General features: G+C 41.4%; 11 protein-coding genes across 26 annotated transcripts in view; 8 read left to right on the plus strand and 3 right to left on the minus strand.

Annotated features, from left to right (window-relative positions):
• Nucleotides 1-3,111: 3,111 nt before the first annotated feature.
• On the plus strand, nucleotides 3,112-37,969 carry kirrel1a (kirre like nephrin family adhesion molecule 1a). Of its 2 annotated transcripts, none has more exons than XM_084344358.1 (15): nucleotides 3,112-3,339; nucleotides 19,468-19,617; nucleotides 23,799-23,948; nucleotides 24,031-24,188; nucleotides 24,314-24,464; nucleotides 24,822-24,927; nucleotides 25,204-25,352; nucleotides 25,549-25,676; nucleotides 27,313-27,439; nucleotides 27,745-27,845; nucleotides 29,456-29,672; nucleotides 30,509-30,616; nucleotides 30,884-31,011; nucleotides 31,294-31,407; nucleotides 35,299-37,969. In XM_084344358.1, the coding sequence occupies exons 1-15, from the start codon at nucleotides 3,294-3,296 to the stop codon at nucleotides 36,019-36,021; spliced, it is 2,556 nt and encodes an 851-aa protein (XP_084200484.1). In that variant the 5' UTR covers nucleotides 3,112-3,293; the 3' UTR covers nucleotides 36,022-37,969. The 2 variants fall into 2 exon arrangements, with proteins under 2 accessions (XP_084200484.1, XP_084200485.1); XM_084344359.1 differs by having other exon boundaries at nucleotides 31,330-31,407.
• Nucleotides 37,970-38,520: 551 nt separating this feature from the next.
• Nucleotides 38,521-47,086, plus strand: ndufs2 (NADH:ubiquinone oxidoreductase core subunit S2). Its single transcript, XM_084344370.1, has 14 exons — nucleotides 38,521-38,649; nucleotides 39,665-39,768; nucleotides 40,353-40,543; nucleotides 41,665-41,785; nucleotides 42,224-42,336; nucleotides 42,903-42,977; nucleotides 43,128-43,205; nucleotides 43,321-43,406; nucleotides 43,560-43,679; nucleotides 45,294-45,423; nucleotides 45,806-45,901; nucleotides 46,170-46,253; nucleotides 46,677-46,734; nucleotides 46,870-47,086. The coding sequence occupies exons 1-14, from the start codon at nucleotides 38,543-38,545 to the stop codon at nucleotides 46,905-46,907; spliced, it is 1,401 nt and encodes a 466-aa protein (XP_084200496.1). The 5' UTR covers nucleotides 38,521-38,542; the 3' UTR covers nucleotides 46,908-47,086.
• A 151-nt stretch (nucleotides 47,087-47,237) lies between these two features.
• Nucleotides 47,238-53,684, plus strand: fcer1g (Fc epsilon receptor IgFc epsilon receptor Ig). Its single transcript, XM_084344371.1, has 5 exons — nucleotides 47,238-47,531; nucleotides 51,513-51,604; nucleotides 52,236-52,289; nucleotides 53,179-53,202; nucleotides 53,306-53,684. The coding sequence occupies exons 1-5, from the start codon at nucleotides 47,468-47,470 to the stop codon at nucleotides 53,357-53,359; spliced, it is 288 nt and encodes a 95-aa protein (XP_084200497.1). The 5' UTR covers nucleotides 47,238-47,467; the 3' UTR covers nucleotides 53,360-53,684.
• A 1,820-nt stretch (nucleotides 53,685-55,504) lies between these two features.
• Nucleotides 55,505-72,856, plus strand: nectin4a (nectin cell adhesion molecule 4a). 2 transcript variants are annotated; one of them, XM_084344581.1, is made up of 11 exons: nucleotides 55,505-55,886; nucleotides 60,141-60,338; nucleotides 61,008-61,175; nucleotides 61,878-62,156; nucleotides 62,796-62,913; nucleotides 66,578-66,732; nucleotides 66,845-67,004; nucleotides 67,412-67,487; nucleotides 67,934-67,996; nucleotides 69,792-69,983; nucleotides 70,119-72,856. In XM_084344581.1, exons 1-11 carry the CDS (start codon nucleotides 55,832-55,834, stop codon nucleotides 70,506-70,508), a joined length of 1,854 nt encoding a protein of 617 aa, XP_084200707.1. In that variant the 5' UTR covers nucleotides 55,505-55,831; the 3' UTR covers nucleotides 70,509-72,856. The 2 variants fall into 2 exon arrangements, with proteins under 2 accessions (XP_084200707.1, XP_084200708.1); XM_084344582.1 differs by having other exon boundaries at nucleotides 70,122-72,856.
• A 1,143-nt stretch (nucleotides 72,857-73,999) lies between these two features.
• LOC311251913 (ubiquitin thioesterase OTUB1-like) lies at nucleotides 74,000-81,389 on the plus strand. Its single transcript, XM_084344583.1, has 7 exons — nucleotides 74,000-74,104; nucleotides 75,537-75,598; nucleotides 76,194-76,292; nucleotides 76,477-76,595; nucleotides 77,774-77,858; nucleotides 78,275-78,469; nucleotides 80,816-81,389. Exons 1-7 carry the CDS (start codon nucleotides 74,062-74,064, stop codon nucleotides 81,011-81,013), a joined length of 801 nt encoding a protein of 266 aa, XP_084200709.1. The 5' UTR covers nucleotides 74,000-74,061; the 3' UTR covers nucleotides 81,014-81,389.
• Nucleotides 81,390-82,124: 735 nt separating this feature from the next.
• On the plus strand, nucleotides 82,125-84,679 carry cskmt (citrate synthase lysine methyltransferase). The gene is made up of 2 exons (XM_084343964.1): nucleotides 82,125-82,279; nucleotides 83,097-84,679. Exons 1-2 carry the CDS (start codon nucleotides 82,210-82,212, stop codon nucleotides 83,771-83,773), a joined length of 747 nt encoding a protein of 248 aa, XP_084200090.1. The 5' UTR covers nucleotides 82,125-82,209; the 3' UTR covers nucleotides 83,774-84,679.
• A 553-nt stretch (nucleotides 84,680-85,232) lies between these two features.
• On the minus strand, nucleotides 85,233-87,626 carry LOC311251584 (ependymin-like). Its single transcript, XM_084344073.1, has 6 exons — nucleotides 87,499-87,626; nucleotides 87,252-87,286; nucleotides 86,977-87,111; nucleotides 86,701-86,893; nucleotides 86,441-86,528; nucleotides 85,233-85,697 (listed from the first exon to the last, which is right to left on the minus strand). Exons 1-6 carry the CDS (start codon nucleotides 87,563-87,565, stop codon nucleotides 85,574-85,576), a joined length of 642 nt encoding a protein of 213 aa, XP_084200199.1. The 5' UTR covers nucleotides 87,566-87,626; the 3' UTR covers nucleotides 85,233-85,573.
• A 743-nt stretch (nucleotides 87,627-88,369) lies between these two features.
• Nucleotides 88,370-90,504, minus strand: LOC311251437 (ependymin-2-like). Its single transcript, XM_084343842.1, has 6 exons — nucleotides 90,384-90,504; nucleotides 90,197-90,231; nucleotides 89,948-90,082; nucleotides 88,998-89,184; nucleotides 88,829-88,916; nucleotides 88,370-88,686 (listed from the first exon to the last, which is right to left on the minus strand). Exons 1-6 carry the CDS (start codon nucleotides 90,448-90,450, stop codon nucleotides 88,557-88,559), a joined length of 642 nt encoding a protein of 213 aa, XP_084199968.1. The 5' UTR covers nucleotides 90,451-90,504; the 3' UTR covers nucleotides 88,370-88,556.
• A 1,428-nt stretch (nucleotides 90,505-91,932) lies between these two features.
• On the minus strand, nucleotides 91,933-100,195 carry alpk1 (alpha-kinase 1). Of its 3 annotated transcripts, none has more exons than XM_084344052.1 (14): nucleotides 100,179-100,195; nucleotides 99,065-99,300; nucleotides 98,256-98,410; nucleotides 97,981-98,179; nucleotides 97,673-97,732; nucleotides 97,106-97,192; nucleotides 96,950-97,026; nucleotides 96,748-96,843; nucleotides 96,562-96,666; nucleotides 93,699-95,538; nucleotides 93,342-93,489; nucleotides 93,099-93,261; nucleotides 92,368-92,554; nucleotides 91,933-92,233 (listed from the first exon to the last, which is right to left on the minus strand). In XM_084344052.1, the coding sequence occupies exons 2-14, from the start codon at nucleotides 99,177-99,179 to the stop codon at nucleotides 92,007-92,009; spliced, it is 3,459 nt and encodes a 1,152-aa protein (XP_084200178.1). In that variant the 5' UTR covers nucleotides 99,180-99,300; nucleotides 100,179-100,195; the 3' UTR covers nucleotides 91,933-92,006. The 3 variants fall into 3 exon arrangements, with proteins under 3 accessions (XP_084200178.1, XP_084200179.1, XP_084200177.1); XM_084344053.1 differs by lacking the exon at nucleotides 100,179-100,195 and adding an exon at nucleotides 99,620-99,771 and having other exon boundaries at nucleotides 98,256-98,395; XM_084344051.1 differs by lacking the exon at nucleotides 100,179-100,195 and adding an exon at nucleotides 99,620-99,771.
• A 372-nt stretch (nucleotides 100,196-100,567) lies between these two features.
• LOC311252168 (RAS guanyl-releasing protein 2-like) lies at nucleotides 100,568-139,843 on the plus strand. Of its 4 annotated transcripts, none has more exons than XM_084345089.1 (17): nucleotides 100,568-101,123; nucleotides 113,322-113,455; nucleotides 113,718-113,820; nucleotides 114,124-114,180; nucleotides 114,453-114,584; nucleotides 115,065-115,215; nucleotides 116,438-116,611; nucleotides 120,616-120,732; nucleotides 121,173-121,454; nucleotides 125,121-125,195; nucleotides 125,720-125,842; nucleotides 126,683-126,798; nucleotides 126,912-127,053; nucleotides 132,342-132,378; nucleotides 135,366-135,524; nucleotides 136,388-136,450; nucleotides 138,263-139,843. In XM_084345089.1, the coding sequence occupies exons 2-16, from the start codon at nucleotides 113,386-113,388 to the stop codon at nucleotides 136,444-136,446; spliced, it is 1,797 nt and encodes a 598-aa protein (XP_084201215.1). In that variant the 5' UTR covers nucleotides 100,568-101,123; nucleotides 113,322-113,385; the 3' UTR covers nucleotides 136,447-136,450; nucleotides 138,263-139,843. The 4 variants fall into 4 exon arrangements, with proteins under 4 accessions (XP_084201215.1, XP_084201216.1, XP_084201214.1 ...); XM_084345090.1 differs by having other exon boundaries at nucleotides 138,281-139,843; XM_084345088.1 differs by having other exon boundaries at nucleotides 138,294-139,843.
• Nucleotides 139,844-285,811: 145,968 nt separating this feature from the next.
• Nucleotides 285,812-288,358, plus strand: part of nrxn2b (neurexin 2b) — a 665,374-nt gene continuing 662,827 nt past the window's right edge. For 5 of the 9 annotated variants that reach the window (XM_084343874.1, XM_084343877.1, XM_084343876.1 and 2 more), the window contains exon 1: nucleotides 285,817-286,149. The gene's annotated coding sequence lies outside the window, so the exon portion shown is untranslated. Of the gene's footprint in view, nucleotides 286,150-288,358 lie in introns of all 9 variants that reach the window. The other 4 variants (XM_084343879.1, XM_084343880.1, XM_084343882.1 and 1 more) reach the window with 3 other exon arrangements.

Genomic DNA, 288,358 nt, shown 5'->3' on the forward strand with positions numbered 1-288,358 from the left:
AAAATAATAAGTCCAGTACTGTGAATAGGCAAAAAAGGAACGTCTATTTTCCATTGAATTAAACTAATTATTAATATGGATATCAAGAGCATCCGCTGCTATTTCGTTTTTAATAAGACACTTTTATTCCTGCTGTGCATTGGTTCAAAATGTCTGTACCCGGTCAACCGCCGGACTGGCTATATTGAACCCGCTTATTCTGTTTTTGTTATAAATCACCGAGCTCCGACGGGCACCATTTTGGCTCTGTGGTGGCGATTTAACCGATGAGCGTAAAGATAGCTTCAACAAAAGCACATTTCCCAGTGGCGCACTTTCAAAACAAAAGCCTCACTTGAGTATACATACTAAAAGCGCCATCTACAGTCGCGGCGACTTTTATTTTTACACACTCGGAAACTCCACTTCCGGTTGTACGCCCGTTAGCTTGACGCACCTCCGGGAGGCTGTATATGGCAACAGCGCCCTCTGGTGGCCGACGCCGGTATTACCAACATGTCGGCTCAGACTGGTCCTGATGCTGCGGGGATGCAGACAGCAGCGATACGAGAGGATATGAGGTATCTAAACCGTGACAGACCCGAGATATCCTGGCGCAGTCTCTGTGGCGCAATGGAATAGCGCGCTGGACTTCTAATCCAGAGGCTCCGGGTTCGAGTCCCGGCAGAGATGAGTCACTCTGTGTGCCACACGGCAGACCTGCGGTCACTTTTGACGATGATGGAGACGACGGTGATGTTTTGGTTGCAGTTTATTGCACGAGTCGTTTCTCATTGTCTGCACCATGATGTGGGCTGTTCTGATGTAACAGAAGCACTCCCCATCACTGCTCCTCCATGCATCCTTTGAGTAAGGTACATTTAAGCTGTTAATGAAAAATGTATTAGATAGGATAGATTCGTGCCATGATCTATTAGGTTTACTAATACCAGACCGTTTGTTCTGTACTCAAATCATCTTACTGGGTGTGCATATAAAATGCAGCCTACTTGTATTCACATTTTTCCTTGACTTGACCTGTCCTTCAAATCCTGATTTTCTGGGACAACATTTTTCGTGATAAGATTCTTATCTCTCTTATCATTTTTTTTTAATAGATTCTGCTTTTTGAGCAACAGCATAAGAGATTTGATATCATTATAGCAGTAACATGAGTAATGGAGTAATGAATAGTTTTTTTTAAAAAGACCTTGAATTTGACAATGTGGTAGCTTTAAATCTATTTTTCATCGGATTACAATAGCGTTGGCATCGAACTACACCAAAAATGTACAAAGAAATAATCTAAATAATAAAAAAAATCACTTATAACACCATAACTTAGAACATTCAGGCTGAACATATTTTCTCCAAACGACACAAGTAAAAATGAACCTATTATTCAAATACATTCATACATGACTTGTAATCTATCTATTTACAGTCCATCCCAGAGCCTTCAGGCTTTAAATGTTACAAACCATATCTTTTGGAAAATGAACAGTTGAGTATCTCAGGTTCCAATAGTTCACATCTCTCACCAGGATTACACCTGAATCCTCCCAATATCAGTGCCAGTGAAATGTGCGTGTGTGCGTGTGCAGATATTTTAGGATCCTATTTGCTCCACTTGTGCTCGGTGCACGCTCTGGGTCGTCCTGGGTCGGGGACGCAAGGGGGCGCTCCAGCACCAGTGTAAATCACTTTCCCCAGGAGGAACCGGCTCACTGTGCAGACCCACTGAGCTGTGACAGCAACAGTATCACGGGGAACCATCACCCAAACCTGTAGCCTACATTATGTGACAGGGATGAGGACATGGTCTGTGGATTCATCATCTGCTCGGGCTATTTCATCATAGTGACATCACTGCTTCATCCCACTAAATAGTCATTATCATTCTTGGAAGTAAGTGTCAGTGAATATTCCTGCAGTGCTTTTACCTCCTATGACTTCCTATTTATATTTCTCCTTTAATATTTGTAAGAATATCATGCTCTTATTATGATATTTCTGTGACATTAGTGTAGCTATGTATTTATATTCCCACATCCCATCATTCTTAAATGAATTAGGTGGGTGTGCAGTAGGTGTTGGGGTAAGTTAAGGTGTCAAAAATGACTTCATCACCTCACAGCACACTGTGAACAGCAGAAACCTGACAGACCCGACTACAGCAAATGTGTCAAAATGATTATGCCTCCCTAAGCTGGTTTATTCTTTATTTTATTTTATAATGTTTTGTGTGTGTGTGTGTGTGTGTGTGTGTGTGTGTGTGTGTGTGTGTGTGTGTGTAAAATCCAAAGGGAGAGAAAAAAGGGGGCAGTGCTGTGGTGCTGCTGACGTGAGTGAGAGAGAGCGAGAGAGAGAGAGAGAGAGAGAGAGAGAGAGAGAGGAATGCCCTGCTAATGAGAATATGACGTCAAGTCAGACAGATTACAGCGAGGACAATACCGGAAGTAGAGCGTGGTCACAATGGGTGAACTTTTATTGTATTTTTTATCTTATTCATTTATTTTCATTTTACTTCATCTCATTTGCCAGAAGATGTTAAATGTGAGGGAATTTAAAAAAATGTTCCAAGAACTGTCTTATTGTTTAAAAAGAGGAGATTAGGTTTTTAAGGTTTTAAATTTGCATGTTGTATTTTAAAATAATGAAGCAATCCTAAACATTACTGTGCTACACAGTCTCTATAACAGAAGAGTTAGCAGACCCCTGTAGTGTCTTCAGGAGAGTTTCTGGGTTCAGCACGAATAAAATCAGGCCACACAGATGTCATTATTATAAACTTCTAAAATAAATGGTTTCAAGACAAAAATCTGTGGAAGCTTTTATTTTGATATTCTTTTCCATAAAAAAATGTACATTTCCATATCAAGACATTATCAGTATCATGTAAATATTACATTTACAATATAGACTACTATAACTTTAATTCGAAAGAAACTCATCTCTACCTACGTAAAGCCTCTTCTTCAGAGTGGGTTTTATTTTGAAGAGACTGACCGGAAGCCCGTCGTGTCGTCGCTGCTAACTTGCAGCCTCAGTGTGGAGTAGAGAGCGGACTGTAGCTGGAGAGAGAGAGAGAGAGAGAGAGAGAGAGAGAGAGAGAGAGGTGGAAGGAAAAAAAGCAGTGAAATGGTGTAAATGCTGAACGAGTCCAGCCCGAGTCAGGGGACAAACGAGCGGGGGACGACGCAGGAGGATTATTCTTCTTTGTACAATTGTCACTAAAGTCAGCAAACTCCCGCTTTTTGATGCTGTCCTCACGGAGGTCTGAGCCAATAACGGACTTATTGGTCGGCTGAACCATGCAGAGGCTGCTGCTCCTGAGTTTGCTGTTGAGTTTTCAAACTGGTAAGGCTGCGTTTTCTCTCTTCTCTTAGCGCACGGCACAGTGCGAGGAGCGTTCAGATGTGATATTATGTGAAACTACAGAGGCTCGAGGACAGACACAGCCCTGTGTGTGTGTGTGTGTGTGTGTGTGTGTGTGTGTGTGTGTGCCGGGGAGAGAAAAAAGAGAAAGGCATATAACATGATTTCATAGCATTCCCATATGAACCGCAGTAATGGATCACCTTAGGCGTGTGTGCGCGCGCGTGCAGCTACGTGTGTGTGTGTGTGTGTGAGAGAGAGAGAGAGAGCGTGCGCGTGTGACTGCGTGTCCGCACCGCAGCGATGGATCACCGCACTTTTTTTCTTTCTTTTTTTTTCTTTTTTCTTTAATGATCATTGTCGCGAGCCTCTGCACGCGTTTGGGCTGTGCGCGTGCGTGCGTGCGTGCGTCCAACTTGGAACATGACTGGTGCACGCGGCCTAAATGACCTTTTGCTTATGACAAACCCCCGGCGCGGTGCGGTGCGGTGCGGTGCGGTGCCGTTGTTCAGACTGGCCGTGGTGAGGCGCTGAGGACGTGACGGGAATGACAGTGATTGACCAGCGCTGCTCTACATGCCAGCAGCACTGCCACGCTGCTATCGCATCTGAATGGCTTGTCAGTCAATGAGACCAGTGCTACCAGCCCCTGTAGTGATCCTGTAGTGAAAGGCAGCTTATGTAGCCCCCCCCCCCCCTCTGCTGCTCCTGTCCTGGTGTCCTACCTGTGTGCCTGACACAAAGCCCATTTCCCCCCTCTCTCTTGCCTACCTCTGTGCATTTCACCAGCACAATGAGGCATGTGCAGCAGCAGCATCATGCATCTGTTCCCCCTCCATACCTGTGGGGTGCCAGGTAGGCTATTGGCTTATGATAATCACAGCTGTAGCCGAGTTGCTGGGAGACAGGAGGCTGAGGGAGGTGGAGGATGGGGAGGAGGATGGTTGTAATTTCTATAAGCTACCTGTTTGATCGAGGCATATTTTTACACATACGCCGCAAACCTCCCCCCCCCACCTTTTTTCTCCCCCCTCCCATTGTCTACCTTGGCTGACCGGGAGCGTGCACGGCCGTCCATTCAGCCGACCACTTCATCATAGGTAGGGGGCGTGTTCGTGGAGAGGAAGGTATGGAAAGGGATGATGTCACCGTGTCTGCCAGGCTTTGTATCGCTCAGCCGTGCTCTGCATCCACCCATGGTGCGTTGCCGAAGGTTCAGGCAGACGTGTACATCTACATGCTGTAAGGAGGACGCCCCATGGATCCACATACGACACGGTGTGGCAATCATGGCAACAAACAAACCCCCCTTCCTCCTTCAATCCATCGAGCCCCCATGTTAATACCACATGTTCTTTGTACTGTTTGTCCACTCATGAACCGTTCAGTCCACATGACAAGCTCAGTAACACATGCACTTACAGATGTGCGTACACACACACACACACACACACACACACCCACGCAGATCGCCTATTAATGTGTGAAGCCATGTGTCCTATTGTCTGTTGTCGCTCTGTTACAACTGTATAATCCATTATTACTCCATGTTGGGGCTCTCAAACACAAAGATATTTGCTCTCGGAGGCTTTCCCGAAGACGAGATTAGCAGGCTGTGCATGAGGGCCGCATTTTGTTCAGTAAGATTTAAAAATGATGTAACAAATGTGCGGTCTCAAATGATGCGCCGTGGTTTTTATGCATTTTTGGGTTTGAAAACATAAGAGGAGTAAACATAATCCAGACGCAGCTCAAAGGAACATCACCTCAAAAGAGCATTTTTCCTTAAGAGCTCCCAGACTCTTATCTCTTCATTAGACAAGTAAAACAGTATTTCATGGCCTGCAATTTGCACACATGTAATTGCCTACTCGTGCTAATGATTGGATGGTTATTAGTGGAGCGGCTAATTAAAGCTTTGGTGGATCTGAATGTTTTTAAGTTATTTAGATTCAATGCAAAAAGGACTAACTACAGAAGCAACAGCACACCGGAGGGATTGATTTAGTATCCCAGCCTTGTATCTACATACCAACCTGGTAATAAGTCCCAAGCAAGCACTGCCATTAACGCAGCTGTTAAGTGTTACTGCATAATCAATCATTGCCAACACACTCCTTAAACTTCATAATGAGCAGGAGGCCTTGAGGTTGGACTTGCAGCACTGCACTTCTAGCCCAAACGCGGGGCCCAAATGCTGACTTGGACAAAGGCTCCGGTGCAGGTGTACTATTTGTCAGCCTCTGTCCTTTGGTGCGGACCGAGGCCACGAGCTGCTGCTGCTGCTGCTGCTGCCTGTACTGTACGCTCCGGCTCTGAATCACACAGCCGAGCTGTGAATCATAGACCTCAGACGGATTCCTGTGTTGTGCTCAGCAAAGAAAATATTCAGACGCTTGGAAGAGTCAGACACATTCGGGGGGCTTTTACACTCAGAAAAAGAAGGGTTCCTCAAGGGGTTGTTTGATCAGGAAAGTAGTGGTTCTACTACTAAATGTGTAATGTTAATGACACAAAGTGGGATTTAATAGTTTGAATTGGGGGAGCCTCATAAAGAATCCAGCACTGTACTAAAACACCCTTAAAGATTTACAACATTTCATGCATTCTTGCCAAAAAAATAATCTGACATTTGCATCCAAATAAATTCAGATATTTCCACTCTCTACCACTGATTCATATACACTGGCTGTAGTTCTTTCTAGTACATGAAATCTTTTTCATTTGCCGGGGAAGAAATCTGCTATCACACAGCAAGCGATGAGTTTTATGTCCTCACAAAGAAAGAACCGAGTAGCTACTAGCCTGAGCTAATCTCACATAGTCGTCTCATTAAGCTCATGCAGATTTGGAGAAATTCAAGCGCTAAAGTTGGTAACAAAAGGATGAGGACACATGGGGGCTGTAATAACCACTAACACTGTACTTGGGTGAACTTGTTTCTGCTCAGATAATGGCTCTGAGAGATTAAACTCAAGCAGTAGCAGCTACTGTGGCTGCTTGGAAAAAAAAAAAAAAGTGCCATCTTCAGAAACTTCCAACGAGGATGTCGCGGACTGCCACTTGTAGAACTATTTATAGCTCCACCAACCTTTCTGAAAGCGTTCTGCCATGGTTTCAAGGCTAACGAACCATTTTGCGGTGCCACAGTGAACCCTCTCCGGCTCAGAGTGTAGATCTGGAGTGACATATGTAGCGAGGCAGAAGTCTGTTTTTAATTTTCGAAATCCCAGCGAGTGAGATGTGGCTTCGGAGCATCCTACCGTTAATATGCGAATTCGGGTCATGGTTTTAACGGGATCTGAATGAAGCCTATTTACCGAAAAGCATCTCTAATTGACATCAGCCACTGAAAGCAATCATTGAACCAGTTGGAAAGCTCAATCTGGGAAGGGAGCCCGTAATGTTATAATGTACATCCACGCCTGTTGTTCCCCATTGGGTTCTGTTCAATCAACAAATTCTTGGCATTTCCGTCCCGACGGGTGTTTGTCAATGTGTGACATGTCGATTGCTTCTCTCTGTTGATATGTTTGTTTAGGGGGCATTCCTCTGGACACGAGTGTCCTACAAAGCTTTTTTGAAGTGGCGCTCGGAGAAAAAAGAAGCCGCTCACATGCTTTCAGATGATCCAGTAAAAACCTGATCGGGTACAGAAGAATTCATCAGATTATCAAACTTGTGACGAGGGATAAATTCAATCCAAAAAGTGTAAACATTTCCTTTGAGCGTCCTCAACAGCTACATGAGCGTTCCTCTAGTGAAGCCCGAGGATTTAAAGGCCCCATAATCTGATTGTGTTTGACAGGCCGGGGGCATCTAAGTTATAAAAAGAAGAAGGGAAAAAAAAACATCCCCTTAAAAATGTTTCTTTATGCAGAGTCCCCCAAGCAAGAGAGGAACACTTTATCACATCTGACTGAATCTATTGGCCTTGTTTTCCCAAACTGCACGGCCACATTCTGCAGCGAGGACCAATTTGGGGTGATGGAGAAGAGGGGGGTGGGGCGGGTTACAGAAAAAAAGTTGGGAGAGAAGGAGAGGGGGACAAAGAGGGGCTAGTCTTGCGGGCAGGTGGGTGAAGCCTGATCGAGAGTGATTAGACTTTTTTTGTGTTTGTTTTAGAGGTGGTGAGGTGGAGGGGAGGGGGGGGGACAGTATTGTAGTGAGGGAGGAGGGCGTGCTTGATGAAAAGAAAAGCGAGCCGCGAGAGAGGAGAGAGGGACGAGGACGAAGGAGGAGGAGGAGGAGTGGTCGGGAGGCCAGTGGCGGAGAGAAAGGGACTATTACTCAGGCTTGACTGCTCCCTCAGTGGGGACAGTGAAGCTGCTCATTCAGACAGAATATGGTCGAGGCCGGTTCAAAGGCTACATTTGCGCTGGAATCGGGAGTGATTGAACCCACATCTAAGGTGCCAGCCGAGCTCTTCTCCTGCCCCCGTCCCCGCTGAGGTTAATTGGCATTAATCGGCGTTGCTGCTAACTTTCTTTTTCGCTTCTTTGACTTTCCCTCCCAACATGAGCCCTTTTCTGCTTACCAAAGTTCATTCCTCCTCTCATTCTGTCCCCTCCTGGACTCCTTTTTTTTTTTTTTTTTTTCAGTCTGACTCCGTTTTTCTTCTTCTACTCCCCCCCCAGCCCCCAACCCCACCACCACCATTACTTCTCCTTCTCTTTCCATCTACCCCTTTTCTCTCTTGCTCGCTGTCTAATAAGTTCCAGATGTGGTTCTTGCATTCCTCTGGTCGGTGGAGAGAGAAAGAGAAGAGGGGAGGGGAAGGGGGGTGGTATGAGTAGGGGGAGGAGGTATGGGGGGGGAGGGGGCAGGAGGAGAAGCACATGAATTAAAACAGGGAGCACATGATGAGGAAGAGGAGCCCATGTACTGTAACACACACACACACACACACACTGACGTGCACTGGAAAACATGCGTACACACAAAAACAGAAAGAGAGAGAATGGATGCGTGTGTGTGTTTAAGGGGATGGGGGAGGGGGGATGTCGGTCCTGTAACCTCAAAAGTTTTGGGACATTCTCCTCCTCCTCCTCCTCTTCTTCCCTCTTCCCCCCTCCTCCTCCTCTTGCCCCTCGCCCCCTCCCTCCGCAGGAATGTGTCTGACGCTGATGATGTCACTTCATTTCTCCGCTCTCCCAGTCTCTGCTCCTCTACGGGGACAGGGCGGAGGAGGGGGGGGGGGACTCGACTTGCTCCATCCATCTTCCCTCTACGATAACAACATTAGGGTCAGCCGTCCAACTAAATCGGTTACCACAGCACCGCAGCGCTCGCCGTCCCCTCGTCATGTAATAAAACAGCCTGCAGGCTAAATTGTTGCCGACTGCAAATAATGAGGGAGCCATCTCTGAGTAGTAATAATCATCAATGGCTTTGAAGTCCAGTCATTAAAACCATTTTGTGCATATGCATTATTTTCTCAGACTGCCACTGCCAACTTGATATGGTACCCTCGAGGGTCATTCAGTTTACCCATGTGTTCAGTTCCAGATTCAGCTTTGCCTAGTTTACATCTTAACAAGACATGTCATGTCGATCGAGATACAGAGTTGATCAAGGAAAGATACACGCTACATGGCCAAAAGTATGTGTACCACGGGCATTAATATGCTTATACCACTCCCCACTCCAGTCACAGGCTGTGTCAAGTCAACTCAAGTGGAGTGCTGTGTTTACGAACGTCAAATCCCAAGTCAAGTCCCCCCAAGATAGTGCAGTCTTAGGGCCCAGACACACCAAACCATCAGTGAAGAACTTATGTTGGTGAAGGCTGACTGTTGCAGTGCCTCACATCGCCTGTGTCTCGGCCAATAAGCTGCACTTGAACACACCACAAACACCACAGGCGATGGCCAACTAGCTTATACGTTCTGTGCCTGCGTGAGAGGAAATACCTCTTCATACGACCAGTTGGCAGTAGCCTGTATTCGTCATTCAGAAAGGAAAACCGAAAGACTCCAGGCTGTTGATAAGTTGTAAGAAGAAACAGAAGCTAACAGATGGCCCTGACATTGGCTGATCACTGACTGTCAGTCTCGTGTGGCAGGGCCCTTACCTGCAGTATCTTTATAAAGAGAACAGACTACTTATACGTACCTGTCCAATAATATTACTGGCCAGTTAATTTTAGCTGTGCAACAACAACTTAATAACAGATGTCATACATTTCTTAATTTCTTCACAATCAAAAAGAAAATATATCCTCGCCATCACCACAACAGAAATTAAAGCTAAAAAGCGAAACTGACAACTAAACACAGACAAGTCATTAGAGTCATCATGTCCCAAGTCAAGTTCAACTTCCAAGTTCAAGTCCTCATAACAGTGACTTGAGTCGGCTCAAGTCCAAGTACAAGACTCGACACCACATCCCGCCCCTAACACTGATGCTGGGTGTTGCGACCTAGCAAAGCTGTATGATGGGGTTGAGGTCAGGAGTCAGTTTGTTCCTCCACACTGAACTGGGAAAATCATTCTTTATGGACCTGGCACTGTGCACATGTCATGTTGAAACAGGACAGGGACAAACACAAACCGTTTCCACAAAGTTGGAAGCACATTGTCTAAAATATCACTGTGTGCTGTGGCATCAACATGACCCTTTATTGGAACAACAAAAGCACTAGACCAAGGCCATGGACTTATGCAGACATACTTTTGGACATTAGGTATTTTGATTTGAAAACGTAGAAGTCTTCACTGTGTAAGGTTTTGGTGCATGTTTCTCTCATGAGAGAATGCTTCTTACTTGCTAGACAGGCTGCACTGTATTTTTCTAATGCTTTCCAAAGGCTTTCAAATTAAAAGTCTACAGTGCTCAACCCAGATTTATTATCACCCCACTCACTTTGCTTTCTAGTCATTTAGTGTTCTTGCTATCAACAGAGAAGCCTCCTCTTCAGAGCGACAGTATGCTCTGGTGGTAATATTGGCGAGGCGCTCTGTATGAATATTGCTTCACTGTAGGAGGTCAAGGCCCCAGGCTTTTATTGGATGGTTTGTGACAGATGACATTGCGAGAAGCTACAGTACATACCAATAAAATTAGATTGCACCGGATTGAATTAACGCAGACCTTGGAGGAGGAGATTTATCGATGGGACGCTGCTTGTAAAATAGTCCTGCTGGATTCCATTACCATGCCGTGCTGTAACGGGAGGTGGATCGGCTGACCATCTGAGAGCTGTCACAGTTGACGGCGCTGATGTTTACTTGCTGGATCACGTGGCCTTTGGAGGCGGAGTGGCTTTAGGAATGGGTCGCTGCCCAAAATCAATGAGGAACCGCTGCCGCGAATTATCGATTCATTATGATATCGATTGTGCCAGTTGAATTCTGTGGCGACCCCTGCGCCACGAGCTGCACAGCACACTGCTGCAGAGTAGCAGCTTGATATGTATGTATCCCCTTGTTCGAGCTTATCCAGAGGACGGCTATTGTTAGTTCTGGTCACCCTTGGTTACAGCAGAGTATTCTTTGTCAGCCGCTCGGCATGTTGGCCGCACAAAGGCTCGTGGATTACCAGCGACGGGCCGGCTTTCCAGCGCTTGAGCATATTCATGTGCCCGTAATGTGTCAGATGCCTCATCCATGAATTATCATATTACCCAGCACTGATCCCAGGGTTGCCATGGCCACTGTGTCTGTCATTGTGTCAGTGGTCCTCGCTGGCTGTAGCCATGGTAACAATGTCTGTAACAGAGGTTTGGTACAAATAAAACTCTTCAGATGTGAAATGCATGTATGAGAGGAGCCCCAGAGAATGGGACACACACGTACACACACTCCCACTGCACAAACACGCACATTCATAGAAACCGAGTGCACACCTTCACAGGAGCGTATGCACTCTCATTCACACGGCGGCATCGAAATCGACAGACAAAGCGCAGGAGTAATTTTCCTCCCGCCATTTCCAAATAAACGTGTTTCCACAGCTACCATTTTGATAGTAATGTAGAGAAGGAAGGAGAGGGAGGACTGATAGAGGGGAAGAGAAGCTTGAAGGTGGAAAGGTAGCCCCGAATACGGTGGTAGGTGGAGGGAGGAAGGAGGAGTGGTCATTTATAAGTAGATGCTTGTCAGACAAAAGGAAGTGAATGGGGAATGAGAAGGGGGCAAGGCCACAAAAGACACGAAGAAAGAGCGAGGTCGCTGGCTGCTAGTAAGGGGGAGGACGGCAAGGTAGGATGACAGAGGAAGGGAGCAAGCGGGCAGACAATGCGGCAAACAAAGGAAGGAGTCTCCGCGTCTTTCTCTCTCTGGCTCCTTCTCCCCTCTGCCCTGATCTTCCCTCCGCGCCGTCCCCACCTCCAGGAGTCACCTTTGTGTTTGAGTGACATGCTGTCAGCGGGCTCAGTGGGTCGCCTCCTTTCACTCCCTGCTTCGTCTCTCCATCTATGTCTCTCGTTTGTTCCTATAGCGCCGTCACCATGGTGACGGGTTATTATGGCCATCCTGCCGGGCGGCCATGTTGTTGAGAGAAGGCAGGCACAGGTGGTAGAGTTCCCACAGCCAGACAAACAGAGGGAGTGACTGCGCACACTCGTGTACTATGTGGATACACGTTAGAGCTGAAACGATTGGTAGATTTATTGATTAGTTGGCCTATCAGAACATTAATTGACAGCAGTTTTGATGAATGAGTAAAAATCCTGAAAGATTGTGCTTCCAGCTCCTGAAACATGAGGATTTGTTGCTTTTCTTTGTTTTATATCATAGTAAACTGAATATGTTTGGGCTTTGGACTGTTTGTTGGACAAAAAGCAATTTGAAGATGTCAAGTGGGATCAAGGAAATTGCAATGGGACTTTTTTCCACTATAGCAGAAAAATGGATATAATTGTTGTTTGCATGTCAAGCTACAGCGATAAGTCGATCAACAGAAAACGAATTGCCAGTGTCGATAATCGATGCATTGTTTAAGTCATTTTTAAAGCAAAAATGTCATTTGCTGCTTTTTCCTGTTATCTTAGATAGTAAATGAAGAGTCTTTGGATCTTTGGACTGTTGGTCGGACAAAGGAAGCAATTTGAAGACGATGTCTTGGGCTCAAGGAAATTGTGATGAGCTTTTTCAAAATGTTTTGACATTTTATAGACTAAACAATTATCGATCAATTGTGAAAATAATCGGCCTACTAATCCAAATGGAAATATTCATTAGATGCAGCCTTTCTTGCAGGTCTGCATAAATTATATAGTGCATACACCATGAACATATTTACAGGGTTTCACGGTGCGACTGCTTTGGGCGCACATGCACCCAAAAATCTGTCAAGTGTGACAAAAGAAAACTTGTCATTTGTCGCACTGGCGTGCCTGAAATTTAGCAGGTCAGATTAAAAAACAATGAAGCCTATAAAAATATTTGAAGATTCTGGTGATTTGTGATTTAAATTAAGTAAAATCGTTTTCTTTTATTCCTCTTCACAACCATTTGCATAATATGTGAAGAAATGAGATTAAAATGAATTACTGGGTGCACAAAAATTACGTGCTGGAGCAAATAAATGAAAATGTAAGGCGCACCAGTGCAACCAGTGTGAAAAGTTAGTCTGGAGCCCTGGTTTATAAAATGTTGGCTACATGCACACATAGTGCACGTATACATTAACAATGCTAGTGTGGTACTACGTTCAAACTTCAAATCTCCAAGTTAGCTTTTCAAAGCTAAAACAAACATTTGTGTTTTCTGAAGTCTTCTGAATGAAAGAGAATTCCAGCAGTAAAGTCCGAACGGTTTCATGAAAACACTGACAACGACGGATCAGCCAGCGTGCGGACTGACTGATGGACTGACGTGAAGACGTATGTACAGTCATATACACAAAAACAAGGAGGGTGAGTCAGTGCCGCATGACTCCTATGGCTGCAACTTTGTCCTGAAACAATGATGTCATCCTCCTCCATCACACTTCACAGCTCCGTGTCTGTGGACCTCGCCGTCCCTTTGTTCTCCTATTCCTGCATCTCATTGTCAGGCAGCCCCTCCATAACACCAACACATCGGCCACACGCAGCGGCGATATGGAATTAGACTGATAACAAAATCAATTTGGAGCGGATTGACTAACAGTGAAGAGAGAGGGGAGGGAGGGTGAGAGAGAGAAATAATGAGAGACCAGTGCAGCCGCCTGACTATTAATTGGATAGGTGGAGGGAGGATGAGGTCATTGAAAAATGTTTTTTTCATAGAAATGGGTGTACCGAGCATAAGGGAGGGTTTCATCAGACACACAGATGCACATACGCGTGTGCGCTCACAGACACGCTCGTACAGAAAACTTTTTTTTTGGGCAGTTACTTTACACGTCAGCTGTTGCTATGGTGACGCAAGTCTGTGATCCAGCCGAAGCGCGGGATTGGCTGGAGAGGAGCGAGGGGAGAGGAAGGCAGGGGGACTTTGTTGGAGGGGTACAGACAGAGGGGTACGGGGAGCGGGCCAGACACAAAGATAATTAGATCGATGCATAACAATCCATACAAATGCCATTTGATTTAATAGCATCTGATGCAATGAGACTGAATGCCACCAGTGAACCTTTCCCAGAAGTCTCTGCTGCATGGCATCGCTTCCAACGTCGTCTCCTGTCCCGTACAGAAAGGCGAGGCGAGCCTGTATTTAAAAGCTCTGAAGCAAGGTTTGACATTCAGCACCTAACAGCAGGGTGTGTGTCAAATTAAGAAATGCAGGGCATATGAGCAGCACACTTACTAAAAATAGCTCCAAACATCTTTGCATGCATATACCCTTTCAGTAATTTTCAGCAACAAATTGACGGTTCATTACCTTGCTATTAAAACACCATTGCATGGTGCGAGAGGTGCTCTCGGGCTAAATTGCTGTGGTGGTTCACACTATGGCGGCGTGTGGCCATGCTTTTGGTGAGTCACCCAGCGAAGCTGTGCGTGCTCGCCTTTGGCTTTGTGTGTGCTTTGACAAGCCGAGGTTGGTGTCACAGTGTCTGCAGGGGCTGTTGTCCTAGGCTCCAGATTAATCCTAATCCCTTTCCAAACTTTGACTAGTGCCGTACTTAATCCTAGACTAAACTGAGACCCATTCCCAATGGAGATGGAGATGCTCCTCTGCCTTGACACTTTCAGTCCGAGTCGTGGTGTAATCCATGTCCCGGAAACCGCCTCTACGTGTCGATTATATGTTTGGGGTTTACAGCGGTTGTGTTTGTGTGTGTGTTGAGAGGATATGGTTAGCCCATGTGGTGAAGGTTAGGTCATCAGTGCTGCCTGTTTTTGTTTGCGTGTGTGTGTGTGTGTCCATGTGCATGTGGTCATGGTCACAGCTCTGTGACCGTGGTCTGTGTGTGGACAGGGTGCTCGGAGTCTCCCGGTGGTATCTTGGGGATCAGTGACTCAAGGAAATCAGGACACACTCTAAATTTGTCACTGCAGCATAACCCACATAATGAAAGAATACAAGCTCCCTTGCATACACTCTCCTGTCTTGCCTTTGCTCCGACTGCTCTCAGCGCGTAGCTTTCCTTCTTAAAACACACAGACACACACCCGCAAGCACATACACTCATGTTGACAAGTGTTAACTGGGTAATATGGAAATCAGAAGGCGATGAGCACATGTTTAAATGAGTCAGTGTTTTCAGTCCTCAGCCTTTTGCATGGGTGTTTTCTCCGCAGATTGTGTAGCCTCCACTCAGGAGTATTCAGTTTGGATTATGTTTGTGGTTTACTGAGGCAGTTGAGGGAATACCTCCAGCTAGCATATCTGAGGTGGTGGAGGAGAGGATTTGCTTGCCCTCGGGCTACTGTCAAGGTTGCGGGGTACTTTAAACCCCGGCTAAACTCTCTTTACACCCATGTATGTCTGAGAAATGGCTTTTCAAGCTTTTCAAGATGCTGTAAATCCACACTGTACATTCCAGTAATTGGCATTAGACGGATGCGAGTTGCTATATACTGCACCTTCTTTCTAGATTTCCCATAAAATCTTGACAAAATAATCACGTGAGATAACATTCCCAGCATCCTTTTTAATTTGTCTGCAGAATATGGAGCATTTTACACATTTTAAACATATAGCTATAATCCATACTTTTTATATTTACAATGGTTCTCATCATCTCATAATTACCAACTCATTATTTTGGTTTTCACAGCCTGCAACTCTTCTGTTTCAGTTTACTCCGCCGCTTTCATCAGCATTGTTTTCATCGGCAGCAGACAGCTGTTTCAGTAAAAAAAAGCTGTTGTTGTCTGAAATGTGCTGATATGAAAAGTCTTTACTGTTTCAGTGAATTGATGTCATTTTGGACAATAGAATTTATTGTAAAACTTATAAAAAATATCTCCATTAACAACATTTAAAGGATCATTGCAAAATATGTGTTCTATGTATTTCGTATATCATGTCAGTGTATATTCTGTATAAAGAATGAAGTGTAAAGAAATCAGCTGATATATCAATGTCAGAACAATAATATTGGTATTGGCCCAAGAAAAAATCTGAATTGGTCGTGCTCTATTCCAAATTAATGTTTATATCACTCCGTATTCACTGAATGTGTAAATATGCAGTTGTTTGCTGACAAATTCTCTCAATAAACTGATATGTCAGTGCTGTGTGCAGGCTTAAGTCTTGACAAAATACAAATAATGAAATTATTAGTAGAGCCCAACGGATATATCTGTTGGCCGATATCTTCAGTCAATATTTGGCCTATCACAGATATATCAGTATCTGCGTATATGGATTAAAGATCAAGGATCATCTTTATTGTCATTCAGACTATAAACCAGACAGGTACATAGCAGAACAAAATTATGTTGGATCTGGCTCACGAATTAGGGCCAGCGCAACCACAGCATACCAAGGTGCTGATGTGATGTTGAAATTGGCCAGTATGAACACTTTTTGGTTTTAAAGAACACAGTGCAGGGAATGATCCTTGGACTGATTTATAATTCTCTATAATAATATTAAATTTCCAGTGAAGTTCACTGATGCCTTTTTAGACAACAGAGTTTATTGTTGAACTGTAAAATATCCTGCCTCCATTACACACTTGGTCACAAGTGTTTGATAACCACAATTGAGGAATCACGGCAAAAAAGTTGTCCATATCAGCCGGTATATTGATATCAGAATTTTTTACACCCTAATATCGGCATTGGCCCCCAAAAATTGCATATCGGTCAGGCTGTAATTATTAGTCGGTAAGATAAGGGTGATTTCGCTGTTATATTAGATATTCACATAAATAGTGGACAGAGCTTGCATGTCTGAAAAGTGAAACCAATGTGAAAGAGTTTTAAATCTGCATTCTTTCTAAAGGCCAGCAGAGGGCGACACCACTGGTTTCAGAAATAATTCAGATTGTATGTAAGCTTATGATCAAATAACTCTACTTCTCATTTAATTTATTACCTCAGTTAACAGTTTCCTGATGAATTTGTGGCCTCAGTTGCTAGTTTCAAGTCCTCTTCAATACAGCATGTTGTTCATTATGTACATTATGGCCCCACTGAGAGTATATGGACAATAAAGCATACCATGCTTTAGACACAGCATGTTCTCTGGTTCTTAGTCAGATCCAATTAGGACAGGACTGTGACAAAACATTACATGAATATAACCTCTATACATTAACTCATTTGTGCAACAATTCTGCCTGAATCACGTTGATATATTTCTCCCAGCAATGTTGTCTGTTTAACACTAAAGACAACATCTAACATCTCTTTTATTTCATTTGAACTGAGAGACCTCCATCAGCAAAATGACATATTGTGTGATTAATGTCCTCATCATGTTCAAAATCTCAACCAATACACACACTAAAAGAAATCAAATTAACTAAGCAGATCTTAAATTCTCATGTAAGAAATATCTTGTCTTTGTATTGCTGTTATATACTGTAGTTATGGGCTGTAGTTATAGTAATAGTCATTTCCAAGCCAGCATGTAGTGGCCATTCAAAGAATCATTTAACTAGGGCACTTCTGTACTGACTTCAGCGATGAGCTATTGGTGGTTGCTGGCTGGTAAAAGCATGCATTCTTGTCTCGTTTCGTAATGTGAAAGGCTTTGTGACTTGTATGTGATGGTTTTACTTCCAGCCTTTCATAGCCAATCGTTGCTTTGTTTGCTTTGTTTATCTTCATTTATTAATCCAGTTTATTTGGGTGTTCCTCAGGGAGCAAATTAAGGGCCGCTGTGTTTTTTTCTTTTTTCGGTTCAGTGCTAAAATTATTCTAGGTATGCATGCTGCAAAGCTCCATCTGCATCTGATTCCCTTTTCACCGTGCATCCTCGCACATCTCCTTTATCTTCAGAATATTAATGTGCTGCACTGTCAGAAGCCATTGTTGTGATCGGTAAGGAAATCTTTTTGCATGACTGGGTTCCTTTTGTATTATCAGGCATATTGTACCTCTGCAAATCACACCAAATCTGACATGATAGGGGGAGAGTGCATGTCCGTGTACAGGAAAGGGGAGGGGAAACGTGAGAGATAGGGACCGAGGGTCATGACGGGCGGGGGGGCGGGGGAGGTTGGCCGCAGAGGCATATGGCATTTGTTAAAAAAAGTGAGAGAGATGGGAACCTTCAGAAAAAACGCTGGAGGGCTCAGAGGGAGAAGTGTGAGGGAATGAGAGAGGGAAGAGAGGGGGGAAACAAGTGATAAAAAAAAAAGTGGAGAGGACAAGTGAGAAGGAGAGATGTAAATGGTAGGAGGTGAAGAAAAGGGAGTGAGGAAGATAAAAGTGAGAGAAGAGAGCGACGGGTGAACGGGGGAACGAGGAAGAGAGGGAGAGAGAAAGTGCTGGAGGGCTGATATTTAATGTGATAAATGAGTTGTGACAGTCCGCCTCTAACCCCCTTCCAACCAGCGAGGAGGAGGAACACAGAAATAGAAAGCATTATGGGTAAAAGGACATATACAGCATTATATATGTATATAGAAAGAAGGAGGCGCGTACATGCTGGAGAGAGGGAGAGGCGGAGGAAAATCAGTGCAGGCAAAAGGACATTCATAGACAGCATTATAGATGTACAAAGTGAAGGAGGCGAGTGGGGATGCATACATATAGAGGGAGAAGCAGAGAGTGAAGCAAAGCAATTTGAGTAAAGGACATACAACATTATAGAGAGAGAATAGATGGAGAGAGGTAATGGCTGAGGTGGAGGGAGAGGAGGATGGAGGGGGGGTGCACAATGCAGCATTGGGTGAATGATCTACTGCACGAGAGATTCTTGGAAATAAGTGGGAGAGGGGGAGAAAAAATGAAAGCAAGAGACAGGATGGAAAGAATGAAAATTTAAAGTGAGATGCAAATCCGGCACGGCGATTGCCTCTCCTCTATTGTATGGGTGTCATGTCTTCAAGGGACAGCTAATTACAACTTGTCATCATACAGCGTGGGACAATAGCAGAGGGTTTTTTTTCTTGTTATTCCCTTTTATCAGTCAGTCGGTCGGTGGGCCAGCTCGGCGCTGCTCGATCTGCTGTGGCAGTGGACTTCAGACTGGAGGGAGAAAGTCTAGTAGACAATGACAGCCACTGTAGTTTTGGTTTGGGGAGTGGAAGCCTGGGAGATGACTCATAGGGAGGAATGAAGAAGGGAGAAACAGAGGGAGAGAGAGGAGGGAGGGCCAGAGAGTTTTTGAAATAAGAAATAAAAGTCAGGAGCGAGAAGAAAAGGGGGTGTGAGAGAGACCCTATGGCTGAAGTTGCCTGTTTGATCTCCCTCGTCGTCTCTCCTGAGTCAGCATTTACCACCACGTCTTTCTTTGCGCTTTCTTCTCCTCTAACTCTGTTCTGATTTCCTCGTCTTTGACACCTCCATCTTTTCCAAGCCGCTCTTAACTCCTCGCCGCTCAAGTTAATGGCCGCAAGCCAACGTGTGATCAAAGATGGCAATCGTGGCATTCCATTTCTGCTGGGGGAATGCAGTTATCAATCAATTAACCATAAACCGCAGATACAATAATATGTGATATGCGGTTGGGGGGATTTTACAGTAGCTTTCCTTAAGTATGTGCACAGTGAGAATGAGAAAGTCCCTAACTTTTCCCCTCTTTTTCTTCCAATCCCTGTTCTCTGTGTCTCTCCAGTGTGGACAGCGAGGTTCTCTCAGGAGCCGGCAGACCAGTCGGTGGTGCGGGGCCAGAGGGTGATCCTGTCCTGTGTTGTCTTCAACTACTCAGGCATTGTTCAGTGGACCAAAGATGGCCTGGCTCTGGGCATCGGAGAAGACCTCCGGGGTGAGACATCATACAGCCTCCTCAGGCTTCCTTCACTCTGCTCAGCATGTGACTAAGACAGGCTTTTCAGAGCTGATTATGATACTTTTGGATTGGAGATGCTGATAGGCAGAATGTTACGCTGCATGTTTAAATCTAGAGAAGTTGCAATTTTGTGAACGTCTTCAGCTCTTCCTGGTACTCCTTATGCCACAATTGCAAAGTTGGCTCGCCATTTACCCATTTAAGTTGTCATACCACACTTCAGAGAGCAGAGGAAAGATGTGTTTATTGTTAAAAGCCTGTTTCATGCTTACAGTGTGGCAGCTGCAACATTTGCAGTGCAGAGGGTCAGATCTGTGCTTTGCTCTGGAACCCAGCTCAAAATGAAACTCTTTGGAGGCCACACCTAAAATGTATGAACTTTGCATAAAATGTGATATTTCCACTTCGAAGGAGATCATGGAATTTATGTCAAGTTTACACCAACCCCCAACAAAAACTACAAATGCACAAGCACCACAGTTGTAACATGTGTGCCAACAATACCATTAATACGGCTTAGACCAGTAATTTCCTACCAGGGGTATCCCAAGGGGTATTTCTGCAGTTATCAGGGGGTAGATTATGGACAAACTCAGCTTATATGAAACCAGACTACAGCCATTCTAGCAGTTCTATGAGGCTGTACTCTAGAGGCTAACGTCAGCTCTATTTATTATCACTATAACCACTAAACTACTAGCTAGAATAGACTGAAAGTGAAAACTGGTAACAAGAGAGTGAAGATTTGAGTTATCCAAAAGTAATATATCGATGAAACCAAACCAAATTTACGGAAAAATACTGTTGAATAATTAACAGCCAGTTTAGCCCTTTTTTATGCATGAGATATTTAGTATCTTTAACTACTTAAACTGGAGTAAACATGTCCCAATCATTAGTTGGCAGACACCCAAAGTCTTGTCCACAACTCCATATAATTATTATCTTTGTAATTTTTTCATAAAATCAAGGTGTCTCTGGAATGACAGTTTAATCTTCTTATTCTGAGAAAACCAGACAAATTTTTTGCAGCTAAATAATCTGTTAGAAACACTTTTATCCAAACATCTTTTCTTCTGCAAATTATTTTTTTCTATTATGTGTTTAGCTTATTAAGATTCCACCTTACTTTGATGTTTTAATCAAAATGATGATATGATTTACACTTGAATAGTTGTATTATTATTATTATTATTATAGTCGTATTTTTTTCTAAAATATAGCAAGGATGTACCCTTTGGTGCATAACGTCTACTTGAGTGGACAGTAAAAGTCAATTTAAGAGAAAGATATAATTAAAATCTGGATAAAAGTATTTGTAACATCTCATTTCAAACAAATAAATGTGGTGGCGATGATGACGGGGTGCCTGAGCTACAATTTTGTAGTTTAGACTACAAATTTGACAAAACGGAAGCTAACTGGAATGAATCTATGTAAGGTGATCAGTCACTTTTCAATGATCATGTTCTCCCTTGTCCCAACATTAAGGTCCTGCTAGGCCAACATTTGACCCACGACAAAAATATCTTCCACCATCAAATCGTTTTCGCAAAATTACACCGAGCTAACGGCGCTGCTTCAGTGCTCTCTCGCCACATTTTAAATGATACATGCTTCCCCAGTGAGACCTTGCGTGTATGTAACTGTGGTGGCTAATGTATGCTGACAAATGTTTTTGCTGCTGAATGTTTGAGTTGCAGCTCGATTGAGCCAGCGGAGCAGTTTTGGCCAAAAGCTGTAAGAGTCTACTGTTATGCTAAATACGGCCACAGCAGCTATCCCATCGCACCATGTTGGGACGACATGTGCACTTATTTAGGTTGTCTTTGGCCACCTTCTGCACATGTCATCCAGCGCTCGATGGGGAATTCTAAGCTCCCTCGGGCACATTTCACTGACACCCTTCAACTTGGTTGAGGAGCATCACATCATCACCCCTGTCAGATCATCAGTGGGTGACACAGACTGGTTGATTTTGGATATTTATTAAAAGGCTGATTCATCGATGAATATCTAGCCCTCTTTCTGCTATCCAGCTCTGTGCCCCTCACTGTTCACTCCAGTCTTTCTCGTTGCATTTTTGCCCTCAGTGATAACATTTCCAGTTTGATTTATTAACTCTCCCGCTCGTTGGTCTGTCAGCAACACAATTTAAGACACAGCCTGTCCGACTTTGACAAAACTTGGGGGAATGATGCATCTCATCGCTGTGCTGCAGCATTTGCAGAATTGCACTGATTAGCCCGAAGGGGGCTGTGCAATTACTGGTCAAAACAAGTGGGCATATTTTTAACTGATTGGTCCGGAGGGAGACTGCATCATTTGTGACATGCTGTTGGCTTGTTTTTGGGGGATGTGACTGTTGTTTTCCCCCGACTTAGTCATTTAATATTCTGTTTTCCTCTTATTTTCCTCCCCCTTTCCTTTGGTTATCGCTCACAATTTTCCCTTTCCATTTTTCCCTTCTCATCTATTGTAATGCTATGATTTTAGATTTTATTCTCCTCTCCTCTCCTCTCCTCTCCTCTCCTCTCCTCTCCTCTCCTCTCCTCTGTCTGTCATGCTATTCCTTTGCGACCTCCTCGTTCGAGCTCCCTCGTTCCTTTCCCTCCCTTCTTTCAGCCGCCTCTGCTGTGCTGGGCCCTCTCTCCTATTCTTCATTTAACTTCTCTACCTCGTCTCTCTCCTTACCGTCACCTTGCCTGACACACACTCAGCTCGTGCTCTCCTCTTTCTCTCAATCTGTCCCGTCTTTCTCTCTGTTCTCGTCCGTCCCCTTCTCCTTTCTTCCTGTCACTCCCTCCTTTATTTTAATCATATTGTTACCGTAATGGTCCGGCGCTTGGAGCCAAAGCTTTTAAATAAAAACATGTGAATGAACACTGGCCGCTTCATGCACACATACACTAGGTGGGGGTGTGTGTGTGTTTGTGTATGAGGCTCTGTCCCTCTGCTCCCCCGCCTCGTTCTCTGGGCCTTTTCATACGCTTTCTCGCTCTCGACATTTCACATGCAAATGCACGTATATGCCAGGCACACACACTCGCGCGCACACACACACATGCTCACACGCATGCAGAAACAAGGACACACAAGGTTAGGCAAGCGGCAAAGCTCAGTGCATGGAAACGGCACAGAGAATTTCACATGCAATCTACGTCTGGGCAGCGAACATGAATTCTGCACCATGGACTGGAGTCGATTTGAGTCCTCTAAAACGTTGCTGTCATAATGCATTCATCTTTTCCCCCTGCTGGTGAGAGAGAGCATGGATGCCACCTAATGGCGAGAATGCACAGCAGTGACACAGCTGGGCTGTGTGGCGGATGGGGGAAGGGGAAGAGGCCGTGTTGCCTGTGTGTAATTGTGTGTGTGTCGTGCAAAAGGGTGTGAGTGTGTGTTTGGTCATGCGTTTGTGTTTGTGCATGTCTATCGCATCATGTGGCCGTGCATCTCCCTGGTGTCAATGAGCCTGATGGGGGGGAAAAGTAGGATTTTTGCTTCATATGACACAGATCTGGTGTTTTTTACCATCAACATCAACTGGAAATATCTGCGTGGTGTTGCATTATTTCACATTTAATACAGACCACGAGGGTAAAATATCCTGATTAGCATTTAAGGAAATGTATTTTGTTTAACATGTGACGAAATGTGAAGAATAACCAAAACGTGTTCAAGCAGAAAAAAGAAGAGGGAGCAAAGACTGAATGTAGCTCATTTTTGTTGCCATCTGTGTAACTTTATATTGTTATCAGATCAAGGCCGTCACTTGAAGCTGAGCTCAGATGAAAAATTGTGTTTTTTAAATGGTCTTTAACATTTGTGATTTTAGGCAAAGGGGATCGTAGTAGATTGAAGTCAGAGTAGCCAATTATGACGGTAAAACAAGTACAAAATGGCACATCAAAATGAATTTAATCTCATTTGTTAGTTAACATTTTTTTTAAAGTTATCGTGCTTTTAATTAAACGATGGAGACAAAATTGGTCATTCAAAAATCCCCAGTGAAAATGACACTGTATCATATAGTGTGACCTTTGACGGTGAAAAGCCACACAAATCAGAAACAAAAGTCATCATAAAGGCTGAAATCATGGTTATGGTTAATTATTTAACTCTAAATCTACCATGTCTGTGTCTGTGTGTCCCAGCCTGGCCCAGGTACCGCGTGCTGCGTGTGCAGGAGTTGGGCCAGTACAACCTGGAGATCCTGTCAGCTGATCTGTCTGATGACTCCCTGTACGAGTGCCAGGCCCCTGATGCCGCCCTGAGATCCAGAAGGGCCAAACTCACCGTCCTCAGTACGTTTGTGTGCCAGTGGACATGTGGATAGAAAGAGTGTGAGATGTTATGTGTTTCTGACGGTCTCCTCTCCCGCTCCAGTCCCCCCTGATGACCCAGTGATCGATGGGGGTCCGGAGGTGTTGCTGAATGCGGGGGAGTCCTACAACTTGAGCTGCGTGTCTCGAGGGGCTAAACCACCTTCTATGATCGAGTGGCTTAAAGATGGTCTGCCTGTGGAGGGCGCCGCCAGCACCACTGTGAGTCTAAAATAGAGACCGCATTCACCAAGACAGACATTCAATATGTGTTTTTGCAGTTTCAGTATTTCATCTGTGTTGTAAATCTTTCATCAATCCATCAACTCTCTGCCTTCCATCATCAGGAGGTGCTTCCAGACAGGAAGAGGGTGACCACACGGAGCTACCTGCCAATCGCGCCCGTCGACAGCGACACTGGGAGGAACTACAGCTGTGTGGCCACCAACCTGGCTGTTCCCACGGGCAAAAGCACAACCGTCACCCTCAACGTACACCGTAAGCATTTCAATGACACTATGAGGACGGCTGATTTTATCTTAAGAAGTATGATTTTCGTTACACAAAAACAGTGAGGAAAACACGAGATATATTACATTACAATTACATTTTTTATCACAATGTATAACTAATACCCTTCTTTTTACTATGAATAGAAAATTAATTACTAAAAGTTATAAGCTGTAAAAAGCAACCTGGCATCATATCTCTGAACATTAAGCATCTGCCTGCAGTTTTATTGCTATTATTAAGTAGTGCATGGAAGCCATTTTGCATCTGACTGTCCTCCAGATTGCAGCATGTATTGGATGGAGTAAGGCCGTTGTTATGTGAGTCTCTCTCTGTATCTTACAGATCCACCGACAGTGACCTTGTCCATTGAGCCTCGCTCTGTCCTGGAGGGGGACAGAGTCACCTTCACCTGCCAGGCTCATGCCAACCCTCCTATTATGGGCTACAGGTCTGTATCCACATACGAGCACATTGTCCTTTTTCACTGGGCCTCTTAAAGTAGCAGGTATTGCAGAGATTCTTAGAAGGATTTTTGCTGAAAATGTCCAAGGTCTCAAACTGTGTTTCTGTATTTTGCTCTGAAATGAGCGTCTATTCCTAAATAAAGTGGAGTATCTCAGAAAAACAAGACATTTTAATATTGTGGTTTCCAGTTCTGGCACGTATTCTTCCAGGGTGTGTTTACATTTTTAATTGTTTATAACTTAGTGTGCTATAACCCTAGGTGGGCGAAGGGTGGCGTGGTGCTGCAGGGTGCCAGGGAGAGTGTGTTCACCACCAAGGCCGACCACTCCTTCTTCACCGAGCCTGTCTCCTGTCTGGTTTTCAACGCTGTGGGAAAGACCAACGTCAGCATCCTGGTGGACGTGCACTGTGAGTCACACAACACTCATCTCACCTTTTTTCAGTCGCTTGTGGCCCACTTCACTCACTACAGTCTGGAGTCAGAGGGATAAAACACACCATTGTTGTGTTTCTTCTCCCTATGAGTAGCTTCTCCCCTTTTTGTCCTATTGCATTATTACTCAGGCACAACAAAGAACATCTCTCTGTGTTTCTGTGTCTCCAGTCGGTCCAATTCTGTTGGTGGAGCCGCAGCCAAAAACGGTAGACGTCGACTCTGATGTCACCCTCAACTGCAAATGGGCGGGAAACCCTCCACTAACACTCACCTGGTTCAAAAAGGGTTCAAACATGGTAAGATGCCAAGAGCCCACACCTACAACATTTCTCTGCTTTTGTATTCACAGAAAGCAGCCTGTCATTCAAGGGCATTATCTTGTCTGTCGACCTAAATGTCCTTCTTCTCTTCTTCCTCGTCATGACGTCTATCTTGCGATTTCACTTTTTTCATTCTTCTCTTCTCTTCTCTTCTCTTCTCTTCTCTTCTCTTCTCTTCTCTTCTATTATATTATATTATATTATAACTAAAGGTTAGTTTAAGTTTAATAAGTTTCAATTACTGTGCTTTAGTCATGTAGTCCTCCTAAATGTAAATGTTGCAGCAGAAACAGAGGGCAATACAATGTCTGGTAGCCATATTTCATACAATTTTAAGATTTTTAGTCTTTATTAGACTGGGAAATACACTTATTTGCTCCTTTGCAGAGAATTAGATGAGAAGATTGATACTACTCTCATGTGTATAGAGTAAAAATAAAGCTACAGCCAGCATCCCGTTAGGACAGCTTAGTACAAAGGCTAAAACAGCGAGCACGACTCGGCCCAAAACTAATAAAATCAGCCTACCAGCAACACTTATGTTCACCAGCATTAATATTTATTTAACTTGGTCAATCCAAACAGTAGAAATGACATGACAGGGGTTTGTGTGTTCATTCGCTTCAGCTAGTATTCGGATGTTGTTACCATCGCACAGAACCCCAGACTAGCTGCTTCCAGTCTTTATGCTCGGGTAAGCTTTGTGTCTGCTGGCTCTTAGAGACTATTATCACTGAAGTCCCAACAAGAAAACAAATAAGCTTATTTCACAAAATGTCAAACTTTTCCATTAACCACAGAGTTCAGTTTACTTTTAGTTCTTTCTGGTCAGCTTAACCATCACTTCTTTGTCTACTATGTCTCAATGCTCTTTAATAGTTTCGATTTAACTCAATTCTTATTTTATACACATTTAATTATTTATTTTCTTTAAGTTTTTCAATTTATCTGCACTTATTTTGTCCTTGTGCGGCTATAACACCCAAATCTCCCCTCTGGGGCTCCACTAAAGGATTATCTTATCTTCTCTGCTGTGTGTAGCTAAATACATGGCTAGTAGGAGTGTAAACATTCATATTTTTGCTTTGACCCCTGGCTGTTTGGCTGGCAAACAGTCTGTTCATGTTAGCTGCTCTGACTCTCATACAGCCACAGAGTACAGACCAGGACAGTTACTGCACATGAAATCTGCCATAGCAAACTATGGACTGAGTCTGCTACACCTACATCAATATAATCAGCCTTGCTCAGGTATTTCTCTCTCTCTAGGTGGTTACATATTTAGCCATAATTTTTACACAGCTAATTTGTCAGTGGATGTGGTTGCTAGGCAACTGCAAAACCTTTGTGATGGGTTAAAAGCGGATGTGCAAGTTTGCATTGTTAGCCAGTGAGGGTCAGAGTAGTGGAACACATATGCTCAAATAAGAACAGACATGCAAATTTACAACACAATATATTAAAATAATGAAGCACGCAGGTCGAGGTGCAATAGTTCATTAGCCTCTCCTCTACTTGTGTTCATGTGGGCTTTTATTTTGTTTATCCCCTCCTGCTGTTGAGCAGATTTGCCTTGTTTATATTTGTGTCCTTTTTATTCACTCCCCCACAGGTTCTGAGTAACAGCAACCAGCTGTATCTGAAGTCGGTGAGCCAAGCGGATGCCGGCCAGTACGTATGTAAGGCCATCGTCCCACGGATTGGAGTAGGAGAGACTGAGGTCACACTCACCGTCAACGGTCAGAAAACATCCACACAATTTAATGTATCACTGCTTGTAGCTGAATAACTTGTACTTTCTAAAAGGTCAGCTTGTCAGTAATTGAAAAAAAAAAAGTTCTATGTTGAAAGTGGTGGCCATTTATTTTTAAAATCATACAATCCTCTTGAACAGGCCTGGTAAGGTCAATGACTTTATAAAAAAAAAAAAAGTAAAAGGACCAGGCTTTAATATGTTCTTTGCAGTTTGTGGTGTTTAAAGTGTTATTTCTTTCATTTCTCTTTCACACGCACTCATGTATCCTCTCATTTCTGGCCACTGCAGGTCCTCCCATCATCTCCAGTGACCCCGTCCAGTATGCAGTGAGAGGGGAGAGAGGAGAGGTGAAATGCTACATAGCCAGCACACCTCCTCCAGATAAGATCGTAAGTCAAACAAAAAGAAAATGTGAATACAAAACAGTGCTATGAAGCCACGACGGAAATGTCTAAATCTTAGCGCAGTGTTAAATTATTGAGAAACAGGTTAAACAAGAAAAAGCTTTGGCCACAAAGAGCACAAGTTTGTACCTTTTTGTCTGACAGGGATTTGTATTTTACTGTTACTGTACGCTCCTTTTCCTAAATGGCTCCACTCCTGCACGGTAAATGCTTTCAGGCGCTGTCCCCTTTTCTTTTTGAGTGGTGACTCACCCTTCAACTCTCCCAGAATTTTCCTCCATCCCATCACATAAACAAACCAACACTAACACTAAGCCGGTCCGCTTTTAGCTCCTGCGTCAGAAATCAGCCTGGATGCTCTCTCCACTCGGCTGTATCACAGAGACGCAGTAGTAGTAGTTCCTCCGCTCCCCGGCCTCTGTGACTGATCCATCCTGACTTGCGGTGCGCGCTCCTAATGCAAGTGGCGGAGGATGGGACAGAAAAAGATTTATAAAATATAAAGGACTGGAGAGGAACAGTTGTCCCAGTAAACGCCACAGCCAGGAGATTATCCTCCTCTAGAATAAGTGGGCAGATTATGGGAACATGTGGGCTTATGCATAATTAACTCGCCTTAGTACTGTACTTCAATGTTGAATAATACAGTTGCTTTTAGTGGCTTTAAAGTTGGAGAATGTGCAAGATTCGCGCCAGCTCAGTCACCCCCACCCACCTCCACTTCAGCCTACAGCAACATACAAACTGTTGCTGGTTTAGCAAGTCGTGCAATGTGTGTGTTTACATGCAAGTGTGTAAATGTCTCTGCTCTATTTCTCCAGTATGTGCTCAAGTTATAGATATATATTGCATTAGGTATATATGGCAAATAATGTCTTTTCTCTAAATACCATGTCAACGAACCTCGAATCAGATGTGTTGTTGTTCTTTTTTATCCTTTATTGTACGTTTTTGGTTGCTTAGGTTTAGGAAACTTTTCTTACGTCATGTACATAATGTAAGTTCACTCCTCTATTGACTTTTGGCTTCATGTTGGACAAACCTAGCGGTCTCCTGGGTTTTAAGTCCTGTTTTTCCTTTAACCACTAGTCCACCCCGACCTCTTCCCAATTCAGACTTGTCGCTCTCACTGTAAAACTATTTCACCTGACTTCCTCCATTGCTGCTGTAATAATGACTATGGCCACTAGAGGTCGCTGTCGAACAATAAACGTAAATATGGATCATCATAAGCAGCTTGCACAGTGGACCTATACAGCCATTTTAAGCTTAGCATAAAGATTGTAACCACAGTTAACAGGGCTCTCTAGGAGTGATATCTATTGTTTATTTGACCTAAACAAAAACTGAAATGTAAAAAGAATCTGTTAATACATGTTGTGGTTTTACAGGTAGCTAGTTAGCTTCAGAGGTTCTTGTAGGTGCATTTTGTTAGCTTGGAACAGAGCCATGCTAGCTGTTTACCCCTGCTAAGCAAAGCCAACTGGCTTTTAACTGTTGCTTCATATTTAGAATATAAACGGGACTGTCCAGATGCAGTACAACACATATACTTATACTATTATCTGATATATTTGGCCTTCTGTGTGCTGCAGGTGTGGGCGTGGAAGGAGAATGTGTGGGAGAAGGAGAAGGGGACGCTGCTAGAGAGGTACACGGTGGAGCAGAGCAAACCGTCAGCTGAGGGCGGCGGCGTCCTCTCCACCCTCACCATCAACAACGTGATGGAGTCGGATTTCCTGTCCACCTACAACTGCACGGCCTGGAACTCGTTCGGCCCCGGCACCATGATCATCTCGCTGGAGGAGACCGGTGCGTTATATTAATTTATCATTTTAAGTTACATTTGACAGGGACAGAGTGCAGTGGTTTCATCAGGATAACAGGAAAGCAGAAAACAATGGATTTTTAGTTTGGAAAATGCTCCAAATTAGTTATCACACCATTTCTATATATAAGAAAAGATATTACTAGTCACTAGATTTTAGTGCCTCTTTGTGTGTCTCTTTAAAGAGCCCAGTCTGCTCTGATTGGTCAGTTTTCATAAGCCCGAGCCCCCATGTTTCCGTATCAGCTCTGCCATTGTTTTTGCAACCCCAGTTATGCTGAGGGTGGTGACTGTATAATTGTGCCATCACAGCCTCACAGAAGATCTGACGGCTCGTTGAAGGCACAGTTTCTAAATACAGGCTCTGTGCATTTCTCTGTGGATTGAGCGTTTTGATACTTTCACAGTATTTCTAGCACCATGACCTGTTCTGTAATAAATCTCACTTTCCACAATGTGGAAACTTAAAATAAATGGGGAGAAACTCTCAAACCTGAGACTCTTTCATTATTCATGCTCATTTATCAGTAAATGAAGTGATGTGTTGTGCTTTGGGACACAGAAAAGATACAATTTACCTGGAAAACCATGAATAGTCAAAACCAGAATTTTATGTTGACAAACGGATGTCTCAGTATAACTGTAAATAGGGCCACTCTTGCGTAATGTAGGTCCATAAGATGTATTTGTTACATTAAAATCTTGATTTTACAGATGTGACAGACATTTGAATCCTCTCTCTCTCTCTCTCTCTCTCTCTCTCTCTCTCTCTCTCTCTCTCTCTGTCTCTCTGTTTGTCTCCCTCGCCCCCTCATTTCAGAGGAAGTCCCAGTGGGGATAATAGCTGGTGGGACGGTGGGCTCTACCATCCTCCTATTCATCTTTCTGCTGGTCCTCGTTCTTATCTTCTACCGGCAGCGCAAAGGCAGTGAGTCATACTCTTCTTATGCTTAACACATACAGTACAAAGACCCGATCTGCATGTACACTAGAAGTTGTCATGCTTTCTCGAGGATTATGGTGTAAATGCTCGTCAATAGACCAAAAGACTTGCAACAATCTGAAGAAAATCAAACACCTACAGCTTCCTCTCCACCGTATGGATGTAGGTCCCCTCTGAACTTGCCCCTCCAGCTCATGAAAACACAGATTCGCGTGTCCAGCTGTATTCAACCTTTCCATGTTTTGCTTCCAGGTCGGCGCGGGGTCACCCTGGGTAAGCCCGACATCAAGGTGGAGACGATAAACAAGGAGACCCACAGCTTAGAGGAGGACTCTGGCAGCGTGTCCACAGCTTCGCGCATGGTCAAGGCCATGTACTCGGTGAGCAGCAGCGGGATATGTGTGCTTGGGCCGGATACTGTTTACACAGCCTGTAGTCATAGAAAAAACCACTGATTAACTCAGTAACCTCTCCCTACGCCACACTGTACCTTTTTTGACTAAAAACAAACTATGTGCTTTCCCCTGTAACTGCTCCTTTTAACACTTTTAATTCCATTTTCTCTTTTCCTGTCATACTCTGTTGCCTCCTTCCCTCTTTCTGTTTTGTTACGGCACCTTCTCTCCTCCTTTTTGTTTTTGTTTTGTTGTTTGACGGTTTAGTTTCTCCCCTCTGTGTCCTTCTCTCCTTCCAATCAGCCCTTTAAGGATGACATAGAGCTCAAGTCTGACCTCCGCAGCGACACCCTGGACACTCGTCAGGAGTATGACCTAAAGGTGAGTTCACACAGAGACACGTGCGAATATCAAATCAAGGAGCAGATTGTCTTCAACATGTAAACAAATCAACCTTTTTTCCTTCTAAAAGACTCAAAAATGACAAAGCACAGAGAAGGGTTACAGTCACTTGTGTTGAAATAGGTGGAGGACACAGATATATCGAATATTAAGCCAAAATCAACAAACCATTGATAATAAAACAATGCCAAAGTCAGAGGGAGGTCTTGTGGAGTTCATTTTGGAGCAAGGTTTCATTCTAATTATACCTCAAAGGGCTGCAAATATCCTAATCGTTACTGACATGGTGACTCTGAGTGATGACTTTCATCCAATGATGTACAGTGTTTCTTCTCCAATGAAGTGATGTCACCCAGGATGACACTGAGAGTACAGAGTATTTATTTTTTTTAGTTTTATACTATAAATGAAGCGATCATTCATTAATGTATAATCCCACCTGACCATTGATTGATCTAAAAATGTTCCTTTGCCTTTTTTTCATTTTATTTAAGGAGAAAACTAATCGTACTACCAGTACAAAAGACTTAATTTAAAATTTTGTAAATGAAAGTGTTTTAATATGTTCCAAAAGGTCAAATTCCATTCGAAAAAATCCAAAAGATCATTTTACATTTTCATTTTGAACCCTCTAGAGCAGGGCTGCCAGGTTTGATTTGGCCCACCAGATGTTTTTTCGTTAAAAAAAACCCAAAAACAAATAAAAATGCAGTTGATGCTGTTTGTTTTTTGTGAGGTAAAATGCTCTTTAAATATGCAGGATCCCTAATAATAAATGATTTATTATAATCTGAGCATGGTGGGCAGGGTGACACTTGGTACAAGAACTCATTTCTTTTGTCTTAAACACAAGAGAGAAACCAATTAATAAAATGAATCACCAGAATTTTCTTTTTCTCCTTTCCCTCTCTGGGCTTCCACACGGTACCATTTTGCATCTTAACACAATAGATGCATGCTTTTGGCCCGTCGTCCACCAATAACTTTCAGATTTGGCATGCACAATGGGAAATGTTTGGGCATCATGTGCATCTGAAGTCCCCAGAAGAAGACAAAGAAAAGGGATATTAACTATTTGAGCAACTAAGCCCCAGTCCATCTAAACTGGATAACAAAGTGGTGCTTGGAGGACCAGTGGAGTTAACAGGCTGCTTCTTTAATTCACATTTTCTCTTCAAACATTGTTTTGTTGTGCCGCTGTACATATGATGAACTCATTAATTATCCATTAAACATCCACAGTTCACACAATTGTCAATGGAACATTTTAAAGCTGAATTGTTGGTGATGAAAGTAGCATTAAATAGTTTCAGCAGCTGTTACACCTTTGTTTTTGAGCGTAATTTTATGCAGTAACTATTATCTTCTTACAGCGTATAAGAGCATAGGGAAAGAAGCTGCTGCTTATCCAACTGTTGTTAGCCAGAAAATGTGACTTATTTGACTTACAGATACGACTACAGTCCAGTTAAAACAACTCCACCTCTGCGTCAGTACAAAACCTCCTCTCAGTGCAGCTGTCTCGAGCCTCAAGAAAATCTAGACCTCCTTCTGTCCTCTAGTTTTCCTCATTCAACTGTATATTAGGTTTGTGTTGATGCTTTTTTGGCATCAGCTGCTCTTCTCCTCTGAGCAACATGTTGGCTGTTAAAAGGAAAGAGAAACAAAGCATTAAAGTCATTTTTCACGCCAGGCTTTCATTTGCTAACAATCAACAAAACCATCAAGTTCACCGTCTGCTTCAGCACAGATGTGTTCTGCCTCATGCGCTGGTTTCTTGGAGGCCTTCTAAACTCATTGTTAGTGTTGCACTCAATATCTGTGGGAATATTGGAATAGGATATTTAAGACAAAGGCAGTGCAGTCGGCCGTTCTTTAATTGCCGGAGCTCCTTTGGTCTTCTCTGCCCCGCACTCTCAGTCCAACTGCGAGGCTTCTCTGATTACTTAGGAAGCTGGCTCACTCATCTTGAACATATTCAAAGACAGAAGAGAGAAAAAAAAAGACAACTCAAATTGGAAAGAATTTTTAAAGCGATAGAGGATGTTTAGGCGTACCCTGCCCCTTCAGCTGGCATGAATGATTTATACATTTTGACACCGTGGGGCTGGGTTTAGGTGATGAATGCATTTTCACGCGTAAAGCTGCCAAAATGTTCTGCTGATACTCCCCCCCATGAATATTTTGTGAGGGCAAACACACCACCCCTCTAGCTGGAGTGCTGCCTTGGATCACTTTGAAGAAACACAGACATGAATCCACCCCAGGAGGTGGTTAGATCACCCCGACAACAGCCTCAGCCAGACTGTTTTTTTCCCCCTCCCTGCTGCCTGAAGCGCCAAAGCAGTGAAACGGAGTTGGTCGGGGGGAGAAGTACGGATACGTGAGAGACAATGAGATGGCAGAATCATGTCAGAAATGATAGCAGAGCATCATTAGAGCAGTCGGCAGGGGGTGTAGTGAACAGGGAGAGCATCCTCTCTTCACCCAGGCAATCTGGGATCATCGCTGCATGCTGGCAGGGATCCACTCTGCTGGAGATGCCTGGAGTAAATTTATGAGCTTAAACTCTCGACGGCTTTGAGGGAAAAAAGGACAACTGGGTTTTTTTCTGATTTTTCTTGTTAACCTGGTCAAAAAAAAGAAAAAATGAAAGCTGTGCTCTCAGTTCTGTACCAGAAAATGTCATATTTTAAAGCAGGTTTCGAGGATGTTGTGTGCCCGTACTGGAAATGTGATAGGACACTGAAGTTGTACCAAAAGTTCTGTATGCATACCAAAAAATATTTTAATGATGCTCTGTCATTGGATCGTTTTATTATATTGGGCAGTGGCATTTCAATGCTGTTTGATTGAAAGACACAAGTCTTGTTTTATTATATGTTTAGTACAATAATTTCTTGCATATTCACCACAAAAACGTTATACTATGAAAATCGGTATGTAGTTTATATTATTAATGTGTAGTATAAAATTAGGATACAGTTGATTGACACTCAACCTAGGGGTCCATTTCTAGGGGTCGCCAGATGGTTTGGTTTTACATTACATTGCTTGCACTGGTGACATAATTTGCTTAAAACATATTTTACTGAGGGTGTTTGTGTGCACAGGATTGAACACACACACACACACACACACACAAAAAACACTCCTTATTTTTCATTTTGGCACTTTCAAGATTTTGTGAGGAAAAGTCCCAGAGCTTTTCTGAGGGGTTGGGACTCGAGAAAGGTTGAGAACCGCTGGATGAGAGCCAAACGTTTCATCGCTGGTGTGAATGTTTTTAGCAGTTTTAGAGGAAGACAACACAAGTGCAATTTGGAATACATGTTCTGTGTGGGTTCAGAGAGGAGGGGGAAAGTTTTAACACAACAAATCTTGTGAGACCGGTGGAATATTAAATCATCCATCCTTGCTCACTGTATCTCAGCCTTTCGTAGCCTCAGGTGTACATTAACTACAAGTTAGCGATAACGGCTGAATAGAATCCATTTTCGCGCATCACTAATAATTTTAGAGGGTGCTCTGGGATGCCGGTCTGTTCTGCATATCTTGATCCGCATAGATTTCTGAAAAGAGACTAAGACCTTGATCTCCAGCAGCTGAGTCACACAAAAAGACGGCAAACTGCTCTCACAGCACAATCTTAATGAAACTGAACCTGGATGCTGAACAGCTCGAAACACACAGTTCACCCCGACCTCTGATCGTCTACAAGAAAGAATTTCTCTTTCGGGATCAAGAAGGAACATAACATTATTATTATAGAATCTATATCTTTTGCAAAATAATTTTCACAATCACCCTCATTGTTTCATTTCTTAATGCTTACTCTGTGTTTTGTTTTCTCTACGCTTCCCTCCTCAGGACCCCACCAATGGCTACTACAATGTGCGAGCCTCCACCCACGATGAAGGCCGCCCTGCATCCCGCTCCACCATGCACTACTCTGACTACCGCTCCCCGACTGGAACACCAGGGGGAGCTGCATCTATCAGCAGCAGTGCCGGCGGCTCAGGAGCTACGGCCAGCGGAGGAGCACCCGGTCCTCCTGGCCCCCTCACTTCCCCTGGCCGCCCCCAGGCCTGCTACGACCCCCGGCCCCCCTCCAGACTGTCCCACATCAGCTACGCCCAGTTCAACACCTTCACCCGTGGGGGCCAGAGCCAGCAGCCCCCGGCTAACCCCGCCCCCGTGGCCAGCGACTTCCCAGGGGACTGCAGCCTCCTGGACTCCACTTCCCAGCTGGCCTACGATAACTACGGATACCCCTCGCATTACCAGACCTACCGCATGGGTTTCGCCCCGTCCAGCCTGGCCCCCTTGGAGGCCGGCCCATCCTATGAAATGTATGGGGTGGGATCCGGGGTGGGTCCCGGGGTGGGTCCCGGGGTGGGACCCGGGGTGGGACCCGGGGTGGGATCTGGGGTTGGGAGCCCTGTGGTCGGTGTGGGTCCTGGGGGTCCTGCTCCCTCGGGATCAGAGACTGGACTGGGGAAGTACGGCAGCTCCACTCGCTTCTCCTACACCTCGCAACACTCTGACTACTCCCACAGCCGACACACACAGAGGATGCAGACTCACGTGTGAGACAGAGAGACGCATAAACACCTCACAGTCTTAGCAGAGCATGAGGACGCATCTTATAAATAGTGTCACACCTAAAAACACACACACAATCATAGATTTACACACACATTTTCACACAGTAACACGACCTACTGAACACAAACACACAAAAAAAACATCACACACACACATACACACACCCATGCACAGAATCAGAAGACCATGCCCATGAGACGGGGAGGGTATGAGAAACACAGAGGCACGGAGAGAGCGAAATAGACGAGTGGAACAGAAGGAGTTTTAGTGAGACAGGGAAGGGAAATTCCACACAATTTTGAATTCCCTCACTCCCAATGTGTTTGTATATCTGAGCTCTGAAAGAGCGGACGGCGCAAGTCACAATCAAGACTGGGAAAGAGAGCAAGAACCAGAGAGAGGACGAGAGATCACAGATCTTTGGAGCCCTATAGCTTTTGCTATGAACTGACTTTGTAAATGATGAGAGAGAACGTCTTAAGACTGTCAAATATGGTACACCCTGATCTGGAGAAACCTCAACCAGTGGAAGTCATTTCTGGCCGCCATTTTTAAACATTTTTTTTCTTTTGCTTCATCATTGAATTCGACCACTGTCTTAATCAATGACCATAGAGCACATATATATAGTATCCCATAAAGCCCTTCTGTACAGTGGTACATGCCATCATGCCTGTTAGGCAGCGTGGGGGGGGAGTGTGTTGGGGCTGGGGCGGGGTCGGGAGGGTTGTCATCATTTTGCACTGCATCTACAGTATTCATGCTTAGACGTCCCTTATCTATATCTGTGTAATGTCTTCTTTTTATTTGCACACCAGACTAGAGCTTTGTATTCTATTTTTTAACATTACAGAATTATTTTTGTCAATGTAAAACATGTAATGTGTATGTATGGACCAAAAGTTTGAACGTGAGCGCACATAACTTGGGAGTTTGCCTGGGCGATTCCACTGAGAAAGAGTGAAGAGTTGTGCCAACAGCAGGAGCCTGAATTCAGGACGTATTTCACACAAGAAGGGTTTATCAGTGTATAAAAGAAACCTAGTGCCAAGTGTTCATGTTGTTCTTCACCTTAGACCATGTATATGCAGTAGAAGCTCCTTCTATTGGTGACTGTTGCTTTATAAACCAGGCTCGGGGCCTTGAGTCATTCCCAGACATTTTCGTAGGCTGGAGACTTTTTCTCTGAGCTCTTAACTACAAGCCTGGTGCAGACAGAGAGAAAAACACAGATGTTGGGTTTAGAACTGAGTGGCCTTATAGGGGAACATGTCGTACATTTCCATTTTGAATCATTCCTCATCGTCTGTCTGCCAAAAACGGCCAGAGGAGAATGTGTATGGAGAGGTTCAATGAAGGCTTGTCCACAATATTGACATGTAGTAGTGTGTGACTGCGAGTGCGTGGGCGTGCGAGTGTGTGTGCGAGAGAGAGAGTTCAAGAGGGAGTGTGTGGGCGTTTGCGCGCACATCGATTTGTACAGTGTGTTTGTATAGACGTGTGAATGACTGCGTGTGTATGGGAAGCATACTGTAAACACGCAGCGCCCGGCTCGAGTGTGCGCGCGGCTGTTGTATGCATGTCAGTGGGTGAGTGTGTGAGTGAGTGCGTGCGTGCGTGCATGTCTGTGTCTAAGTGTGCGAGTGTGTGTGTTTCAGTATATGTCCATATCATTTCTCTCACAATCCTGTTACAGTACTTTTATACCTCTGGTAGGACTGTATCCTGTATTATTGTGTCTTTGAATTTAGAAAAATCCAATGTTTATCTTATTGTACTGTTCTTCGTAGCAGAGAAAACTGTTCAAAAGATGTACAACGAACATTATCAAACTCTCATTTTTTAATTTCATTATCTTCAATATTTTTTAAAAATGGTATGTAATTATTTTTCCACAGTATTACATAAATAAAAGCACTGTTTTTTATATAAAGCAGACTGTGTTTTCTTTGGGTGGATAGATTAAAGTGGACATGTTCATTGTTTTGACATTTGGGGACTTATATGACACGTGAGTAATTTTAAGAATAATATTTTTAAATATATATTTAATATCATACGTCAGTTGATTTTACCCATGTTTCTTCATGACAAAGTGCAGCGTGGGGTCTAGATAGAAAGCAATACAAACTGGTGACAGGTATACTGTATGAGTTCAGGGTCTTTTCAAGATAAAAGTAGGGATTCAATTTTCAATAAAAAGAATACATCAAAATAATGTTTTTTTTCTGTTTTCAATAGTTTACTTCACCATGTTGTTCACCTGCTTTGAAGATTGTGATCCATATTACGAATAATTCCTATATTTATCTTATACGTTTACATATATATTTTCTAATGTACTAAAAAGTCATTTAAAAACAAAACACTGCACACAAGCCAGTGAGTGTGGTGATCCATCATACCGATAGGGGGCAGACGCACACGTTGTTCACGTAATATGACTGTAAAAAACAGAAGAATATTCGCCTCTACGTCATTGGCTAGAGGTTGTCCAACAGCCAAGATGGCGGCCACGATGTTGAGGTCGCTTACCAAACTAGGACGTCCTTCAACAAAATTAATTTTAAGCAATAATTTGCTGAGCCCTGGCTGTACTGTCCTGCAAAACAGGTAAGCTAACAAAAAGACAAAACGCGACGCTTCGTGTGACCATTACATCACTAGCCGTATTAGGTTGAGCTCCACATAAACATGCACACAGAAAAGCTAACGCTAGCTAAATGCCAAAAAAGCCGACAGTCTCTTCAGTATAATTCGAGTCTTCTGAAACAATCTGTGCTTTGTTTCTGAATGATAGACGTCTTGACAAAACGCATACAACTATTAATGATGTAGCAATGTCATTAAATCCTTCGTTCATTGCAGGATAGATTAGCTACCCTGCTGTCCAGTCGTTAACGTTACCTAAGCTGTAATTTTAGCCAGCGTGTGTCAGTGTTTACCATACTGGGTTTATTCATCTTTTGTGCTCTGAGTGAACAGTTATAAACAAAACTGAGCATTGTCTGGTTAAACAGCTGGAAATTAACGCACAGCCAGGCGTAATCAGTGTCTCTTTGGAGCTATTCTAGCTAAATTTGGTATGTTACATATAAATGCCACATAAGTTAAGAAGGCATATCTATTATTAACTACTTACAGTCAATAATAACAACTTATAGTTCTTTGAAATTGTCTTTGTCCCTTCATGTCAAGTCAAGGAGACTTAAAAATGTGGGTTTGTTATTGACGTGTTTTACCGCAGGAGATCCACAGTTACTCGAGTTGATCTTTCTTAATATTGCCATGCTTTGCGATGTTGCAGTAATTAGCATTAATAAATAACAGCATTTCTTATCCCAGTAGGACCTAAATCAATCCTCTGCATGTTTACTTCATCAGCCACATCTGATTATCACTTGTCAGGTTGGCAAGCTTTATGTAGGCCAGATCATCATCCTCTCCAAATGTCAGCCTAAACAAAATGAGATTAAAGCCTCTCAGGCAACATGCAAGGAGCCTGAGAGGTGGCACCGACCTAATCGTATTGTTGCAGCTACTCAATGGTCTGCGTTGGCTAGAATCTGAAGGCCTGCTCACACAGCTTTACCTCATGTGAGGAATATTTTTGTTGTCTTTTTCGCAGGCAGAAACAATGGCAGCCAGATGTGGAGTGGACAGAGCAGTTTGCCGGGGCAGTGATGTATCCCACTGCCATGAATGAGAAATGGGTTCCACCCCCCTGGAATGGTACCATTCTCACACACACAGCCTTACTTTTATGAAGGATTCTTTCTCTCTACTGCCGGTCCTTTTTAAAAAAGCCTTTATTTATTGTAAAGGAAAGGAAATTTTTAAATGCCAAGTCAGTGTAAAGTTGGCAAAATTCTAATATATTTATGAATACGACAAATCCGACTTTGTCAGGGCTACAAAAAATAAAGTGCTTGAGGGTCTGCCACAATATGTGACCAAACATTGACAACTAATTTACACAGCACACTGGACTTAATATCTGGGTGTTTGCTCATACATTGGGCAGGTCATTCTATGGGTTTATAGTTACTGGTCATAATAAGAGATGCATTAAACATAAACATTGTTCCAAGTCAGACCTATTTGTTTGGATCTGGTCTGTGGTGCCAGAATGAGTCACATTTGTTCACTCGGCAGTGGATAATTCTTCACTTCACTTCACAATTAATAATTAGAAATGTCAACAGCAGCTACGCTTGCGATTTTATTTTTTGGAAAATCACATCCTGAAGCCTTACTCAGCTTTTACTCTAAACGGTTTAATTTACCTGACCCTCTCCTGTATTGTCCTCCTGCAGACAAAGATCCTCCTGCAGAGAAGGATGTGTCCAACCTGACCATCAACTTTGGTCCCCAGCATCCTGCCGCTCACGGCGTGCTGCGTCTAGTTCTGGAGCTCAGCGGAGAGTCCGTCAAGAAATGTGACCCTCATATTGGCCTGCTTCACCGCGGCACAGAGAAACTCATTGAATACAAGACCTACCTGCAGGTATTATTATTATTATTATTATTATTATTATTATTATTATAATATCTGTAAATAATGTTTCTTTATTCTTTAATTCATATTTATTAAGTAGTGACATGTAGAGGTGTGGAAATTTCTCGATTGTAAGATGCATCGCAGTGCGGAAGTGGAAGATTTTCCATAGACCGAGAGAGAGCATAATCAAGAGTTTGCAGCTTAAGTTGATTGTTGATGAAGTTGTAAAGTTGCGTTGTCACTTTGCTCTCATGCTTTGAATTGTTGGCAGACATTGGGCTAACGCTTTATTAAAGGGAGGCAGATGTCAGCAGCGACTAATTTTAAAAAAAACGCACCCCAGGATTTTGAATGTGGCTATCTGGGCATGTGTCGGACTTTTGGAACTTGCTGGGAAACCCGAACTGGACGAAACACGCACTGTGTGTAACTTCTGACACACAACAATCACTTACCACGTTAGCCGTTTTCAACTGAAGCTAACATCTGCAGCCATATCAGCCAAGGTTTGGGGAAGCACTGTCAACTGTACCGTTAAACTCTGAGAGAGAGGTCTTGCAGCAGGGTCATGTCTGTGATGTTGCCACATTCAGAGTGTGCCCTGTCTCAGTGATGCTATGTGAAAATGTTTTTGGAGATGTATAGATTTTTTTTTGTTTCTGTGATGTTTATGTACTGAGGTGGGTCACACAAATACTGGTATTGAAAACATGCAGCTTTTATATTGGAGACTGTTGTCTGATGAATGAATGGCTCTCTACTGCATAGAGGTTGTAAAATCAGGAAGTGTAGAATCAGTGGCGCTCTTCTCTGTTTTGACCAGGTTAAGAAACGGAGCTGTTGTGGTGTAGTCAAAGGACAGAGCAGTAAATTACAACACAACATCTTACAGAATACTGTTTATTGTGTTTGACACAAGAACATACTGTGGAGAATGAACAGTAAATGAGCTGGATTTAATGTGTAAAAACTAGGTGGTTGAAGTGAATGCCTCACCCCCTCAATTGAAAATGACTAAATTAAACTGTTGTCAGAAAATAATGTAAAGGGACCTTTATCTGGCATTGCATCATTCATGGAAATCCCTTGCCCAGTAAGCTTCAGTTCCTCTTCTTTTTATACAACAGGCTCTGCCCTACTTTGACCGTCTGGACTATGTTTCCATGATGTGCAACGAACAGGCCTACTCTTTGGCTGTGGAGAAGCTGCTCAACATCAAAGCTCCACTCCGTGCTGAGTGGATCAGAGGTACACATCAGAAATGTTCAGGGTGTCTTCAAATCCTTAAAAGGCCTTCTGATTTTTTTAATATATATATTTGTTTAGAGATGTTAATGATTCGCCAGTGATGGCAGGGCTCCCTGTAACATGTCATTTTGATGTACTGTACATATGGAATTACATAGGGCTGTTCTATGATACTGAATTTAAATAGTTTTTTAGGGTGAGACAGTGTGCCAACTACTCAGAATATCAGCTGTGTTGCAGGTGTCAGTTACTATTGGCTGCACCTAATAATGGTCTGTAGAATATCAAAAAGTAGTTAAAGATGTCTATTTAAATATCCCAGTTTACCACAAAGTAAAAATGTGAATCATCACATTTGAGCAGCTGGAACCAATGGAATATTTGTTACATGTTGATTTTTTCATCACAGCTTTAAATGGTCGTATGTTGTGTTTGCAGTTCTGTACGGGGAGCTGACTCGCATCCTTAACCACATCATGGCCATCACCACGCACGCACTTGACATTGGCGCCATGACCCCCTTCTTCTGGATGTTTGAGGAGAGAGAGAAGGTCAGGAATGCCACTGCATGATATCATGTCAAGTCCTTAATGAAGGAGACTAGCCCAGAGTAAATAATAGAAACCTCTCAGTATAATACAGTTCAAACAGTTTACAGAGGTGTTGAATCCTGTCCAGAACATTCCAGCCTTTGAGAAGGTCGCATTTATTTCATGGCTGTTGTATTAGGCTACATTAGCCGTAGCTAATAAACTGGCGCCGGTTAAAGTTGTGTCACTAATCTTCAGGGTACTGAACAGGAACTGACGTGCATTAGAAGACTGTGTGAAACATTTATACTAAAATATTCAGTGGAAAAGTTGTTGTAGGTTTTCTCTGAGCTAGCTTTTTGCTGACACAACTACTTTGACTCCCAGTGATGAAAACAACTTCCAGAATCAGTTTGCCATCAGATTAAAGGCACTCAAACACCCTGTAAAGTGAGAAAAGGACAGAGACACTTGGAATATTTATTCAGTCCCGAAAACAAGACACAGAGCACTAACCCTCGAGTCATTTATCATTTAAATGTTGACTGCTGAAGTCTGCTAACGGTGGGATCCTTGTTTCCTCTCAGATGTTTGAGTTTTATGAACGAGTGTCCGGGGCCAGAATGCACGCTGCATACGTCAGACCTGGTGGTGTTCATCAGGTGAGAGACTTCAATAAACAATGCTCTTCTTGTCTCTGAAGAGCAGCAAGAAAGATGTATCAAGCCTTGACATGTAGATCACTCATCAGTCCGTTTATGATAAAAATGAGCACGATAGATAGAGTGTTAATGATCTTATATGTGTTGCAGGATATGCCCCTTGGCCTGATGGACGACATCTATGAATGGTGCAAGAATTTCTCCATTAGAATCGATGAAGTAGAAGAGGTGAATGACTAAGAACTATAGTTGTTTTAAAGTTTAAAGCTCTCAAGATAAAACAGAATAAGGATGTGTTGAAATCTATCTGAATGTTCAATTCTGGTGTTTCCCCTCTATGCAGATGTTGACCAACAATCGCATCTGGAAGAATCGTACTGTTGACATCGGGGTGGTCACTTCTGAGGAAGCCCTCAACTACGGCTTCAGGTAACCCGCTATTGAAAATGAAAGGACCCCTATTTTTATGACATTCATAAATAATTTAGCGCCACCACAATCATGGAGAGTCTTCAGCTAGTAATATTAAACATGTGGCAGAAATGTTTACAAACTGTTATATCTATCACTTCTCTCTTCCAGTGGAGTGATGCTGCGAGGGTCGGGCATCAAGTGGGACCTGAGAAAGTCTCAGCCATACGACAAGTACGACGAAGTGGAGTTTGACGTCCCTATTGGAATCAGGGGAGACTGCTATGACAGGTACAAGACTAGCAAATGGGTGTAGTTATTATTTAAAGATGCCTTTAGTTCCATTTTGTTTCTGTGCATCTCCTTTTTCTACCTCAAGTCATGGGCCCATTTCTCCAAATTTAGAACATGCAAGCTGCGACTTGTGAAATGACATAATTTCCTCCTTTGACATGTGTAACTATTGGAAGGAAAGACCAATACGTGCAAACCGTGCACAGGCGTGTGAGAAAGACTGAAAGACTTGAGTGAGCTGTGATATCTTTGGGTTGTGGACATAGACGTGTAAGGTGGGCTTGGGCTTGAGGAAACACTGATCTACCCTTTTCACCGTTTTCTGACATTTTAGAGACCAAACAACTCATCTATATCTAACTAATTATATATCTACAAATAATCATTGGTTGCAACCCTACCTAGTTTTCAGCGACTGACAAAGATATCGTGATTGTTGATTGCAAGTGTGAGGTTGGGCACCCTTAATGTGCATCATACTGAGGTAATTTGTTTTCTCAAATCGAATACAACAACAAGAGTTTATCATTAAATTAGAAAATGGATCGTTGTGGTGCTTGGCTGATTGAAGCAAAATACAATTATAAATGAATGTGGCACTTCAAGTCATCATCTTACCACTGCTGATTTATTACATATTAAACACATTATTTAGACATTGAACACTCTTGTGAAAAATACAATATTTGATTTGCAGTGGTTTTATAAAAGCTGCATCGAACTAACATACAATTCGGCAGCGAGTATCCCAAATCATTTAAACACTGAACATTGAATGTGGCACTATGTCTAGAAAGGCTTTTATGGCATTACAGTACAACCATATGTAAATAAATCATAGTTCATATGGAGACTCAGCTGGTAGTGTGAGTTCATGCTGCTGGTTTGAGCTTTTTATTGAAGCAGAATTGGCAGCGTCTTCTGTCCAGCACAGTACACTTTGTCTTCATCATACAGTCTGAGAAATAAATCAGATTGAGCTGTCGGTGCTGAATTCAGTCCAATAATCAAAAGATCTTTGGTCAGAGTGGAAACATGACTGTCTCTGTTTCAAAGGACGGGCACACAGTTTGTATTCTGTTTGCGTGATATATCTGTCACCAACGATCTTTACAGAATGTCTTGGCTCATGGCTGATTTCAGGGTTTGGACGGGCATTTTGAAAGTTTGTGGATTGAGGAAACTATAAAGGCCTTGAAACTAGACATGAATAGATAGGGGTCAATGGAAGTGCTGATGTGTTTAATCTCTGCAAGAATACAAGTCACTTGGCGTGAGTTAATGGGTTATGTTCCTTTGAGTCTCCCCCACCACAGCACAACTGAAAAATGTCCACACATTCAAGCCTCTCTCTCTTTTTAATTCTCTGAGCTTTTCACAAGCCTGCTTGTTCTCATTATAAAAATCTCAGTGTTCTAACAATAATTAACCTTGATCCGAGTCTCATGCTGTGCCATATTGGGTCCTTGAATTTGAAGGAATTGGGCCTCGAAAGTCCTTTGAAAAAGTCCTTGAAAATGATGTTTAAGAAGATGTGGTAACCCTGTGGTTTTCTGATACAGTGTTATCAGTATCTGTAACTTACTGCTATTATCTGTACGTGTGGTCCAGATATCTGTGCAGAGTGGAGGAGATGAGGCAGTCCCTGAGGATCATGCACCAGGCGCTCAACAAGATGCCAGAAGGAGAGATTAAGGTGGATGATGCCAAGGTTGCCCCACCCAAAAGGTCTGAGATGAAGGTGAGCCGAGTGGAGAGCCTTCGTCTTTTCCTCTCAGTCTGTCAGACGGCGTTCGAAAGCCTGCAGGATATTAAATCTTTAAAAATTTCATATTTCCTGTCTGGGTTTTCCCCTGCACTTTATCACTTCTGTGTTTTAATTAAATTTTAGTGGTGTCACTAATTTGTCTTCGCACTACATTCTTTATATAATGAGGCCAGTTCCGCTGTAAAATGCACTTTAATTTGGCCCCCTCGGGGCTTGAGATCACCTCTAGGTCACCTTTCTGTCACAGTTTCACATTACAGTCAACCTACGCACATTCAACTCCCTCTAACTCTTGTGTGCATCGTTATCAAAACGGTGCCCGAGACATATCATGTTTTTGTGCTTCTCATCCTAGACGTCCATGGAGTCTCTGATCCACCACTTTAAACTGTACACAGAGGGCTACCAGGTCCCCCCAGGGGCCACATACACAGCTGTGGAGGCACCCAAGGTGAGACCACTCATAATGTTCATAATATTTGGGAAAATTCTGTATAATTCTGACTAGACCCATAAAGTAAATAATCTGTAGATGCCCTCACAGTTTAACATGTTAACCTAACAAACAAAAGTGTCACTTTGTACGACTCTGTAGTTCTTTAGTATACAGTAGGTTTTTTTTTATTCCTAATTAACTGGTAAGCTTTTGTAGTCCTCTAGGGACTTGTGATGTAATATGCTTACTTGGGTGTATTTGTGTGTCTGTGTGTCGCTTGCAGGGAGAGTTTGGTGTTTATTTGGTATCAGATGGCTCCAGCAGACCCTATCGCTGCAAGATCAAAGCTCCTGGATTCGCTCACTTGGTGCGCACTTAAAACTTCACAAGACACTGTGAAATATTAAACACAGCGGGTATCAATTATTCAGCACAGTTAACGGCTTGTCCTCAAGGCTGCTTTTACTTTATTAAGGACGTTTTATAAAGTACTATAGAACCATTTTTAAAAGCGTACAGAACCCTCCCCCCTCTCTCTCTACTTCCTGCTCATCTCTTAGCTCATGGGTACATGAAGTGTTGTTTAACGTAGTCAGTTGAATTCGGTCTTCTAGGCTAAAAATGTCTTTTAAAGTTGCATAAACAAACTATTAGAGTAGTTAGTACATTAACTTCAGGCTATAATCTCATGAATTATGAATATTCACTTTTATAAGAGCTCATCTGCCCTGAATAGTAGTTGCTGGTCTTCATTTATGTGTTGTGTTGATAAATGTTTTCTTCTTTCTAGGCTGGTCTGGATAAAATGGCCAAAGGACACATGCTGGCTGATGTTGTGGCCATTATTGGTAAGAAAGCGATTATTTTTAAGAATCAAGCTTCAGAAAAAAGAAAAGTATCTCCTCAGTGAATCTTGTAAAGATGCAAATGTAAGCTTTTGTATGAAGTTTACTGAACCTCTTCTTCTTTTTCTTCTTCTTCAGGTACACAGGACATAGTGTTTGGCGAGGTTGACCGCTAACGTGATGCTACTTATGCGAACGTTCCCGAAGAGGAGAATTCATTGTTTCCTCCCCACATCTGTTAGTCAGGTTCTCTTCCTGTTCACCATTCGCTGTAGTGAGGCTTTGACAGATGACTCTGCTTATAATCAATGATGTACAATGTCCAAATAAACCTATTAAATATTTTATGACTGAACAGAGCAGTAGCATGTTGTTTTTCACTGTCACATTGGTGTAGAGTGATTTATAAGACCAGAAACTCTTTTCCTTTTCAAATACATCATTTCCTTGACTTGTCTGAAAACATGAGCCAAAATCAAGTTTGAATGCTGGCAGCAGAGACCAGAGCTTCGATTGTATGTCCTTCCTCTGGTTTGGTGTTAGAAGGGGAGTGGTCTGATGAGATCTGAGAAAAATGGACTTAGAGCTCAGACCACAACTTCCCCTCTTGGCTGTGAAGTAAGCAGCATCGAGTGTTTTATCAGAGCACAGAGGGAAAAAAAACACCCACAATTCGCCGTGTTTGCTGTTTGCTGGTCGCTTAAGGAGCCCAGTTAAGTGTTGAGCCTGTTTTACCATGGTCGTGTGTGGCAGGAGCCTGTTACTGATGGCGAATCTGTGGGTGAATTTTGGGAGTGCTGGTGAGTTGTAACATTAAATTGGCCAAACTTAAAGTTGTTTATTTTCTCTAGGTTCTGTTCTAGTGCTTTTTAATTTAGGATAAGAAAAAGAAATAATCTAAATGAGATACGGTAGGACTGAACGAAAACTGCGCTGTTAAGTTAAAAAAGTTCATCAGAGTGAAGTTTTTTCGATTAGATTAAACACTTTTTCTCTGTAGAACTCACCCAGACCAAATTAATTGTTGAAAATACTACTTCTTGATCTTGGCAGAGGGTTACAGGTTTATTCAGCGTGTTGTCGTTTTCTGACTCTTGGCCTCATTGCTGTCAGTGTAGGCAGCCGAAATGTAGTCACCACATAGGAGTTCCTGTGAAAAGAGAAGCTGACCCCGTCAGCTCTTGTTTGTGGCAAAAGACGCTGTGGCTGCCGTGCATTGCCACTTCTTTAACTACCGCTCTTGTTAAACCAGTTCTCTCACACCCTGCTTCAGACAAATAAGTTCAGTTTATTCGATTAGTGTCAGGTTTGTTTTTACTGTATTCATTAGTATATATACAGGATAAAGTAAACAAATTTACAACTTTCAGTTCATTTTAATGTTAACTATAGTCATAAATTCAGCCTTCAAATTCAGTTATCAAAAATTTAAACTAGTAACAAGGGCATTTTAATGACCAATCATTTAAGTCATTTTTTAAAGCAAAAATGCTAATATTTAAAGGTTTCTGCATCTCAAATGTATATAATAATATACTTACTAAATAATTTAGGTTTTGGAATAATGACCCCTGACATTTCAACGACATCTCGTTGCGGTCCAGGGAAATGTCATTGGCATTTTCCACTTTTTTCTGAAGTTTTCTAAACAAAATTCTGAATCTACTAAGAAACAATCGTATTATAATGTAAATGTTGCAGCCATGAAGAGCTCCAATAATAAAACTCAGACTGGATCGCTCTGTGTGTAAGAGATGTTACACCTTAGAATTTTCTGTTTTAAATGCAAACCACATCCAATACGGCCTACTTTTAGAATCTGTTGTCTACAGCGCAAGGCAAAGTTACAGCCAAATAGTGCGTACAATTTTAAAAGCGTAAACACCTAGAAAAGATGGTGTTGGTGACGCCCTCCACATCTTGTCTGCTGGCCCTCGTCTAAGAGGCATATTATATTTTACAGGTCTAAATTTAATATAATATACCTTTTAATGCAATACATAGAACTGCACACAGACACAGCCGACTGTCTAAAATCGGTATTTTAATCACCAAAGTGCATGGACATCCACTTGTGAGCCTCCATTAGTTATACATATGAGTGCAGCTCAAACTGATTAATGGGTTGGGACAAATTCTGGCCTATTAGTCACACTTAAAGATCACGCTATCAGTTATTTTAGGTGGGGTAGGAGTCTTTGCAGTTTCCTTTAAAAACCAAGCTACATGTGAGTTGCGGAAACCAGAGGAGATGTTAATGCAGATAACAGACCACGTCTCTGGCGCTCAGGCAGTAGAAACATGTACAGCTGAGAAGAGGATTTCTAAACTGTATTTAACATGGCTTCACTTGACTCTACAGGATAATTATCCATCCATAACCCACAAGACAAACATGTTCAACAATATCATTTCTATATCAAGTGTAACATAAAGCACATAGGCAAGGGTTTTTCCAAATTGTAGTCATTGTAAATGTCTGTTACTCTGTAAAGGAGACATTATTTGGAAGTGATTCTTTATAAGGGAAGCAATCATGTGGTCACAGATTTCAGAAATTTCCTTGAATTTGTTGTGTTACATCTGCTGTCTGTGGATTTCATCATAGAGAAGTTATTGTTTCCATTGTAAGAAGAAAAACTTTAGAGTTTTATACATTAGTTCATTTATAGTTCCTGTATGAACTGCTTTTTCTTCCCAATTAATTGGTGGTGCTCAAAAATCTCTGGGTCAAGTTGAATGGCTCAGCTGACCAAATCACATTTATATTCTATACAAATCTAATTTGCTAATATTTAAAAATGTGTCAAGCAAATGTACATGTATCTTTATTGATACATTTTATTGGAGAAAATCATTTGGAGAGAAATTACTCTCTATAATTGTAATGCGGAGTTAAGTCAAGTTGTGCTTTTAAAAGACGTGTTCTTCTTTTTATTAAATTTCAATTTAATTTTGATTTCTTTTTTTAAAATGTAATTAAAATTGAAGGTCAGTTAAGGAAGTCCGACACTTAAGAACTCTTATTGGCCAGCATTACTGTCGGGTAGCGTGAGAAAGTGCTTCTCTTTCCACCCTATCAGAGCGTCATACTTCTCTCTGTGTTGGATTGCCCTAAATTATTTTCTGCGTGGCACAGTGGCTGTGTATTTCCAAATTAAAGAGAAGTAACTTTAAAGAAGTCGTTAACAAAGCAGAAGAAAAAGAAATTGTTAGATGGAAGACACATTAGTGTCAAAAAAGTAACATGTAGAAGCCCACAGGGGAAAAAACTGAATAACTGGATGATAATTTTATAGCTTTGATTAGTGGTCCACTTTTAACCTGATGGTCTGAAGACTGAAACATTTTATTCAGATTTACATTCACATTACATTAATTATGATCATTTTATGCATCAATTGCTTCGCAAATTATAATGAGTCAATTAAAAGGAAGGGTGGAAAAGGAAATCGAAGACATGTATAAATCTACAGTCCAAAGTAGTTATCTTTACAGCAGCAAAAATAAAATATTTTTACATTATACTGTACATTCTCAAACAACCATTCACTATAGCGGCTGACCTACAGCCAATATATTCCAAAAATGCTGAATTGTAATTCCTCCGATGTGTAAACCTGAAATATTTTTGTTGTTGATTTATCTTAATTAAGGCTTTGAATATTACAACGTGTATGGTGTATGACGAGCATGTTGCGTACCACCAATTCCTCTTGCTGCGATCCAGTAGATCCAGTGGTTAGGCCTGGTGGAGGGGACTCACAGGTGAAGTCAGTTTAGCTTCACTGGAGAGAGGTTACAATTTTTTAGCTTTAGTGTTCTGTATCATGTTATAAATATCTGATTAATCTAGACTGGATACGGTAGACTTGGAGAGACAGTCATATCATGACTGCCTTTTCTGGTTCTTCAACAAAACTAAACTTCTAAAACTGTTGAAAGAATATGGTTGCATGAACAATTAAGTTGATAAAAAAAATTAAACAACAGGAATAGAAAAGCAATCATCTGTAAAAGCTTGTCAATCTCCATGTGATCATACTACGACAATTATATGCCCCAAATAGTTATTTTAATTAAATGATATCTTATTCTCTCATGCACCACGTATGAGAGCCCTGCATGTACTTATTTAAAGCCCGAGCTTCACCTCCAGCTGTCTCTTTATCCCCCGCAAGTCAGGCTCCTCTATGTGCACGTGTAAGATCAGTCAATGAGTAATGTCTCAGTGAGAGTCCGGAAGTGAGATACGTGATATGAAAGTGTTCGTCGTGTGTCCCCGACCGTAGTAATTCTATGTAATTTTACTGATTCCTTTTTAATTTTCCCATGTATCTTTATATCAAAGTAATGTTTGAAATGGCGTGAAGTGTAACACCCCACAAATATTTCTCCATGAACTGACTAATCACTATTTAAGATAATACATAGTTTGCTCTGCACTTTTGCTTCCTGATGTAATGGCAGTTGTTGCTGATCATTTCTCAATCTAAAGTGTTGACACTGTTAGTTTCTCAAATTACACTGAAACAGCCCCATCATCACCCCATCATCACACAGCAATGATCGTCACATTAGACTTGTGAAATGGGAGTCAACAAACGGTTGTCCCTTTCTGCTTTGCCCTAACAGCAATGAGAAGCACCAGATAAATTGCAGGTTAAATTTATGAAATAATGAAGCAACTTAAGGGAGACAAACAATTCATGAGTCTTACAAGTTGATGTGCTGTTATTATGTTTTTGCTCCAAACAAAGTGTTCTCTCGTGTTTCCTCAGCTGCTCTTGCAGAGCCAGAGATCTGTTATGTGCTGGATGGTATCCTGTTCCTGTACGGCATCATACTGACAGCTCTCTACTGTAGAATTAAGGTTTGCATGCTACATATTTGCCTCACCAGAAACATACATGGTCAAGAACTGAACATAAATAAATAAATGTATATCAAAGATGTATCACACATTATGTATACAGTATATTGCACTATATGCAGAAAATACTCTTTTTAATTGGAACTGAACCTTTTATTTTGCATTGTCTGATGAAAGATACGATGTAGTATCATTGAATGTCACCTGGTACATTATTGATCTCCTGGTGAAAACTATGGTGTCATCTGCAAAACAAAGCATGCCGCACATTCAGGAACAGAGAAAAGAGTTAGACATCTAAAATTTTACTAGACTCCATTTATATAATCTACTGATGTACTTTAGATTTGACTTGGTGATATTCCTCTGCTCCATGTACTGCACATTTGAAAAAAGTGTGTGTAGTGGACGGCTTTCACCATAATGGAATATTTAACATTTGCCCCAAAAATACAACTTAAATGACAATCAGCTTGTTTGCTTTTTACATGTGACAATTAATGCTCCAAGAGCATGAAGTTCAATCTTCACTAATGTACCAGCATATTCTTATGGCCAGTAACCTGAGCTGGAAAGTTAACTAAAATACAAGGTGAAATTAAAACTACAGTAAAACTTGTGTCTTTTACAGATCTACAATGCTAAGGAGGCTCAGGTTGAGGCTGGGAAGGTAAAGGCCAAGCAGGTAAGATTAAACATACACAGCACGCCTATGACCGAAATAATTACGTGACATGTAGTCTAAAATGCATGTGAAGGGGTTAGCAGAGACACAAACAATTGCAAACGCTTGACCACAGCACAAACCGGAGTTTCAGTGAACAAACCAATCAAGATAGAGCTCATCTTGTGGCTAGAATATTCTCACTAGTCAGCTCAGACCTCAATGGACAAACACGATAGTAAAAGCACAGACCCAATGTTTTTTTTATCAGCTGCCCAGTAGTGGCAGCTGTCTGTGGCGGGTTAAACTATTTTGACGGCTCTGCTCTGAAAAGTTTCGATTTCCTGAAACCACCACAATGCCATCACACCAACCAGCCGTCACATGACAGACCAATGAAAAGCCCCTGTTGCTTTCCTTGGCACTGCCTGCCACCAAATTGCTCACAAGCCCCTTTAATTGCTCATTTTAAATGACTTGATTGAATGAACATAGCAGCTTTGACAACATCTTTCTTGTTTGTCAGTCATGATCGTGGTATGCATGCTCCAAGATTTGAAACTAACTTGCTAAGCATGCAGACATAGAGTTTTTCCTTTCATTACAAGAGCCCTCAACCTGCTGATTTACTGCTTTGCCATTTTTAGTCTATTATTTCCTATTAGCGGCCGCAAACTACGCACAGCCCAACCCACTGTGGAACACATAATCTCACACTCTCAACTGTACAGACCTGGTGGCTTGCTGGCTTGCAGCACTTCTCATACAGCTTCTCCTTTCCTTCCTCTTTCATATATGAACCCTGTTGCAGCCATTTACCAAGGAAGACACATTTGTTAGAAATAAGTCACAATGTGTGTTTTCATTCAGTTGTACCATTTCTAATGTTGTTCTTTTCTACCTCTGACAGAGTGCGGAAGAGAGCATCTATACTGTGAGTATTGATGCTGTGAATGATGTCAGAATATTGCTTAAATGATAAATGACAGTAGTGTAGTCTGATTTTTTTTCTCTTTGCTCCTCTGTTTTCCTCTCAGGGTCTGACTCCTCACGCCCAGGACACATACGAAACTATTGGCATGAAGAAGTAACGTGACGAGCGAAAGTACAAAACAGATTTCCTTTTTTTTTGTATTTAAATATTGCATGTCTTTCACTGCTTTTATTTTAAGAGATTTCGAGACTGTGTGCGCCAGTGTTCATTTCCCCTTTGCTCTTGTATAATTTATGGGAAGTTAAGAAGGACAAGACAGAAACAGGGAAGTCTCAAAAATGCTCACCCTTGTTGGTATAAGGTACTCGATCTGTTCTGTTGCACATATTTAATTGTTATGCAGACATATTTTGATACCTGTGTTGCTTCACAGACATTTTATATTGTTATACATAGGCTTTAAATAAAAGATGAAATATGTATTACATTTCTTGTGTATAGCTGAATTCAGTGCCTGGCTGCTAACAGGCACTGACCCCCTGCAACAGTCTATCCACTCTCTTCCGCTTTCAGGCCCTTTGAATGATGTTAATCTTTTTATATAGGAAGACTGTAAAAAGTCCTATGGAATCAACTTATCTTTTCTCATTTACTCATTTATTTCAAGTTGATTAAACCTAAAAATTCCATTTTTTTGTAGTACCACTTCAGAATATATAAGCTACAAGTTCTTCTAACTTGACATGTTTTGAATTGAAATGATCAGTTGGATGAGTGAACTGTACAAATTTTAATCAATTCATTAAAATCTGTTTCGAAAGAAACATGATCACCATATCAGCAGACTTCCCAGCATACATTGTTCAAGAGTTAAAACTCTTCTTAGACCCTTCTTTTTCAGTGTTTGAATAAAACATAGGATGGAAACTTGTTGTGTGTCTTTAATACATATTGAGATAATATTGTTTGCTTTTACAATAATGAAAACATTGCAAACCATTATAAAGGCGAGTAGTGAAGTCACACTTTCACATTAACAGTATTGCTGGTGATTTCATCTTTGTACAAATGCTGGAATAATTGAATAATTGTATAGGAACTAAATTGTTATAAGGCACGTAAACTTAATAATTTAAGTACCGCTGAATTAATATCAAGTTTTGTTTTGAATCATTACAGAATTTCCTCAACCTGTCTTCATGAATTCAGGCGACTTAAAATGTGAGCACAGCCCCGACACCATCACTCTTTTTTAATTGCAAATAGCTCTAAATGTGTTCCAGTTTTGTGCAAGATGGTAGATGGTGAATATAGTTATGGTAAAGCCATATGGCCAGGATCATGCTCTACAGTGAGCAGTGTATCCTACACTCCACAGGATGGCAGTGAAGGTGTCTTTGGTGAGGACCTTACCTGTTTATACTCAAACATATAACACACATTACACACAGACTGCTGTTAAGGTTTGTATGTAAACTCCTGCTTGTAGTTCAAATAGAGCCGTACACAAACCTATTACTAAATGTTTAACTGGCTTATTAAATAATGTTGTCTCTGTTGAAACTGGTTTACAAACCTGTCTGCTAGATATAACGTTTATATAGGGAGTGGTAAGCCTCCAGTCGTAAGGTAAATAAACACAATAAGACATGAAAGCAATCATTTTCTGACGGTGGCTTGACTCCTGTCTTGTAAAGGCTTTTGCCTGTTGAGATTAAATCTGTGTCACTGATTAAAAACCTGTTTGACATGTAACCAATAAAGGAAAAAAAGGTGGTAATGTGATAATGGGGAAAAACATATAGTCTAATGTACTATTATTGATGCATGAGCTGGCTGTACATGACAGCATTCAATTATACATAAACCATCAAATGTCTTGATTAAAAATGCACATTGGTTCATTCTTAGTTATCAGAGTTAGATGTCTCTGTGTTTGTCATCTTTGCTGGTATTTGTGTAGATCCCTTTTTGAAATTAAAGGATCAATTTGTTTTTTATCATAAGGGAGGAGGTATCTTTTGTTTTGGCGTCAGCCTGTAGTAGCCTATTATAACACACGGCCTGTGTCATTTGGAGGCAGTTAAAACTGGCTCTCCGTGCCTGCTTTTCACCTGCCTCTCCTCTGAGCAGAGCAAGTAAAGACGAGAAAATAACTGTCATGTTGCCTCAACCAAACCGGAATGGTGACTTTTGGTGCAAACGTGTGTGTATCTGCGTGTGTGTGTGTGTGGGAGAGAGGGAGAGGGAGAGAGAGAGAGAGAGAGGTGAAGCACAAACAGGTGTATCCCAAACAGGTAAAGCTGCGCCTTCTTTTTTCGAAAGGACAATTATGATGGCTTGTGCGTGACAAAGCAACAGCTCACCGAACTAAAAAGGACTTTTATTCTTCACAAGGACTGAGTTTATACAACTATAACTTTGAAAAGGGAACTGGTACTGAAAGAAACCCTCAACCACCACCACCACCACCAAGGATGATCTGGCAGCACGAGGCATGAAGCTGTCTCAGCGTTTCATGCATGACTGTCTGTCATGATTTAGGATACTATTACCTGGACTGATGAGCTCTATTTCAGCGCTGAAATTGTCCTAACTTGTGCGCAGTTAACAGTAACTGAAGAGGAGAATGACATCCCTGCTGAACACACTCTCTCTGTGTCTCTGTGTCCTCTGGATCTTTGGTAAGATGGCTTTATGTGTGTCTGTCCAAAGGGATATCGTGTAAAAAACTCTGGAATTCTTTTACAGTATGTGTCTGTTTTTATCTGGTGTTGGAAATTATATTCTTACAGGGCTGTACTGTTTTTATTCAACAGTGAGTTTGTAGTTGTGTGCCATTTCATCTCAGATATGTATTCTTACAATGCTCCTGCCTAGTAGGCCTACTCCCTAATGCCATTTCAACAGACTGGTTTTATATGTGGTAATGTTTGGAAGACCATGACATGTAGGCATGTACAATGTGGTCTCAAAAGAAAAAAGACTTCTGCATCAGTGACCTTTAGTTTTCTTGATTATCAAAGCTGGCCAATAGCTGGCCCACAGTATCTCATGCATAGTCATACGCCGAGGTCTGTACACCCTGGGCATGTTGCCAGCTTTTCACTGGGATAGACTTAAGCTGGAGGAGTGCGGTTCAAGAAAACACTTGTGGCGCTGTCTGATATTTCAGGAAGAACAGGTTGCTGTTGATCAGTTCCCCTCCTGTCGGATTCAGAGGGACTGCACTGGACCCTCCTACTGTGTGTGTGTGTGTATGTGTGTGTTGCCAAAGCGTAAATGTTTGCACATGTGACAAATGCAGGACGCCTTTGCCTCCTAGCCTCAAAAAAATATTTCTACTGTGCTGTTGTACATTATAACACAATGTTATTAACAAGTATCAGTCAGGTGCCGATCAGATAGGTAAATTCAGGATTGTATCTGGCGAAATACGCATCATCAAACAGGGCCAGGCAATGATAAGAGTGAAGCATAAAAAGAAAGGCAGAATAGGCAGTGTTATGCCAGTAATGCAGCGCAGGCAGATTCCACAGTAGGCTTAAACCTCAGGCTGACAACACACGCATACGCGTTCATGGAAAAACACACCTGTCTGTTGAGCACACTCATCACCTCTGATGGTAAATTTATGAATCACGTCCTACCCGCCGACATATCTGAACAGAGTCCCACAACAGGTATTGAATCAGCACCTGTGTGAGACTGACACTCATGTGTCCCGAGACTGTGAACTTGTGCTCCCATAAAAAGCTATGTTCTTGGGTGACTGCTTGGTATGTCGGATGTTTTGCAATATTACGTTTCCACAGAAATCAGTGTGGATCAACGTCATCAGAATCATCCACCATGTTCTGTTGAAACATGAAAAAGAGATCTTATTGATAACAGTGTTGCCAAAACTGTATTAATACTATGCCAGTGCTACAAAAGAAACAGAAAGAAGAGTGTGCCAGAAGGTTTTTTATTGCTTTACCATGTTCTGGCTATTTAAAAGACACATTTTATGCTCACTTTCAGGTTCCTAGTTTTATTTTGGGTTACTACTAGAACAGGTTTACATGCTTTAGTAATCAAATCGGGGGACAACAGAGCATAATAGGCCCTATTTTACTTTACTTACTATTTTGACTGTCAAATCACCGGTCATGTTAGCAGCATATCTCTATGTGTGGCAGTACTGGACGGTCTGGACTGAAATTTCACAACAACTTTTAGATGTTTGCCAAGACTTTTTGAACCGACATTTTTTTTGTACATTCATGGTCCTCGGAGGATGAATCATAATGACTTTAGGGATCCCTTGATGTTTTCCCAAATACCATCACAGATTCGTAACTGTGGTTTTGTGTGAAGTGCCTCAACAGCTATGAGCCATGAAGTTGATGCATTCACGTCCCCCTCAGGATAGATTGTAGTAACTTTGGCGATTGTTTCTTTTTTCAATTCAATTTTATTAATTTTTCTACCTCGTGCCATTATCAGATCAATGTTTGAATTCCTCAAATGCTTTGGTTTGACCAGTAAAACCACTTTCCCAACCAACTCAGCTGTGCGTCGTGGTTAGCGCTAATTAGAAAGTGGTAATGCTGGAAGTTAACGTCAACAAACTAAACTAAGATGGTGAACATGTGAACCCTTAGCCTTTTAAACAGAATGCTAGCGTTAGCTACTGTAGTTTTCTTGTTACAATTCTGCCGCTATTACTTGCAACTGAATGGTCATCTTGGACTATTTAGATACTTTCAGCAAATTCTACATATTAAAAAGTCAAAACGTTCACATATAACAGTGAAACTAAAAGTGTATTTTAAGTTATCAGTAAAACTAGTTAGAGCTACAGCACAATACATGGTTTGTAGTAGAAAACAATGAGAATCAGTCATTTATGCCCATAAAGGTGCAATGTTTTACTGATTAGGTCATCTTAGAGGCAACTGGTGAAAAGGCCAGCCATATTGTATTTCAGCTTTGATACACATGGTCTGCCATGTTGTGAATTGATAAATCATTAGTGTTTGCGAGTAATCCATTTGCTGCAATTCATTTCCCATGCAAGCTGTTTTCACTTTCGACAGGGTCATCGGTATCAGGAAACCACTCCTTTTGACAGTAAATCAATCACCAGCAACATGAGCCCACTGCCAAGAGCAGCAATAAAATCATACACTGTGATGATGAATCACCTGTTCAGGCTTTCAGATGGCATATGAAAACATTACGCTTGTATGCATTATTTCACAAAACTTCATTAAATGTTGTGTTGGCAATTCTATGCGCAGAGAAATATCCCCCTGAGTGATTCAAACAAACTTAACTCTTGCGATTTCTTATTACCCATAAAACCCAAGTTGCAGGGATCAACATCTCGTGACTGTGTATTCAGTAAGCGTATGCGTGATTGCTCGAGGACAGCACAAGATAAGCCGACACCTTGTAGTCTGTCCACATCAAACAGTAGAATTTGATCTGTGGACAGACAGAAGAGGAGTAAAATGAAAATATGAGAGAGATTCGTGTCAGTGTTTGTAGTTGACAGTGATAGACACACAATGAATAGTGTGTGTCGACTGTGTTTATGTCCCATGTGTTTCCGGAGGCCTTGTTGAACGTCTGGTTCTGTCCAGACGCTGTGGTAACGCTCTGTAGGTTTGCTTTGGGAGCTTATCTTGAGCAACTAGTTAAGCGACATATCTTCACTTGTGCTTAGCTCTTGTGATAGACAACCTGTTCTCTCCCTCCTCCCTCTTTCCTGTCTTCATTCTGTGTCAACTCTTTGAACCCCATCTGTGCTTTTCTTCCCTGAATTCAAACCTGAGGCTGGATTTGTATAGGCTCTTGGTACACGTTGTGATATTTCCACAGGACATGCTGGCACTTCTAGTCACAAACATTAAGAAAAACTACACTTAAGGAAACAATGGAAACCACTCACCTCATATTTGTCTGTTTGATTTAACGCCACAGACAGCAATCTGTTAGCTTAGCATCAAGACTGGAAACAAATGGCAACAGCAAGCTAATAGTCCGGCAAACAGTCCCCCATAAAACCACTCGCCTAGTTGGTATTTTTACCGTCGCTGACTGAGAACCGTCATCAGCGTTTGTTTTTTATGGGTTGAATAAAAGATTTAATCTACCAAATCAATTAGGGAGATTATATGGTAGGTGTTTACCTTCTGTCTGAGCCGGGCTGGCTTGTTCCCCTTTGTGTTAAGCTAACTGAAAAGAAAGAAAATAAGCATTAGGCTACTTCCCAAAGGTTAGCTGCTTTTCATGGTCACATGTTGTCTGCAACTAGCCTACGTCATTCAAATATAACACTCTTCATTATTAATGAATTGGAAACTATCAACCGCAGGGTTTGCAGGAAGAAACCATGATAGTTTGTGTTGATTGTGACACTGTTGATATCTGTTAGGAAATGTGTAGCCAGATCACAGATTCTTCAAAGCAAAAGCTAGCTGACAGGCTAGCATCAATGACAAAGCAGAAGCTCAAATCAAAATGTGACTTGTTTTCATTCATAGCAAAATAGCCACAGACAAGTAGCCTATAGCTACAATTTGAACTTGAAAGGTCAACACAGACAAATTAGGTTAGACGGTGGCGAGTGCACAGTGCTTTGTAATTTGAAGCTTCTTCCTTGTATAGCAACTCTTAAGCTAGCAAAGAAGAGCGGTTTTCTTTTCTTTCTCCTAGAGCTATGGTAATTGTAAGTCACCGGCCTACAGGTTCATGTTAGAGGTCAAAGATCATTGTTGCAGTGTTGAGCTCAGCTGCATGTGCAGCGTCACTGGATTGCACATGCATAGCATCTAGCCATTTGCGTCACCTCTGGAAGGACTGGTGTCAGGCGCATTATCTCTTCCTCTCTACATCTCTTTAATTTCTTATGACACTGTATTTACCTAGCTTCCCTTCTCCTCTTTTAGTTTCAGAGATACAGGGAGACTTTCTGGACCTCCCTACAAACGTTCCCATACGCTCCCTGGCAGAAGAGGAGACCGTCCTGTCCTGCCGCTACGAGCCGAGTCCAGAAAATGTCGTGGTGCAGGTCACCTGGTATAAAGAAAAAGCTGATACCACCAAGGATCAGATCATCACTGCACACCATACGAATGGACAGACAGGTCAGTTGTCAGTGTGGGTCAAGTCACGATCACTTTACATCCTCTGACGCACACTTACAAATGGTTTATAGAAAATATCGTCACACTGACTAACTTCCTCTTTCCTCACTGTGAGAAATTTCAGTCACTCACACTGAGCAAACTTTCTATTCATATTACAAGTTGATCTGACATTTTGATTTGACCAGTGTTGGTTGGAGGCTTCTTGTCTCTGCTCATAGATCTAACAGAGCTTTAAGGCTTACAGTGTTCAACAATCATCTGAAAGTGTTAAATGAACTATGGACTACGAGAGACGCTGACATTTCTAACTGCGATATCACAGGAATATTTCAAGGGTGCCAAGACTCTGGTCTTTGTACTGTTTATTTTTGGTTCTCTTTAGCTTAATTTGTGGTGATGTAGGAAGCTTATACCACTTGTGAGTGTGAGGCATGCTGCATAAGACTGTGAGCTAAACACTCAAAATGTAAATGGGACTTCAAGGGTGCAGGCGTTGGTATGGAACTGAGAGTGACAAAAGAAACCCTGGGGTCTGTTATGAACTCGCTGGACTTAATTTTTTGTGTCACATTCTCCCCAACACGGTCCTTCAACTCTCTCCCTCTGCATCTCTCTCCCTTCCTTTGCCTCTCTCCCTGCTTTTCCTCCCTCTCTTTCCGTCTGCAGCGTTCGGGTCGTGGGCTCGACGCGTGCGCTTTAAGAGCAGCGACCCCACCGAGGACTCATCCCTGGTCATCATGAGCACAGATGTTACTGATGAGGGGAATTACATCTGCCACATCAGCACCTTCCCTTCAGGCAACTTTGACAGAAAAATGTCACTCATCGTGTGGAGTGAGTTTCCTATCTCATGGCTCTGCTAGTTTAAGTTTGCTAAAGCAGCAACAAGAGTGCTAATATGATGTAGATGAATGAAAACTGATAGTAATAGCAAAAGTGTATCAGGCCACAAAAGGAAGCGATATGACAGTCACGGGCTGTTTCATAGTGTGCTTGATTCACATATACTTAGAGGCGAAAAAGGATTTTTCCCATGTGACTAATGATGTAGTGACACATAATGATAACTAAATAGTTACCTAACACCTTATCTGTCAGTAGTTTTTCACACGCTAAGTTAAGCATTTGATACACTTAACAATTGACCGCTCATGACCCTGCTTCATCTGGACTACATTCAGTGAATGGTGTTTGATGAGATTTAATTGATAGTAGCCAGGCAACAAATGCAAACGACCCAATAACTATCATCACATTCTTGTTCAAATGTTGCCAAACAGTGATTGGTGCATTGAAATACACGACATCACCTTTCTCCAAATGTCAAAACTAGTGAAAACAGCAAAAATACAAATCATTCTCTTTGAAATCCGAAAACTGTGTGCTCATGTAGGATCAGTCACTTTTAGTAAGGAACTGATTGAGAAAATGTGCTCGCGGGGGCCTAAAGATCACTTTAAGTCTATAGGTGCATACACCACTACCTGCTATGTGTATTTACTTATCATCATTATCACACTTTGATCCCCCCTCCAGCCAATCCCATCTCCTCCCTGGACCCCGTGACTCTGGTGGAGGGTCAGTCCTACAGACAGGCTGCTTCCTGTCGCTCTGTTGCCCGCCCGCCTCCCCGCCTCACCTGGGACACCGACCTGAATGGCCAGTTCACCATTCGCACCTCTGACAATGGGGCGGTCTCCTCGTACTACTCCCTGCACCCACTGAGGAGCATGAATGGCAAGAAGCTGGACTGTCTGGTGTGGCATCCGACTTTTTCAACCCCCCGCAGGATCAAATACAAGCTGGTGGTGCACTGTGAGTATTTATCAGAATTATACAGAGGCAGGGTAACGTTATAAAAAAATCAAGGGTTGATCTGGTTCCTTGATTGTTTCCACATGTGGACATTCTAATCCACATGTGGATGCTTTTTTTTTATTTTCACATGAAAAATGTTTTGTTCACATTTAGAAATAGCCAGTTGCATATGGAAATGTGTGAAAATGTGGATTTCACATGTGAAGAAGCAAATGTTATGGGTCTGCATGTGCCATGTTTTGTTTCCACATGTGGAAATTTGATGTCAGTAACATATTAACAAATGTAATTCACAGCTGAAAATGTAGTAGAATTTTCATTCTTATGTGATCAAAGTAAATCACTTGTGAAAATGTCTAGTTCACTTTGTTTTTCTACTTCAGATTTATTTTTATAAAATGTTCAATCCACAAGTGAAATTTGCCATTTCACATGTAAAAAGGCAAATTTCACATGTGACATTTTCATGGGAACCAAAAAACACTCGTGCAACCAAAGCATGGACACATGTAAAACATGCAAACTTCACTAGAAGTTGTCCTTCATAACTGCTTTAGCTAAAAGCCCGAACATTCAGCATTAGCTACATTTGATTTGTTGCCTCTTTATTCAAGCTGGTATTCTTCCTCCTCCCAGTCCCTCCACATGCAGAGGTGTCTGTCTTCGACAAAGACTGGTCCGTGGGTAAGGAGAATGCTGCCCTGAGGTGTGTGAGTGGAGGAAACCCCAAACCACAGAGTTTCACCTGGATCAGGTAGAGTAAGACCCGCCTCCTGTCTCAGGCTGTCTGGTCTCATGTGACTAACTGTCTGATGTGTCTGGTCACTTTTCTCGTAACTTTGGGAATAATCATACCAATTATTTTGCTGTGATTTCACCAGTCAAGAGTGCAAATGGGGTGTTCAGGGGAGATGCATTCAGGTCATCCTCAGGGGCCAAAGTTACGACTTACAATTAAGTTACGGCAGTCATATCAGCTCCCACGTTTGTTTTGAGGATTTTCTCCTCTGCTGAGCTTCTGTGTGCAGTGACTTAAGTGGCTTTTTCAACAGAACAAAACTGGAAAGTGGATTTATTGATTAGCTGATAGAGAGGAAAGTAATTGCGAACTATTTTGATACTCGATTCATCATTTCACTCATTCAAGCTTCTTCAGGAGTCTTTAGATTTGTTTGAGCAAATGAAGCTATTTGAATGTCACTTTGGGCTCTAGGAAATTGTCGAGAAAGTTTCACAATGAATACTGCATTGTATCTCAGATCAGTCACAGGTCTGTTTCAAATTTAAATCATGCAAACCATGAAGAAGACTAGCATGCAAATTTGAGTAGCAGCTGCTAAAGTACTGTATTTTTGAATCCAGGTCAGGTTAAAGTTACAGTACAGTGTTTGACAACTAGTAGGGTTACAGAGTAATATCTTAATGAGTGTAAGAGTTGTTTATTCACAGTCCTGCTCACGGTTTCCTCACAATCTGTCAATGGTATTCCACTGATTGACAGTTTTGCGGCGGTAGTGCACAAGAAACATAGCGATGTGCCCACAAATGGCGGTGAGGGAGACTGCTAGCAAGTAAACATACTCAAAAAACAGGCTGTGAAAAAGTTTACTGAGGAAGAAAATGCACTAAATGAACTTGTTGGATCTCAAGGATACACACATTGTTTTTCAGTGAGGAAATCTGAAAGTTAAAGGGCAGCTTTAATGTATAACGCCTGGTCACTTACAGCACATACTGAGTTGAAATTGAAACAACTTTTTACAGTGCATTGTGGGGGTGGCTCTCCACCCTTTTTTACACGTCCTAACCAAACAAGCCCTGACATTGTCACCCTCTGATGCTGCTGCTGAATGGAAACGCATTAAAAAAATTGCGTGTGTCTTTTTAGAATGCGGCACATCGCTGCCCAGCTTTAATCCCAGCTGGGGGTTTGACTTTAATGCCTGACTTCTTCTGCTTGAGTCGGGGTGCGACAACATGTTTGTCTCGAAGAAAAGTAAAAAAAAAATGTCAGCCATGAAAAGTGACTGAAAGAGGAATGGCTCCCATGGAAAAATGAGAAGTGACAGTTAGGCCCCAAGGGAGAAATTCCTTACACACAGATAGAGCGAAGGTACTTTTAAAATATAGGGAAATGTGAGTAAAATGTTTGGTGAAGTTTCTTCAGGTTTCAGTTGTTTTTGCCAGATGATGATCTACATATTAGTTGGTGTTAGTCACAGGAACACACCTTGGGAAATGAGTTTTTGTGAGTAAGGCTTATCAGACACACGCCATGCATGTAGCATACACCCTCATGAGCGCACACACACACACACGCGCGCACGCACACGCAGAGCCAAGCAACCATTAAAAATCTCTAGTTTCAATCAACCTCTTCTTACTCGTGCACGCGTTTCACATGAACACACACACACACAAATGTGTGGCAGCTGCAGCAGCGGGCGAACCTGTTGGCTTTGTCAATAAAAGGCGGCAGGTGAAGTAATAGCTGGTGTCACAGTGTCATGTTGCGGCTTGTGCAGCGAGCAGACAGATGAGACAGTTTCACACGAAGGAGGGAGGAAGAGGGGGATGAGAAAGAAAGGGAAAGGGATGAGCAGCTCCTCTCGAGAGAGAGAGAGGTGAAGTAGTGGGAGCAGGTTGGCATAGGTGCTGGGGTGAGGCGAGGGGCAGCGAGAGGAGGAAGAGGAAGCAGAACGTGTGGATTGTGTGAGATGTTATCATGAAGGTGTTGCTATTGCGTATGCAAAGCAGACGGTTCCTCTTTCCTGTTAGCGCCGAAATAAGCACAACTGTGCACTGTGCAATGTACGAGGGCTAGCGTGGCCTCTGTGAACAGAAACTCGGGTTTGTTTCAGTGTGTACTATGCGCCTATAATAATAAGTACACCCTGCATGTCACGGTCGATATGGGTTGATAATGTTCACAACAACAGGCAGACATTAAGGTCAAGTCTGTCAAGTCGGATTAAATCGTATACGCTCAAAACAACAACACTGAGGCAACACCCTGGACAGCGTTGCTCATCGAAAACATTTTCCCTGAGTCATACTGCCAGGAACTGCGAGGTGGCTCCAAACAATTAATGGATAAACTGTAAAAAAAAGAATATATTAAAAACATTGTAACAGAAATAAAGGCAGCTTTTGCGACTCTCTCACACTGATGGATGTTGTGTAAAACCACCAAACATTAAGGGAAGGTTTCAAAATGTTTTGTTAAGATGCAGACGGCGATGCTTGATGTTTCCCTAGTAAGCTCGAAAAATTAAGCGGGAAATGAGTGGAGAAATACACCACCTACAGCAATGTCGACTTCTCCAGGGACTGTGCGCTAGTTTTAAACGTGGGTGAGGAGTTTAAACAAGAAGTGGGTTATATATTTTCTCTTGATGCGAGAGTGTGGGGGAGGGCGTTCAGAGATTGAGTCTCTCCAGATAGCACGTCATTTGTCACAACCTTCTGCGCTTTATTCTGCATCTCGCCAGAAATCAGAAGTGCATTCAAGTGAAATGTGTCATCTAAAGTGAATTCTCTGTGAGAGTCAATAATATTCAGTAAACAGGAAAGACAGATTATAGATATATACTGTAGATTGATTTTATTTCCCCCCAAAGGCGAACCTTGTTACCACAGTAACAAGTGTGAATAATGTGTGCCTCACTATAGATTTACACACAATAGCATTAACACACCTGTACTGAAAACATAGTGTGTTCCTGTGAGTGGAACGCTTTAAGATGTGAGCTGTGAGATCTGCTGCGACTTGTTCTTGTAACAGGCAGCACGCTGAGGAAACAGGTTGAGCAGTGTTATCGATTGAAGTATGCTTTTGAAAAGCAGTAACAGAAGCCGGAGGGAGACGGCGAGCATCATTTTGCTCTGTTGTGTGATCAAAGCTGAGTGATTATCATCCCATGAACATGCAATGGATCGGATTAAACCTTCTGACATCACAAACCTCGGTCAGCGTCAGATCGGACACACTATCGCTCAGAAGATCAGACCTAACCAGATTATAACCAGAGAGGAAGAACATTATGACTTATTACTTATTGGAATGATATTATATTGATATTGCGTATGTCACTTTTATTTTGTATGTCACTTCCTGCCACAACAAGAATAAGAGAAATCAAACAGTAGAAACAAAATACTGGTCTTCTTACTTATTGTATGTGTGTATATACACTTTGTTTAAGTACATATGTGTGTGTGTTATTTTTTAAAATGCATCTATTTCATTATGACTGTCGATTTTATTCCAGTAACTATTATTCACCTTTTTTTTCTCTTTGAAATATAGTACAAAAATTGGATGATGCTGACAACATTCATACAAACGAGAAATGAAACCTGGTCACAAAATAAGAAATCCATGTGTTAATCTAATGCACTGTGTGTACTGTTTACAGAATGGGTGGAGAGTTGCCAGAAGGTGTGATCCCCCACCCTAATGGAACACTTGCTTTTGGGCGACCCCTGAGCTTGTCAGACGAAGGCATCTACCAGTGTGTGGCGAAGAATGAAGTGGGAGAAGGAAAGGCGGAGGTGGAGATTAAAGTGACAGGTAGACGACAGCACTGTCAACATCACTAAGACTTGTCATAATAACATACGCTGTGACGATAGATGTATAGACACATCTAATCCTGCTTCCCTACGAACTCTCTCCTTCACAGAACCTGACGAACAAGGGCCAATGATGGAAAACATGTTGATGATCATCGTGGGTGCCGTGGCCGGCGGTCTGCTCATCTTGATGCTCATCGTCATCATCACCATCACCTGCCACCACAAACGGAAGAACAAGAAACTGCAGAGGGAGCTGACTGAGAGGAAGTATGTCGAGATAGCATCATGTTTAATTAAGATGAGATAAGATGAGATGAAAGTGTAATGATCTCCTCGGGGAAGACCGCGCCAATAAGAATAACTAAGAACGGAACAAATTCAGGCTATTAAGCATGTTAAAACCGACAGTTACAACAGTAGAGCGTGTTCGGTAGAATTGGAGTAGCGTAAAGTGTGAAATTCAGTTAATAAATGACTGCGGAGTGTGCAAAATAGCAGCTGAGACGAGGACACTAAGATAGATATTTATGAAAACTGGATGAAGAATGAAAAATGTGCAGTATGAACTACATTCAAACTTAAAATGCTCAAGAAATACACATAATTCCCAGCGGAAGTCTGTCAATGTTTTCATCATTTAAATATCTTTTTTCTCTCTGCCTCTTGTTTCTCAGGGAGGAAATAAGCACTCTCTCCAGGCAAGCTTCTTTCAGGAGGATGAACTCTATCAGTACAGATCCCAGAGGAGCGGTACTGTTGCTCAACTATTCCTTTCACACTGAATGCATACACTGTCCTACTGCAGCATCGTCTTTGAATGTTTTTCCGCTACGTCTGCACGACCTGATTCGGGCTGTCAGACTTCCTGACACCGTTGATCAAAATCAGTAGACTGCCGGTCCCATATGTTTCCCCTTTTTTCAAGGCCTGTTATTCAGAAATGTTACTATAATGAATACCTAATACTGTGCTCTATAACCACGAGTGGAGCAGTGGCAGTCAGATGCCAAAGTTGTCTGTCATCAGTCATTGCTTGACCTACTTTATTTGTCTTCCCACGAAAACAAGTGAGGGGGTTTGCAAGTTCTAAAATGATGTTAGACATACAGACTTACTTTAAGGTTTTGGCAAAGTTTGAGTTTGTGCTTATTCTCAGTCCCACATCTAATCCAGCCCTCTGTTTCTTCTCATTGCAGACGGAGGAGAGCATCCCTCTGAGGGTGGAGGGAACCATAAGGACCAGCCTGTCTTCCCTCGGGGTCAGTCTACGTATCTATCTATCTCTGCATGCAGGGCCGGGGCCGGGGACTGAGGCTTTACTGTCCAGATTCTGAGCTTTGACATTTCAAATCTGAATGTAGCACATCTCAGATATTGATAATAATAATCACACATAAGACCCTTGAGCTACTTCTATGCTTTTTCCCCCTGGGACTTTCGTTTCTATGGCGTTTTCATTTCTTAAAGCATCTCTATTCTGCTCGATCCTCAATGGTTCTTAATGGAAGAGTTTGACATTTTTGGAAAGGCGCTTTATTGTCTTTCTTGTTGAGAACCATATGAGATGATTTATTGCACTCTGGTGGTCTGTCGGTTAAATACGCCAGCTGCCAGTTAGCTGAGCTAAGCAAAATTGTGGTTTACATGAGGTCTCATAGAAATGACGAGACACCAAGATGTCACTGCGTCCAACCAGGAAATGTTTAGTCGCTTCCTTTAACTACCTGGCTGTTTCCTCTTTCACATCTTTATTCTTATCTGTAACCGACTGCTGGTTGTAGTTTCATATTCAGCGTACAGAAGTGAATGTGGTTTAATCTTCAAGAGTAAAGTGAAGACGCGTGTTTCTCTAAATGTCAAACCTTCTCTGCAATTTACTCTACAGTGTCCTGTAATACTCATCATCATTCCATCGTGCATTCCAGTTCACAATTACTGGACTTTTCACACATTTAGCTGCTCTGCTAAAACCTTACAATTTTCAGTGGCTTTTGTATTTGAGCATTACTCTTCCTGGAGCGAAGCTACAAATATAAGACTCAGAAAGGAGATTTTAAGAATCTTAAACAATGGTCCATGATTTCTTAATAATTTCCTGGAGAGAACTATGCAATTTGGTATTAATTATAGGAAATGAGAACTTCCATTTTAACCCAAGTAAAGAATCCTTTTTCATTTATTATCTTTCTTTGTAGACAAAGTTCACATTTTTGCACGTTTCCTGGCCCCCAACACTGACTCAAACACTTCTTAGGGAATGCTATCAATGAACTAGAATACATTAATTGGAACTGTTTTTATTGCTCACAGCGATGATAATTTCCAAACCACATCGTTATTTCTAAAAAAGCCTGTTGGAAATTATTCCGAAATGTCAGAGCCATAAAAGTGTTATATAACTCTGTTTTATTTATGGTAAAGGCGAGACTGTAATGTTTTATAAAGGGCCACACAGAGTTGCTACCACCATTCAGCCTGCCAGCAGCAGCTGTCATACTACTTTTTAAATAACCAATGCGGTGACACAGATAACAATTTTAACAATGTAAGATTTCACCATCAGTGGCAAGATGTCAATCATCAGTTTCAGAAAATGTTAAAAGCAATAGTTCAGTATTTTGGGAAATACGCTCGTTGAGAGTTATTGCGCTCAGCCAAGAAATAGTCAGGCCCTAAATACTGCAACATGTTTTTTTCCACAATTCAATATTATTTATTGATTAAACAAACTGGATATAAGTGATATAACTGCTGTTAGGTAGATTTGTAACCTTTGGACAAACTAGCTGTTTCCCCCTGATTCCAGTCTTTATGCTAATCTAAGCTAAGATAACTTGATTAAGAATATCTCTCAAAACGTTTAACTATTGCTTTAATTCTTTAATTTGCATTAGACCGAAATGAAGTAATCTCAGTGTGACATGGCCTGCTTTAACACTGCTCTATCACTAAAGTCACTTTGATTTAGATTAAGGGGTGCGAAAGGCATTACAATCCATTTACCTGATCATTGTTTGTGTGAATACTGACCTGAGTCTCTTCCTGCGCTGACAGGAGCAGGCGCACTACCGTGACAGCCGATCTACTATCTCGGGCGGTGGGCGGGGGGGAGGAGTAGCGTTTGACTCTCTGGGAAGACCAGTCCTGCACAATAACTCACGGAGGGGGAGAGACCGGCTTCTGGATAGAGACGAGGAGAACCGACTCAGAGTGGAGACATATGTGAGAAACAGCACTATGTCTTTGGTAAGTGTGTCTTAGTGTTCTTCTGGGCAAGTCAAAGCCTGAATTCACCAAAAAGTGGAATGCATCTCACCCAGCTTTGCATACTTAACTCATGGTGACGCAATTAAGAAGTGTGTCTGCACTGTGTCTTCGCAGCAGGAAACTCGTTTCCACCCTCCTCTCACGCCGTCACCCTTCCCGCTGATACAGGCAACTGAGATCGTAAGACAGCGAAATGGCAGTGCCCTCATCCCAACAGACGGGGGTTCACGGCCCGGAAGTGTCGCCAAGAATCACCAGCCCCCTCCTATGAGCTGCAACTATCCACCAGTAACAGATGATGAGGATGAAGTGGATGAAGGTTTGGGCGGTCCAGCCAGTCAGGAGCATCCTGACGACCAAGACAGCGAGACCAACAGCTCGCAGCGGTCCGAGGCTCACAGTGCACGGCGCTATCAGCACACTAATGGCACACTCAGGCCCAAACCCCTCACCAATGTGGTCAGTCCCCATGCCACCATAATCCACAAGGCCCATATAGTTTAACAGGCAGCTGGAAAACAACATGTGGAACTGCCGGCTTTGGTCTTGGAAGGGGTTCGAATGCAGATACGCTGGCAAGGTTGGGTCACAACCTGGAAAACCAGTTTGTGGTTATTATCAAAAATCTGCACCTTGACTACAGTGCTGCATCTTCTTTATTGTTGGGGAACATGGTGCAATAGAACAAAGTCTTAAAGGAAAAATCTGCTCCAAAGCTGGACAACTCCCGGATCTCTGCCAGATGTTTGGTGACGTCTGCGATGCGTTCCCCCGCATTACTGGCGCAAGCAAAGACATTGTCGCAATATTTCCAGTGCAGCTATTACAGCGTTTAATCACCGACAACACTTCTCGCTCCTCTTTCGCAATACAGTATCTGTTGCTCTAACAGGTGAATGCAGTTGACGTCCCTTTTGTGGGGTTTTCGAAAGCACTCAGGAACACGTACAGTAGGAAGTCAAGAAATGCAGGAGAAGTAGACGGACCCGTGAGAGTGTTGGTTCATCAGAAAAGTCGATTGCAACACATCTCTTAGAGGGTGGATTTTTACTTCAGTGGTGTTCAGAGTATCACTGCGTCTGTGTTAAGTTCCCTTACACAACACAGTTTGGGATCTGATCCAAACCATGGGCTCGTTCCTCTCTAGCCACACCTGCAACATGCATACCTCCATATTGTCTGACTGCCCTCGTTCCTTTGACTTAAGTGCTGAGACAGTTTGGATCAGATAAAGACTTCCTACTGCCAAAACATGACTAGTTTCCTTAACATGTAGTGGTTTGGCGATCTGTAACTTTGTACAAATATACAAATGATTTCCTTTTTAAAGAATATTTTTGTTAATTGTACAGTAAATTAGCATATCAACACATGCAATATATCCATTTTCTAGCTCCATTTTATTCCCCTGTCCTCACCGACCTCACATCCGTTCCACACCTTCACACAGATAGTAGATCAATAATCTCTATACGTTGCTCCTATGCTGCGAGGATGAAAGCTGAAACGCTGATGTCAGACATGCACAAAGACACTAAATAAGGTGGGATGCAGATATGTTGTGTACTGTCATGTACGCACACACATACACAGTGAATGAAAGCTGGTAAACGCTGCCAAAAGTTTGTTACATACATTTTAATTTTACACTTTTTTTTATGGATTCACGTGTTACTGGATTGCTTGATATGCCGAATGTTGTGAACACATACTCTTACACCAAAGACTATGGAGCCTGCTGTTCTTTTCTGACATCCTACACTGGAGGCTGCTTTTCCAAGAGGAATTGGACATGTGCTGTTACAGACTCTTAATATTGAGGCAAAACCGAGCGTGTATTGTTTATCTGTGTACAACTGTTTTTTTAATTTCTTTGTTTATAAGTGTTTTGAGTATTGTTGTTGGGTTGTGTTACAGCCCAGATAAGGGGAACAATGTGCCATCGGGGGAATATTAAAAAAAAAAAATCTCTTTTGCTTGTTTTGGCAAATATGAAGTATTATTTTGTTCTTTGATTTATGTTACCTTCTGTACATATCGCTTTATCCGACTCAAATGCCAAAAGACATCCGAGTTACAAATGTTGATTTAAGAGATTGCTGCCACTTCTTTGGCAAAGGTGATGTTACGTGTGATACCTGCCACCACCCTGACAAGAAAGAGCAGCAGATGAATGGTATTATGTTTGAATGTTGGTTGTATTTGTTGTAGACAGCGCCCCCTGATGTGTACTGCTGGAAAGTGCAGGGATCTCATTGAGCCTACAAACTGCAATACTATGGAAGATGCTGCATTCCACTGTGATTTTGGAAAAAAGGTTCCTTCCAGATTTTCATTTATTTTGGGGGCTTTGTTTGGGTATAAGCTTGTATTGATGGGTGAAAAACAAATGTGCATGGTTTTGCTAAATGTACACAAAAAGACAAGCTTATGGCAGAAAAATATTGTCCGGACCATCTTAATACGGGGTACTTTCGCTGATAATTATTCTGGTTTGCTGGGAAATTGTCTGTTGAGACTTTTGTGGAAATGTTTGCAGGGAAGATCTGGAGATTCAGATTAAACTGCTGAGGGCAAAAATGAGCTGTGGGTCCTATTAACCCACCTGTTCCTTCAACTGTAGGTGCATTACAGTCTGTTGAATATCTCTAGCAACAATTCCACTATTAGTGTTTTTCCATGGGCCCAGGTTGGTCCACTTTAGCTGCATGAACCTACTTATCACAATGGGAGAATGTACAGTATATAGCCTAAACAAGACAATCACATTTTGTCTGTAGGGTCCTTGGCATGAACAGGTCTGCCACTGTTGTTTTTAAAAAGGTCAGATACATTAATAAATAAAAACATACATAAACAAATTTGACTCTGCCCGTAAGTGTGTAATGAATGAGGTCATGCATGAGGGGGAAACATATCTCCACTGTTCAAAATCAAAAAGAAAGCTGTGGCAAATAAAGAGGCAGTGGTGGCAGTCTTTCTATTAGCCCTGTCCTTTTTAAAAACACTTTTGTTTTATATAGTAAATAGGGTTGTTCACTCATTATTTGCAGACAATAGGGCCAGCTGGAAGTGAGTGGGGAACCTCTTCTATGTTTACACGCTACTTCAAAGAGCTCTCGATAAGATGATTGAGTGGGCCAATGATAGGGTCTACATAATATCCATAGACAACTAAATAAATCATATTTGGAATTTAAAAGTTATTTGACAGCCTGACATGGGAAAATATGTTTAATTATAGTGAAAAAAAAAAAGTTCTTTGGTGTGTGGCAGGATCTGACTGAGAGGCTAACAGAGAGTCAGTGATGATAACATACAGTTTAGAGGAATGATAAGATCAGTTATTAATTATGGATGTTCAGTTTATGGATTAGCAGCTGCGAAAGTGATTAAAACTGGATAAAGTGAGAGCTAAAGCCCTGAGAATGAGTAATGGGGCTTTTCACATTATTCCAATAGACTACTTGTCCTGTTGATAGAAAACGGAGAGACTCCCTTGGAAATTAGACCATATGAACTTGAAGTGGCATACCTAAAGGTATCATGTGTAACAAGTCTCGTTTGAAACATTAGGCTATTTCAAAGATGTCTATGTAGGCGTATTATATTGCAGGGACATTTACTGGAGTTAGCATGCCCCTCCACTGTTTTGGATTTAATAATACCTTTGAAAGGTGGCCAATTCTCACATGTCGCACCTTTAATGAAAATAAAAGGGCATGGTGAAACTTCACAGATGGCCTGACTTGATCAACATTGGGAATTCCAGGGAAGAGCGAGAAAGGCCAAGAGCAGCTGGAAAGGCTGTTTTATTTATTTATTTATTTATTTATTTATGTATGTATGTATTAACTGTGCTCTGTACTCAACCTGGACAACTGGACTAAAATGCAGTAGCTAATTGAACATCTGTACAGTATTTGACTTTATAAAAATGTAAATAACTGACAAAAGGAAGATTGATAACAACCAGTAGAGGGCAGCAATACGCCGTTGTAGCCTGTTGTCTGCCTAATCCAAAGAAGAAGAAGAAGAACAGATCTCGATAGCTAAGATGGCGGAGGAGCAGCAGGAATCATCACAGGGAGAGATGGAGGGTGAGAGAAACAGTTACACCGCTAAATATCCAACAAACAACACGGTCATTTATCTTACAAGCGAAGCCCGCATCCATACGAGTGTCCGCTCGCCGTTTCGGTCGTTGCCCCCTCCGTGATAAACGTGGTTGACATGCAGCGATGAGGGGGAGACAGAGGCCACAGCTTGTTGGCTAACGTTAGCTAGCTACCATTGCTACACAAAGAAAAAAACGCTTGTTTAGTTACTGACAGGGCAGCAGGAATTAAGTGACAGTCCCAGACCTTTCCACTTAAGTGAACATTGAGTGTATGTGCTTAATATGAAAGACAGGACAGCCTATTTTTGTTGCCAAAACGGTGTTATTCGTCGTGACTAGAATTTGTTTTGTTTTCGCACAGGTCGGGCTAGCCAAGACTGACGTTAGCTGGTGTTGTGGATTAACTTGTGTTCATTTTAACGGCTGACATTGGGCTGAAGTGACGTGAAGTGAAAATGTGGCTGTGTTTTTGAATGCTTCACTCTTGTTTTCATTTAGTTAGATGTTTAATACATTTAGCTCTTATTTTTATTTTTATTTATTACGTGGGTGCGTCGGTTATACCAACCTGAACAACTCATCTGTAGCGTGTTAATGTGAAGAAGACAAATAAATAAATAAACAAACAGATCAATTTCTTCAGGATTCATCAGTGAATTATTTTCAATCTGTGTTAAATCTCCGCTTGTTTTGAACATTTGACAGTGTCGCAAAATAATCCAGCTGTCTTGTTTACATTGCAGGGGTGAATATAACACCTGCATACACACACACACACACACACACTGTGCAGTGTTTGTGTGCAGGTAGCTCCAGCAACAATTCCCTAGTAGCACAGCAGTTTGTGTATACACTGAAATCCCTAACTTAATTCTGCTCTCTTCTCTTTAACAATTGCAGAGGCTTTTCACACTGCACTTAGCCCATAGCTAAAGCATTTTGAGAAACTTCTTAGCCCAAGGCTAGAGCTTTTACACTAGCACTTTCCAAAGTGGACCAAATGAAACTTTAACTCAAAGCTTGCCAGCCTAAGTACACCCCTGGGCTGAGTTTATGCAGTGTGAAAAGTCTGTATATCTGCATTTTCTGTATTGTAAAACTGCACCTTTGACCTTCCAACATCCTAACAAGGCAACACTATAGCAATGTTTATATTTATTAGCTATATTGTCAAGTTGTAACTACATTTTTCCACAAAGGAATTTAAAATTTAACATGACAAATTTTCCAATCTGATATGCCTTATTATCACTTACTCTGTTCTAATACAGATCTCTGAATCCAGGCGCCACTTCATTAAAGGATTCGTATGGAGTCAGCATCCACTGCACTTCAACAGGCTCTGTCATCATGGTCTCCATTTGCAGTATTTATTCCTGAAGCCTAATTTATCTCTCTCCTTTGTCTTACAGGAGTGAACTGCCTCGCATATGATGAAGCTATAATTGCCCAACAGGACCGAATTCAGCAGGAGGTGAGAAATCCCTTTTATTGGGAATCAAGGGGAAATTACCAATTTTTTTCAATTAAAATAAATCACTAATGTGACTCGCCATTGTTCTGCCTCTGAGCAACAGGATCATCAGGTTCCTAGATTAGAGTAAATTTTTATTAATTTAAAGAAAACTTGATGTGGGGACACAGCTGAACCCTTCATATGCCGCTGTCAACCTCAGATGTGATGCCCCAATGATTTGCCTTTTTTTAGTTAACAATTAGTGTTTTAGTCATGACCTAGTGACTCTTTGTTTTCTAAAAAAGGAAAATAGAAATTTGAAGTACAGCCTTTTAAATCTTCCTAGGAATCAGCAGAAGTTACCTCGACCTGCTAAGATAACTCTGATGACTCATGTCTGCACAGCTTTTACCTAATAATGAAATGATCTTTTTTATGACACAAAGGTAACACCTCCAAAATTGCAGTGGAGGGAGTGTATAATAAAATATTAACTCCATAGCTAATTCGGTCAGTCAGAATCACAACCCTTGTCAAGACTACAAGCGCAGCCCACAGTTCAGTCCCTTGCCATGCATGTACTAATTTAAACTTTCTCTGTGTGGGTGTCTAGATAGCCAACAGTAACCCTTTAGTGTCGGACAGACAGGACCTGTCGGTGCTGCAGAGGGAGTACGCTGATGATGACACAGTTTATCAGCTCAAGATCAAGGTCAGTCAAACCACACCACCTACTCAGGTTACTGCACCCACATCGTGGTGCATTTCCTCCACAGTCCAGGGTATCATTTTATCCACAGCCACAAAAACTAAATTTTCTGTTGCTTACATACTAGAGAACAGTTTTTGCTTTTGAATTTACTGTTTGGTATAATTCTTTTTTTATTTTGTTGCAGGACCTATACAAAAAATACTCGTATATTCGTAAGACGCGACCAGATGGGAACTGTTTCTACAGAGCCTTCGGCTTCGCACATCTTGAGTCCCTGCTAGATGACAGCAAAGAGCTTCAGAAGTGAGTGATGTGTGATGTGGTGACTGTCTGTGCTCTAGTAGCTGTCCGTATCTAGACTCAGGTTCACACTTCTGTCATCTTGGACTGTTTTGCCCAGTTATGTCTTGTGGCTGTACTATAGGCCAATTTAATACATATTAGGGCCGGGACTCGATTAAAAAAAATAATCTAATTAATTAGAGGCTTTGTAATTAATTAATTGAAATTAATCGCATTTTTAATCGCATATAAATATTTGACCTGAGAACAGTGAGAAGCAATTTTTTTCATATGGGTTTTAGTATACCATTGAATAATGACTGAATACAGAAGCTTAAGCAACAAAACATTGTTTATTTTTTTTTCAAGGTGGTACTTAACCAAGACCAACAGACTAGGGATGCAAATTATCGATTCATTCATTAATCGTTAGTTGATGGACCTTATCGATCGATTAACGATTACCTGATAAGATGCAATTTTCCCGAGAACCTAAATTTAAGGGGAAAATTTAAGATGAACATTCCTTATACAGGACTCTACACTAGTTTGTTAGTTTATTTTTAGAGCACAGCACAATGAAAAATGTTTAAGTAACACGTTATTTGGTAAATGGTCTTTCCTGCCACTACACTATGATGATTACTGTATTTAACTACTTAAATCACAGTAGCATAAACTGATTTGTTGAACTCAGCCTGATGTAAGTAAGGGATAATGTAATGTAACTATACATTATCCCGCTTATTACACGGCCTTACGAGTGAAATAAATAATAAATAATCACCCACAATGATTCAGCAGCGACAAGGATTGCTCTGTAAAGTTTTAACTTTCACTTTCACTTTCAAGGCCGGCCTGAGAGAGGAGCTGGACAGCGGTGCTGTCTTGCTTATGTTGCTATTGCCAGGGTGCCAGTGTTGGCGGCTTTTTAACTTATTAAATAACGCGTTAAAGTCCCGGCCCTAATACATATATAAATGTTTTTCTAGTTGTATACTAATTTGACACTTGTAATAACAGTACCTAGCTAGACAATCATGCATGCAGTAACCTTGTGTGTGCACAGAGCCTCTTTGTCAGTCTGTCCTGTCTCTGCACTGTTTTTCATTATAGTTAAAGTGGCAGCTTTTATATTACATATGTTATTATTTTATATTTCTACAGAGTTATTGAATACATGTTTTTTGTGTCTTCAGGTTCAAAGCGGTTGCCTCAAAAAGTAAACTGGATCTGGTTAACGAGGGCTTCACCGAGTTTACCATTGAAGACTTTCATAATACTGTAAGTTTCCTGCACAAGAGAAACTTACATGGTTTATTGCTAACTGACAAACCTATAAGAGGACAAAATATTTTATTTTCTTATTGATGAGAACTGTATACATGAAAAGGTGTTTCCATTGCTGCTTTCATTGATGGCTTATTTTGATCTTTAATATAATTTGTAAAATTCCTTCAGTCTCACACAGTATATCTTGTATCCTGTTGGATTAAGTGTCTATTTGAATTATGTTATTAAAGTTGACTGTAATTTGCTCGTTGCCCTGCCAACTCTAAATGGTCATCTGCCAAAGCACATGATGTATTTGGTCAGCTGGAGCAGACAGACTCACTAGATTTGGCCAGTTGGATAGTAAGTTGGCAAGCAACACACAAACATATCAATCTAACAATGTCAATAACGTCTTTTTCTGCAAGTTCATGGACCTGATCGAACTCTGTGAGAAACAGCCGAGCCTGCAGGAGGTGCTGGGCTCCTTCAACGATCAGAACGTGTCCGACTATGTGGTCGTGTACCTGCGACTGCTCACCTCAGGCTACCTGCAGCGAGAGCACGGCTTCTTTCAGCACTTCATAGAGGGAGGACGCTCTGTCAAAGAGTTCTGTCAGCAGGTGATTTTTATTTATTTATTTATTTATTTTTTAATCACATTGATTAACATTTACCTGGGTCTCATAGCCACCTCCTGCTTAAGACAGTGGGTGGTAAAACATTTTTAGAGGGACAAAAATACATATTATTCCTCTTACCTTTAGTGCTGTTTATCCATCTAGATTGTTTTGGTGTGAGTTGCCAACTTTTGGAGATATTGGCCACCTTCTCTCAGATGTAATGGAACTATATTGTACTAGACATTATATTGTATCTTTCCAGTAATTATAACCTGTTGCTCAAGATAATCCTAGCACCTTGTTCAGAACAGTTTCATGTAGGATTTAGTCTCTGACTACTGAACTGCACCTTGCTGACTGTGGCTAAAGTTATATCTCAGCTGAGAAAGATGAACACAGGAGGATGTGTCATGGCCCCGAACAGACCCTATTAACTTTTAGTGTGGATAAAGGGATTGATCCAGGAATTTTGTTCTCACCTTCTTCATTTGAAGTCCCTAGGAAACTGATGTATTTGCTTCCATATATTTACGTGTTTCCAGTCAAAACAGTTAGGTAGGGAGGGACATGTGGAGAATATTGATTGGTGTTTATTGTAGCCAATAGCTTTAGTGCAGAAAGTGAGAGACACCCCCCTCAGTATGCAACTACATGTCAAAGTAGCCGACTCTGTCCGACCGGGTGACCAGGAGCTTCCAGAGAACACAGCTGATTTGGTGACGAGAGGGCTTTGTCAGCTAAATAGGGCTGCTAACATTAGCTTCATGACTAAATGAGCAAGTGGATATGTTAACTGTTTCACAGCAGCTTAACTTCCTCAGTACTGGTCTCTTTTTTTGTCAAACTGGCCACAGTTGGTCTCAGGGTTTTTAATTGGTCTCTGCTTTAACATAAGTCAAATTCCTTGTTTGTATACACATACTTGGCCAATAAAGCTGATTCTAATTCTGATACACTGGTGTGTTCACTTGGAGCCTGGTAGATTTAGCCACTGTTAGCGGTTATTTTAGCAGCATGTATAGCCAGTGTTTCACAGAGGGTTCAGGAAGAGCAGCCAGAGGACATTAGAGGGAAAACCAGAAAACATCTTCATGAAATCTGATCCAGTTTCACCCAAATCAGTGAACAAAGTTAAATGTGAGTTTTGAAGTAATCAGTGATTGAAGATCGGTGGTTGGATGGCATTATATAATTGGTTGGTTCAAGCATCTGGGCATGCTTCTGATGAGTCGGCTTATGGTGTCCTGGGGGATCTCCTCTCAGACCTGGATCAGGGCGTCAGTGAGTTCCTGGACAGACTGCACCGGTACATAACGTCCCAAAGGTGCTCAATTGGATTTAGGTCAGGGGAATGAGAAGGCCAGTCAATGGCATCACTGCCTTCATCATCGATGAATCCCTGTTCAGCTCTCCTTGTGTAATGGTTGGTCTCCTGGTATCTCCTCCATGCTGTTGAGACTGTGCTTGACACAGCAAGCCTTCTTGCGACTGCACGTATGGCTGTGCGATCCTGGAGGAGCTGGACTACCTGTGCAACCTGATTGGGCTGCAGGTATGGCCGCATGCTACCAGTGGTGACCAGGACACTAGCAGAACACGAAACTAGAGAAGAATCAGTCAGGAAGGATCAGGAGAGAGCAATTGTCTGTGGCCACCACATGCAAAACCATTTCCTTTTTGGGAGCTATCTTGCTTTTGCCTCTCCATTTTACCTGTTGTCACTTTTATTTGCACCAAAGCAGGTGAAATTGAGTCACAATCACTTGTGCTTCCCAAATGGACAGATTGATAACTGACTTGGTGTTGTACTCTGACGATTAAGTGTCTATGCGTGACTATGGATGTGATCTTAAATGATTAAAAAAAGAGGCATTTTCCATGTCAGCTTGACTTTAACATTGTTTCTCTTTTTATTAACCTATTATTTTTCCACAACACAATGGAGATTATGATTATGATCTGCATTGTTCTGTTGTCCCAGTGGTTTGCTGTTACAGATCTGGTGAGCTGAAATCATGGTTAAGCAGTTAAGGGCGGATTAAAATTTAGAGTGATACAGGGTTAGGGGCTTTGATATTGGATTAGGCTTGATTGAATTAAAGTGGCCTGTTGGGCCTTGGCGGAGGTATCCGCTCTACTGAGTGCCATTCTAGTTCCTTTTAAGTTGATGGCTACTTAGTACTTTAGTAGTTGCAGAGGACAAAAGAGAAGGTGCTTGTTTTTGAATGTATATGGAGCGTTTTGTTACCTATAAACAGTACACTGTCAGTCAGGTATGATAACAATGTAAATTCTACTTTGAAAACAAACCCACACTTAATGTGCTTGTTCTTTTTCTCTTTCAAGGAGGTAGAGCCCATGTCTAAAGAAAGTGACCACATTCACATCATCGCCTTAGCCCAGGCCCTAGACGTATCCATCCTGGTGGAGTACATGGATAGAGGAGAAGGAGGAACAGTCAATCACCACGTCTTTCCTGAAGGCGGAGACCCACGCATCTTCCTCCTCTATAGACCTGGCCATTACGACATCTTGTACAAATAACACTCCTGGCCACAGCCCACCTCATCCTCCTCCTGCTGTACGCTACAGCAGTGGGTAAAAAAAATAACTTCAGCAGCCACGTTAATGAAGCATACATCGGTGTATGAGATTACACTCATGTATTTGAAAAAAAATAAAAATAAGATAAAATCACATTACATGCCTCCCTTACCCCCCCTCCCCAAGTTTACCCTCAGTCATCACAAAATGGTTAATTAAAAAATCTTTGGAAGAATAGAAGTGACTCCAGGCATTTAGAGTTGTACAGGTTTTTTTTCTTTTGTGGTTGTAAATGTTATCTACTTGCTCTATGTTGGATTCTTTTCCTTTGTTACACTGCGTTTCATTGAGTTTTATTAAAGGGATTTACATCTTATTTCTTGTCATTTTTTCTTCAAAGAGGTTAAATTAACGTCCACTATCATTTACGTAATCACTTTCCTTTGATTCATCGAGAAAGAGTGGAAAATTGCAATTTCTGAGCCAAAGATGATGTTTTCAATTAGTTCATTTTATGCAACCAATAGTCCAAAACCCCAAAATACTAAATTTGAACTGCTGTAAGACAAATCAGACAATTTGAAACCAGTGACTGTTTAATCATGTTTAAATGACTCCAGCAATAATTAAGTTTCGAAATTCTGCCAGTGGATTAATCATTTTTCAGAACACTCCCAGCTATAAAACATATCGGTCTACAGTCAGCAACACAGTAGGATTACCATCACCATCCTAAATCATCTACAGTGTACCTGAGAGTTGAGAGCAAGGGTTGAAAGGATATGAAACCTATAAACATGGTTACACTTTAATGGTGATAAGTGTTGTAGCAGTCTGAGTGACACTACCGGGAACAGCATCCTCCTAAAAAGCTTTTTATATATATATATATATATATATATATATGTATATATGTATATATGTATATATATATATATATATATATATATATGTATAAGAGAACAGCTGTTTTTGTTTACGAACATAGTAATATGTGTGTGTACCGCAGTGTTTACACCTGCAGTCACACATGCGCAGTCGCGTCATCACTGCGTGATCAAAGATCGTAGTCTACAACAGCAGATGTTATCGTAACTGGACGCCTGTAGTCTCTTTTGGTACCACGAAAACTGGTCAGAGTGAGAGCTCGTCTTAGGCTGGACGTGAGTGAAGACGAGCGGAGCCGCAGAGGGAAAATGTCTCTGTTTTCAAAGTCAGGCAGGAGGGTAGTTGCAGCATGTGTGCGGCATAATTCCTCTCTTACAAGTACGTTTCAAACAAAACGTAGTATCTACTTTAAGCCATGTCAACTCAATGTTCCTATATGGATGGTACAAGTAACTGCTAGTGACACATGGCACTGTCAGTGTGTTAACTAACGCTAGCTTGCTAGCCAGCTACTTCGGGTTAGCTTTGTGACTAGTTGAGAAGACCTAGCGTAGCCTAGCTAAAAATAATAGAGTGTAATACAACAGCCCTGCCATAAACCACCCCCCTCGTGAAGGTTAAAGTGTTCAGTTAATGGAGGCTGTTACTCAACTGTATTTTAGAGGATGTAGTATGTGCGCAGGGAAGTGTGATTTAGCTTATCGTCATTGACATAAATGGGATTACAACACAATAATAGAAACGCTTGTCAGTGTAACGCAATACAATTAAACTGCAGACTATAGAGCTGAATCAACACAACTAAACCGGGTTCAGTGAATGGAGGATTTATTGCATTTGTTTGGATTATTTGGCAAAGTTGAAATCACATTTGTCAGCACGGTAGATTTTCTTCATGTGGAGTTTTTATAGTGGCTTCAAAGGAGAAGGTCTTAAATCATGTGTTGTGATATAGTTATGTAAGCTTACCATAAAGTCCCTCAGTGTACAGTATGACAGAACCATGAAGGCACTTAGTTTAGATGTATCTATGTTTCAGGGGTGTAAATATAGACACGCCAGGCAGTCCTGTTGCACTGGGGGCTGTAGAGAGAGCAGGCCCTTGCAAGAGATTCAAAATGTCAGTAGATTTACTGCTAATATTCACTTACTTATGACTCTTATTCTATCATCCCGTCTTTCTGTTTCTGCCTAGCTGAACTGATTGAAAACATGGATAAGAAAGCGACCTGGGACCGCTTCTACACCGAGACCACCGGCAGAACAACCACCTTTAAAAACTTTGAGTGGTTCTTCGGCTTCGATGCTGTCCGAGACTTCATTATGCCTTTTTTGCAAACCAAGTCCCACCCTGGTGCTCTGTTCCAGGTCCTGGATATGGGCTGTGGCACTTCTGCCTTAGGACCTGGTATTTACAGACACTCTCCTGTACCGGTCCAGGTCACTTGTGCTGACATTTCCCCCATAGCTGTGCGACTGATGCAGGAACATGTTCAAACTCAAGCCATTCAACCACACAATCTTTCCTCTAAGCTTCAGTTTGTCGAGCTTGACTGCACGCAGCTTCAGAAGCACTATTGTTCTAACAGTATAGACCTTATAGTTGACAAGGGCACCACAGACGCCTTGCTGAGGTCTAAGGAAGGGAAAATGAAGGCTGGTCAGGTGCTGAAGCAGTGTTTGAAGGTGTTGCGGAGCTCAGGATCTCTGCTCCAGTTCTCCGATGAGGACCCTGATGCCAGGCTGCTGTGGCTGGAGACTGAGGCACAGGAGCAGGGGGTGATGGCTGCAGATGTTGGGGTGCAGGAGGTTGGGGAGCTAAGGGGGGTGTGTTACTACTGCTACCAAGTGACTCCTCGCCCTGTTGTATAGCTTTAACTTTCTACTGGAGAGTCACAATATCAAATGAGTAAATTATTAAACATGATTGTAATAAAAAGTTTTTATTTTCCATTAATTGTTGTCATTATTTTTCTTTGATCTGTATACAGTGTGTAAAATGTATGATACATATGAGTCAGTTACATGTGTATAAGAGTCCCCTTCACAGGGAACACATATACAGACACACAGTTCAGATATGAGCTCTTCTCTCATTACTTGTAATCCACTGCCATCTAGTGGCCAGCACACTGTCTGACCCAGCGTGCCACACACTTTTTCTTTGTGAGGTAGTTCACTCCTATTCACTTGGATACGTTTTTCTCACTTTTGTATACACACAAAACTGAAACTACACACACAATTTTGAAAACTCAAAACCCAATTTGAACTCACTGGATGGACAAATGCGCATTGTATCCTACTCCGATAAAATGATTGTGTCAATGTCATATTTACATGATAAATTCACTGTTGTATTACTGTCCCTATTCTGGGACACAACAATCCTAAATGTTACAATAAAGAAGGTGAAACAATTTCTACACAGTCTTATAGATTTGAGTATATAACATGGCATGGCCTCAAATAGCCAAAACACATATAAAGTACACAGTATTTTCATGGTAGTGTTTTAAATATATCACATTTCAGTGTTTGAATCGATGCTCATATGACAGCTGTGTGTATTATTATTGTTGTGGTGGAAAGAATCAGTTTTGACGAGAGAAGATGGTTTAGACTGCAGCATTTTAATTTTGCAAGAGATTTTTGAAGTTTTGTGTTCGGAGTTTTGAGAAGTTGAGCTACAGTTTCAGTTACATGTTTAAACGATTGAGAAAAACTGTAATATAATATTTAATGTATAAACACTGATGACAGCACCAATTAAAACCACAGCAAGGTTCGATGTCTTTGTTATAGTGAGTGTCTGGGTGGGTTGGTTGGTTGATGGTTAACACATGTTGTAAAATCAACAAAATCATATCTGGCAGCTAACTGTAAACCAGAGGCGCAACCTTTTTTCCTTGGAGGTGGGCTCCTGCATGTCAGTAGACATGTCAGATTATGAAAAATAATTAATAATGAGGGATTCTACATACTGAAAGTGAATTTTACCTCACATAACCGCACAAAGGGCAGTTTATGTTATTTTGTAATAATTTCTTTCCCTCTAGAAACATCTGGCGACCCAAATCATACCATGTGGGTGGCCACCTTTGGCCCATGGGGCCCCACTTTGGGCTGCCCTGGCTTAGACTAACTGTCCTCTGTCTTATGAGTTTATCAAAACCCGAGTTCATACAGCAGATCATGCATTGTCATTGTCGGCATTTTAGAATGTTGTCATAAGTTCCACTGTGCCTCAGATCTGCTATTGCTGCAAACTCAATTAATCGTCAGAAGTATTCATTTGTGTTTTATATCTAAAAGAAAAAAGCCAGAAAGATCTCATCAACAGATTTTATTATTTGGCAAAAAAAAGTAGAAAAAAAAAATCAAAAACTGACATTTACATGTATTTTTCCTGATGTTAAGGCACTAGTGAAATTCTGTTCAGCTACATATAATTTCTCACTTCACCCAGCTTTGTATAAATGTATAAATGAGAATATTAACCCTCAACACATGTTTTCATTAAAATTGATTGACATTCATTTTACACAGACAGTTTGCTGACAAACGCTACCACAGCAGGACGGCCACTAAAAACAAAGTAACAAAATAGTGCAAAGAGTCGTATACAGTGGTCATCATCACAGTGCACTGAATTCCTGAACCTAGCTTGTTTTAAAACAAGCTGAAGAAGGTCACTGGATCCTCTCCATCCTCGACCTCCAGCTTGGCATCCTTACAGAAAGATGGAGGGATGAAGTGTTGAGGGTCCACTATTCCGATGACGTTGTTGAAGAAGCTGAAGGTGAAAAACAGAAAGCAAGCATTTCAGAAACCTTAGCTCAGTCCAGCAGACAACACTTCCTAAAACCGCAAATTGGTGTTTTAACAGCATTTTTTTCATACAAATCAAACAAATAAGTAGTTTTATTATGTATATATATTTTTTCATCAGCAATCAGATTAACAAACATGGACTCAGAAAACCAGAAAAACGCTGAATATCAGATCCAATAATGGGCCAGGCTGGTTAATGGTTAACCCATAGTGAATACATACATGTAAATATATATGTAACTTTCTTTTACTTGTACTTTTGATGCATTTCTTGCCAGGAAATTACTTTTGACACTAAATATCAGATACTTTAAGACTTTTAGGATCCTTTATATGGGTGACCTTTCCTTTGACCAAAGTAATATTTTATTTTAGTATGACTTTTGGGTACTAGTTTCACATTGGTTTGACAATAGCAGTTTCTCATAGCAAAATATTTTGACACTGCAGAACAGGATATACACAGATTTGACTAATAACTCTGATCATGGCTCTGTTGCATTAAGGCACACTACCAACACCTAAATGAAATGCTTCATCACCAATTTTGTTTTTGACAAGTAAAAATATCTTTGAGAAAGATCTATTGAGTTCTATCTTCATATCTATTTCACAAACAAGCTTCTTTAAAAGTCGCCCTCGATGAGTAACTCTTCCCAAAACTTCTCACTTCCCATTTGTGAGTTGTCATGTCCTTGCACTGACCTGGTCACCACCCATCCACTCTTGTCGGTATGAAACAGAGTGCTGACAGGAATGCATCCAAACTCAGTGACGGTGCTCATGTACTTTGCTACAGTGGATCACATGTTGAAGCAGCACAACCAGACAAACAGGTTTGTATGTAAAAAAACCAAAACAAAAGCAGCGATTAGGAGGAAGAATCACAGAAAGTCATGTGCTACATTCCACCACATGAATTTTTCTGTCCAATTTTTCTCTAATCTACTTTCATCTCACTGTACCTGTTCCCCTTTTCATCTGCACCTGTCCTGCCCAGGTGTTGACCAGAAGTCCCTGTCCTGGACCAGAGGAGCCTCCCAACACAACCTGCCCCAGCAGAGAAGCGTTCTGTGGGACCTCCAGCGGGTGGAACTCTGAACACAGTTGCTTCTTGCAGCATGTGCGGTTCCTGTAGTTAATCTTATACATGACACCCTGGAGGACAGGATGGTATTATAAAGTAATTTGTGTTTACATGACATCTCCTAATGTAGATATTATTGCTTTATTGTCATTACCATGTTGTAGAGCAGAAGGACATCAATGTGGAAGGTCTTATTGTTGAAGGATCCAACTTCTCTGAGGCGGATGCGCTTTCCCAGTGCATCATAGCTGTACTTGGCAAAGGCCATCAGCTTCTCATTTGCGGTGGACTTTGAAAAACAAAATAAAAATGTTCTTTTTTTCATTACTCTGAATTAGACTTACTTTAAATAACAGTAGGCTGAATAAAATCTCTTAATGTATTGTCAGAACATTTGATTTACACTTTAATGAAGAGATCCAAACTTACCACAGAAAAGCTTCCGGTCAGCAGTGCTGGGGATGCTGTTAGAATGAAATGAGTGTTTCTATTTGAAATTGTACATTTGTACATTTGTTAAGCTTGCAACATAACATTTCCTCATACGTTCTAAAGCAAAAACAGAACAGCACGATCGGTGTTTATACTGTAGAAGGTGAACTGCTGAGACCAGAGGGGTCAGTCCGCAGAAACATAAATATAGAAATGAACTCAGCATCTGAGCTGTTGTACTTACTGCATTGCTGTGGTTTCTGAGCCAGGCAGCCCACTGACAGGCACACAAACAGGACGAGGGCTCTCATGCTGTCTGACGGTAGATACACTTTCGTCTGCACAAAGATGCAAATATGCTGCCGCTTCAGAGTGCTCACTTCCTTATAAACAAGCTGGTGACGCTCCCATTCTGCATCCACTGCCAGGATTTCCTTGTGTTTTCTCTCTCAGATGTTTATATCATGTCATCTCCTGTTTCTCCCCCAGCTCTTGTTACTCTACTCTCTTAATCTTAACTATCTCTTAATCAATTTTCTACCAAGTTACTTTAAAGATGTGATAATAATCATTATCAGTCCCCTGAGACTTTATTGCTCATTAAATCACTCTTCATGTGAAAGGAGAGAGTTAAGGGCTGGCTTTGTTGCATGTTCTTGTAGTGCATAAAGGACAAAGAAGAGTTGGACACAACAGTTTTGTTTGTGGAGCTCTAGGAAATGATGCATGCAACAACTTTACACCGTTTCTTCTCCTTGCTCTTCGTTTGCATTCATTTACATGACCAGCGATGAACAGTATATCCATAAAATATGATGTTGCTCTTGCTGTCTTGCTTTTTTATCCAAGCTAACTGCTCCAAATTTATTTTTCACATTTATTTACTATTTTTTTTAAAACCTACTTTAACGTTTTCAATAAATTAATCTGAGTTTGTAAATGATATATTCATGTTGATTCGTTATTCTGTCGTCACCTGACACTTTGAAGGAGATCCCATTCAACTCTTAAATTCCTGTCATGCATCCCTTTAGCCCTCACAATACAAATTAATATTGTGAAGGTGTTTGCTGTTGTCATTATAAACACAAGACAAGGTGAAACGTGCATTTGTTTAGTATTCTTAGATTTTTATTGATAAAAATGACATGGTAACGGGTCATTTCATCCATAGAAAACAGAAGATGGGTGTATGTTTTTAATCTTTTGCCGATACAAAAACAGTCATAAGTGCAACTTTACATTTTGTCTGAGATGCACAGCCCAAGATGCCTGAAATTATGCATTAGCTAAAGGAGGCCCTCACTGTTTCTTATGGAACAAGCTGAAGAAGCTTGCTGGCTCCTCTTCACTGCCGGTCTCCACGCCCAGGCAAAAGTCTGGAGGGTTGAGCTGACCGGGGTCTGTGATCCCAACGACGTTGTTGAAGAAGCTGGTGAACAAAAATACAGTGACATAATGATTACTTTTCTGGATGCAAATATTTCTGATTTTCCAAACTCAGTCGCTATCAATCTTTCCTTTCTGCCCTTTGGAGTCTTTTTTTTACAGTTTTGATGTTAATGCTAACTCACCTTGACACCATCCAGCCGAACTGGTCAGTATGGTACACTGTGCTGACAGGAATGCATCCGAATTCAGTGACTGTGCTTACGAACTTCCCTGTAGGATCAGAAATGAAAATTAATGTGTTAATCACATGAGAAGGTTGAACAGAGTTCTAATCATTGCATGATCTCTGACCTGCTCCTTGTGGCAGATCTCCGATCCAAGTGTTGACCAGAAGTCCCTGTCCAGGTCCAGAGGAGCTGCCCAGAATAGCCTGGCCCATCAGAGATGCACTTTTGGGGATTTCCCAAGGCTGGAAGTCATCTTTCAGAGGACTTTTCTTGCATGAACGAGTTTTGGTGTCAATCTCATACATCGTAGCCTGATGGATGAAAGTTATGGAATGAGGAGGATCAGTTGCATATTTTCTCTGTAATGCCTGACTTATACACTTCTACATAATATAAAAATTGCTGTGTACAAAATAATTGCCAATTTAATCTATTCGAGTTGTCTTACAGTGGTGATGCACCTGCTGCTTTTGTCCACAGGGGCCGCCAGAATCAACAAAGAATTTAAGTACTTGTAGCTGCTTTAAATATTAAAATTATTGGGTTAAATCTGCCATGAAACATGACTCTTTAACATTCAGATCTGTACATTCATGTAACCACTTACACCTGGATTAATGTTATATATTTTGTGAACTGTAGACAGATAAATGCTGTGTTGTAAACAATGTCTCCCATTACGGATTATGGTTTTGATGATGTGATAATCAAAGTACCAGTCCTCATGTAAATTATTTGCAAGTTACAAATAAATTTAGAGACAAATATTAAAAAGTCTTCATCTCCTCAGCAATAAACAAGCAACGAGACTCGCTGCGCCTTTGCACAGGAACTTGACAAATGGTAGCTATCGTTATTGCTCCATTGTTTGTATGTGCTGTATTGCTTGTTTGTATTATTATAGAGCCCTTTTTTGTTGAGTGGGGACAATAAAAATCTCCAAATCAGAATTTGAATTAATGCTCCTCCGTTTTTGTTCAAATATTAGAAATTGAGTATAAACTTTGAGGATAATCAGGAATAACTGCGATCTAAAATGAATATGTGGGATGTTCATGTCATTGCTTTGGTCACCTCTCTGTAGAGCAGAAGAAAATCGACGGTGAATGTCTTGTTCTCGTAGTTGCCCATCTCGGTGAGTCGTACCCGCCTTCCGAATGCATCATACTCATATTTGGCGAAAGCCCACAGCTTCTCATTCTGTGTGGACTGGAGAAAGATGATTTGAGTCAGTTAACATCTCCCTCTTTCAGGTATTGTAATTGCATTTTGTCATTGTGCTCATATCACAGGTTCCAGGTAACACACACAGTAAATACTCACCACAGTGAGGGCCCCGCTCAGAAAAGGAGGAGTTCCTGCATTATGAAATGATCAAACTGTTATCATTCAACAAAACACTGACAAAACAACTACTCTCAAGCATAAATGAACCAAGAAAGAAGAATTGAGAGATCTATTCATACAACCACAATCAAAATCAGCTTTGTCTCTCTGTTATTTTACTTACTGCATGGGTGAGGTGCCTGAGCCAGGCAGCCTGCCAGAATGCAAGCTAATACCACTAAGACTTTCATGTTTTAGGCTTCCACGCTCCTCTTCTCAGGCAGCAACAAACACTCTGGTGCTCGAGAGGGGAGGCACTTCCTTATAAACACAGACCCTGACGCTCCGGGAGAAACTCCTGCCTCCAGGTTTTATCTTTAACCCCATCAATCACATGAAAGTCAAGAGCGAAAACCTTTTATTATCAGGCCCAGCATCAAGATAAAGGGCCATTAGAGGCAGTAACAGTGACACATCATGCCTGCTCTACTTTCTTTACAATGTTGGCTGGTTAATGTTTTTCTTGTACAGGAGATCATGTGCAACTGTTAAAGACTTCTAACTTTTCCAACCAAACAAAGAACATATAACCTAAATTACATGACACAGTGTAGTTAGTGAAATATGTTCAGAAAAATTCCCTTTTTTCATTTAGTGCAAGTTTTGGCTGTGAGGTCTGTGCACAGTCGGTCAGGGGTGAAGAATGTTGTTTGTGAACACATAAGGAGGTGGCGTATAAACCCAGAACTGGATTTCGGCTGACTGGAGAGGAGGTGTGCAACAGCTCCATGGATGAGGTCACTGTCATGTGAGGTGGAGGTGTGTATGCAGCAGTATCCAGGTTTGTTACGTCAGGCAGTAAAACACTACAGCAATATTAATCTGTCTTTTCTATTCTCGATGAACCATGCACCACTTTGATAGGTCTGATGATAAAAAGAACAGAACAAAACTTTGTTATCAAAATCTAATTGTGATATAATAAGACATTTTTGAATAAATGTTTGTCAATGGCAAACCCACTTACACATTAAAAGGTTAACTGACCCAAAGGTAAGCAACAGTCACCTGACTGACTGAGCTGTGGTTGGTTAACATTGTATCGTTCGACCTTCTATTCATAGATTTTACAGCATCTACTTTATTGCATTCGCTTCCACCAAATCCGTCACAACCGCATGATGTTTGAATAAAGGTGACGACAAGTTTGTCTTCATTTGCAAAACATTTTGAAAGTCACTTCTGTGCTGATGATGGAGATTTGTCATAAAAGATCAGCTTTATGCGTGACATTTAATTGTCACAGTGTCAGGTGATTCCTGCACTGACTGTCCAGTTAGACAGCAATCCAGCCACATAGTGAAGAGACAGTGAAAGATAACAATGTCTTTACTCCCAAGGCAAAACACAAGTATTGTATTTCTTTTATTGCACAGGCAAATAAAATTGAAATGATTTAATCAAACAAAGTTCATTTTTCAGGTCTTTGTAAATGACATTTATCATAAACACCTATAAGACTGGCTTATTATTGTGTTAACTGTGGAAAAGATATAATTTCAACCAAGTTCATGGTTTAAATATTTAGCACCACAGATCTAATGTAATTATAAACTATATACATAATTTTGTTGATTTAATTTCTAATTTTTTATAGTTTTCATATAACCCATCTGCTACCATTTGTAAACTCTGTACTGCTGAGTTTAAAATAAGAAGTACTTAAAAGACAGTGTTAGGCTAAAAGCTGTTTATTTTAGAAACATGCATAAGCAGAAGAAATATTTATACATTTTTCACTTAGTTTTTAATACAAAAACTGAACATCTCCTTCACGTAGGAGATGTGTCTGTCTACCCACTGGTGGTAGTTTGAGCAGCTGGCAAATGTCGTTGCACTCCGGTCCATGTTGCTCCTCAAGGAAGTATGTGAGGCCTTTGGCGGCAAAGTTGGCGGGGCCTTTGGGAGTCTTGGTGGAGTGAATCTGGGGGTCGGTGAGGTAGGTCAGTCCTTTGCCATTGGCTGTCACCCACCCTGTGAAAAAAATATGTAATTTTAAAGATAAAATGTAACTTTTTCAGAGAGCCTTTTTCTAATAAGACAAGACAACCTGTGGAAAGTCATGTCACTACTATCAGGGATTTCAGTGATCAGTCACACAGACACACCTTGTAGGTCAACAACAACTTCTTGGTGGTCAGACAACAGGTAGGTGAAGTGTCCAAAGGCAAGGCCATAGTCTGTAGCCTGGAAACTCTTGTTCTTCTTTCCTTTGTTGTTGGTCAGTTTGACAAAGTCTCCAAGCATGTAGGGCTCCACTGTTACACAGCCCACGATCTCATTTCCATTCAAAATCTATTGGCAAGTACAGAAAACAAGAGGGAAATAAGAAAATATACAAGGCCTCACTTCGACACAACTCATTAATATGGCTGAAAAATACAGTTATGTGCATTTGTGTAGTATACATTTCTTCTGACCTGACCTGACTATGTTTCTACGTGTAATTAAATGTGGTGTTAGAACATGATAGTAAGTAAAATACTCAACAGAGGTATTAATGCCAACATTTTGGTCCAATTCATTCAGAGAAGAGCCAAGACAATCAAGAGAATCCTCACCACCAAGATAAAATCTGTATCATAACTTCTCAATTCCCCTTTTTAAGATCAGAGTACATTCTAGACTAATAACCAACAAAATATTGGCTCTGCAACTGTTATGAGATTTCATTTCTAGCCGTAAACTAACAACTGGAGGGAATACTGTAGTATTATCAAGTCATGTTCATCTTAATGTCGCATCTGCTATCTTTACCTTATTTAACGTATTAAATTAAATAATTATAACCATCATTATTTATGGTTTCCTGTTCTTGTTTTTAATGACTTGGCCTCACCAGTAGTGCTTCCGAGGGAATGAAGAAGATCTGAGCCATGACCTCCTTGTCGTAAAGACTCTTGTTGAATTCAGTCACATAATACTGGGCTGTCATCTGTCTCTCCACATCTTTCAGGTGAAACTGGATCTCCTTTGGCTCCAGGTAATCTTTCCCCACATAGCTAAAGACATACATTCACAGTTAAAGTGAGACTTAAAGTCATTATGTTCAGGATGTGCCTTGAACTGTGTAGCTCTTTACCTGCTCAACCTTTCCTCCTGATGTAAAAATTGCACCCATATTGCCTTTCTCTGATTGCCCTGCATCCCCATTGGCTCGCCAATGTAAACGCAGGTCTCCCTGGCTGTCCACAGCCCTGTGACCTTTGAGAACTTCAAGTGAAGAGCACCTGATAGAGATGACATTCAGAAATTAGCAGACAGTTGCAAACAATGTTTTCTTCACCACTTAAAGGGTAACTCCACCAATTCTACACACTGAAGTGTGTTTACTTGTCTTGCATGTAATATGATATATATATTGCCTCAAGTGATGGCTTAGTTGCATCGTTGGGTAACGTCGACTTTTAATTAAACGACAATGGTAATTCAAACTTACTGTAGGCAGTTCTGTCCTTCTTGAGTTTGAATCGTGTCTTATCACTTTGCAGTCTCTTCAGCAGACAGTCATGGCAAACTCCAGCTAGTAAGGCTTGGTAGTCCTGCTGTGACAACAAATACTGTTTCTCAGGGACAACACCAGCCAAAAAGCTGTGCTGTAGGCAGCTGTAGCACAACGGGTTCTTTCTCTGAGGGACATTCGCTTTTTCTGTAGACGTGACTTCACCGAGTTGGTGTCCACTCTGATTCTCCTCCAGCATCTCAAATGAACTCTCTGTGGAGGTTTCAGTGGAAGCACACTGATCTGGGACAAATTGGGAAGTGTTTGTGTGGCGGCCTGCTGAGGAGTTCTTGGTAGCAGGTTTAACAGATACTGAGTCGAGTTCTGTGTCCATATTCGGATCAACACGAAGGCTCTCCAGAGGTCGTGGCTTTGACAAGGCTCTGAATTCAGACCCAGGTGTTTGGATTTTGTCCGTGGGATCATGAGCTGATTCACTGCTTTCAGTATCAAGTGTTTCCAAGAGGAAGAAGCTTTCATCAGACTCTGTGGACTTGCTACTTTGGCCGGTTCCTGCTTTAAACAGGCTATTTCTCTGTGGTTTTCTGTTTGTGGGGGAGTTAAGGTCAGCTGAGATTTTCTCCCATGAGGACTGGGAACCGAAACTGTCGCTGAGGGAGCTTGAGGATGTTTTGAGAGCTAGCTGGGACAAGGATTGTGCTGCTCCTTCAGCTGCTGATGGTTTCAGCGGCCCACCAGCAACATCAGTCATCCAATCCTCCTCGGTTCCCAGTGTCTCTATTCCAGCTTGCACCACTTCAAACTTCTCTAAATCACTTCTCCCACTGGAGGAGGAAGTGGCAGGTATTGCAGATCTTGGGACAGTATGGGAACTGACCGCACAGTTAGAACCTTGCAAGTTCCACTTCTTGTTTTTATGAGCAGATTGTGTCATGCTGTCTGACCTATCATCATCTACCTCAGTGGTCAGACAGTTCTGGTTGTTTGCTCCGTGTTCAATGGCGATACTTCCCGTGTAGCCACTGCTGCTGGGCCTAGGAGAACCTGAACCACTCAAGGAGAAGTTCTGCCAAGATGAGCCAAGGTTGTCTGTGCTTTCTAGAGTGGTACACAGGTCAGACCTTTGAGGTGGGTGCACAGCAGATGACTTAGAGCCTTTCTGTTGTGGTTCCTCTCCTTTGGATGCACCTTTGGACACTTTGCGAGCCTCAGTGCTACATTCCGTGTTGAGTGTACCGATGGCTGTCCCAAATGCAGTTATACAAAGCCTTGTCCCATCTATCTCGTCTTTATTGCCCTTACAGTTTGTGTTGGTTGCCTCACAGAGTGATGCGTGATACTTCTTGAATCTCTGCATCACCTTAGCGAAACCTTCCAGAGTGAAGTTTACCGACGTCTCTTTGATGTTTCTGTAGCCGTCAGGGATAAAAGACCCCTTGTCCGAATTAAGGAAAGGCTCCACTTGCAACAGAAGTTTGACTTGGGTGACCAGGCGCATGATTTCAGCGCAGAGGCTGTCTTTGTCATGGGTGTCCGCATCATAATCATAGAAATGTGCTAACGCTTTTTGGCAAGCTTGAGTTGCCTGCGCCACGACCTCCTGAGGAGCGCCGAGCCATTTGTGAGCGACAGTGTGGGAATAGGCAGCCTTGAGGAAGGTGTGAAGCTCCTGCTTGCTGGTGACTGGCTCGCCCTCTGCTTTGGTGAGCAGGCCAATTGTAAATGCCTCTCTAGCCTGAAGGAGGAAATACTGCCTTTGAGAGGCAGGGCACTCTGCTGAGAAACTGTACGATAACAAGCAGGTCCCCTGAGTTGCCTGGAGAGGAAAGAGGCCAGAGTTTATTTATGTATGCCTCTGGGACCTCTGCGTCTCACATGGAGACGTGATACTCAAGATTCATTGTGACCTACACTTTGATGATCATTATCAATTTACATTGTGAATAAATGTCTATAAATCTGATTAGAAATAAACGAAAAGAGATCCTTGTAACTCCAGAACTTAAAAATCATTGCATTTTTAAGTTTTCTTTAGAATCCAGGGAATCTAGTGGCAGTCTCTACACACTGCCAATAGCTAATTTGGCATTCTGTCATTATTACACTTGTATGGAGGAAAAGTCAGGTGAAATGATGTAGTCCACAACATTTTTTTGGAGCTTTAGGGCATAACAGCATTGCAGCAGTCTCCTAAACAAGTGGAGTAGATAGAGACTTGTTTTAAAATGTAAAAAAACAACCAAAGAAACTAAATGGCTCCATACAGCTCCTGCGACATACACCAAGTCTGCAGCAGCCCCAAGAACCCAAATCGTTATTTACAACCTTTCTTAAACTGAAATCTTAACAGTAGCTGCTACGCTAAAAGTGTTGGCGTGCAGCCCATCTGAAATGGGTGCACGAGCTTGGACACGAGTTGAGGGCGTAAACAATGTCTTTTGAAATCAATGCGGCATCTCTGGGCTTGGGTTATGCTGGACGAGCTGTACGGAGTCATTTTGTGTTTTTTATTTTGTTGTTCTTTAAAATCCCAATCTACTTCAGTTGTTGTTGTTTGCTGCAACACTCCAGAAATGTACAAAACTTCACCTGACTTTCTATCAGCATGGGGGTGAGCAGATAATGACTGAATTTTCATTTCTGGGTGAACTTATCCTTTAATGGTGTCGATTTACCTCAATGTAAAGGCTAAAAGAACAGAACTCAGATTGTAACTCACAGCAAACTAACTGACTTCACAGGAACATTAAATTACTGTTCGACATCCAATGGGGTGTCGATTCATGTCAACTGCAGGAATTTGTGAGCCGCTGCAGATACCTGTCAATGAGCAACTCACCACATTGGTCAGCACATAGAGGGAAGTGTACTGGCTGTATACAACCGCCATCTTTGCTGCCTGGGCTGCTGAAAGAAGACGGTGACTCCTGTCCCCAAGTAAAGACTGCTCCAACAATCAGACAAGGAAAAGAAAATCATTCATAGCCAATGAGATACAAAACAACATTATATCATTTGGACTTACCAAATCGATATCCGGATTGGACCTAAAAGCGTGGAAGTCCTCATCATTCATAGACACCAATATGTTGGCCAGTATGCCTAGAGAGGTTCCAATGCCCTGTAAAATATACAGCCATGTAGAGCAGTGTGTAAACTGGGATTTGCATGTTTACAAGCTCATGATGTATCAGCTGTGATGGCTGTATTGTGATTGTCTGGGCTACCTTTTTATCAGGCTGAGGAAGTGCATAGTAGCCGACCAGAGAGGCCCAGATTAACTCTGCAGCCTGTAGCCACAGGCCTGAAACGGAACACAAATCAACCATAATCTGTGTGTCAGTGGAGTAGATTATTTTATTTAATTCAGGAAAAGGTCTTACCCAGCTTTTGCAAAATCATTCCACGCACTTGAACACTAACAGCCTGTACAAGAACCCGGTCACTTTCAGAGTGGTACACCCAACAACCTGTATTATGAGACAAAGCTTTAATCAGATTAAAATGAATTACACTTAACAAAAATATAAACATGACACGTTTTCTTGTCTTTTTGAAGTAAAAGATCATGAACTTTTGACTTTTGATATTTCCCAGAACCAACATTGTAGACAGTTTGGTAGTGACTTGAACATTAAATCCATGGGAGAATGCTTTGGTGAACTTTGGTGCAGTTGGCATACCAATTGCACACTCCCTCAAATCATATGACATCTGTATGCATTAATCATGCTGTTTAATCAGTGTCACGATTTGCCACCCCTGTCAGGTGCATGGATTATCCTGACAACGGAGAAGTGCTCAAGAACACCTAACTTGTGCTCAAAATTTGAGAGAAATAAGCCTTTGTGTGCACAGAAAAAATCCTTATATCTTTTACTTCAACTCGAAATTGTTGCATTCATATTTTTGTCCAATGTACCTGATTAAAGGCAATTAATGAGTCCTACCTGTGGCCCCACTACTGTTAATGAGACTGCTCAGTATGTATTCTGCCTTCTGTAGTTTGCCTGTAGAGAAGATGATTATAATGTTCACATTTCATTCACTCTGTATACACATACAAAACAAAACATCACACAACTGTATGAAAACATTTCTATCACTCATTATTATTACCCTAAACAATGATTAGGAAGTGTAATCCATTCATCCATTCACATTTATTTAGCGTCAGTGGCTTCCCACAAAGATAATAACAGCAATGAAGTACCATCACCAGCCCTATACACTCAACCCCACTTCTCCACCACTGTACCAGAGTTAAGGTAGACTCTGGCCTGACGTATGACCAGCTGGGGGGCCACAGGGGTGTCAGGGTGGCGTCTGTGGAGCAGCTTGGTGATCTTCAGCAGCCGGCTGGACTCGTCCTTCCAGTAGAGGAAGCGATCGACTAAGAAGACCACCGCCAGTGACATGCGTGCCTCCTGAGCCACGATGGAAGCTTTTAGAACAGCCTGGCAACACAGTAAAAATATTTAAGAAATATGTGTAACGCCACATGGAAACCTTGAATTAGCTGTGTGGTATTACCAGCAGCTGAGATAGGTGCTTGCTGATGAGGTCACTGAGGTTGGTCTTGTCACTGGCACTGACTGACTGCTTGTACTGCCACTTCTCCGGCACAAAGGGCCACTTCATTTCCATTGCCTCCTGCAGGAGGGAGGCCAGCTCTGCACACAGTAAGTCTGAATAAAACAAGAGATACGTATTAAACCTTTTGTTGCAGGAGGGAATAATTTTAGTCAAGGCTTCACAAGGACACTGTCTACAATATCCACTTCATTCAGGAAAAGCTGCACAGATTGCTATTTTGCTCTCATCTAACCACTTGTTGCTTTCAATGGCCAGCAAATTCATCTTACTTGTCAAAATAATTTACAAAATGCTGAGTAAAGGGTTTCAAATAGTGAGGATAGGACTAACTTCCCATATGCAGAATCACATCATGACTTAGTTTTGGGCTTCAGTTTTATTTTAGGATTATAGCAGGATACAATGCATGTCAAAATCAAAACAAAAGTGCGCTATTTTTTTTTCTTTTTGGTGTTCAACTTTTCTGTCCTTTCTTCCTTTGGCATTTTGTATATGGACACTGGGAAGGTAGAAGGACTGGGTTAAACAAAAGAAAATCTCAAATTCATGACAGCATCATATTGTATTCAGGAACCGTTTGTAAAAAAAAAAAAAAAAAAAAGCCTCTGTCCCTCATTCTCAACACAAACCATATGCGTGGATCTTCTGTGAGTGAAATTCCACCAAATCTCTTCAAACAAATCCCAATCTGACTCCCTCCAATCCCCAAATTAAAACCGAACAAACAGCACCATCTTGTGTCTGACCTCTGCAGCTGAGGTAGCTCAGCTTCTCTGGCTCTGTAGGCTGGGTGGACTGTGGAGCTGCTGCCACTGCTCTGAGACACTCTTCCAGTAAATCCCCCACCTCTTGGCTGTCCATTCTGGTAAACAGATGCTGTAGCTGTTGCCTGGGATGAACGGATTTCCTCCTCTCTTGGCCCCTTCCTCCTGTTGCTGTATTGGGAGTGAGTCAACAAGGGGAAACCCACGGGTGGTCCAGACTGATGTGGAGAAAGGATTGCACCATCAGGTCTATTTATACATTTCAAAATACGAGTCAAAAAATACATGAATTCTCACATAAATGAATAAATGAGCTGACATATAAAATCAAAATCCATTTGGAGTCTTGTGAAGTGTACACCTTTACTGGTGTGCTTGTATTCCCATTAAACATGTGGTGAAAACATCTGTTTATAAAAAAAATCCACTGTGTCTATAAGGTTTGACAGTTACTATATGGTGACATATCTACTTTAATTACTTCAGTCATTAGCCTATATTGTGACATCTTGCAGCAGACCTGCTCCACAGACATACCTCAGCGGGACTAGAAGTCGTCTAACTCGATATATTTAACTGGTTCTTTTCGCTTTCGTAAACTTTTCTCTCTTTTACAGTCATGTTCGACTTACAACTTCATTTTTATGAAGCCTACAGTAAATAAACAGCTCCTACAGCGCCTTCAGGATCCAGTCAGTCTTCCTGGTAGGGCAGGACTATACGTTGCTGCCTTCAAGTGCTGTCGGAAATATCGCAGATTCAACTGAAGTGCGCTTGTAGTATGACCTGCCAGCATTAAAAAGACTACAGAACAGTGTGTTGACCAGGTTATGCTACTAGTCGATCACTGTATCTTACCAATATCAATTTAATCTGGGAAATCAATCTAATATTCTATTGTGATGCTGTGAGCTATATATTTATTTAACACGATGAATTGTTTTTCTTCATGCAAACAGAGAACAGAGAAGAGAAAAAACTATATTTTATCCTGTTGTCATATTTTTTTTCTTTTAAAAATACAGTCACAATCAAGTGTTGTCACATTCAACATTCATACAACCTACCATTTAGGTTGCTGCCATGCTTAAATTACCTTGGCAATCCATCCTGGATTTCATGTTTGGGCTTATCGCCCACTTTATCCCGCAGCACCCGAACGCAGCATGTGACGTTATGAAGGGGGCAGAACCCTATGTTGTAGCAACAGGTATGTGTACTGAATGTGCAATCTGTGACAGGGGACATTAAAATATAAGATATATTAATTATGGCAGCCTTTTGATGGGCCTGAATAAAATGCACACAGTCTCCATTCTTCCTCTTGTTTGACAGCACGTGAACTCTCTCTTAAAAAATCACTCAAAATGCAACCTTCACTTAAAAACTCATTTTTTTGAAGTTTATTAAGTGTACTTGAAGGCAGCACAATAGTAGAAGTGTAGACGCGTCTGAGGTCTGAGGCTGTCGGGGGATGATTTTTTGATTGCCCACACGCTTTAATGACGCAGAGATTGTTATGTGTGTGTAATGGTACGTAGCAGCACGTACACAATAAGCATGTGGACATGTGGTGTTGCTGTGATACTACCAATAGGCGGGACTGTGGCTCTGCAGTGTGTGATTGTGAGCCGCACAGCTGGAACATGAGCAGAAGGCAGGCACGCGGTCCAGCTGCGACCAGATGACTGAGCTCAGCTGCTCCCGCTACACCAACACACATCCATAACTTGCTGCCGAGTGCGCCGCGACAGGACTTGTGCGCATTGTGGGGTTAATGTGCCGTAAGAGAGATTACCCGCATAGCTCATCCAGAGGACCGTCAGCATCAACTCCGAGGAGGGATCCGAAGTGTGATGACTTCTTCTGGGTTTCGATCATCTGCGCCTCTCTCCGCATGACCTGGTGATCCCACTCCGAAGCCCAAGCAGGCGTTCTGAGTTCGGTGGCGCTGGTGATGTAACGCTTTTCATCTCAGTGCTCCCTCCACAAATCACTGTAGCCTCTTCTCTTAGAGCATGGGACCCCTCAGACTCTAAAGGTAAGTCATGTGCCATAACTTGAATGTTAGAACTGAGGCCACTTGAGCTCATATGGATATATATTTTTTACGCATGGAAACCCAGTGATGTTTTGTTGCCTGGGTCACTCAAGGATCAGTTACATCAGTGTCTAAACGTGCTATTGTGTTGCAACAGCAGATAAGATCAGGCGAGGACTTGCCTGGTTGCACCATCAACCACAGCAATGTCAAAATCTCATGTTGACTCATTAGTGTGTCATGAATGCGCTTTCTACTTTGTGTTGGGAAAAAAAAAGTGCTCCCAGCTGTGCTGCTCAGACTTGTGGAAGACAGGGGCTGCAGCTACAGCTGTCAGATATCTACTAGTTGAACTAATAGAATCAACGGGCCTGTGCGCAGTCATTTTCAGGAAGAGGAGCATCACAGAGCATAGCAGAGGCGGATGGAGGAACGCCTGTTCCTAAAATTAGATTGAGGGAGTGGCAGGGTCTTTAACCTGCTTCCGTGAGAATGATGGTAAACAAAAGTCCAGTGACGTGCAAAGTTATGGCTTGACCCCTCTGGCAAGAGGAGGGGAGGAGGGATGCTAAAGCTCAGTCCGAACATCTCCCTTCAACCCTCATTCATCGTTTCACGCCCGATAGCTTGCTGAGGGATTCATCAAACGCCACTAACACTGACTGCCAAGGCCCCCTGAGCAGCTCCTCTAATAACCAATCGATGCGTTTGTGATGATGAGAGTCCTCAGTGATTGGAGAGCAACAGTCGAGGCCACATCCCAGCTCAGCCCTGGCTGCCGAGTTAAACAAGCGAGAGGTCACGCTCACCGTCCCCGCTTTATTTCTGTTCAGTCAGCCCCCTCATTACCTGCTCTCTCAGACAGGCTGCAGCTGTCTGACTGCAGTGATTCAAGGTGATTTTCTCTCACCGCCCCCAGAGCAGCAGGGATTAGGAGGCATCTTTGAGTGTCGGGGCTGCTGATTACTTGTGCTGCAGCATCCTCGCCGACTTCACCCCTGCCTTATCCACCCATGTTTTCGGTGTCAGAGCAGTGGGATTTGACTTGTAAGCTGCGACTGGCTGCCTCTCTGGAAATCTGAAAGTCTTAGCAGCTGCAGTGTGGCAGCCCAGCACATCCTTGTGGGAGGCAGAAAAGTCTCTTCAGTGTTTTTCAGTGTGGCTGCTTTGGCCGGAGCTGCGTGTTGCTGATTAACCGTTCCTATTTTGAATGTCGGACAGGCTTGCTTTGTGTGCGCTTGTTCGTACAGATCGGCATCTGCTTGAGAGAATGCAAATGAGGCAACCACCAACATCAGCCCCGATATGTGCAGTGCCCACACGGACAAATCTGTCAACAAAAGTCCATTTTATCAGACCAGAGGTTAATTTTTTGTATCATCAGTCAACTCAAAGCAACCCATGGCCTCTGTGATCTCACATGCACGACAATTGAAGTGGTGCTCGACTTGAAAGCTATAGCGCTTTATAAAGCATGGTTTTCAAGGATTCAAAGAGCCTCCAGTATTGGGGTAAAATTATGTAGAAGAGATAAAAAGAAAAAAGCCTCTGCATCTCTGTTTCTCCTTTCTCTCCTTGGCTGCCGCAGTGCAATTACTTCAGGCCCTCTGGAGCGGCCACCCTTGGTATTTAGCATCACTTCCAGCCACCTCCTCCACCTCAACCTGCAGCAGCGTTGTTGCACTTATCAGAAAAGCCAGCCATAATTGGATCTATTGTGTGGGGCTGCCGCTGCTTTACGTCAAAGGGGCCGAGAAAATCTGAGTGGACGAGGAGGAGGAGGAGGAGAGGAAGGAATAAAACGAAGGCAACACAGAGGGACGTAGTGAGGAAGAGGGAAACAAAACTATAATTACAGAGAGCGGACGAGAGCGACAGCTCAGCCAGACATGTGTGCTGGATGTTCGCCATCACCGGGGTGCACGGTCCGTTGCACTTTCTGCCTCTATCGCACTTTTCATTAGCTGATCCAATCTATTCCCCCACAGTCCCTGTACTACACTCCTAATTACCTGCGTCAACCTTTCGCACTTCATCTCCTGGATGGAAATCACACCAAGCATATTTGGAGTCATTCATTAAAACTGGAGAGTGCTGGAGAAGTTTTCTCCGACCTGTGTTGGGAGTGTTTTTTAAGCTTATTTAAACAGCAGAACAGAGAATTTAAAGGCGTGCAACATCAGATTTGGTTTTACTCCCACTGAACACTGACACAGTGATCCTAAACTGACAACTCGAGCGGCACTCACCAGATCTATGACCCACATTAAATTGTAATCCACTCGCAGGTATCAGTCGCCTAAATAGGCCTGATTATTCTCCTCATGCTCATTAATCTGTGAAATGAACAAACATGTCAAAAAACACTCTATGTCACAGTGTTAAATAAAGTATGAAGAAATTCCTACATGTGTCCCTTATCCAGATCCACACTAAAAGTTAATGGGGTCTATTCTGGCCTGAGACCCATCCTCCATCCAAGTTTCATGGCAATCTGTTCGGTAGTTTTTGTGTAATCTTGCTGACAAACCAACCAACCAAACAACTAAGCAACCGGCAAACAAACAAACAGATGGACAAATGGTGAAAGCATAACCTCGTTAGCAGAGGTAATAAAATCTCTAATTGTGCCTGGATGTGACATCTTGTAATGGGTAAAGGGTGTATATCAGGATTGTGCTTGAACCTTGGCAAACTTATTTAAACGTAAATATCATCTCTGCTCCTTCTCTGTCCCTCCTTGTATCTTCCCGGCCCTCCGTCACCTCTTCAGCTCCCATGAAAGGGCACAGACCATGTAAAATCTCAGTCTGTCACTGCACTCTGCTCTCCTCACCTTTAAAGGCATGGCTGAAATGCAGAACCGAGAGGCAGCAGCAGAGGAGTAGGAGACACAGGAGGGGAAGGTTGCTGGCGAGGGAAAGTGTCGGACCTGAGGAGGTATAAATCAAGCTGTGGCTGGAATTAAATCAGTCAGGGTGAAACACAGTAGTGGATGAGCCTCCAGTGAGGGCGGATCGAAAGCTCACTGGCTGCTGCATCTCGGCTCGTATAGTAATTACTAAAGGCAGTGAATTAGCAGTGATGGTGATTACACTGGTGTGATTACTTAAGATTTCAGTTGGCGGGGAATCCTCCCGGGCTGCAGATGTTAGGCGTGCCTCAATCTCGAGTAAGGGAATCGAAAAATGTCTGTGGTGTCATGCACCTGCAATCAGAAAAAGTGCATTCATTTCTCCACTTTTTCGGCGTGCACATTTGCACAGTGAATGGTGTATTATGATGACAGGAAATTGTGGGGTTTGTGGTCTGCTCAGGGATGCAGGCTGTTTTTGGGAGGAATACATCAACAGGAACTAGCCAGAAGAACTAACACTGTTCAAACAGCCTGCAGGGGTACTGAAGAGACTGGCTGGGCGAATGTGAAACTCCTAGCGTTCACACACAACGCAAAACTAGAATGACTGTTGTGTAAAACCACTGTACAGCTCAGTGAGCACAACCCTGACAGGCAGGAGGAAATGAAGCAGATAAACGCTGCCGAAAACAAATTGGTCCCCTGATGAACAGTTTGGGCCCCGTTCTGCAAACCACAGACATATCTTAGCAAACCTGAATCTGTGTGAAATGAAGGACTCAGCATCACTTGGTGTGTGAGCCGATGCAGTGGCTGTTTTTGGGTGGATGTTTTCCTGCAGCTGAGCAGCCTTACCTCCGTGTTTCTGCCTCCAGGCACTGGAACTGACTCACATCTGCATCGGGGGTTGCTAGCTTTGGAAAGCGCCATAATGTAGACCCTGAGTGTGTATTGTGCTTTCTTTGATTTTCTTTTTTGCTTATTTGAACTTACTGCGCAGAAAAAGAAGCTTGAGTTTAAGGGAATAATTCAAGATTTGGTAAAATATGCTCATTCAATTTCTTGCAAAGCATTAGATGAGAAGATCGCTACTACTCTCGTGTGAAGCTGCGGCCAACTTACCTAATCATGAAAACTGGAAACAGGTTTGCTAGGTAGAATCCAGGAAGGTACTGAACCCAAGCCAAGAATTGGTTTCAACACTTGATCTTTACACTGATTACACACACTGATGAGCTTTAGAGGTGCTGGTAGGAGGATTGCCTTATCTTTGGACAGAGCCTGTCTTGCTGATCTCCTTTATTTCCAGTCTTTATGTAAAGCTAACCTAACCAGCTGCTGGCTCTATGCTGTATAGATATGAGAGTGATGCTTCTCATCTACCTTGACAAAAATGCATACAAAGAAATGTGTTATAATTTTGGAGAAAGGAAGGCGTCCAGCTTTTCATAAATGTTTCCTTAAATCGCATCTTTCCTTCTGGCAAAGATGAATGTTTCAGGTTACTGTGATGCAATTGGATGACATTTGTTCACCCGAGATGAAAAACTGTAACAACAGGAAGTGAGGCTCCTGACTTCAGCATGACAGAAAAGCAGAAAAGGCAGAAAAAGCATCCTGATGGCGTTAGCTTTGGAATTGACAAACGGTTGGCAGAAATGGCCCGGGTGAGAGACGAGCTCTAACGTTCTCTTGCAAAAGATGATTTGCCACGTTGGCTCTTTTGCACAATGCACCATGTGTTCTCATCTTTCACTCATCACACAGTTTGAGAAGGAAGTTATGTGTGTGTCAGAGAGATAACTGTCAGAGTGACAAAAAGGAGAGAGGAAAATGTGAGGAAACCAAATAATATGTTACGAGATATTTATTGCGCTGAAAAAACTTTGAATTGTTAAGAGAACTGAATCCTACTCCATATGTGATTGTAACAAGGTTAAAAAAAAAATGCAGACCCACACATACACTCGCCACATTTCACTCACACACACACACACATACCAACACACCCTTCCGGTATTTGTTATGAAGCGAACTTTCACATCTGCGAAAAAGGACAGAAGTTTGAGCAGGAAGCCTGAAAACAAAGCAGTAAAAACAGCCTGACACAATGATACATTGTCGCGTTCGGGGGCAGATATTGTAATGGCACATGGGATCTGCAGCCGTGCCCTTTCTGTCTCACATGTTACACTTTTCATTTGAAGTCAGTGGGTTGAGATTCAAGAGTGTGCCAGATGTGAAACAGGATGCGTGACTTTTTTCATTTTGGAGGACGTAATGAAACATAACACTCTGCCAGCTGCTATGTCTCCCAGCAAGACATTGTGAAATGTGCGCGGTTTTCACCCCAACTTGTAAATGTAAAAGTCCTGCTTGCCTCCTTCACATACAGTATCAGTAGCACTGCTTCCATTTGCTTTAAAGAGATTCAAGCTGGATCTTTTTGTTTTCCTTTGGTCATTACTATCCCACCCTATTTCATATTTCCCCTCTTTAGCCAACTGTCTCTTTCCACGTTTGACTGGGCTGAAACGAGGTAGCACATACGGTCTCTTCCTGCCTCCCAGTCCCCCTCTTTATCTCCCATTCTCCCTCTCTTCCCTCTGCCTCCCCCCTCCCTCCCCAAGGAGCAACTATAGCTGCTAATCTCAGTTTGCAGCCGGTGCCCCCCCACCGATGTGGCATTCTGCGTGTCCAGGGAAAAGGAAATGTTCCCCTTCCTGCTCTCAGTACCCTGCAGTCTGTAAATAGAGCCTGCCACCAGCAGCTCGGTAGGCCCCTCTGGAGAACTATATCTGTCCCATCATGCGACACCCTTGCTACAACTTCCTGAAACAAACTAAGGGGTGTTGGGCTGTAGATAAGGGTGGTGTGCGCATAATATGAAGAAGTGGTGTTTGTACGTGTTTTGCGGTCTTGTAATTCTATCCACACAGCCGCTCAAGGACAGAAAGAGGAGATAAAGCTGCAGAATACTGGCCCTCACTTTAGAAATAAGAGTCAGAGTTTTAGTTAATAAACTACCATACTCATATTCATTTATTAGTATTTTTTTTGTTAAATCGTTGACTGCCTTTACCAGCCTTTAAGCTACATTTTAAAATGTGTGCCACCAGGTTGGATTGGGTGGAGAAATGTAAAAATGGATTTTTCAGACATTGACATACAGCATACCATTACATGCTAAATGTACAGTATGCAAGACAACATGTTTTACAGTGAGTAAAAGCCCAGTGTGGAGGAAATAAGTGGATTTAGGGGCCGAAATGTTGCCGAATATTCATAATCACGTTTGCGTTAGCGTATAATTACCTGAAACTAAGAATCGCTGTGTTTTCGTTACCTGAGGGCCCAGACAAATTAAACAGACATCAAATGTGGCATCGTCTTATGTTTCCTGTGTCTTGGACAAAAAGCTGCACTTGAGCACATTTGAAAGATTACAGCAACTAGCTGCCACCGACAGCCCCAATGTTAAAAATGCTAACATGCTGACGTTTGACAGATAATTTTGTATTCATAGATTTTTAGTAATTTTATAGGTTTATGGTCATAAACCAAAGTTTTGTACACATTGTTTTGAGCTGATGGTGGCTGTAGATGGCATTTCACTCGGAGCTGCGTTAATCCCCGACTTAATGACCAGTGTCAGTCACATTGCCGTCTGCAGAGCACTATCCCCAGCTAAAAGTGCTGCAGATAAAACCCTTTAAACATGTTTGTCGGAGGCACAGTGACCAGACTGTGTGTGATTTCAATGCCTGCCTCACTGCTAATCACAGTGAATAAATGCATCCACATCTGAACACATCAATCAAACTTGTTTTCCCTAAATGCCAGTGGGGAGAGAATGAAACTAAATCAATAGCTGTATGGTGACTGTGCATTAGCTCAGGGTATTAACTAGCATGGAAATGAGCCCATTATGGCAATATCAATAGCAGGATGGATATCATTAACTGCGTGTTTGTCAGTGTCTTGTCATCAATCAGCACTAGCGTCAATTTTAATTCATGAAAAGGCTCTGATTTATGCAGCCAGTTGCCTTCAGTGTGTGTGTGCTTTGTTGGGCGTACAGAGCAACCTGATGTGATTTAGACAAGAAACAGGCAAGCACACCCAAAGTGATGTACTCACTTTATATCAATATTCATGAATTGTATTTGGATGTGTTGCTGTGTGCGAGTAAATGCTAATGAATGTGTTGAATGCGCTGGCCGCCGTGACTTTTGTTTATCAACGTCATTCATTTGCCGGAACAAAACTAATTGACAATTTTCATAATCAAAGTATTGTTTAATTGTTTGATTGAATTTAAAATGTCAACCATTTGCTATGTGTTGTTACTGACTATTATTTGGACAAGTCAAAGGAAAATTAAGCTCTAGAATTTTTTTTCTCTGCAGAATAATCAACAATAAAAAATAATCATTAGCAGCAGCCCTCAACCATTTAAAGGGTAACTCCACCAATTTTCAATATTTAAGTGTGTTGACAGGTTTCAGGGAGCACTACTACATATGTGACAAAAGTAGAACAAAGTCCTTCGTGGATCAAGAAGATGCTGCATGTTATCTGATAAATTCCCTCCAGTGATGTCACTCTGTGGCAAAGTTGCATTGTTGGTAATGTAGGCACCAGCTTTTGAAAAGGAAGAAGAATGCTTGCAATATCTCTGGTTAACTGCCCTTAATGAGTTAAACAGTATTATAGAAGTGCAATGCTTAAGCAGTGGACTGCCTTTTGATTACCAACAATGCAGTTTGGCAACTGACTTACATAACTGAATTAGATTTATCCAAACCCCAAAAGGCTTTAAACTACGTTTTCACATATGCAGTAGTACTCCCCAAGACCTGTAAACACACTTTATTGTTTAAAAATGGTGAAATCCCCCTTTTACTCTGTTGATTAAAATAATCAACAGATCTATTTTTATGGAAGCAATTGTTATTTGCAGCCCTATATTTAACTGTCCAGTGCAGACAAGCTGTGGTCAGTGCGATGCATTTTCTTGCTTATACAGTCTGTGTGCAGTTTTGTGCCGTAAATAAAGTTCTTTTCAGGTTAAAGAAGGCGTGCACAGTGGTGAACCAGTTTTACTCTTTGCAAGTTAGTGAGCATGAGAAAAACTGTACTGAGAATGTGTCTGTCTGGCCAGAGGATGTGACATTTTCACTGCCCGCTAAACCAGCAGCACTCTGCAGATCCTGCATGGCCAGGATAGACCAGGCTCCTGTCAACTTCCCCTTTATCCCAGCTGCGCCCCCGACCCTCCCCTAATCTGCCTGATCGATGGCCCTGGATGGTCGTCACCAGGCAACCAGGGATAACACCAAAGCCCTCACACTGTGTGCTACCTAACATTCAATCTGCGGCTTCACAGCTATATGAAACACTATTAGAAATCACACTGTGGGGAAAATACTTAAAGAAAGGCAGAAGGGGACGCTTATTAAGGATAAATCAGAATCTGAAGTCTCCTGAGAGAGAGGATTGTTCTCTGGGTTACAGCAGAGAGATCCTGTCGGTGAGATGATGAATGTGTATTCGACTATGGCAAGATGGTATCATCATCAAGACCGGCACAGCCTGTGCCACAGTGCCAGATTAGACACAGTTAAAAGCAGCCGCAACATTTCGCCTCTTAAGGACAGACTGTTCTCAGCTATAGATGAAAGTGAAACAGATGCCCATTTTGTCACAGAGAAATGCATTCAGCTCAGATGTAGATGACTCTTATCATTAGTAATGGCTCTTGCTGTGTGGCTATAAGAGACTCCAAGGCCACTCTACTTCCTTTCCTGGTATATTCATGAGATGTGAGCGGTGGTATCTGTTCTCGGAGAAACTAGACCCAGAAGTGAAAATAGAAATACTGCTGTTTTTTTGTAAGCCAGATGTCACAGGCCTTGGTGTGTTTTCTTTGAGGTTTCAGAGTTATAGCACTGCTCTACAGCTACAGTCCTGTGGTGACCTTCGCATCCCTCCCAGGAACTTTCATGTCTATCTATAGCAACAGTTCGTCATTTCGATTGTGGCCAGACGAGGGTTGTGTGATACAATCAAAATCTTGCTGATATAGGTCATTTCGTTTCATTTCCAGGTAATGATGCATATAGAAATTAGCACGTGATCTATTTATTATGACATTCTGAACTCAACATATTAAAGTAACTTTCTCATATTTGATTTTTTTTTTCTTTTTATTAAGAACCTGTTCAATATAGCATGTCACAAAATACTACATATTAATGCATGAAATATAAAAAAGGAAAATAGAAAACACTTAAAATGTGCACATGGTCAAAATCAGTAGAACTGTTTGAATTGTAGCAGCAGACAAAGGCTAAACATAAATATTGGTATATAAAATGTCAAATGTAAACATGGAACACTTTTTGAATTAGGTCTCCATACTAACATTAGTAAAAGTGTTGTTATTAATGAGATATTAAAACATCAAACATGCATTTAGATGAATGAGTTGTATACAGTTAATGACGTTGTATGTAGGCAAGGGTGCGATGCAGGGTTTTCCACCCAGGAGTTGAAGGGACTCTGTGGAACTGCGGACTCCATTTCTAAACTAACGTTCTCTGTTAGCGTGGAGACACTGAGATAAGGCACTTGAGAACGTGCGTAAAATCACATCCTTTGGATTTCCCCTGAAAATCAGACCGGAGTCCTTTAGGAAAAACATCAGCATCAAACAAACTTCAACAAATCGTCCACAGGCTTGTATAGGTCAATCGTCTTGGCTGGTCAGAGTGCTTCTCTTGTTTGAAATTAGCCCACTCTTCCATCTTCCCCATGTTTGTTTGTGTTGTCTGCATGCACAATTCATTCATGCCTACGGAAGAATACAAAACAGCGTCCAAATGATGACAAATATTTCACTCAAGAGTGTGATTTGCCACGCAACAAAATAAGCAATAAATCTGAATATTAATGACAGATGTCTTTTCTAGCGTCACGTGATGTACGTTGTCCTCTGGCATAGCCCGGTCCGGCAGTCTGCAACTTCTTCCCACTTTATCTCTCCGTGATCCGACCACATCTTTTTATAAAGCCACAGATTTGAATCTCATCTCATTTCACTATTTCCCCTACTCATTATCATACCGAATCTCGCTCACTCTCACGGTATGACTGATGATTGAAGCTTTAGTCTTACACTTCCCTCTCTCCCTCTATCTCTTGTTTTCACTCCATTCCTGCAGAAACGTGTGTGCGTATGTGTGTGTGCGGCCGAGACAGCTCGTGAAGCCTGTAATTGAGTGTGTCCGCCCACCGCGTTGCAGCAGAGACAGCGCAGTGGATGGCTTCATTGTGTCAGGCACAATAGATACGTACACATACTCATCACACCGTTCGACAGAACCACAACATTGAAGAGCCATTAGTGGATGCAGCAGCAGCGGGGTGTGTTGTTGTGGATTCTGTGGCCCTAACTTTGTCACTCAAGCGTAACCTCAGCGTTACCTTCACGCGTATCAGCAATGAACCAAAATATGCAGTGGCTTCCTTTATCCCCTGTTTTACCACCAGATCTAGCTGTAACCTATATAGAAGATAGGATTAGTGTTCTACCTCTTCAGACACACTGAACGCATCTAGGATTACAGCAAAAAAAAAAAAAAAGGTTCCCTCAGGCTACTCTTACTCTTAAACTGCACTTCTCAAGGTAAAAAAACGTATTTGTGTGTGTTGAGGTGTGTGTGTATATGTCGTGTGTGACTGGACAGTAATCTGTGGTTGCCATGGTTTCCTGCTGTGAGGTCTTACCCAATCACCAAGAAACATACTGCTTTACATTTCTTTCTTAACTCATTTCTGCGATAAAAGTGCGATGGAATGAAAAGTAATCATGAATGTCAAAATATTTGCATTCAATACTTGCATGCCCACAGTGTGTTGTGTTGCGTGCCACAAGCTGCTCGGGAGCGACAACAACAGATACTAAATTGTGGTTTCCTCTTCATTGTGCTTGTGGCTCTCTATCAGTTTTTCTAGCAAGTCACACCGAGGTCAAAGCAAGCTGAGCGGCCTACATGCTGTCAAATTCGGCCGTCAAAATGACTTCATTCGTGTGCCAAGTATGCATCAGTGCAACATGTTTACCACTCCTCTCTCAGGGTTCACGGTCGTAAAGATGGGACGTGTGAAAGGACAGGACAGGACATTTACTTTTGAGGTAGCAAAACCACAGTGTGAAAAAACCAAAACTACCTGCATTTAGAATCTTAGTTGAGTAAAAGGATGTAAGCATGAATAGCAATTTGTACTTGCAAACAGTCAAGGTAGTTGTGCAGATGCATGACCCTACTAATGAAATATTCTTACATATTATATTCTTGTATTTTAATTGTGCATTAAAGGTGCAAGATCGAAGAATTAGAATTAGAATAACAATTTGTACTCCAAACAAATAGGGGGCAGCATATTACGAGGGTAACTGCTAACTGCTGCTAACTGTAGCTAGTAAGCTCAGTTGACATGCAGCTAGCGGTCATATTAACGGACTCTGTTAGTGTTTGTGTTGTTTACTATAGGGCTATCACCGCTTAAGGTACAAACTGGCTAGCGGCTAGCTGTTAAGCATGCTAACAACATTTTTTGTTCACATTCGGTTGGTAATTTTGATAAATTTTTGAGTGTTTTACAATAAAATTCGTACATATTGCACCTTTAATGTACATGCAGTCTTTACTTATTTTAGGTGGAGCTAATTTAACTACTTTTAAATACTATTATGTAGTTTAAGCCATGTCAAAGCATCGTATTTTTTAAATTTATCATGTGTTTGGGTCACCTAAAAACTCTTTTCCTCATTAAAATCAAGAACTTTATTCCGTATGGCTGCTTGTGTGAAAGTAAGGGAGACAAGAAGGTGTTGTTGCTGTCGCTACTCGTTATTATATCGACACCTTTGTCTAAAATTTTCAAGTGTAATAAAAATGCAACGCCTGTGTCTCCGCTGAAAGCCGCACCAATTACTCTAAATTGGGCTCTTTCAAGTAGAACGAGTTTCGGTTCAGGTTTTGCAGATTGACAGCTTGGTTTATTGGGTCAAATCAAACCATCATTTCAGCAGGGAATGACACTGACAGGCACATATCCCAATAAAATTTTACCAGCCAGTAAATGTAGTGTAAACAGTCACTGATTACCTCACTCACGCGGTGCAGCGTGGAGCAAGATGCAAAACAACTGACCGCACAACTATTCTGAACATGCGTCCGCTGTGAATATAATTTTCTCTGTCTTTGTTAAACAATTATTCTCTTTTTTTCTCGCCTTTGATCCTTTTCTCTTTCATCTTCATTTGTGTTCAGGGAGAGCCACGAGAGTCAAACCGGAGAAAGAGAAACGAGGGAAAAAACAACGAGGAAAGGAACGATGGAGTCCATATTGTCGGAGCAGTCGGCCACAGTGGACGAGCTGCTGGAAGCGTGCATCCAAGCCTTCGGTCGGTCATTTAAACCTGATGTATTTTTATATGGATAATACGTTTTATTCTAAAGCGAGCCCATAAAAGCAATTTATATGTTTAATTTTCTGTATTTCATGTCAGTTATTTGGAATTTCGAAAAATACCTGCAGCAATGTGTAGTATGTGATCAGGCAATGACTCAAGCTGACTACCAGAATAGACGAGCAATAATAGCAGGCGATGCCTGTGCTGTGACCTTCCTGATGATGAGTGACATGCTATATTCTTCTTCTTCTAGATGAGAAGGGCGCTTTGAAGGATGCCTCCTTGGTCCGCATGTTTCTCATGATGCAGCCTTGGTACATCCCATCGACCGACATGACTAAGAATCTTGTACTCAAGTATCCTTCACCTTTCTTTTTCTGCTACCTCAGGGATGTTTTATGTATTACTTGCTGTTTGAATACAAATATCTCTTCACATGCTGCTGACAGAGCAATGGAGCACTTGCATCGGGCTTTGAGAATCAAAAGAATTAAGGGACCTTGAGGAAGAACAGTTTACAGCCTGTTGTTTGCCTTTTTCTTCAGATCTGTTTAATCTTAATTATTCAAGTGCCACTTGTCATAGTCTGAAAAAGGGGCGAGAACAGTTGCAATCTTGCAGACAATTTCATCAAAGTTGCACCTCAACTTATGGATTAGATCTCAAGAGGAGAGCTGCACTGCCGAGCGCCGAACAAGAATATGTCACCTTGTCAAGTAAGAAACTGTCGCTCGTTCTTTTACCCCATCCTGTGCTACTTCTCTCTGAACTTTGAGCTGACGTACTTGATTTATGAGTGTTCCAGTTGAATATTGACAGTGTCTGCATGTCATGCAGAAATTGTATGACTTGAAAAGACACTTTTATCATCATATAAACCGAGGCCTTGCGCTGAGTGTTCGCAACAGTCAACATCATTGCGTCGACCTTCCTCCCCTAGTTTTCATCGTCACTCTCCCTCTCTTCATCCCTTTGTTCTGCCCTGCAGGTATTGGCTCTCTGAGTTTCCAGCAGAGTTCAATCTGAACCCGGAGCTGGAAGACCAGATCAAAGGCTTTAAAGACCTCTTGACCACGGAGGGCAACGAGAGACAGAGTCAGCTCATTGACCTCGACAGTGTGTGAGTGACAGTGTGGAGCTGAAAGCTGTGCATGTCGTTGACACTGTGAATGAATGCCTCTGTCTGTGGGTGTTTATGTCAGCGTGCCCTTTTATTGCCTGTTCTCAGACATCGCTGAGCTGTGCTATGCAGGGTCACTGACTTCTCCTTTTCCCATAAAAGCTAGTTCTGTGTGACCTCAACTTCCCTTTAGGGTTCCATAAGGAGGAGGCTTTGTGGAGCACATTTGTGACTTACTGTAATGCAGCTGGTTTGCAAACAAGGAAATTCTGCATTTATAGAAAAAGTTGGATGGTTGTAGTTTACTTCATCCCTCTTCATCATGCTTTGATATCGAACGCCACCACAGGTTCAGCTCTATACTGAGAAGTGGCTATAAAGTTAATCTTCTGAATCTGTTGTGGTGTTTTCCAAAAGAAAGAAAAGAAAACTTTTCACAACATGTTCTGCAGCTTCGATGTGCTTTCTTATCCCTCTCAGGCCATCGTATAAATGGAAGCGGCAGGTGACTCAGCGTGTCCCATCGGTGTCCAAAAAGAGGAAGATGTCCCTGCTGTTTGATCACCTTGATTCCTGTGAACTGGCTGAACACCTGACCTACCTGGAGTACAAATCCTTCTGCAAGATCCTGGTTAGTTCGACCGCAGTCAAATCTGCGTAACTCGTGTGATGTACACAGCTCTTGAATTCTTTGAATTTAATTTTGCACGCTGCAGGCTCATTGTAGTTGCTAAGCAATCGTGGTTAAATTCAGATTTTTTTACTGGCAGTAATTATATTTGTTGTCTGGAAACATTTTGCTCTTTGAGTTTTATTTTGGGAGGCGAAGGCAATCACTGGGTTTGTGCTGATTTTAATGATAGATTTTAGATAATTTATTCAAGTGTGATGGCGTTGGTGGCAATATGGGGGCAGTGGTAGTGATTTGTTTTGGCTTTGTCTTTGTCTCTCTTCTAAAAGAGATTCTTGCTCAAAATAAAACAAAGTAGAAGAAGTAGCCATGGCTATAATGTAAGCCCCAATAAAATAAACTATGGAGCATCTACTGGTCCAAATGTGCAGGATTGGTACGTTTCTGCATTGAGATGATGTGAAAACAAATTATTTTTTTCTATATTTCCCAGATTAAAGATTTGCTCAATCGGTCAGTGACTCAGCCAGCTAGCTGCTTTAATGTCTACATTTCTGCCTTAAAGGAATAGTTTGGCAGTTTGTGAAATGCGCTTATTTCAAAGGTAAAAATACTTGGCCAAGATATAATAAAGTAAATAACGTCCTGGCAGAGCCAGGCTAGCTGTTCACTCCTTTTTTCAAATCTTTATGCTAAGCTAAGATATCCAGCTGCTGGCTCCAGCTGCATACATACTGTGCAGACATGAGAGTGGTTTTGATCTTCTCGTCTATGTCGTGGCAGGAAAGCAAACAAGCCCATTTCCCAAAATATCAAACTACGCCTTTAACGAGCCGTAGAGTTTAATTTTGTACTTCTCTTAAGCTGAGAGAAATACAGGAGAAATGTTTTTAAAAAGCCGTCCCATAAATGAAGCAACAGAGCCAAATATATTCTCAAGTAGAAGAAGAAGAAGGATCCTCATTTACAGTGTGCCACGTATACAATGCATATGAGCGCCCCTTTAATAATACATTCAAGGTTGAATATAAGTACGAGTCCAGCTGTGCTGATCTGTCTGCAAGCTGGATGCAGAATTTTTGTCGTTCCTCACAAAAAAATTGCTGCTGATATGACATTTAACATTCTCAGAAGTTTCATGGAAATACTGTGATGTAAGTATGCTGTTATTTAATTCAACCGAGTGAAACTAACTTTGCCAACGCCTCCTTCCTCCTTTTAGTTTCAGGACTACCACAGCTTTGTGATGCACGGCTGCACCGTGGACAACCCCATCCTGGAGCGTTTTATCACCCTTTTCAACAGCGTCTCCCAGTGGATCCAGCTCATGGTACTCAGCAAGCCCACCGCCCCGCAGAGAGCGGCCGTCGTCTCCCACTTCATCAGAGTGGCACAGGTCTGTCTGCTGGACACATTCAGGCCGAATCCTGCAAAGATTTTAAGACGGGGAGGGTTTAATGGGAGTTGTGGGGTTCATTGTGCACATAGCACAGCCTGAAAGGAGATGATAGCCTGGAGCCGCAGAGAAAGAGGGGGTAAAGCTGTAAAAAGGGGAATTAGAGATTAAACCAAGAGATGTGGAGAGAAGGAGAAAAGTCACCGCAGTGCTTTGATGACTTGCGCACACACACACATAAAACGCAGTCATTTCCCATTAGGTGGCACAAATTGTGAATAAAAATAAATTTAATTTAAAAAGGCTTAGAGGTATTAGCATTTTAAGATGCCTACCGAGAGCTCTTTAAGATAATACTGCTGTCAGGGGAAAACCCTGCATCTCCAGGAATTAAGACTGTCTCGTTTTACCTGGGCGATGACACATTTTTCGCATTATACAAATGCTTTTAAGGGCCCGTGGGGTTGTTACATTGTCTGAAACACAAAAGCATAAAACTTCAATTAAAACTTCAATTCATTTGAAGGAATGGTAATAACCTAAGTTTGAGATACCAGATTTCACAAATAGACAATAGCGTTTAGCGGCTCATTCGACTCCCAGCGTTATTTAAATGTCAAAGAATCGCTGAAGCTGTGCCCCCGTTTTTAATGTTGCGAGTGCTTCTTCAAACGGAATAAACACACGCGCACATTCCCAAAAAGAGTCCCAGCTATTTGCCGCAAGGACAGAATATGAAATTAAGGAAAAGTGTGTCATCAATTAATTACACAGTGTGTGCACTTCCTGTTGGCGAGAACAGAATTCAGTGATGCGTTCTACAATAGAGGAATCAGCGGGGAGTGTCTGCAGGAGGCATGACTCACAGCTGCATGTAAAATATGAGGCAGAGAGAGGAATGAAAGGTTGGCGGCAAACAAACAAACTACAAACTGCTTCATTGTGAGCAATATTGACCATTCAAAGTTATGGGTTAGGGTTTTAACATGCTGGTCAAAAAAAAGGGATCACCAAAGTCATTAGGATTCTTGAGAGCCTGGATATCTGCACCACATTTCATTGGAATCCATCCTATGATTGTTGAGATATTTCAGTCTGGTCCAAAGTGGTCTACCAATCCCCCCCCCCCATCCCTGGAGCCATGCAGCTTGTGTGGCTAATAATCTTTTCCCTGCGAACTCAGCCCGCACTGTCAAGTCCAGTCTTCTCTTGACTGAGTGCCTCCTTATTCCTCTTCAGGAGACAGTTGTCTTTTGAACACTGGCCTGGCAATCTTTGGCTGTTGCAAAGATTTCCCCCGTGTGTATTTAAATAAAAACCCTTGCCAAATACAGCTCAGAGTAAGCCTTATATGGTTCTCAGCCCATATTTCTGGAGACTGTCTTTATTTCAGTACAGAGACATCCCTTTTAATTGCATCCTGGGCTTCACTATAAGTGATGTCATTTAAGTTTGATGTCATCATTTGCTTTGGTCTGCCAGATGGGCTGCCTTCTCTCTCTGTGTGTGCAAAGGGAGCTTCAATCGACCGTGGAAAGCTCAGAAAAATAATTCTCATCTTGATAGCCTGCAGTGCTACTGAATGCATCCTCATTACTTACTGCAAGTCTACTCCTGGATTGTTTTCAGTCCCGTACCTACGTTCAATCTATCTATCTCTTTATCTGCAGAACAATCTTCCGTCGCTCATCATTTATTCATCAGGGTCTCAGCAGGTGCCACCACCACCCTCTGTCTTTATACACCAGCGCTCCAACACCTCAGCAGGGCTCTTGTCAGAGGAGCCCCCAAGCAGCATTTCTTCCAACAGTTCCACCCTCCTTGATATTGACTACTTGGACTTTTTGCATGTTTTGTGAAGCTTTAACAGCGTAGTGGCGCGGACAGATGCTGATTCTGACCGGCCTTGATGTTCGGGATGATTGACTGTGACTCAGCTGGAGAACACCTGAGAATTACCTCCTTCTGGCTTGCTTCCCCCCTGATCTCCTTTCTTTAATCCTTCTTTCCAAATATCACCGCTGCCGGTGCCCAGAATCCTTTTTATAGATACTGTACATTCACAGCTGCAGGGCAAATGCTGAAAAAAAAAAAAGTAGAGTTGGTCCTTCCTCTTGAATGTAAAACTCAAAACTCAAGGGTAGGACAGAGGAAGTGAGATTGAAAGTTAGTTTATAAAAATAACATGGCCACTGCAATGAAATCTGACACGATGCATTTAAAGCCGCTGTTAGTGTTATATTTTTATTCAAATTAGTGCTTAACAGCACTCTATATATGTCTGGTCAGTAACCCAGGTCTCTCTCTCTGACATGCAGTAAAAGAGAAAAGACATTTTCTGGTATCCCGGTCCACTTTATCCAATCAGGACAGAGAACTCCATAAAGAGGCGGTCCTGTCTGCTCGTGTACGCGTTGATCAATCAATCTAGTCCGGTGCTTAAGATTACATCTCACGTGCTGTGTATGGATATTGGCCACTGGTCACAGCAGTTCATCCCATTTCTAATAACTAAATGATGTGGTATCAGATTGGTGCACAGTCTCATGTACTGACTGTACTTTAGGTAGTACAGATTTCTGATAATGGTCTGTATTAGAACGACCCTGGTGCCAGACAACAGTCTCACAGAGCTGCTAGCTCGACTGCAGAGTCTGAATCTTGTTACAAGGGAGGCATTGTTTGAAAAAGACCACAAGAAAAGGCAAGAGGAGAATCTGTCCTTGCACGCTTAGAAATTTTTTTCATTTACCGGCAGTTTAAACAGTGAGATGTGAAAACATTGTGTCTGTTTTTTTAACTGCCTTCAGTTCATTTTAGGGTTTATTGCTCGTGCTTGAAAGAAAGTGTGTCCACGTAACGATAGGCAGTGTTTCCCAGTATCACTGGAGTGTCCTAAAGTCAATTTGGAGTGGACTGTGTCATTAACGCAAACTGGGTGAACATTTGTACAGATGCATCAGAGACAGACCACCCCTGCTGGAAATCCTGTTGTTAATTCTTTGCCAATTTGACATGCCTCAAACTCTCTATTCAGAAGTGTCGCCCAGTGCGAGCTCATGCCGGGACAGAAATTACATTCAAGCTGATTTCAGATGTATTCAGAGGCAGCACAGAGGGTAGTCTCGATTTTCTTGACATTTCCCAAAGCTTCCCTCAGGGGGGTGCGCTGGTTGTGTCCCATTTCAGCTTCCTGTTGGAGCGCGTTGCAAATGACTCATGCTCATTAGTCTTTTTTCTTGACTGCACAGACTTTCGTTATAATTTAAAATGCAAAAATGTCCCTTTTATGCTCATCGACAAGCTCGATTCTCAATTCGTTTCACAATATGTTCCATGTGCTTGTACGTTTGCCTTCTGGCTTTGATAAATACACCGTATCACCGATCGGCTGTGTGACAACAATTGGTTGAGAGGAGGATGAGCTCCATCTCCCAGGCCTATCATACACACAGACTTAATTCTACACCCAGTGGAAAGCCCTGGCATGTTGACAATGAAACCTTTCCCAGGCCTCGCTGACGGCCACATGCACGTGCAGTTTGGCCGAACGCACTCTTCAAATGCTGGGCTGCCCTCCGCACTGCTTTGCCAATTGATTCCAAAGGGTGTCTGAGCTGAATCAAATGATCCCCTCTGGCAGCCCTCCCACACAGCTGCGACCCATTGATTTTCAGCGAGATGCCACACAGGCTGAAGGGCAGCATGGAGTCCTGCAGAGTGCCATTCACAAAGTGGTAGCTTAAGTTTGACACAGACAGTTCAGAACATTCAGTGCTATCTCGGTATACTCAGATTAGGTTCATGTGTGGATGTTCATGTGGGCTGCCGAACACTAACACATTCTTTTTGCCTCCGACTCCTACTACTGTAAATCACTTTTAACCTGTAGCACCTTCTCTCCGCCGTCTCCCTAATGATTCCTTTCTGGCACTGGCCTACACATTCCTTCACTGTCTCCTCTCTCACCCTCATTCTTAATATTTCCTCCCTCTCGTTGACAGAAGCTGCTGCAGTTGCAGAACTTCAACACGCTGATGGCGGTGGTGGGCGGCCTCAGCAACAGCTCCATCTCTCGCCTCAAAGACACGCAGAGCCACATCAGCGCGGAGACCAACAAGGTGCAGCAGCTGCGACCGTGCTCTCAACCTTCTATTTCCTGCCTCCAAAGCCAAACGCGAGGAAAATCTTTTCTGTTGATCACTGCATGCGGATACGCTCAACTTATAAGCGATATTGAATTTTAATTTAGCAATCCACATCTCCTCAGTGTGAGCTGCCAAACTCCTTATCTGTGCCCATTACTCCCACACAGTGGCTTTTTAGAACTATGAATTTGAGCCATATAACTGGAAAGTTTAATGCAACAGTTGGGGGAGTTACAGTGTCTCGTCAGTTATGTAAGTCCATCTGGAGCAAAAGTTTTCCAGCATGTTTTTGACTCTTCTAAACAAATCTCTCTCTCTCGAGACAGGCTTTCTGTTTCCTTGCCAGCTCTCATCTCATCCCCGTCGTTTCTCCTTTAATTAATTGAATCCCCCTTCATTCACTCAACCTGCAGGTTTTTAACAACCTCATCGAGCTGGTGACATCGTGCGGGAACTACAGTCAATACCGCAAGCGCTTCTCTGAATGCTCCGGCTTTCGATTTCCTATCCTGGGCGTGCATCTGAAAGACCTGATAGCCGTGCATGTGGCGCTGCCAGACTGGGCTGACAAAGAGAAAACACGGGTCAACCTGACAAAGACCCAACAGCTGTATGCCATCCTTCGAGAGCTGGCGCAGATCCAGAACACATCGCCTAACATCGATGCCAACACAGATCTGCTCAACCTGCTCACGGTGAGTGCAAAGACTGGACATGTGTGATGAATGATTGGCTCGAGTTAAAGATGCACTTGCAACAAACAGCTTGCGCCGGGTAAAATCAGGTCCGGAACCAGGTGCTGTGAGTTTATTCATCATGAAGTGCAACAGAATTTGAAAGCGCTCATTAACCACCCAGACAGCAGAGATGTGGGAGGGTAAACTTTGGGAAGCACAAACACTTTGTGTCCAGCCAGTGTCATAGGCAGACTGTTTGATACACAGAATTTGTTCTGCTGTGATTTGATTGGCTCGCGATCAGACAAACTGTACAGCAGCCAGCTGGGACCAAATCTGTGTAGGCCAGAGATTATATGGAACTAAAGCATTCAGAGCGTCAACATTCAAGCTCGTGGCCTTTCAACTGTGTTCAGCAGATGTGGAAACATTGATTATATTGAAAATTGAAAGCAGAGGAAATAATTGACTTCCTTGTTGCTGTATTTCAACAAGAAAAACAGAATATCATGAACTGGATTGTCTAATTTATGCAGAAAATTTGAAGTATTTCCTCCTATAAACACATTTTAAAGCTGTGCTAATTGGGATCTTGTATTCTTTTTGCCACCCAAAAGTCAAATTTTATTAAACCCTACACCTCCGGTCTGTAATGCAGCCTTGTGTAAAACGTGTAATCTACCAGCCAAAGCCAAGATATCGCTGATGACGTCATCAAGATGATTTTTAAGAAAGATCCTCCAGAGCAACAGAAAACATCATACAACTTCTTCCACAGGCTGAATGCTGCACTCCTAACGACAAGTAACTTCTCCTTTAAGTCAAAATAGTTAATAAATAAAAGTTATGGACATTCAGTGATGCAGAGAAGACTGAACAGGGCATTTACTTCTAGATCTTTGGCCGCCCACTGTAATATTGTTATCTGGGATCCACATTCCATCGTTCAGAATAATGCTTTTAACCAGGACAAAGAGTCACGGCCCCTTGTGCAGCATCTCTTCGTTGAACTTTACTGAACTTCAAATTGTTAACCTGTACTGAGACCTCATGTCTGCTCCTGTATCCTGATTAAAGACTGAAGGGATTTTGCTCTCAGAGTGCTTTGGCCTCGAAAGACCTGACAGAGGATCTTAGTATAATCTTTTAAATCTCAATACTTTTGCAGGGAAACCTGATATACCGACTTGTTCTGTGTTTTCTTATCTCTTGTAGTTGTGAAACAAGTTATGAAAAATGCTACAGGAAAAAATAATCGTCATACATTTTGCAACTTCTTCCCAAGACTGTTTTCCATCTTGAGATGTGTCCTGATTTATAGCACACTCCTTTCAATCACCAACAAATCATAAACAGGACATTCTGTGTGGTAGAATCATGTTATGAATCTCATAATGTATTTAGTGAGAGCTCTTAAACGGAGTGAGACTGATCCAAGCTTCGTTGCTGCCTGCACTTCAGCATGAAGGCTGAGGTGGTGTTTTAGCACTTAAGACTAAACCCCTGAGTGTGTGTGTTGGTATTTTTTGGCAGATGCAGATAAGATTTTCCCAGATTTAAGGAGGGGAGCTTGAATTTAAACAATCCCAAGAGATCAATCATTCAATCTGGCGGCAGGTGTTCGTGTGAGATTGCAGCTTGCTCGCCTTTTTTTCTTTGAAAACGACAGAAAACAACTTGACAGGTTTTGGAGCTGAGGGGCACCAGGGAAGTTTGTTGGACAAAGTCAATACCCAATTATCTTTATGCCAGTGCTTATTGCAGTTGATCTAGCTTGAGCACTGCTTGGCTCACAGTGAGCAGATGGAAAGAAAGTCAATAAATCCTTCAAAAATAATGAAGCTCTCCGCACAAGAATGCCTGCCAGTTAAAATAGGCACACCGCACTAAAATTCTATTTTCCTCCATGTTGAGCGCCATTCATCAGCCTTTCAAATGAATGAAATGATATTATCATCTCGTCTATGGTGAAACCTTTGCAGTTAACCTTTTTCCAGAAATACTGCAAGCTCGACTGAATTAGAAGGCCAGATGAGAGGAAAATCCTTTTTTTCCCACCGCACCTACCACTTGAACTCAATAAAAGCCAGGAAATACAATTATACTAAGAGAATAGCTCTGATGAAATAATGTGAGGCCAACAATGGATGCAGCTGGTGACTACATGTGGCAGTTAGCTCTGTTAGCTGGAGCAAAAAACGTGTTGCCATAGCGGCTGCGTTAATGTAAAAGATGGCTCTACTTAACATCTATAATGAACAGGGCTGTGTGTGATAAGACCATTGTATTAAATACCATGAAAATATAGAGGTATGGAAGCCGAAAGACACAGATTCCTTCAAAAAAGTAGATGTTAATACCGTAAATAACTTCTATTAAGATCAAACATGTCTTAATATCCTTTCGATGTGTGGTGTCATTAGAATGCTATCCATAAGCCTTTAGGGTTAAATACTAATATGACACAATATTGAAATGTATACCAATATCACATAGCAGCCACATAGTCAATGCTTTGAGATGATGCAGAGTTCTAAAAAAACTACTATTGAATATTTTCAGTATCTGTTGGTATCAGAGATGTCCGTCTCTGAACGTTCTGCTGCCACGCCAATACAATCTACACACAAATCAAAGTTAAAAAACTCTTTACAAGACCAAACAGGGACACTAAAATCGAATTAAGGTGCTCCTTTTAAGGTTTTAGCGAGGAGTTCGGCTGCTGCATTTTGGACAAGCTGTAGTTTACAAATGTCTCCCTCGATGACTCAGACACCATCTGATATCCAGTGTTGAGTGCTGAGTGAGCAAACAAATAAATAGTTGCCAGCTGTTTGAGTGAAGGTCCACAACAACAGCCTTATTTGGTCACTTTGTGCCTTAATTCACTGATATTTGCAGTTGGACTACACACGCCTCTAAATGTTGCTTTGGCCTGTAATCTGTGCAGGAATGTATTTACTTGGTGGTGAAGATGACTGCTGCTGATGACAGAGAGGCTGTCTAACAGTTCCAGACTAAGACTCTCTTTGTAGATACTATATAAACAACACTATTGCAGTATTGCCTACAGTAAGTAGGCCAACTTACTGTAAGTGTGGGGAACTGGTCAAATGATGGTCGTCAGGGGAAGACCGCAGCTTTTATGTTGTTCAAGGGTTTAGGAGGAACTTAACACCCCCTGCAAATACTGCTTTTTATAAGTTATGACTGGGTGTACTTTCAGTATGCACACACTGGTTCAGTTTCATCACAGCACACACCTACCACACCCAGCAGTGTTGCAAGTTTGAAAGTTTCAATCAAACGGTGCGCCAGAATAGCACTGTTAATTAGTCTTGATCGTAAAAGACAGCATACAAATGAGTGCAGCTCTTAGTTTTGGCTTTTATTATTAATAAGGAGGAAAAGTTAAAGGGAAAGAACAGTAGCCCCTCCCCTGAATGTAACATCCATAGTGTGTATCAGGACAGATGTTCACACAGTGTACACATATTGCTTCATGACCATTAGACACGTGTATTTTAGTGAAATCGCTGAGAAGATGTGTAAAATACTGACGATTGGAAATCCACTGGTTGAACTCTGGTGACCCATCCTGGAGAGCAGTGAAGGCGAAACCCAGCTCTCAACAAAAATGTCTGGCTCATTTGAAGACAAATTTCCTTTCCCTGTTCTGTGCAGGTATCCCTGGACCAGTACCACACAGAGGAGGAGATCTATCAGATGTCTCTACAGAGGGAACCTCGCAAGCCAGCGGTGAGCAGCACACTGATGTACACTTTGGGTCCCGCACTGGCCTGTTCTCAAATAGCCCATACTTGGCAGTGGTGTACCCCACTCTACTCCTGTCTTTATTTGATGGATGGTCCCAATTTTTACTGCACCTTTCACTCCGCTTCATGAAGCTGCTAGCCCTAAACTGTGTGGATTACAGAGAATTTTAGTTTTCCCATGATGTCGTGGACACTGTTTCGTACTTAATGTGTTGCACTCTGTGGGAAGCAATCAATCCTCAACATAATTTGAAGTTCAAAGATATTTGAGCAAATCAGCCTTACAGATCCCATGCTGTATCCTATAATGCATGTTCTTACAGCTCCATATTGAGTGCCATGTAGAAAAGTGTCAGAATCCATACTGGAAATCTTTGTTTTCCTTTTCTCATGACATTTTGATCCACTGCAGCCACCTTTTCTTTTCTTTTCTTTGTAAGATTATAGCTTCTGCCTCCCTGGGTTGATATCGATCTCAAGGTCTTTTTGCTTTCTCATCCACTGTAGCAGAACTCCAGCCCCACCCCCGCACCTGACCCCAAGCCCACCATGATCGATGACTGGGCGGTGTCGGTGAAGCCAAACGCCGACCCCACGATCATCAAGAAGCACATAGAGAAGATGGTGGAGGTGAGTCTCTCCGTGTTTACACAGTCTTCTCTCCAGTGCTAATTGTAACCTGTGGGGTCCATTGTGATGGCACTAGAGGGCTGAGGGTGAATTATCTGTTGTTATCCTCTCCACCACCATCTTGACATGAAAACTGCAACTCAAGTGCTTTTGGCTCTTGGCACAATGGCTGCTAATCTTTCACCATAATTACCATGGCTGGCGAGATCACTTGTGGCCTTGTAATTGTTGGTGATTCGTCCCCCTTGAAATGGAAAAGGAAAAGTATATGGTTCCTTGTGGGTTGAGAATCATTTTCTATCACGCATGTCTGCCGATTAGGATCGTTTTATTTATTTTCAGGATCTTTTCTTTCTTTCTTTTTAACCGCTAAATCGCTAAACTTGCCATGTAACTGACATTATTGAGTAGACTGTGTAGATTTCCTCTACTTGTGCGATTCCTCTCCAAACATTGTTTGTCATATTATGTTTTAGCATGCCATGGATAAACATTTCAATGATTGTATAAAGGGGAAAAGGAGTATTTTTTGTTTCCTGGCGGTGGTTTAGTGCATCCTGCTTTGAGGCTGGTTATGCAATGATGAGAGCTGTGAAGTAACTGACTCAAAACAATCTTAAAATACTAGATTGCTCATAAGTATGCTAAAAGGAGACCTAACATGCTTTTTTCTGTTTTTTCCTTTCCTTCAGTGTGTTATATAGGTTTGTGTGCATGTAAAAGGTCCAGACAGACAAACACAGAAAATATAAACACATGTTGAAATATTTCAGTATATTTATATAATATAAATATGCAGATATGTATGTAGACTAACCTTCCCAACCTTCGCGTTCACAGTCGGTTTTCAAGAACTTCGACACAGACGGTGACGGCAACATCTCCAGGGATGAGTTTGAAGCAATCAGGAACAACTTCCCTTACCTCAGCAAGTTTGGAGAGCTGGACAAGAACCAGTGAGCACTCGCAGATTTATTCACGGCTGTAAAGTCGATGCAGTTTGAACCGGCTTTCACGCTGACCCAACCTGTCTTGTCTGGAGCTTACCTCTCTCTGCTTCCTCACACAGAGACGGGAAGATCAGCAGAGACGAGATGATAGACTACTTTATGAAAGCCAGCTCTCTGCTGAACTGCAAGATGGGTTTCATCCACACTTTCACTGAGGCCACTTACGTCAAACCCACGTTCTGCGAGCACTGCGCCGGCTTTGTGAGTAAACACCTATTGCTACATGTTTTACGCTGGTGTATATCATAGATTATTGTGAATACAGAATCATCTGCTTGATTTATGAGCCCCTCAGGCCTCCATGGAAGCCTTACACAAATATTGATCATTCTCTCATTTGGCTTTGGCGTTTTTCAAATGCATTGATTTCTTCAATGACCCAATCGATGGCACGTGTTTGTTTTGAAAGGTCGGAGGTCAGTCGTGCTCACCCATGTAGCCTTATAGTCTATCTGCACTTCATTACTTGTCTCGGCAGTCGCCGTCAGCGCATGATAGGCTCATCTCTCAGAGGTTCCTCCTGTCAGGTCAGGGCAATGCCAATTACTTTGAGCTACGGCCACACACTGCTGAAGGTGCACTCTGGGAAATATGGGAGGAAGGTAATTGGGCGAGATGATAACCCTCCTCTATGCCAGTGTTACATCTGTGTGTGTGTGTGTGTGTGTGTCCTGTGGCCCTTAACATTCCCCGAAGTCCCCCGTGAAGCCTTCTGTTATTTAGACACCGACAGTGAGTCAGCACTCCGCTGTAATGAGAACAGGAATAGGGCCCTCGTATTGAACTGCAGACACGGAGATGACATCCCATTCATTCTAAGCCAGAGAGAGAATGCTAAAAAGAGTATGCAATAGATAACACGTATTCATATAATCTATGACATTTCATTTACACTCACACACATGGACACACATTCTCCAGGGGAAACTCTGGCATTTCAAACTGTCATGAGGGGAAACTCAGAGTAGAGAGCAGGGAAAGATAAGGACTCTGGCAGTATGCTTCTTCCTTTCAATATTTGTGTGTGTGTGTGTGTGTGTGGCAGCGGTAGATACATTAGCCACTTCCTCTTCTGCCTGCTTTGTGTTTTCCCTCTTGGCTCCTGTGCTAAAACAATATTTTCCCGCAGCCCATTTTTCAACACTTGTCTCAAACACGACGCACAAGCCAAGCCGGGCCTCCTGTAAACACCGCAGAGTTCACTCACCTCCAGCGTCTCACATGGATCTTCATAATCGTGTGCTGTTTTGCCTGCAGCCACCTTTGGCCTTACATCCTAATTAATGGCTCACAGATGAGTTTTACTAAGACACTAACACATCTCACGTTTTTTTTTTTTTTTGCATCTCAGGAGAGTACAGCAAGTTTTATAGCTAGAGGCTCAGAGCACTTGTATATGAGAGATCTCAGAGAGTCTCACTGGGCTTTCACAGTTTACCTTCGTACAATCAGAATAAAAAGACTAAAAAACCAGAGTCTTGTTTGGTTTTCTTTTGCAGGAGTGTTCAAGTCTGACAAAGACTCGACTTGACTGAAAAGCAGAGCATCTGAAAATGTTCTCACTGAGCAAAATTCTTTTCAGGCTGTCTGTTTAGACAGACTGTCCTTTAATAAAGCAACAGAGTCAAGGATGTTTACCGTTTTTCGGTTCATCATGCCCACTGATTGTTTTACTGGGTCCAAGCTGCAAAGCATTTTCTTTTAATGTATCTGGGGCATCTAGGTTCATACTGCAAACCAGCACTAGTAAACAAACCTCCCATGGACGTGTTTCACTGACCTTATCCTGCTGGCTTGCAGACGTTGGCGGTGGAGAGGGGTGTGCCAAAACAAATCTGTTTCCAGTCCCTGTAACTGTGACAGCGGTTACAGGGCACAGTGGAATATTTCTGTTCTGTTTGCACTAATTATCTTCCTCTGATGTTCACACCAGCTGAAGACACATTGAAAAGACTAAATTAACAGCTGTAAATCCAGTGGATGATGACACTGTCAGCAGCATTTCAGTAATATGCACACTGAGTCCTTAGTTTCTGGATCTGTCTTGATCAGCTCTGTTTGTGCAATGCATGCGGTGTGGTCGGATGATTTCAAGAAGTGCAAGTCCTCAAATGTTCCAGGCTGCAACAGCTTTTTCCTCTGTGTTTGAACATTACAGAAGTTAAAGGAATAGTGTCTGGAAAAAATGCTTATTTGCTCTCTTGTTAGATGAGAAGATCGATTCCACTGTCATATCTATCCATTAGATTCTAAGCCAGGAGACAGTTAGCTTAGCATTAAGATAGTAGATGGTAGGAGGAAACAGCAAAACCCAGCTCCGTCCAAAGGTTAAAAGACCTGCACCTATAAAGCTCACCAATAATTCCCACATTACAACCAAAGTTGAAAAAGAAGAGCAGGAGTCTCTGCTGGTTGCATAGCAACTTAATGATGATGACAAGACTCAACAAGATACAATGTGTTAATTAGTGAGGCGTACAGGTGTTGGTAGGGAACTTTAATTGACCTTTGGACAGACCCCGGCTAGCTGCCCCTCGACCCCTAGTCCGCAAAAACTGTAGTTTCATATTGAACAGACGTTCAGTGTTATTTCAAGGCGGTTGCAATTTGTGTTTCCCTTCTGTTAATACTGCTAATGGTTGATATGTCAGAGTGGTCTGAGAAAGCTACCAAGCCTAACATGTTCACACATTTTAATTCACTTTACAAAAGGGTGATAATTGAATGAAAAATGATAATGTTGTAATTCGAATGGGAAGTGTAATCTCTCCACAGTGTGCATTAAAAGCGCTGTCTGTTAATCTCTGCTGTTGCTGTATCAAACAATCCAGGAAAGCAGGAGCTGACACGCAATTATTGTCACTTTGACAAGTGTGGTAGGAAAAAGCAGACGGCAGAACACAAGGTTTTTACTGGAGAAAAACACTGAAAAAATATAAGCAGCAAACATTCGATACCACATGAATCTACATCCAGTAATTAAACAGTAATCACACACATAATGCTCAGAAGATTTAATTTTAGATGCATTAACATCGAACATGTCAGCTCAAGCTTCATGCTCAGTCACACACAATATGCTGATCAAAAGCTAGCAAGCATATAAAGAGACATCAGTAAAGGATTCCAAAAATATAAACTTCAATCTCCCACAGAGTGCTTCCTTAATATGAAATGTGGAGCTGCTGCCAGTAAAAGTAGCACATTTCCATCACAATAAAACTCAGACATTCCAGTTCAAGCGCCATCATTTCTAGATTAATAGTACAGCTTTCTAAAAGCTTATAGTAAACCGTCAAAGAAGTGTAACAAGTCAGTGTGTTTCCACCTCTTGTTTGTAGAGCATTGTGTTTTCAGTCTACGGAGGCAGTAAAGGTCAGTCAGTGTAGGCAGAGCTGTGATGATCGTTGTGTTTAGATGTTCGGCTCGTAACTGACTTCTCTTTGTTGTACAGCCTCCGGCTGCGTTCGTGGTTTCCAACTGTGCGTGTGTCTTTGTTTGTGTGCATCTCCAAGTGTGTGTGTTTGCATGCATCCATGTAGGTTTGTGTGTGCGCGTGTGTGTGTGCGAAGAGGTCAGGATATTTTGTGCTTCCTCAGATGTGCCAGTGCAGCGTGTGATCTCCAGCTCGGCTCTTTCATGTCATTGTTCCCCCACTGTCTGTGCGCTCCCTGCGTCCCGCTTGATCTCGGCCCTCCACCCCCTCTGTCCCGCCAACCTCCTCTCTCTTCCTCTTTCTTTCCCTCTGTCTCTGTCACTTTCATTCTGTCTTCGTTTGTTTTATTTTCAGCCTTCACTTGGTTTTTCAGCATCAACGCGGGATACCAAGATGTGAAACTGAGTTTTTTTAACGTGTTTTAGCCCATTAACCGCTAATTATGTATACTTTCTCTTTTACAAACCACAAGTTTTTAGTTTATTTCCAAACTTCTGGGCATCATTTGGTTTCCTTTCATTTAATTTCACTGCTCGCCACGGTTTAGATGCTTGACACTGTGGTAGCTAACACATTACGCAGTGTCAACGTTGTTTGATACTAAAGACGTGAGCAGACACTATTTTAAAATGTTGAATATTCTCCTCGACGGTGCATTCGAAGGTGGCTGACGAGTGAAGGCACATGCAGAGCATGCACATTGACAAAAATAACACTGACCAACAAAAAGGCAGCATGATGTCAAACATGCAGCCTTTGCAGGCTGATTTTCACACTGTAGTGAACTGAACATAAGCTAATGGCTGTCAGAGAAGTAGGAAATTAATCAGACATTTTATGGCATGCTTAATAGCGGGCAATGAGGTAAAGTTTATGACGTTTGTAGCTAACAGACTAAGCCATGCAAAACAGCTGTAGTCCTTTCAGTGTCGTAACTTGATTCTGTCGGCTGTGATATGGAAAATTGCCTTTGGTTTTTACCACACAGCGTAAATTAAAACCATTACAATACAATTAATTTGGCAGAGTGTTACAGTGTGATTTTAAAGACATCGATGGAATTATTACAATTACAGAGAGGGGCTGGAAGTAAAAACGTCAAAAAGAGAGAAGCATTCGGTATTCTACTAGAATCTGGCACAACGACCGGCTCTACATGTTTTCAGTGACTCTCAGTTATCTTCAATGTAAAAAACGTATGGTAAGGCAACGTATTGCTTCCACTGTGACAAAAATGACGTCATTTTGAGAAAAAAAAAAAGTTTTGATATTATAATGTCATAACTAGTGATTATTAGTATATGCCAAATTGTTCCATTTAACATTTTCACTGACTCACTAACATGCAACAATGTTCTTGTGATGACAACATAACATTTTATCATAGATAGTCATATCATGCAGTGTAGATTGCAGGATATGCTGAGATATAGATAATAATAGATATATAGATACAATAATTCACCCTGCTTGCTCACCTTAACACTGGACAAGCGTCTTATCTGCGCGATCTACTGATAATAAATTATGCTGGGATTGAAAGCCCAGCCTCTGTATGTAGAGTGTATTCAGATGAGGAAGTTGTGGCATGTTGATTGGTAGCATCTATATCAAGAACATAGAACAGGAAACCAAACTGAGAGATACGATCTGAAGCTTTGTTAGTTCATATCTACAGTATCTGCTAGATTCTTATCTTCCTGATAATGTTACAAGCAATATTTATTATTCTTTGCAGTTTCTCTATATGTGTTCCCATTCGTTATGACCAAGTAACAAAGTATACAATATTTGGATCCCTGAAAATGCAGTTAAAAATGTAATAATATAAGTCTTTGTGTCTCTCTTTGTTCACTAAAAACGTTGGCCATAAAGTACAGAGGAGCATTTTGCTCCCTGCAACACTGGACCTATAATTTATACCTTCTGTCAGCTCAGAACTCACTAATTGTGCATCACCCTGACAATTTTAACTTTCCCCCTGCCTAGGTGCAAATCAAAACACATCCTAATTAACGCACTTTTATTTCTCCTTGTCTTTTTTGTACTGTAGATATGGGGCTTCTACAAGCAAGGCTACAAGTGTAAAGGTAAGAGAGCAATTCATATAAAGCTAACTCTGCTACACAGATGTGTGTGTGTGTGCGTGCGTGTGTGTGTTCCGCCCAGAAGAATAAGCTAGTCTTTTTGACGCCATTGATTTCCAGGCATCACACACACACACACACGCTCTCTGTAGTTAAGATCCAGAGAGTTGAAGTGCTGAGCAAATGTCATCAACACAGAAACCCTAGCAAATATATCGCACTCTTTTAATGGATGTTCACACACAAAGCTCGGCTCGCTAACAGCTGGATAAGCTCCATCAGCTGAGACCACACTACACACAATCCACAATTATTTGCCCTTTCAAGCCTCCCAGTAGAGCGGTGTTTGAGGAAGCTGATCCATTTCACAAATGTACATACACACAGGCAGCCTCCAACACATCCCATCCTCCTCACATCCCGGTGGTCATTAGCTCCAAAAACACACGCTCAGCTTGCTTCTTTCCCTGCTGGTGGTCTGTGCTGATGCTAAAAAAGTAAGTAGTGATAATCTGCAGACGTTCAGCGCACTAAATAACTTACGCTACATATGTTGCCATCCAGATGTCAACGAAAAAACTTTGGAAATGATGCCAACATGCAAATCATGCAAGTTTCCATCTGCTGGAGTCTTTCAAGGTGTGATTGATTACAGCTCGGCGGCCTCATGAATGGGAGGAGTGAGAGTAGGCAGATTTAACAGGAACGATTTCATTGTTTTGAGAATTGTTCGACAATGTAGTCGTCTACGGCGTTTATTGCCTGCGCTAGCCCCTACACCACATTGTTCAGTTATTTGTTTGCACAGACATTGTTTCCTGATTTTTTTGGAAAAAGTTAAGTATTATGTCAATGTGGAGAATAGCCTGAGAAATGGGACTTACATAAACAGTATGTACACAGAGTCCTTGTGTGTCAGAGGATGTGAAGTGTTCCCGTTCAGATTGTTCTTTCCTTGAAAAACAAGCATTTGAATTACCGACTGTCTCTTCCATTCTTATTCTCAGCATTAACCGCTTCCTCATTCATTCAGGTTAATCTCAGTCTGCCTAAGTAAGGCTTAGTGAATGGCTTGCAAGTTATCGTCAAACATATGAGTTGCATAGCAACTGGAGTAATGAATGTCCCTAGGGGCTTTTCAGGTCCTGTGGTCCTTTACTCGCAGTGTTCTCAGCACCCTGCACCTGTGTTCAGGGGGATAAATATAATAATACAAATACTCTTATTCAATCACCGTCTAATTTCTTAATCACAAAGACATGTCCTACTTTAATCACTTAACTTGTTTTTTGGTAATTGCTTTTAAAAAAAAAATCTCTTTAATTTTAGCTTTTCCGGCGCTTGGAAGGTAACTCAATAATTAAGAGACAAACAAGCCCACATGATTGCTGCTGCTGAGACAAAAGGAGTGAAAAATGGCAGGGAGGCGATAAGAGAGCAAACACAAGCACTTTGTACGTACACACACCCCACTCGCATCCCCAAACACTCCTCTCTCCCCCCCTCATCTCCTCTGTGGAGGAGTGTATGTCTTCCGAGTCAGACTGGGAGACTGTGAGTGTTCTGGCTTGTTCCAGTGCATTAATGAGACCACAGGAAGTCAATGAGAAAGCCTCACAGCCATTCATCCCCATTACCATTGTTAGGCCGTACTCAGGGAGGTAGAGAGAGCGGCAGGGACGTAATTGAAATGAATCACCCTCCGCAGTGCCGGAGTGGAGTACGGTGAGGGCTCTGAATGTGAGTGTGTAGTTTGATGTGTGTTCGACGGCAGCGGATGTTAAAATATTTTGACATAAATTTGAGAGACATGTCAGTGTCTTTGAATGAAGTGTGTTGTTGTAATGCTAATATTCTCACTTTCATACGAATACAATACAGCTACGATATCACAGCAACAGGTCTTTCTTTCGCTGCATTATCACCCAAGGAACACTTTATAATAACCGTCATTAATAAATGGTAAATTAATAGTTAATTAAACTTTAGTTAATAATTGCCATTATAAAGTTGTTGTGTAATTGTCGAAGCTCCATTTATAATGGACAATTATGAGAGTGCTATCAATTTTATGTCCTAACTCTCAGCAAGAAAACAAGTAAGTGTATTTCCCAAATTGTCCAATCATTCCTTAATTCCTCCCTTGTTGTGGATATTTCGGGTTTATTCCAGTTTTTGTGTGTGTCACATGGCTGCTGAGTAGTTGGCTGCCAATGTAATAATGATAACACAGTGAAGTCAGAGCAGCCAACCAAGAGAAGAAAGTGCAGTGAAATTAAAAAGTAGGAAGAAGAGAAAGGTTATTAATTGCGTCTCCCTCTGCAGTTGAGACATCTCATCATGAAATGAGTTAGGTACTTGACCACTAAGGGGTATGAGGGTAATACACTTCCTATCCGGGGGAGAAAAAATGATTTTATTATAAAGTAGCGTATTATACTGTGAAGATGTGATAATGACATGGAACTTTGATCGCAAAAGACCTTTGTTGAGAGTGTCAGACTTTTCTAAAATTTCATTGTTGAGGAAAATGATGTGCAGTGAAGTCAAGGAGAAAAGAGACTTTGTTTGCTGTGACAAAGCTTCTAAGGCGTGTGAGTGTGTACTCAGGTTCTTTGACTCTCATATGTTTTGCCTTGCTCGGTGACCCATCGCTCCCCTCCTCTTAGACTCCCGCTGGCTGACAGAGCTGTTGTCAGGCACAGTTGGCCTAACCGTGTGTGCGTGCAAGTGTTCATGTGTATGCATGGCATGTAGAAGCTCTCTGCTGTCACCACTAGCTCTGCCGTTTGCCCCGATGTTTCTGTTTGCATCCGTCCCTCTGTCTGACCCTCTCCCTCTCTCTCCACCGTCTCCCCCTCGCTCCTTCCCTCGCCTGCTCTCTCGGCGACTCTCCCTACCTCTCTTCCGACCCCACCGTCCTCGTCTCCTCTCCCGTAACCTCTCCTTGCCGCCGTCCTCCTCCCTCCAAACGAACGCTCCGGCGGCAGCCTGCGGGGTGAACTGCCACAAGTCCTGCCGAAGCCGGCTGGCTGTCGAGTGCCGGAAGAGGACCAAGAGCATCAGCCACGAGTCACCGCCCGGCCTCCAGGCCAGATCCTACAGCTTCCCTCCACCTGCCAACACCCCACCTAGCCTGCAGAACACAGGTGAGTGGTGCTTTGATTGTTAAATCAATCATGAGGAAGTCTTTGGCCAAAATGCTTTCAAAATTGGTTGTGTCTTCTGGAATCTTCTGCAAGATGAAACTTAGACACCTGTGATATGGAAATTTGTAACCTCCTGCCCACAAAGCAATTGTAATTTTAAAGTATTTGAACTTTTGAAATTGCCGTGACTGAAGTGGCTCTAAGCGACTATTTTCAGTGATGACGTTTCTGTCTTTTACATATGATGTGCGCGCAGCATTACATAGTTTCATTAGCTTTCTTGATTTTAAGAAAGGCATAATGTAGCACGCCACACATGCTCACGGAAAATCACCCTCACACTCCTACAATGTGCAAAAATTTACTGCCAGACAAAATAGTAATAATTCTCTAACTTCTTTTTTCCTTCCAAAACAGTCTAATGCACTCATCCTCTCAGTAAAGTATAGCTTTGAGCAGTGTTTATAACACATTTTCAGCACTTAATGTCACCACTGCAACACCTCCACTTTTTGAAGGGTGCTTTTGTTTTCCTCCGAGCATATGGAGCACTGACATTTGCCAGATATTCTCAAACAATGGAGGCGCAATTTGCAATGGAAATATGATTGGCCCTCCGCAGCGAGGCCAGTGACTCATAGACGCAATGTTTTCATTAGACATTATCAGTAACAGTGCCCTGCCAGGCTGTGTGTTACATCGGTGTGAATGTGTTTGATCAATAGGCTACACGGCGCTGTAAGGCAAATGAAGTGGCGTGGCGAACAGACAAAGGGCACACATTTCACTGACTTCAGGCAGCGTTTTCATTTCTTCGACCGATCTGTTCCTCATTTCTTTACCCCGACATTCTCTGTTTCCAGTAATTGCCGAAGAGGATATAGAGACGGTGGAGGAAGGAGTGTTTGATGTGCACCTATAACCAGGTAAGAAAGATCAAAATCAAAGTCCTCCTGTCACTTATTCCAACACTATTCATTTCATTCCAGTTATGATTTTTGGTGCCTACTTGTCTCTGAATCAACTCCTGGTGTTCTAGGAAGAATTGCCTCTTAACTCTTAAGCAAAGTTCATTATATATTGTAGATGTTAACAGTGTTGAAAGTGTGCAACAATTAATTTTTATCGTGGCTAGCTCCCATTATCATCATCATAATGCTGCGTGACTGTGGCTGTGATGCAATCTGCTCAATTAAAGCCACTGTTGTCAGATACCGTACACAGTATTAGGAGAAACATTACAGCACCAGGAAGTGCAGTTTTGTCTAATTGCACAATAGTGGTGAGAAAAATTGAAAACACTGTCATGTCTGTATGCAGTGTGTTAGCTTAGCTAAGCATTAAGACAGGAAACAGTGGGAAACAGCCTGCCTGGTAACGAAACCTCTAACAACAAGTGGTAACCCTAGATAAAGAGTTGCCACAGTAGTAGGTAGATTTTGTTAGCTTTGCACCAAGCTAGGCGAGCTGCATCCCCCTGTTTCCTGTCTTTATGTTAAACTTAGATGACTTACTGCTTCTTATTTTCTCACAAAAATTGAGAGTGGTATCAGTCTTCTAATCTAACTCTTGGATAGATCATCTACAGATCATCTACAGTACTTTTTTACAAACTTTTGAGTGTAAGCTGTGAACAGTTTAGTCAAAGAGCAATTTACTCCCCTAGGATTGTTTGATTGAAGTACATTTTTACAAGGCTGCAGAGGTTAAACTAATCAGTATTTCACAAGAGAAAAAAAAAAGCAGTGATTGGAGTAAACAGGAAACAAGAAATAGCATAATTTTGCAAGGGAGAAATCTTCTTCTCTGTCATCTTGTGCGCCCACACTCCGGGGGGGCTCGCCCTCCAGGGGGTTTTGCCCTCCGGGGGGGCTCGCCCTCCGGGGGGTCTTGCCCTCTGGGGGGTCCCACCCTCTGGGGTTGGAACTACTGAAATTATTAAGACCAATGTATAACTTGGCAAATGATCAACTAAACAACATTAGAATGCAACATTAGAACCCATAGTCAGATTGACCTCATTTCGGGCCATGGAGCAAAAAATAGCAGTCAGTTTGTGTTAAACTGATTAAACAGAAATCTTTTATGAATGACTGGGCAGTATGGTATGGGGGATATTACCTTAAAATAATATCATGATATTTTTAGGATATATCGTGATACACTATATATATCTCGATATTTTGAAATTTCCCCTAAAGCACTTCATGAATGCTATACGCGGCAATTTCTCTCTTTTTTGGACCAAATACCTCAATATTGATGATCAGATAATATTGTAGAGATGACAGTTGGAATGAGACTTTACTGTAATGCCGCCTTTAAAACCAGGAAAAGAAGACAATATCAGTAACTAGTCCCATATCACAATAGTGATATACTATTGATATAGTACACAGCCCTTGTATCAACTGAAATAATAAAGGTCTTAAAACTTTATATAGAGGATTATAATTATTAGATTGAGGCCTTTTGTTATTTCAGTTGATGTTCTCATTAATTGATGAATATTTCTAAACTATTTATCCTTAGTCACATCCCCACGAACAACTGGCACGTGGTGAATGTGGGGCTTTCGGGGGCCCCTGGAGCTACAGACACTGCCATCAAACACTTTTATCACAGTGCTGATGCGTTTTCATGCCCTTCGGCGTTTAAACATGTACTGCTGGATTTATTGGTCATTGTATCGCAATCCATGCAGGCGCCTTGAACTGAAGTGTGTTTTTGATGAACAGGCCAATGACAGTATCCAGCTCTCCATTTTAGAGTCCCTCCTGCGGTTGCTGTGCGAGAGGCCAAATCAGCGAACAGTCGGGAGCCAGACACAGAATGTGCAACAGTATGTCAGTTTTACAACACTGAGGAGAAATTGCACTGAACACAAGCCAGGACACCTACATGCTGCCTCACAGTGGGCACATACTGCAACAGCAACGCCACTCCAGCCACCTCACATGAATGTGACCACCAACGTCAGTGGAATGTATTTGTATGATTTCTACGTAAAAATTCCTGCATTTTTGATTCCATGTCGACCAAGAGTGTTACTGTAAAACTTAGTATATATTCAAAAAAAAAATCCAAAAATTGTATTTTCTCGGTGGAATGTTCAAGTCAGTGAAGTTTATAATTTGAGCGCACTCTGCTGCGAATGGAAATGCCTGTCAACGTTTATCGTTCAAACATAAAAGAGGTGCTGTTATTGCCAAGAATGTAAACCTGCCACCCAGACTAAGCTACTGTCTTCTTCATCTGAGAAGCTCTGCTTTTTATTGTTTATCATCTTGTTTTGAAAAACATTTCAGCGGACCAATTATAGGAGCAATTTTGATGTCAGATAAAATATTGTTGATTTGTGGTGCTCGTCTGAAGCCTGATGACAAAAGCAGCCATTTTGCCAACAAAAGAAACAGTTGAAACGACTGTGTCGACAGTTATAATTAGTATGGACTTTGAGCAATGTTATATTTTTGTCATGTTTACCTGAATATCAGTAACTGTCCTCTAGTTATTGCTGTGGTGTTGTTTCAGTATACAGTACTGTCTTGTACCAGTGCACCCAAAATGATCTATCCTCTTTCAGTACTGTGAATGTAGCAGAAACAGTGAATTGCTGCTGTCAAATGAAGAGCTCGTTGTTTCCAATAAATACGTCGACGGCAGAGAGCAGGAAAATGTTTAACTTCCCGCTGATTGCTCCGCTGGTTCTTGATTGAGCTTTAGAATTCTGAGACTGTCAGTAAAAATAAAATAATCAAATATATACCAAAAAACCCAAAGCTGGAGTAATGAGGCTTTTCATTTGACAGCAGCGTATAAATATTATATTATTTCCCTGAGAATATGTTTTGATGCAAGTTGTATTTTGCTGTTTTTACCCCGCATGCTTCTCCTCTGATGCTGATGATTTAAAAAAAATTTTTTTTTAACATAGCACGCCAAGTTATCACTCATTATTGAAACATGAAGTCTTGAAATTCCACATGGATGAAAAAGCTTCTGTCGCTTTGTGCCTGTGGAGAGATGAATTCAGATTTCGAGTGCCATATTGTTAACCGCTGGTTCGTCATTGAATGAGACTCCTCGCGTTGCTGGTATTTATTTTTCTGTATAAATAGCTAAATGGCTGCCGGTCCTTCTGTGTCACTCCCTGCCTCACGAAGGATGTTTGTTGTCATTCTGTGAATGAATCTTTCAGACTGATGTCATGCTAATCCTTGTGGTCCCACATGATTCCCCAGTATTAAATCCAGCAGGCATCACTCTAATATGTGTTCTGGTTAAGAATTTCTGTGACTAATAAGAAATGATACTGAAAAAAAAAACCATTTTGTCTTGTCTTTTTGAAATGGGAAGTTAAAAAGTGGCCATGTTTGCATTTTCCCCCATGATGAATCAAAAGCGTGTGCAGCAGAAGATTTTTTTTTCGAGCTTTTAGCAGCTGCTTTGATCTAAAAATACTGTCCGTTTCATGTCATATAAAATACCCATTACTGTGAATACTCTCAGGTGAAAGCTGACAATTCTCAAGCTTTTTGCATTTTAACTTGAAGAATTAATGCATAGAAAGTACTCTCCTGGTTTTGAACTTTGCAAATCTTAGGTTATTCAACTTAACCTGCATTACAAATAAAATCAAAGCTATTTTACTTTCTGACACTTTCAGATAAGGCTCACTTAACGAACATGTCTGGAGGCGGAAAGAACAATTCAAAATAGCTGAGCTGAACAAGACGTATGACAGCGAGGTCCAACACTGAAGCGGGTGTGAGATGATTTGGTTTCCCCAGACATTAGAATACCACTAGAACAGCCTGCAGCACATTGAAAGCTACTGATGCAACTACAGTACTCCACCCTTTCCAACAGAAGACAGTTTCACAGCAGTTGCAACACAACAAAATCTAAAACCACATTCCTTCTCCAAAATAGACTCGGTCCAGATGTTGAAATCGATTCTACAACTGCCACCACAAAATGATGCCATCCTTCATGTGACCATTATCCGCTGTCCTCTGACCGCCCCTTATAGACATTAATAACCCGCCCCGAATGAGCCTCGCAGTCGATGCCACATCTAGTTACTCTCAGAGATGAAGTCAGTCTGGGCCCTTTGATTGCCTGGCTCCAGCTCTGTATGTTCAATTCAATGGGAGGACATTGATCCAGGCTTTGAGTCGGCTCATATCTCACCCAGCGCTATGATACTGCTAAATGCTCTCATGTGGGGCTATATTGGCTCACAATGAGCTGATGAACTGCAGAGGTGATGTGTTCATAAGTCGGCCTATCGACCTTGGTCACACACGTAGATGTATTTTGCGTTAACCATATGATTATGCAACTGGGATTCATTCATTTTTTTGTGTAGCTGCCTATTTTACCGGTTAGGAAACACCTCATCCTTCATTGATAAATAGATGAAGAATATCTCATCCGTGGACATTTTAACCGAGCTCATTTGCATGTTAAAGCTCTCAAAGAAAGCCACAAGAGGAAGGAGACACAAAGGAAGAGCAGACTCCACACAGCAAGGACCTTCTTTCTTTAAGGTGAAATGCGAGGCCATGTCCCTGCAAGCGATGAAATGAGGCAGGCAGCAAAAACGACTTTGAAATGTCCAGATTTGTGTCTTTAACTCAATGGTGGTCGATGCAGGGGAGACAAAAAAAGAAGCAGGAGCCATGCCATAAACCTGACACCCTAACACAATATCCTCTTTGAAATATCACACTCCCCACATCTCTCCACAGCCACTCTTCTTCCAAAGTCTGTACAATTGCACCTTAAAGTGTGTGTGGTCATCACCTGCTTTAGTACTGAACGACTCTTTTAGCCAAGTGACTGATACCTCCCATTTAGAAGAGATGAAAAGAAAACGAAAATGACATTATACTGCAGTCAGAGTACTTGTGTAAAATGTATATAGATAAAAATAAAGTGCAAGTCAAGTGTCTATACAAATTCCATTGTATAGATTTGGCATACACACTGGCCTTCCTCTGTATAGCCTCAGAAAATAGACAATTAAACACAAAAGACCAACAGCAAATAAAAAGAGCAATGGATACGATGGAGGATGCAACAAGTAATATTAGGCTACAGATATGAAATAACTCACTGTAACAGCAAAGCCGACAACGCAGTGGTGTATAAACAGTATAAACTCCACTGCGGCTGCAGCCACACACATAAAAGCAAAGAGAAGCACAGTTTTACACAATGTAGCCGGCACACACAATGTTACGTTGCCAGTGAACACAGTGGTGGTTGCCGTCTCCACCTGTCTAAGTGTGATTCTTTGAGCCTTGTGTACCATAAGTCCACAACAATCCGCTGCAGGTTCAACTTCTTTGCTTGACTATTCTCCGTTCGTATCATGACCACTCTCAGCCCTCCATCTCAGCCTCTCAAAGTTCTCAAACATTTTGAGCATTTGCAGTCACAGTCGTGACAGAAATTGCTAAATCTGATCAATTCGTACAATATTGCTAACCTTAACCCATGATTACATCAGGATCTGGAGCCCTGCCCTCCTGCGGATGCAGACACACCAGGAGCTTCATCTCTGCTGCAGCCACTGATTAATCATGTTGCTTTGGTTTCATTCTCACAGGGTTTATCATGACTTTTTCATGTGACTTTTTTTTGGCTCTGTAACTGATGCAACTTGAAATGTAGTGAGGTACAGTGCAATACCAGCTCTAAAAAGTAAACGTTATATTGCTGATTGTGGAAACAAATCTGAGAAAGTACACAACAAACAATTGTGTTGCAGTCAAAATTATGCATTTTTTTCCACCTTTCCACCATTTAGTGAACAGCCTGCATGATATTGATCCGAAAAAGTCTGAAATGAGGGAAATTGAATAGCACCACAGCTTATTAGCTACATAGTAATGGAGGTAGGAGGAAAATAACATCACACTGCATCCTTGATTGCATCAAAGGAAGGATTCGAGGCCTGACGGTGGAAAGGCATTCTGGCAATGATGTCATTTGCCCTCAACAGACGGTTCAGGTCTATAGTCCTTTGCAATTAGACAGAGATTGCAATGCACATTACCCTGATAGGCTATAGAGAGGGCTATTTGTGCCAGAGATATTGGCAGCTGGGCGTTTTAGCAGCTATAGATACACATAAAAGGTTATCATGGATGGAGAGAAGGATTTGGCACAATGAGTAACTACATGCAGCATTGATTTGTTTGGGCAGCGCATCACTCTTAGATTTCCTCTTGTAAGACTAATGAACAGATTATTGATTTGATGTCCGCTCATGAAAAACTGGGACCTCCGCCAAGCTCTGCTATGATTTGACGGCTGCTCAGCTTTTTGAACCCACCATGACACCTGCATCTGCAATGCTGTCCCCTTGCGGTGCACTGACTGTAAGCATCTGGAGCTGTTAACCTCGTGCCACAGTGGGGTCATGGCCGTTCATCACCACTTGGTGGCAATGTTGAGCTGCTAAATGGAGAAGCGTGTGACGAGGACGGCTTCCGACCAGGAAGGTGGGAACACTGCCAGTGATGTGGCACAAAACAAAGTCTCTGTCGGGGGTTTATGGTGAATCACAATGCAGCATCACAATGCAGATAACAGCACTACATTGCTCTGTTGTTTATATGTTGCCTCCCATAAAATCAAACCTATGCATATGCACAAGAAGATACACACTGTGAATCAAATGACATGTTGCTTCATGCTTGCTTTTCATAAGCTGACAGTTTCTCCTACAGTCTCTCTTTCGCCCACACACTCACACACACCGCCTGACAAACTGAGGAAAACCCTCCAGTATCAATGCAGCTGCGGCACTCTGAATGCAGATTCTCATTTGTGTTATGGTTGTGTTGTTATTTTTTTTTTCGCTGGGAAAAACAAAATACAAAATTTGCATTTCACTGGTCATAATTGTGCAAAAATCTACATCCAGCACACAGCTCTGAGCCAATGTAATCTTTAAATTCAAACCAAGCACAAACAAAGTTGATCCCAAGTAATACCAGTCAAATAGGCTCCCGTGAAAGTGCATCACGCATTCAGACTCTGCTTATCTGGCTTTGTCCACATTTAAGAAGCAGCTGGGCAAACAGTCGAAGGAGCTCTGCGAGACGGCTGCAACCTTAATTGCGTTAAGCTCATTGCCGACTCTGGTGAAGCACTCAGCACTGTAGGGGGCTGGAATCCTCATTAAATAGAATCACTTATGATGAATATTGCTTTAAGAAAATTTAACTTATGCCAAAGAAACCCAGTGGGATGTGCTCCTGACCTGTTAGCTCTACCGTGTAACGTGAAAAAATGAAAGATATCACCAGGCTTAATACTGCGGTTTCAATACTCAAAGGCTTTTTAATGGCTTCCTTAATTAAAGAGAAGAGAAGACAGTAACCAATGTTATGTTTTATACCCCTCTAAATGCCTTGTACAAATTGTTCTCTGATGTCTTAAGAGGAAGGAGACAACACAAGTCGAGGTGCTTTGTGGAGAGAGAAACCTGCCAAACCCTTCACCTCTTTCCTTCCATTCTCTCCGCCCCTGCCTGGAGAAGTCTCATTTAGCCATCACTGATACCAAATCAAGTTACTGCGGCCTGGGGGATTGACACAAAATCAATGGCATCACATCTGCAGCGGGGACGCCTCGCATATTTTCCTGTAGCTGCAGGAACGTGGGAGGAATCTGCAGGGGAGCGGAGGAGGGAGGGAAGTGTACCTGCAGCAGGGGGCAAGTGTGTTTTGACTGACGGACCCGCAGATTGTATCTTGTGACCCTCAGACTTATCTATACACAACCTGCATGAACAGATCGCCACTGTTGTCAAGACTTCCCTGAAAAAAAACCAACAAAAAAACAGAAAGGCAACAAGCTTATCCCTGTCCTTACTTTATTATCACTTTGCCTTTCATTCCCTTGGTTTTTTTGAAGATTAAAAACCAGCGCTTTGGTGCATATAACATTCGGTCTTTGAGGTATTCATGAAAGCCCAGATTTTATAGGCTATAAAAGTATGCATGCATAAATGGAGGCAACACCGAGTTTTCTCTAAATGCAGCCTATCATCTCTCTGAAAGGTGAGTCATATTTCATCACTTCGAACATCGAATAGTCTGCTTTCAGTCCAGAGCGCCTCAATAACCATGTGATTTGGAGGCTTTTCGTGGCTTCGTGTCCTTCATTTATTCATTTGTTTGATGTTGCTTATGTGTGCTGTGGAGGTTTGCACACTTGATTTATGGCTGGAGGACATGAATTAGTTCCTGCCATTTACTACGCTTGCTGCCTTTTGCACGTTACGTTTGAATAAACTCTTTAATTGATACAGAACACCAAGAACAATAACATGGACATCTGAGAGGATTGCTATTACACATTGTATTATACCAGGAAATCCATACAGAGACACTGGAGAGCTTTGCCGAGCGAGATGTGCAGAATCTTAGTTTTGGCTTAAAATGTTTGAATTATTTGGAAGCAGTTCTGGCCCTCCCTGTACCACCCCTTTGGTACCCATTAGGCAAAAATGCCATGCGGGTTATTCAATTCCTTGGCTTTACTGCCCAAGCTCCAACATCTGGACTCCAAACATGTAAATATCTCAGATAAGCTGCTACAAACCTAGGCTTGTGGTCAGCACATGTTAATCACACAATTCCCATTGAAGAATAAATTGAATTCTGGATTATAAGATGTGCGAGTTAGTTGCTAAATGATGCATGGAGTATATTTTCCAGTGGGCCCTAAACATGCGATCTGTACTGCTTATATATAAACATCCTGCCTTATTTAGCTTTTTTTTTTTGCTTAGAAGTTGCACTCTAAATATTTTTAACCACAAATTATCTGTGAATATTATGATGCCTCTTGGCCGCAGCTCCTCAGTGCTATAGCCAGAAGCTTATCTTTATACCTGCTGGCCAAACTCCAAAAACCTTCCTGGTGGAGGAAGCCATCAAACTCAAAAAAGGTAGCCGTTTGGGTTTGGATAGCCCAGGGAGGTCTCCAGGTACCATGAGGCAAGAAAGACTGCAGCGTATGTGGTCCTGTAGGCAATAAATTGATGTGGATGAAGTTCGCTGGGCGCCATAGCCAATCGTCAGACAACGTAGGAGGTGCAAGCAGGGCCTTGCTCAGGCTGTTCTCAGCAGGGGTAGTAGAACTGCTGACCTCGGCTGAGTATAAACTCAAGCAGAACACTTTGAAGAACTCCTAATCCGACTCACACACACACGCTGTGGAGGAGGAAGAGCTGAAGGTCTTGCTGGAAACATCACCCATCTCTCTAACGCAGAAGTCAATGAGATAGTTTGAAAATCTCTGCAGAGACAAGAGGACAGTAGTGGATGACATGTGGACATTAGTTGGCTGTCTCGGTTTCAGCGCCTTTTCAAGGTTGCGGTCTCGGACAGTGTCTATACATCATGAGTGGCAGAGAAAATGAGACTCTGGAATCAAGAGGTCAAAATGAGCTTCGTGCACAGGTTCTCTGAGTTCATCCTGAGGGATATCTGAAAGGAGCTCAGAATAGAACTGCTGCAAGTTGAGGTGGTTCAGGCAAACGATCGGCTGCCTCCTGAATGCCTTCCTGTGGAAGTATGGTCGAGCATGTCCAATTGGAGGAGACCTGGGGCAGACTTAGAGCACACTGGAGGGATTACATATCCTGCCTGGCTTTGGAACCCCTTGGGATCCCCAAGGAAGAGCTGGAGGATGTGGCGAATGATTTCTGGGTTTCCTTACTAAACCTGCTGCCACTGGGACCTAAACACACGGAAAATGGATTGATGGATGTGTTCTCACTCTCCCCTCCAGTTGCTATTTCTTGTTGTAAATAATTGTCTCCTTCAATACCTTGTGTGCAAAGGTGTTTGCCAGTTCCTCCGCACTTCAGGTGGTTTTTTGCTCTTTTTATTGTCTTTTTTTGTCCTGTGGCCAAGGCATCTCCTCCTCCTCTGGGGAAAACACAGCCCTCCTGCCCGAAATAGTTGCTTTGTCTCAGCCTGTTCAGTTGCATAACCCACCTTGACGACGGGCACAGAATAGCAAAGCAGTGGAACTAATACACGTATCATAATGCCTCAATTTCGAGGAGGGAGCACATCATAAGTTATTCACAGATCCTCTCTTTCTCCTGCTTTTCCCCTCTGATCAAATCAAGTTCATGGCAAATATAATCATAGATTGTGAGTGACAAGAGAGGAATGGGAAGGGAATAAGAAGAAAATGGAGGGGCGACAGGGTATATCAGGACAGAGCATCATTTGTGGGCAATTATGCAAGGGTTATGAGGCTCTTGGAAGCGCAAAAAAAACCTCTGCTAAAGACGTTCACGTTGTCACTGTGGTCAGAGGAGGATGCTCAGAATTTACAGGCCCATAAGAGAGAATGACTCGCCAAAACCTTTCAGGAATTTACGAGAAAATGCCCAAGAGGCATGTTAAACCTACCTTTATTAAAGACCACTTAAGCTGCCTTTATGATGCCTAACAGCACCTGCTGATGGATATAGGCATAACCTTGCTTCATGCGGGTTTACGAGGTTTATGGTTATGAGTGCAATGGCTTTGGATACAGTGTGAGAAGGCTTGTGACTGTTGGTGCATGTAAGACCGATGCTTTAGAAGGTGGTGATATATATGTCAGAAAGTTCACTGCTCTCTTAGCCCCCTTTGGGCTACTTTGGCCAACAAGTTGTTTGATACCCATCTGTTTTCGTAACACCAACCATTCCCTTTTGGAGACTGTTGGGGGCTGGAGTGGGCAGGTAAACACCATGCAGGGGCTATTAGATAATCCTTTAGCCTCACATTCACACCTGAGGACAGTTTAGCTTCTCTAAACTACATGATTTAAATAGCTTTTTAGGTATGAAGGCTTTTTGACAGATCAGACATGGGGAAGACTTAACCCGTCTTCATTGGCCTTTCCTCTGAAACTTCTTAATGTGACTCAGGGGGACTGAAAGGGAGCGGATCACTACATTCACTTATTATGGTTACATAATCCCCCAGAGGGGTTTTCGCCTGTCCCAAAGCTCACTGGGGCTTTAAGCTCAGACAAGGGATCCCTGACATGGGGAGGTGATTCCGCTCAGGGTCCCCCTGTCCTCCCAGACATAAAAGCTGATCGTACAGTATTTGACTGTGCAGCCAGTGAAACCCACCGGACTTGCGACTGGTCATGCCTCTCTCTCTCTTACCCCTACCCTATCCATTTTTCCTTTGCTCTGTTCCCCGCTCTTGCAGCCTCGATTTTAATTGCTTTGAAGCTGAGCGCTCACCTCGGGGAGCTCAACAGGATGTTTTACAGAGCTTTGGGGAGACTGACTATTAATAAATAATACCTCGATCTCTACACTACAGCGGGATGGACAGGAGCATGGCAGAGAGGTACAGCAGCAGCTTTTGGTAACCTACAACACTCTCCTGCTGAGGTTAGGGGGCAGAGCAAGATAGGCTACAACAACAAACAGTTTAATTACAAAAAAATTACCAATTACCAATCTACAAAAAAGAGGGAAAATGTTTAATTACTTGCCATTCATCTCTTACAAGCTGCCACCTTTGAAGCCAATTCAGCAAAGAGTGTGCATTCACTGTGACATACACATAATGAAATCCACTCTTATCAGGTGTTATGTTACAAAGGACTGTGCCCTGCGTGTTGCATATCATAAAGTCAAGTGTTGTTTTTTAACCTTGTGCTGCCAGTTAACAGATTCTGCATGCGCTGTAAGGAAGAAAGTTATTATCAAGTCAGCTTGATTAGACCTTCATCAAAACAATATGTCTAATTATCGCTCCAAATCAAATTGGCATCACCTCCGGAGGACAAAAAAAAACCTTCAGTAGATCCTTTTTAATCTTGGTCTGCTTTGTTCATACTTACAGTGGATTTCTAACTATACAGAACACTCAGTTTTTTTTTTTGCTTTGTTGTTACGCTGCAAGGCAAGACTTTACACTCAGGTTTTATAAGTCTGTTATGTGTCTCTAAAGCTTTCATAGCTGTATTGACCTCATAACAGGGCTAAACGCCAAAGAAACGATGGTTCCCACATGCCCTTGCTAAAAGCCTGCCCATCCATACTTTCCTTCACTTCAACCCTAAGGATACAACTTTATCTTACTCTTAAAAGAAACAGCCACCTTAAAACTGTAATAGTGTCAACATCACGGCTCAGCATGAAGACTACATCTATAGTGTATTGTGTGGGTGTTTATAGTGTATTATGATAAATTCATAACCCTTCCTGATGCACTACACAACAAAACTTTGCAGTATGTGACATATGTTGAATTAAGTGTTTTATTGGCTGACTCATTAAAAACTAGTTACAAACTAGAGGTTGACTGGTTTATAATACATTATGACCAATTATACTCACACACACCTCAACAATCAACTAAAGTAAGGACTCATGGTATGCTATAGGAGTCCATGCAGTATCATAAGATATAACTCTATGTGTTAAACTGGCAATAGACAATATTTGTGCTTTGATTATCATTCTGAAGTAAATACTGATTGCACAGAGTAATCACTGTCAAAAAATAAATAAATAAATGACACCCTCTGTTTATAGACTGGTTCCCTATAAACCTTGCGTTCACTATGCTATTTGGTCTGCCACTGGACTTTATATGGCACAGAACTACGGAGCTACAGCACAGAGGAAGCATGTCTTCCATTGTTTTCCCCGGTCGCCATCCCCCAGTAACCTATCCCCAGAAACATCTGGTATAACTGTAGAAACTCAACACTGCAAAAGAAAACTCACTGATGGAGGATGCAAAGAAAGAGAAGAGGGAGTTTGATAGAAACCGAGGAGGTGAACGGACGAGCATTCGCTCAACGGACGAGCATTCGCTCAACTGAGAGTGTTCTGGTGCTGTGTCAAAGTCTGTTCCCCCGCTGATACGTGTGTCCTCTTACCACTGGGATATGGTATTCTTTCTACAAGATCAGTAAGTAACCAAATGTGCCTCTTATCAATACCACCGGACGTTTTTACTCTGCCTTTTCATGGCACTGAGATTGGGGTTTCTACATTGGATTGGGATTCTTGTTTTTTATGCTAGCGGCAGCCATGTTGCCAATGCTGTCTTTGCAACAGTGGCGCCAACAGTAATCCCACAGTAAAATTGGTCTGCTTTAGGAATTGAACCTTAAGATATTTGACAGCCAATATATGTAAGAAAACTATACATCACATTTATAATGTTTTATGATTGTTGATATAGTGCATCAGAAAGGATTATGTGTGTTAATGAGTGAAGTCATGAGGCATTATGAATGTATTAAACTATGAATATCCCTATAATGCACCATAGAAGTTTTTTTCTTTTTCTTTTGCAGTGTAGAAGATATTTTCATTTGTTCTGTCAGTAAGCTCAATAGACCAAAATACAATGCAGCTACTTAATGCAACATATTGTGATTGCAATTGTTTTTCTGTTTCTGGCATATAAAAAGTAACCACCTGAAGCACTAATATAAGGCATGCTGAGGGAAAGAAGGAGCACAAGGAAATTACAAAACAACACATTGATGCAAAGTAATTCATAAATCATTCTGAATCTCACAAACTGTCAATATCCAAGGATATTCTGAACTTTTCAGCAGGAGACTTTCCTTCACTATCTGCCCTTTATACTCTATACAACTGTGGTAGATTTGCTTCTTTAATGAAGACTTATCTGTACTACAAGCGCCCACCTTGAATGTACAGACCTGTTCCCTGCTCCAGTTCCACTCCCCAGGCTATGTGACTAATTAGATCCTGTAATGCATCATGATGGAAGGGCGAGATATTGAGGTTTGAAAAGGAAGACGGGCTGCGAGATTGATCTGGTCCAAAATGATGGAGGAATTGATCACGCCTGCACGTGGTGGAGGCAGAGGAGTGATAGCATTCCCTAATGAGGAAGAATAGCCATTAGTGACAGAGTTAACAGATATGTGGGCAATCTCTCACGCTGATTAAAAAGGCTTATGAGCGCCGTGACGCGTTTGTCCTCCACATTTAGCGGGAACAAGGGGGGAGGGAAGGTTGGCGAGGATGGTGATGAAGCCAGTTCCAGCTGAGATTTCCAGATTTTATGACCCAACCTGTGGGAATTAGATGCACACATTAAGAAAAACAACATATTAGCTCCCTGATTTGCCCATAGCTGACAATCACAATGTGAAAAAGCATATTTAGAGTGTAATGGAAATAAGTAGTGTATGTATAAGTATGATTTCTGGGCTGGGTGTGTGAAATATGAAGAACCGCTCTAGTAATTTTTGTATTTATTTTTATTTTTTGATGCAGTGCCAGCTGTACAGGCATAGCTTGTTCACTGCTTTGCTACATTTTTAAAACATATAGCAGAGCAGCACAGATGGATGACGCAAGTTGGTGACATGTCTTTACTTGCATCTGTCTTGTTTCTATTTACACTGTAGCGCCATGTTGCATCTGGCATTCATCACATGGTGTGACATGCATGAAAATTGTATTTTGGCCAGTTGGACCCAGATTTTGACTTTAGTGCACATCCCATGGAGTGTGGTACGATGAATTAAGACTGGGCGATAAGGACAAAAATTCATATCTTAGGATTTTCAGGCTGAATGGTGAGATTCAATACATATCCTGTTTTTTTCTACGAACAGTATAAATGAGCGAGTTTCTTACACTAATCAATTCATTTCAATGGAGTTGCAGCAATCAGTGGATTTACTCATACTGTTTCACAATTGCAAACTGTTTTGATAGTGCAGTAGAAGTAAAACTTTTAGGGAACGCAAACAACCAAAGCTCAGCATGGAAGAAGCTTCTGTATATCAGCCATGTTAACACAATCCAATGTTACATAACAGTGCTCTGCTGAATAGGAAGCCTTATCAACAGAGGTTTTACCTTTTCATATCCACTTTGCCAGAACCAGCGGAAGCGGTAGCTGCCACCTATTTCACAAGGCCGTCTGAATAAATTGTTGGGCAACCCTCCGATGTGACTGTGCCAAAAATACTCTGATACCAAGGTGAGTTTTTAAGTGTAAATTATTATTCTTTTTAAAATGTTCATGTGAATAGAAAAAACTGTCCACAAATGCTGTACAGTCCACTTTGGTAGTGACCATAGGACTTCACAACTGCCGTGTATCTTCATGTTGCATCAATTACAAATGTTATTGGGACACAAAACTACACAATCATGTCCCCTTATCTAACCTTCCTTTGTTGTGAGCTCTATCTTGTCTGACAACCCACTAGAGCCATATACTTCTCTGGGCTCAGTAATGTGTGAAAGGGTTGTTGCCAGGACACTGTTTTCACATTCCTATATACACATACATGGGTACACACACTAATCCCTGTGATCTCTGTGCCCTTTCTCTCTAATGTCACCCCGCCGTGGTGACAACTTGCAGCGTCCTGCAATTTTTACCAACACGCACTTCTCCACATTGTTAAGCTTGATGTGTTTGTGGAGATAAATTGTCTTCCGTCCCCCATCATTCCGCCCCTCTTCTTCTCTGTTTACTACTGTTTACGTTTACAGCTTTAATGCGCTCAAATTATTGCGGCGTGCGTTCACTACACCGCCTTTATTTTGTGCAGGAGACAGTTTGAATTTACGCCTTTCATTCTTCCGAGCCGAGGCCTTCACCCTAAGCTTCCCATGTTAATGAGATTGATGTATCAGATACGGCCGCGCACACATACACGCGGACACACACACAAAAAATCAATGGGACATTGTTAGCATTTATATGGCTTTTGCTTGGATATCGCGAGCGAAGAGGAGGCCTGCAAGCAACAGGAACAAAATGAAGAGAGGTTGTTAGTAGTAGCAGGTGATAGCCATGAAACAGACTTGGCAATGTTGTCCACTTAACGAAGCGCATTAAACAGCACTCCAGACTAAATGGTTGGTGTTTCAACACAGATTCATGGCATTCATAAATGTTTATTGTCACTTTTAACCAATCACAAGCCAGGGTAATTTCAGGATTTATGCACTGTTTACTGATACTTTCTGTGACAAATGCAGATGCTGATTAGGCTGTACTTAATAGGACTGAGACGATGTGTTGAGTCCTGATTTGTCGTGTTTGCCAATGTGAATCCTGCTAATAGGCTGAGAGAGGTACTTATTAATTGTACCTGATATCAACATTATGGGCCAAATTTAGATCACAGGTAGATTTCAGAGTCCGTATCTAATTCCTGTTCTCTCTCGCTCTGTATCCATTTCCCTTTCTTCTCTGCCTCTCTGTGAAACAGTGAGATCTTAATACTCTGGATGAAGCAAGAGAGAAGAAAAAAATGTTTGTTTTTTTTTAAAAAAGAAAGAAAAAGAGGAGGAGTGAGGAGACTGAGTGTAAAAGTGAAACATAATCTGCCAGTATTGGTGCTAATCTTTTGATTTGGGTAAATTTCCTTCTGCAGCTGAATCAAAAGGTCTATTTGCATTTTTTTTTTTAGCAGATGAGGTTTTAATTTTCACAGTTCTGTGGATTACCTCAATTCAAAGCTCCCTGTCAGGAATGGAAAGATCTCTATCTTCACTCCCCCTCTCCTCTCTCCTCTCCTCATCTCACCTCCTCTCCTCTCTCCTGTTGTCATGTGTACTCGTGGACCAGAAGAATCGGGTTGGTCTGTTTTGTCTTGCGCAGGGTCCTCTCTCACCAAATTATATTTGGACAGATTAGCTTTCTGTTCGATTGGATATGCAAATTTCACACCGCTTTTTCTTCACAGGTAAAAAGGAAAAGAAGAAGAGAGAGCAGACGAGAAAAATTTCAGTCCATCCTTTCCAGGTACACAGCCAGACAAGAAAGGAGGTCAGACCTCTGATAATTGAAGGTTCTGCTGTTTTTAAAAAAAATTCTTCTGTGTTGGGACACTTTTATTATACAGGCGTCAGTTTGGGCGTGATGCTCCAGCGCAACCAACGTTGTTCCTAGGAGGATTGTCTCTCTTTTAAACAACAGCTTCGGCTTAAAGGACAGGAAGAGTCCCATGCCGCTCAGGACTGAGGGACAGGTGGAGACTGGGGAGGCGGCAGCAGCCGAAAAGCAATTAACATTCACAAATAGCGTCAGGGAAGCTATCCGCTGAGGTTACACAGGCGCTGAATGTCACCTACTGCCTGGGCCCAATTCCTTCATTAAACCCTCCCATAAGGGCAGACACACTTAAATACATATTTGCATACAAATGCAGTGATTAACCCTCTAAGTGCATTAACTCTGGCTTCTTCTTGGAGCCTCAGTGTTAATATCTAACCCACTGTTTGTCTATGTGTGCTTGAAATGAGGTGGAATAATGATCCTTTATTGACTTTGTTGAATTGACTTCCATCGCTTTCCTCTGGCTGTTTTGTTTATGGATTTCTGAGATACATTATTCCTTTTCTCCGCTAATAAATCACAGCGAAGCTTCAGTTTGCATTTGACATTATGCCAGTGTTTGATTTAAGGAATACATTTCCATATTGCGTTCCATAAAGCAATAAAGCAGTGGAGCAAATAAAGTAAAATGATCCCACTTGGGGGAACTGTGTCATTACAGATCAAATACCAACAGAATACAGTATTTAAGTATATATAAAGAGCAGAATAGATACATGGGGTTCATCAAGTCATGCTCCAGCTGTCGGATTGTATGGAGAGCAGCAGGAAAGCTTCCCTAAAATGAAGCGAGTGTGAGTATCCAGAGCATTTCTTACTTCTTTGTAGGCTTTGTTCTATTCACAGCAGATGAACACTGACATAAAAGGGAAAGCCACTGAATATGCCAAAGGGCCGATATGCTCCTATACTGCCGCTGAGGTTAGTGTGTAGATAGGGTGAGTGAGCCTGGGTGCAGAAAGGCAAAGAGCAAGAACAAACAGAGAAGAGGAGGACAGAATGAAAGTGTTCAGTGGTGAGAGTCCTGATCCTTTTTTTTTTTTGGTAGTCACACTTTGAAGGCACACTTCATGACCTCAGAGGTTCACCTCGAGGCTACGACAGACATTTCCCTGTGGAATCGACGATAACAACAAGAAACTACTGCAAAATCGGAGATGCGGGTCATGACTGATTTCCGCTTCCTTCCTACTTCTTCCACTTTCACTCACACCTACTAACAAACACGCTGTTGCATAAAGACGGAGACCAAGTATCAAACAAGAGACATCTGGAATTAGAGTGTTTTTCTTCCTCATGCCTGCGTCGTACCCCGGCTATCTCATTCCTCCTCCTCCTCCCTTCTCCTCCATCTCGTCCTCCCTCCTCTGTCCATTGGCAGCGCACACAGCCGTGAGCAGAGCTAATTAAATGCTTCTAAGTGAGTCGCATCGCCTCGCCTGCCATTCCAGCCTCAGCAAAAGGTCATCCTACTCACAGGCATGAGGCAGACATTTCTCATGACTGTTTTCCTTTTGAGAAATTTAGCAGATTGTTAATTATCAGATTACAAGTTTGCCTTTTTAAAGGCCAGCACGCCGCCCCGAGTCGCATGGCTGCAGAGAGAGGGAGAGAGACAGGGAGGAGAAGGAGAGAGGAGAGGGTATAAGCAATGAAGATGGCTGAGGGGGTCCAGCTTTCCTCCTCTTTGCTTGAGTTGAGTCAGGGCTATGATTCGTGATCAGACAGAGAGAGAATTTGAGATAAGCAGAGGAGAGAGGCTCTCTGTCTGACAGTAACCCCTGTACTTTCTGTCTGCTCCCATCAGCCCCTTGCAGGCTCTGCCTTCACCTCGCTTTCACTCCCACCAAATTCAAATAGAAACTGTTAGAGAACCAAAACTGAGGGAGAAAACACAGACCTGGCCTGTGGAGACCGTACTCTGACCGAGAGCGAATTCACTGCTCGTAGAAAAACACCAAGAACACTTGTTCACTTCTTCCTCACCTTTCCTCGCTCAGCACAATTCCTCCCGCTGTGTTGAAAGAGAAACGAGGCCAGAGTGAAGTCAGCCAGGTGACATTTTGTATCTCGCTATTGGAGGCAGGAGAGAAAACAGAGAAATTTCTGTTGCAGCGGTGCAATTGTAGTGATCAAAGGGGTGGGGGTTAAACATGTCATTGTTGGATACCCGTGAGTAACTGCTGGGAGGCTTGTTAGTATGTGTGCATGTGTGCTGCTGGATTCAGTGCTTTTTGATGTATCGCCTGACTTTGAAACATGCACAACCTGCACTATGTGACTTCTCCACACATACACCGCATGACAAACATCCACCTTTGCAGCAGTATTGTCCCCCTGATCACCACCATCTGTTTCACTATATAGATGCAGATAAGCCACGAGGCACCTTAAACTTCCATTTACAAGAAATGATCCACTATCTAGCAAATTGCTCATGTTCAACACTGTTTCTTTAGCCTGATCCCCGAGTGCCTCTGGCTCCACTGCCTTTCATCGCCATCAATCTATAAATTGATATGGCGTGTTAATGAGCCAATAATTGAGTCGTGAATCAGCTGTGGAAATGGGCAATGGCAAGTCATTGATGAAAGATCTGTGCCGTATACCCCGCAGCCAAAAAACAAAGGAAAGAATAAACACAGTTTTGAGTGAAATTTAACATATTCAAAAACTAGACTGTCAAATTTGGGCATTCATCTCCCAGATATGGAGGACAAAGCTTTTCTTTATCACGGGGAACCTGGCGTGAGACGACCACACGGCAGAAACATTAATTTTAGAGACGCTTTTTTCGGCATTACCAGGAGCTTTGCATGTTTTAGCCCATTAACTATTTACTGCTACCTGTTGTGCTAAAGGACAATACAGCAGCTGAGTTTTTAGAACAACCTTTGTATCCATAATTAGCTGAATAAACTGAATAAATAAAAGATCACAGTAGCGTTTTACACAGTGTCTGTTTGTTGTTTGTCTTCAATGTTATCTCTGCTGTCCAGTGTTGAGTAATTACCATTTTATTCTACTTTATACCTCCACTCCACTGCTTTTAAATAAGAGCTGTGGGTGCTGTTGTCCCTACGTTGATTAAGATTTTACCTACAAAGCATATGATGATCTTATAATGCACTGTCTGAGAATAATCTAACTGACATGTCCCTGCTCCCCTTAGTAACTGTTGCCAGGTCGGACTACCTTAACAATAGAAAACATGACGTCACCGGTCCCGTTTAGCCGGGTGACACAGTGTTTATTAGTTTCTGGGTGTCACGCGATATAGCTTCAAGAAGCTGACAGCAAGGACTACAGAATGCGATCGAAGGATGTATTCACGATGTCAAGTTTTATGAACACGGCAAAATGACGCGAACTGAGGCCAAGTCGCAACATTATCAGTCAACATTGCTCCTTCACTGCCGGCTATGCCCCCCTTTCCCCTTGTTGGGATCAATAAAGTACTCTGTACTATTCCTGACAACAGTTCATGCTGCTGACCATTTCCTTATCTTAGCTAGCCAGTTAGCACTTTCACTTTTGATACTTGAAGTACATTTTGTTGCTGACGCTTTTCTACTTTTACTGAGTAGATTTGTTCTTGTGATAGAGTATTTTTTCATGTGTTACTACAAGTTCTTCTTTCCCCACTGGTGCTGTTTTCTGCTCATGAATTCAAAGCTTTTCTGCAGACTGACTCTCAAATAACCTTCCGAGATGGCACTGCCAAGGAAAGCGCTCAGACTAGCCTGAACTGAAATATCACACAATGATGGTAACTCTAGCAAAAATGACTGCATCACACTGTGATGGGTTTTCCTAGCAGAGTAATGTGAACAGAAAGACATGGCTGAATATAAAAAATTGAACCAGTTCAAAAAGTTGCAGTAAACTGATATATCATATCATGGATAATATAAAGTATTTGCATAAATAGATAGTTATTAGATTAAATAATGCACCCTTCTCCAGTAAGATTGTGCATCGTTGTCTTTGCTCCTGTTGACTGCATTTCATATCCTCCCCATAGCCTCACCTATTTCCCATTTCCTGACCTTCACCTCGCATTGGTGATTTGTAACTAATGTGCATAAGATGTTATTTGTGTCCCAGCCCGGGGCAACCAATGCTCTCTGTCCAAACAAGCCACTGCCTAGCCAACTAAGTAAATAAATGGGACAAGAAGAACAAATGAATAAGGAGATGGATGTTCCCTTCTTGGAGACACAGAGGCCTAATTTGAGCTAATAAAGGAACACATCAAGCGTGACCCCTCGCTGAGAATAGAGGGTCGATGGAGTGTCTGAGAAGCCCATGCAATCTCAAGTCAATTGCTCACAGGCCCAAAGATTTCATCAGCGTCTTTTCTCTTTACAGAAAGAAGGCATTGGGAGAGGGAATGAGAATGAGAGAGAGAGAAAAAGGGAGAGGAAAGGTGACTGACAGCTGATGTTAAAATAGGACAGGTCTTTATCATCACTCGTCCTATCAATGCTCGGCCTCATCAGCTCTTTGCTAATCTGAAAACGAGCCACTTAAGAATGAGGTGTTGTTTGTAATACCTTCAATCGATGGATGACCACTATCTCTGCCGTGAAAAGTCAGGGGGGGCTGACGAGAGGATAAACCACAGTAGATGAACAAAATTAGTCTCTAACCCTTTCCCTCTTGCCTGTCTTCTACTCTCTCTGGAGTTAGCCCTTGATCTTTGGGGTGGAGGGTTATGGGTAATCGGCAGAGCACTCCCAGCGCCAGCTGTGATCTGATTTGTGGCAGAGGGCAGCCAATTACAACCATCGCATCACTTTGTGCAAGACGGTTACTGCCTGCAGGGGGAGAGAGGGAGGGGACGAGGGAGGAAGAAGGAGAGAAGGGGAACAAATTGCGAGGAAGGATGGTGATGAATGGATGGAGAGAGCGAGTATGCAGCAAGAGAGAAAGAGGGAAAGAAGTGCAGGAGGAGATGACAAAGAGTGAGGGAGAGAGGGCAGGGATAAGGGATAAGGGAGAGAGTTATGCCATATAGTTATTTATATAGATTATGATGATGTCGCACACGTCGGAGGCATACTTACATTCACAATATCTTTGCAGGAGCTGATTGAGAATAATCTGTACAAAAGGACAAAAAATATAACATTCTTCATGTATAGGCCATATCGTGAGGAAGAACATCGGTGGTTAAAACACGTATAGAATATATGAAGAATGAGAAACGTGAAAGCAGTGTAAGAGTATTTTTTTCATCTTTTTAAAATATTGTTGTACTACTCACAAACAGAGCAGCACTTGTTTATCAATGCGTGTATGTTTTGTGCAGACTGTTGCCTGAAACATGCATGAATAAACAGTTTAAGTGGGTTTTGTCCTGTTTGTACTTTTTGCCTTAAAAGGGTTTTACAGCCCCCTTCTACACACACTGGGTTTGAGCGCCTTAATTCATTTTGATGTGACTGATTAAGCTGCTCTTACCAAGGTAACTGCTGAGATGTGGGAACAGGGTGACACGACTAAAGCGAAGTCTGACAGAACAAAAGACAGTTTAGTCAGATTGTCGTTATAATTTTATCTAGAGGTATAACTGAAAGTAAGGCACACCTGCAATGACCCTCTCTAGTGATTAAAGTGGTTATATCAATATTTTTATATTACCGGTGGATCTGTGACTTCTTGTATGTAAAACATTTCGCTCATAGAGAAAAAACCCACTGAGAATTATCACTGAACGCTGCAGTTCCTCTCAGCTCTACGGAGCTTTATAGCATCTGTCAGATCATTGTTTGGTTTTAATGGCTGCAACTTTACTGTTTTGGCTCGCTCACACCGCTCTCATCAGTGTCGTTTTCAGCCACAGCAGGCAGCTGTTTTCAACTAAAGTTCTAAAAGCCCACTGTACGCTACCTGTCCAGCACCAACAGCACACAGACAGTTAAAAACTAGATAGTGGACATGAAGGAGCAATTAGCAGCAAAAGAGTAGGACATTTTCTCCAGGAGTTGGTGCACTCCACATTGCAAAAAAAATCCCAAATTAAATTGCTTCATATTTGAAAAGAAAAAGGCCAGAATAAAATATGATCAAATCTCTGCATTTCTACATAGATATTATATCACATTCATATGAGCTGACTTTTATGTCAACAGATACCAAGCCAGGGAGCGCTGTTTGCGACGTCATATCAATATTTGTAGGCGTTAAACCACTGTCACTCTGCATTTTTAACAAGAATTTGGGACATTTTCCAGATGCCTAAGTGGTAAAAAAACAAAATACTTTTAGCTCGACGTCGGGACGTTTTCTAGTCTTGTTAGTGGCACCAAAATTGGATATTTCTAAGGAGACATCCAGACTTTTTCCGGCCTTATTAGTGTCAAAAGAGAGTACTTTTGACAAGATGTCAGGCCAATTTCCAGACATCTTTGTGATGACATACCCAGGTAAGCCAAAACATGATCTTCCTTTCTAACTAAGTGCTTTTTGTGCCTAAACCTAACCAGACCATAAGCAAAGCATTGCCACAACATACAATTCTAAATTAAACCTACAGAAACCTATAGAATAGTGTGTATAGGATAGTGTTGGTGAGTCACAGGTGGGAAGACTACCAAGCCAGTGACCACAGTTCAAGCCTGCTTTTCAAAATTTGCAAGCATGAAACCAATGGATATTTTTAAGGAGACCTCGGGACATCTCCAGCTGTATTTGTGGCGACCAAACAAGGTATTTTATGCCAAAACATGATATTTTCTGAGATACAATCAATTGTTTTTTGTGCATAAACCCAACAGGACCATAAGCACAGTGTTGTCACCGGATAACATTTTGATAATTGAACTGAAAGAAACCTGAAGTTGCAAATTATAGACATTTTTTAACATATCCATGGTTTGCAGAAACGTATATTGCCAATATTAAATTCTGGCAACTGTGTTGTGTGTAAATGCGCACCTGTTGAACTATATAAACATTCTTATGATATTTCTATGTCACTATCAATAAAACATTATAGGGACTGTCTGTAGGCCGATATGTATCCAGATCGCCACATGCCAACACCAGCACAAACAGCAGAACACCTCCGCAGTGGCCCTTACTACCAATCTAGAGCAACATGGAGTTGGAGTGTAAACAAATGATATAGTTTTCAAGAAAAAGAGAATAATATCACAAAACCATACATGACAAATAAATAAAAAGAAGAAGATGCTAAGACAGCACATCCCTTGCACTTCTACAAGTGAATTCACCCGACGTGACGTCCAATAAAGCACAAGTCTTATTGCTTTAGCCTGCAAAATGCCAACAAACATTTCAGAAGATATCATCAACTTATAACATTTGACCCCATCGAAAATGAGGGACAGCAGTGCAAAACACAGTGGCCCAGATTCCTATTTCCTCCCATTAGGTTCATTTCCTTTCCATACTTCCTTCATTAGTGCCCATGTTAAGCTCTGCAGAATTGCTAATAAGTTAATTGAGGGCTTCTTAAGACTTTGTAGGTGACATTGAGAGGGAGATTGGCTTCACTATGTGTGGGAATGAGCTTTGCATAATATTTAATGGCCACTCATGCTCCGCATAGTGTAGCTGTGGTGACTTCTGGGCTCACACTGTTTCACACACATAGATATAGAATCATGCACGCCAATACATGCACAGTTTCCTGCTATGAGTATGGTGTCAGCATTAATTAAACACATTGTCCCCCACCAGGGGCGAAGCCATGTGTGTGTATGTGTGTGTGTGTGTGTGAGATCAGTCATCCTCTCTGTCTCATGGGCCAAGCAGAGGGTTTAAGTATAAAATCGACTTTTTCTGAGCTGTACTGCACTTTCCTCTGTTAAGCACACACACACACACACTGCAGTGTAAAGGCAGTTGTGTGTTTTCGTCATAATGTGTGCGTGTGTGTGTGTGTTTGCGTGTGGGCAGACAGGTTGACAGTGCATGCAGAGAGTCAGAGAGGAAGAGTCAAGCAGGCAGTCAGCAGCTGTATTGGGACTTCCCATCGGGGCCAAAGGTTTCCTGCCTCTTTCTCTATCTCTTCGCCTCTCTCTCCTCTCCCCCAGAGGCTTTGTGTAGACAGAAGAGACCTCCGTCCACACACTCACACATGTAAAGACCCCTGCACCATGAGAGACCAATACTGCGCCCACCAACAGGCCACAGATGGTTGTCCGAGTGTCAGAAGAAATACACTGTGAAGTGAAATATTGAAAGGGAAGTCTAGTATGGTAATTCTGTCTCTTGAGTTTCTGTTTTGCTCTGGCTGTGTGTGTGAGTGTTTGTGTGTGTATGCTTTCTGGGTATCTGCAGGACAGCTTGATTAGCTAGCTGTCCGATGTCAGAATTGCCGACAACAGATCAACCTTGAACAACCTTTCCGTCCACTTGATAAGGTCCACTTACCTCCGAAAGCTCTTATCTCTTTCACTCATTCACTGCAGTGAAGACACTGAGCGGAGAGATATGCGGAATGTCTTGGGCCTTGGCCCAAGCTGCACTCAAGTCCCTCCTATGAGACAAAGCATAATATTATATATTGCAAAATTTACATAAAAAAAATTGCTGTGCACATCAACACATCATACTGACACATAAATACCATGATTGCAAACACATGTAGGCCTCCGAGAAAAGCATTACTGTTAATATGCATAGCACAGCAAGCTAATGCTAGCTTATCATGTTAACCGATTGCTAATACTTATGTTAGCCTTATAGACAATGATAATGATGATGATGGCAGCGATACTTGGACACTCATCCTGTGCAACTCGTGCACCAGTCAGTATCATTATCTGTATCATGAGTTCATACAGCAGGTGGTCGAGTGTGGGCGGTTCCTGGCGGCCTCGCTGTGTTCGGTGTGTGTCTACCTTTCAGAGGTCAGAGTACCTCAAAAATCCTTGATAACACATCATCAAACAGTATGGAGTCAGCTTAGTAGAAGCAGTTACATTTCTACGTTCGATAGTGTAATCCTATACATTGTATACAGATTTCCTCATAAAACATTGTGTTTTCACATTATAGGTACTTTTTAATTTGATGCATTAAGTACCGCATATTTTGCTGAAAGTACTTCATTTTTCTGAGAAAAGTTTAAATGCAACACTCGTCCTTGTAATTTATTATTTTTACATGGCTTAAGTTAAATAAAGGATGTAAGCACTTCCTCCACCACTGGTCTGGTATAATAAAAACAATGCTACCATTGCTATCAGGCATCTCTGACACAGATATCAGAGCAGTAATTTGAAGTGATAAGATCCAATTTGTATGAATTTGTTCGAGATGGAAATGAAGCTCATTGCGCTTGAGGTCTTTTTAAACCCTGAGTGAGACAAGGAACATGAATTTGAAATGCATTTGAAATACAGATGGGTTGTTCCGTTTTGCGAAATGAAAATGTGAAAGACTTGCAAATCAAATCAAAACTAGTCTGGTGGAATTGTTTCAGGGTTGTGTAATATATCGCCTCTCCAGGAAATGTTGCTTGAGTGAGAGGGTTTATTTCATCCTGAAACGCCATACATCCACAACAAGGCTGCTGTACGTGTACAGGCAAGATTCATGTGTGGGTAGTTTCTGTGGAGCTTTGTAATGAAGAGAGAGCACACAATGCAGGATTACCAATTCCACGCACAGCCAGGAATGCCTGTTGTGAATGATACCTGCTGCACATACAGTGATTTTGTTAAGTGAAACTCTGCTTTTCTCCTGCAGGACCAATCTCTGCCGGTCTGTCATGCTGGACAAGTAGTTATTGAGCAAAAGATTGAAAGTGAGAAAGAAGAGATTGGCCGAAGAGGCTGGAGAAAGAGAGGGAAGGGAGTGAGGTCGAGACACACGGCGATAGGAAAAGTGAGACAACGAGGGCAGAGGATGAATGCGGGGAGGATGACGGAGAAGGCAGACGAGTGAGAGATAGAAGCTGTGGAGCTAATAAGAAGCGCAGAGAGAGATGGAGAGATGGATTTGACTGAATAAACGAGAAATGCAGTGCTGACAGAGACAGCAGAGCCAAAGTGAGAGAATGCCCTGGGCAGTAAAAGATGTGGTGGAAGTAGAGGAGAGGACAGCTCAGCCGTGCTGCTTGCTATTCCAGGTGTCATCTTTTCCAGTCGCTCCTGATTAGTGCCTGAACATATCTTCTTGGGAGAAAATTAAATATTGATCTATTTTTCTCTCTTCATTCTAGCCCCCATCCTCTTTTTTTTTTTTTTTTTACTCAGCTTCTTTTTATATATTGAAAAGACCACTACTGATGGAATTTCAAATGTGAGTGGTCAGGGGTAAGCTGTGTTAGGGAGCTAACATTTGGCGAGAAAACTTGCCCCCAAGTGCCCTTAAGTCCATTCATCCACTGGTTTGTGCTTTTAACTGCACTCTGTTCAGTGCAGTAAAAGCTGCTGCACCTTGAATGACTGCAAGAGCATGACCACACTCTCTTTGTATGTCCAATAAGAAGGAGGCACCCAGGAGACCAGACGATTCAACTAACATCTCTATGACATGCGCCAATTTACAGCACTTTACTAGCACTTTTGTTGCAACTTTCAATTTGAAATAAAGCACGTCAAAGCCGTGGTGAGTTTGGTGAATTGGGCTTGCATTTTGAAAGGTTAGACAGACATTACATCCATTTCGATCAAGTTTAAAAAATGGTGCTGTATATGCGGCCTTCAAGTGAGATCTTGAACAATGCAGCGAGCACAAAGACACTGTTTTTTCACACTTGTATTCTTTTATTAAATCAGCAGCACAGTCTACTTTCAAACCGGCAGCTCTAACGCTGACTAACAAACAAGTTATTTTCTTTTTCGGGCAAGAAATACTCCTCTACATCACCTCCTGTAAAATGGTGAATTCTTGTTTTTATACTTACAATTTTGTACAGATCAAACAAATGAGATGGAGATTTTCTTACCATTGAACAGCCAGGCAGCTGTTGTCAATCTGAGCATCTAACTCTCTTTCTCAGAATTAAATGTCAAAACTGTTTTTCCTTTGTAGAAAGAAAAATGCATGAGAAAAAACTTGTACTTCCCATACAGGACTTTTTTTTTTTAAATCCAAGGTCCTGCAATGGCCATCAATCATCATGTGACCTTGACAGACCTCCTGTACTGTGACCCGTTCTGCCACGCAGATATGAAACTGGGACTGCAAAAAATTGAAAATATTAAAGTCAAAGGTTAAAAAATAAAAACAACTTGAACATAATATTTGGTAGGATAGATATGGTAGGTAGGTATATGTTATTAGATGAAACCTCCTGAAACAATTTACATTAGATTTTTGACAGTCCTTTAACAGTACTGTTATTTTATGTTCACACCGTTACGTATCAAGACATGCTGCATTGCTGCATACCTTTAATGTTTTCAGGGGAATGTGCTTTTTAGGATTATGAGTCAATATGGTTCTGAATTATCAGTAACCTGTAGTATAGTACAGTAAAGTATGCAAAAACAGACAATAATTAGGTTATTCCTAAAATATTGTTGAAAGTGAACTGGAAACATAAACACAAGATAGTATATACTATGTAGTATAAATCGAATGGAGCGTAAACACATATTTATAGTAAAACGTTTTAAGGTATCCACAACTTAGAAAATCTATGTTTTGAAAGACTAAAACCTGCATGCTAATGATCTGAAGTGATTGGTTTGGAATGGTTCATGTGGCCCATAACCATGTTATACAGTAGTCAGACGCCTGTTTCAAACAAGCAGTAAGGTATGCAGCCTAGGCCCTGAACTATCTCTGGTCACAGTGGCAGCAGGGTGGGAAACTCTGCATGTTCAGCAAAATTTGTTCAATTTGCTGCTACATCTCTCTACCCTGTGTTTGCGAAAACAGATAAAGTTTTGTCACAAAAACGACATAGTTAAATCTCCTCACACAACTGGTTGGACAAATACATTTTGTTACACAACAAACAGACAGTGAGCCAAATTAGCATCCAATCGGAGGTGTATCTTTGGCTTCTTCTCAAATGTCCAAATTCAGTATTCACTCTTTTTATCTCTTTATCTCCAACAACTCGTTAGGGATATGTGTACTGTAGCACAGTATGATGTAAAATAAAGTGTAGTATGCAATGATCGCTTAAATCATACAAGCAGGTAGTACATTTCAGCTTGCTGATTTGGAAACCCATATTTCTGTTGTGGGTTCGACTGGGATCTGAATGTACTGTGAATGAGAGAATTTTTTTTAACTGGTGTGGGAACAAGTTTGATAAAGGGGAACCATGACACAGACCACTGCAGTTGGTTTCTTCCAAAAGACACTGAGAAGGACATAAGAAGACCATATGACCGGGAGGTGTATCAGATATAAAAGTCAAAACAATAAAACCATTAATATCCTTCACGCCCACTGCAGCCTCCCACCCTCTCAGGTGGTATCATAAATCCTCCTACTCCACCTGAGTCCTCTGGGTGGCATAAAAAGAACATCCTCGCATGTAAATCCTCTCCTTTATACACCATGTCCCCCCTCCTCCCCCGTGTCCTGTTCTTCTCTGCGGAGCACTGGCTTTCAGTGTGACGGCCTCAGCTGTGAGGGCCCAGAGTGGTTGTGACAGGCCGGGATAGCAGCCGTTCCCCGCTGTCTGGGAGGATTAAGTCTCCTTCTTCAGGATGACTGGGGATGCCTCCTGGCCCCCATACCTGGCTCCTATAGGGTCCACATAACAGGGCAGATTGGGCAACAATGGTCCATATACAACATGGTGCACAATGTAAATTATGTATTTCTTAAAAAAAAATCAAAAATTGTTCATTTTAAAAACATTATTGGGATTAATCGCAATTAAACGCTAACAGCATTTTGTTTATGTTACTTAGGCGGCCATTTGAGAATAGTTTGTGTCATAATGCACCTGGAAGTGCTACATCTACTTATTTTAACTGAAATAAACTAATGTGAGCCATTAGTGTAATTACTGTACACAAACAAGTCTATTTCCAGGAAGACTAGCAGCCTCCACCACCCTCAACTCTGCATTTTGCTGTACATTGTCGACTGTTTAATGGCACAAAACAGCAAACAGAGCACGAACATACATTATACAGGCGAGTGATCTCAGTTCTGTCTACTTGTGTCTTCAATGCAAATACCTTCAGGCTGAATAGAGTGTTTTTTTCTGATTGGGGTGTTTCACATTCAGCTTTTCCTCAAAACAACACAATATTTGAATTTTGCTCATTTGCTGATTCGATTTTGGACGTGCATTATGCGGTAATATGGATATTTTGGGCAATATGTGTGTGAGATGACTTCTCCTCCTAAATCAGATGACACACATGAAGTTCTTTACTCATCTATCACGGGGCAAAAGCATCATCTCTTAGAAAGGAAACCATATTGTTTATGTTTCATGTAGGCTTCATTTTGACAAACAGCAAAACTGATTGCAATAGAGGGCACAGTTTTCATACACAGGAGAGCGAGGAAGAATACGGAATCAGATGAGTCTCGATATTAATGAATGCACAAAGAAGGATTCACAAACGATCTAATTCATAATTGCGGTGCGCAGATGTAACGCTACATGATGATCACTCTCGAGTCTCAACTGATGTGATTGGCTGAAAGGGAAGGAGACATCTGATCCTCTGCAGAAAAATGCCTTTGTGCATCCGGACGCAGCAGGGGAGTCTCACAACGCCCACGCGCAAATGCAGTGAAGTTCACACATGAGAAACTGTTTGAAAATTGGTTTCAACAGTCTGTTTGAAAAACTTAGCAACATCCCAGTATGTTTCCGATGAAAACTGAAAAATTATTTTTAACACACAAACATTAGTGACCCTTTTCTTTGTGCTGTTTATCATTTATATAAACATTTTAGGTGCATTGAAAAATATGTCTAATGTTGACGTAACATGACTTATTGAGTTTTGCCTTTTGCATAGACAGCTTGTAGTCACGGTAAGACACAAGTGATGGAGGAGGTTCACGTACTCTTGACCATTTAGAGCTGCTATTAGTCTGCCATTAATATTCAATTATGTAGCCTATTACCAGTGTCTGATAATGCTCCTGCAGAGGGTAAAGTGGCTTGAATTTGAATTGAATTCCACGTTGTCTTCTCCAGAGAAATATAAATATATAATATAAAAACCCTGCAATATGTATTATTTTAAAAACCTCACAGCAATTTGCAATATCTTTTGTGAGTTTAACTGCAAAATATTATTAATTAAAGCTTTGATTGGCATCATTACTTATTTTACAAATATTGCACTGCAGTGCGTGATATCCAGAGGTGTGATGGGAAAGAAAGTGAGCTGTGGACATTTCTGCTGGGACTGGATTTGCTTGTTTATGATTGGCCAGTGAGCCCAGAACGCACTCATGCGCACCCCAAATGACAAGCACATAGAGACGGAGGGTAAAGAGTCGGACAGGGCAGGACAGCCGGTAAAAAAGCCCAACAACGCGACAGCCCACTGGGAATTGTCCCTGTGTGCCAGATGGCCAGTACACCACTGTTGATGTCTATTCCTTGTAGGTGATTTTAAATGCATTTGAGTGAAATAATGAGATATAATCTTGATTGCCACATTATAGGCGTCATTAACACCTGTGAAAGTAAAATTTGCTGCGATGCTAATGGAGTGAGCGAACACACCAAAGTTCTGCTGTTGATGCTTCTAGCACCATCGAGCTCAGGTGCCAACTCTGAGCACCTGATAATGATTTAAACACAGCCTTTTGTGGCAACACCAAGGCATCATCACTGTAGAATAACAGCGTAAATGATTGGGGTGTCAGTCTGTTACCTTGCCAAATCATCTACACTGTATAAGCAGATGTGCATAATTATGAATTCATTTTATGGAGTATCTCATAGTGTTAATTTTAATCTACCAAAGAAAATTGACAGCTGTTTTTGTAAGTGTGGAAGCTGTATGAGTACTGTAAGCTTTTCTCTCCTGTTTGCCCCTCACAGCCATTAAGACTTATTGTCCCTGACATGGCAACCGTAAAGCCAGCGCTCGCAAACCAATTTCCACTTTTTCCCCAATCGACCTCTCTTTTCCACATTGGTGAGCAATCGCTATGAAAAAAATGACCTTTGGTTTTATAGACCATTTGCGATATGATAAAAAAAGAAGTCATAGTATGATTCCTCTAACTACCACGGGTATTGAAGAAAAATCTAACAGCCCTCAGAATCACTGGCCACAAAAGGCCTTTGTAGTGCTTATGTGTGTGTATTTGGTATGGGTACCTTTATCCACAAGTTCAATTTGAACTTTCACGCACCATAAATAGCCATCAAGCGGATACTGTAAACTTGTGAGATTGAGGAAAAGACAGCTCTGACATTAAAAAGATGACCCCTGAACAGATGGGATGCTTTGCTCTGCTGACAAAGCCCAAGGCCTGAGACCAGACTCCATCATGATGGCCAGTCCACCGTGGATTCCACAAGAGAAATAGCAAGTAAATCTCAGCTGGCTCAGATCCAAACATCCAATTATTCAGCATCAGGGAAAGCCTCTACTCTTCTCAGCCTTACTTTATTTGAAAAATTTCAACAGGCCAAACAGGAAATGTGCTTTCATTTCCAGAGGCAGCCGAGAGCCAAGATTGAACGCCATTTTAATGAGCTTTCCCAATGAGGTGCCACCTGTTTTATCCAGATAATTGGATGATTGGCCACCCTTAAACGACCCCTGCTTGGCAAGCAATATTTCTTTTTCTTTCTTTCTTTCTTTCTTTCTTTCTTTCTTTCAGACAGATAGGAGCACTGCACTACTCTCAAGAACAACCATAACCAATGCATGTAGAAAAAGCACAGTGTTATTGAAAGGACTCGACAGACGATGTGAGAACTGAAAGCAGGCAGCAGACAAGTCATTCAGCTTTTATGTGCACACATTAGTCTTGCCTGCTATTGTAAACCTTTCCAGCACCATGCAAGGAGAACTTGGATTTTGTCTTTTTGCAACATCAAACATAATTCCATTTCAATAAAAATACAAAGAAACAGAGTCCCTCTGGCAGCTTTACATACAGTATGTTTTGCTGTGGTTCTGCTACACCACTGTATGTGTGCTGTTGTAGCTATCTAACCTACTTTATTTCCTAACAGCATCATGCTATTCTTAGTCTCAATTAAACCACATTTAGAAATGTCACGGCTCACTGATGGCCTTAAAAATAATCTCACCATTTTGTGTGTCATCATGAATCCATTTGCTGTACAGGCATTATTATGGATCCTACCAGACTTCTCCACCTCTGTTTTTCATGCAATTCTGATACGGTGCTTTATGTGCTGTAGTTTCCCACATAAGCACACCAACTTTCTTGGACTCCTTCCTGGTCTACTGCTGCTCCTCTCTCGGCCACTCATCCTTTGGAGTCGCTTGCTGCTGCAAGAGTGTCTCCAGGATGATTTGGTAGAGCGGACAGGCCAGCTTGTCCGCTCTACCTAATCATCCCTAACAAGCCCAGAGACACTGCAGTTTCGACAGCCAAAGCAATCAGTGTGTTTACTGGGGGAACTACAGCTCACAATTCGCTGCATCACCTGCGCCACCTGGTTGTTTTACTACACCAGACAACCACTGAACATACAGTTAGGAAATAGCACACTAGCTAGCTAATTCTCATCTAATTCATTGGTTGTAATTAACCCACAAAGCCACCAAGGCTGTCGTCATACAAAAACAATGGACGCAAGCCAAGCAGAGGCAGAGTAGGGCGGGTCTTACATGAAGTCCAGTGGGGTCCATAATAATGCAATGTTATCAATGATGTCATCATTTCACACTACTCGTATGTAAACAGGGAAATGTCTTTTGAAGCAAAGAGACCATTATTATTGTCGCACGTGAGCTTAAAGGGTAAATTGTACATTTTTACTCAAATGCAAGTTTTAATATATTGTCATGACAGAATGACATTTCTCCACTACAGTACAGCACAAATGGAGATCAGGGTAGGAGAGATTATTACATTCACCGTCAGCTCTGCAACCTGCATAAAATTCTCCCTTCATATGAGCATGTACACCAGTCATGACTCTTGTAGCAGAATATAGTGACATAAGTAAATACAAGCATTTTTTTCTTGCCATAGCTGACTTGTAAAAACTGACTCCGGTGGCCTGATATTACCTTGTTTTTTTACTTTCAGGTCGGAAAGAATGCATAGGAACTTTACCCAGTGAAAATCAATGTCAGTTGTAATTTCAGCAGAAATCTTACTTTTTTATATTAATTCGCTATAATCAATATTTTTACATTAACAGTGGATCATATGACTACTACTGTATATGAAAAGGGTAATTTTGAGTGATGAACCCCCATCGAATTATCATCAGACGCGGTTTTTGTCAACTCTACAGATCGTCCATTATTTAAGTATTTTACAGACCCAAAACTTTATTGTTTTGCTTAACTTTCCCACTTTTCCGCTTTCAATCAGCAGCCAGTCCCCTAAACTCTATAATGGTAAATATTCAAGACGGTCTCAGAAGACTAGCCCATTCACAGAGTCTGCAACACCTAGAGTGTCGAGTCATGTTTTTTTAGATAGATCTTTGAAAAAACACAATCCCTTTTAGAAAGGCTTCTCCAGTTAGAATCCCATCATCACAGTGACAGGGAAGTGTTTGATATACCCAAGATGAGACAAATGGACTGACTTTCAAATGGACCGATGGTTTGGATAAGAAAGGGATAAAGATATATTGTGTGACGTGTGCATGGATCATGTATTAAGTTGCAGGAGAGGGAAAGCCTCCTGTTGTGTGTGTATTTGTGTACTTACAAAGGTGTTTGTTCAGGATTGTGCATGCATGTGTGTGAAATGTTTGAACCTGAGAGTTGGTGGGGGGGTGCGGGGGACTTAGCTGGGTAATTGAGTGCTTAATCCCATCAAAGGCTGCTCATGCCGTCCGCTTCTCCCATAATCTGCCCATAATTACACACTCCCAGCATCAGACACACACACATACTAAGTTGTGTGCTAGCACAAACACACACACACCGCCTTGTTTAGCCTTCACAACAGTTCATTTTAAGGTTATTGATGATGTGTTGTCCCCACGGTAACTAAAAACAGTTTTTCTAGACAGTTTCACATTAGTGTCCTGCTAAACACAGACCAAAATTTATTATAGCATGTTTTATACATAGCTGATTCCCGGAACTAAAAATTCACTAATCTGCACTTTTCTTTATGTCAACATGTCTGATGTCAGGCAACAAAGTCGGTGTAACTCTGGACTTTATATCTTAAAGAAGTTACAGTGGATCAGAGGAGAGCAGTTTTTCATTAATATGCAAATACAGGCATCAAAGCACTCCATAATCTTATCAGATTATCTCCTGTGTAGGTGAACCTGTGTGTGCAAGTAGGAAGTGTCTATCTTGTTAATGACACATTGTCTGCACGTTGTCTAACATTGTTAACATGGCATACTATAAAACCTCTAGATTAATATCTCCAGCCATTCTTCATAATATCATTCCAGTCACTCACTTGTTATGACTCTGTCACACTCACACTTCAGAGAGAAATCCATTAATGTCCGTATTTGGTTTCAGGTTGTCCAAGGAGATACAAAACCATTCGTCTGTCACAGTATGATATATATGCTACACAGTGTGCGAAACACACTCTTAACCTGTGGGTCAGTGCAGTGAATCCCAGCACTGACACATCTTTGATCAAGCTACAAAATGGCTCCAACAGGATAGTTGTCCCACATAAATCCTAAATGGTCCAGGTAAGTGAAGGAGGAAGAAAGGGGTGTCTTTTTTCTTTTTTTTTAGGCTAGTATGGCCAAAGGGGCTAGTGCTGATGCTAGTAAATAATATAGTAAATACTGACGCTTTTATTCCTGAACACTCCCATCTGTCTGGCCCAGGGAGGGGAAATAAATACTGGTGGAGTGGAAGAGGGGGAGGGAAGGTGATGAAGCAGCATGGCAGCACATTAGAAATGCAGACTTGTGACTAAGAGCATCCTTTTTAAAATCCCAAGCCATCCTTTGGAGAGGGTCTTTTCCCACACTGTAAGCAAAGCATTTAATCTGCTGGTAGCTAATAGTAGATGGTTATAGTTGAATACTGTCCAGCAAAATGTTGCACAGGTGTTAAAAGAATTCAATTGGCTATACATTTATAGCCATGCCAGTGGACCATCATAGGGTCAAAATGTGTGTGCCTTAGCTGTACTTTGTAGTTAGTGCTAAATAGCAAATGTGAGCGTGTCAACATGCTGAAATAAGATGGGGAGCATTGTAAACATTTTACGAGCTATGGTTATGGCTGTAATCCAGCACCACAACACGTTAACTCTTCTTAATTAATGTGCAACAGATCAAAATGTGATTGGTTCAAAACACTGTAGCTTCACATTCTCTTTTCCTCTGACGATCATAGGATATTTAAGAATGCCAGGAAAGAGAAAGAAATCATGGTTTTGAGTTGATTTTGTGGCAACATACACAACTCACAGCAAGTGGAGTCGAGGCCTTTTATGGGCGCATCAGGACATGAAGCCTTTGTCCACATCAGAAGAAGCAGAAGCAGGTAATACAAAATTAAGGCTTATTCAAAAAATGTGTTTCCCATGCCGCTAATCACAACTTAACTATGCGATACACAACCTTTTTTACTTTTGTCAATATTTTAAAATATCGTTTGACATTTTTGGCATTTCTTCAGTGCATAAATTGAACATCTGACTAGAACAGTTTGAACAAAACTTACCTAAAGATGAGTCGGACAGCAATTGGAGAAAGTCCAAAACTACCAAATAAAAAATGACAAAAGGCCTGCCAAATAAAAACACCCATCTACTGCATCCACACACACACACACACACACACACACACACACACACACACAGAGTTATACACTATCCATCAAATGGTGGAGATGGGCCAACATGCACGGCAGCCAGGTTGACCTCTTGTCTTGCTCAGGTGTCTATCAGCTGAGACAGAGAGGGAGCCGAGGGAGGAGGAAAGAGGAGTTGAGGGGGAGGAGAAGGAGGAGGTGGGGAAGGAGGCAACAGACTGCCAGATTGCTGTGTGGCAGAGCAGCGTGGCCTCTGGCACTGTCACCACCGCCGCCACGGCTGCTTCTGTTGTTGTTGCTGTCAGATGACGACAGGACAGAGGAAAACAGAGAAAAACAAGGGAGGGTCGGGTTAGGGAGGACAGGGCTACTGATTGGAAAGACTACCACAATATCTTATTCAAGTAGAAATGCTGTCACTTTACACAAGCTTTTCTTAATTAGAAGTGAAATTACTAAGGACAAAAGGCTCACAAAAGCACCGCTAAATCCCAAGATGTCCTCTTAGCTCACGGCTGAAGTTTCAAAACTGAACACAGATGAATGTCCGATGAAGGTCATCCTTATTTCTCATTTTATATTGGATTACCTTTAATATCAAGTCTAGCACTTTGGCTTGACTAATATATTACATGGAGTATTTTGCTATATTTCTGCAGCTGACTGTATGAGTAATGTATTAGACTTAATGAAACTATGAGTGGACAAATAAACTTTGGCTCCTAAACATTCATGTTTGTCTCAAAAGGGGAGTATTTAATTTCTGTGTGATAAACAAACAGACCTCCAGTCTCAGTGAGTATACTGGCACCAGCTTATAGTGCCACATTCAACAGCGGTTCCCAGCCTTTGCAAACATGCCAAATTGGATTTCGTTTGGAGGAAACTGTACTAACTGCTGAGTTAGAGACACTGGGTGTCCTCCCTCACCCCTTGCTGCGATACTTTCTAATTCTCAGGCTGGACTCTATCTGTCTCTGCCTCTAGCCAAGGAAGCCAAATGTCAGTTTCAGTCTTCTTCCACTGCCTCTGGTTTATTTTGTGAGGTTCTTGTTCATTTGGAGGTTACTGACAAAAATGGTTTTAAGCATAACACACTCTGAAAGGCACACAGGCCTGGGAGACACACTAGATTGTAAGACACATGGGGACACACACTTAAGAGCTATATGTTTGATTTGGAAACATATAAACAAATATCAGTCAACTTCAGGAAATGTTAGACATTTCAGTGAGCAAATCTACAGTACATCATCACCCTAATGAAGGACTGTGAAGTGTGGGCATGACATCCCCCTTAATGGAAAACATGCAGAACAACTCAGTAGAGCAGTGAGGCCTGTACGGACCATTAGCATGCTAACATCTATGATATCACTAGCATGGATATTAGCATGGATATTGATCGGGATCGCCCTGACATAAGTTCTTCTTGGGTATTGAAGAGCTTCCAAGTTCATTCATGGGCAAACTGTAAACTGTACTGTACATTTCCTTTCACTACAGAACTTCATTGCCAAACTTTCCCTCTGCTTGATTACCAACACTTGAATGCTCTGAGTGCAGTTACCATCTCTCTCTTTCTCACATAACCACACACATTTCGCACTACCCTATTCCTCAAAGGAGCCACCCTGCTCTTACAAATCATATAAGCCAAGTTTGCGGGACATATGATTCCCAGATTCAACTACAGGCATTCGTCATTGTTCTATTTTAACAGCTTCATTTTTTAGTTTCCGCACAAAATCAAGTTATTTGTCAGAAAATATTTGAGGAACAGTGTGGCTTATCAACATTGTTGGGCAAAGACTATATGAAATAAAATATGAAATATCATAAAAATGCCAAAATGCACTGGAGTGGTACTTTAGAGGCGTAATGTTTTCATGTCAATTATTTGCATGTCAATATTTTATTCAAACCTGTTTTTTATCAGGAGTACTTTCACACAGAAAGTGAATATTACACAAAGTGATGTTTTTATACCCATTAGTGCTCTCTTCAAATCCACCTACTTTGATAAAAAAAACAAAAAAACAGTAATTTTACCTTGCAGAACATGGGGTTGCTGGTCTACCACTGCCTCGATTGGTTAGTATGAATGTAACTTTGGTATTTTATTATAATAATACATCTTAACAGACCAAACAAGACCGGATCCTTGACCAGACCAGGTCAGTGCTGCAGTATGACCCCAGAGACTCACATAGTTCTCTCAGAGCTCTTCAAGCTGAAATCAGTTCCTTTGTTTTGCTGACATTGAGCAGTAGACTGTTCTCTGTGCATCACTCTGCAAAATTGTTGATAACCTCCTGTCCTCCTGATGTTGATGGCGGCATCCTTGGCATAGTTCACAATTGTATGAAATGGGTATACAGTGTGAACAGGAGGGGGGTAAGCACACAGCCTAGGGGGGCTCCGATGTTCAGCACTAAAGTAGAGGAGGTGTGACTGCCAATCCTACTGTTTGTGAGGAAGTCCAATGTCAGGTTGCAGACTATGGTACTAGCCTTAAAAAATAATTTTTCCAATCAGTTTAATGGGTGAGATTGTATTGAAAAGCTGAGCTGAAGCATTCTGATGTAGCTGTTCCTTTTCTCAAGGTGTGTGAAGACTGAGTGGAGGGCAGTAGATATGGCATCCTTTATGGATCTGTTGGTTCTGAGTGCAATGATGGTGAGGGTTCAGGCTGCCAGGGATGTTGTCTTCTAAAAGGACTTCATCAAAAGGGAGTTAGTGCCACATTTGAATGTGACATAGCAGTGTTGCAAACTTGCGTCACTACCAGTGTGAATAGTTTTGATGCAATATTCATATGTTTCTGTCGTTCAGTCATCACATCCCTGGTTTGTCAAGGCCTTGAGGTTGTTGCTCATGTGATCACAACTGATAAATCCATTCACTCAAATATATATTGTGGCATAACATATACTAAAAGTTTTTAAGAGAATGGTACATATTTGTTGCTTATTTGGAAAATCCATAGCTTCCACTAGGAACTGATTCTGTATCTGAATAAAAAGATGCAATATACTATAAATGTTACTCTTGCATTACCAGATTTACGTGCACACTATGTTTCCACTGTGCCAGCGGTGGGTGATGGTCCTGTATGTGGGAAACAGTAGGTTACATTAATTAGTTCATATGAGGTAGTCATTATAATAAGAAATTAGTTATTCAGACTTCATCATGTGCAAGTCTCAGCTGCAATATGCTCACTGGTTAACTGGCTAAATATAGTCACAGGAGGTAATTATACGGTGAAACCTTTTATACCTGGTGTTATTCATACCTAAAGTGCACTCACTGTGTCACAGTTTAATATTTAGTTCAATACAGAAGGTATAATCTGTACCAATGAAGTACTGCAAAAATAATAATACAACATTCACAGGGGAGATAGAGCATGCTTTTGACATAGGTACAAATATTAATTTGATCACACTTTTCCTGTCAAAGGTAAAATCCATTTGTTGTTCAAAGTTAGTTTGGAAAACAAATACAGTTTGAAAGTATACAGTAAGAATGAAACAGCATTGCATCATTATGGATTAATCACTACATTATTAAAGTGAAACTCATTGTTGATATGAGAGCAGTCTCCTGCTCATAGAAAGTCTTAAAATAATAATTATTGCAATTATCAAGCTTAATCAAACATGATGATCCATGTTAACAGTTTAGTTTGTCTGGATAATGTTCATTTTACATATATGGTGCAATGAATTTTGAATTAATTTCCCTGTTACAATTTATAACAAATTCTTGATTTTACTTTCACATTACAGGGCACTTAAAGGATAAGTACCGTTTTTTACAACCTGGACCTTATTTCTGGCAAAAGATATAGTCATTTACTCACCCAGATAACTTTGGTGTCATTCGGCGTCGTTCGGACGAAATTAGATCCAGTGTAGCGGCGATATATCCATATAATGGGAGAGACGGGGCAGCGACACACAGCCTCTATATAACGCATTATCTGCCACGAAACTAGTTAATTTCATCAATATTTTGTTACGATATGCTAGCGCTATTAGCCTCTGAGTCCGGGCTCGTCCGTTATCAACATCCGGGGTCAAACTAGCAGCAGCAGCTACAGGTAAACAAGGCGCGCTGCCGCGGGTGCGCGCGCAGCTCAGAGACGACATCTTCCAGGTCAGAGGTAGTAGATCAGCCTACAGACCCCGGATGTTGACAATAGACGAGCCCGGACTCAGAGGCTAATAGCGCTAGCATTTCATAACAAAATATTGATGAAATGAACTAGTTTCGTGGCAGATAATGTGTTATATAGAGGCTGTGTGTCGATGCCCCGTTACTCCCATTATATGGATATATCGCCGCTACACTGGATCTAATTTCGTCCGAACGACGCCGAATGACACCAAAGTTATCTGGGTGAGTAAATGACCATATCTTTTGCCAGAAATAAGGTCCAGGTTGTAAAAAACGGTACTTATCCTTTAAGTGGAATACCAGCAAACAGAGTAATTAAATCAATGTCAACTCAATTTGTATCAAATGCCTGGCACAACAAAATGCGCAGTAGTCTGATAGGGCTGAACATTTTTCAAACACTGGAAAAGTGTTTGTTTATTCGTATCAGTTAAGAACACTCGAATTAACTTTGGCACTTTTGTAGTATACTGTCTGTCCTGTTATTTGACAAACCGCTGTGGACCTTTTTAAGTCTCAGAAAGCTATTATTTGTATTACATGTATGAACCTTTGTGACCTGTTTGTTCTGAAAAAGCAGCAAAATTACACTAACAAGTACAATTACAGTTCTCTGCAGACAGTACTCCACTTTCACCTTTTAAACTTTGAGCTGATGTATGTCATGCTGTCTCATTGCAAAATGAAAGCCGCCAAAGTGAGTCAAGTGTGCGTGTGGATGTGATGTCAGATGGATGGGACAGAAAATTATGCTGGGCTCTGTCGAAAATGCCCTAACACATTTGCTGACAAACAAAACAAGAAATCCCCCATTAAATTCTCCACTCATGCATGTCAAACCTACCCGTGCACCGACACATATGTGTTGGGGACATTTACATCGCTTTTATTCCAATTAGCTGCATTCACACTTGGCTAGCTAGCAATGTATGCCTGCAAAAAGTTCCATCTGTTTATGTATCACAGCATCTTGTTTCTCATACCAGCTTTCACAGGTCATTTAGTTAGCCAGAAGCTTTCACAAATCCCAGAAACAACTCTTTTGTTGTTGAAACTACTTTGACAGAGGTTATGTGGTTACGAAGGTGGTTGATGCAGCAGTTCTGAGTGATCATAATGATGTTTTAATGTGTTGTCTTCTGTTTGAGTTGCAGCTGCTGTAGAAGATGCAAATGTTTCCATGGCTCGACAGGAGGTGACTATTTTTAGCCGGAGCACATTTGATGTTTGATGAGGATTTCAGTGTCAACAGAGTCTTTCACTTTCAGGAGACATGACATGGAGCTGAGACAAATAGACAGTGAGAGTTTCACCCTATATGTTTAAAAGGAATGGCACGCACAGACACACGCATGCACGCTGGCAACCACACGAACACACATTAACTCCTGATTACCACAGAAGTGGAAATTATATGGCTTAATTATCTGCCATTCCTACACACGCCTGTGCACATCTGTGCACACTACATCAGTAAACACTATACACACACAAAATTTCACCTCATCCATCTGCATGCAACAGATGTATTCAGTAATATAGGCATTAACCATTTTTGTGCTATCTGATTGGACTTGTCGGATTATTTATTTATTTATTTAAGCTGTACATAAAAACACACACACAAACCTAAAGGAAAAGAATTACGATACCACCTGCTGAAAACAACAACATATTGGAAGAGACAAAGAAAAGAAACGAGTGAAACAAAAGCTTTCACATTGGGAGAAATGCAAACTTTGATTAATGTAGGAATTTCAAGGCTGACGCCCGGCAGAGATCATGCATCTGGTTGCGTATGTGAGTGTGTGTGTGTGTATCTTGCTGCAACTAATCTAGCATCCTAATGGAAACATCAGCTTTAGCATGTGTGTGCCATCACTTCTCTGAATCAGCTGGTAGGAGCCAAAAGTGATCAACAACTGCTTCAGCTTGGAATTTTGTTATGCTACAGGGACAGCGTAGCCAAAGGCTTTTAATCTGCTATTCTAAAAAACAAGGCTTACCTAGTCTGTCGCATACCACATCTTGGCATGACTCAAACCTGACGTCAATAAAAAGTTAATCTTAAACCGGAGCATCTGCAGATTAATCCTGTATATTTGACTATATCATAATCCTCTAACGTAAGAAACAAGCCCTGTTGTTGTTATGTTGGCCACTATCTTGATTGTAAGCATTCTTGATTGTAAGCATTCTTGAGATAATGATGGTGAGATATTGAGTGTTTGAGTGGTGACAAACTGTAAGGAGTGTTTTAAAGCAAAAAATAATGGCATGGTGTCTTTAATGCCGTAAGATCAATAGTGGTAGATTTAAGTGAGTCCATGGCTGTAATACCTAACTATTTTGGGGAGTGTTATTCTTTGGTGGCACTAATACTTTTACAAGTCAAGTTCAGTACTTCTTTCACCAGCAGCTGCATGTTTGCAGGCAGCTCTCTCACAGCCCCTTATCATAACCCCAAACATAACAGTCAGCGGTGTGTGCATCTGTGTATGCAGCTGACTGGAAAAGGCTGTGAGCCTGCAGCTATAATTGAAATGCTGTTGGAGCCATTGGAAATGTAAAACACATCTCTATGAGCGCCAGAGGAACTTTTCCTAGAGCAACGGCGAGAGCTTTTATGAAGCAGAGTCAGAGTTTGAATAACTATCATGTTCAACACAGAGGGGAGCGCGAGTTAGAAAATGGCCAATTATTTGAAAAGGTTGTAGATTAGGCTATTACTTGAGAAACACAAAGAGATATAGAAACCACATGTTAGCAGCTCAGCTTCAGGCAGTGGCATCTGTAGGGTAGAAACTTGATCAAACGTTTCTTTAACAAAATCCTTGGATACGATAGGGCCCTATAACCAGCCTTTTTAGGCAGTTATACAAGCTTTGATGGTGTTGACCACAGCACTCATTTTGTTCTTGATCTTTTTTATCTGATTGTGTGCAGTGATATTTCATCTGTTTTACACAAGATTTACTTGAGCCATCAGTGCACATTCTGTGTCTGTTAACGGATATTGCAAGCATAATAACGTTATTTCCTTCACCTATTACAATGCCTATGAGATTAAAAAAGTAATGTGAGGAAACAACTCAATTCTTGTATTTAAAATGATGGATTACACTTGCCAACGCAGCAGAATAGTTCTGTGAAATGTTTTAATAGATTTTTTTGAAAAACACAAGAAGCAATTGACTTGAGTAGGTCATGGAAAACTGCAACAGCGGGGCTGTAGCTTCTGACTGTGATAAATAAAAGGGCTTCTATCATCTCGGGCATTAATTGAGGAAACTGTGAAATGGAAAAAATTCTCAAGATTTTCTGAGAATAACTCAGAACTAATCGCTGAATACTGTACAACTGTGAGTCAAGGCTGCAGTTAAAAAAGGACTCCCAGACATGGCTGTCTGCTCCGGCTGCCCACATGCCATGCTCCGCGCTGTGTTTGCACACATGCATGTGTTTGTCTGCCTGTCCGTCCCTGTGTTGAGCATGTTGGCACGGCTACTTCCATTACACTGTGACTGTTCATCAAAGCCCCGCTCCCAGGCAACCTTGTCGCCTGGCAACACGAGCGAGGTTCACCGAGGGGAGACTTCAACCAGGCTCAAAGGGAGAGAAAACAGAAGGAAAAAGAAAGGGCAGGACATATCAGCTCCACCTCTAGCTTTTTCACCTTTTGGTTTCCTCCTGCATGACTCTACAGTGTTACACAATCCCTGCCTTCGCTCTCTTAAAATCTGGCAACTCCTTTATGAACCTACAGTTGGCAGCGCACTGAAAACAGTTTGCAATTATACTCTGAAAACACGTACAAACTCCAAGCTAGGCAGGTAATGAGTCAGTGTCATTTTGTTTGCGCCCTGCTGCTCAGTATCGCTCCGACAATAGCTAAATCTGGCTCTATTGGCTCGATGTAGGACTACATGCACACCCTAAACCTCCAGCACCCACCGCACGTGCATCCATACTGGGGGCTCAGTGATCGAATTTGAAATGCGTCTTCATTTTAGAGCTGCTACACCGTAGAGCTGCAATTACCCACTGATGCCTGCTTACCGCCAGGCAATCAACACTCCATTAGCCCCTCCACACTCAGCCCTCAGACACACATATGCGCTGACACCCACAGACACACACATGGGGAGGCAGACACTTGTACGCACAAATGCACACTCCCCTCCCTCCCTTTCCCAGCAACTGCGATTCTGGAGGGGACGCAAATCATTACTGACTGCTGCGGCTGTTTTTTTCCCCCTTTTCTGTTGATCTTCCCTGTTTTTCTGTCTCTTCCAGCATTTTTCTCAATCCTTAAAAATCGTGCTGCTTCCCCAGCTTCTGCTTCCTGGAGGAACACTGGCTTTTTCCATTTTTAACATATTCTAGCAGAGGAAACCGATCATGTAATACTTTGCCTGAGGTACAGTAGAGAGTAAATGTGTTATTCATGGCCAAAGGCATTTCTATCATGTTAAGTGGAAAATGTGCCGCAGAGAGGTGACTGGGATGCAGGTGGTGCTGAAATGAACACAAACAGACACACATCCGCACACGCACAAACACACACACACACTGAAACATGTTTATGAATCAGTGCACGGCACCACAAACACATGCAGTACAAACAGACTAAGTCTAAAATAGTGAGATAAATGTGTAAATCTGCTCTCCTGGTTAAAATAGTAAGTCTCTGCAGGGAGCAGCCTTGTGCATTCCACTTCACAGCTTTAGCCTGATATAGATTCCAGTTTGCTTGTGTTTTCTCTCTCTTAACTTTCTAATCCAGTTGAGCACACAGGCACCCTCCAAGTATATTTTCCACCCACAGCACATATTACTTCCCTGATCAGTCCTCCACTCTCAGCATGTGTGCATTGTTGCCGCCTGCCACCCTTCAAACACTCAAGGCGAGGAGCGGGCCGTCCTTCACTTTGCCTTCTTTAAATTGGCATTCTTTTGGGGAGCTGCGAACAAACATTCAGCCCAAGGTGTCATTATTCATACTGATGACTCACAGACAAGGAAATGTTTTCCCATCTGAACACTGTGTGAGGGGAAAGCAATCGACATGTCCTACCAGCAATACGTCCATATAATATTTGTAACTTAAAGCATACATTAAAAGAGTGAAGCTGACCATGGAATCAGCCTCAGCACACAAAGTTTCTCTTAACACAAGAAATAACTTCAAGGACATTCAGTACATCATATAAAGTGCAGCAGAGAATGTGGAAATAACCCTGACACACTGTGTCATCACGCTCTATAGGAAGGATGGAAATGTTCTTTGTTGGTTTAGACTGTGTCTCCATTAGCCATGACTTCATAGGTGAAAAGAAGTGAATAGCTCTTTACCGTGTGCATTTTTTCATAAACTTAAACTTGTAACCTGGGCAAATGGATCCATGTATCTGCATTTTGAAAACAGCTTGCTGCAGCTGAACGACGGAGCCTGGCTGGAACTTCCATTGCACAGTCTCCTTCTGACAACACAAAATAAGAGCAGGCAAAGCAGAAAAATTACACAACTTTTCAAAATTGAAATGGAGCATTTTGTGTTGTATAAAATGCTACTTTAAAGCAACATTAAATATCGTTGTCACCCATCAACTAACCCATATAGTATGACATTTCTTAAAATGTACTTGCGAGCACTGAAAATGTTATGCTTTTATTTCCTGTGCTACACATAGAGAGTGTCAGCGGTGCAGCAATTTATCTAGATATCCTTTGAAAGCCTCAAGAGTAGTGCCCTGCAAATCAAATTCCTGTAATGTCTCCACAGTGAATTAATGCAGATATTTGAAATATGGCCCCGGGCATGCGGTATGTTAATTCAGACATGATAGGCTGTAGTTGGAGTAGTTACTTCATGAGGAAAAGTACACAGGTTAATTTGGATTAATGCTGTATGTCCCAGAACTGAGCTCCATGTTAAATACAGGTCAGATTGATGCAGCTGGAGAGCAAACAGATTAACTTTGGTGTTGAGAGCTGGCTTGTATAAAGTGTTATGTAAGACAGCTTGCATGTATAATGCAGACACATGCACAGACGTAATAAATATGTGAAGGATTGTTCCCAAAAAAGTCAGTTGTCTGAGTCTAACAAGCTTAAGAGCTGTGTGCGGGTGTCAGCCAGTGAACTAAACTAAACTGATCTAAACTTTCCTGGTACCTTGTCACGTGTATCTTGTTTAGATAAAGCTAACAGATCAGAAAGTGCTTCATATCATGCCAGTAATTCAGGACAGTTTGTGGCTGTTCACTCAACCCAATCGGCAGAATTGATGTTGGCATTGTACAATTCTGCTAATCACGTCCAAACTTTACATTTGTTTATGTTGCAACTTTACATTTCTTTAGGTACAATTTTCTATTTCATGTCGTGACAATGCTGGGCTTATGCTCTGGTTAGGTTTAGGCACACAAACCACTAAGTTAGGGTTAAGAAAAGATCACGTCTCCAAATCTCCTCAAAGATATGAAACGCAGTCTTGAACAGTGGTTGGTGTCTTGGCAGCCTGTGACCCGACCACCATCCCCTCCACCTCCCGTTATGGTCATGCAGGTCATACACGTGTAACGTTAACGTGATATGACACATTTTGTAGAAACTTCAATACAGTACGTAAGCGAGTGACAAGTACAAATGTGAACATTTTAGTGGTTAGTTTTAGTGGTCATGGAGGTCATGGTCTGTTGCGCTGCATATTTTTAGAGAAACTCACCTTGTGATTTTGACATTCTGGCAGTCTGGAAGTAAAGAAGATGAATGATGGTTTTGAATATATTCTTATGTGATGCTGAATTCTCCATCTGACCCTATACTACTTGTGCAAATAAAAAGGCAATAAAACACTGGCTTGGATTTAACAGGCAAAAAAATGGTTAATGTTGTTTCCAACCAACCAGTGACCTACAGTACATAAACAGTTTTCTACTTCTACCCTTTGTGTGTGTCTGTAGTACTGCTAATGTTCTGACTCTGTGTTGTGTTGAATAGCAAGAAGGAGTGCACTTCCCTTCTCTTTTTGTTCTAGACCTTTTCCATTGAAGGCTCGAGCATTTATTCAAGAGAGACCCTGTGAATGTTATGTTTCTTTCAACTGCAGAGAGGTTATGCTGTTGCCATGTCTATTGACTTGCAATAAAGTGCTAAATGACAGTCCTGGTAAGTGCTGTCTTTGTCCACCAAGTAATAAAACACAGAGTTAGACCCATTATATACACACACAGCAGAAACAACAGGAGTAGAAGAGGGGAAAGTGTGTTTAGCCACTGATCATGAGCACTATTTGAATACGGGGCACTGTAATTATAAGAAGTGCCTGTGTCCACTGTGCCAGCGAGATGAGCTTTCTTAATAACTGCTTTATTTACCCTTATAGGCTTTAAATGTTCTGTTCTCTTTAGCCAGGCGGTGTGTGCTACTCAGCAGCTGGGCTTAATTTCAACAACTCCATTATCTTTTCTTCCACTATATAGTTTGTCCCCCTGGTTCACAGTGACTCATTATTTTTTTGTTCTGTGTATAGTGCTGATAGCTACAAGTCCATTCAATCAATTGTGGCGGGCGAGAGTGTTCCTCCATCGAGGAACGCGAAAACTCATCTTGATAGCACTGAAACACCTGTAGTCACTCCGAGCCAGAAAGAGAAATTCGACCCATTCACTCACCGATTTTTTTTTTTTCCAATTCCCACTTTCAGTTGTCCTGCACATGTTAGGCTGGTTAAAAAATTACAGCAAGGTGGATGGGCATCGCTTGCAACTGGTAATAAAGAGAGACTCCAAGTCAACACAACATGCTGGTGTGAAAGTTTTCGATTAGAGACAGCAGTTCTGAGGTGTTGTTGAGCTACCTTGGAGTACATTGGGTCGCACTAAAAATGATGGCTTATTACAATTCATTAGATTAATTAAGGTATTATTTGGGCAGGGTAAGTGTCTATGTGTACTGTCTAATAAAGACCAATTTATTTCTATTTGTTTTTGTCTAATTTGACAAACAGTATGGCTTATGACATCTAATTAGTAAATAAAGTGCAACCGTACATTCTAAAAACTTTCCCTGTGCGACTGCTGTGGTGGATTTAAGGTTGCTCTGAAACTAAAACCCAGTGTTGACGTGGCCATGACCTGTAAACAAGGAATTAAAGTATAAAGCAGCACATATGTAAGAAAAAATACTTGAAATTGTTTTGTCATGTTGGACAATACGTCTGCAACAGAGTGAAACCCTTGCTGAATCTTTGCAATGCATAACATGAGCTTCCATTGATTCCACCTATAGCTGATGTATAAAAACAGCTGCAGCTGAACGGTTTCAAATAACTGATATTCAGAAGCAGTTCTAGATGAAACAAAAGATTCTTCTAGTCTTGCCTGTTCTTTACTTTTATTTGAAAACATTAACAGGACACAAATGTTTGAAAAATAATCTTAAAATAAATTCCAAATGTTGCAGAGATTGCTGGAAGTTCTGGAGACATGTTTTCTACGGGCTAATTTCAGTTTATGCCGCCTCGTTATCCCTCTCTACCTAGCTACGTCACCTCATCAAAATTATATAATATTACTGAAAGATTATCTGCCGCCATGGCTGAGAACAGATCAATCCATCAGCCGAGTTGCGAACACTACAAATGCTTTGAGTTACTCACTCCAAACCAGGAAGAGAAAGTCTTCTTCTTTCATGTTTCCCACAATTTCCACTCCGTCTCCTCCCTTCTCTTCTCAGTCTCTCTGCTCCATTCTTCTCGGTGACACCAGCAATGTAAATAATTACCCATAGTACTGAGAACGAAAAACAAAAACAGAAAAAAACGGGAGAAAATCTCCTCCCACACAGACATCTCATAAACCACCACCCTGTCAAAAATGAGCCGCAATTCCGAGTGCAGTTTTCGATCTGTATGTCAGTGTATTGCTGAAAGTAGTAATTAGGTTGTCAGGGAGAGAGCATGCAAGAGAAACATAATAAGCACCGCACACACACACACACACACACACACACACACACACACACACACACACACACACACAGAGCCTGTTTGGAAGGGACAGTTCGGGGACAGAAGAGCCATTAAGAGTTAGCTTATTGCAGTGACGACTGTGTGCTGAATGTCTTTACTCCTTCCTACCAAAGACATATTGACCATGTATTGACTTTACTATATCGTCTGTCAGGTCATTTAGATCTAAATATGTAGCAGTGCTTCTTTCTAGCACACTTACTGTACACTGATAAATCCTCTGTATGCAAATCTACAAATATACTGCTAGATCTTTATCCTTCCACCCAGCCTTCTGACATCTTTTTGTTTTGGAATTGTTTTTTAATTGACAAATATTGCCATGCATCATATGAATCGAAGATTGCATACTAAGGATGCAAGAATGCTACTGAAAAAAGACCTTCAACTATAGTGCAAAATAACCGCACAGGTGCCTGGGCAGAGATTACGGTGTAGGTGTGCATGATTTGGAATGGACCACTGCCAAAGTCACAGAGGCAAACAGCTGTCACTGAATTTACAAACTTTTAAGAGGTCAACTACAATCCTCAGACTTTTTTTTTTTTTTTTTTAAAGCTGAGTCACAGTGGCATTTCTGAATGACCTGGCAAAATGTGGAGGGGCTTCCTCCCGCTGCATTAGAAGATCTGGGCAGACTACATTTTGGGGTTTGGAGACACTTTAGACATTTGGTAGAAACTCCACAGCATAACTCAGGAGGAGAAAAAGTGGGGAGAAAAGAAAAGCAGTGTGTGAGGGAAAGAGATGCAGAGAAGAGATAAAGAACAGCGACAAAGACCCTCGCAAGCATGCAAGCGCGGAGAGAAATCCACTGCTCAGTTGGCAGGAACCGGCATGCCCTGACAAGTAGGAATGAACTGCAACAGTAAAGGGATTTGAAGCTCCATCTTCCCACCATCAGTCTCGATCACCCACGGCTCTTGTTAGACCCCGAGCATCAGGCTCACACAGAGTGGCTAACTAGCATCCCACAGCTCCACTTCCAATATGACAGTGTCCTTAACAGCATCAGCATGGTGAGGCAGAGAGTAACACAGGTCTCGCATGCGAGAAAATAAATGGCAGCGTGCGCACATCACTTGAGGAAAATGCAGGCAGATAACCAGGCTTGTGTTCATGCACAGTGCAATTTAACACAATATAACCAGCAAGCTTAATACATTCAAACTATTCCTTTAACCTTGATTATGCTTGCAGATAAAAGACACCTATAAGCTCAACAACTGGCAAGAAAACCCACCTGCTAACCTGTATTCTTTTACTTTTTTAAATAATTATTTGCCGTTTCATATTCCTCAGGGACAAACTCCAACATCAAAAGGCAAAATGTGTTTGGATGTGACCTGCTAAGTTAGTAATTCAGTTTCCAACCTGCCTTCCTCATTTGCGTAACAGCAGTTTTAGCGTTTATCCCACTGTCCTGATTTGAGTCACTACTACACTACTTTGTCTGCAGTGTTGATTTCCTTACCTCAGTTTTTACAACAATATAAAGAGCACAGACACACTTGAAGCTATTTCAGTGCCTTGCCCTTCTACAAAAGCACCTATACAACGCCTAAGTCTTGTCACCAAACACACATGGCCCAGATATATCACAGAGTCCATCATTGCAGAACCCTTTACTCCCTTCTTCCAATTACCATCCCCTTTCTCCCTCGTGCGCCTCAGCTCTTGCCTCTCGACATGCTGACCCTTCTCCCTGGAGATCCAGCTGAGATAATGTGCAACTGCTTGCTGGGTGGTGACCTCAGCACAGATGGAAATACATACACGTTCACATGCAGGCACACTGCCAGACGCATAAACCCATCCTAGACACAAACAACCACACACTTTCTATACAGACATAAGTTTACAGTATGTGGTTGTCTACATACTGTATGTATTTAAATGAACTCAGCCATCTTTCTGTCCTCTTCAAACGAGAATAAGCGATGCGTTCTGTAGCATAATTTGATGGAAAACTTTGCCACACTCAGCCGATAAATCCGGTAGTTCAGCTTTTGAATTCATCCCCGCTCACAGCATTACTGAAACATGGGTGAGACAGATTTTCAGCTTGTCTTCTTGTGTTTTTTTGGTCCGGGCAAAATCGAGCATACTCACCTCATGCAAGGCTGAGGGAAAGTCACCAGAACAAGTTTGAGAAAAACCTCAAATATCTGAACAAAAGTGAAAGGTTTTGAATTTCTTCTTTTTCTTTTTTTCTCAGTTGGTTGGAAATATCAGTCTGTCAATCTAAACCTGCCTTCTATTTCTACAAAACTACCCTTTGTGCGGATTGGACCCAGACTGTGTTTGTATTACAGCTTCAATTCCAGTTTCTGCTTTTATGGGTGTACTTGAGGTGAGTTCACTGTGTATCTCTGTAGACAAGGGGTACGGTATACTCCAGCAGAACTGCTTGTCTGATGGTGCAACTGCTTCAACATCCACCGCCCCCCACACCTTTCTGACGTCAGATCAGGGGAGGGGGGGCTGCGTCTGACAATTTCTGTAACTTTCCGAAGCAGGCAGTCTTGATTTTCACTTTGCAGGCAGTGATTGTGCAGCTGTGCGAAGCTGTCTTTATACAACTATATCTGTTACTTTTTTAGTGAAGAACTGGATGAAATGATGAATATTCCAATTGAATATTCCAAAACTGAAAACAGTATTAGTGTATATATATTTTATTCCATAAAAATGTTATCTCAGATAAAACGCGGCTATAAATACATTTTTACACATACTCAACGTCTTTTATGTGCCTTCTTATTTCTATTTCCACAAGAAAAAGATGCGCAGCGACCACAAGCTGAAGCTCCTTAGCCGGCCTTTCTCTCCTGATTAGGATCACAGCAGAAGGAGGTGGGAGGGAAGAGAAGAACAGGGACGACGAGGAGGTGGAGGAGAGAGGAGAGGGCATCAGGGGAGCTCTCTAGGAACGCACACCAGTTGACTCTGCTGCACCCTTCACAGTGGGAGCTGTCAATCCAATTATGCCAACAGTCTGGGCCACGGACACACACACACCGACACGCGCACAGTATACTCCCCACCACTGCGCTCAACGGCTACCCTCCACCCACATGAGTCGCTCACACGCCCTCAAATGCTGCAGACATCAATAGGCAAATCTACACACTCCGTGCCTTCGCGCACACGTACACACCTATGCAGACAGCTCCAGCTGAGGCCCTGACTATCACCACATCCCCTGCTCGGTGAGAGTATCACAGCAACAACATGTGCAGCAGGGGGTGTGAAAGTCTCTCCAGCTAATCAAGGCATGTAAGCTCTGGGATCTCCACACATAGCCAGACACTTCAAAGCCCCGCCGTTGTGTGTTGCTCGCCTGCCTGTTGTAAATTCCCCTTTCAATGCTAAGACATACCCTTTGAACATCCTTCCTGCCCCGTCTTCCTTTTCTCTCTCTCTCCATTCTTCTCTCCATCTCTCTGTCTTGGCAATCTAGCTCATTTCATTACAGTTTGTTTGCTGTGGAGTTAACCCCCTCCGATCCTGACACGAGCAAAGGCTTTTTCTCCGTGTGTGTGTGTGTGTGTGTGTGTGTGTTGCACCTTATTGCATTGCGTGACTGTTGTAATCATATCCGGGAGAAAGCATCACATTATCTATTTCTACCATCCTACACAAAACATGGCTAGCTGCTCTGTTTCCTGTGCCATAAACAAGGGATACACACATGAGTAATCATATTCCATCTAAAGGGGCTTATAACATTGGAATTGAATGCAGCGTTGAGAATTAATCTTTCCACACGCAGTACATGGGTGGCCACGCTAGAAACCAAAAGCCAATGTTCTGCTCCTAACATTAAACTACACATTGATCTATATGTATACACTGTGTCTGTGTGTGTTACGTCATCTGCAGCCAAAAGTTTCAAATCTGAAAGTTTTTCTCCCTCATATGTACACTGGTCAGATGGCCGACGCTTAATAACCGACCTGTAGCCTGTCACTTTGCAATCTGTTGGTTGGGAGTCATGATTCTGGTGTCTGATCCAGCCAGCCCTCACTAATCTCAGACCTGCTCTCATCCTCCACCCACCTATTTGTCTCAGCTTAGCTCTGTTTCCCATGGTGTCCGTGGAGCTGGGGACGACATGCAGAGCAGACAGGCCTGTCAAAGAGCCGGGACATGAAGGGGGAGGGAGGTAAGAGGGGGAGGCCAGAGAGGATCAAGGCGGCAGACTTCAGAAACATGAAATGTTGAATATGTATTTAACAGCTGCAGAGGACTACACAATATCCTTCTCTGGCAAAGTGCTGCCATTTCAGGATTTTTTTTTTTTTACTTTAAGCTGCACAAGGCATGCTACACTCTTAAGCCATCATAGTGTGATGTGATTTCGGTAAGCTGCACAGCGTCTTCATGTTGAACAACTCTGATCAGACTGTGATCGCTTAATACCACAAGGTGGGAAAGAGAAAGCAGATTTTCAAGCCAGGAAATAATGCGATGTGATCATGTAAGTTACCTACACACTACAACCAAAACACTTCAAGGCTGTAAAACAATGTTTCATGTCTTTTTACATGGTAATGATTCAATTTACTTTTTCTCTTTCAGTTACCTCTTTGGGTTATGTTTACTAAACCTGTTACCGCTAGTCAGGGGCACAATGATTTTTTTCCCAATATTTGACATTCCTTGATTGTATATTTTACGTAATGTATAAAAAAATACCTCCTCTGCTGCAGTGGTCAGTTTGCAGGTATTAATCAGGTGCAGCCGACATTTGTACACATTCCCCTTCCCCTCTTCCATATCTTCTTGTACTAATGAACAGGGATACCTTGTAATACATCTCTACTTGAGCAGATAAGGACAGATGCAATTTGTTTTGTTAAGCATCTTAAACAGGAGCTGCAAATCCTCAGTAAAAGGCCATTGTTCCATACACTCCTTTCCTGGCAAATGCTTGCATTGGTCAATATATTTTGACAGGTAAGTTTGGGCTGGACCATCCTCCCAAAACAAAAAAATGCCTTAGGGTCTCTGTCCAAGCAGCTTATCGACCAATATAAAGGTTTATTTTTAGGCAGCGACCTCTAGGGTGTAGTAATTATGACAGGAGCAAAGGAGGAAGTCACAGAAGTGACAGGATGGATGACAAACATAAGACTTTCACCGAGGAGACTGGTGTTCGTGTCCTGTGTGAAATAAACAGTGGATATTGACTTTTAATTTAACATATGTACCTTATCTTACATAAATTACATATTTTAACCCAAACCATGATCTCTTCCTGAACCTAATACCCCTGTCACACTGGCCAAAGACCCACTTAAACCCACTAACATCTGTTTTTTGTGTGCAATGTGACTGTAAATTATGGGGATTTAATCCTGGATCAATTCATCCAGCGGTAGTCATAGGTATTAATCGCCTCCGGCTTGGCTTGGCTTGGCTTGGCTCGGCTTTGACATGAACACAAAACCCGAGTGAACATATAATTTCCCCTTCTTATCAGGCACAATGCTATGATGCATGTTGAAGTTAAGGCTGTTGGCTTGTTAATATCTGTGTGGTCAGAGCCTACCCAGCTGCCTGATCGGTACTACGCAAGTGCAAATCATCAGCGATCAGAAAGAAGTGAGATGTCAAACGTATACACGCTAATTTCAGTGAAAAAGTGGTATAAACAAAATTGCCCTGACTTTTTTCTATATCGCTGTTATTTTGTCAACCCAGAGTATATGTAGATGAGCAAAGAATGGCAAAATAGAAGTAGGACATGGGAAATGGAGGTGCAATATGGGTGTTAACACAGTTTTTCCCTTAAGAAGTAGGAGAGAATAGGGAAAGAAGGATGTGAAATTAGGTAGAAAGTGAGAAAAGGTGTGAGTGGTGGGGGGGTGCAAAGCATTTGTGATATAAAAGCGAAAGTGGTAAGTTAGAGGGAATAAGATGCAGAGTGGAGAAAAAGGAAGGAGATATAGAGGTAGTTTAGAGTGCAAAAAATAAATATGACAGTCTTCTTAGAGGGTGAGGCTAATGGATTTCTCTTGTTCAGCCCTCATCCTTTCTGAAACACATCCCTGTCCACCGCAGCTTATATTGAAAGCTCCGGACACTCGTCACGACTCACTGCCTGAAAGTAATAGTGTTTCCTTTCTAATATGAAACGACCGTTAATATGAAACGCTTTTATTGTTGGGATCTCCCAATTCTGTGCGATTTCAATTGGCTCTGACATACTGTATGGGTGCGTGATTCACAAAGAATGCGAGGCTTTCTTGACATTTGCAACACAGTGTTTGAGAGATCATGCTGTAATATTTTTCTCCAAATTGAAACTGCACTCACAGTCCATGCCTGACGTGACATATGATAATGAGTTCTATGTGCACCGTTCCCCTGCGTGACATATATCTCTGTCACATAATGATAAATGCGGGACTTCTCTTAGCCAGATTGATTTTTTTATCCAGTGATTTCTCAGCTGAAAAAATAGCTGTCAATGTCTCTTGTTCTGTAGCTGCTTCGCTAGAAGGTACATGCCCTTGTCAGCAATTAAACAGCTCCAGAATAAACTGTGCATTGGTTACGGAGAACCACTTGTCCACCAACAATGTAGCAGTTCATTTTTAACCATTAACATTTAAATGGCTTCCACGATTGATTGACCAAGTTTGAATGGCAATTTTAACACACAAGTGATTCCTCTCATCCCCTATCAGCGCTGATGTTGTCACAACATCGCATCACGGGTGCTTTGGCAATTATGCTTTCACCATGCACACACAGTATTTACTGTCAGACACTCTCAAACAGCTCCATTTAAAAGAGACTCAAATATAGCATGACACAATGGCGCACAGTAATGGCTGTCTTAAAAAAGTAGCCCTGGCTGCTTTTTCATCCTATTTTCAGTCCAAACTATTATGATTGTACCAAAATCTCCAGCCAGCAGCGTGTCACACGGTTCTAAAAAGTCATCAATGAATTATGTCTATAAAGCAATGTTTTATATGCTAAAGATCATTTGGAAATGGGATTGGGTTTAATGCTCCATATGTAATATGATTGTCTGTTCAATGTCTCAGCCTGAAGGGCCATTTGGTTGCACTGAGGTTGAATGTGTGTTCAGCTTACAGAGGGATTCAGCATCCATCCATCCATCCATCCATCCATCCATCCATCCAGTCAGTATGATGTCTTTATTCAAATTTCTATCTAGGGTTTATCTAGGGTTATTTTCTCTTATGACGAAAAAAAATGTTGGAAACCACGGATATGTTGAAGATCTGTTTTCAGCCTGAACTCAATTTTCTATTTTATGTTGTAACAAAGTTTTGCCTATGCTCTGTTAAGGTTTTGGCACAAAATCCACTTGGTTGGGGGAAGGAAAAGATCATGTTTTGGCTAAAAAATACCAGTTTTTGTCACCTTGAATAGCTGCAGGAGATGTGCTGAGGGCTCATTGGAAACACCTGCTTTTGTTGCCACAGACACTGCGAGAAATTGTAACTGAGAGTATTCACTAATCACAAATGTTTGATTATGTTATGTGTACAGTGCAGTGTTGCTTGCATTTCTTTCACTTTTTTAAAATGTGTCTATTATTTTCTTCATTTTTATTCATGATCAGTAAATGTACTCAACTATTGAATCAAATATTAATTACTTTGTTACCATGTATATTTATCATTAAAAAGCGTACTAAATACAATTAAAATGGCCTACTATAGATGGGATCACTGTGTTTTATGTCTGCTGGCAGCACTTAATAGCAATCTATTTCTGTTGACTTTATATCAAATAGAGGGAAATTATTTGTGCCAGTTTGACTTGTAGTCCGAAGACACAGGCTTTAAGACTTTAAAGTTGCCTGGTTAACTTAGTTTCAATTGCCAACTGTGAAAGAATTCATTGTGTGAATTGAAGTTATTCCTGACTCATCCATGTCTAAAGAAGTCAGTGCTTCACTGAGCAAAGCATTTCAGAGCCAGCTGCTCAAATGAGCTTGCTCTGTGTTTTTGAAGTCAGAGACTGATGCTGCACTGTTCAGTTTTTTTGCATGTTGGGCAGGGTATAACAAATTGTGAGCATGTTGTAGTTAAAAAAAAAACACGTGTTAGAAGTGCAGCAGCCAACCATTCAAAACGTGTACAGAGCAGTAACCAGGAGCTCGTCATTCATAGAAAGAATTTATCTTTGACATTGTGATTGTAAAAAAAGAAAATGAAGACACTACTCTGATACAACAGTGACAAAAGCAGGTAATTTAAGCTTTAGAATGGGAAAAAAACCACGAAAGGGCTGATTTTGATATCATGACTTTTTTTTGGAAATCACAAGGTTGAGTTGGATTTCACTGCAAATGTTAAGCCATGAAACCCCCAGATTGAATAATACAGCAGGGAGCCTTTTACAGTTTCTTAACTTCAGGTGAATGAGTTGAGTATGAGGGAAAATCGAACAGACATGGCTGTCTTTTCTATCTCTGCTACGAAAGCTAGTCATGCTGCCGAACATTCACAGCCTTCATCCAGCGGAGAAACAACGGCAGACGTATATCAAATGAATCTCTCCTTGGTGTGTGCTGCGCCTCAGGGGTTCATCAGTGACAAATGGCCTCCGACTAACTCATGTGTGACACAGGTGAGGGAAGAGTACATCGACACTCAGCACTCTGATGGCACCTCAGATGGTGATTGTGTGTGTGTGTGTATGTGTGTGTTTGTTGGGAGTGAGACAGATGTAGAGAGACTGAGCTTGTGAGATGTTGGATCTCTATGGTGAAGTGTTCGCCTGGTTGTCACGTGCCTGACTGCCGGCTGTGCTTTGGTGGCATGTGGCCACTCGAACATGAAGCTATAATAAATTGATTTATGTATAGTGTAGAGTATATGTGATGGTTTATGGGAAATATTATCGGGAGGTGTGCTGCGTGTTTTGTATGTGTGTGCGGCTGTTAGAGACTATATGTGCATGCATGTGCAAAATAATAGATTGAATTTCAACTGCCTTCCTATCAAACAAATGTCTGGGAATATGGAGTGCATTGTTCTGTCCGTGTACTGACTGCAGTCCCATTTTCTTATACATACCTGCACACATATACGTTAGCACAATTCATAACTCAGCTGTCTCGAAGCTTCAAGATCCATCTTTAATTCATCTGCTCCTTTTTATCTACATTTCCTTTATGAGGACTAGAATCACCTTATAGGTGTAATTTGAAGAATTTAACAGGTAGCTCTAAACATAGCCGCTGCTCTTCGTTAGCTATCCTTGGCTGTAGCTAGCTGCAAGTAGCTAATTAGCTTATGGCTAGTTAGTTAGCCGTGAGCTAGAGGTCCTAGAGCTTGTCTGAACCAAGACCTCGGATCACAGGGGGGATCACCACGGGCGACAGGGCTCAGCTCAACTGGATTTGACAGCCTGAAGTAAGAACGAACACAGCTCAACACTCTAGTGGGACCGAACACAGCCTCCATGACCAACTGGGGTCAGTTTCACAACCAGGGATACAGTACAGAGGTGATACAACAGCTTTGACCAAGACTATGACTTTGGGGAAAACAAGATCTGGCAGCCTGCGGCAGGAGAAAAGACATCAGCAGCAGGTGCTCATTGAAATGAGGATTTATTTCGACTAAACCACAGGTGATTATGGAAAGACAAACCAACACTGTTTTGGTGAGTTTTATTTTGTTCACACTGAATTTGGATGAATTGTGTTTTACTATGCGTTAACAAGGCAATTAAGCTTGTCTTAAAAATCTCAAAATACACTGTTTTCGATTAACCGGGGCAAAAACTCATTATAGTTCTTAATTTCCTTATTTACACTACGTCTATGCTTATAAAATAGTCAAAATCAAGTGTTTACATGGAAAAAACAGCATATTCAAAGAACAAAACATAACACTACATAAACTTGTATAATTTCCAAGTTTAGGGCTTTACAAACTGATACAAACTATATATTGCTGGATTTAAAATCTCATTGGCTATGTGATGCATCAGTCATCCAGAGGCTGGCTTGTAAATTGCTCAGCAGAGAAGAGAAAGAAGAGAGAGAGAGAGAGAGAGAGAGAGAGAGAGAGAGAGAGAGAGAGACACTAGTTCGGTTAGCTGCATGATCACTTGATGGCTGTAGTAGGCTTTAGGACGGGCACAGGAGCTTGTATCTATTCATATGAGCTGTCATTCAAATAGCTCTGGATCTCAGGTCTAGAGTGATAATGGCATTTTTTGCCATTTTGTCACCATTTAATCGTGGAATACTTTGTTTTGGACTAAATATGTCACTGAAATGGATGTAGTGGACATTTGGGACTAACAGAAGACAGTTTTTGCTGGAGTTTAGATGTTGGCACTACTGAAGCACCCAGACACTTTATTGGTGAGTTGGCAAAACTTCTTACATGCTAGTTTGCTAGCTTGTTTGTTTGCTTGTTGATTGTACAATAGCTCACATTATTGGAATCATAAGGATCTAAGCTTTCTAACGTTGTATGGCATGACTGTACACTTAAATTGAGGTGTTAAACTATTTGCTTAGCTGTATTTGTATTGCTTGATGAACCAGCGGGTTTTATTAACTAAGCAGCATATTCTTAATGAAAGTATCCTCAATAACTACAAAGTTCCTGCTTTCCTAATTGACACTTCCGAATACTCTCCTGACATAACTCTGAAGACCCCAACTAATAACTTCTTACATAACCATAGAGAGCTTTTGAATGTTGGCAACGCTTCTATGAGAAGCAAGATGCAGAAGAAGTAGCACTGTCTTGAAGACAATGGCAAGAAGCAATTAGAAACGATCAGCATTATGGGGAAACAGTGGAAACATTTTCCTGTCAGGGCTCTACGGAGATGCTGTTTTTCATGTTCTTTTCATTTTAAAAAATGTCGTTATCACTGCTTTTCTTTTCCCCCTCGCTAGACGAATGCGGTGAGGTAGGATCAAAATTAACCTGTGTGTCTGGCAGCTCTGAGAGCACAGATTGATTATGATCACAACCAGTTCTGGTGACTCACACCACATGCTGCTGCCTTCAATAGCACAAAGGCAGAATGACTGAAATAGCATTCATTTATGGATTCCCACTTTTGATTCTGCTTTTAATTGGATATTCTGCACACTCAAATACGTGCACTGTATGCACACACACACACACACACACACACACACACACACACACACACACACACACACACACACACACACACACACACACACACACACACAGACAGTGCATTCACATCGCCAATGAGAAATGAACAGAGTAAGTCCTTTCCTATTGATTTCTGCCTTTCATTATGCTGGTGCGGACATCAGGGGGTATTTCACAAAGCGGTCTTTATCACCTGCGTTCTTTTATGAAATGAAAATTATAACCGTGGGAGAAATACCTGTATGTCATTGTCAGAGCTAGTCCAGCAAAGTCTGCTGGGATATGCTCACGGTATATGTCGCTGAATGTGACATATACCGTGAGCTGCTCTGAGCCTATTCACGGGTAAACTGGCAGCACATCCTAAAGATTGATTAGTTAATGAGAGAAGCAATCAAAATGTAGCCTGTGTGGTCTGGCATCGCAGGAAAGTGCTCCTCTGCGTGAGGACTCATAACAGCGATGGCTGAGAGACAGGGTGTTTTAAAAATGAAAAAGAGAAAGCAAGAGAAAAGGTGTGAAAATGTTTGCCTCCTCTGAGTGCCTTGCTGCTTTTGCCAACATCTCTTCACGTCCACATCATTCTTTTTACCTTTCTCTTTTATCTATTCCTGCCTTTCTTTTGCGGATCTCAAATGTAAACTCAAAGCCTCCCTCCTCCCTAATTTCATCCCCCACTTACACCCACCCATGTCCCGACTCTACCTTTTCTCTCTCTTCCACATCTTTATACCAGTTGCTTTGTCTCCGCCTCACACACACATATACACAAAGCATCCTCTGATTCATACTCCAGAGGAAAGTATTTTGTCCAACAAAGAAGACGCCTCACCGTTCCATATGTCAAATTTTCGCTTCACTGTGCCCCAACTTTTTTTTGTAATTGGATCATCTCTCTTGCAGCAAACTCAACATCTGTTGTTTTGGGGGATTTTACCACTTCATACTTACCATTCACATCTGTTAGAACCAATACATTTTGTTGTTTACAGTTGCAATGTAATGCTGTTAGAAATTCTGAGAAAAACTGAGGGTCTGAACAGAGCTCACAGCAAGGAGTATTTATTATTCCTGGTACGTTCCAAGGCTGTTGTCCAAGTCTAGTTTATGCTCTTTTCATTTGGTTTTGACCACTTACCTGTTGTCTGCCACGCAAAACAAGCACAATTTGTTTTCATTCCATTTTTATTGTCAGCGAGCTGTGGCTTTGGGTCCAGAAATTGCATTATTGATATTGAAATAGTAATTGCACTTTCCATACTGAACATTTTGCAACAACATTGGCCTGTTGTGATTTGCAGATTCGACCCAAACACAGATACAGACTCAAGAGTGGATGAAACCGAAAATGGAGCCAAAGCACAGCAGCACATTTGAAAATTAGTTTATTTTATCAGTAACCTGACGGAAAAGTTACAGATACCAATAATCTGAGAAATGCTGAATATCAGCCCTGATAATCCGTCTACTGCCTACATACTCAATCAGTATATACTGCATACTGCCTACTAAACAAGCACACTGTTTAGTAGGCAGTATGGTTTTACCAGAGGACCGTTCACACTGAAGTATACTCAAGCAATAAATCGACTAAATTGATCACATTACTGTCTCCTTCATACATCCATGTGCCAGCAACCATTGAATGAAAATTGTTAACCACAAATTCTTGCCAATATACTACAGTACACATCTGGATATTTCTCGCGTTCATAAAATCTGCATACTATGCAGTTAAAACGCACTACATACTCAACTTGACATCAAACTTGGTATGAAAAGTAATTTAGCAGGCTATTTTGAACACACCCATGGACTAAATACCAAATGAAATGCAGGTGAAGAGAAAAAAAAAGGCAGGAAAAAGACAAAGACAGGAAATGGAAAGTAAAACATGACACATGAGGATATAATCTACAAAATAAAACAGGAAATCACTAAACCAAAAAAACAAACCATGACGAAATCACTGAAGCATTAACTACCACTGTTGCTGAGACAGCGATTTGGACAATTAATGGATGAAGAGGCTGGGTAGATATACTGCAGTGGCATGATGGGTTTGATGGCCTGACATGTGAAAGTAATAAAAGCAAATGTGAAAATGGTGAAATTAATGATGGTTGAATTCATTTCGGTGGCTTCAGTTTCAGGGTCTTGGTACTGTGCATGTTAGCTCCCTGTCATACTGCCATGGCTTACTGAGACACTTAGGACAGAGCCATTGTTAAAGTCATTAGTAACACTTGTGCTTTGATAAGTCCAAGTGTCTGCTGTGAAAAAGGTACATTGCAGTGAAAGTTTAGTAGTATAAATCAGCATAAAATGGAAATACTCGAGTAAAGTATGAGTACCTAAAATCTACTAGTGCAGTGCTTATGTAAATGTACTTAATTACATTCCACCACTGACCCTAACTTAATGTTTCTTACATACCTAAAAGTAACTCGACCTTAAACATGCTTTAGTTTCCATGTGTGGATAATGCAAGATACCCCTTAAATTATGTCTGAGAGATATTGCTTGTTATTTTGTTATTTTTCAAGTATACTGTAGTTCACCAAGTATGTAAAAGGGATTATTGACTTTTTCTATCACTGACTAGAATACAGAGTGGCTGGATTTGTTCAAGTGAAAACACCATTTCAACATCCTCACATGTTCCACATATAAGTGCCACTAGAGGGCTGACACTTGCATGCTTTTCTCATGTGACAGCTCGTATGTACGGGAAATTCCATGTGACCTGAGTGCACCATTCGTCTCCCACTGCATCCCTCCACCTTCCTCTTGAATCACTCCACACACCCACTTGTTCTAAGTGGCGCACATGACGAACACTGGTGATTAGCCCATGTAATGACCTCTGCAGTGTGCTTACAAATCACAGAACCACTGTCACATTCTGTGTCTGTGTGGTCTCCACAGAGCAGTTCAGCGCTGGAGAAAGGTCCTGCTGCACCCATTATCATTCTGTTATAGGGGGAAAAAATGCTACAGCTTGTTTGTATTGCTCTAAACCAATCACAGTTGTCTTAGGCAGCAATGGTGCAAAATACTGTCAGGGGGAAACTGCTAGCTTGGTTAGGTTTGTGCTGTAAGCGACCAGGTCACCATGTAGGCTGCTTGCTCAGAGGTTGTTGTTGCTTCCCGTAGAGACAGGGATTTTTGAAAATGGTAACAGGCAGACACCAGATGGGTCAGGAGAATGCTGACTGATATGGTAGGACAATGGCAGACTTTTATCCACAGTCTACATCCGCTGAGTCAGACTAGTATCTACGCAGATGTGACGGTGTTTACCTGCTCAGGGATGTGTGTTTATATCCTCTCTGTAAATACATAAATAACTGAAGACAGTTGTTCCTCTGAGTCAAATGAGTTACTAACACACCTATCACTGCTCCGATTTCAATATCGCTGGAGCATGTCTTATAATGTCAACATATTAGCAAAGGAAACAGAGGCATGAATTGTGCAAGCGCAACTATCTCGGGAATCACCGCGATCTCAGCGATGCTTGCAGAGGTGGATGATGAAGGGGTGTTTACATGAAAGTGCAGCTAATGGAAGCACAACACTGCAAGTGTGTAGGTGAGTAGGTGTACGAGGTGGCGTGGTGTGGATGAAAGCGATAAGTGATTTGCCTCCATGCGTGCCTTCATGTGGTGGGTGGGCCCGTATGTTTATATGTAATTTGCCTGTTTGCGGAGGTCTTTGTGCAAGTGTGTGTGAGTATGCGTGTGCTAAAAATGTACGCTCATGTATGAGGGATATGAAAACCGTGAAGAATCGTAGTCCTTGTTGCTCTGTCCCCACTGGCTGTTTATGTTCTCTTTTTCTCTTCTGCGCCACACACACACACACACACACACTAACACACGTCGCAGCATCCTCCCTGTCCATCCTTCCCTCTCCATCATACTTCCCTCCGTGGAGCTGCCAGAAAAATGGCTGTCTTTTAAATGGCCCACTCAGCATGGTAAGATAACTCGCTTATCATCAAGGTCTGCTCTCTGCGTAGACATCGCACTCGCACGCAAAAACACCAACACACGACTGAGGATTTGTGCAAGGCTATGCATTTGCATACCCCGTTCACACACTCACACACTACTAACCCTGCATACGTGTTTTCCTGCATGCAGATAGATCCGTGTTCACACACAAACCTTCTTGCTCTGTAGCTCCTTCCTCATCCTCATTTCTAACTTCTTCTACCACCAGTGCACCCTTCCCTCCTCCCCTCCACCCTTCCTGTTTTACCCTGTCTGCCCCATAGGGGAGATTTCACGCAGAGTGAAATACAGCGTTGCCAACATATGTCTCGAGCAATCAATTTATGCCACAGGGCTATCTCTCTTGGCTCCCTCTGCTTAATACACTACCACAGAGGGCTGCATGCAGGCCGGCTTGGCTCTGTTCTCATCATGTTTACAGGCAGAATTAGTCCAAAAAGAAGCATTTGCCTTGCATTGTGTGACTTAGTGCTTTATTTATGAGCATACTGACAAATGACAATAAGCAGCCGGCTTCAGCACCCTCTCGCCGACTGGGTGAGCAGAGTTTCTGGAGCAGAAGGTTTTGTTTGATGTACTGCCTTTCATTTGTGACTGCAGTAATGTGGAAACTGTAATCGCCGGTGCAGGCAGGTAAGTAAAAGCAAAGAGTTGGTTTTTGATATGTGAGAATGTGGCTGTGAACATCAAAAGGGGGCCGTCTGAATTGCTTCTGTCGTCTCCCCTAAGTGTTTTATTTCAAGGTAAGAATGTTCCATTGAAATTGTAATGATGATCAGTCCAGTGTAATGTTTGTGCTCCCTGTAAACACCGTGTCACCCCGGAGCACACTGGTGATTCCTGTGTTTCAGCACCAGTGGAGTGGACAGTGAATTTACCCTCTCTTTGGGTTTCTTCTACCAGCAAAATAAATGCCCACTTTCAGGGTGAGGGCAGCAAAGCATTAAGAACACAGAAAGGAGGGAGAGAGGAAGGAAAGAAGGAGCGATTTAGTGAAAGAGTGGGAAGATAATCTAACACAGGTGGCTGCTGGGTTGGTTTTTTTTTTGCTGTTTTTTGGGAGGAAATATGTCTCGCCTCTTATCTGAGCAGTGATGTGGGATCATTAATTTGCCTGCTTCTTTTCTCCCTGCTCCCGCTGAAGCCTGCCGTTTCAGTCGATTGCCCGTGGTCGTTAAGAGAAGAGGCAGGATGAAGGGAGAGAAAAACGATGAGGAGACAGAAGAGATGAAGCACAGATTTATGTAGACATGGGTGCATACATACAAAGAACGCATACAAAAGGTTGTAGACGCGCACACACAAAGCTACACACCTACACAGACACAAAGGAATTGATTCCTTTTCATTCTCTCACATGCACGTACACGCGGACACACACCAGCCTAATCGCAGCTACTGTGTAAAATGGAAGGCTCAAACGAGGAGCTGGATGGACTGATGGACTGTCTTCATTACGTTCCAGGCCGCCTCTGAAAACCATTGGGAGGAGACGTGGAGGTAGGAGAGGTTTTAAATCACCATAATCCCTTCCCAGTGCCTTTTCACTGCTGCTTTTAAGTCGCCTCTCTTGCTCTCTGTCGTTGTATCTCTTCCTATTTGTCCATGTCAGACTACCCATGTGAGAAAAATAGGTGGCCATCACTGTGAAATAACGCCTGGCTTTTCCCTTCAAATAAAGAAAAAAAAGGGGAAAAAGGACAGAGCTGAGGTTCTTGAGGGCCTTCAAATCCCAATAAGAATATTCCACTGAGCCATGCATTCATTGATGAGTGGCATGGACACCTGCTGCTACATCCCACATTCAGATCGTGGTATTATTCTCAGCTTTAAATGGTTATATCAATTAGTGGTGAGCAAAGGATTGCTGAGGGCAGCAGAACTACTCCGCAGTGATTCAATCTGTCATCTTTTATAGATGTTGGGAGTCTAAAGCACATCTGCCCTCAGCGGGACCAGCCTGCCGAGTGGTCAGCCGTGGAATCCATTCTCCTGAAGTGGTCTAATAAAGTAGGGGTGTAATGAGCAACGGAGTGTGAAAACGCGAGGCTTGGCTGAAAAACAAGGTCAGTATTATTGCATGTGCCATGTTTATATTGATGATGGGACTGAGAGACCGTGGTGAAGAAGCGTGCCTTTCTGAGCACATACTGTCTTGTTTTTATCGTGACCAATTACACAAACTAACATCGATTCTGTTTTAACCACAACTGAAAACAGGCCAGCGCATCATTAAATGAGCCTCAGTACGATTAAAACCTGAATTTTTCACCGTAACCCTGCTATAAAAACAGTCTAAATGAACCTGATCTTTTCAGAGTAACAGTTTTCTGTTAACTGTGGATCGTACATTTCTGCTCACTAATTACACGTGGGCGTATCAGAAAGAAGCCAACTTAAAAAAATAAATAAACATCAGCTAATGAGGGTGCATTCAAGTTGTACCTAAAGACGCTTTTCAAATCGGAACACATAAAAGGCCTAAATTAGGAACAATTATTCACAACATAGCAATACTGTAAGTTAAACAAAAAGACATAGGACAAAAGCCGAGAAGGCAGCTCAACTATACAGATTGGTGGTAATATGACATTTAAGGGTTATGATATGGAGAAAAATATCATAAAATGATGAATAGATGAATAGAATAAAATCAGTCCTGATTCAAACCTGAGGGGTTTATCAACAGGGCATTTATCTGGCCAACCCACTGATCATTGTTCTCCGCTCCCAGCTTGACATCCCAACAGAAGCCATTGTTATGAAGGTCACTTCACGGAAAAGCAATGAAAAGGGTTTCATGGCAGAAAGTTCAGGCTGCAGACCTGCACTTCATTCAGCCACTGTTGCATTATGCTCCTGTGGATGACTTACACTATTCACTTAGTACAATGCGACGTGGCCTCTCCAGCTCCCAGTTGGACCACATGAATGAGGGGACCTGGAGCCAGGCCATTGGTACTTTGTCAAAAAGTTCCCCTAAGTTGGATGACAGCCTCCTGGGAGGCCACACACATCCAGGAAGGTCAGGTCCAAGTATGGAGGAGCCTGTGTCTGCATGGGAAGGTTTCTTTTTTGTGAGAAATAACAGGAAAATGCTTATGTCATACTGCACTGAATTATTTGTAGGACTCCAGGCCAACCTGTGTTTTGCACTTATAAGTTCATGTTTTTGTATTTTTGTATTTCATGTTACGGGATAAATCAGTTTTGTCAGCAGTTATCCCCACCAACTTCATTCCAAGCAGTTGCATTTGCAAGGTATCCTCACAAACGCGAGTGCTACGAGTTACGCAAACAATAAAGGTATAATAAAATTACACACATATATGAGAGCTATGCGCAGAAATGTTGGATTAAGATTAATCTTCAGCTGTTCAGGAGAAAAGAAGTGATCTTTAACATGATTTTGTCTATTCAGCTATTACGTTTTTAGATAATCTAAATAAATATTTTATAATACCCAAGTTATTATTTAATATAAATGCACAATTTATCATTGCTGCATATATAGTCTTTTGACTAATGACCATTGTCAGCAATTTGCAACTCCAGTCCCACAAACACTTGTGGGACCCTTAATGAGGAAGCGTCTTCATACCTCCAACTGTAGGTTTAAGAGAAATAATAATGTCTGTGTGTGTGTGTGTGTGTGTGTGTGTGTGTGTGTTCAGGCATGGCAGAGGACTTTGATCACATGTCATAAAAGTTGTGCATGGACGCTGGTTTCATCTCTGTCTTTCAATTAAGCTGATAACGAGCTGACATTAAGGTCAGGCATGGACAGTGGCATGCGCAATAATGAACGGAACATCTTTGAGTGGCCAGTAAATATTATTTACCGCAGTAATAAGATGTCTGCATGTCTTATACCTTAACAACACAGCCCTGTAGTGTGAAGCCTCTCAATTAAAATAGGGGACAAAAAAATCTGAATAGCAGCTTTTAGTTAAAAAGAGCTCCACAGTGAGTAAAATAACCACATGTTGCGCTTTTATTCAAAATTTGAGCATCTAGACATTTTACCAAAGATTTATACGTTAACGCTTTATACTAATCATCATTAATAAATGGTAAATGTATAATTGAATAAAGTGTAGCTCACTGTTAACAAACAATGAAATGCTTTATAAACCACTATTATAAGCAGTTATTTGTTCTGGAGTTGCAACTGATAATTATAATACTATTTAATAAAGACTGTGTAGTTACTCTATAAACATTGTTTGGACGTCCATTACAAAGACAAAACTGATGTTTATAAACCATTACAATTGTTTACAAAAGTGGACATATCAAACTAACAACAATATTTGTTTATTTAAAATCATCTACTTTTGTTAGAACCACACAACTTATTCTGTTAAGAAAGGTTATGTTCTGGGGATGCTTCTGATGTTTTCGGGTTAATAGAAAGAGAAGAAATGGGATTTTGAATGAGGTTTTCTTACCTTGGGATTTTTCTTACCCCCGAAACAAATCCCACAAGTTCCAGCTTCACTTCTTTTCTCTATAATTAGCAGCCAACAGGGTCGAGCTAAAAAAATAACAATACTTTAAAGCACAGACAAACCTGAAGAACATTCTGATCACCCCCAACAGATGAATTATACTTTGTATGTCTCTGATGCTTAATTCTGCTCTCAGAATGCTATGAACTAATAACACATCCTGTTTCTCACTAACAGTCTCCATATAGCTTGAGTTAAAAGAAAGTATTAGTATGAGCCATCAAAATTATGATACAATAAGACTATTTTATTGTCTAAATCCAGATCAATGTCTTTTGCCTCCAGGGAAATGTCTGTCATGAATAATCTAGGCCCTTTTACTCTCTTCATACCATACCACACATTGCTTCTTCACAGCCATACATATGTACTATATGGTACATACAGTATACTTTATTTCTACCATAACTGTACTGTCATACATTATTTCGGCATGGGGGTAAAGAGAAGCCTGTGGATGAGTAGCTGGCAGTGGTGCCTGCCACCCCAGCTCTCTGACAAGATTACCTCTCCACCCAATTCAATTAGAAGCCCACTTCCCCCCTTCAGGATCTCCATAATCATAACAGATGGCTCTCTATGAGACACCCACCATCTTTCACCTCCAAGAGGCCTGGAGAGCAGTAGAGCTGGAGCACTCATCATGGCACAGCAGAAGATCATGTTGAGTCTTTTTCACTGTATGTCAGACTAATGTTTCTTCTGTAGCTGATGATGTGCGTGGTGCACAGATATAGTATTTTACTATGAGTGATGGCATAGTTAGCGTTACAAAAAACATTCAAAATGGTGCAAAATAGCAGAAAAGTCCAGGAGCAAAAGAGAGAAAATGTGGCAAGGTTCTTTTATATTGTATGTGTTCAAGAATCAAACATGTAAACTACATTATTTTAGATGGAGACTTTTTGTAGTGCACTCGATTTGCTCGACTGATTGGCACTTCATATTATTTTGTGTTTTGTAGGAACCATTTGTGTGAGGGCTGTTGAAATATTCACTTCTTTCATTTTCTTTTTTTGTTTTTTCTATATAACTGTCAAAATAACACACCAAAGCTTTCTGGTATTTGTGAAAGAACAGAAGATGAGAACAGATGAGTTTCAATCATTTAAGTCTGCAGAGTCTTGTAATATCAAGTTTTTGCCTAGGGGGTCTTAGGAGGAGCAAGAGAGAAGTTAAAAGCTTCTTTAGTCTTTTTTCAAGCATCTCAGGATTCTTAGCAACAGTGATTTGATGTTGACACATGGTCGTTGCCAGTCAGTGATTTGTTAATTTTCAACAGGGGGGATGGCACAATGGGAGCGCTCCCCCTACCCCCACACCACCAACCAAGACACACAACCATGTACGCCAGGCTTGGTCTGGGGGAGAAATTTCAGCAGCAGTACATTGGCTAAAATAGAGTATAGAATTGAACAATTTTAGTGTATAGTTCAGAGAATATCATTCATTCAAAACAAATCTGAAATAAGAGCAAGATAAAGGTGCAATTACAAGTATGGTGTTGCCGACTTTACCACCATGGACGGTGCCATGGATTTTATCAATATACAGCACAGCCAGGCAGCTGATATTTCAGAGCCATGGTCTAGATTCTCACCTGCACAAACCTCAGTCAGATATAGGATCACTGAGTCGGGCAAATTTGAGTATTCAACTACACAACCCTCTGTCCCAGTCACAACTTTGATCGTCAGAAATGGCACAGAGGTGACTCACACCTTATGCTCATGCTGCTGGAGGAACCACCATGAGCATGTAGGCCATACCCAGCATGTACTTGTTGGTCATGTGACAGTATTGCAAGTGTGTTTGAGTTGAGATGTGGCTTTGGTACTGTAACAACAGTAAATGTAATTCATTAGTTCCACCCCTGCAAGAAGCATAATGACTACTCTCGTTACTGTAGGTTCATAATGTCGGTCAGTCCACCACTCTTGTTTTAAAATCTCGGCGAATGTGAGATATATTGTCACATATTGTCTCCATGAAATGGTACTGTCATGGTGCACAGAGGATGAATCCCAGACTTTAATGACCCTCTGCAGGTCACTTTTCACCTATCCAGTGAAACATGTCATCATCTATTGGATGGACTGCCACAGAATTTTGTACAGACAATAGTGGTTCCCAAATGATCACTCCTGATGACATTGGCGAACTTCCCATTTAGTTCCACATATGGCTAACATTTGCGGTTCTTTGCCAATGTGGTACAGACACTCATGTTTCCTTCTGGATGAATGCTAAAAACGTTGCTGTCGCCTCTGACTTTCTATCTAGTGCCATTAACACATCTATACTTGAATGTGTCTAATACCCTCACCAAATATGTTCAAAACAAATGACGTTTCAATCAGCCCAAGCTAAGATGCCCATCACTTTAACAATACAACTTCTGAACATTAACATGTTAGTATTGCCATTGTGAGCATGAGAGCAGGCAGATGTTAGCATTTTGCTAACCACTGTACAAGCCTCAAAGAGTCGCTAGAATTTTCCACTTACATTGAGTTATTCTTGTGTTGACATTTGGAATAGAGACAACCTTGCTATTGTTGCCTTAAGCCAGATCTAGATCTTCATTCAAACATTTATACTGAGTTTATTCTGTGTGTTTTGTTCATGTTTGTCATTTTATTATCAGCAATTAATCATTGTTTGCTCACTCTCAATTCTGCTGCATGCCTGACACAAGTATCACTGTTTGTGATGCCTGAAGGTCTCGAGGTTTGTTCATTGTGATTAAAATGTTTTGTTTCTTCTCATTATTGTGGAAATATCATATTCCCGTGGGTAGGGGATTTGGATGGTTTAACAAGGGTGCAGGATAGAAAATAAATCCAAAAACCTGAGAAGCAAGTGTGATGGCGCTCTATCGTGCGACCATAGCAAAGTGCCGTGAGTGTGGCTAATGCAGAATGAATGAGGATCCAGTTGTGCCATCTTATGATAGGATTTTAAAATAGCAGATCTGTCCCTTTGTGCGGCCTCAGGCTAAGGCACATACCATGTCGTCATGTCATGATGAGTTTGGGTCGGGCTCCAGACCCCTGTCTAATGCCATACCCGATTTCTTTCTCACCTCCTCAGCTCCTTTTACTCCACACATGACTTTAAAAGCACCAGAAATGGTGGAAAATTTCATCTAAAAATGACTGCTCTGCTGATTGGCTGTGTACTGTGTGAACCCAACATTGGGACTTCTTGCATGTGACAGGAATTGAATTTCTCCCGCTGAGAGGGACGTTGGCACCAAAGCGCCTCTTGGTGTACACAAAACCATGGATCAAAGGCACAAACAAGTCTTTTTGTTTTGGTACGCAGGCATTCAAAAACAGGACTGATATTGCCAGAGCCTTTTTATGTTTTTTACTTTCACGCTTTTCTTCATTTTCCCTTGAACGTAGATTTTATGCAATTGTGTTCACGTCCGTACTGTTGAATTTCATTCCAAAATAATAGATGAACCACAAATGCAACTATATATGTGTTTCTTTAACGAGTTATTCAAGACCTGGAATGAACTGCACAAGAGGAGTGAGGCAGCAAATCACTGTCTTTCTTTCCTCAGTTTGTGTGTGTGTGTGTGTGTGTGTGTGATCAAAGCGTCTTTACCCCACCATGTGCTGATCCAGCCTAGGCCAGATAGAGCTACTTAGTCCCCATAATGTCCTGGGGTCCCCTCTCATTGCTGCCTTTGAATCCTGTCACAGATAACAGTGCAGATTATATGCCTCTCCTGAGTCACTTTCAAGTTGACTGTACTCCAAAATAGTAAATCTCTCAATCTGACTGTGTACACATCTGCAGTGGAGAGCAGTGATATCCAGGCTTCCATCTGACTTTGTTGTTTTTTACTGGTGAACAATTGGAGAGAGTTTTTGTACGCAATGTTCTCAAGGAGGAGAAACAACATGCATACTACAGCAGGGTGGTAACACTGTTGACAGACTTAATCCTCCAAGGTCTTCTGTAACCTATTATTACAACCATCCATAACTGGGGCATTTCCAATAAAGAGTTTCCCTGTGTAGAAAAGAAAAATCCAGAGGAGAGGAAATCTAAATCAAAAACCATTCTAATTGCTCATGCAGCCACATCATTACAGGTTCACCATATGAGACATATAAGTATACATATGTGCTTGAGTTCTCATGTTTGTATTTGGGTGTGTGTATGAGGGATATGGATGGGTATCATCAGGATTTTATCAAAACAATTAATACTCATTATCAGTTTGGTTCTTTTTCGATACTCTCATCGGTTCTTTTCCAATGAAAATAATCAATTACTTAAAAAGTACGGTATATAATTAAAAAATAGACTAAATTCCAGTTGAAAGAAAAGTTGAAAGGTTAACTGTCATTTGGCAGTGGGGGACGTCCTGATAGTCATGTCCTTCGCATATTATTAAAATGTTGAAAAATGAAAAATGAACAATAAAAAATGTATGCTTTAGTCTTTTTTCCATTTTTCCGTTCATGATGTCCCATTGATATTACTGAATCCTATATTTATTTCAATTTTAGGGCAATAAACAGTCAATGCATCAGCCCATTGTCGTGCCCGAAAAATGCAGTTTCTATGGTGCTTTAGTCTCTAAGTCCCTTAGCATGTGTGAATACAGGAAACGTAATGGGACAGATGGTGATATTTTGAGTTGGAAAAACTGTCCTTCAGCTGTTTGCTCATGAGACAAGAAGACCATAATTGTAAGCATCCAGTCTGTTTAAGTGTTGTGCAAGAAAGCGAGAGTCCACCAGCTCCATAGTTCTCGATTTATAGCTCAATATGATTCGTATCCCCTGTGGAGCAGCTATCCCATAAAAGATGGCAGTTGGAATGAAAATATGGAGTGAAAACATGGCAAACAGAGAAAATAGAATTAATTTTAATTTACTAAGGAGAAAATGTATAATTTCCCCATGTGATGTTTCTGACTGTCACTACTTCGCCTGTGCTTTTGCTCACATAGGCATTGATTGTGCTATTTATTTCGGCTGCAGCTATTATTTGTGGGTGTTAATCTTGCCCCTCTTCCTTTAACGTATCTCTTACAACTGTTTAAATATTTCAGAGTTTCCAAGTAAGTGCCGTGTGCATTAGCCAGTGATCATGCAATAAAATCCTCAGGCTTAAATGCTGCCTTTAGACTGGGATGATGGGCTTTGGAGATGGTGAAAAGTTCAACCACAGTGCAGCAGGTTCAGCCATCGGTGAATCCAACTTTCTATGGAAGACTGTTCTCTTAACACACTAATCATGACTATTGCAGCTTTAAATGTGCATTTCGAACTGTGAGAAATCCACAGGTGTCTAAAGAATGAAAAACCTCTTTGGGTGCATTAGGTATCTGCATATAGAAACCATTTCAGCTATCACTGGAGCATAATACATCCCACTACGACACACTGGCAACTGAATTAAATCCATTGACGCCATACATCACAGAGCCAAGGTCATCAGGACCCAACCCACTGCCGAACGATGACCATCCTTTTCTCAAGTCTAGCTCATCTTATTAATGAAGACTGAGTAGCACACAGTGTTTCCCTCTGCTTACAGTCTTGCTGTCTGACCTAGGATAGGAGAATCCCGAACTCTGTAAAATTTGATCTTTTAATAAGGTTTAACACTAAAGAGAGAGCCACCGCCCCCACGGTCCAACCCCTTTTACCCATCTCTTATCCGGGCTGGGCCGCTGTTTCCCCATGCAAGCGGCAGCAGAGCACTTAGCTTCACCCGAGACACGTCAGCCCTCAGTGGATGTGACGACTGAGAGGCGAGGTTGCTGAGGAGGGGGTGGTTGAAGAGTTGGGGGGGGAGGTTTGCACACAGGGCCTTGTTAATGGGTACACAATGTGCCGAGAGACAAGAAGCAGCACACTCCAGCAGACAGCGCTGTCATCACAGAGGGAGAGACAAAGTGGGAGGGAGACATAGAGGGGGAGAGAGGGAGGAAGGGGTTATTATTCTCCCACTTTGTTTATCGGTTATCACTGGCGAGCACACAGACACGCGAGGACCAAGGCATTAAACACAGGCGCACGCACGCACCGATTGACGCACACCACACAGCACGCCTTCATGCAGACACACACACACTCAATGTATGCGAGTAGACAAAGACACACGTAGAAATAAGGAAATGAGCAAGACACACACTCACACCCACATCTACACGCACAGCATGGTTAAGTGAATCTACTAAATCACAAGCCAGTATTCAATTCATTAGGGGGCTCTTAGCAGCTGTTCTTGTCTAACCACATCAAGGTGAAGATTTAACACATGAATCTAACAGTGAACACTTAGATAAGTCTGCTTTTCGAAGGGATGGGGGAATTCTCTCAATAACAGTCTGCCGACAAATTGGTTTTAAACCCCAAGTCATAAGTACTGTTAAGCCGGGGGTATACTGCAAATGAAATCAAAATCAATGTATTCTCATAGGCAATATGGTGGGTGTGCAGCCCAAAAAATAAAGCCCCGCATTAAGCTTTGATTGCTGTAGTGTGCGCTGGCCTCCAGTTAGAACTTGTTGAAATTTTTGCACAGTCTAATTCACCGTCCCTAATTGTCTCGTTGCCTGCAGTTAATTTGATTTCATTAGTTGCATTTTTTTACATGTGAGCTGTGGGTGCATGTTTCCAGTTTATTTTGTTTTCACACTGGCTAGATGGGCCAGGATGCCAGGATGATTTTATTCTATTTTTAAGGATAATTCTGCTTTGTTGCACTGGGGTCTCATTTCCTTAGCTTTGGCCCTCATTTCTATTAGTTATGATACAGTACCAGCAAGTCGAACAGGGGCAAATGTTCAGCTAATCAACAGTTTAGCCAGATTATCTGAACCATTTGGTTTGGAGATAAACCGAAAATGAAGCACAGACAAATATTCACTAATAAACCCCTAATTGCACATGGAAGGCGCAAGAAAATATAGTGGGTCAAAACTGAACCAGGAAATGGATCTAAAAGCACTGATGGATAGTTTAAAATTCACATTTCCCCTTCCAATAAATGTGTTGATTAATATAATCATATTGCAAAATTTTGATACTGAGTATGTCAGTGTAACCCGGTTAAAAAGCATGAGGGAATAAGTGATGTCATAGTGTCATTTAATAAAATGTTAAAATGGCTTAAGGTACATTAAAAAAGGGTTAAAAAAGCTATTTCATGAATGATTAAAAGGGTACGATGTAATAACTACATTTAAAAAGATGCAGAGGCATTGTTATAAATATTGTGTTTTATTTTGAAGAGTTCATGGTTGAAAAAAGGAAGTGGTGTTGTGAACAAGAGTAATTCTGATCATTCATTGGTTGAGGTGGTTGATGGATGGGCGGGCAACAACAGGAAGTGAGAGTCTGAGCTAAGTGGGTGTAGCTTGATAGATAAAAAATCGCGATGGAGAGAAAAGACCGTGAAGAGTTTATGCAATGAGTGTGTAGTGTGTGTCTAAGACTTTCTACTAGTGAGTCTGTGTCTGGATACTCATGACATGCTTCTGTGAGCAGCTAAAGATATTTCTACTCGAAATATGTTGTACAGTTGTTCGTGTGTGCATTAGCCTCATGTGTTTGTTAGCTCATTAGCATGTTGAGTGTAGGTTGTTAGCATTCATTAGCAAAGTGAACGGACTCGTAGCCACTGTTTAGCTAACGTCAAAGGCTTTAGTTAATCGTTTCTGGCGTGGAAACCCTGAAGATTGATCAGAGACTGTTGAGCTGACATTATAGTATCAACTTAAAGCTCAGTGCACTTCGCTGGAGGAGACAACGCTGTCGCTGGACCCCTGTGTGCCCTCTTCTTCGTCACCGAGACTGAGAGACTGGTTAAAGCTGCAGAACCCACGGCCACTGAGGACACCCACCTGCCCTTTTTTGTTCACCAGACTAAGAGACTGGTCACAGCTGCAGACTGGACTGGTAATACTGGAATAAGGTACCACACTTTTATTTTGCTCCTTTGAGTGAGCCGGTCATAAGTTTTGGGCCGCACCGCTCCCAAGCTTCGCATCAGGCCTGCAACAGGGTTCTATATTTTATGTTATATGCCGGCTTAGGCGTTTAGTGAATGAGAGTGGGCCCACTGAGTTCAATGTGAATTTGGTTTCATGGTGTGTTGCAATTGAAAGGAAATATTGCCAGGACATCAGAAGTGGTTGAGATGTGTTAAATATTATTTCATTTTGTTATTTTGAGTAAATAATTGAGACTTATTTTTCTAAAAACTGGTGTGTGTTACTTTATTACTTAAGAGAGTATCATTTAATTCTGAGAGAGACCTATTGAGACCCATTTGATAAAAATCTTCATTAAAAATATAATTTAAGAAAGGTAAATGGTTGAAAACATTTCATGTGTGTGTTTTAAAAAAGAAATCCAAGATAATAATTAAAACTGAGTTAATCAGGGTTAAAACTATTTGTTAAAAGAACCCAAAAGCCCTGCCCTCATCAATATGACTGCTGAGGGGAGCGCTACATCAGTCAAATGTTCACTGACAACTGCATTTCCTTTGTTTTCCTAGAATATCCACTCTTGCAATACAGTTTCCATTCATAGCCACCAATGCATTATTTCACAGTTAACAGTTTCTCTGAGCACTCACAGTACACAAGGTCAGGAAGAGATTGTTGTCTTCGGTGAATATTGAAAAAGGGATTTGAAGTAGGCTAATTTCACATAAAGAGAATTTCATTTCCAAGAGCCTTTTAATAATGCATACTGCTATTGCCATTAACTCCTTAAAGCGTAACTCCACCAACTTCACACAATTGTGAAAGTGTGTTTACAGGTCTTGGGCAGTACCATATGTGGGAAAAAAAGTAGTATAAAGCTTTTTGTGGCTCCAGAGGAAGATGCTTGTAATCTGATAAATTACTTCCCGTTATGTCACTCAGTGGCTAAGTTGCATTGTGGGTACAGCCAGGTTTTGAAAAGGAAGAAGAATGTGTGCAATAAAAAAGGTGACATCTCTGACTGCTGTTCTATCAATTGTGATCATTTGTCTTGAAACTAGCTAGTCCATAATGAGAGACATTAGAGACAATGTATCAGATTACATGCAGCTTCTTCTGGATCCACAAAAGCCTTTGTTCTCCCTTTTTGCACATATGCAGTAGTACTGGCGAATACCTGCAAGCTCACTTCAATGTGCAAAACTGGTGGAGTTACCCTTTAATAGATAACTGTACATAAGCATCTCTTAAAGAAACAATAAGACTATCATACTGATGTGTACAGGCGCTGGGCTGATAGCTGTACTTAGCAACTTTCAAATTGTTGATATATAAACATAATTTTTTCAAGTGTACTATGTCCAGAACCTGCTGTTATAATGGGCTTGGACCTGAAACATGGCCCAGAAATAAAATGCACAATACTTGTGCTTCAAAATGTAGCATGTGAACTACATTTCTCTGGTATTTAGATACATTACAGCCGCTCAATTATTTTTGGATTCTTTATTGCTCTTTTCTAAGTGATGGATTGCTTTTAAATATGATGGATGGCAGAGAAAAATTTAATGAAAGGGGTCACTCAGTTTGGGAGACCATTAAATGAGCTGCACATATTCACCTCCTCATCCATCCTTTTTATCTAATGCTGGAAGAGCCTCCTTGTTTGGTTCAGGGAACAAATATGCTACCTGCTTTACTGAGGGGTATTTCTGTTGCTTGCTTTGTTTTTTGTTATTTTTATTTATTTTTTTTACTGTAAAAAACTGTAACAGTGCCAATGAACCAACGGCAGATTTTTCCGAGCTGATAAAAAGAGCTACCTCACTTTAGAGTACTTTCATTCCACTCATAGCTCATCCCGAGAGAGAAGCTCAAATTGTCAGAACACTAGTTCAAAATAATTTTCAGCCAGACGTATTATAACGGTGGCTGTAACTTTTAGCAACTTTAAGTACACCGGAGTGTGTGTTTTATTTTTTATTTTGGGGGGATTTCACTGTTCCATCTCCTTCTACTATTTCCCCTTCTGGAGTAGACAGACAGACCTCCACTGGCAGCATCCGGTAACATTTGAGATGCTCGAGTCAGCAGGGTAACTTTTAACAATTGCTCATTTTACGCCTGCGTGAATAGCCAAGAAAGACGATGTCTCCAGAAGCCAACCTTCACTCCAAACACCTGATAAGGAGTGAAATTTGTCCTGATTGGTTCTGTGAGCAGTTGGGATTCTGAGCACTCTGTTTAAGAGTAAAGACTATCAACTGCTGTCTCAGGCTATGCACTCCGATTAACTTAAGCCAAGGCTCCGTGTTTATGCTCAGCTGTCAAAAACAATAAGCTCATGGACAAAATGGTGGGCAGCTCAGGCTGGCAATGAGGGGGGTGTGGGAGGTCACAGAGAGAAACTGAGAGAGACAGAGGAGGGAAGAAAAAGAGATGGAGGATACAAGGGATAAGCTTAGAGGACAGAAATGTGTGTGTGTGTGTGTGTGTGTGTGTGTGTGTGTGTGTGTGTGCGAGCGCATGAGCAAAGCAGTGAGTAAGCAAGTGCGTATGTTAGTGTGCGAGACAGACTGAGAGACATGCCTCCACCAGTGCTGAGGGCAGCAGGATTTTGGCAGAAGCAGCGCTTTCGTGGGCGGAGGGGAGGAGAAGAGGACGAGAGAGTCAGAGGGATGGAGGAGGAGGGGGAGGAGGACGAAGTGGAGGAGGTGGAAAAGAGAGCATTTGGCCGTGGTACCGGTGCCAGGCCATGTGGTGATGGCAGGGTCGTGTCAAGCCTGATTGGCTGCGGTCTTTGATGGAGGTTGACCTTGAGAGCTCGCTGCCTTTAACTGACTCTGACTGCTCGGTGAACAGCAGCCGGACACATTCCCATGCCCTGTCCCCGAGGCCACAGTCAGCAGGAGGCAGCCACACATGCATGAGAGTGTACGTATGTGTGCACTGAAGTCACTGTAGCTGGTCCTACACCAAGCATCAAGATTAATAAAGGGTCAGTTCACTCGAATTAGAAAAAGAATATTTTTTCTCACTTGCCTTTAGCTTATATCAACAATGCAGATTGTTTCGGATTGATTTGCCCGAGCTTTTAAGGTATCTGAGATTTCTGCTGCCACGAAATAAAAAGAGTGAAATTTAATTTAATTGGTGTCGCCAAAACATTAACTTGGAAAAAAACAAACAAGAGCAACGCTGAGAGCTTTCATTGACTTCAAGCTCATTTTCACTGCTGCGTAAGGTCAATGTCTGCCACTCCATTTTTGGGCAAGTTCACAAGAATTTCACACTGTGGAGCCTAAAGTCATGATGTCTGAAATGAGCAGACAAAACATAAATTTAGCAGTGTCAGTAGTGGTAATAGGGGACCCCGAAACAATTAGAAAGCATTAGCTGCACTGCCACTGGCTGTGTCAGGGCAGCGCCGTACTGTGAAGAAAATAAAGCCGATGTTGTTTGTCATTAAGTTAAATGCTAAAAAAAATGTTTTGCTTCAACAAAGTGGCCCCTAACTTAGATGGAAGGCGATCAACAGTCCAAGAGATGACTATTAGCATAAGACTTATACTGTACAACAGGCCTCGAATTGCACTTCTGTGTTTTCATCAAAGACAATTCAAAGAATGAAAACATTCTGAACATGAGAAGCTCACATCTAGCGATGAGGTTGCAAAGTGAAACCAACCGAAACACTGGTCACACCCTTCCCTATGGCGGCCACTTGAAAAAAAATGAACCAGTGTTTGGTTTGTCTGTTCTGGGCTTCTGTAGGAACATCTGTGCAACATGGTGGAGGGCCTGCTCCTTCTATCGATATAAAAGGCTCATTTGAGGGTAACAAAAACACCCTTCTTAGTTTCAGGTGATCATACTCTAATGAAAATATAATTATGAATACTATATCCCATTCTTCCCCAACATCTTGCACACTAGACCTTTACAGTAGTTGACTCGTGCATGTCACTCAAGGCGAGTCAGTTCATACAAGTGGTTCTTGAAAAAGGTCCAGTGTCCTAGTCACTCCAGACATTCCGCAGACCATTTATTCTCAGCGTACCTACATGTATTGGGGTGGTGGCAGAATTTCTATAGCTGAATAACTCCATGTGCTGATGAAGGTCATGACCAAAATATCATCAAAAGGTCCAGAATAGCAACTAAATCGGCCTTGTTTTGAGATTGCCTTCTCAAATACTGCTTATTGTCTGTGTTTGTCCTCTTTCAGATTATTACACTCTATGGTGTTATACTTTTTAATCAATTAGTGACCTGACAAGTCAGAACAGACATCAAAACATCTAGTCTTGACCCTCATTAACAAACATTACCCTCCCTTTATACTAGCTTTAATCTGGAGCTAAAAGCTAAGAAATAACCTTTAATTACACACTTAGAAGTTACGAGGATCAAAAAAATAATTGTAGATTTTCCTTGAAATCGTAGTGATAATAGTGGAACAGCACGCAGACACATGTGTCATTCTATCCGGCTGTGAATGGATCTGAAAGGATAGTCGGGACCTGAGGCACCTGTGGTGGTGAAGGTCACACGTCTGAGTGGTTCATGAAGGACGCAGGAAAGTGATCCTCCCTTTAAAAACCCCACCGACATCACATTAGCTGGCGTACGGGGAATTGCAGTCATGACACACACACACACACACACCAACACCTCACAGAGCTATTGAAGGGATCCAGTTGCACCTTTAAACATGCGATTTGTGGGAAATCCTCTCAAATTGCAAGCATGATCCATGTTCCCTCTTGAAGCAATATGTATTAGAATCAACACTTGAAGTAGGGAAAGGAAGGCTAGCTTGCACCAAGAAGAGCAGCACGGATGGAAGCTAGGATTTTGTATAGCTGGAGACGTTTTGAGCAATGCGAGTATTGACATGTGTTTGCTGAAGTTGTTTTGTTACTAAGACACCTAGTTTAGACACCGCAAATTGTCAATTGGTGTTTTCTGTGTACATAATAATCAATAATCACATTTTACTTCCCTGATCCTCTCTACCCGATCCTGTGTTTCTTCTTGAAAAACACAACACAACGCGGCCGTGATTGATTTTAAAAGTGCATTATTCAAATACAAGTGGCTCTGTAGTACAAACAAACAACATTTCTGATGCATTTTCTTGTTCAGCTTTATGAAAGCCGGTCTGCCTGATGACTGCTTTTGTTGTTAAAAACTGCTGCTTGTTTTTAAAGCCCACACTTTGAGATAAGTACCAAGCAATTTCGTGAACGAGTTGGTCCCCGCATTCAGAGATGACAGAAGGCTGTGAAAGCCAAGAGATTCTTAGCTTCAATAATGGAAAAAAAAATTAAAATGGGAGAGGATTTCACTGGACAAGCTGATCAACTGGATAAATTGCAGCCATTGTCACGTGGAAATCTTTGGATGGTAGGAAATGTAAGGATGTGAGGGTATGTAATGTCATGTATACATGGGGAAAACAGGACGCACGCCTCAGAGATGCTGTGCTTTGTTGCATTGTCAAAAGAGGCGTTCAAAGATAAATGATGAAATAGGATGTAGAGAGACCCACGTAAACACCAAAGGTAAGCAGAACAATAAAGTAATTCACTGTATGATAACTTAAGACTGAGACTGATGTTTAATGCCTCAGAATGCTGCAGTTTGTTTGGTCCTGTTTATGTTCGTGTACAATCTATAAAGTAGCTGGTTAGATTAATACTTTAAAAGCAATATATAAGTCAAGCTCATATATTATGATACACTGCTGTAGAATTAAACACCCAACAGAGATGGAGCCATCAAAGCTCATTCTACCTTTCAACATTAAAATTCGGCTCAATACTTCACTCTGTGCAAGTGAATATTTTGAGCACCTTCACTTTTGAAACTTCTCATATGAGAGAATATTAATATATAAATACATATATATGAGAGAATTTCAAAGCAAATTCTACTAATTTTACAGGAGTGGGTTTTGAATGCAGGACTTTGAATGGAATATGTTTCCACAGTGATGTTGCTACAGGACGAGAACATCGCTATTACCGTCCAGATTTCTAGCACTTGACTTGAGATGAAAAGTAACATTTTGCCTTACTCTAAAGCATTTACAGCAACATTTATGACGGTGCACTGCATATGTTATATAACAATAGATAGATACAATAATACTGGCTGTATCGAAGGAGTGTTAGAGTGCACAAAAATGAATTATGAAAGGACAGCATGAACTACTGCTTGGTCAATTCAAATAAAATGTCGTCATGATCAACACTCAAAAGATGGCGCATATAACCTTTTACTTAAAGCTGCTGTAAGTGTTAAATAGCTCAATAGCGCAACAGTAATCACTGTTTTAAAGTGTTTGGTCAGTAACCAATATCCACTATGTCTGGCAATTACCGTTATGTGTTTATGTGTTGACGTAGAGAGGACGGAGGGGATTATTAATTGCAAAACTGACAGGAAGTTGGCTGAAGTGACAACACTTACAGCAGCTTTAATATTCTGTTAAAATGAGACTAAAAGAACTACATGTATAAGGAAGTGTCTTCTCTCATTTTGTAAGTCAGAATTGATTTTATTAAGTAAGTTTACACATACGAGGAATTTGCTGTGGTCTGTGGGTGCAAAACAATACTAAAAATACTTAAAAGACATAATAACAATATAAATAGAGTGTGAATATGAATATAAATAGAGTGTGGCTGATTTTAAAGTAGGTGAAGACTGTCCAGATTTATCCAGTAGTGCAAAAAGTTTTACCGGGATTGTGCAGGGTCGCAGTAGATATGGATATTGCGATGTATCAGCACGACTTGCACCTTTACGATTCTATATATAGAATATATACAGAAAAAGGGTGATCCCAACAAGCTCTTCGGATTGCTTCATCACCTGTGTAGGTGTCCAGGGTTTTGTTTCTGTGCAGGCTTTGTGTAACCTCTGGAAATTTGAGCCAGGATGTATTACACAATAAAAAATACAGTAAAACACCACTTTACATTTATAGCTGTATTTCCATATGTTGTATAACTGCAAATATCTCCTGTGATGACTACATATTCACAAGAGGAAGATTTTTGTTTGATGTGAAACGACACTGACATTTGAACAATAATATGTCCCATAAAAGTCCCCCAGGTCTGTCGCTTTTATGTATGTTTCATGCCATATATTTCTCAAAAAGGACTGTTGGATTGTTGGATTTGCATGCACATGGTAAAACGGTCTGCAATTTGCACACAACGCCTTTCGGTGATGAAGGGGCCCCTATGGTAACAAGAAGGGAAAACTTGAAAAAAGAAAAGATAAAATGCTTCTCTTGTTGAGTATATCCAACCAAGCTGAGCATTCAATGTTTTTTCAAGTGTGTTTCTAGCAAATGCTTTTCCTACAGCAAACCTTTCCCTGCTCATCTCCTGGGTCTAAATATAGAGATAGAGAAGAAGGCGAGAGTGAGAGCAAAAAAAGAGAAACGTCTCATGCTGGCATGTTGTCAGATCATCTTTTTTTTTTTTGTGCTGATTTTTCCAATTATGGCTGAGTGACATGTAGTGTAGCAAATGGCAACACTGTTGTAGCTCATTTCACTGCAGACAGCCGTTAATGAGCTTTTTATCGTCTATTTATGTGGTTTCTTTAAGAGAACAGATGAAAGTGAGATATCGCTGAGGAAATGGTAGCACACGGCTCTAAACACTACCAGTGTTGAGGTAATGCAGTCAGTTGATAGTTTGTAAAGATTACAATTAAACTTGACATGAATCAGGGGGTGCCAGACTCAAACAGGAGGCCGAAAAGCCTATTTCCAATATGCAATGTCATGGAGCTATGAACTGGTACCTTGTATGTTTTGAACATAAAAAACAATAAAAAAAATCATTTTCAATTTCACAAAGATACTTCAGTTTCAATTTACTCTTTCATTGGTTTTGAACCACTGTGATGCTTATTTTCTGTTTGTGGCACCAAAAACAAAGATTAAACTGGCACTTTGCTTTGTGATCAATAAGTCATAACCAAAAAATACCAAGGTGCACTGCTTTGCAAAAATTAAAAAGCCTTTAATAAATGACTTAGCAGTTAAACATTTTAATTCACAGTCTTCATCAGGGCATATAAACGCAGGTAGCAGCTCGGAGGCTGGTGTCAGCTGCCTGGCTATCAGAGTTAAGCTGTTTATTACAGGTACAGTCAATCAAGTGGGAGGGTGAACACACGTTATTTTATTAAGGCGTTTTAATCTTTGCAAAGTTGTGTGGTTTGGTATTTTTTGGTTGTGATTTATTGATCACCCAGTCTACCTTTTGTTTTCTAGTTTCATGAAATGTCCTTGGATACAAAGAGCACCTGTTTTATAAGACCTGCATTCCTCAAGCAGCACTCCTCAGCCGATCCGGCCTGTTTTTTGTAATTTTCTGACTGACTGGGTGCACCACAATATGGCTGTACCAAATGTCACTTTTTTAATTTATTTTTGAGGTTTTCTGTATAAAGCTTCGAATATCCGTATTCATATTTTCTGACGTCATGATCCAAAAAAAAAAACTCCAGTCCTCAATTTGAATAAAATGATTCATCGGATTAAATTAGTTAGTCTTTTTTTGTTACATCAACTTTTCTTAACGTATATATCTCGTCAGTTTCGTCAACATAAACAAGTGTGGGCAGCAAGCTAATCCAATAAAGGCATAAAATAAAGATGAAATAATCGCAGCCCAAGGCTTATAGCAACATTATGCTATGACAGGGATAGAGCCTCAATACATTTTTTGTTATGCGGTTATATAAATGTAATTTAAAGTGCTGTTAGATTGCTGCTAGACTGCCGGGACCGCAACCAGGACAGCAAACAGTTTTCTGAATGGAGTGAAAATATTCTTTTGGAAAGGCAAAATACGAAAATATGGATTGAAGCAGAACATTTCCTGACATAAAAACATGTTGTGAATTTTGCATTTTTTCTTCTATACATTTTCACTTTTGGACTTAACAGTGCTCTGAAGTTATTTGAAATGTTTGGATTGCACAAGTCGGAAAAACCCTACACTGCCACCATTGGATCAAATTCTTAAAATACTAATAATATTAGGGTAGCCTAATCTTTGGAACAGTGCAGAAATACCAGGTTTAAACAGAATAAGTAAACATGGAGGAAAAAAGCTCCACAGCATTCAAATGCTGAATTCAAATTCAAATGTCAACTTTGAATGAATGAAGCTTTGAATAGTTTGGTACAGCTCTACACTGTAATATAGGGCACCTAGAATCTAAATTCCAACATTAGGTGGGTAACAGCATTAATAAAAGATTTGGTTCAATACTATTACTTATTCAGCAATAACAAGTTCATCCTAACCAAGGAGCCATAACCTCTACACCATATCAATAATATGAATACTCAGTCCATTCACATAAATGTGCAAGGTTTTTAGGTCAAAGCATTTTTTAAAAAAAGTAAAATTGAAGATGCATCATTCTTCATGGGGACAGTCTAGGTGTACCTCGATGCTTTGGCAAAATTGTTTCTTGAATTTTTCATGCCAGTAAAGCCTTTGACATAACGTCTGTTGATTATTCATTTCGATTCAAAGACGTGTACTGTGTCGCAGAGATGTCTGCTGAAGGTCCGTCCTGTCTTGTCATCCGACATTGTACCTCAAGAAGCTGTAGTCCGAGGTGTGCACTGACTTGAATCCCTCTCGCTCCTCTCCCTCTTCAAACCTCTCCTGTCCCCATCGGAACCTGCCATGGCTTTGTCGTCCCCAGAGACAGAGTCTTGGTAGGAGTCGCTGGGACTGTCACCTTGGGACTGTTTTCCCTGTCATCAAACTGGCCTCCGTGAGTGGGTTTTGATCGTACTCATATCGTTTGCATTGTATTGCATTCATGGTCAGTGTCTTTAACAAAATATTCCTGCGAGTTTTAGACAATTTAGGCTTATATTTGGAGTCAACCATGTCTGTATGTAATACCAACATTGTACTCATCAAAATTGATTGCTGAGGTTTGTGAACAGGTGATTTTGCCGCTGTTGATCAATTTCCGTTCATCTGATTAGCCCAGGGAGAGGAGAGAGGAGATTCAGAAGACATGATGCCCTGCTCTATCAAGGAGAATATAGCTCAACAGTACATGTAGTAACACAATGCAATACTGCCAGTTCTGAATGACACTTCCCAGTCTGTGACTGTTTAACCCGCCGCAGCATACCGTGTGGAAACGTGCTTACCTAAGTCACGTAGCATTTGATGAGAGAATATGGAATTTGGTATATCATGGTGCCAGTGCTTCTCTTGTTTGAGATGCTGGAGGAAGAGTATGTGACCTTGGTTGTCTGGGAGATAGCACCTTATCTCTACAGCTGTCCAAAAACAATCTTCCACTGTGACCCAAAGCATGACCTCAGGGCAACTCTACCTCCTGGATGAGCAGGGTGTATAGATACATTTATGACTACGAACCTATGAGACTAAACACATTGAAATTCCTTTACAGCCACAATGAAGTCAGACAGGGCAAGACGCATTTGCAGTCAGACAATCAGACCTGAAACAAAGCCCAAGTCAGCCAAACTTAGGAGAAATGAGAGAATCAAAGGATCAAAGGTGAACAGCAAAATAATTGCATCACTAAAACACCCCATTGCCATTTAAAGATCATCTTCGTGGTTTTACACATTGAGCAGTTATGAGTATAAGCTACTGGTGTTAAAGAAATAATTAATTACCTAATTAGTTAATTTATTTATTAATTGCTAAATGAAACAAATGCAACATCAGTGCTGCCTAAATGTGCCTGAATTAAATATTCCATTAGTGAGGCCCAATAAGACCTGAGTTGTACACTGTATTTACCTAGAAATGTTGGAATAAGAAGCCCTTCACTATCAAGGTGTAGAGGTATTCACACATACTAAACTGAATCTAATTAAAGTATTAAGAACTTAGAAACTAATTAAAATGTGTATTGAAAACTGTCTGTTTTTTGATTGATTTCCATAATATTGATCTGACTCTGGCGAGCAATGTTCACAAACCCTCAAACAGAAACCTGGATGACTTCCTGTTGACGACCAGCATCAATCACTGCATTAGTGGACACCACAGAGCTCAGAGATGAATCATACTTCAGAGGGACAGTCTAGGGTGTCCTCTACCCTCCCCTCTCCTCCGTCCCCATCCTCACCCCCTGGGGATGTGTAGCAAGTGCTGTAGAGGTGGAGGTGGGAGGGGTGAGACACACACATCAGGCCTCGATGATTAAGAGTCCAGATCCAGTGACCATGAGTGTCAGCTCCTACAACACACACACTTTCCAACCGCCATGGTCTGGTAGAGTGTGAACCCTCCCCACCTGCCTCAGTCAGGGGGGGGGCGGAGGGGGGCATGCAACCCGTCATCCCCCACTGATGGATGGGGGACATTACGGCTCTTGGGGACAGGTGCCACTGACGATTAAAGGCCCCAGCCAGTGGCTTGGAAAGAATGGAAGTGGAAAGAGGAGAGAAGAAGGAAAGGGAAACTGTTGCCGCAGAACGAGTAAACACAAACGCTGCAGGGAAAGCAGACGTGAAACGAGTGGCGAGGTGGAGGGGAAGGAGGGGGCGTTGCAGGTAGAGGAGAGACAGATGGCAGGAGCGTTCTCTCTTGGCATTTGGATTGTAAGTGTGATACAATACGACTGCCTGTGCACCAAAACAGTGATCACACAGGATCACATGCCTGCTAACAGGTGTGGAAACACTTTGCTTTGTTTCTCTCAGCCCCCCATTTGTGATGTAGCCCTACCACGGCAGACACTTTACTGTTTTTCTCTCTGTCCTGCAGCTGCCCGCCTGCTCTTCTCTGTGCTGTGTTGATGACATTTGTTTCCTAACCCTGTCAGCAAGCCACAGGGACAAGCATTACCTCCCCTGCCACTGGGCCAAATCACCTGCGTGTCATTGGCGCTCTCCCGCCTCTCTGTCCTGTCACCACATCATTGTTGATCTTCCTCGTAATTGGTCCCCTTCACTGTTTGCCACTGTGTCCATTGCCTCACCTGCTCCCTTAATACAGCTCCCTTTTGAGTAGAGTTTGTTTGATTTTGATCTTCCTCATCAGCGCAAACACAAGAACCTGGAGATTTATGTTATATGACGCAAGCTAGTACCAATTTAGGCGGCCGTTGTCATGTCCCATCACACGTGGGACCCTACATTGATCGATAATGAGCTTGCCACTAAAATGAACCCCCTATGGAGGTAAAATGTGCCAAAAGTAATCGATGTGCTGCAGCTCATTTCTATTATCATTTCTATCATGGAGAGAGTGAAAGGAGAGGCGTCGTTGAGAGGAAGATGTGCCAGTGAAAGACAGAAGATAGGAAGGAGAAAGCAGCAGTCCACTGGGAATGGGCCACTCTTTGTTGATGCCAAGTTCAACGGACTGATTGTGGAATTGAATCTCTACAGGACCGAGGCAAGGAATAATAGGCTCCGGCTGAGAGAATGGAGCTATACTTTAGGTTTCAACTGCAGAGTGAAATGTACTGCCATCAGCAGAAAAAAAAAAAAGGACAGGAGTAGGGACCAATGTCTATCTCCGCAACACCAGTGATTATCTGGAAATTGCCTTGACATTCAGCTATAATTTGCTTTGTAATGACTGAAAATAGCTGGGGATGAGTCCTCCCAGATTGCTATGTTATCAAAAATTGCGCTCGTGAAAAACAACGTTTTCACATTTGCAAACAGCAGGGGGAACCACTTCATCAAACCACCCCCCCACACCTCCACACCCCTTTCAATTTTGGCTGTAGCTGCTATTCTGATCCCTCTGTTTAGTTTTTTTTTGGGGTTTTTTTTTCACTCCATCTTTTCTTTTTTTCAGCAAGACCAAATCCATCAGTGTTTACTGTTATAATGTTTAATGTTTGCTCATCTGCTTACCCATAATCCGTCTGCACACATTCCCTCTCCTCCTTGGCCTCTATATTAAGGCGCTGTCGTCATTGACGGATTAACTCCTCTGAACTTCTCGAGGATGATACAGAGCTAAAACATACTACTGAACCATGCCTGGCTGTCATACCCACCACAATGTCTCTTTGCAGTCTGTGTCTCTTTGTGTTTCTGTCTGTCTGTATATTTCTTGAATGCTCTCAAGGGGATTCTAAATCAGAAGTCGGACACGAAAAGCAGACTTTGTAAACACTTTAAAGCATATTTATCAGTAGCAACAGCTGTTGTTCTGAAGTCATTTAACTGACCGCTGACTCTTTGGCCTTTTGGATCTCTGAATGAATGAGTCACATCATAGCACTCCTCAAGTGCTGCTACAATAAAAACAACTGCTGATGTTTTTTTAAAGTACTTCCGAACAAACTATAGCGTCAACAAAAACTTTTTATGGTTGCTCTCTTATATGTATCCCACCTAATTATAATGAAAGGATGTTCCTTCTCAGTTAGTCCACGTCTGATAGGTTGTCATGCGGGTTTCTGCCTCCTCTTGAAAATGTCCCTTTATCAGTGAATCCGCACAGATACTGCTCTGAGCCTGCTTCCAGCTTATCTCCGTTAGACCGTTAATTAGCACCAAGTGCAGCAATTACACTCGAATATCCTAAGCAACAAAGACACAAAAGATGGCCCCCTACCTACCCCCACCCCGTCTTACCCTGCCCTTAAAGCTAGACCAGCTCCCACAAATGACGGGAAGGAGAGAGGGGTGAGGAGAAGAAAATGAGGAAGGGAGATTTTTGAGCAACACAAAGACAGAACTCGGATAAGGCTCTGCTGTCGTTTTTTAATTGGTTTGTCTCTCCTGAGAGGAGCCCCAAATCTGGAAGGTTTTAGATTGTAAGCCTCCTCCTGTATATGCCTGTAACTTTGCAAGTATGTGCGTATCCATGATGAATTCTGCATACATAAAACGCCACAGTTATTGAATAACCAGCTGAAATTAGCGTGAGATTGACACCGCCGTCGTCTTCTTTGGTGACAGATAGCCTCGCAATGAACTCAGCTCGACGAGGAGCTGCAAGACTGCCGGATCAGACTTTTAAAAAATCATAAATTGGATGTGTATAAAAAGGCTCAGTTACACAGGCTCTCTATGTTCCTGACATTTTATGCTCCGATAACATGAACACGAACTTGAGAACAGTCTTTCTGGAAGCGTCAAGCTTGTGTAGAATTTTTGTGACAGCAGTAAACCTGTCAAATTAGCCCAAAACACAAATTGCAATTGAAGGATGTTTTAAATTCTAATTTTCCCTGATGGGGGTGGAAATTTGTCATGCTCACTTTCTTGCACCCCTGTGCAAGCTAAAACTTCTGATGTAGGGAGTGATAAAGTCAGATCATCACGTAAGGTTAAACCTAACTTTCACAGTTATTAATAAATACTAATAAACTGTTCCTTGTGAGCTAGCCGACTGAATTCAAGCAGCTGTGAGTACACTCATGCTCTGGAGGAATACTCTAAGAGCGCACCAATTTCTGATCTTTTTTCCTCTAGCAGACACGGCTGTTTACAGACATCACATTTGAAAGATTTCTCGGCATGTAGATCAAACAGTTCTCTTCATGCTGTCGGAAGCAGTTTGTACAAAAGCAGAAGGCCAACATGACATTCTCTGACTCACTGAAAGAAATCTATTATCAATTCAATAACAGTGTCATCATCTGCAGATGGAAGGATACGTGCCTCTGATTGTGAGTATTGCTTTCAAATGCAGTCTGTACATAGTGTTCCTACATGGTATGTTATTTTACTGTAAGTCAATATCAACTGGAAGGGAGTTGGAGAGACAAAGAATGAAAGAAGAAAAAAACACCTACTCACCTTGTGTTTTATTCAGTAAGGAGCATAAAAATAAGATGAGGACATCTTGGGAGCAATGTCGTAGTAACAATTGCAGCGGCACGACATTTGAATATGGATTCAGGAGACTAATTCCAATATACATACCTGCAGCTAAGTGGAGCTGTGATTAGGAAACATATTTGGGAGCAGATGTGTGTTGAAGTTAAACGTGTAGGGCAGAGGTTTAGGGGATGAATGTAGTCAATTAAGATCCAAGTACAGGCGGACATGTACTTGGATGCAAACTGTACAGATGACGCTCCGCTGCCTCTGTCAGTATTTCCAAAGCCCTCAGGTGTTAGCTGGTTCTCCCCTAATTCACAATTGGCTGCTCTGTTCACAGCTGACTAGACAGCAACCAGGAAACTGGCAACCATCTGGCACTGTTGGGGATCCAGGTTCCCCCTATAGCAATTCAGATGAACAGCAAAGCTCTGGGGGAAAGTGGAGGCGCAAATTAGGATGTAACACATAATCCTAATGGTTCTTGCACTGTTTCAGAATTACTTTTAAATCTGCAGGGAGTTGGTAATCTCTATCAAACAACATCTGTGGCTTTGGACTGTTTGTATACCACAATCAACAGGTCATGACAAGCTTTTTAATCTCACAAGTGACGAACAACAAACATCTGGCTTCTTATGTCAGCACTCAAGATCTTGATATTATAAGAGTATTGCAGTGCCTTTTTGAAATTTCTCATGTCCACTCTTGGGAACTTTTCTCTAGTATTATCAGTGTTTGCTGTTGTGCCTACCTTGCACCAGCGAAGTCCTGAGTGTTGGTCTTAATGTTTTTTGATTTGGTTTCCCCAGCATGGATCCCCCCTGCAGAGAAGAAAGAGGCTGAGGTGTGATAAGAAACGTTAAGGAGCCTGGAGTTGTGTAAGGTTGTGGTAAACTTATAGAGGTAATGCCAGGTCAGTGCACTATCACTGCTGTCTGACAATGAGAACATTTTTACCAATCAGTAATGGTGTGACGATGATGTTTACTGTGGGTGGCTGAAGGCTCACTGTCATATCGCATCAATTTTGTGTAATTGAGGTGACTGATTGAAGAATTAGGTTCCTGAGACGAGCAAAGTGACTGTTCTGACATTTGTTGATGATAAAGAAGCACATGTTTGTTTCTGTTTTGTGACAGAATGTTTGATGAGACATCAGCAGTGACAAATATTAAATTACTGCTTGTCATATTTACATAAATGTTACGAACTCCGCCGCATTAATTGCTGCCTTTCAACCAAAACATTGAAGGTGTTTCAAAAAATGAAAATCTAAAAGCTCATGGTTCTAGTAATAATATCGAAAGTCATGTTTTAAAAACTAACTTCTCTTCATCTTTTGTCAATGTTTTTGTGTTTTTATGCAGCAGATCACAGGTTTAAACGCTCAGTATGTAAATTCTGCCGCTAGAGGTCTCTCAATCAAAACAAAACAGGAAGCCTAAGTAGCGTAGAATCATGGGAGTTGCTGTCGTCAATTATAAACAACCACCTGATGAAAATCTATTTGCAATACTCTGGCAGAAATGATCATGAGCAAGATATTATATTAAAGTTTTATTCACATTATAGCAACAGGCAACCAAATGAAACTCACCGCTACCTGCAGTAAATGACAGACTTCTCTGGGTTTGAACATTGTTGGAAACGTTTGGGATAATGTTAGTACGCAACAGAATAAACAAAAAGTCTGAGACTTTTCAATGCATGAATGTTACATATTACATCTTTAAACTTGCTTTACCTTCACTGTCCTCGCCACTGAACTTTTTTAAGCTATTTGCAGTTTCATGGGTAATGCTCTACCAACTGTAGAGGTAAAACTCTCCATTCAGAAAGAGATCGGACAGACTAACAGTCACTTGGCAGGGTGAAGTTTTTAAATGGGACACATCACTATGTTTTCAGGTGAATGCACGCTCAGCAGAAGGGTAAAGGTGGAAGGGAAGAAATAGGACACCACAGACAAGAAATCTCCATCGGGCTGCTCTGCATGCGGAGCTGATACTTGTTCTCGTGTGGCGCATTCATTGGGCTGTAGGGACCTCAGAGAGATGCTATATGCTGATGAGCAGCAGCATTTAAGGCAAAATCACAGCCTTCGTTTGGGGAACCAAATATGTAAACCACCGGCTTTTAAAGGAAAGAATACTGCAATAACCTACAATTTTCATGAACTGGAATCATTGTCGCTATCCCAACAAATTAACAATTTTACATGAAAACACGTTGATTATACAATTTACCCACAGCACAGACAACAGCAGCCTGACCTGTTTATATCCTCTCAGATAGATGTTTCACAACAGAAAGCCAGTATTATAATCTATTTCCTCTGTCTGGTATGTTTCCTTAATGACTGTAATCATGACCTTTTGTGGATCCTACACCTCTACCTCTTCCCACACGGTGCTCTCAATCCTCTTGTCTGCACATTAATTTGCTCTTATGAGAATCAAGCCTTATTATGCCTGAAGGTCACACCATTATCCCCCGCAGTCAAAATCCAAATATTCACATACTGTAACTTGGAAGCAGGAGAGAGAGATATGTGACATTTCCACTGTTGCCGCTGATGAAAGCCAAATGCCGGGAACCAGGCAGGGATATCTTAGGCAGAGCTAAAAGCTCACATCTCTAAAAGGCTGTAGGTTAAAGATTGAAAATAGATCTTCTCAACAGCGACTGGGAGAGATACCCACTGTATTTCGGGGGATGTCGCAGCTAGGGAGGCACGCAAGCAAAGAGAGAGGGCTGTGAGAAAAGGAACAAGAGTGTCACATCCATTTGTAACTCCCGCTGTGATGTCAGGATGCTGGCGGGGGCTCACCAACTGTGCACAGTGACATTGATGGATGCAGGTGAGCGCCCTGACTTTCTACTCCAAATACTTGTCTGTGAAGATCTGTCTGTTGTTGTCGTTCCTTTATGAACCCATTGCTGAGAGTGTGAGACAGCGAAGATGAGAAATTGGGCCAGCAGGATAGATGAGGGTGACAAGGATAAGAATAAAGGTGAGAGTGGAGTGAGGAATAAAGTGGCACAGAGTGTGAGAAGACGAAGAAAGTGGTGAAAGGAAAGGAGATGGAGTAGCGTGACTCTTCCAAAGAAAGTCAGAGAAATAAAGCGAGTACATTATAAAGTTTGTGTTTCTTTCTGCCTGGACTTAAACTTTTTCCCTCGATTCTGTTTAAATATTAAAGGTTTGTAATTAAAAGGTGACGGAGTGGGACGCCACAGGGGGCTCTGGCTTTATTGACCGAGGAGTGACAAAGTATCAGTTGCTACGACTTGCAGCCTGCAATGAAGGGAAAGCTCTGGGATCTTGAGGCAAGCATGTCTGGATGTTGGGATGTTTTCATCCGTTTACGACACAGCAAGGGCTCGGCCAGCCTCCTGGGGCGCACTGACAGATTTGCAGCAAGAGCCCACCACGACAGCTATGTATTTCTGAGCGTTTATGTATTGCTTAATTTGTTTTTCTCCTCCGCATGGGATTGAACTCTTGATGAGAGATGACTGGCAGACAAGAAAGAGGAGGAAAAAGTCAGTTTTCAGCATTTTATAGTAGCGTGTAGTGAATTGGCAAGTCCCCTGCCACCGCAGACACAACTCTTATTTGGAAACACACAGGGAAATTATTCACTGTGTTTGGCTTTCTGTATGTTGTCCGGCTGCTGAAGTTGTTTATCGTTGTCTCTCAAGTGTGTCGGTATTGAATGCAAACTGAACTATCATTGTTTTGGTCAAATGCAACAACATCCAACAAAATACAACACAGAGCCAGATGGTCAGCAGGCCTTCCACCTGGAAACAAGATGCACAGTAATCGATACAGTATTGAATGATTCAGCGTGACCTCCAGATGATGAACAAAAGCGGCCGCTGTATCCTGAAAAGCTCTTGATAACATGAGAGACATGTCTCAGCTGTCCAATCCTCCCCGCCAGAGCAAAGCTGTGGGTTGTGAAGTTGTGAAACAGGCTGTGATATTGTATTGGATCCTTACCTTCATTAATCATACATGCCTTTGAGTAAATTCACAGCTTCACAGATTTAATAAGAGACATGCTGGTAGGCCCAGGCACTCCGTGTGCCTCATATATACCAGTGTAAGAGAGATCATTATGGAAATTCTCAGAGGGAGGTGAACTTTAATAACTGCTCAAAATAAATCAAGAGGTGATATGAAAATTGACAGGCGTTTCTCCCCCTCCAGACTTCAGGTAGAGTGTGGAATTGAAACAACACCGAGCGTCAGAACATCTCAAGTAATATTGCTTCTTGAGGGAAATTCTGATTATGCAGGTTAGAATATTATGTGCCACTGCTTTGGGTAATCATGTCGCGCTGCCGCCGCGCTACTATTCCAATAAATCACAGTTTATGATAATGACTCAGGAGGAAATCATTGACATCTATGCATCCGGAACACGGTGTGCGACGTTCATGCATATTCAGCGTGGACACCTCAGTTTGTTCCACACTTTGCTCATCACAGAATTCCACAGCGACATACGTGATTACGTGAAGAGATGTAAATCTCAGGCAGATGACAAAAAAAAAACAGATGACCTTTCCGAACAAATCTGAGATGACCTTAGTGTGTGATTGCAAATGTGAGCAATGACTGATACAGTTTCAAAGGGCTCTTGTAGGCACACAAAAAAGCTTGCAGGATTTCACTGATACATTTTCTGGTACATGTCTAAGGTGCCTGTTACATAGCTCTCATAGGGATTGAAAAATCCAATAAATGATGTTTTACACGAAGCCCATCCTCAGCAGAAAAAGGTCTGTGTAGATGGTCCGTGCAAGCAGCTAAGTACCACGTATATTTACATAGAGGTTTGGCAGCGACCTCTAGTGGCCGTGGTAATTGTGATGGGAGCAAAGGAGGAAATCAGGTAATGTAGTATGAGAGTAACAAAGGACAGAGGTCGCTGTCCCATGTCCCCTGCAAAACCAAAGGTCATGGTGAGTCCATACATAATCTGATTAAACTACATCACATTCGTAACATAATGTTTACAAATTACTTATTTTAAAGGTCCTATTTGTCTGACCTACAATCCCAATGCATCAGCACCTTTAACCCAAACCATATGCCATAGTTTATGTGTCATTGTGGGAACAATCATTTATGTCATTTTGGAAGTCAGTGGCAATCAAATTTCAAACTTAGGCAAAGATGCTTTCTATCATCATTCTATGAGTGGTGTCTCTTATTTAACCATGACCAAATCCTTACTCTGATGTTGATTAAACCATTTCATTTTTCTCGCTTAAGGCTATTTATTGTATGGTCTAAATCCATCTCTAAGAATACCACCAGGTCAGACATAATGAGGTTGACAGGCAGTGCAGAAACCTCCCACAATGAAACACTTGGGGGGGAAAGATCAATCATTCTGTCAATTCAAATGCACTTCTGTTTTCATGGTCGCTGCAGTAAGGTACACAAATGATACAAATCAAAGCTAGAGTAAAAAACATGTCACATTCCTACAGTAAACTAAGATGATCCAATTTACATTTAAATACAGTCCATAGACAACCGATGACAGGTCCATTTCAAAAGTTTGATCCGTCACATAAGCCAAAATGTGCAGTAAAATCCAGGATGGCACACTCATGAGGCTGTGCTTAAATGACAGTGTGCAATAAAAGATAAGAATTAGGAGTATTGTACATGAAATATAAATGCATATTACCTGATGTGATGGGCTGTGAAATGTTTAACTATATAAAAACAGAAAATGTACAAATGTTCAGAGTCTCTATGTGACATATGTACAAGAATGTCGAGTGTACAAATATTTAAATATGCAAGTTGGTGCAAAAGAATCATAAACAATTTACATGGCAGGCCTGAGGATGTACAGAGGTCAGAGTTTAACCACTCTGACAGCCTAAGCAATGAAGCTTTTTCTCTCTGTGTTGGACTTGGTGTTGAGGATCCTTCATAATCCTATCAGCTGTGGTTCTGCACCTTTTGGTGTAAAGGTCCTCTGAAAGGCTCTAAGGTCCTGAGCAAAGCAGCTCTCAGACCAGTGGGAGATGCCCCCCTGATGGGATGCTCTCCACAGTGGAAGATCTTTAGGAACCTCTGATAGACTCTGAATTTCTTGAACTATCTGAAGTGGAGCCTCGCCTTTCTTGACAAGCTGTTAGTGTGTGTGTGTGTGTGTGTGTGTGTGTGTGGACCATGTCAGATTCTGGATGATGTGGACTCCCAGGTACCTAAAGGTGCTCATCCTCTGTACACGTGTCCTGTTGATCCTCAAGGGTGAACTGTGTCTTTGCTGGGACCTTCAAAAAATCCTACTTAATTTTGTTCTCATTCAGTGAAACATTTTCAGACTTACATAATAGTGATAGGTTCATCACCTCCTCCTTTGCCACAGATGATCCCACAGTTCTCTTCAACACAGATCACGGAAAATGAACCAGCGGGGCAAACTCATGGGTTAATGGTGAGGTGAACCATTCTTGGTTAATTCCAGCTGCAGACCTTTGTTGCATTTCATACTCATTTCTCTCACCCTAAAAAAATATAAAGAAAAAAAAAAGAAAGAAAAAAGAAGGAAAGAAAATGTCCTCAGACTGTAAAATTCTGGCTGTAAAATAATTGAGAGCCAAAGCTGCTACAGGAAAATGGTGTGTTCAATATTAGTGTTTTATTAATTGCATTTCAGAGTTTACACTCACCTCACAAAATTTTATAAGTTTGAGGATTGGATTCAGTTTGAAGCACTGTAGATACAAAAGAGATTAATTGCAGTGCAATGAAAAGACAGAATATCTATAAATAATGAAGAGTTAACTTTTTTTAGCACCGCTCCAATAACCTTCCTGCCACTCTGAAATTCTTTGCTTTAACATTGGTTATAGGGATAAACTGGCAATTGTGTTTGGAGGGGGATGTTTTTTTTAACACCTTACTTTATTGGAATGTATCTTCTGCCTTGGCAGTTGAGTTTGGCCATTTTACCATTTGTCTGGACACATTTGCCAAAGGAATATTTGTCATTTATTTACACCAGCTAACCACCTGCGGAGGCTGAGTCAGAAAAATACTGGAAGAATACTGAAGAGATGGCAACATCAGTGAGATTAGTAAATCAAGCCGCTTTCTGCAGCAGCACATAAACAAACCACTCAACTGAAGGCCGAGATTTTTTTTCTTCCGCCTGCTGCATTTCATCCTCAATCATGGATAAAATGCAAAGCGGATGAGAGGGCCACTGTGATTGTGTGTGTGTGCTCTCTGTTTTCCTGTACTTAACCATCATCTGGCCTCATTACAAACTCGAGACAAGGAGAAAATGTGATAGAAGGTCACACTGAAGAGTCAAAGTAGCTTAGATAATGAGTCATCTTTACTTCCATCATGTACTTGGTACAAACTATTGATTTCTTTTTTGGCAACCTTCTCAAAGAACGTTTGCAGTAATTCGATCGATCACAGACGCAGGGTCGTTGGAGTGTCACTCATAAAATATGTCTTTATTCCTTCCCCTTCAACAAAACGGTACAACTAATAAAAAAGCGTCCTGACCTGTCATGCTCTCTTATCATCACAGACTTACAATGGGGTTTAAAAAGGAAAAGAAATATAGTTTTTGCTTGTGACTGCTGAGCCCTCTGGGGATTTGATGGAAGACCTGACAAGCGATGACAAACTTGGAGGACTGTCCCTGAAGGTGCTGGGGTTGAGCATTAAGCAGGCAGAGTGATGGTCCCTATTTTAGTCTCTGGGAGCTGATAAGGCTGGGATTCTGAATCACACATTTACAGTCACGGTTATTGAAAAGCAGGGTCACTTCACTCAGACGAGCTCTTCAGATGGAGATGGGGAGCTTGAAGAAAAGAAACGAATTAAGATTGGCCCGTCTTTGTCTCTACCCGACTTGAATTTCAAGGACTTTTTCTGCCGATCCTGTTCAAGAAATAGACTCTTAATAAAATCTGTCACAGCGCTGCGCTGTTATGAACTTACACGCTTGTGTCGTAAGGGTTTAACATTCTAAAAAGGCAGAAAGTGTTGATTTACTGCGGCAATTACATTCTTTTATTATTGCTTACTATTGCGTCTCCTCCTTCTGTTCTGCAAAATATGGGTGCTATAAAGGAATGGGTTTTCAATGCAATATCCCAAAGGATAGGAAGCGTGCTGTGGTACAGAACTGCTGGAATCAATCAAAAAGAGAAAAAAAAACAAAACTTGTTTGTGTGCTGTGCTGTGCTTTTTGTGTTCTCGCATTTGAGAATCCTTCGGAAGAATTACATATTCTGATCCCACAACGCACAAGTCTTTTTATGTCTGTTTACTGTAACTCTTGACATTGTGAATATGAATTGTGCCTGTTTTTGCAAGAACTATTTAGAAATTAGTCGCACTAATTAATGTGCTTTCTCCCAAAAATCAAATCTCTGCAGTCTCATTTATTCCTGTAAGTCAAGTCAAGCCTGTTTGTAAGTCATTTCTATAGCTCCGTAGGCTCCCTTTTGATACACGAAAGATTCTTAATTCAGCAGTGGGATGAAATAGTCATTATTTAAGTCAGCATGTCATATTTGATATGACATACTGTAGCTTTTTTCATCAGAAAATGAATGGAAGAAAGCCCACTCGGAATTGCTTGGAGCTTATGGAGCTGGCTGAAACTCTTTTTGATGGCATATCTTCTTTTTTATTCCGTGACAAGTTATTTTATCTGTGTTTCAATTCCAGTCTGTCTGCTAAATCAAGAGACCTAAAAAAGTGTTGCAGAATTTACACTCATTTGATGCTTTGAATTTTGGACGAGTAATGCCTTTTTTACACCAAATGAATACAGCCTGATATACTGCAAAAAAAGAAGTCGAGGACACAGGGTTCATTTTGGGTAAATGAGGTCATTTTATAATATACTCTCAGACCATTGTTGAATATCAAAAATATTACTGCCGTCAAAAGTCAAACTGTTAAACTTGTCAAGCTTGCTACTGAATAAAAATCAGTTGATTACTTACATTAAGACAATTCTTTTTTTGTATTAAAGGGTTTCTGAAATGTTTTGTTTAAACTGGCAATAGACAAGATTTATATCGTATCAATATGAAATAAATGTTGATTGCATAATGTAATGGCCATAGTGCCACCAGGCACGAAATCTCCCGCGAAAGTGAAGACTGACTGGTGATCTAATTGGACTGGCAATGGCAATGAACGAATATACTCACTGCGGTGTTGGTGGTAGTTGGACACTGACGAAAACGAAAATGATCCAGTCGTCTTTGCAACAGCAGCACTAACAATAATGCCACTTGGAAACACTGTAACTTTGCAAATGATGCATTATCTTATTAAATATGCAATAATTTGCTTACAAATCAGAGACAAATATTTTCATAGAGGTAATTTGGGATATCTCTTTCATCACTCCATAAATCAAAAAATACCATAAAAAAGATTTTCGCCATGGTTTTAGGAATACAAAGTTATATCAATCAGACTAACGATATTTAAAGAACACCCTCTGCAAAACTTTGAGAATGTAAACTGGAATTAAACTGGAGTTTAATGTATGTAAGTGCCACTGAAGTTGAGATTTCTGTGTCAGGGTACAAGAACAAACTCAAGTGTGCTGATATTTTATGTTTAAATATGCAAATGAGACATTATCTACTTACATATGCACTATTTGCTGCTGTCTTGTCTGCAGAAATCCCTTCTTAGAGAGATTCTCAATGGAAATAGTCCTGTTAATATAAAGGTTAAATTAAAAAAGGGGGGGAAAGGTAGCTACTGTATCCTGATAATTTAACAAAGGCTGTTTATATGAAACAGACTGAGATGCATTGTGAATGTAATTCTGAAAACCACAACTGATCATGTCCTGCTATAAGCATCACTCATATTTTTATTTAATATTTTTTTTGCTTTTAAAGTACTTTTTTTACTGTCAGACCAAGCCATGAAATAAGAATAAATAAATGCACTGCGGTCACAAAGTGGAGCCTAATTTAAAGCTTAACATGAGCAGCCACCCGTGCAGAGCTGAAACGTGGCCGCCGTCTTTCTCAGAGGCTCAGAAAGTACATATTCATTTTCTTCTCTTGAACTAACTCAACAAGCTGCAAAATGAATCATGAGCTCATAGGATTCAAGAATATGCGAGGAAAAGACAAAGGTAAATTAGTGTTTACATAACATTTTTTAAAAGGACTGAATTACTCATCACGTCTCTCTCATCGTCATTTCCTTTGGCTTGTTAGAACGAGTGATTCGGTGAGGTTTAAAACCTATGGGTTTACTTCAAGGTGCCAGACCATGACCTTGCCACTGCTTTTATTTCTTTTTTACATAATAGATCAATGTAGGTGGCGACACTCAACCTGAATATCATGCCTGATTCTCTTGAACAAAATAACAACCTGTATTTGCTGGTGCAGACACATACCAGTGGTACCCAAGGTCAGAGAAAGTATCATTTTGCCGATACAAGAAATCCCCCTTCTGATAACAGCAAATACCACAGCTGGAGAGGCCACAGACGCCAACCACAACTACAGAGAGAGAGAAACCTCAGTGAACTTTCCCTGCACTGAACCAGCCTGTGATTGATTTTCTACACAGATCTCTAAACGGGTGTTACTCTCCTATCTGTAACAGTAATGAATTTCATTATAAGGCCCTGGAACACACACAGAGAGATGGAGATGCTGCCCGATGGCAAGGGGGGAGAGAGAGAAGGAGAGAGAAAAGTAAGACAGAGGGAGAGGGAGGCAGGGCTGTCATTCAGGGTCTGTCTGTCAATAGTGACAACGCATCTCCCCGCCGGCTGGAGACTGAAATAACAGCCAACCGCAGAGCAATTATAAACGCTTCCCACTGCTTTTAGGCAACCTACATATTTCTCAGCATGCCTCACGTCTTACGGTTGTGGAGGTACATTTTTTTTGTGTGTGTGTTTTTTTTTTTATCGTAACATTCGTGTTAATATAAACGTACAAGTTTCCACCCTACTTCCTTCTCCAGCATGTCATAACCCCTGTGCCCGGTAACCACGGTGACCAAAGACATCCTGGGGCCATGGATGTATCCAGGCCGCAGTGAGTCAGTACGCACAATTGGATGACTCATTGCCATCTTGGGGCTAAAAAAGCCCTTTCATCATTATCTCTCACTCTCTCTAACTCTCCGTCTTCCTCCCCAGCCACCCCCCTCCTCCTCATTTTGCACTTATCTGCACATCGGCATTTCCCAGGTAAATAAAAGCCATTTGGTTCTCTTCCCAGACCCATGGAGAAAATGTTGTCGTCTGACACCACAGAGAGGTGTCTGGGCATTCTGTTGCCTTGCCAGTCGCCTTATTTTCATATCTACTCTACACTGTTGGTTGCTAAGGAAGCAAATTGCAGCCCCATCATTTTGTGCTCATTAGTATTCATGGAGGGCAGGGTCAGGTACCCCAGGAGTGATTGGCGCTCATGAATAAGACAAATGCCCCTGGAGAACCTGCAGAAAAATGTGTTATACTAGTTTTGTTCAAGATTTCAATCTTAAGTGGACGGTCTCCAAAGTGAATAGCATGTAATACTCAGAAGTTATTCAAAAGGTTGCACTGGTTATTTATTTATTCTTTATCATTATGGAAATTATATTTGGCAGATTTTCACTTCAGGACCAACTGTTTCTACCTAGAGCTCCGTCATTATTTATGCACCTCCATTTCCTCCTGAACAAAATTGATTTGACTCCATTCTCATCATGTTGCCCCCAGAAATGATTTCCCAGATGGGGCATAATGTCATACAAAAATATTAGGTTACCACTTAACATGGACACGGAGGAATTTTGTTTTTGAAAAAGCGGTTAGATAAATTGGCTCTTTGTTCTGCGAGTAAATCAAATATTGTCAGCTAAATGATTGCTGTCAAAAGGACAAAATCAGCTTTTCATGGATGTCTAATAATGCCGCTCTTCTTCAGCTGATGTAGCTTTTATATAAACAGGATAATATCAAAATAAGTTCATGTCACTTCCATTTTACAACCAACACCAGCCTCATCCATTTTTTTTTTTTTTTAAATGTTTTTGATAGATTTAATGGTAGTAATGGAGAAGGTGTTCATACATACATTACCCCTTCACCGTTGAGTAGATTATTGTAATGATCCAGATTAATTGGAACACGGTGATATTGTGAAAGGTTAGGACATTTTTTGTCAGTCATGATGGTCATGACCCCTCTGTGCCTACAATTACATCCTGCACAGTTTCTGAAGACAATGTATTCAAATGTGACTCATTACTCATTTGGCAATGTAATGTGTTATTTGTTGAGGAAAAAAGAACCCCAGCCTAAGCCTAATAAGAACAATAATCCCTTTTCTAACATAGCACAGCACCTTTCTTTCAGGTGTAAAGTGCTGCACAGGTGAGAGCAGGAAACATCAACATAACACACATAACACAATAACTGTGTAAAAAAAAAAAAAGGAGTAAACATCAGAAAACACAGGCCTTGAGGATCTCAGTTCTGTAAATAGACACATTTCTGGCAAAGCAGGACACTGCTTCTTCACAGGTCAGTACCAGCCCACTTACTGTTATGCTAATATTATTTACTGCCATAGCTCTGTTACCATCTTAGTTTTTATTTTTTCTTTGTTTTGTGTTTTTGTTTATAACTACTGATGTATTTTTAAATAGTGTATATTAGAGCCCATACTTTGGTAGCCAGGTTGGATTATTTATTATTTGGTGATGATACACAAATGTACACACAAGATGATTACTGTGATCTACTTGATACAATTGTTATTTTCACTCCCTCAGAGTACATCTGTTTGGCTTTTACTTATTTATTTATCTCCACTCCTAACATTAGTTAACAACAAAACTCAGTTTATAATTTGAACCCTCCATTCAATGCCCAAGCTTTATTTATTTTTTTGTAAACAAAGTCTTAATCATACCTAAATAACCTCCATAACTGTAAAATTGGAAACATTTAAATTCTTTCTATTCTTCATACCATTTTCAGACTCTGTGATGCAGTATAAACCAGTTGTAGTAAAACAGATGAACACGTGTCCGTTATCTCTGTGTGAAAGAGGTATTACACTCAGACTTGGTAAGAATGCGCCTCCACATTTTGCTGTTGGTCAGTGGCTCATGTTCCTTCCTCAACCATAACAAATCCCACCCTCTATCCTCCCTTTGTCCGACTGTTTTTAATCCATCTCCTTCATTGCCGTCCCTATCTCCCATTCTCACTTAGTCACTCTAATCCCCTCACTCTGCCCTCGCTTTTAGCTTTTCACTACATTCCATTTTTCTCCTTTTTTTGCAGCTTTTGTTCTTTTTCTGGCTTTTGACCTTCTGTTCTGTGTTTCACTTCTCCATTTTTCTCTCTTTCTTCTTCAAATTGTGCTTCTTTACATGGCACTTAGTTTCTCTGTCTCACTCCTCTTTCTCTTTTTCATTCTTCTTCTCTTTGTTTATTCACTACTTCTCTCTGTACTCTGGTATGACCTTTTCCTCCCTTCGCCTCTGGCTAACGCTCCCCTTCTGACCCTAAGCTACTGTATATGTATATACTATGCATGCATACAACTACAGCTACCATCCACTTTCTCATCTCTGCCCCTCAGCCGATGCATGTTTAATCCCTTGATTTAATTTCATCCTAACCTGTATCCTCTGAAAAAGCCTGACACGACAAACACTGACTCGCCTCTCAAGTATAGCAATACAAACAAACACCCACACACTCTATCCCGCTCTCTCTCTCTCTCTCTCTCTCTCTCTCTCTCATGCCCACATACACCCATGCACACGTTGACGGCTTGTCGCCTCGCTGACGTGACTGCACAGAGGTGACACTGCGTCTGTCACTCTGACAGCTGGCATTTCACAGCGATCCACTAACTACGGCACTCTCAACGCAGACAGGAGATAGATAGAAAGAGATAGGAGGGGGTCACGGAGAGAGGGAAAGAGAGAGAGAGAGAGAGAGAGGTTGTGTAAAGCAAAGATCAGCAAAACAATAAAATAAAACACGACGACAGATGGACAGTTTTGCTTTAATATTTCTGCCCTTATCTTACCCTTGTCTATGAAGATAAAGGTAAAATGCCTAAGCTCAGTCTGCTGCTCAGTGCACAGTAACACGCAGTATGTTTGAAGGACACCCCGGGTAACATTAAGGGATGAGGTTTTAAAGCAAATGCTAATTGGCCGCCTTTGTTAATAAAACCATATGGTCACTTACAAGTCCCATCTATAATTTGTTGATCATGTAAATCGCACTTGCATTGTAATTGAACAATTATACAGTTTGTGTGCAGGTTTGACAGGGTGGCTGGTCGGTACCAATTAGTGACGACGAGGACGGGATAACGATGAGACAAAAAAATTGACTAAATGTGTTTATATTGCCCTTGGAGAAACACACCAAAATGGTTGTGACCAGTCTGGGCTGTGCCATGCCTCCAGATGCAACCAATATGCAGTGACTGATAGGACCATAGATCTGATGGCCATAAGAGAGAACATTTCAGACCTTAAAGGCTGTGTGAGGGGCTTACTGTAAGAGGATCTTCTGCTGCAGAAGAGCTCTAAAGATCTCCATGTAGAGTATTGCCTATATAGCCTACCTTCTGCTTAGCATTATGGATATACGAGCCAAAGGAGCTCTGCTACAGTGTGCCCCCTATGCAGAGTAAGACTTGAGTTACAGTCTTGTTCCTCAACACCCTTAGTTTAAGCCACACTTCATAAATGCTGCATGTTCTCCACCGTAGGGGAGATGTGTAACTATTACTTTTTCCAGAATTTACATTGTGAATGATAGTGAAATAACATCAAAGACTGTGAATGATTGTATACTATGATCTTCTGATCTAAAAATGCTACTTGATTGTTTATTCTCAATTTCAGCCAACTCGGTAAAAGAGATTACATATTTAATTATTGTTTTCTTAACTCCGGTCTCAGATTCTGGAGGTCTTAGTAGATAATTATTTAATGCACATTTAAAACATTGAAATACTTCACACATTTAAATATTAAAATGTATTAACTATATTTAATTATTAAGTTGTTTTAAATTATAATCATAAGAAAACAGAGAGAGCATGTGTGGTGAAGGAAATGAGCCTGCTTGATTTACTGCAATCTCCATGTATTTTTAGCCATAGCTCTTTAAAAGTACGCAGCATATTTTAATCCCTAAATATTTCATTTGTTAAGCAGTGCCAATGAAGCACAGATACAGAAAGTCCACCTGTGTGATGGCCATCTCGTATAGCACTGAAAGGAGAACAAGTCAGCCTTTCAGAGTGGAGGATAAACAAGATAAAATGGGTAATTCTATCAGCAGTACAGCTATGAAACGGAAAAGTTTGGAGTCTAATAAGAATGTGAACAATCTCAGAACTAAGGAAGTTTTAGTCATAAGAGAAAAAGAGAGCCCTATAATGCACTGGAGAATAAACCTCAGAAAATAATGGAGAACAGCATCAGAAGATGAGAAAAAAGGGTATAAGTGAGCTGCAAGAAGACCTGAGCCATTTCATAGCTTAAAAGAGGGAGAGAACATTAGAAGGAAATGAAAAAGAATGTGTCAGCTGGGACAATCTCTGCACGGATCCCTTTAAATTTGTCAAAACTTCCCCCTCACTGGGGAGAATAGTGGTAGATTGACAGCAACAAAGTTGGATATACAAATCACTGCATGACACACACACAGACTGGTTAAGTCAGCGAAAGTTGGAAAGGTTTCAGATAATGCAGAACACAAAATAGATTTCAGCCCAGCGACATGGAGAAATGATACAAAATGCAGTGAAACATTAAAGAGATGAACAACTCCAGGATCCAGTATTATCTGCTGGAAGGTTAGCAGAAGTGCTCCAGGTGTTGAGAGATTTAGTCCAGGCTCATAAAGAGGAATACAGTATCTGAGACCAGGAGGAAAGCAAAGCTTAAGAAAGAGTAACTGACTTTTTGTCTCTAGTAAATTAATGACTTATATTTGGAAAAAATAAATAAATACTTATGAACCAATTTCTTGCTGATCAAAACACATAATTACCTAGCTGCCTCAGATTACAGAGCCAAAAACATGCCGAGTAATAGACCTGGAAGTCCTGGCTCAGCACAGCTGCATGTGGGTAGATTGTTTTGTGTGTGTGTACCGAATGCCACCAAAAAGCGTGTTAAAGCCCATTTTCGAGACAAAATGTGCTAAATTTAATATGCCTCACAACATTGGATTGGTACTTACCAAAGCATGACAGCGCCTGAAAATTGGTATCATGGCAGGGTGCACAATCTGCCCTGTAGCACTCACGATGACAATGGAGGTGATCATTAGTCCATCGAAGTGGCTTCTTGTTGCAAAAAGGACACTTTATTCAAAACAGTCAGGCAAATATTCGGCAATGACTTTGTTCCAACAAACAGAAGTCAATTATAAACTGAGGAAGATGGAATTTAGTCTAATAACTAAACTAGATTGAAATTTCATTTTCACTTAATTATTAAGTCTGCTATTTCCTTCATGTTAACTGTTTTCTGTTTTGGGAAAAGAACAGTTTTGCCCAAATATGTCAGTAGAATACTGATCTTCAGTCAGACCTATCAACGCTGTAAAAAGTGAATAGCTTTGAGCACTCATTACCACAAGTGCTCAAAGCCATTAACTTTTTGTCATGTTGATTCTGGCACTGAAATTAAAATCTCACCACGAAGCTCTTATTAGTTTGGTTTTACCTGGATATTAGCAGTTTAACAGCTGCCAGTAAGCCAAAAACCAGACCTGTTTGAACTGCTGAAAAATCCAAGATGTTCAATTCAGAAATCCGGAAGCAGGCTAGCTGGAAGAGATGAAAAGAAGATGTAGCACTATCAGCAGGCAATAATTGACAATCATATCCATTAATGCCGAGCTGTCCGATTTTTTCAATAGAGGCAGGTTGTCAGATCTTATCAAATGTTCTGGTTAAACTCAGAATATACCTTAGCTGTTCAAGTGGCCCATTACATGCTGTAGCCATTTTATGAGATGATGTTGAGGTCTGGGAGAATCTGCTGATGAGGAAGCAGAGAAGAGAAGATCACAATTACAGCTTGGTACACAGTGACCTTTAAATCCTCAGTCCTTAATACAGCCATTAGAGGATTGGGAGCAAACATCTCCCATCAAGGAACAGGAGCTGTTGGTGCCTGGATCGTAAAGACGTGAGACTGTGAAATGCTTTCCTATATGTCATGGGAACATTTTTCATCCACCCTCTTTTGGACCCAAAACACCAGATAATGGATATCAGCTGCCTAATATTTATGATAGTAGTACACTTTTTCTGCCTATATACAGTAAATCCCCTTCCTAATTACAATCCAAGTTTTATTCCACATGTAAGTGGGTGTTTATTAACCTTGTAAGATAAAGTTTCTTAGTCCACAAAACATTTCTGGAGCTTCACAGCAAAACTAAACAACTGAAGTAGATGGGGAAATGTAAAATAAACACCCGAAGAAAAAAAAGACATCCACGGAAGCCCCGAGATCCCAAATTGATTTTAAGAGACATAACCACTCAAACTGCAGTCGAGCTTGTGCACCAACCCAATTGCGAGAATAAATGTTAGCCAAGTATGTTCCAACAAAACCACAGATGAGCTAAAACTTTCCCTTATGGTGCAACTTTACATTTCTTTAGGTTAAATTTTCTATTCCTCATTCCTTTTGCGGACTCCTTTAAAATCACCCGGTTTTGTCGCCACAAACACAGTTGGAAATTGTCCCGAGGTCCAGTGGTGTCACACTTACAAATGTTGAAATGCAGACTCAAAACTACAGTCACCAGTTTGGCACCATCCCTCCATCTCTGGACATGAAAGTCAGATCATATACATGAACTCTAATGTGTTTTTCTTCAATGTGTTACATTTTAAAACAAGTCCCCATCTATTCAGTTGTTGAGGCATTGTTTTTCTGTGAAGCCTTCATTTTTGGGTGAACTTGTCCCTTAATGAAATGGATCGCAGTGTAAGTATTGGTAATGTTTGGCATAATGTAGTTCTGCCATCGGGAGTGCTAACCACGGCTTCATCTTGCCTGGTTTTGTCAAGTGCTATCTTAAAATGTAATCTGAACTTTACTGTGAAGTGAAATTTACTTAGTCTGATAATCCATGGAGGCAGCTGCTCTTCATGCTAACTGTGCAGTTCTGAGTTTTTATTTCAAACTAACAGCTGCTGGTACGGAGACGCAAGATACATTTTTGGCTGGATGAAGGAGGACTTTCTGTTGAAATGGTCTCTCACTTCCTTCTTGCCAAGCAAGTGACTTTGTGGTTGATCAGATGCTCTTCAGACATCTGTTAGGCATCTGTGGATATGTGATAAAAGACAACGGAAACGTATTACACTGAAATTTAACCGAGAGGAGCTTTATTTCTCTTTGTGCCTACATGTATTTAAGCCAAACCTCTCATCCACATTGGATAAACTTTGTGCTTAATACACCAGAGGATTTGCTTGACTCAGGAAAGACCAGCCACGGAATGTTTAATTCGTCTGCAAAAGTAAAACAGACTTTTACCCAGAAAGACACAATGCAGAGAGTTAAGACACACTGACTACAGAAGGACAGGCTCACCTGATGTGGAGAGGAACATGAGAGGATATTGTTATCTGTGCTGATGCTTCTGTGCAACCAAAGAACGCCAACAGGCAGCAGCCTGTCTGGAGAGGGGCGGCAGCCTTATCAGAACTTCAGCAGACGACTGGCATTTTTTAAATTTTACTTTCACTAGATTTCCAGATGAAAACTGGCATTTCCATCCGGTGTTGCTGGTTGCAAGCAAGTACGTGTGTTACTTTATGTGTGTGTGTGTGTGTGTGGTACTCCAGGTGAATCCGAAGGTGGCAGTTTGGGTGGTGTAATAATGTGTTATTTTGAAATACCATTTGACTCCTCATTAATAATTTTACAGAGTGTGCTGGCATTTGCTTTGCAGAAGAACATCTGTCTGGGACTCAACCCTGGAGATGCTATTGTTCTGTCTGGTGTGTGCGTGTGTCTGGCGTGTGTGCATGCGTGTGCGTTTGGCTCTTTCTAAAATGCCTCAATCTCTGCGCTTCAGTGCTTCCACTTTTCTAATTTCCACTGCCTCTCCCCTGCTCTTTCCTCCATTCCTTCTCTAATTACCTTTTCTTTACCATCATTTCCCTATTTAGCATATGAATTGGACCCAGAGCGTCTCGGGGTAGTTCACTTATTATGTTTGCACGTGTATGGATGAAAGAGTATGGCTGTCATAATGAAATACACTGAGAAATGCATTATATTCAATTACAGCTGTGACTGCAACACGAGTTCAAAGTTGGTAAATATGTCTTATGTGTGTACAATGTAATGTATATGACCTTGAATCATAATTTGGTAACACAAAGGGATGTGTAATTGCCGTGCTCTTGTTTCAACACAGCTTCTGTATGTCTTGTCTCTTCCCCATTATCTGATTTGCTTTGTTAATTTCCTTTACATGGTAATGACATTTAAGCAAATATACATTTGTGGAAAAACATTTGTAATGTTTATCCTTATGTAAAGGACTGGTGAAATGAAGGGCAGAGTTTTGTTTCCATCTCATGTATTCCCTGCTCCTTAAAGGAAAACAAATGCCTATTATGACTGGAATGGGTTTATGAAAGCTTTCCAGACTGAAATCACTGATAATATCACAGTAGAACTGATTCAGGAGCATATTTTTGCCTCATGTTCTATAGCTTATATTTCACATTTTTCATGCAGAGTACAGTTGTTTTACTGTCTCAGCGTTTACAGCAGGAACACTGTGAGAGTTTCTGCATGAAGGAGCAAAACAGACCAGTTCAAACAGTGCTACACTGGTGGTTAATACTGTAAACACTGGGTTGCATGCCAGTTCGCAGCATTTTTCAATTCCCTAATCGGCAGTGTTAAGATAGAGACGTAGCAATTATAATACAATGTTTGTACACCACTTCTCAAAGGCCAAGCCAAAAAATAAATAAATAACCAAGATTAAAGTATGATACAATGAGAGGAATTTAGATTTGGGATGTAACAGCTTAAAATTATATTAAAGTAAATTAACACAAAACATAGCACAAGCCCAAATTTGAGAAGTTATCCATTACGTTATAAGTCTGATCTGGGATCAGATAGATCATCCAAGGCCTTGGTGCCTTTGTGGTAAATGCACAGGAATCCTGTGTTTTTTATTAAGGTTCCAGCACCCTACCAGAGGATATAATTAATAAATAGCTTCTCTAGTAGCTGGGGGGCAGATGAGCCATGGTCTTAAATGTGATGAATAACATCTTAAAAATAAATATTTATGTTTACTCAAGTACTCAAAAGTACATGTACTTTACTTTGGTATTTCAATATTATGTAGTGCTATACTTCTACTCCGCTACATATAAGAGGGAAATATTGTACTTGTGAAAAATCTGTGATTTTGATTTTATCCAATAAACTGAATGATCAAATGCTCCTTTATGGGTTGAGAAGATTATCCTACTTCTTAAAATAAATAAACTATTTAAAACCCTCTTGGATTAGTTGGGAAATGTCACAAAAAAACACAGTTTTTTTCTGAACACATAAAAAGCTGAGCTTTTAGAGCGACGTGGTTCTCACAGGACCACAGACATAAAAACATATGATGATCTTATAGAATATGATGTATTGATGTCGGTTTAACTACCCATCAGTATGTAATGGAGTTTAAAATGGGCTCAGTGCTAAACATCAACAGCTGTTTAATGCAACATACACATTAATACAGCAGTAATATCCATCCAAATACAGCAGATATTAATAGTGCTGCTGAGTTAGTACTTTTACTTGAGCGTTTAAGCAAACGATAATACTTACATACTTTACTTAAATAAGGTTTTGAATGCAGGACTGGTATTTTACTCAAGAAAAGGATCTGAGTATTTCTATCTATACTGTGTATACTTCTCAACAATTTAAGTCGTTTTCTCAGGGGACACTGGTATTGAATAGGTCTTTAAGTTTTTAATTGATAGCAAGAAAATGCTTTTGTAGAGTAAATAAAAACAAAGAATATACAAATGATTTCCTTTTTGTGTGACTATGGTCAAAGAGTAACCTCCATCATGCTCAATGAAAGGAATACTGTACACACTCTCAGTAACAGTAAGAGATTTATATGTCATAAGCATGGACATGGATGACAATCACAGCAGAGACATAGGGACAGCTGGCTTCTGAAGCTGATATCACACGTCTACACTCTCAGATTACTCCCTTCTCACATCGCATTTCTCACTCATTTCCTAATGAGCTTAATGGACTGAGAGCAGAGTCTCACCTCTTTAAACCTGATGAGGTCGGGCAGAAAATTGATCTGCCTGAAGGGCTGATATGTGCTCATGCGAAATTAGATAGATGCTATGTACATTTTTTTTTCTCTCTCTCAGCCATTTCATTGCTTAAGGAATTGGGGTGTTTGTGGTGTCGTCACAGTTAAAGCTGTTTTCTGTTTTACAAGAGAACAATATCCCAAAATGATATAGAAAGGTGTTAATAATGTGATGCTTAAATCCTCAAAATAAAGTCCCTCGTCACTGCTTTATAGCATATGATTAGTCTCTGATTTAAAGATTAAATATGCAAAATTTCTGTATTAAAAATGTCCCAAAAAGACTAGAGCTTTTCTTAAATATATTGTTGAGCTGTGCACTTAGATTATCTCAAGTGTTTCTAACAATGTTCAGAGAAATCTGTATTTTATCTAAGGTAACAGTGTTTTTCATTGTGTCACCTCTCACTTGAACTCTCAGCGAGAGTCAGAGAGGGAGAAAGGAAGTCGAAAAACGTGACTAAAAGTGATGTAAATGAAAGATTAAAACATTTCCTCGTCCGTGTACGTTTCTGCCGGAGTCCTGTAGATTTCTCTGGCGATGGTGATTGTTTAGCAATGAAGACAACAACTCCCATGATCCCACATTACATATGTGTTTTGTCTTATTTTGACTGACACAGCTCTCGTAGCAGAAATTACATACTAGGCGACAGTACGCGTGGTCTGACAAAAACTGGCCTTTCAGTGATGTTCAACCGTGCGACTCATCGAATCTGCCTCTGTCAATGTCTCTATCATCTCCTACTTGCTCTCTTAATCAATATCTTGTTTTATTTCCCATCTGATGTTCCAAATCCAAAAGGTCAACTCTCCAAAGAGCACAAAGAAAGCCCTCGTTTTTCCAATTAACACTCACAATTGCGAGTTTTTGGGTTGCTGCATCAAAATAAAGCATTTGACCTATCAATTTAGGGATGTTAAGTGTGAAATACGTTTTTTGTGTCTGTCAGTCAATAAAACAAACCTTGAGCGACAGCATTGCAATCATTAGCTACCAGCATGCAGCTAAACGGCCTGTTTAGAAAAATTCAAACACTTCAGTTCAGCTCCTGGAGGTGCACGCTTCTCAGGAGTTTTTTTTTTCATATCAATAACAAGGTATCTTTGAATATCACAGGTACAAAAACAGCATCTCGCTACTGAAGACTTGTGGCAATTAGACAAAAAAGAGTGTCTGAGATCAGAGTTGTGAAGTTGGCGCACAGGGGGGTCGAGGATGATCACAGCATCTTGCTGGGTCTCTGAGGGTCTGACTCAAGGGGAGATATCAGATCACAGAGCCGGGGTTTCACCACCCTCCATGTTGGAGTAAACTGTAGACTTGACTCACGATTCTAAATAGACAGACACCATCCCCTCAACAAATATAGCCCCTGCCACTTCCTTTTAAACATCGTTTTAGAGCTTTGACGTCACTCACCTCGGTGATTCCTTACAATCCAGACACATAGCAGCTAAGCAGCATGTGAGCCACAATGAAAGGTTGAACTAACAGAGAAAGTGGTAAGTATACGTCCGTCATTAAAAGTTATATATCAGTCATATATGGAAAACAGTGTTGGGCAGAAGCCTTCCTTATCCTGCCACCGCTGCATGCTTGTATCTATGACACCTCTCAAACTGTCAGTGAGAGACGTGTTTTCGCGTGCTCATGTGAGACAATACAGCCGTCACATTTTCCCACACTTCAAATGGCAGCCATCTTGTTGACATCCATGCACTGCAGCCCTGGGAACTTGCGACAAGTCTGCATTGAGGACAGAAACATGTATTTCGGTTTGTTTGTTCCCATCGCATTGGAGGAGCACTGATTAAAGCTTTTGCCACCACAAGGAGCGATCCATCAGGGTCGTACATGAGCTTTCAAAAACCTCAAAGCCGGCGCTCGCTCACTGCTTTGTCTTCCAATGAGAAGCAACGCAGCACATCAAATGGCTGACAAAACCTGGATAAAAAGAGAATATTTTATTCATGGCTGTCAACGAGAGGGAGGAGTGAGACGTTAGGGATGGGAGGAACCTGCTGTAATTTAGATCCTGAACCCTGAACCTGGTGTCTCTTCCATTCGAGACCTATGCTGGGGTTTAATGAGGAAACATGATCAGAGGAGCAGATGACATCTGAAGTGTGTCAGGACACGAGAGGTGTTGATATGTACAATAGGCAGAGATCTCATTTCTCTGTCTCTCTTTCACATCAACCCTCTGGATCTATTTATTCTCATGCTGTTGCTGGGTTAGAATTCCTACAACGTTTGGTGCTAATTAAAACTTTATCCGTGAAGCTTCTGTGATCATATTAAAATTTTACATTTTTCAAGTTGTTAAGGAAAAAACAGATTGAATGTAGTTAATTGCAAACTGTCTAAGGTAAAGATAACGGAAAACTTTCCACAGAAAGCTCTGTGGACTATCCCAAGTAAATAAGGCATAGTTTAAGTACACCACTATTGATTTCTTTAAAATTGCATTTTTCAATGATTTCAGCACCACAAATGGAATTCCACTGACCTCCAGTTTTCTTTAGCAGAGCCAGGAGTCTCAGAGGCGGATTTCTCCAAAAGACAGCAGATCAAACCGAAGCTCTCAGCACACCTCCCCATAGTATTTGTAGTGATTTTAATGAACTGGTCGTTAAAGAGGAGGTTTTAATTTAGGCTATTCTGCCTCCATAGCATGTCTTCTTTCAGACTAACATTAATAAAAGGCCCAAAATACACATTGAGATGTTTACTGTAGTTCAGATTTGTGTAATGAAAATCTATAGAAAATAAGTGCATATTTAATTTGATAACCAACTGTAGTTTGCATATTGAAACATAAAATATTATAGAACTTATAACAATAATAATAATAACTATAATAATTGTCCAATTTTAGTTATCAACAAGTATCAGGTTGACATCAGTTGAATGTTTTCCCTATTCACCACTGTTTTGGCTGAAATGTACTACATTTTACAACATCTTACAAAACATAGCTTTAAAGACTTTTCTGTCAAAATGAGTTTAGCCTGAGCCAGAAACTGCCACTTGAGTAGTGCTTACATGCAACAGCTCTCAGTTTTATGCCTATCTTTATTCTGAAGGTTTTTACAGAGGAGTTTGTTCATATATCATTCAGAGCCTGATTTTTTAGAACATTTTATTCCTAAAAACATGGCAAAAAGGGTTTTTATGGCTGTTGACAGTATTTTCTGAGTCATGGACCGATTAAAACAGTTCCAGCTGTAAAAACATTTGACTCCTATTTGTTAACAAAATGAAACAAGAATTTTGAACCTGGAATTATCCAATGTTCAGATTACTTTTCTGGAATTTTCCTGCAAATTATCAAATATTCCTTTGATAATGCTGCATTTACATATGTAAGCATACAGTTTAATAAAACTAGCCATACAAATATGGATGGGATATGTAGTAGTTACCTGTAGTGTTTCGCCCACTACTTTAGTTCAAAAAGAGAAATCAGCCTGTCCTCATCAGAAAAACAAGAGGCCAACTGTGAAAGCAGCTTATTTCAACCTATATTCACGTTTCTTGTCGAGGTGACCTCTAGTGGCTGTAGTAATTATTACGGCAGCAAAAGAGGAAGTCAGGTAAGGAAGTATGAAGAGTAACCAAGTCCACGAAGTCCTAAGAGGAGTATGGGTTGGATTACACAGGACTTTCACCCTGGAGACCACTATTTTAACTTGCTAATGTAGTTAAGTTACGTTGCAAACATAACTTAACTGAAGTTACATAAGTAACGTAGTTACTTTATTGAAATCCACAATGTTTTCGTGAACCTAACCAAGTAGGTTTTTTGCCTAATTGCAACTAGATAATATCTTACTACGTAACTGAGCAGAAAGAAAAGGGAGCATGGAGCGTGGATGCTGCACCACCAGTCACTGTTGGCTTCCCGCATCTTTCACTCACACTCAAAGTGCTACTGTCACACTGTTCACACATGAAAGTGCAAAGATGTGGAGAAGGAGCGACAACCGAGTGCTCTATGTTGCAATTCAAGCCACAGGATCTTGAATAGGATAAAAAAAATTCATTCTTCCAAGTCACATGCTATTATTGTGACAACATTGGAAATTAACCTAGTTGGCCCTATGTGAGTATGTAGAGAGGGGTGAGACTGAAAGCTTCAGCAACCCGAGCCCCTTGTTTTGATACAGAAACCATGGAGCTGTCTTATCTTCCATTTACAAAAAAGAATTTTCCCTTTATATATCAGTCTGTCACATCCCCTTTGGACCAAACCAGTGTTACTGTAACTCAACTCCACTAATGTATTAAGCTTTGACACCACATCTTCTCCCCATCCTCTCCTTTTATGCCATTGCTGCTCCTCCTCTTAGACAGTGCTGCTGAGAAAAGGAAAAAGTTTGAAGCAGCAAGCTGCCAGGCGATAAAAGGTTCTTTTATCGGCCATTAGCTGGAGACCAGACACAGCTTCAATCAAGCTGTATTCACGACTGAGCCATGCATGGAGACATATGAGACGACTGTAATTGTGCTTGTACAGTAAGTGCATGCGTTTATGCGTGCGTCCCTTTATAGGTCTGTCTGAGGTGTCAAGTACCATACTGTCTCTCTGTGGGCTGCACAGATTTGTTCGTCCGACTTTTTCAGGAGCTGTGACAGACAACTGGGTGGGGCAACTTGTGTGTGTAAGAGAGAAAGAGACAAGAGGTTGTTGGTGAGCCAGAGGTGATGTGTGTATTTGAGTGTGTGAGTGAACGAGTGCACATGTGTGTATGGGGGATTTATGAGTCAGGGACAAATGCGAGCGTGCCACGCTGACAGTCTCCATCATAGAGGCCTGATGTGAAGGGACAGGTCGTGTCAGAACACAGGAGCAGCAGTTTCATCATCCAGAGGCCAGATGGGAGAGAAAAACCCTACAAAGACACACACTCACACTTAGATGACAGTGTCCCAATGCACTGATCGGCAATGAATGCATGGAAGGACACGGGTAATCCTGTGCTCTATCACACACAAAAAAAGGAAAGGGAAATGAGATTTACATCAGTCAATCAAAGGCAGGGCTCAGACAAGGGAGTCACCAGTAGAAATGGCAGCCGCAAAACAATGTCACTCCTGTCATCATAACAAGAGGGTTGCTTTTCTCGTCTCCACAGGCAAACACATCCACATGATGTGCTTGACTGAGCAAAGAAGTTCGGTTTCCCGTCTCGGGCACATACGTATTTTCAGTGAATGCAGCCAGTGAGGCCTATTCGAACACAGTTATGACAAAAGGCTGTTTTCTTTTTTTTCAAAAGGTTCAGTTACCACTTGAGGTAAGTGAGATGATACGTTTTGTCATAATTTAGTTGTTCCACCTTTTAAGATACACCTATTCAGTGTCATAAAATGACCTGGGATGCCATGAATTCATGTGAGTTGTCTAAATTTGTATTTTTATCATTGATTGGTTTATTAAAATGTCAAACAGAGACAAATGACATTTATTAGAGTTTACAGATATGTCCTTAGGAAGTCAACGTTACATCAATAACTTGAAAATTGAGCCAGCAAAGCAGCTGCACTGGAAAAATGCAGGTTAAATGTTCCTCTGAGGGGCATCTGAAAGGTTGCTTTTGGGTGAGCAAAGCATTCGTCATCCCTGTCTCTTGCCCAGATTTTACCATCTGCCCAGAGATCTGAACTAACAACTTCCTGACCTGTTTTCTTAACATTTGGCAAGGCGTGGGCTTCTTGATGGTGGGTCACTTTTTGATGCCAGGCATAGAAAGACAGAACTAGAACTGGCTGACATGACCTGGTTCTGCCATTTGTCAAATATGCCACTCATCAAAATGTATTCTTAATTAACAAACAGTTTTTCAAAATTAAAGTACTTGTGTCTCAGAAAACGTTAGCGATCCTCACCATGTGGTTATTAATAACTGCTTCTTGTTTTCTGCTTTCTTCTTGTTAGCAATGCCAGCTCGATAGCTCCAGCTTATTAATCACACTGCCAAAAACAATGCACATAGCAAATGAGCCTGTCTAGTTTTCTATCTCCGGTAAATGGCTCCCATTGAGATTTGAAACATATGTGCGGCTTGTTTCATGAGAAGTGATAGTAAAATATGTAATTGATTGCTAAGACCATGTGGGTAAACTCACTCATGTCGCTGCAGTGCCAAGTGCTGTACAGTTAATTCAATCGCTGAAGTTGACGTGCCAGGAGAGAGTCAGACGTTCTCCCAAGGGCTTCTAGCTTCAAAAGTGTTGTTAAAGCTGAACAGAAATCAAAACAACAACAGTTATGGACAGGTAGTTTTATTGCAAGGTGCAGCTTTCTTAATAGTGAACCGGTGTAGAGAAAAAGAAATCTTCCAGGGAGGCACTGAGCATGCTCCACTTTCTTCAGACAGTATTGACCTTTCCCCACAATGTCCAACAGGAAACCCCCAGCGGTCATGGCTGAAATATGCAGTATGAATGCTCTTGAGACCATCCACCCACCCTGCTGCTTCTCATGCAATTAGCGCATTTACTGTAAGCAGAAGAGTGTCTTGGTCTGCTCTCAGTACAACTAATTATGATGTGCTGCTGCCTGCGAAATGTGTGTGCACATGACAAGTGTGTGCATGCAACCAGGCAAATATGCCCAAACACATTCATTCTGTGGTGGGTGTATGTGTGTGACAATGGGACAATGGTTATACTAATAAATCAATACTGTCCTTTCACAAAAAAATGTTTCAATTTTCACTGGGTTCTCTCGCGACATCAGTACAGATATTGACTGTGTGAGCTATTGGTAATATGTTTGATCCTACTGGGACAATTCCGCCTCGCAATATTGACTGCCTGAAGGGCAGATGACCAGGTAACGCTCGTACAACTGTGGGGAGGCGATTAAAGAATGATAAAAAGAAAGTAATGTTGATAATTCCAGATCCATTGAGTCTAAAATAGGGAAATTGCAAAGTCAACGCTGGGAGGAGATTTTTTCATCTATCTATCTATCTATCTATCTATCTAGGCAAGCCCTGGTTTGAGCGTAAAGTGATTTCACATCACATCGCAGAAGACAAAAATAGATTATAACCGATGATACATAGAGTAAAACAGCATAATTGACTAACATATTTATTTAATTTTAAGAGCTGCAATGATTTGATGCTGAATGAACTGTTTAAAGATGTAGTGCGAGGAATTTGAGTCGAATTAATTGTAACTCAGTAAGACATTTTTGTTTCCTAGAAGTAAGTCTGTCGCTAATGAAGGCCTATGATGATAAGTTCAACCCAACAATAGCTGTTGATAAAAGCAGTGTCTTACATGACCGATTCAGAATTGGTGGGAAACCCCCGCTGCCAATGGGAACAAAAAGAATAGTACTAACTTAAAATATTAACGACCACAGGGAGGGTAGGGGGGTCTTTTCTTTTTGTTCCTTGCTTTTATTATTTTATATTGTTTTTACTGCCACTTGATATGTATTAATTAAAAGAAAAAATACTTTCTATTAGTCAACTTTTTTGCAAACTGAAAATTGTCATTTTTATACGGTTGGATGCCAAGGTAAAGTGGTAGTTTCTGTCGTAGAGAGACATAAAAACAACTTGCTTATTCATTTCACCATTAATCACGGCTCAGTTACCAACTGTGAAGAGCTCTCCAAGCATTCTGAACAGCGATATACTGAATTTTAACTGAAATTATTCTCATCTGAATCTTCTGGGCTTTTGGTGCAGTAAAATTAACATATGATGATATGATCATTACTTTATCAGTTATTTCTTACAAAGGGAAATAAATAACAAACAAAGATTTAAAACACACAGTTTGCTGGATGGAGGTAATGTATGTAATGTATCGGTTAGTGTGTTGCTGTTCCTACACCTATTACATGTAAACCCTATAGTCTCAGCTGCTTGGGAATGGTAAATGTGTTAAGAAATCTAAAGGTAGCAAAATTCCCTATTAAAGTTTTCATAATAATAAATCAACAGCAATATATAGTTCCATAGCAAGGCCAACATATAAACCAGTACTTGTGCTGCCTTCTGGCAATACAGAAGTATCAGCTGCCACAAGACTAACTATATAGATATAGCGGGTCTTCTTGCTGATGGTCTTGTTTGCTTATGTAGGTCATATGGAGGCATCAGTAATGAGACCAACTCCTTGCAGTACATTTAAACTACCTTGAGATGAAGAATGTGGCTTGGGAGTTGGAGGGAAATATGAATAATTAAGTAAGTAACCAAGGAGAGACATCAAGCTGGTCTGCATAGGACTGCAACAAAAACAAGTGACTTTAACAAATCTTATCAGGCGAACCATCGACCACTGCTAAACAGTGTTGGTCAAGTTACTTTCAAAAGACAATATATTACATATTACTAGTTACTGTCATTTTAAAGTAATATATTACATTACGATATTACTGTCTGCATAGAGTAATATATTACTTATTACACTACCTTTTAGTTACTCAACAAAATGCCCAAATAAATTATATAGAACAATTAAATAGCCTAGATCTTTTTAAATAAACACATGGCCTTGGACAAAGGGATGAGCAGGCAGACAAAGGATCAAAGTCTGATATATTATGAGATAGGAATACATATTTTTAATTGTAGGTTTAGTCATATGAAACACAACATATCTATACCTTCTATAATGTAGTCAAAATCTCTTTTTCTATGCCTTTTCATTTTAGTCCACAGAACAAGGAATGCCTGCTGTGATTCAAGAATGTAAATTAAAGTGTGCTCAGAGGATTAGGCTTCATCATTAGCCCTACGAAATACGTCTCATTTCCATCACACAGGGACTGAACAAAGAACTTATAGACTCAGCTATATTAAAAACACGCATACCCTATATTAATATGGTCATGTGCGGTGTGGATAGAGTCTTTGAAAAAAACGGTAACATGGATTTTACGTGACATAATTGTAGTAATACATTACTGAAATATACTAGTAACACATATTATTCTGTTACTGCTAAAAGAAATATATTACTGTAATGCTTTACTTTTGTAACACTGCTGCTAAAGATTCAAAATGATCTCCAGAAATGGACAGCTTTACTCATATTTATAATTGAAGGGTAAACATCATTAAAGTAAATGAAATGAGCCCATGATGGAATGTTGGTTATAGTGACAGTTTGACATGCTGAATATGTATGTGTGTGTTGTGGCGAAGAGATGGGGCAATGGAATGAATACATGTTTTAATAAAGTGCAAAACTGAAATAAAAATGTAAATTGAAAAAAATGTATAAATCGTTCCTTGTTGAGCTGGCCCTGATTGAGTTACTCTTAATAAAATGGAGACTATCAGTGCTGAGGGCCGCACCAGGGGCTTTTCCACTACGCCTTGAGTAGACCTAAGTGAAAACACTGAATGTTTATAATTTCTTGGGATAAGTCCAACCCTCTAGTGTGCACTCTGCTTCAAGTACAGTGTCTACTTCCTGTCTGTCCGTTTCAGTGAAAAGAGAGCATCCCTCCCCTCTGCTACCATCATATTTCATTTCCATCAGCTCCATCCACAAACTGTGAACACTCTCTCAACTCCTGTCTGCGGCTGTGATCCCTAACCCCAGTGGCCTATGGGAGCTGCAGTCCTACTGATGTGTCTATGCGCCGGTCGCCTCCCTGGTGCTTTCTGGCTGAGTGGAGGCAGTCTCGGAGGGGTTTCCTCGGGTGACCGAGCCCGACCAGGCCCAGGTCGCTCGCTTGGGGAGTGAATCGCTCACCAACACCAGACTGGGAAAGCTCAGCTGACTGTTGGCCATTTATTCAGCACATTTGTCAGCTGTTTGCGTGTCAGCTGTGACAAGGGGCAAAGACAAAATGGTACTGTCAGGGAAGTTAACACACCTTACATTAAGCATGACCCAATATGTCACCACTGGGGTCAAATACAGGTTTAATAAATCAAAAAACAGGGTTTTTTTTCTAAATAGAAGATGAGATTTTAGCTTGTTGCCTTGAGCTAGCAAGGAGCAAGTAGCCTCAAGCTGATTTCAGAATTAGATCATATCTTTATTATGAGTTTCTTGGTCAATAATACGTTGTCTCTTTTCAGAAACTGCAGTTTAGATGTTGTCAGGCTCACAGTCCAAAAAGAGAATTTGAAGTTTGTTGTGAATACCAGCTGTGTTAAGTGAGCAGCCATTATTATTCTACTAGTTCCCACTAGTTTGCCTGATGGCCTAATCCACTGCCTCTTACTTCACATTGCTGAGTATAAAATTCATATTCAGATCATGATTCAGAGAAATGAAAGAGATTTTTGTTGTTCACAAAAACACACATCCCAGGGGGCTTGAGATAAATTCGGAAGTTTTCAATTCAGTGCCGTCGCTGAAATGAAATACTGGTGACTGTTTTTTCTTGTTCAAAAAAAGAAGTCAAAATTGCGATGTTTGATTTCTCGCTGCCACTGATGACCCGTACTGTGATTAATATCAAATGCATCTAAAAATCAAAAAGGCTTAAGCTTGCTTTTCTGATAATTTCACAAAAACTAGCAACAACCCCTCTGACTTCAAAAAGGAGCTGTTTGTTTACATATGGTTTCGTAATGGGAGAAAAGACTTTCTTCTCTTTTCAAAATTTCAGCCATGGCATCCTGTGGCCATGCATACCTCCCTGCAAACTAGTCTTTAGCTTCACCCCCAGTTCTCACCCTGTCTCTATCACTGCACCTGTGCAATTACACTGTAGCCACTAGCCAAGGTTAGAGAGAGTTCAGTGCTCTCAAGCTCAGCCCCTGGGTCCCTAAAGGACATTGATTCCTCTGACCTATGTGCGACTGCTCTTCCTCTGACAGCGGTTCGCCAAGCTTTTTGCGGCATGCTTCAGTGCACAGCTAATTTCCCAAGGCTCAGTACATCGGGCTATTAGCGCTCAGGCTAAACACTAGCTTTCACAAGCCGTAGCCTTGGTGAGATTTAGCTGGTGGGAGATCATGGGAACTCAGACACGGCAAAGGCTTCCATCGCCTGCTCATGCATGCAGTCGTCTCCTCCTAAACCCTGCTTGTCCCCCCTATTAGGGCAGTTTCACCAGGTAGGTTCTGCTCATGAGCCAGCTCTACCTGCAAGCATGCTTGTTTCTAGAAAAAACTGCCACAGTGTTTACACTGAGATTGTATGTTTTGCCAGTTGTAAATGATTAAACTTTAGGCACTTAAGTTCTAAATGAAATCACCAAAATGTGTCACACAAGTTACACCTAGTTCACACAAGTTACGCTAATGAGATCATAATTAGTTTAATTAATGTGTTATTTTGCATATGTTAGAATACTTGTTTTCACAACACCCTCGGTACAGGTAGCAGTATTAATATATTCTCCGTGTGTGAAAGAATTAAGAGGTGATAACAGTTGCAGGAAATCATCAAACATTTTCTGGTTGATGCTCCAATTGTGTTCAGATAATTAACTCTTTGTCAGGTAATATGAGAAAGTTTCAACGAGTGGTTAAAGTGTTGTTTTCCAGATATTGTGTTCACTGAAGTGTACACCATACACACTGTACGGCAAAGCCTAGCATGATCCACGATCCTCACACCACGTACAGGTATCACACAGCTACCACAGGTGGCCAGAAGATGTACAGTATGAAAGAGTAGCACTCCACAACAATTGAGGGAGTTAGATTTGTGTTCCCACGAGTTTGCATTCTCGACCTCCCTGCAACAAATTTAATGAGCACCTGAAATGTCCAGATGATAACGATGGCTGGGGATGTCAAGCATTTAGGATTTAAATTAATTTTCATGCTGTAGGTAAATTCAGTTTTTATTGACTCCTCCACAGGCAGTTCAGAGGTCAAGTTCAGCTTCAGAAAAGCAGCCCAAGAGCTGGAATTCTTGTGCAATGAATGACACTGTGTGTACACTTTTAGCGGTATTATAGATTATTCTGAAGGCACTGGTTTTGTTTGTAGAGAAATCTAGACAATCCTCCTGAAAAATGTTGCAATGTTCACTAATTGCCCAGAGTCAGGGCCAGCGGGGTGGGGTGAAGCTATCACTCAGAAACACAGAAATGTTGAGATTCCACAGACAGGGGCTTTGAGCAGTGTGGATGCTCGTCAACACTGACTAAAGTCACATCTACCTCCACTTTGCATCATTGACTAAAATGTGCTGTTAGGCATATCTGCAATTTATCTAATCAAAATATCACAACACAATTACTCTGTGTGGATCAAATTATCTCAGAGTGGATACTGTGTGCACCTGAATCCTCTGCGGTAATTTAGCACACCTAGGAAGCTCTGCGACTGCTGCCCTTCCCTCAGAGGTGCGACAAAGTAGGGACAAAAAAACTGCCTCCGTACAAATAACCTATATCCAATCACCATGGAAACATTGACCCTGGCCTCCATTCCCCGCCCCCCCTATCCCCTCACCCCAAGGCTGTGGACACAACTGCATGATAAGCAGCTTTCCAACCACGACTCCAGTCCGGACTTTGTGTAACTCCCAGCCCATCCAGTTATGACGCCAGTTGCCAGAGGCCAGTGTGAATCTCATATACAGCAGCCGCTATCAGTTGGTCCGTAGGGGCGGCTGGTACTCAGTTAGGGCAGAGATAGTCGCAACTGTGAGCTCATTTTCGGCGCTGCTCTCTGCTACATAGTGCGACAGAATAATCACACCAATAACACTCTCTGGCTCTATTTCAGCGCAGGAGCTCTGAGGAAGGAAATTAAAGAAACGAGGAACAAGGCTCTGCTCCTGATCTCACATCATTTTTTTTATTCTCTCAGCCCCCCCACGCCGCCAAGAGAGGACGTCCAAGGCAATAAGGCTCACAGCCTGCGGTGGGAATTGTTTTGCCAAAAATATTTGTTGTTTTCAATAATGTGGTTGTTTGTATTGCGCAGAGGAGAAGAGGAGAGGAGAGATTGTGGTTCACATGCAGTCTCTTGTAGTGCCCTCAATTCACAATAGATGCCTTTTCTCTATACCCTGAGATATAATGAGGAAAGAGTATGATTAGTATGATTAGTCAGCCTGTGTACGCCTGAATTCTGCTCTGTGTGTGTGTTAGCATAAGTATGTATATGAGATGTTTTTGCTGTCCTATTTATATGGCTGATACTGCTATCACTGCCTATATTTAAACCCTTGCATGTTGGCTGAGCACAATTGGCTTATGGTTCTGGACCCACTTAAAGACAGCGGATCCCCCGAGACTCAATTGCCCGCACAGACTCTCCTTGTTCTGGTTCTGACAGGCTAACGCTCCCTTGGCTAATCCCCTGGAAAGGTGCCGTGCCCTGGGGACAGCGGCCCAAAGAGCGGTCCCTGTCTCTGGAGCTTTGAACAGGTGCCCTGGGGGGTGTTAACTGGCCTCAGACACACAACCTCCAATCCTCAGTGATCCTCAGGATGAGCCAGGAAAACGCTGCACCAAGAAGATCTTCAGCCCAGGCGTGCCAATGGCAGCCAGTCATGCAGGCAACGACTGAGCATCAGCAGTTTCGCAAAGACAGAGAGAGTGGGAGGCAGGAGATTGGACAAACACCACTGGTCAAAATAAAATGGATATACAGACACACACACACACACACATACCTACACACACAGCCTCTCTCTTCCAGTGCACAAACTTTTACTTACTTAAGGCTAACATTTGGCATGGGGATATTGCGGTTTGCTGCAAGTGGTGTCGCTCAGGGAGTGAAGTGTGTGTCTGTGTGTGTGTGTGTGTGTGTGTGTGTGTGTGTGTGTGTGTGTGTGTGTGTGTTTGTTTGTGAGAGAGTGAAGGATCCCTTTCATCTTGCCTCTGCTACCAACTTGGACGCCCCCCTCCCACACACACACACACCACCACCACCACCCCCACACCGCCACCCACTCTCTACACTCTTCTCCTCCTCTGACAGTGGCTGCCTTGAAAGCCCCATCAGTCTGATTGTTGTTCTTTCTAATGTGATGATAGAGCAAGTGGTGTAGCTTGTGTGCGCTTCTTTATTTGTGGGAGCCACGGTGAGGCTGGGTGGCAGCGATTTAAAGGTAGTGAAGTGAGACAAATAATAAAAAGCAATAAAGTAGATAACAGAAGAATATTTGTTTAGCTTATGTTACTTTTTTGCTTTTGTTTTTATTAGGAATCATTTGAACTTAACTTTCTATGCAGCAGGTTTATTCTTGATGGGGCTAGGTGATTAGCATAATCTGCGTAAACAGGTAAATAAACAAATGATAGGCACAGGGCTGCAATTAATTAGTGACTACATCGAGTGATTATTTCTTCAATTAATAAATTAATCGTTTTATCTTTAAAATTGTGAAAAATGAGTCCAAGGTTATATCATCAAATTGCTAATTATATCTGACCAACAGTGCAAAACCCAAAGGTGTTCAATACATTTTATATAAGACCAAGAAAAGCAGCAAATCCTCACGTTCAAGAAACTTGGCATGTTTTCCTTAATAAATTACTTATTGCAATTATAAATGTAATTGATGTGAATTTTAATGATCGCTAATGCATGAATCAGTTACTTGTCTAGTACTTAAATAAATGGGTAAATGTACAATATGTACATCAGATACAACAGAACAACACAGACAAGACATTTTGGTCATCAGAGCCCTCAATCACAATTAGCAATATGGGTGGGAATCCAGTGAGGGGTCATCCTGCACTACTAACTCCTAGTTGCCCTTTGAACAGTTGCTTATGTGATAGCTCCCTGGTTAAGGTACCTGCTCTCACATTAAAAGAAGTGGCTGGAGCAGACACCAGGCAGTCTACCCTCCCTGGGCCAACATGGACTGTACTGCATGTAAAACTGGCCATTTCAAATAATTGAAAGGAAAAGTGATTCAAGGCATTGTAACCCCTGATAGGATTTAAATCTAACAGCCTGCTGTGAAGCTTTAAAGGCACTAAGATGTCTGAAGATATGACTGTGCAAACTGGTTTTGACTATTATTTCTTGTTTGGAGAGGATGCAAAAAATGCCAACCAGGAGCATTAACATGTCTCTTCATGACCCGATACTGTTTCCAGACAGGGTTTTTGACTTTTTTAAATGGAGTCCTGCACAGCATGCAGCGTGGGAAGCTATACCAATTTAAACTGAATATATGAATAGAGGACAAGACAAAGACCAGAGTTCTTTCATTTAGGTAGTGAATGTTTCAAAAGCTCAAGCTTCTCTCGACTTTCATGATTTAGAGACAGATGTCATATTCTTTCTGTCCGTCTCTCCCTCCAGCCACAATTCCACTTCCCCAGGCCACCTCATTGCTATTCTCTACCTGTCCGCCAGTAGCCCCCAGACTCGCCCACATGTCCCAGTCACCTGACTCCAACATCCACCTGCTCACCTGGGGCACGCTCAAAATGACAACCGTGTGCACATATTTGATTTTTCAGGTTGAACATCATGTTTTCTCAAAATGGTGTGTGCAACAAGATTTGAGGTAATATTTCTCTTGCTTGGTAGGTGTAGGTACTGAAGGTAGGTCTCCACGGTGCTGCGTCAGCACTGAAGAATATATATATATATATATTGATATTTGATATTCTGTTCAAAGCAACATAATGTAACTTTTTCACCTTAAACAGCTCAAAATCATTTTGATTGTGTCTTGTAACAGAGTGAATGGTGTCTCTGTCGCAGCCACTCCGCTCCTCTATCACTTGTTTCTGCTCCATGTAGCTTCAGTGAGAGGGTAGGATCACAGCGTTACATACATGTTTATTACAAGATACAAGTTTTCAAGACATAACATTGTTGTGACATAATGAGTTTTGGTTGTAGTCAGCACCTACATTACATCTGACAAATTGTCACAGACCTGGGATTTGTATTTGAAAGAGTGGTGTTTCACTCAGAAACGGTGAGTGCCGCCAAATCACAAAAAAATCCAATCGCTACATAATGTTGCTTAAAATTAATGTTTTGTTTTTTTGTCAGATTGTTAATGTGCTTATACCTTTGATTTCCAGCAATCTAAACCCAAACCTGTACCTGATCTATTCCTGGTTTGTTGTTGCTTATTCCTGCTCACCTGCTAAACTCCACTTTAATTTGAATTACCGTTTGGACTGCTATCTTGTCACCAGCTTGTAAGCCTGTTCCTGACCATTTTCTTAGCAAATACCCTTTCATCCTACCCACCTGCCTGCTGTGTATTTGTCTGCGTTTCAGTCCTACTCCCTTTGTTCCCAGAACTCACAGGCCGTGTCAACAATATGCAAAGTGTGCCATTTTCTATAAAAGTGACAAACAAGTGGAGCATGGGGGTGGTTTTAGATAACACATCCAGCGCAACATGAGGGAGGAAAGTGTTGGCACTTTACTGCAATCATTAACACTTCTGATTAGCATAATAAGTAGTTATGCAAACCTGTTGTGAGGAACTTATAGAAGGAAGGTTAGCTCTTTAACCACTGAGGAGGAGTCAAAGATCAGTGTACACACACACACACGCACGCTCATCTGTATTTAGTCGACCTTACAACCTCATTGAAAGTGGTGCGCTCAGTCAACAATCAACACAAACTCTAACTGTCACCACTTCTTAACTTTATTTATTTACGGCTTAACAGGCATTTGCCTGGATTTGAGGTGTTACTTGGATTTAGGTGGTGCTTTCGACTTCCCGTCAATAACTGGCAAGGCTTTAACAGCACATATATAGTATTTTTATTTCAATGAACTTACTCAAAAATCTTTTGTATTTTGGCAGCAGACCAGCTCGCGTACTTGCTCTCTGATGTTTTGGAGCCAAACCTAAACATCTTCATTATATTGTCATTGAATGCAGATTTCCCAGCAGTGACCTGACACGTCTGACACCAAATTATATTTTTCGAAAGTAAACTGAATCTGTATCGCTTCACTTGTAGTGTGGGGCACTCTGCATTGCAGCTTTAATTTACAATTTTGGCTGAAGGATAGTTGTACTTTTACATAAATCTTGACAGATACATTTTGAAAACATTATATTCAGAATTTAAAGTAGTCCTCACAGGTATAGCATTATAGTCGTACACACACACACACACAGAGAGAGAGAGAGAGAGAGAGAGAGAGAGAGAGAGAGAGGGAGGGAGGGAGGGAGGGAGGGAGAACTAAAGAGAGACTTTTCATATCTCCTAGCTGACTGTTGTTCTGTCTCTCTTATGGTGGAATAACAGGGTCAAACTTACAGCCAGACTCGGGGAAAACAATGCAAACATGCGCTCCACTAACCTGTTTATTCCCACTAAAGCCATGGAGCATGAAATGCACCCCGCTCCCTCATGACACTACACGAGCGAGAACCACAGTCTTTATAGGGCTTATTAGAAAGCCTCCGCACTCTGTCTGAAAGCAGGAGGGAGAAAAAAAAATGAAGGAGCACAGGGGAAAGCAATGCCATCCAAGTGTCAGGAAAACGTTTTTGATCTTTGCTGCAACAACAAAAGAAAGGAAATCAGCTGTTCACTCGTTTGGTATAATGAACAAAGGCTAGCCTACATACAAAGTTTTAAACAAACTGTTCAAGACTGGGAAGATTATGCTTTTTTTTTTTTTCTTTTGTGGTTTTCCATTATTGTTACTGCATTAGTTAAACTTTACCAGGACAAGCAGGCATTACTCCTACTGCATACGGCTGTTATCCTTATCAAGAGAAAAACCTTGTGCTTTAAAGAGTAGTCTTTACTGAGGACTTTTTCATTCACCCTTTCAATACATCATTATGGATGTAGGCTGTGGATTGACTGGTCACTAAACCCTGCCCATGATATAACTTGGCTACCATAACACAGATGCCCTGTCAAGTTTTAGATTTCTCCACCTGCAGCTAAATCTGAAAATTGCATGGAAATAATATGACAGCAGATATTATCAATATTGTCACTGTTATTTAAACCCAGCAAGCTCGACTGCTGCTGACTCGGTCAACTGCAAAATCAAAAAAGAAACCGTAAACATCCAGGCTTAACTCATGTGTGCTGATTACTTGCTTTTTTGTTGCTGTGCTCAACACTGATGAAGAAGCGTCATGTTTCAGTAACTGTTGATGTCCATCCTGTCTGTCCTCAGAATCAGCACCTTACAGTTTATTTTTACCTCCTTTCCTCTACAGGTTTTTTTGCGTGTTAGTTGCTGCTGTGAACAAGAAAGGGCAAAGAGATTCCATTCAAACGAAATAAGAAAACACTGGATGGACAAGATGGGGTCAAAATGAGTAAATTCTGCATATAAATGGAGCAGATAATATGCAGCCTCACTCTCACCACTGGATGCTGTGTCCCTTTTTACCAAATTGTGTATTTTTAGTTAGACTATTTGAAGACCTGTTTTTTCCACACCATTCATTTGCCAGTCATGTTTAGCTCTTCTCAACTTAAGCCAGGTTTCCGAGGTAGTAAACCAGACAAACACTTCACCACGCACCCCTTGGAACCCCTGATGATTCGCCGGTGAATGTTTTTGACCAATCAAAAATGGGTGAAAGACACAAAAGAGAGGAGAACGCACATGCGCACCCACACACACACACACACACACAAGAAGGCCAGGGGTGTGGTGATGTCTCGCTCCAGAAACAGAATGCTCAGGGGTTCAGACACTGACCTCGTCTCCTGCTGGCAGAGCAAACCCAAGTCAACCACAAAAATAGAGTGCATGCAGCTCCAACTCTCCTCCTATGTCCACATGCTCTACATGGAATTGTAGAGCACCACTGTTACCGGCAGCAATTTTCTTTTCTTTTCAAAGAAAGTAGGTGGTAGAAAAGAAAAACAAAAGTGTTGCAGGAAGGAAAATAACTGAGGGTTGTTTCAGAGCGCCGGGCTTTCCTGTCCTTGTGCAAAATGAAATGGCATACTGTAATTCCGAGAGTAAGTACATGTTTTCACTTGGAGCCTTGTTGTTCAGGCTTCCCAGGCCTTTCCAAGAAATATCTTTAAAGTATGGAAATGAGTGCAGAAGCTTTCCTTGAAGACTAGCAAACACACAGGCGGCACTACCACTGCCGCTGTGCACGGCGTATTATTTATTTTCTGTACATCAAAACTTGGCTGGAGAATAAGAGATGAAACTGAATTAAACATCATTTTAGGGAGAGAGACTAACGGTAAGTATGCCTGCAAAAGTGGATGCAGAAGTTTCCCAAGATTTTATGTGAGCATTTACTGACTCTGTGTGAATATGTGAGTGTCAGACATACTGTACCTGTAAGCACATTGGCTGCTCTCTAACTTTCTAAACTGCATTTCATGACACAATGACAGCATCGCCTACCCATATCTCCCTACTCGGGCTCCGTCTCTCCATTTCTTGCCGCACCTCAAACCGGCTGCATTAAAACTCAGAAAATGTGCTTGGCTCAGGTCCCTTACCCCCATCCATGGCTTTCAGAAATGCTCACTAGAACCCAACAGACAATTACAGCGCATCACACGAGCATTGGAAAATGAAACTGCAGTAACGTGTTTCATAAGGTGAGCGAGGCTGTAATTTGATTCACAAACTAACACATGCTGCATGTTAACATTTTTATCTACCTCTTAAACACGCACTAAGTGTTAGTGACTAATATTGTTAAAGTAATTCATTTGACACTTAGTTAAAATTCATATTTTCTTTTGTCAAAAACTCACCAAAAGTCTGAACCCCTGTTTTCAGCTATAGGAGGCTGCTATAGTGCAACACCAGGTCAAAGGTCAAATCACTATATTAGTCACTGTAAGGATTGCCTTATGGAACGGCTTGGTATGGATGAAACCCTACTGGACTCCATTAATAAGCATTGTGAGTGATTTGTTATGCCAGTCATACATAACCATCTTCTTATTAACACATACAGCCAGTTATACTGTATGGAAAATTATTCTTCTATTCAATTATGATGGGCAAATGAAGTGATATTGGGAAACGCAGAAGCATACCAGGACATCACACATGAATTGCACGCAGTGATACATTCATCAGCCAGTCTAATATTACCAGATAATTGATTAGTTATACATACAGAGATTCATGTGGTTTATGGTTTCCTGGAGAGGAGCACTGAGGAAATGAGAGCGCTCAGAGACTGTGGGGGTGATAAGATCGTCAGTGCAATAGTTACACAAATATAGAATACAATGTTTTTATACAAGATGGTATGTTTTTTCCAAGGTTGGAATATAAAACACAGTAAAAACAAGCAAACACATTTCATGGACATTTCATTCCAACATCTTGAATGCACATAGCATTGTTTTGGATGACAAAGTGTATAACAGAATTGCACGATTGTAAGGAATATTGGCGGAGAAGTATAGAATCCTAAATCTTGGTGTCAGGCTTACAAATGCTGAAACTCCATGGTTCCTTGTCAAAAATACCCAGTGGTTTGACACTTTGAAATGCAGTCTTTAACTGCAGTCACTGCTTTAGCAGCCTTCTTGCTGAACTCCACCACCATCCCCTGCCACCCCTGACATGAAAGTCAGGTTATAAACATATAACGAGAACATGATATGACATGCCTTGTACAAACATAGTACATAGTGTATGACACGTACAAAATGTGAACGTATCAGCAGAAATGTTAACAGCCAACATTTGATTCTGGTGACTGGGCTGCCAGTTTAGATTAATGGCTTGTAATGTAACACAACTGATAAGTAAAAAAAATAAAAATAAAAAAGTAAATCTACTTTCTCTGATGCTGTATAATTACATTTATATATTTCATACAGTAGATGTAATTTTTATTGTGCGGTTAGGCACATTATAATACTGCTAACATCCAGGTAAGCTGTGTTATACCAAATGAAGTACCAATATGATGCAAATAACACTGGTGAAGAAAGAAAGAAAGAAAGAAAGAAAGAAAGAAAGAAAGAAAGATAGAAAGAAAGAAAGAAAGAAAGGCCTGGCCTGAACTTGGGGTGTCTAGTCACTTGAGCACTGACTGTGCTGAAAGTGGGGGGTAGCATCTCAGGTCAGAGAGAGAGAGAGGCAGGCCTGACTGACAGATGTCAAGAAGCAGGTTCTCTCTGCTTTTTCATAATGAAAATGTCCAAGCCTTCAGGTGCGCAAGTTAGAAAATGGAGAAAAGAGGAGAAGGGAAAGAAATCCCACTATAGAGATATATGTCATCTTTTATATCATTAAAAACAATACCGTGTTGTTTAAAGAGGTTTCATTTGTACTAGCTAGCTGAATTGAAATAAAGCAAAACTAGCTTATAATGCTAGATATGAAGCTATGTTAGCTGCTAAGGATGTTTATTAATCATCTGAGTGTCAAGCCTGTTAACTTATTTTGACTAGCTGTTGCTGCTGTTTAGTGTCCATACTCCTTCCTAGAGTGTTAGACATTGTGCTGGAAATTCACTGACCAATATGGACAAATAATTACACATAACTGTAATGCAACCTCTTTTATTTTACTAATGCATTATCACAAGTAGGTAATAATGTGTTGTGTTGAACCACTGGTGCCGGTAGTAGTATGCAGGCTGCAGCAGTTGTTTGTTATGTTTCTGCTTGTACAACAATAATCAGGCTAATCTACTCTATAACTGTCCAGATGCATGACATTTTGCAGAAGCCTCCAACAGCTGTTGGAGAAGCGCCCTCTACCATCTACACCATTCTCTTAAGTATGTAAGTTCAGAAAATGATTGGTGGTCTCTGATACACTGCTATGTTATTATTATATTTATTGTTGTTGTTATTTTTCATCATTACTAAATGCTACAGTTAAACCTTGTTACTAATTAAATGCAGGTCATAGTCAAATTAAATAAAGCTTATTTATATAGTGCCTTCTTTATATGAAGTAGAATGACACAACAGACATAATGCAGTAGTGTAACAGTGTGGATGTACTGTATGTTTAAATACAGCTGCAGGTCGGGCTACAAGCAGCAGCACCACCACCACATCCACCTACCGCCAGCGAAACGCAGCCTGAAGCAGGTGAGTTCTGTTAATTGCATGTCACTGTGGGCATTGTCTACATTACATGAAATCGTTAGAAGATTCAGAGAATGTAAGGAAATCTCTGTATGCAGGGGACAAGGCCAAAAACCAGTATTGAAGGGCCATGATCTTCGGGTCTCAGATGGCACTGCAGTAAAAACAGATACAGTTCTGTAGTGGAAATCACTACGTCTCTGTTGTGGTGACGGGCATCCTAATCTCCCCTAGGGCACCAAAATGCCGAGAGTGAGGAAAAGTGCAAACTAAAAATTGTCTTGTGCATGGTCACCCGGAACAAATCACAAGTTGTCGACCAATTTAACACATTTCACATCCCATTAACTACTGGCCCTTTAGAATGAACTGAAAAGGCTTTTACTCCTATCATTTAACACTTGAATCGCGGCAATTAAACAACAGCACCTTTTGACTTTTGAGTGCAAAGACATTTGTAGAAGAATATGATCATTAATATGAATAAGCACTTTTGTAATATCCACAGCCTCTTATGTTATAATTTATCTTTGTCAAGTTTAAAAGACAGCTTAAGTGTTCCAGCGAATTTTGACAATTCATATTATTATTTTACCAAAACAATTGACTCATCTGTTGGTCCATGATTTGAAGTTGGTATTTTAGTGTTGTTTGATAGTAGTTAGTTTCCCATTAACAGAGACATCATAGTGATCTGTTTCTCTGTTTGTATTAGCTGTATTAGTGTCAAAGCGACTTACATTTAAGCTGCTATGACTTTTTTATACAGTTTTTATGTTTATTGTAAGTCACACAAATGCAAAGATAATAAAGACACTATAAATGTTGAAAAATGTTAACTTTTTGTCTCTCTCTCTCACTGAAAGTTAAAATCGTCGAGTGCAGCTCTGCAGTCGCGTTTTGTTGTAGAAATCTATGATCGATGTTCACAATACAAGTTTAAAATCATGTCTTCACAAAGGAGCACTTGCACTTTGACACCAGAACTTTACTTAATGATTTGATACCAGAATTGCCTGCAGATTATCTGTCCAGGCAATATCTGTCCATATCTGTCCAGGAAATATTCTCAGCATTATGTTCACATCATCTACATTTCTTAATCAGAAAATGTACTACTGAGATGTAGAGGACCTAGAAATATTCATTTCCAACAGCTCTTTTATAGTATTTAGGGGTATAATATCCTTAGGATGTTTAGACTTTGTGTTATTATGTCATGACTAATTTGTAAATATAATGAGCTTTGATGATTAAGGTCCTATCTTTACTTCATTTCTGTTTTTTAATATTTGAAACCTAAATTAACAACAGATGGTCGAATATGAAATGTGTGTAATTGTTCTCATTTGTAATATTGTGAAGTGGAAACAAAAAAAACGTAATTATATCATAATTAAAAGTATAGTTCTTTGATGGTAATGTCACGAAATGATCTCATGCATAATAGGGAAACAAGCTTTTAATGAAATGTTCACCAGGCTTTTTCTAACCTCGCAAATACAGCGACGTTTAGTAATGAAGTGCACCATGTTTATGTCAAAAGTTTCCCACACAAAGCTGTTTCATAGAAATACATTTTTTTTTAAAAATGTCAAGACCATAATGTTATTTGTCACCTCATTTGAAGTGTTTTTTAAAACACCATATTGTGAGTAAATAGTGCATGTGTTTCTTCCTCAAAAGAATTGTTTTATTCAAATTTCTCTGAACAAAAAGAAAGAGTATAAAACGGGGAAATGAAATGAAAGTCAACTTTTTCAGACACATTGCCATGGCTGTCTGAGATTCCGAACAGAGTTGGGTTAACAATAGAATCAGTACCAATAGGACAAATGTACAGGTCAGAATCAATATTAATAAGAGTAAGTCAAAATTAACTATATTTAAAGGGTAACTCCACCTCTTTTACACGTTAAAATGTGTTTACAGGTTTCTGGGAGAACTACTGCATATGTGAACAAAGTAGTATAAAGCCTTTTGTGGCTCCAGAGGAAGCTGCATTTAATCTGGTAACCTGTGATGTCACTCAGCGCATTGTGGGTAATGTAGGTGCTAGTTTTGAAAAGCAACTTTACACACGGCAACTGGACTTTTTTCAGTTTCTGTTTCCCTAAGATGCTTCTTCAGTTTTGTAGCGTGGCACTCATTGTAGACAGTTAAAAACAAATGATTAAAATCAATACAGCAGGGTTAGTAATCCATTCATTCTTCTCCCTTTTCAAAACCTGGCACCCACATTACCCACAATGCAATTTAACCGCTAAGTGACATCACTGGAGACGGTTTATCAGATTACATGCAGCTTCCTCTGGAGCCACAATAGGCGTTATGCTACTTTTTTCAAATGTGCAGTAATCCTCCCAAAGACCTGTGAACACTTCAATGGGTAAAACTGGTGGAGCTACCCTTTAATCAGTTTCCCTCTTTGCAAAAAAGGAGGGATGTCGTCCTTTAGGGTTATCAAAACACGTGCTGGCTTGGCCTGGCTAGGTTTGACTTGGCACATTGGCCTAGCACAGCAAGGATTTGCATCTCCTGAAAGTGAAAGTGAACATGATGAAACAGTGAAATACAGCAGATATCTGAAAGTACGAACAGGGGCACTGGAGAGAAAATAAACTTCAAACCACAGAGATTCAGTAAGAAGCTACACAATGACTGAGAGCTGAACACACAGAGACCTAAAACAAAACAAAAAAATGCCTCTCTCTCTCTTCTCTCTAGCACAGACATGAGTTGAGTTTTGCAACACAGGCTTGTGGTCATGAGACGTCAACTCAGCCTGCTCATATACACACACACACATATATATATATATATATATATATATATATATATATATATATATATACATATGTACATATCGCAACTAGAGATTGATGAGGTACAACAAACATGCTATGGCAAGGGAGAGCCAGGAGGACAGGTCAGGGGGGATATATCATCATCCCCACACATCCTCTGAAAGTCTGTTTGAGGATGTGAATGCATCACAAAACACACGTACATGTACAGTATACACATATACAGTATATGTACAGTAGGTACTACTTCAAAGTGGCCATTTCACTCGCGGGGAGCGAGATTCACGCAACGCGTGAAATGTCAGTGACAACTGTAGCCACTAGGTGGAAGCATAGTACTGAATTGCAGCTCAAACGATTTTGGGACAATTCCACATTTGACCACAATGTAGCTGCAATGGAGAGTGGCGCTGTTTTAGGCTACAGGTAGAGTGAATGGAGAGGGGGACTGCTAAACCGTATCAGATTGATTCAGACTGACTGTTTCACAGCGGTGGGACACCTCAGTTATCTGGGTGACCTTGGATAATCACTTGTGCTTTCTTTGTTTTACAGTAGAGCTAAACTACATTAGTCGTTTTTTAAGGAACATTTGTTTACTGGTAAAATTGCCGACCTGAATTATTGTCCCAGTCCGCCCCCGTGAGCCTATATCACCTACTGTATATAGTATATAACTGGAGTAACCTTCCTCACATTCAGTCAAATGTTCACATTGGTAAAATGTTCACATTAACCTAAGATGTCACTCATTTTCTGTTGGTGCAGCGGCACAAGCATTCGTAATATAAAGTCATCTCTCTCATGGAATTGTTTCTTGACCAGCACTGATGGTGAAAACATAGCATGTGCATCCATGCATCACTTTTCTGAATCAAAGTACAGCCACCTTCAATACATCAGTTGCAGTGATGCATGTTCTACACCCCCACACTCCACACTTATCCTCTATCATAAATGGGTCTTTGTAGTGTACAAAGGAAAAACCTCAGAAACTGGAAGGTAGTCCATCATTCTACACTTTGATCCAATCCTATTGTAGATAGTAGAGTCATTTAAGGGGAAAAGACAGTCGTTTCCCTCCTAGAAAGTCACACAGAGCATGGAGTGTTCCCTTATTTAATGGTTCAATAGCGATACCTACTCCCTCCTGTTTGAGAGCATTGTTTCCCTATGGTTATTGCAACATCAGTTACCCCTGCGGATGCCTGGCTGACATAAATGCATACTTCCCATGCCAGCCGAGCAAATTAAACTGAATTGAAGGTGGAGAGAGAGAGAATGGGAGATTAAGTGAGAGATTGCCTAGAGAGAGAGGGGGGGGGAGAAGAGAGAGAAAGAAAGAAAGAAAGAAAGAAAGAAAGAAAGAAAGAAAGAAAGAAAGGGAGGGAGGAAGAGAAAGATTAGGAAAGAGATCGAAGGAATGACTTGCAATCAGGAGTAAAAGAGGCCCTCTCAGTCTGTCTTTGCAACACACACACACACACACACACACACACACACACACACACAAACACACACACACACACACACACAGAGAGACACTGGTTTGTCTTAAAACATTTATAAGGCCCATTTCTTCCTCATCTGCTAAGCATAAGCCTTACTTTCACTGTCTATGCATAAAGTTAGCCTTCACCTTGATCTAGACCGATTTACTGTTCTACACTGATACTGTACTAATATATTACTGAGTTTTCACCCCATTTCCCCCAGAATGAATAAAGTAATTTTTAATTTAAAGTGGTTTTGAATTAGAATAGCCAAAGTGCTGTATCACAATTTATACAGAATAATAGCTTTACTGTTTTTAACGATTTGACTTGTTAAACTCACTCACTGACATATTCCAGTGCAAACCCCAGTCAAAACTCTCTTTTTTTGGAAATTTGCTTATTTGCTGTCTAACTGAGAGTTGGATGAGAAGATCAATACCAATTTCATCTGTGCATTCAAGACAGAGGTGGCTGCAAGAGGTATTTAACCTAGCTTAGTATCAAGTTTGTGGCAGGGGGAGACAAATAGCCTCCATCTATAGAGAAGACTGTTGACAAACAGCCCACAGGACAATAGCCCTGATCTCAACCAAAACCTATTCTAAACAAAACCCATTATAATAACCATCATTATTAAATGCTCAATTATTAGTTAATTAAACTGAATAGGTTTTTTTTGTCAACAAACAAAATATTTATAAACATCAGCTGCAACTTTATAATGACCAAACAAATAATGTTTATTGACGAGCTACACCGTATTTATTAACCATTTGCAATTTATTATGAACATCAGTTGCAACTTTACAATAAACAATTTCTAAATAACTATAAATTCACCATTCAGGTTTGTGTCAAGTGTTACTAATAAATTAAATTGGAAGATGTATTGCCAAAAGTACTTCTGACAAGGATAGAGCGAGAGAAGTGTAGCATAAGATTGTGCATACACACACATACATACACACACATACAAAGATCAGCACATATACAGATGCTGTCAAACAGGAAGGGCAGTAGGGAGCTCTGCACTGATTTTCCAAGCCTTGATAGCGCAGCACAAAAGCAGCATTGTTCACCATCGGCAGGCGCTCTCCCTCTCAGGGGGATAAAAGAGAGGGAATAATTGCTTACCCTCACACCGTGTGTAAAGTGTGTCTTCTATCAGCAGCCAGGAATGATGACGGTGATAGCGGCGCCGCTTGCACTAGGGCCTCTGCCTCCACCACCCCCCCCGCCCCCATCCTCAAACACAAAGACAACGCACCGCTGTCCATGTTCACCGCTGCGACAGTGATCACTGCAGGACCCCCCCTGGAAAATGGCACCCCCTGATGCACTTCTGTGCACATACTGTGTCAAGGAGCACACTGAGGGACTGCACATAGGCTCATTAAGACAGATACAGCCATACAGGTTCCAATCTTCCCTATGATCTTACAGCGCTCCATCCCATGGTTCATTCTTTCTCTTCTGTAAACAAATGTGAAATACTGACATGCATTTCACATGAACACACATTTTAGACAAACAGATACACATCTCCAGCGGTGTCTCTTCCCTTTGTTCCTCTCCCTCTCTTGTGTAGAATCTGCTATCTGCAAATATGCTGATGTTGTCACTGTTGCATTACACACACACACACACACACTCAACATGTCCAAAGGGCTCTGTGGGGTAAATATGTTTGGAGCCATCATGCCTGATCATTTAATCATGACTAGGCCTTTAGGGAGCAGAGCATGCCTGCTTTTCCGTCCGCCATACATGCTGCTGATAACACAATTCTCCCACAATGCCCTTCAACACTACAGATTCGTATCTCAGAAGGGGTTTAGATGGCTTCAAAGACTGACTGAGGAAAGTGCTGTTTTTTCAGTTTTCTTTTACTGAAGGAGACAATTGATGTGTTTTGAGTTTTTTCGTCACTGCTATTGTTTCGTCTAACAAATCCAGGTGATTGTTCTGCACATACAGCTTGACTGTGGTTACATGTCCAATCCTCATCACCTACTGCTTTTCTTAGAATTTCCTACAGTCTGAAAAATTATAAAAACTTCTAATGTCCCGCTGACAGAAATGCTTGTTGAATTACAACTACTGTCTACCCGTGCCCAATCAGCAGTGTTGCTTTTGTGTAGAACAATGGTTTTCTTCATCCGTTGGAATAACAGGTATGAAGCACAGGCAAAAAGTTTCTAGAAAAGGAGACTTGCGCAACAGAAGGAGAAAAGCCAGGACAAATACTGACAGATGTAAATTTTTATCTAGCACATTTTGTGTTCAAAAAGGCTGTTCAATAGTTTGCCAAAACCATACTTTTTCATGTGTTCCTCCTTCACTACAATCTAAAAACTTTTTCTATATTTGAATCAAATTTGTTTTCTACCCTCATAAATTACCATTTTAAATATTTTTTTATTGCTAATAATCAAACCACATCCATGCTAAAGCCATCCCCTGTGTATTAAAGCAAGATGGATACCTACAGTGGTCTTGGCTTTCTCTTTCTGCTTTTGATGCCCAGTAACAAGTTATGCCAAATTATGACAACAATAACAAGCTGGTGAGTGGAGAATTCAGAAGTGGGATATTTCAACTAAAATCATATATCTGGAAGGGTATAGTGAGTCAGGTCAAAGTCCCACAATTCATAAACCTCTGTCCAACAAGTCCTCCACATGAGACACAAAAAACATCATTTGTAATTGCCTCTCAGCAAGACACATAAGTATTACCTAATCAGTATATCCGATAATTAATGTTGTTCCATTACCATCACTGAAACTGACCAATTAAACTGTTGTGATGTCACAGCTTTGTGACTCATGATGGTATTGTCCATGAAACATCATCAGTAATGTTGTCCCAGGACTATTATTTCAACTTGAGGAAAATAGTGACAAAAATCACATCCAGTGCCAGCTGTCATGGTTGAGATGTATGGCACTTTTAAGTTCACTTATTATTTTCTGTGTTTTTGCATTTTTCTGTCACTGGTCAAGTTTAGTGACACAAATTTTTGGTTAGGTTTAGACAATAAATATCTTGGTTAACAAGAAACAAGTATACTTGGTTAGGTTTAGGGAACAAAAATATATTGTTAGGTTTTGGGAACAAATATACTTTGTTCAGTTTTGGAACAAATATAGTTGGGTAGGTTTAAGAAAACATTGTTTGGGTAAAATAGACCCCTCCACAAAGCTACAACGTTCCAAAAACATGGTTGGCCAGTTTCAATGGCGGTCCTGGAACAGTGTTATTTGTGATGTTCCAGGAACAACACCAACATGGAGATATCAGATCATGCTCGCGTAATCTGACTTTAACTATGGTTAAAGTTCGTTTAGGTTTAGGAGCAAAAACGTTTTGGTGAGAGTTAGGGAAAGATCATGGTGTGGGTTAAAATATCAACTCTATTAAGATTGGGAGAACTCAGTAGTTATCGTAAAATAATACCGTACTGGGTAACGTAGGGGAATGATAACAAAGAAACTAATGCTGACCTTTAAGAGAATTAAGAGTTAAGAGAATGAAAAGAAAACAGCAATCTGTGTCACAGTTCAACATTTTGTCTTACCCCGCCCATCTACACAGACGTCTTCCCTAAAGCAGCGTCACACTATTTCATCCTTTGCTCGTGACAGACAAGAGTCATAATTCTAATAGCTGCAAGAGGGCCTGTACATAAACACGTCGTTAAAGGGCATTTGCTAAAATGACTGCTGCTGTCATTTTTCTTTGGCCGACAGTCTCCAAATTTGCCTCAGAGGGTAACAACACAGATTTGTAACTGAAATATTAAACTCCCATTTTTCTTCATGTTGTCAGCATGCGAACCTCTTCTCTGCCTTTTCTCCATCATTTGTTGACCATTAACAAAACATCCATCCTACACAAGATGGAAATAGATCAATTTCTCTGACAAGTGTTGTGTCTCACAAACCCACACGGCTTGGCCTGTTAGTTAATGTTCTGGATGGAGGCTTTTAGGTTTCTCACCATAACAGCAAAACTTTCACTTTACAGTAACTACACATTGATTTTTAAACACTCATTCCCTGAATCCTGCCCTGTTGACCATTACTGTATCCTGTAGACCTTTGAGTTTATACATTAAAAGTTATAACCTGATGTGTTGTGTAAATAGATTGTTCTTTGGACCTTTCTTAGCTTCCATAAACTTGAGGTGACCCTTGAAACTGCTCAACTATATAAGAGCTGCATCTTTACGATTCATTCTAACTGGCAACATAGTATGCAAGTTGCCTGTGGCCATCCAAGTCTTGCACATGAATAGCAATGAGACTTCATTTTTAACATACGTACATCTTGGCACCAGAGAGATTACCAACGTTGAATTAATCTAAAATGGTATCTGGAGTTGCCCATAAAGTGATGTTGAACAATATTAAATTCTATCGTTTAGGACAAACACATTTTACTAACAAACTATGTTGTCCTCACTGTGTTGTCCATTCAATGTGGCACAGTGTAAATATTAATTTTCATTACACAACATAATGTAGATGCTTGACAGTAAATGTCTAATGAATTTTGAGATATTTCAAAATAAGAGACCACACACAGCCTTTTCAGACAAGATGGTAATCAGCAGTGATATTAACTAAAAATCCAGCTTCATCACTGAACACACAATGATGATAGACAGGTATACCACTTTACTCTACCTTTGCACCTTTGCAGAGAGTACTGTACATACATACAGCCACACCGCACTACAAAGACATAATAAATTCATGTTATAAAGCTGCAATAGTCTGCTCAGCAGTTAGAGTCACACTTTGTTTTATATACTGTTGAAGAGACAGGTGTATTTAGACATATAAATTGGCTTTTTCAAGCTTAATCTGTATGTCAAGGGGAGTTGATTTCAAGCCAAGACATAATGCACCCATGGAGACTTTTTATGTCTATAACAACCATTGTCACATCTAAGGCAACCAAATTTACTTGTGTTCAAACAACTCTCTGTCTCCTCTTTAATGCCAAGCTATTATTTGTGAACCCGATGAAAATGTGATAATGTGCTCGCAACAATAACAACAAACAAGGGAGATGGCTTCTTTGACGTGTCGACTTTTTTCATGTCTGATTACGCGGCACACTTGATTTGTCTCATTTCAGGGATGAGCAGGACTGAGATGGTAGCACTGTGATTCAGGGACTTGGTACCATCAATTCAATTCAATTAGTTTTAATTAGTGCAATGGAGAGAAAGAGGAAAAAACAACAACCTCACAGGGTCCTCCAACAATGAAATGAATTACTCATGAGTGAAAGCTTATCAAATCCGGCAGCTTTAAATGTAGAGAATATTAAATCAAGGCACTGGAAGACATATGACTGGAATGAGTTATGCTGATATTTAAAAGGCATGAAATCTCTATTGGCTTCAAATCAGATCATGATAACAGGCTGGCAGCTATTTGATGATATTTAGTGTTATACACTCAGTTGACATCTGTCTGCTGTGAGATATTTTCATTTATTTTTAACCATCGCCTTTGAATGGGAAACTCTTGTTGCACCAAACAGCACTGACTCACAGTTGATTGAAGTAAACATCTGACAGTGACTGCAGAGACCTGCGGTTTTGTGAAAGGAAAGGCTCTGACAAATGTCATATACAAGAGAACTATTTGATGATAACTTAGACGTGTGTATGTCAGACATTGTGGATTTGTGAGAAGGGCATCATAAAAATACTGACTTCAAATCATACATATATAACCCTGACTTTAGATTGTTTCATTTTATTAATTGGTTGGCCAAATATAATAATATATAATAATATAGTAATAATATTTGTAAAGAGGTTGTTTAACAATAGATGCACCCCAGAAGAAGGTTAGAAACTACAAACCAGTCATTTATTCACCTTCGGTCAGGACACACTAGCTTGCATTGTCTCAACTTCCTGTTAGAACAGTTCAACCTGTGTACAACAACCTTCATTAATCTACTTGGAGATAAAAATTAGATTTTGATAGCAAATTTAGCAGTTATACCGCTACCCATTTTAGTCTTCTTTTTGTCTTGTATCTTGAGTAGCAATTTATTAAGCCAAAGTGGATCGTAACATATAATATTAATGTAGTATTCAATTTCCAGTCAAACTAGAGTGAAACAGCTCTCTGCAGTGACAAAGGACCACCTATCTCGTACCAACACTGTTTTTAATCTAGCATTTTGGCCTCGTATTAATTCCGAGAGGTGCCAATATTCTTTTGACAGGCTTCTCTCCCACCATGCTGCCCAATAAGCCAGTGATTGATGCACCGCCTCCAGAATCATTGACTAGGACTGTGATTTCTCTGTCGACACACTGCTCGCATCTGATGTGGACAGACCTTTAAGGCAGAGCGCACTGATGGCTGGATGGATGGGATACACTGTAAAAGTACTCTTAAGACACATTATTGATTTATGTGTCAATAGCGTATGTGTGTTCAGCGGTTCCCAATGGTTTCTGATTGATCACCCACCAAGACGTAAAGCGGCCATTTATTTAGTTGATTTTGAAAGCTTATAATGTACATTTCTGTGGGATTATAATAACTGGTGAACTTATGTGCTTATCGATGCCATCTGGTCTTCTATTAAAGACCACACAACTCTAACCCGAGAAAATTCATCCTGTATATGAGCAGAACTGGCTGAGATAAAGACTTTTGCTTTGACAATTTGCTGACATGATGTGGAACATGATGAGCAGACCCGGTTGCTCTCCCACTGAGGCAAGACAGAGCAACAGACCACAGTGAGGCCAGGGACGGCTACTAATGAGGAACTTTGTCAGCCCAGTGTCTGACACGATGAGAGGAGGAAATGAAGAGAAAGTAAGAGCGGAAGAGAAATGCCGTTTCAGCTTCAAATGGTTTCCCTGACTCAAATGACCCCCTTCTCTGCCCACATCAAATGGTCCCACTAGCGCAGGTGACACCTTGTTTTTGCCAGGAGCAATGGCGGTGGGCCAGTCTTGAGGGTAACAGGTGATGGTGCAGCAGAAAGTGAATGGCTTGGCAAGCCGAACCTGATCCAACTTGTTGTCTACAAAATACCATGGTTTACAGCCGTGGCTCAGAGCCCTGCTGATTTTCATGTAAAGGATAAGTTCACCCAAAAATGAAAATGTAGTCATTATCTACCCACGCCATGCCGATGGAAAGTCAGCTGAAGTTTCGTAGTCCACAAAACATTTCCTGACCTTCACAGCAAAACAGTGTTGCAGCATTGGAGTAAACAACTGAAGTAGATGTAGATTTGTTTAAAAATGAAAAACAAATACAACCGAAAAATATAACGGAAATGATGCTCGTCCAGCGTAATCCAAATCTACGCATGCCTTGAGATCCCAAATTGATTTCGAAATAACTTATTCATGTCCCCTTTTTTCTTTCTTTTTTAACATTATTTATACCCTCAATACGTGGTCCAGCTCATGCAACCACTTCAGACGGTGTGCTTTTTGCTTGACGGCTAACAGTGAGCTTTTTCGCTTTTAAAAGAGTGTAACTAGCATCTTCTCAAATCAATCAGGGACCTTGGGGCCTTCGAGAGAGACCTGAAATACACCGGATGAACTGTATGAAGTCGTTTTATGTTTGTTTAGTCTGTTTTGGTCCTTTTTTTTTTACATTTTAAAACAAGTGCCCGGCTACTTCAGTCGTTGAGGAGAATGCTGCTACACTGTTTCGCTGTGAAGCTCCAGAGATGTTTTTTTGACTACGAAACTTCACCTGACTTTCCATCAGCATGGGGAGGGGAGTAGATAATGATGGAATTTTCCTCTTTTGGGTGAATTTGTCCTTTAAGCCATTGATCAGGGTCAGATTTACACTCAGAATACAAACTTGATGCATCTAGAAGAATACAACTGGTGATGTTCTTTGGACTTGGAGATCTGAATCCAGTTAGCAAACAAAAAGAAGCTATACAGATGTGGATATATCATATTATAAGTGATTCCAAATAGCTCTGCCCCTCATCAATCATCATACCGTTGAATGCACCTGATATTTGACTGATTGAACTTGAAACTATATTATTATCACAGCAAAAATGCTGATGCTTTAGTGGACTCTAGATATCACAGAGTATGGTATATATTCACGATTAACTCTATCTCCAGTAGCACACTAAAATTGCTTATGATTTATAGCAACATTTGAATGTAGTACATGCGGACAAACATCCCTGTGTACTTAAATCCATCTTAATACATTATCTCCTCTTATATATTATCTCCTCTTCTCCTCTCTATCTATTTGTTTACTTGCCGATTCAGGCGATCATAAATCTTTATGAGGCAATGTGTGTATCCGAGTAAATAAGCTGATGAGTTTAATGTGGTCCTTGTAATAAAATGTGATCTCTTTTACCCTTTGTGATAATGATCATATGGGGCTCATGGACCTTTGCACATAATTGCCTGTAGAAAGGGTGTGGGCAGTCATCAGCAAATAATAGCAGTGCAGTTGATAGCTATGTCTTGAACAAATAAGTTTGTGACTCATCAGTAATTGCTCCATTTTGACTCAGACAATGAAGTCCATATAATTAGGTTCATGACAGAGGGGGGGCTGTCATCTTTAATATTATTACCGGAGGCAGCTCTGTCTGCCTTCATAACGAGCAGAATGTGTGGTCTTCATGTAGTTCTTTGAGCATGTTGGACTTTAATGTTCATATTTCCTTTTCATGTCATTTCCTTCTGTGATTTCAGTTGATCAAGATGACTTCTGTTCTTGAAATCAGCCACTGGTTTAATTATCTTCTCTGGATCAGTGTTTGATAATTACATCCACTGCCACGTTCCTCTGCCTATCTGCACGTTTCTAAAATGTTCACTGGCTGTCAGGTGCGACCGCGGAGCGCAGAGAAGTGGAGTATTTTCAGCTGCATCCATCCAGCATCGCCCTCCCGTCTCCCTCGCCCAGGGTGAAGTAGCCTTCTCCAGCCGGAGCGGGGCGTGTCTCTGTGGGCGGCCTCCTCCTCAGTGCGGTGCCGCTGCCACTGCTGCTGATGCCGCTGTGTGTCTCCCCCATTCGAGTGGATGCAGGTGGGGATGCGTCAAAGCGCCCAGAAACACCCAGAGGCATCCGCCAGGAACACGGCGACGGGACCTCCACAATAAAAGCCCCGGCGATACGTATCAACGTAGGCGTTTTGATTTGAAAGGGAGAAACAGAAGCTGCGTTGTGCGCCTCGTGGCTGGCTTGACAAGCAGGGATGCAGGTGGAGCGACTCGGCCAGGACCGTTCACATCTGTCTTGAAGGAGAGAGGAGGGAAAGAAAACCTGCGTTCTGGTCTGCTCAACGCTCTGGATAAAAAAAAAAAAGAAAGAAAGAAACACAAGAAGCGTGAATTCCATCCAGGCTATATCCAGGGATATTTACAAACCTCCTCAAGTGTGAAGAATAAAATCGGAGGGATTGCCGCAAAACACAAGTAAGGACTTTTCTCTTCTTTGCTGTGACTATACGCGTCTGTGGATTTTCCCCTTGCTGTGAGGATTTGTCACTCTGTGCGAACGCTGCTCAAATAATGACAGGTGATGTCCGGAAGAAACACAAATAATAATAATAATAAAGCCCACACATTGTCCAATAATGAGCAATTGTTGGTTTGGTTTTTGCTGAGAGGGAGCCAGCAGCAAACGATGCGTAATGGGTCAATATTTGGAGGAGATTTGGGAGGCGAGTGGATTTGAGGACTGCTGTTTGTTTTCTGCGGCTCTGGGAGCAGACACGTTGAATCCGGTGTGGGGGAGATGACGGACATATATGTTTTGAAGCCACGCGTGACAGCAGCAGAGGCGGAGTGTGGGTATTCAGCAGGGGGGAGAAGGAAAAAAAAACATATATATCTCCATGCTCGGTGAAAGTCAGTTTGTGGGGGCTTCTTGAAGCTGTGTGTTTACGCAATGTCCAGACGAGTTGTGAGGGGATATTCTCACAGGTTCCGCCACTCATTAAGGAAGCCCATTGGGTTAGAATTAAAAAAAAAGGTTTTATTATGGCTAGTGCGACAGGCTGTGTATTATATTGATAGTGCGTGTGGCCTAATTGTCACACACACACGCGCACACACACACACACACAGCCTGCTGACTTGTACACGGACTTCTCCATCACTCCAGATTCCTGAATTGAAAATGGGCAGGAATTTTTTTTTTTTTACCCACACGATTCATGATTTTGGCATCATAGACCGACTTTATTATTATTATTTATCTGCCGTTCCCCGTGATTATCATGATTTATCTCTGAAACGCTGCAATAAAATCTTTATGACACGGAAAATTAGGCCACCGGAGGCTATACTTTCTTTACTGAACAGCTGCATCACAATTGGCCGCCGAAAGAGCCGAGTGGCTGTGATCCGACACACTGTGGCGTTAGTGCTACCTCCGGAGTGTTTTATTCTTACTAAATGTGGTCAGCGTGATGTGTTGGAAATGCACGCGCGTACAGTACGTGGAGATCTGGGGCTCTACATTGCGCCGACTGCTGTGACTGCATGCGACTCCTGCGCCACCGTGTCGCCAAACGCCCACTGGGGTGCGTAACGGTGTCTCTACACAAAATCCCCCGAACCAGAGGATAAATAACAAGTACTACAAATCGGTGGATCCCTGATTTAGAGATGCAAGTGGGGGTTAGTTCCACTCTCAATTATTAAAACGAGCTGAGGCTTCCTTGTTGAGCGGCGCAGAGGCGAATGGCAAGGACGCGAGCACAGCGAGGAGGGAAGCAGACAGCACACATGATCCGGAGCGTCCCTGTGAGGAGACTGACCTACTGTGTCTCTTTTCACTGAAGCTGTAAGAAACCACCGGCTTGACATTTTGATCACTTGTTTGAAACCCACTTCCTCGTGTTTTTTGTGTCACGTGCTAACTTGGGAGTACATTGTCACTGTAAGAAAAAATGGCATTCACACACTTTGCATTGAATTTGACAGATTTGGCTGGAAAAAGAAAAGTGACAAAGAAGTTTTATCACGCAGTGCCATCTGACAGATACAGAGGAGTGTCCCTGCGCTGATTGACTGGCTTGAAATCATTGTTTGAAATACAATTCAGTCAGGATGATTGGCTGAACCGCACACAGGAAGTGGTAGTGTCTATTGAGCCTCCTGTCTTCTTAATGCAAATGAATGCTAGAAAATCAAGCAAGGTGATGTCTGGAGTGTTCGCAGGCCAGAAATGCGTGGACTCAGGCCGAGACAAAAGGCCACGTTGACGGACTTTCGTGGCACTTGACCGCCGGGTCAAACGTCTATTTTTCTGTCTTTTTCAGCAGGAAACCTCATCATCATTCAAGCAAGGAATTACAGCAGCAGTATTGCTTCTCCTGAGCACAATTTGGCATCCAGCTGTTAATTTCCAATTAGCAAATAAGAAAAAACCTCTCTAACAAAAATGATTCCTCCATCAACTCAGTCTAACGACTCTGGTTTTGACAATGGCTTTTGAAATACCTAAATAGCTTCTCCCCTTTATAATAATACATACTGAGCAGACGCTGTCGGCAGAAAATGGGCCCATACATGATTCCACTTTTGTTCTCAGGGCTTTCAGTGCACTTCATGAAGGGTGCTTAACATTGCCTTTGTGGGTTGAGATGACTTATAATAATTGCAAATTCCCCTGCAA

This window comes from Pagrus pagrus (genome assembly GCF_965226575.1).
Source record: "Pagrus pagrus genome assembly, chromosome: 22".
NCBI classification, from domain to species: Eukaryota; Metazoa; Chordata; class Actinopteri; order Spariformes; family Sparidae; genus Pagrus; species Pagrus pagrus.

Excerpts from the sequence above, each read along its gene's own strand:
- kirrel1a (XM_084344358.1), top strand. The coding sequence starts at position 3,294 with ATGCAGAGGCTGCTGCTCCTGAGTTTGCTGTTGAGTTTTCAAACTG. Across the intron at positions 23,949-24,030 it reads GGCCAAACTCACCGTCCTCA|TCCCCCCTGATGACCCAGTG; the intron begins GTACGTTTGTGT and ends CTCCCGCTCCAG. Across the intron at positions 24,928-25,203 it reads CCTCCTATTATGGGCTACAG|GTGGGCGAAGGGTGGCGTGG; the intron begins GTCTGTATCCAC and ends CTATAACCCTAG.
- fcer1g (XM_084344371.1), top strand. The coding sequence starts at position 47,468 with ATGGTCGTGTGTGGCAGGAGCCTGTTACTGATGGCGAATCTGTGGGTG. Across the intron at positions 52,290-53,178 it reads GGAAGGTAAAGGCCAAGCAG|AGTGCGGAAGAGAGCATCTA; the intron begins GTAAGATTAAAC and ends TACCTCTGACAG. Across the intron at positions 53,203-53,305 it reads CGGAAGAGAGCATCTATACT|GGTCTGACTCCTCACGCCCA; the intron begins GTGAGTATTGAT and ends TTTTCCTCTCAG.
- LOC311251437 (XM_084343842.1), bottom strand. The coding sequence starts at position 90,450 with ATGAAAGTCTTAGTGGTATTAGCTTGCATTCTGGCAGGCTGCCTGGCT. Across the intron at positions 89,185-89,947 it reads TTCTTCTGCTCTACAGAGAG|GCTACGATGTATGAGATTGA; the intron begins GTGACCAAAGCA and ends TTCATCCATCAG. Across the intron at positions 88,687-88,828 it reads TTCGGCTGGATGGTGTCAAG|CTTCTTCAACAACGTCGTTG; the intron begins GTGAGTTAGCAT and ends TTTGTTCACCAG.
- LOC311252168 (XM_084345089.1), top strand. The coding sequence starts at position 113,386 with ATGGAGTCCATATTGTCGGAGCAGTCGGCCACAGTGGACGAGCTGCTG. Across the intron at positions 121,455-125,120 it reads ATCTGCTCAACCTGCTCACG|GTATCCCTGGACCAGTACCA; the intron begins GTGAGTGCAAAG and ends TGTTCTGTGCAG. Across the intron at positions 135,525-136,387 it reads ACCTAGCCTGCAGAACACAG|TAATTGCCGAAGAGGATATA; the intron begins GTGAGTGGTGCT and ends CTCTGTTTCCAG.
- cskmt (XM_084343964.1), top strand. The coding sequence starts at position 82,210 with ATGTCTCTGTTTTCAAAGTCAGGCAGGAGGGTAGTTGCAGCATGTGTG. Across the intron at positions 82,280-83,096 it reads GCATAATTCCTCTCTTACAA|CTGAACTGATTGAAAACATG; the intron begins GTACGTTTCAAA and ends GTTTCTGCCTAG.
- ndufs2 (XM_084344370.1), top strand. The coding sequence starts at position 38,543 with ATGGCGGCCACGATGTTGAGGTCGCTTACCAAACTAGGACGTCCTTCA. Across the intron at positions 43,407-43,559 it reads GCCCTCAACTACGGCTTCAG|TGGAGTGATGCTGCGAGGGT; the intron begins GTAACCCGCTAT and ends TCTCTCTTCCAG. Across the intron at positions 46,735-46,869 it reads TGATGTTGTGGCCATTATTG|GTACACAGGACATAGTGTTT; the intron begins GTAAGAAAGCGA and ends CTTCTTCTTCAG.
- LOC311251913 (XM_084344583.1), top strand. The coding sequence starts at position 74,062 with ATGGCGGAGGAGCAGCAGGAATCATCACAGGGAGAGATGGAGG. Across the intron at positions 76,596-77,773 it reads GACAGCAAAGAGCTTCAGAA|GTTCAAAGCGGTTGCCTCAA; the intron begins GTGAGTGATGTG and ends TTGTGTCTTCAG. Across the intron at positions 78,470-80,815 it reads TCAAAGAGTTCTGTCAGCAG|GAGGTAGAGCCCATGTCTAA; the intron begins GTGATTTTTATT and ends TTCTCTTTCAAG.
- alpk1 (XM_084344052.1), bottom strand. The coding sequence starts at position 99,179 with ATGGACAGCCAAGAGGTGGGGGATTTACTGGAAGAGTGTCTCAGAGCA. Across the intron at positions 93,490-93,698 it reads GAAGGACAGAACTGCCTACA|GTGCTCTTCACTTGAAGTTC; the intron begins GTAAGTTTGAAT and ends CATCTCTATCAG. Across the intron at positions 92,555-93,098 it reads TTCCCTCGGAAGCACTACTG|ATTTTGAATGGAAATGAGAT; the intron begins GTGAGGCCAAGT and ends ACTTGCCAATAG.
- nectin4a (XM_084344581.1), top strand. The coding sequence starts at position 55,832 with ATGACATCCCTGCTGAACACACTCTCTCTGTGTCTCTGTGTCCTCTGG. Across the intron at positions 67,997-69,791 it reads CCAGCCTGTCTTCCCTCGGG|GAGCAGGCGCACTACCGTGA; the intron begins GTCAGTCTACGT and ends CTGCGCTGACAG. Across the intron at positions 69,984-70,118 it reads GAAACAGCACTATGTCTTTG|CAGGAAACTCGTTTCCACCC; the intron begins GTAAGTGTGTCT and ends GTGTCTTCGCAG.
- LOC311251584 (XM_084344073.1), bottom strand. The coding sequence starts at position 87,565 with ATGAGAGCCCTCGTCCTGTTTGTGTGCCTGTCAGTGGGCTGCCTGGCT. Across the intron at positions 86,894-86,976 it reads TCCTTCTGCTCTACAACATG|GGTGTCATGTATAAGATTAA; the intron begins GTAATGACAATA and ends CCTGTCCTCCAG. Across the intron at positions 85,698-86,440 it reads AGTGGATGGGTGGTGACCAG|CTTCTTCAACAACGTCATCG; the intron begins GTCAGTGCAAGG and ends TTTCACCTTCAG.